This window comes from Staurois parvus, unplaced genomic scaffold (genome assembly GCF_062004578.1).
Source record: "Staurois parvus isolate SC_StPar_1 unplaced genomic scaffold, SC_StPar_1.0 ptg000122l, whole genome shotgun sequence".
Taxonomy (NCBI): Eukaryota; Metazoa; Chordata; class Amphibia; order Anura; family Ranidae; genus Staurois; species Staurois parvus.
The window spans coordinates 7,858,269-8,146,626 of record NW_028317918.1 but is presented as its reverse complement, the minus strand read 5'-3'; the positions used below and the strand labels follow the sequence as shown (position 1 = coordinate 8,146,626).

Here is a 288,358-nt window from a genome sequence, read left to right as displayed (position 1 = left end):
GAAGAAGAGGATGAGGATGAAGAAGAAGAGGATGATGGTGAGGAAGAAGAAGAAGAAGAAGAGGATGATGAAGAAGAAGAGGAGGATGAGGAAGAAGAAGAAGAAGAGGATGAGGATGAGGAAGAAGAAGAAGAAGAGGATGAGGATGAGGATGAAGAAGAAGAAGAAGAAGAAGAAGAAGAGGATGAAGAAGAGGATGAGGATGAAGAAGAAGAAGAGGATGATGGTGAGGATGAAGAAGAAGAAGAAGAAGAGGATGAGGATGAAGAAGAAGAGGATGAAGAAGAAGAAGAAGAAGAAGAAGAAGAAGAGGATGAGGAAGAAGAAGAAGAGGATGAGGATGAAGAAGAAGAAGAAGAAGAGGTTGAGGATGAAGAAGAAGTAGTAGAAGAAGAAGAAGAGGATGAAGATGAAGAAGAAGAAGAAGAAGAAGAGGATGAGGATGATGATGAAGAAGAGGATGAGGATGAAGAAGAGGATGAGGATTAAGAAGAAGAGGATGAGGATGAAGAAGAAGAAGAAGAAGAGGATGAGGATGAGGATGAGGAAGAAGAAGAAGAAGAAGAAGAAGAGGATGAGGATGAAGAAGAAGAAAAAGAAGAAGAAGAAGAAGAAGAAGAAGAAGAAGAAGAAGAAGAAGATGAGGTTGAAGAAGAAGAAGAGGATGAGGATGAAGAAGAAGAAGAGGATGAGGAAGAAGAAGAAGAGGATGAGGATGAAGAAGAAGAAGAGGATGAGGATGAAGAAGAGGATGAGGATGAAGAAGAAGAGGATGATGGTGAGGAAGGAGAAGAAGAGGATGATGAAGAAGAAGAGGAGGATGAGGAAGAAGAAGAGGATGAGGATGAAGAAGAGGATGAGGATGAAGAAGAAGAGGATGAGGATGAAGAAGAAGAGAATGAGGATGAAGAAGAGGATGAGGATTATGAAGAAGAAGAGGATGAGGATGAAGAAGAAGAAGAAGAAGAGGATGAGGATGAAGAAGAAGAAGAAGATGAGGATGAGGATGAAGAAGAAGAAGAAGAAGAAGAAGAGGATGAAGAAGAAGAAGAGGATGAGGATGAAGAAGAAGAAGAAGAAGAGGATGAGGATGAAGAAGAGGAAGAAGAAGAGGATGAGGATGAGGAAGAAGAAGAAGAAGAGGATGAGGATGAAGAAGAAGAAGAAGAAGAAGAAGAAGAAGAGGATGAAGAAGAAGAAGATGAGGATGAAGCAGAAGAAGAAGAAGAAGAAGAGGATGAGGATGAAGAAGAAGAAGAAGAGGATGAGGATGAAGAAGAAGAAGAAGAGGATGAGGATGAAGAAGAAGAAGAAGAAGAAGAAGAAGAAGAAGAAGAGGAGGATGAGGATGAAGAAGAAGAAGAAGAAGAGGATGAGGATGAGGATGAAGAAGAAGAAGAAGAAGAAGAGGATGAGGATGAAGAAGAAGAAGAAGAAGAAGAGGATGAGGATGAAGAAGAGGATGAGGATGAAGAAGAAGAAGAAGAGGATGATGGTGAGGAAGAAGAAGAAGAAGAAGAAGAGGATGAGGATGATGAAGAAGAAGAAGAAGAAGAAGAAGAAGAAGAAGAGGATGAAGAAGAGGATGAGGATGAAGAAGAAGAAGAAGAAGAGGATGAGGATGAAGAAGAGGAAGAAGAAGAGGATGAGGAAGAAGAAGAGGATGAGGATGAAGAAGAAGAAGAAGAAGAAGAAGAGGATGAAGAAGAAGAAGATGAGGATGAAGCAGAAGAAGAAGAAGAAGAAGAAGAAGAAGAAGAAGAAGAAGAGGATGAGGATGAAGAAGAAGAAGAAGAAGAAGAAGAAGAAGAGGATGAGGATGAAGAAGAAGAAGAAGAAGAAGAGGATGAGGATGAAGAAGAAGAAGAAGAAGAGGAGGATGAGGATGAAGAAGAAGAAGAAGAGGAAGAAGAAGAAGAGGATGAGGATGAGGATGAAGAAGAAGAAGAAGAAGAAGAAGAAGAGGATGAGGATGAAGAAGAAGAAGAAGAAGAGGATGAGGATGAAGAAGAGGATGAGGATGAAGAAGAAGAAGAAGAGGATGATGGTGAGGAAGAAGAAGAAGAAGAAGAAGAAGAGGATGAGGATGATGAAGAAGAAGAAGAAGAAGAAGAAGAAGAAGAAGAAGAAGAAGAAGAAGAGGATGAGGATGAAGAAGAAGAAGAAGAAGAAGAGGATGAGGATGAAGAAGAAGAAGAGGATGAGGATAAAGAAGAAGAGGATGAGGATGAAGAAGAAGAGTATGAGGATGAAAAAGAGGATGAGGATGAAGAAGAAGAAGAAGAAGAGGAAGAGGATGAGGATGAAGAAGAAGAAGAGGATGAGGATGAAGAAGAAGAAGAAGAAGAAGAGGATGAAAATAAGAAGAATTCCAGTCCAGCAAAAAGTGTATCTGCAGAGAGCTCCGCTATTTCTGACAGTTCTCTGACAGTTCCTTCACATTTACAGCGGTTGAAACATTGTATCTATTTGTTTCCGAATAAAAACATCTGTATCCTAAATGGAAACAAATAGATACAATGTTTCAACCGCTGTAAATGTGAAGGAACTGTCAGAGAACTGTCAGAAATAGCGGAGCTCTCTGCAGGGACACTTTTTGCCGGCTGTAGAAGGGATGAAAATCGGCCGATCGGGGAAAATTCGATTCGTGCATCCGAAGTTTGCTAATTTTCGGATTCGGCGCGAATCGAATTTTTCCTAATATTCGAAACGAATTCCACTTCGCCAAGTTCGATTCGCTCATCTCTACTATAAACCCCACCTTGACGGTCTCGGTGGTGAAAGTGCGGGGCTGAAAGTCAAAATACAGGGTGCAAGCGTTCCGGAAGGCTCGGAAGCGGCTCCGGTCACCACGGAATTGCTCTGGCAGAGGTTCAGGAGCTAGGGGTGCGGCAACTGCTCCGGATGCCGGGGTAGCGGGAGATTCCTCAGTTGGAGGACTCTGAGCAGGGGGAGTCAGGGGGGCTAACGACTCCATGCGGTCCTCCAGTCGGGCGCAGCGACTGTGGAAATTCTGGAAAGCCTGGGTCAAAGTTGCCAGGTGCTGGCAAATATCCTCTAGGGACGCCGGTCCACTTCCTGGCTCTGTCATGGCCGCAAGGTGCTGTTATGATCCGCCAGGTGGTGCCTCAGGCTGCCGACTGACGGACCTACCCAGAGCGTGGGGTCTAAGCCCGGGCTGTGCTTTCACCAGGGCCCCTGATGGTGGGGATGGACTTGTAACAGTCCCGGGCCAGGTCACGACCTCTGAGCAGGCCCACCAGTGGCTGAGGAAGCCTCCGGGGACGTATGCAGGTACTGGGAGAGCCAGATGTGAAGATGACGGCGGCCCTAGCAGGGTGGTAACGGATCGTGGTCCCGTGGTCCCGTGGGGGTCAGCGGGGTACCGAATCGGCAGGCAAAGAGTAGTCAGGTCACACGCAGGATCAGCAGGGTAGTCAGTCCGTAGAATGGTCAGGCAAGCCAGGGGTCAGAATAGGAGAAGGCAGAGTAGTCAGGGCAATCCGAGTCAATCACAGGAGAAGGCAGCGTAGTCAGGGTCAATCAGGGTCACTAGAACGGGTACAGGAACTCAGGATCACAGATAGACCTTGCGGCAATCTGTGACAGTGCAGGGCATCTTTAAATAGTGCGCCCTGCACTGTCATTGGCTGGCTAGGACGCTCCCCCGGCTGTCATGCGCGGCGTCCTGTCAGCCGCGGCTCGCCGGGACCTAGTGCCTGTGTCCCGGCGTGATCTGCCGCCATTGCGCATATGCGGGGGAAGACGCCGCGATCCCGGATTCCGGAGCCGCGATCCCTGACATGCCCCTAGTACCTTCCATAGGCTTTTTTGGGTGTGGTTTGGGTGTGAGCAAGGACACAGGGCCCCCATGATTTCCTATTGCCTGGGGGCCCCATGAATTGTCAGTCCGCCCCTGTACAGGGCATATATTGTATAACGGTAAGCTGTTACAAAATATCTAATAAATCTAGCCCAAATAGAGAAAACTTGTTACCAAAGTTTAGTCCTCAGACACAAGCATGGATCTTTATATCAATTCTAGCATGTGTGTGAAAATCCACTCCAGCAGGTTACCTTACTAAAACGTACTATATAAAAATACATATTTAAAATTAGAATGTCTATCATAAAGTTGCAAATGTACAGTGTACATGTAAAGTCACCAAACCTTGGGGCAGTAGTACCTTTATTTATTATTTATTTATTTTTATTTCAGGTACTTATATAGCACCATCAATTTACACAGTGCTTTACATATATGTTGTACATTTACATCATCCCTAACCCTCAAGGGGCATACAATCTAAGGTCCCTAACTTACATTCATACATACACATACTAGGGATAATTTAGACAGGATCCAATTAACCTACCACAATACCTTAGAAGTTTCCATGTCTAACTACTACTAATTAAATTGTTATTGTGGTTTTTAAATATCTATTAGACAAAAAGGTGCAAATCCATCCTGCAATTCACGGATACCTTCCAGGCAAGTTTCTGTACGCTAATTCCTTTGATATACTGTATATACCAGTTAGCTGATCTCTATTGCTGGAGATTTGGGCACTGCTCTGAGTCTTCAGGTTAGATCTGATGCCATCCACAGAAACACTGTTCAATCTGTACATCGTTGGTGCAGCTGTCTGCACCTGCTCTCCAAACAGATTTTTCAGTCAGTGCGGCACCAGACACAGCACAAGGAGGTAGGTCAATTAATTACAAACTAGTCTGTTTTACATGTAAAAAGAAAGAATACTTCACAGACTAGGCAGTACCTTTAATTTGAAAAAACTCTTCGTTCTGGTCTCAAAAATATTTTTTGAAAATGTAAAATATTTTTCTGTAGTAGAGGATGATGGAAGTTATACATTAATGACAAATACACATTCAAATCTTTAGCATGTGTGTGACAAACAGAGATCTCAACAATGTGTTTAGTCACTAAGAGCCATTCCTTTCAGCTTGCCAGAAAGCATAGTTTTGGAATAAATGTAACCGTAAAACTGTCTACCTTATTAAGATCTAAAAGTGCTAACCCGAGAAGCTTGGCTGCTTTCGCTAACTTGGCAATTGATTTTAGGTTTCATTTCTTAAAGAACTCTAAATAGTGAAGTGTTTGCCAATCAAGTGTTTTATTTAAACTCATCCAATCCTATTCTTATCAGTGAGCCAGTAAAAAGAATGGCCTAGAAAGGTTTCTAGCTGTGTGGGCAACAGATCAGAAATCAATTATTTCAGGCAGAAGGCAACGGCAAGTACAAATCAAGCCTCCTCTCATCAGATTCTAATTTATATCTTAAGAAATATGCATGTAACTGTAGATAGAGTCGAATATTTCAAACATTCAACCTGCTTTTTAGAAATCATTATTGCGTGCAGGAGACTGGCACCTTGTGTAAAATATTCCAACTCATTTTCTCTTCTTGATGAGTGGTAATAAAGTACATTCTCTCTTTGTCAAACATGTTAGCACAAACAGCAACTTGTCTTTATTTGTCTCATTTTATTGTAATTTGTTTTGTTACTTCTTCAAGTTTTCAGACAACATAGTGGAAATTCTTTTTTATTGAGCATTTCTTTCTAATTGGATAAAATCTGAAATCTGGAACAGAAAGGCTTTTTACTGTGTGGACCAATTAAAGGGATGGGATGCAGTATATCATTTGCAGCAACATGCATGAAACTGTCTCACTGGCACTGTCTCTAGCGCCTCCATATGTTCAAAACAAATATTATGGTGGAACTAGTGCCAAGGGAAGCCAAGGCTGCTATGCATGTTAAAATACAACAGTCACAAGGCTCTCCTGTATTGCCAACTCACCACTGGAGGTACAAGGTCCATTTTGTATCTCCACAGGATAGTTCCTGCCCTCTGGTTCTCAGCCTAGTTGTCATAACTCATAACTCCCTTATTCATTCATCATTACAACACCTTGAGAAATGTACTAATACTTGATTCCAATCATTTATCTCTTATGTGCTTCCTACTTACTACTACAGATGGCTTTCAAGTTTCAGTACCACCCAAATAAAATCTGATAATATAGCTACAGAAATCACACTGAGGTTGGAGTTAGAGAGGATGAAATAGTGAATTTGCTCACTTGTCAGGAACCATAAACCGGGACATAATGAAATAGCAAATATAACATAGATCAGGGATGTAGTCAAAACAGAAGCCAGGGTTTAGATGCCTATGTGGGTAATCAGATGAGCCAGGGTCAGGAAACCAGAAGTCAGTAAACAAAATCAGTAACAGGAACTGGAAGAGAAGTCAGCTAGACTATACAGGAACACAGGCAGGAACATACAGGAGATCATAGACCATACATGGGCAAGGAGGAAATGAGCTAAGCTGCTAAAATAGCAACAAGAGCTGTCTGTAATCTGGATTAATGAGGCAGGTAATGGTATCCAGGTAAGCCACTGTGGAGACAACGAATGGCTGGTAATTAGCCAACAGCTGAGCAGCTTCTGAGCACTGAAAGAAAAGAGTTGCTCATTATGTAGCAGGAGCACAGCCCTGACATCATTCTACCTTAGTATGCCCAGAATAGACTACTAGCTTATCACCTTACGTTGGGTGTGCTTACCCAGAATGGGTGAACTATATGTACTGTTCACCATAAATTATTCCACCAACAAAAAGCCACACATTTACAGGACAGCAACAGTAAGACCCATCCATGTTGCACTGTCAGATGAGGGTTGAAGGAAATCTGGACTGTTTATTATACACAAGAGAATGTATTAATTACAGCCAGCAAAGTAATATGTGAATAGATACCTGCCACCTTCGCAGCCCCGCCACTCAAGACATTATTGACTGCAGAAATATGGCTCTGTCAGCATTGCTGTCAACAATGAGAAATAAATGTGTTACCTCCCACAGATTTGTACACACATGCTTGGTCCCAGATACCACCATTCATTAGAACAGGAAGTGAGGAGAAATTTCCAAACCTCACAGAGTTCCCAGCCCTTACCAACTCTTTTCTATACTAACATACAACAAAAAAGTTATGCTAAACTCATTCTTTAAGTACCCAGTTTAAAAAACTGCAAAGCATTTAAGCCAATAATAGAACCCTAAGGCTTTTAAATGCTGGCATCTAGTCATTTTACACTTTATCACAGTTACCAGCTTCACTATGTAATAATGAAGCCTACTAAACTTAATGCTACCTTAACACCTTATACTAAATGATTAAAGTAGTATTAAACCCTCTGTGTTTTTTGGCTTGACACACTGAGCACAATAAAATACATGCTTCTATAAACTATTTGGTAACATTTTTACCCCAGCACTTGCAGTTTACAACTATCAGTGCTGCTGGCTCCTGCTCTTTTAGTGCTGCTTCAATAAACTCACAGGAAAGTGTTAACAGTGGATAGTGCTGTCTTCAGCCAGTCTATTAGTTTGGAGAAGGGGGAGGGGGAAGAAGGGAAGAGCATGGAAGTGCCATGTAGTTCTGCTTCACTAATCTATGCATTGCAAGTGTGATCACTATAATTGATCTATAACTGAGATAGCTATAATGCAATGAAGGGACGGTTACTGGTCAGACCAGCCCAAAGAGACTGGTGTGTATAAGATGGCCTCAGCCGCTGATCCAGCTACGCCCTTTGACACATTTGCTCTGCCCACCTCTGTGACCAAGCCCCGGGGGGTGGACAAAACACATCAGCATGGCCTGAGCAGCATCTGAGGCCATCTTATACACACTGGACTCTCTGAGCTGATCTGAGTGGCGTCCATCCCTTCATTGCATTGAAACTACTGGATGCACTTTGGGACCTCTCTCCACATACCAGCAGGGTTACTCTCTTTTGCTTCCCTGCTTGGAGTGGTGCCACAAGGTCTTCTCTACAGTATGATATAGCTATAACCTACAATCTCAGCAGTGTTGGCAGACAGTGGCTTGATCCAAATGACATTTTAAGCTCGTAGAAAGCTTTAATCGTGTGCAGATCTTCACAGATGAACAATAGATAAGTAAAAAATTAAAGTATGCCTAGCCCCAGCAAATACCTGTGCTCAAAATAGCAACTAAAGACGCACTGAAAAAAGGGTGGATAAAGCTATACAGAGCATCTCCTAGCTAAGGAGCGAGGAAGGGATAAAAATTATGTAAAGGCAAACAAACAAGAATTCATGTCTGACATGATATTCCTTGCCGAAATCTATTATTACAAATATTAAACAATTGAGAATCACGTCCAAACATTGCAAGAGAAGAATATTCCTGAAACACATGAAAAAGAAGAACATGGAAGAGTAATGCAAACATTACCATGAAAACGTAAAGTCATTGCTTGGGCTTTAAGATGGCAGAGAAGACAGTTTATGAGTGTATCTTCAGAGAGGAATGCAGCAACATGCAACAATCCTTCATATCTCCCTTTGAATCAAGCTCTTCAGAAAGGGAAGGCAGCTACCCCCACCAGTCATTCTTACCTCTTTTTGAATCAAATACTTCAGAGAGGGGAAGGCAGCAACATGCACCAACCCTTCTTACCTCCCTTTGAATCAAGTTCTTCAGAAGAGGAAGGCAGCAACTCTCACCAGCCCTTCTTACCTCCTTTTGAATCAAGTACTTCAAAGGGGGGGACAGCAACATGCACCAGTCCTGCTTACCTCCTGTTAAATCAAGTTATTGTTTTAGAAGACAACATTTCTTACCTTGGCAAAAGAAGTACCAGATCATTGGTAGGCCTGAACTAGAGTCACATTGACTCTTCTTTATTTTCCTTGGCCCCTACTTTCCAAACCTTTCCATCAATTACTTGGCACAGTCTTAGTAATGAGACTCATAGGCCAATGGTTGTGGCCTTTTCTTTCAAAAAGACCAGGTTACCCACTTGTAGATAGGGTTTGCTAGTTTGAGATTTGCCACAGTCTTTAAGTTTTTAAAGGTACCTCTTCTTCCAACATCCCCAAAAGCCATTTGCAAGGTGCTAAACCTGTTTCCACTGTAGTTTATCAGTTATCAATAAAGGAAGGTTCTGTGCTTAATCTCTCAGTTCAAAGCTCTGCCATTTGCTGTACTTGGTGCCTTCCCTTTTTGATACTTGACACATTTGTGAAAGATGGATATGCATCTTTTCATACTGATAATCCAAAAATCTTCAAATCTTAATGCTTCTTTCAAAAAGTGACATCCTTGGTGCTCATGGTGATGTCTAACCAGCATCACAGTGATGTTATGATGACCTGGAATAATGAGAGGATTCTTTTTTCATTGAACTGATTGGACTTCCCTATGAAACCTACAACTCGAAGTAACTTGTCGTAATCAATCATTGGGTTCAGTTTGTAGAGCGTGTTTTCCTTAGAAAGGTTGAGTACCTTGGATATGTTATCAATCTCCTGTGAGTACACTTCATTTTTAACACATGGAATTGCAATTTCAGCTTGTGAAACTTCCTAAATGATAGTGGGCCCTTTACAGATGTGCCATTCATAACAATTTTGATGGTCCTCAGTATTGGTTGTAAAATATTGAGCAACCTGGGTAAATCGTGCTATAACTCAGACAACAGAAGACCAGTTCAAAAAGCATTCAATACGGTGAGAGCTCAGCCCCGCCTTGACTTCACTGATGTGTTTTGTGTAAGGCTATTAGCATTAGACATGTGCATGCTGGAAATTTTTGTTTTGTTATGGATTTATTCATTCATTGAAGAATTTTGTATCATCATATTCATCATGTTGACCAAATCCGTTTTTGGAATTCATTTTGCATCTTCCGCATTTATTTGTATCTTCGATGGTCTGGATGGATTTGAAAAAGTTAGCAGATTTTTTTAAAGATTGCTAAATACTGTATATTTCAGGTGGATTTGATATTTATATATATCGAAACTATTTGGAAGGATTCCATATTTTCAGATGAAATGGAATGAATAATGCAGTACAGTGGCCGCAAATTTTTCAAACCTAAAAATTGTATTAGACTATGTAACTGAATGATTGGCTATGACAATTACAAATTCCAATTAAATCAAGAAAAATTATCGAACAAATTTGAAAATTTAATTAATTTCCCCATGTGACCAAACTGATATCACATCATATGACATCATCCGAATGAAACAAATGCATTTGTTAATTTACTTAGAACTTCTTTCAGATTTATTGACATTTGTTACTATGTCTATTTGTAAATTCGTATACATCCAAATTGATTCATTATGAAATGTACATGTCTAATTAGGACTGATTTCTTTATCAAACTCAGGATTAACCAGTTCAAATGTTGAATCTGTGTGTCAGGGTCCTGTCCACGGCAGAGGTTCTGGAAGATCTGGCAGTTCTGCCAGTACTCTGCATAGCCGCAGAAGGACACATCAGCCTCAGTCTGGTGCCAGATTGCCTTTATAAGGAGACTCATCACTTCCTCAAGTTGCTGGATGATCTCTACCTCCCCGTGCCCTGTTCCTGTTTCCTGTGACTTGACCCGTGATCTCCTGTTACCGACTCGGCTTGCTCCTGGACCTGTCTACTCTGCCTTACCCCTGATCTAACCTCGGCCTGGCTTACGGATACTCTCTCTCTCTCGCTCCTCTGTGTATTTGGGCCTGACTCCCGCTGTCCCACTCTCAGGGGAGTCCAGAACTTAGCCGCAAGGGAAGCCCTCTCTCCATTGGCCTCCATCACCAGGTACGTGATACTGTGTGAATTGTGTTGGGTTCATCGTTGTGAATCCATTGGAACCAAGGAAGTTTTCGTTGTTTTCTCAAACAATGAAACGGTGGAACATTTGATGAATATCTACCATAACAGCAACTGATTCTTGCCTGAATCTAAGAAAAACTCCTATAAAATTGTTGTTGAGATTAGCCCTGGTGTATGTTCAAATTAGGCCTTGTGAGAAGGAAACATCTTCATATTGAGTACTTGAATCGAAGACCATCCTGACCTGATCTGGCTTGTGAAGATGGTACACACCAAAGCATAGGAGGTACCAACATTCCTCTCCTTCCCTAAGGGGTGGTCAGGCTCAGCATGATCACTTAAAAAAAACTCCTGCATAAAGTCAACAGCCTTTTTACATCTCAGGTTTTCTGTTCAGGATGCATTGTTAAGAAGTAAATCCTGCTTCTGCATACTGAACATCATTTGGTAGTTTCTTTTTTGAGGCAGCTATTGGAATTGTCCTGATAGAAATCCTCACTCCTTATAGTTTTTAGGGACTCCTTATCTTCCATGGCTACCAACTCATTTTCCTTAGTTGTTACATTGAACACTGTGGTGCCAACATAATCATCCCAGAAAAGAAGGGACTTGTTATCGCCTTGTGTGAAGAACTGTTACATGCCTTTACTGTCTTTCTTTGACATGGTAGTGATGTGGGCACGTCTTGAAACAAGTAGTGTGACCATTTGGCAGGACATGAGTCTTCAAAGAAGAAACTGTGAAAGACCTCCTAACATTACCCAGACAGACACTGCCTATGATGACTCAGCCTAGGTGCAGCCGTTGGGCATATAGTGCATTCTGTGGCCTGATGATTCGTTGGCAAGCCTTGGGTAACCTTTGCATGTCTCTGACAAGAAGCAGGAGGATATTGGCATTTCTGTCAAGAGTTATCATGTGGTCAGTTATGCCTCTCAAGTGATAGTGGTGAGAGGCAGCTGCAGGAGTAGGGATCTTCTCTCTGTTGATTGGAATCTGGTTGCACTTGATGAGAGAGTGGGCAATGGTATTTCTACATTGCAATTCAAGGGAGCTCCATAGACATCTGTACATGTATAGAAAACTGTAAGTATGAGGCACTGTTTGGTTTGTGTTCTCCCTGCAATGTTGGACCTCAGGAGGATTACCTGTGGACAGAGTGGGACTACTTTGTAATAGATTTAGTGCATGCATATGATCATGACTGTTGCCTCCTATACACTTAATAGTAGCCTTACAGTCTTTGGCATTCAATGGAAGCACAGAATTCAAAGCAACACACATTTCTTAAAAAAGCTCTTTGCATTCTTGTAAGGATTTATTTCTGAGTCTGATACATTTTCTAAGTGATTTGGGTTCTCAGTGTTCTTGTTCTGTTCAGTCCTTTCAGGGAATGTAGTACTGTAGGTGCAGGTAGAACATTAGTCCATTTCACAGACACTGGACCTCTATGGTCTCTATGTGAAATGCATGAGCTTGAAGGCCTTGGAGGAGGACTAAGAGGGTTGGACTCCCTCTGGATCATTCTTAGAATCTGTAATTCTCCTAAAGAACTCACAGAAGTAGGAAAAAGGGAGGAAAGGAAACTGTATTTTCACCTTGCCTCTAATCCAAGTGATCCCTGCTCTAGAACCTTTAACCTAGCTATGGCTGTGGCATACTCACATTCTGCTTTCTTGAGCACAGCTTCTGCTTCCATCTCTGCTTTCTTTTGGGCAAAGACTGCCTAAAATTTAGAAGCTTCAGTATTGGCACAGGATTTAATAAGTTGTTAGCTGAGAGTGGAAAATCATGATTGTAAAGACTTGGTGGATCTTGAGGAGTGTCTTATAGATGATGAGCAATGAGATTTAGATTCATGAAGTTGTGTGATTCTCACCTCTGCCTATGTCTTTGTTTGTAGTACTAAATTGTCTCTCTCTAGATTAAGCTCATCAAATCCCTTTAATTCTTCCTGTGTCTCGTCAGTGTTGTACTGCTATAAAGCAGCATTAAACCGAAAAGCAAACATTTAACATGCTGCAGCTTACCAATTCTTAGATGTGATGGTTATATTAGTTTTCTTTTTAGGCTTTCTTTCTTCTATTTTCATCTGGTGACCTAGACAGTAAGTCTGTTGTTTTTCAAAAGCACAACCTCAGCATGTATCAGTTTACATGGATGAAACAATCCATTTACCACTGGCATGGGTGATTAAAATGCTCAGCTTTTATTTATTCATGTAAAACCTTTATTACAAAAGGAAACAAAATGTTGCTGTAACTGAGGTGTGAGCTAGAGCTTGGCTTCAATTTGTTATTGTATTCAAATCTGGTAATACATTTATCACCCCCCCCTCTATCAGACTGACAATGCTACTGTATGTTGTGCCTCCTGTGCTCATCTATCCAGAGTTGTGTCTTACTAATATAGGGGGTGTGTTACTGACCAGAAAACCAGATGAAACAGAGGGGAAAAAGCCAAAGAAAAGAAAATGTATGCAGCCACCACATCTAATGATTGATAAGCTGCAATATAATATATTTTTGATTTTGGGTTTAATACCACTTTAAGAGGTTAGTATATTACAGGAACAGTCTTTAATAGCTCTCATAGGCAGCAATGAATTGTTTAAGAAAAGTGCTCTCTAGTTAAAGTTCCTCATGAGAAACATATGACATGCAATCAACCGTATTAGACCATAAGTGATTAATGTTAACAGGACTGCTATTAGAAATCACGGGCCCTGTAAAGCCTATCTGACAGCCCCCCCCCCCCCCCGAATATATCAAAATAAAAAAAAAAGACTAAAATTGTTATTAGCAGACATAAACATAACATAATTGATAACATTCCTGCCAAATCGGGCTTCAAAATTGAAGGAACTGGGTGGAAAATTATCACCCAAACAGTGACTGCATGTGTCATAGAATCAGATGCAGTCACTGTCTGGGTATTCAGACAGTCATGGCTGTTGCTGTCCAAATACAATAGCCACCAGAGGAGATTCCCTTATCTGTTTTGTACAGATAGGGGTAAGGGGGTCCCCCAATGAAACTGGGACATTTACACTGACCTCAACACAACAGGAGTATTTACACCAACCACCAATGTAATTGAGACATTTACACTGACCAGCAATGTAACAGGTGTATTTACAGTGACCTACCCCTGCTGTCTGCTCATATTTGCATTCTTATCACCCTTTCAGTACACCTTTGCATCCCAAATCCCCCTGCTACCTTTTACACCCCAGCCCTCCACTTTACTAACCTCAGCACCCAACTCCCCCCCCCCCCCCCGCTCTCTGCTAACCTCTGCACTCCAAACCCCTCCTCTTTTAACCTATGATTCCAAACCCATCCCTTACTGACCTCTGCCCTCCAAACCCCTCCTTTACTAACCACTGCACCCCAAATCCCACCTCTGCCCCCAAACCCCTCCTCTACTAATTTATGCACCCCAAATCTCACCTCTTCTAACCTACAGCCCCAAACCCTTCCTCTACTAACCTCTGCCCCCCAAACCCCTCCTCTACTAACCTGTACACCCCAAATCCCACCTATTTAAACATCTACCCCCCAAACCCCTCCTCTACTAACCTCTGCACCCCAAATATCACCTCTTCTAACTTATGGTCCCAAACCCCTCCTCAACTAAACTCTGCATCCTAAATACTGCCTCTGCCCCCAAACCCCTCCTCTACTACCCTCTGAATCCCAAAACCCACTGCTGCTTACTTCTGTCCCCAGCCCACTACTTTACTAACCTCTGCACCCCCAATCCCACCTCTACTAACCTCTGCACTCCAACCCCTCCTCCCTGTTTACCTCTGCATGCCCCCTCTGCTTACCTTGGCATACTAACCCCTCCTCTGCTTACCTTTGTACCCTAAATGATGATCCCTTCACTGTATACCTCTGCACCCTACCTGTTCACCTTTGCATCCCAAGCAATAACACCCCTCACTTTGTTGGGAATGCAAAAGCATGTACTATAATGTACTATAGTAGATGGCACTGTACATTAAAGGTTACTAGTTGTGTATGTGTAAAACTTGCTGCTTCTTTCTTCTTCTCTATCATCTCTTCAGGAAGTAATATGTCTGCTGTGAAATGTGCTCTGTATGTTTGTAACTTAAGCCACACAAGTAAAGTCTGAATTCTGCTATCACTACCAGTGTCTTCTCTAACACATAACCAACAGGTTATGGGCCCTGCTCCAGACACTTGAAAAAGGAAAACTACAAGAAAGTAAGTGCTGCATTTACAATCCAATTCACTGAAAGATGGCAAGTGCTTCAGATATGAAGTTTACAATAGCAAAGCTCAACAATACCAACTACCAGCTATGGAAGTTTAAGCTTGAAATGCTGTTATCCAAAGATGACTTGTGGCAGGTACTAGATACACACAGACCCAATGACAACCCGGAAGAATGGGACAGAAAAAACAGGCAAGCAAAAGCAGTCATAAGCCTGTTAGTGGAGGACGATCAACTCATTCATATAAGGAAAGAAAACACAGCTAAAGGTATGTGGACTGCATTACAAAAGCTGCATGAACGTGCAAACCTAAACAGTAAACTATATCTGCTACGCAAACTGTATAAGAAGAGGCTGGAAAAAGGGCAGGAAATGGGTGAACATGTAAATGCTATGCTAGAAATTGTGGACCAGCTGGGTGCAATAGGTGAAGAATTAAAAAGCAACCATGTTCTGTCAATACTTCTGTGCAGCCTTCCAGAATCATACAGTGCCCTTATAAATGCTCTAGAAACTAGACCAGAAACTGAACTGACGCTAGAATATGTTAAGGGAAAATTAATTGATGAATACAGCAGAAGAAAGGAAAATTTGCATAGTGAAGAGAACGAGAGACCAGAGGCAGCTCTGAAGGTACATGAAGGCATAAGACAAAGCAAAGAAAGCAGGGTATGTTTTCGCTGCAAAAAGGCCGGTCACCTGAAAAAGAACTGTTCAATCTGGAAAGCTGAGCAGCGAAAGCGGGAGCTACCCACAAGAGAAAGAGCTAAAGCGTTCATGAAAGAAAATGAAAGTGCATCATGGAGTGGCACTTTTAAAGTGACTCAGAATAGTACCTCACATGAATGGTACATTGATTCAGGGGCAACAAGTCACATGACAAGCGACGAGACATTCTTCACAGAAATTGATTTTAGTGTAAAAGATAAAGTCTTCCTAGCAAATGGGAAAAGTATTACAGCAGAAGGTAAAGGTCAGGGATTTCTGAACTGCAAAACGCCATCAGGGGGCAAGCAGAGCATCCTTGTAAAGAATGTTCTATATGTTCCAAGCCTAGAAGGAAGCCTCCTATCAGTTAAAACCCTTGCAAGCAATGGACTCACTGTCCAGTTCAGAGGTAATGAATGCACAATTCAAAATGGAAAGCAAATTTTAGCAAGAGGAATATTACATGAACATCAGTACAAACTCGTCACTGAAAGTGAGAAGGCCAATGCGGCAACTCATAACCCACATGACAAGTGCATCCACCTGTGGCATAGAAGATTGGGGCATCGAAACCCAGAAGCTATAAAGGACTTTGCAAAGAGAGGTCTATCAGAAGACATGAAAATATTGCCTTCCCACACAATCAGCAAGTGCACGTGTTGCATCAAAGCAAAGGCCACCCGAACCTCTCTTCCACAGACCAGTCAGAGTAAAACCATTAAACCCATGGAACTGATACACAGTGATGTGTGCGGACCAATGAAAACCATCATACCTGGCGGGAACAGGTATTTACTGACTTTCATCGATGATTATTCCCGGTACACAATAACGTATCTAATGAAGCACAAAAGTGAGACATTAGAAAAATTTCAAGAGTTTGTAGCTATGACAAGCAAAAAGTTTCAAAGGAAACCTGGAATAATACGCACTGACAATGGAGGGAATATATGAATAAAGAGATGGAATCATACCTAAAGAAACAAGGTATTATACACCAAACACTCCTGAGCAAAACGGTGTAGCGGAAAGAAAGAATCGCACTCTTGTAGAAATGACAAGATGTATGATTACGGACGCTGGCTTACCTAACAAATACTGGGGAGAAGCAATAATGACTGCAACATACCTACAAAACAGGCTCCCATCAAAAGCTATTGAGAGTACACCATATGAAATGTGGAATGGATCAAAACCTAACGTAGGACACATCAGAGTATTTGGCTGTAAAGCATATGCCCACATTCCAAGTCAGAAACGCTCCAAGTTGGAGAACAAAGCCATAGAAGGCATTCTGGTTGGCTACAGTGAGCAGTGTAAGGGATATAGAATCCTTTGTCCAAAGACCAACAAGGTCACAGTAAGCCGCAGTGTTTATTTTAATAAAAGTGAAGAACCAGATAATACAATTCTTGAAAAATGTGGAGAGGATTTACACACTGAATCGGCAAGAGACACTGATTTATGCGAAGCAGGACAAGAGCCAGAACTTACAATCAACGATCCAATAGAATCCACTGAACAACAAGAAATCAGAAGATCCTCTCGAATGACAAAAGGGATACCACCCCGCAGGTTATCATACGCTGCTAAAACACATCAAACACAGGAGCCAACATCCTGGGAAGACATAGAAACTTTGCCGAGAAGGGAAGCCAATCAGTGGAGAAAAGCAGCTGAAGAAGAAATAAAATCACTTCAAGAAAATAAAACTTGGTCACTAACAGAACTCCCTCCTGGTCGCAAAACCATCGGAAACAAGTGACTGTTGCACTCTCTTCAACTGAAGCGGAATACATAGCAGCAGCACATGCATGTCAAGAAGCCATTTGGATTCGTCAACTTCTACTAGACATGGGACTGAATATGTCACAACCCACACCCATCTTTGAAGACAATCAGGGATGCATAAAGCTTACACACTCTGAGAAGATTACCCCAAGAACCAAGCACATTGATGTAAGATATCATCTGCTCAGAGACATGCAAGAACAAGGGGTTATCGACATCCAGTACTGCCCATCAGAGGAGATGACTGCAGACGCACTCACCAAACCTTTGCCAAGGGAACGTCATGGTTTTCTACAAAAGAGACTAAATATCATATAATTATGCACATGCCGTTGAGAAGGGGTGTTGGGAATGCAACAGCATGTACTATAATGTACTATATACAGTATTCTGTGGTAATATCACTTGACCAGTAGATGGCACTGTACGCTAAAGATTACTAGTTGTGTATGTGTAAAACTTGCTGCTTCTTTCTTCTTCTCTATCATCTCTTCAGGAAGTAATATGTCTGCTGTGAAATGTGCTCTGTATGTTTGTAACTTAAGCCACACAAGTAAAGTCTGAATTCTGCTATCACTACCAGTGTCTTCTCTAACACATAACCAACACACTTTACTCACCTCTGCTTCAGGACTGAAACCACCTACTTACATCCTCTAGGTGGGTGGTATGCAGTGGAGGGGCGTGTTTTGCATATGAATCCCGACAGGTGTTAAACGCCGAGCTAATTTACATATAAATTCCTGTGTGACTTACATATAAATAGCGGGCGATTTGCATTTGCTTCTGCCTCCACAGAAAATGCAATGTTTTGCTATGACATTGCCCTGACAATGAAAAAGTAAGGGCACTTGCACACTGATGCAGTGCGGTTTTCCTGCACCGCAAAGGTAGTACAGTGTACCATTTGGTTTTCTGAGAACTACCTATGGTTTGTCATTTCCTGCATGCAGGAACTTTGGTGAGCTTGAGAAAACACACCAAAACTGCCCGATGCAAAAGAAGTTTTTGTCAAAATGCAGGTAACCTGCACAGAACCCATGGGTATACTGCGCTGCACCCACCATGTGGATAAAATGCACCGCATCAGTTTAAAACTGCCTTTAACTGGCAGTCCTGAGAAATATATCAATTGCTTAGCTCTGTGTCTGGAGGTTGTTTCCGAAGCACAGGCTGCTTTCTGTCTCACTTGTTTGAGACGGTATTAGAAGCAGAAAACAGAATGACGTGTTAGTGCAGGCAGCTTCCACCGTATACATGTATACATGTATGATGCACAAATTGACTTTGTATAACACAGGTTCCTTAGAAAAACACTAGAATGTTGCTGTCTTGTAGGATACTGTGATTAGCTTGAAGGCATGTACAGGCTTGTATAACAATGGCTGCAATGTCCTAGGCTGCTGTATATTCAAAGTCCATATCACATTTCACAGTATAATCCAGAGCTATACATCATTTTTTGACTGGAGCAGTACAAGATTTTTTGATTGGAACAATAAATAATTTTTTGACTGGAACTAAATGATTTTTTTGGCTGTTCTGCTTCCCCTGTTCAAGCATTGCAAGTGTGATCTCTAAAACTGATCCAGTTGTAGTGAGATAGCTATAATGTACAATCTCAACAGCACTGGCAGAAAGTGACTCAATCCAAATGACACCTTGCAGATCATATAAAGCTTTAAACAAAAACTTGTGATCTTCACAGAGAAAATCACAGTATGTCTAGCTCCAGCAATGACATGTGCTCAGGACTGAAAGGAATTGTCTTCTCGTTCCTCTCGAGCCACTGACCCCCGTCAGTCCCTGGCCTTGATCAGTGTCTGTCCTCAGGCCTGGAGCCCCCTCTGAGACACAGGAAATGCACACAGACACAAGGTGGTATCTCAGAAGGAACTGAATTTATTCTTCCGTGTTTAAACTTATATATGAAACTTAAAACAATACATGGAAATAGAAGAACCAATCAATTGTCAGATATGCGTAAACCAATCAGAATATTACATACGTCAGTCATGCCCAATGATTTGGCATTTATGTAAATTATTATTAAGTGCGTCAAACATGAACTTTTGTTCAATATAGAAAGCAGACAATTTCCCTATTTAACATTGGCTATAATTATTAATAATCTTGCGACAGGATATATCCAACCGCAGACTTTCAGTCTTGTGCTAGCTAGAAGAAAAAGGGAAGTTACACCTGAAGGGAAAAGAGGAACCTTAAGCTCTTATCGAAAGTAAAGAACAGTCTTAAAACACAAATTCATCTTTAAGTATTGACTAAGTTTTAAAATGGATACTTATCTTAAAATGGCAGAGCTTAAGCTAAGAGACAAAATGGCGGTATGGTAATGCTGAAAGGCTGATTCCTTCAAGGACAGAAACTAAAGACACACTGAAAAGAGGGTTGGACTAGCTATACAGACAGGGGCAGACTGACAACTCATGGGGTCCCCAGGCAATAGGGGATCATGGGGCCCCTGTGTCCTTGCCCAAACTCAAAAAAGCCTATGAAAAAGGTACCAGGGGCATCTCATGGGGCCCCCTAATGACCCCGGCCCTCGGGCAGTGCCCGAGTTTCCTAATGGTCAGTCCGCCCCTGTATACAGAGAATCTCCTAGCTACTGAGTGAGGAAGGGACAAAGGTATTTAATGGCAAACAAACAACAATGCATGTGCAACATGATACTTTTCATCCTAGACTACAGGATGCAACGAAGACAAAACACCAGTCCCTGAATGCAAGGTTGACTCCATAGGATGCTGCTAAAAAAGGAACCAACCTGAAACATGAAACTTGGAACAGTGATCACGGTACCAGTTAAAACTGAACACAAAACAAAAGCAACAATTAAAAGATGAAGAATCAGCATACTCTGTAAATGATCAAATCATCTGGTGCAAGTGCTTAACAGCTGGTTCTCACATGTGAATTGGATGCATTTTGAACCGCATCCAATTCGCATGACATGTGAAAGAACATTGCTTTCTATTGAGCATGTATACATATGTCCAGTGCAGATGGAATGCGGATTCAGTGTGGATTGAGAAAGAGTCCTGTCAGTTTTCTGAGTGCAGTCTGACTCATTTGCAGATTCAGGCTCATCGCTTTAATCTTTAAAAGTTATCTTTTCCAATCTAATGTTGTTTTTAAGTAATTTTTAAATTCAGTAATGACTGGTATAGCCAAACGAAGTGGGTTTGCAAGGTTCATTAAAAACTGACCCAGTTTCAGTGCTCAAAGGCATTTCAAAGGTTGTGAAATATTTCTTCTATTTCCAATCTATCCAAATAACCACACGTGCAAAACGAGTAACTATATAATACAGCTCTACAGTTACTGTTAGGATGTGTGAATAAGAGTGGAGGACTGTCAGAGTTAATATTGTGTAGCTGAAGGTAATGTAAAGGGATTGGGTACAGGTTAGGTCTCATGGGGGGTGAGGTTTTAGGTATGACGTTAAATCGGAGCTCCAGTCTCCTCTGAAAAAAATAAAAGTCAGCAGCTACAAAAAACTGTAGGTGCTGACTTTTAAAATATAGCCACTCACTTGTCCCATGACCCAGCGGTGTGGTCACCCCAGCCAGCTTCACTGATCATCCTCTGTCCCCGGAGCAGGTATCTTTAGTGTAGGCAACTGGCTGTGACCGCTTACGGCTTCACAGCCGGGTGTCCACTGTGCATGCGCAAGCAGAACTGCGCACTGTGAATGGTCAAACAGTCTTCTGGGACCTGTTACATGTCCCAGCAGACTACAGGGGAGGAGGAGAACTTCTGCTTCTGGCCACCTAGGCAGTTGGTGCAGAAGTGGGAGCGGGGTAACTGTCAAAATTGGGTACCCGCTCCCCCCCCCCCCACTGTCCAAAGGTGCAAATTCAATTTGTCATGAGGAACGAGGGACCAGTGCTTAAAGTGGAACTTCCCCTTTTAGGTGAGCTCCACTTTAATACAGTGGGCATGGTAGCAAAATTGGGTGGAAGGTCTTGGTGACATTAAATCAGGAGCTTAGAGGAGTTTAGAGTTAGGCATGAATACTAGACCTAAAACACCTGCTTTCATTATAGTGTACACAGGGGCGGACTGACAACTCAATGGGCCCCCAGGCAATAGGGGATCATGGGGCCCCTGTGTCCTTGTCCACGCTCAAAAAAAGCCTATAAAAAGGTATCAGGGGCATTTCATAGGACCCCCTACTGACCCCAGGCCCTCGGGCAGTGCCCGAGTTCTCGAATGGTCAGTCCGCCCCTGAGTGTACACAACGTTATGCAACGTAGCACAAACAACATTTTCATACGTAGGTACTCCCGACGCATTGTGTATACATTTTATGTGTGCAGAGATGGAGAAGCTTCAAATTTTTGTGGAGGGAATTAAAGTGCTATATCTGGCTAACACTATCTAAGCAGTTACAGAAACCTTTTTTTTTACCTTTTGAGATAGAATGACATAACAAGGCATTACATCTAGGATGAGAGTCTTATGTGGATAAAGAGAATCCCTTACTGCTTAGCTTACAAACAGAAATAAGTGGTTGGGAGCTGCCGTTTGCTGACAATTTAAACGGTTTTCTTTGCTATAGTAGATGGTATACATTGTACAGGCATGTTTTTGAATGAATTTTGCAATTTAAATATTTCACCTAAAGCATTACTAAAATGTCCTCCAAAGGGAAATTTTTTTTTTTTTTGCTTTGGTGCATTTTCCCCAGAGTAGTACCCAGTCTCTCATACCATTTGTTTGACAATCCCTTGCCTATTAGCCTAGAAAATGCCATTATTGTTTTTGAACATTTATATTCAATTGATTTCAATGGTGTTCACAATCAGTGACTGAACTTGATGTCCCCAATGGTTGTGTAAATTATGAAGCTGCAGGCTTCCGTCCCCATCTACTGGCCTGTCTATTACTGTTCAGACCTGTACCACAAAGCCAAGTAGGAGTTTTAGAGCCATTCCCTCAGCTCTGTGCCACAGGTCTGACAGCCACTGATTGGACCAGTGGATGGGGAAAATACTGGCAGCTGCTGAAGATGCCTGGAGCATTCACTGGAGTTTGTCGCAAGTACCAGAGACTGTAACATTCATAAATAAATTATTAGGAAGGCTAAAAGGGAGGGAGCGTGAGACATCTAACATTTTAATGGGACAGGATGACTGAAAAGCTCTGCCCTTCCCCTGGGACTGACACCATTAGTGACACGGACACGCTTACCTGTTTGGAACCATCAGATCAGAGATAAGATAGCACTCTCTCCAGCCACTGCCAGTTGCTCATGATCATCTCTAGTACTACATGCACTGTGCTTTTCTATTGAATATGTAAAAAGAGAAATACAATAAATGCTTTCTCGCAGGTTGCACTTCACGTGTATATTGTCTTTTCCACAAAAGCATTCTGGTTTTCTAAAACATTGCTTTTGACAGCTTCACTTTTTCTTGAATTTTAAAGGACAAGTTTAGCAAAGTTGTCCTTTAAAGTTTCTTTCTCTCCCTTCTCAGTATAACTCACATAGATAAATAATTACCTTCAGCCCTCCTCTGAAGAACTTAACTGCACTGCTTTGTCTAGCACCGCACAGCCTTTCACAAGAAAAGTCCAAGTCAGGCCATGCAGTTACTCCAGATCAGCCATAGGTATGAATTAGGCTGCATCACATGTGCAATCAGCCCAAAAATGTTTTTCTTATATTTGTGATTTATGCAACCTTCAGGTTCTGTTCTCACCTGCCAAACCTGTAGCACAGAGTCAAGGAAGAGTCTCAGTGCACTTCCCTTGGCCCTGGGCAACAGATCTGATAGGCAGAGTGCAGAGATAGAAGTCATTAGGTGCATAATTCACATATAGAAGGAAAAACAGTGGGAAGTCATGGCGTTGGGACCCAGGGCACTCAGCAGCAAATGCAATGGCAAGGTCCTGTGAGTACAATTCAGGGAGGGAGGGGATTTGTGCTGGAGGTAGTTTTGTCACCGAGCGGTGGAGGGAGATTATATTAAGGAGGAGAGGGGAATGTTTGCTTGGAAGGCACTTTGTGCACTATTTACTCTTGACCTCAGAACTCTATGCCTTACTTTCTCATCACCTCTACATACACTCTATGAGTTGCCTACTCCTGACCCCTGCACTCTGTGTGGTACACACTCTTAACCCATTTCCGCTACACACTCCTGACTCCCGCACTCCCACTGTACCCCAGGTCTTTCACAATCCTAACATACACCCTTGAGTCCTCCTCTTTAATTAGAATTTATTTTTATTGTTCAATCTGTTTTAAGTCACCAAACAATCTAAAGACAAAGAGTACAGCTAATGTCACGTACCTGGATAGTGAGCCTGACGTGAAGAGGCAGGCCTCCCATACAACTCCGGCTCAAGGACCGCTGATGATGGGACAGCGGCCACGGGGGGTGTGAGTGCCTGTGATCAGTCCAGTAGTAGCCTGTAGGCAGGAGAGCTGCAGGGCAGGCTGAAGGCAGGGAGCAGGATCCGGATGCAGCTGTGCTGGATGGATGGATCACTGAGGAGTGCGTTTTGAGGATGCAGGGTTAGATGAGCCAGGTTCGGTAGCGGTCGGACAGATCAGGAATTAATGGCAGGAGGAAGAGTAGTCAGGTCACAGGCCAGGTCAGCAATGGAAGATTAATCAGACAGGAGCGGGAGATGGAAGGGTAATCCAAGGCAAGTCAGAGGTCAGGGCAGGTAGCGGTCAAGCGGAGGTCAGGAACAAGTTGGTTTGGTATCAGGAGTCAATCACAGGAATCAGGGAACATAAGCAGGGATAAGACCAAATGGCAATGAGACATTTACTGCAGCCTGTTTAAATAGCCCCTTTGGCATGAGCATTAGTGACAGGCGCGTGCCTGGATGCGCAGGTGCGCGCGCCTATGCCTAAGCACCCGCACATCTGCCTGTGTTGCTATAACTCTGCGCATGTGCATATTTGTGCGCCGCCCATCTTAGCCTGCACTATGGGCAGGCCTTTCCTGACAGCTAAACAGCAATAGTTGCACAAGAGGTGGGTTACTGCAGGACCTTGAGATAACAGAGCACTAGATATTATCAAATAATCAATTCATAAAAAGTGGGCATAGATATACACATCATGTACTGTACCTCTGTTTAAGCATTTGAGGAAACCAAAGTGCACCACTGTTACAACTAGCCCCTAAAAGGCTCAAACACATATTTTATATACATCCTTAGTCACATATTATGAGTCGAAGGAATCCCCAGCCGCATGCCAGTGGTTTCTGAAATTAGGTCATATTTTTTAGGAGAGCCCCTTTAGTAGCATGTGAAAGAATCACATATGAACAATTTGTTAGGTTCAGAGATCCAGTCACATTTAGTAGGAGCAGCATTGGCAACCAATCTAAACATAATAATTCTACGTGCTGCGAATAGCGACCTTTGCACTGCAATAGTGATTTAAGAATCAAGGTCAGGAGCATCAAAGTGATCAGCTATACAAGTAAGAGAGTGATTGCAAATGAAAGTGCCATATCATTCATTCTTTTTGAAGAATACTGCATCCCAGTGAGTCCTCCGCTTTCTTGCGCTGCTGGGTAGGCATGGCAGGGATGGCGCCAGAAAAAAATCACAATACAAATGAGGGTGTGACTGTGTGAATGTGGGTAATAATGTCCATGAGCAGTAGGGTGTCCCTGGATTTCATTTTGAAGTAAACAATATTTATGGATAATCCATTTTTTCCTCATAAGCTAATGTCTCCTATTCAGATTGTGTTTGCTGAAGATGATCACTATGTGCAATGTTACTGTAGACTGCTGAAATCTGGAAACTAATTATCTGTAATACTGGATGGGGTATAATAGGTTTTAATGGATGGCAGTGAGTAATGGCTGTCTTGCTTAAGACTAGCATATTGCTTTCAAAAATGACTATACAGACTGTCATTTGTCTGCTTAGCAGATACAGTATAGTGGATCATTTTGAAACCACAGAGAATAAATGAAAAACATAATAGTATATGGAATTTGGTTACATATGATGAAGATTGTTTGCAGGTACAGAGGAGGAAGTCTACCAGTCCTATTACCAAGTTTTGTAATGTTTATACTCTATAAAATCTTAGCTGAAATAAATGACTGAAAATTACTTCTAGGGCAGCATATAATAACAGATAGCTATTTTAAGCATTGCATAAAAAGTAATGGGCTATCAAAGATAGTCTGAACATTTATAGTGTAATAAAATATGGAGCATGTGTAGTTACACATATGACCTTCCTTGAAATTCTGCTGCTGTGACTTTAGTTGGTGATGCACTGTGTCTGGGCATTACTATGCCAAATGTGGACCAAAATATGCAATGTGATCACCTTTAAAGAAATACAAGGCACTACCTTGCAGATTAAAGAGCCCTAATGGCTGACAAAGACGGAGGTCATTTTTAGTCATACAATATTATATTGTTCGGTTGCTAGCACAGTGGTAATATCAGTGTAAATTATATTTTAATGATGTCCACACATCCCAATCTTCAACAACTTCCACTTTCACTTATAGTAATCAAATGAATATGTACTATAGTTCAGCCACATCTTACAGTCAGTAAACCATAGGTAATAATCTGTATCCTGCTGTTACAGTATCTCACCAAGAACAGCAGGTAATGAGATGTGCCCGTCCTTGAACCAGTTTTCTCACCAAGGTTTGGGAGTCACTAAAGGTTCAGCAGCAGGGGCGGACTGACCATTTGGAAACTCGGGCATTGTCCGAGGGTCAGGGGTCAGTAGGGGACCCCATGAGATGCCCCTGGTACCTTTTTCATAGGCTTTTTTTAGTTTGGGCAAGGACACAGGGGCCCTATGATCCCCTATTGCCTGGGGGCCCCATGAGTTGTCAGTCCGCCCCTGTTCAGCAGATCCATGTTTGATTCCATTTTAATCTGATATTCATCAGATCAGATGCTGCCAGACTTACCTGGCTTCTCTTTGTGTTTCTAGGTGGCACTGCAGCCGCTTGTCACATGATCCTGTACACTGTAATCTGCCTCTCATGCTCAAATGTCTGTGAGCAAGGTTGTAATGTGGTGCAAAATAAATTGGCATTTGAACAATTGAAGCCTATGGCCTATGTTTTACAGGCTCAGGTTTGGAGCAGTACAACAAATTTACGTTCAGATTTTAAATGTACAGTATTATTATTATACAGGATTTATATAGCGCCAACAGTTTGCTCAGCACTGTACATTATAATGGGAGACAGTACAAGAGACAGTACAGTAACAATACGATTCAATACACGAGGGGTTCGAGGGCCCTGCTCCTTTGGAGCTTACAATCTAGGAGGATAATGGAGTGTATTACTCTAGTGAGCAGGCTTAAAGTGTATTTCCACTTTTGCAGTCCTATTTCAGAAAAACCCACAATAGGTTTGTTATGTGTTCCCATTCAATCCACATTTTTGTTTAATTTCTTACCTTTGAGATGTTTCTCAGAAAAAGGTGTCATGGCTGACTGCAAACATTAAAAAACAAGTTCAGAGTAAGTTTGTTCCAATACAAAAGGCTTAGGAGGGACTCAGTTTGCTCTCAAACATAGGAGGCCAGCTTGAACGTTGAGATCTAGTTTACAACTGATAGTGGGATCTGCCAGCAAAGTTATACAGGGTTAATTATGGCAGACATTAAATCAGTTCTAAAGTGTAAAGTTTTTTTTACCTTATTGCCTTCTCTGCTTTAAGGTAAAAAAAAAACTTATTTCCTGCCCTACCAACCCCCATCCATAAACATTTACCTTGTTCTTTGTCAGTCCAGCACTGTCTCAGCTGCAGCACTGCTCCCTTCACTTCCTTGTCTCACAGGAGGGCAGCGGAGGCATAGGCTACTACTGCTGTCAGTCAGCTCTTGTGAAGAGGGAGCAGGGGTATGGCTTACTGGCACTGTGTTTGTATTTGAATGCACACAGCCCACCTGAGGAGCTTGCATGCATGCGTGCCTCCTTAGCACGAGCCTTGCTAAGGAGACACCTAGAGGAAAAATAAGCTGACAGCACCCATGGGAGACTGCCAGAGTAGAAGGTAAGGGACCTTTCTATTTAATATCATTGTACAGAATAGGTATGTCCTTTATTTTAAACAAAAAAAACTATAGCCTTTAGTATCACTTTAACTCTCCAGCCTCCTCATAAACAAAGAGGACTAAGTAGGATTGACATGAAGGTAAAAAAGAAAACCCAGCTGCTCTCCTGGCTCTCACCCTCCTCATTGGCTCAGAGGCAGCAGCAGGAGCCTTTGGCTTCCACTGCTGTCAATCACAGGCAGTGAGGAGGGAGCTGGGGCAGGGTTGAGCCCTGTTCTGTGTGTCTATGTTCACACAGAGGGCTCCGGAGGAAGCATCCACTAGTGCCCCCATAGCAAGCAGCTTACTATGGGGACACTCAGCAGGGGGGAGGAGCCAGGCTCGCAGGCAGAGGACCCAAGAAGAGGAGGATCAGGGCTTCTCTGTGCAAAGCCACTGCACAGAACAGGTAAGAATGACATGATTGTTATTTTTTACTTTATTTTTACCTTTTATTTTTTTTTATTATTTTATTTATCACTTTAAGTTATACTATGTGAATGTTTTTGACAAATATAAAGTAGGTGTCATTCCAAATTGGCTGTAAAGATGGAGATACACTTTAATCTAGAGCCAGTTATTTCACCAGTTTCTGGCTTGAGCGTGTTCAAATAGCAAACATTACTTGTAAATGCATGTTTTGTTTTCTGTTCAGCATTCTGTGACATGAGTGCAGTGGTTCTTTAAATTAGCCTCTAATTGTAGGTTAATTTGGGATCTCTATTATACCAACAAAATCCTATCCTAAAAGGAATTACTTTTTTATGACTTTACTTTTCAAAGTGCTTGTAAATGGCAATAATCATAAATACCCTGAAGCCAAATATTAACAGAATTACAGCTACTTAAAAAAAAATATGCCACTTATGTAAACAGCAGTTATTGCACTTCGTTAGTGGAAATTTATTCCCTTAATAGTCAAATTCCCTGTACAAATCTGCCATTACTGACCCTAAATGCTATTTCGGTGGAATGTCCTAGTTTATTGTAACTCCCAAATAGGGCACAAGTTCCAGAATTTCTTCCAGCTGCAGAGCCAGCCATTATCGCAACTGGTAGCGCTTGTATATCAGCACTTTACATGCTGAAAACAACCACTAAAAATAATTTTATCCAGGGACATTTTGCCTGTTTTTATTTTCATAATGCCACAGGGACCTGTTCACGATTAGATCATACTAGTTGTAATTTCCAGAATGGCTCACGTATTATAATAGTTCATAGATCCTAGGAATAATATGTATATTATCATATTGTCCTTTACAATTGTAGCTACATTAGACGTAACTGTTAATTGTGTCAGTGCTGATTTTCTATATATATGACAGCTCCTCGCAATGAAACGCAATTCATTGCAAGAACTTCAAATGAATTAACTTAAGGCAGCATAACAGGCAAATATAGAGTGCGTCTTCCCTCTCTCTCAAGAGGCTAGACGCGCTGATTGCTTTTCATCTATCTTTTTAAAAATACTGTCACCGATATAACTAAAAGGACACTGCTTTCCAGAAAAGGCACGCGCAGAATAAAAAAAATGAGGCATTATTCATGCTGCGTTCTATTTTCATTATAAATGCAGCACAAAAATAAAACATCCCTCTCCTTACCTTCTCTGTCATTTGAAAACAGACATGGTGGGTACATTTAGTTAGAGAGTCATAATCAACAGTGTACAGCACCATTAATCTTTCTTCTTGTTTGGGTGCTTGCATTGGGTGTGTTCATTTTAGCATGTGTGTTGTACTCTGCTGCCATCTTCAGGATTTTTGGAACAAGCTACATGTGTTCTTTTCAAAGAGGTCAGCTGGGAAAGAGTTTGAAAATCAAGTTTAACCTTTTACGCTTTAGGGGATAGCTGTGAGAATTCCCCGAATGTTAAATTTTCAGATTTCTGGCATGTTCAGTGACCTAGAATATTATCCTTATCAAGATTACAATTGGAGCCTGCAGTGACTTCTTTACTGCAAGAAAAAATCTTTACGGTGCATTATTATTATTTTATTACAGGTTTTTATATAGTACTGTCAATTTACGCAGGGCTTTGCATATACACTATATTGCCAAAAGTATTGGGACACCCCTCCAAATCATTGGATTCACGTTTTTCAACCACCTCCACGGCCACAGGGGTGTAAAATCAAGCACCTAGGCATGCAGACTGCTTCTACAAACATTTGTGAAAGAATGGATCGCTCTCCGGAGCTCAGTGAATTCAAGAGTGGTACTGTGATAGGTTGCCACCTGTGCAATAAGTCCATCCGTGAAATTTCTTTGCTACTAAATATTCCACGGTCAACTCTTAGTGGTATTATAACAACGTGGAAGCAACTGGGAACAACAGCAACTCAGCCACCAAGTGGTAGGTAAAATGACAGAGCGGGTTCGGTGCATGCTGAAGCGTACAGTGTGCAGAAGTCGCAAACTTTCTGCAGAGTCAATAGCTAAAGACCTCTAAACTTAGTGTGGCCTTCAGATTAGCACAACAACAGTGCGTATAGAGCTTCATGGAATGCACCCAAGCCTTACATCACCAAGTACGATGCAAAGCGTCGGATGCAGTGGTGTAAAGCACACTGCCACTGGACTCTAGAGCAGTGGAGATGTGTTCTCTGGAGTGATGAATCACGCTTCTCTGTCTGGCAATCTGATGGATGTGTCTGGGTTTGGCGGTTGCCAGGAGAACAGTACTTATCTGACTGCATTGTGCCAAGTGTAAAGTTTGGTGGAGGGGGGATTATGGTGTGGGGTTGTTTTTCAGGCGTTGGTCCCTTAGTTCGAGTGAAGGGCACCCTTAAGGCGTCAGCATACCAAGACATTTTGGACAATTTCATACTCCCAACTTTGTGGGAACAGTTTGGGGATGGCCCCTTCCTGTTCCAACATGACTGCACACCAGTGCAAAAAGTAAGGTCCATAAAGACATAAAGCAAGTTTGGGGTGGAGGACTGGCCTGCACAGAGTCCTGACCTCAACCCAATAGAACACCTTTAGGATTACAGCGGAGATTGTGAGCCAGGCCTTCTTGTCCGATATCAGTGCCTGACCTCACAAATGCGCTTCTGGAAGAATGGTCAAACATTCCCATAGACACACTCCTAAACTAAGACTGGGATGCCATAAAAGTTAATGTGCGTGTAAAGGCAGGCGTCCCAATACTTTTGGCAATATAGTGTATATATTGTACATTCACATCAGTCCCTAACCCCCCAAGGAGCTTTAAATCTAAGGTCCCTTACTCACATTCATACATACACATACTAGGGCCAATTTTAGACAGGATCCAATTAACCTACCAGCATGTCTTTGGAGTGTGGGAGGAAACTGGAGTACCCAGAGGAAACCCACGCAGGCACAGGGAGAACATGCAAACTCCAGGCAGGTGGTGCCATGGCTGGGATTTCAAACTAAAGACACTAGTACTGCCAGGTGGAAGTGCTAACCGTTTAGCCACTGTGCTGTCCATATTAGCAACATGATTAAAAAAGTATATATTGTTTGTTTTTATATTCTGTTCCTTTTAGTGTCACCAGGCTAGAATTAACATGATAGATGGGATTGAAAGGGGCTGATTACTGAAACTGAATAGGCTGCTTTACCTGTTTATAATATTCATTTGGTCATTTCAGCTCCCTTTACAAATCAGTGCTCCCACAGTGGATTCATACCACTGCTACTAGCCTTTGACCAGTGTCAGCTGTCAGTCAGAACCAACACACACTACACATGACATGTGAAAGAAGTATAAAAAAAACAGCCAGTTTCAGTAAGGAGAGGGTGCAGGCCAAAAGCAAAACTCACAACAAAAAATATGAGTACTCAAGAAAATCAGGTAGCACCAAGCTAATTAAAACAGAGCTTCACACAGAAGGGACATTTCCACGTATCTGCCTCCCCCTTGCTCCTTACGTTTTGGCACTTACATTTTTTGGTGAGGAGTGGGTACTTGGTTTTGACAGGTACCAATTCCCACTTCTGGTCGAATCACTGCGATGATCAGTTAAGCCCCCTTTCCCCCAGCAGCCTTCTGTCACAGGTTCCAGAAATCTGCAGGACAATTCAAAACGTGCAATACAGCTTGTGCATGTACAGTGGGAAGCCGGCTGTGAAGCCACAAGCAGTCACAGCCGGCTTCCCAAAGCCTGCCAGCACCAGGGACCTGAAGAGCCGGCTCAGGTGAGGACTGCACTGGATCCCTGGACAGGTAAGTGTCCTATTACTAAAAGTCAACAGCTACAGCATTTGTAGCTGATGCCTTTTTTTCTGTTTCAAGGGGTGAAGAACCACTTTAATATCAGGGATATGCCAAGCCATGATAAGAGCTGCAAAATCCAGTACAGGGGCACCCATGAAAAGCTCCCCCCAATGTATTACCTGACAGTAGGCAATGTGGGTTTCAGATAGGTCCTTATCTTCTGCACATCTGACAGACAGGCTGACCTATCCACTTCTATTATGTCCATCCATGGTACAGGCAACAGCCCAGTCCCTAGGACATGATGTCAGTTACAGGGGATGGTATGGTGAGTAAGGTGTTGCAATTGGCAGCCTCTGCTGCTTTATGCATATAGACCCATCCTTAGAATGTAGCTGGCACTGAAGAAGCCAGTGTGCAGGTTACGATGGACAAGCCAGTGTGCAGGTTACAATGGACAAGACAGTGTGCAGGTTACAATGGACAAGACAGTGTGCAGGTTACGATGGACAAGACAGTGTGCAGGTTACGATGGACAAGCCATTGTGCAGGTTACGATGGACAAGACAGTGTGCAGGTTACAATGGACAAGCCATTGTGCAGGTTACGATGGACAAGACAGTGTGCAGGTTACAATAGACAAGCCCGTGTGAAGGTTACGATGGACAAGACAGTGTGCAGATTACAATGGACAAGACAGTGTGCAGGTTACGATGGACAAGACAGTGTGCAGGTTACGATGGACAAGCCATTGTGCAGGTTACGATGGACAAGACAGTGTGCAGGTTACAATAGACAAGCCCGTGTGAAGGTTACGATGGACAAGACAGTGTGCAGATTACAATGGACAAGACAGTGTGCAGGTTACGATGGACAAGACAGTGTGCAGGTTACGATGGACAAGCCATTGTGCAGGTTACGATGGACAAGACAGTGTGCAGGTTACAATAGACAAGCCCGTGTGAAGGTTACGATGGACAAGCCCGTGTGCAGGTTATGACTGACAAGCCAGTGTGCAGGTTACGGTGGACAAGCCAGTGTGCAGGTTACGGTGGACAAGCCAGTGTGCAGGTTACGGTGGACAAGCCAGTGTGCAGGTTACGATGGACAAGCCAGTGTGCAGGTTACGATGGACAAGCCAGTGTGCAGGTTATGATGGAAAAGCCATTGTGCAGGTTACGATGGACAAGCCCGTGTGAAGGTTACGATGGACAAGCCAGTGTGCAAGTTATGAGGGACAAGCCCATGTGCAGGTTATGACTGACAAGCCAGTGTGCAGGTTATGGTGGACAAGCCAGTGTGCAGTTTACGATGGACAAGCCCGTGTGCAGGTTATGATGGACAAGCCCGTGTGCAAGTTACAATGGACAAGCCCATGTGCAGGTTATGATGCACAAGTCCATGTACAGGTTATGATGGACAAGCCAGTATGCAGGTTACGATGCACAAGCCCGTGTGCAGGTTACGATGGACAAGACAGTGTGCAGGTAACGATGGACAGGCCTGCACACTGGTATCTGGTAATGTTTACAGTGAATAAGCTTCACCTTATTCACTAAGCTGCTGAGAAAAATTCCCTTGCAAAGTGCAAAGCCCCTTGCAAAGTCAACAGCCTAGTAACCTTTAGTAAATCAGCCCCATAGTATCTTAACTCTCACTTTACTTAAAGTGGTTGTAAACCCTTACATACTGTATACCCATTGAAGTGACTGGCCTCAGGTGATACACAGAAATGAAACAAATCCTCCTGCATGAGTAGTACATGTTTTTCTGCAGTCTTCTTTTCTCTACAGCTTTACAAATTATGGAATTTATACAGCTCTTCTGAGCTTTCAGAAAGCAGGGAGTGGATAGCTGAAGTTACACTCTGCAGAGTGCTTAGAGCTGATTGGATGGAATGGAATGGACAACCCCCCTTCCTCTTCACACAGCAAACAGGAACAGAACTGGGGCTGTCAATCACAGTGCGCTGGATATCCCTCCCCGTCACCATTTTCTCTTGGTGTCAGTAAAACTTGTCAGAAGTAACTCATGCAGATATCAGATGAATGAGGCAGCAAACAGAAATGACACTTGCTCTGGATTAAGAAAAGTACACACTATAGAGGGATATGCTTTGTTCATATTTAATGTCAGAGATTTACAACCACGTTGAGGAGCAGCCGGCCAACAAGCTGTGCTAAATCCAGGCCTGATGAAAAAGTGAAGGTGTCTGTTACCCCATAAAATTAAGTTCTCTATATGCATTGCATTATACATATTGTTCCTGTATGGTTTTATTGCCTATGTTTTTGCTAAATGTCTTGTGATCCTGACACTTCTTAGCAGTTGCTGTTTTAAACTGAATGCACTAGGTAATTAAAAATGTGTTGGTAAATACTGCAAAAAGCCATGCGGTAAGCTGTTAAGTCCAATTCACAAACAGGACATAAAGTTCTGGTATGGATATTACGGGGAACCGCACTCCAATTTTGTTTTTAAAAATGGCATGGAGTCCCCCCCAGATCCATGCCAGACCCAAAATCTCTTAGGATTGTGAGGGGACCCGCACACTATTTTTTAAAATTTTATTTTGGTGTGGTGTTCCCCCAAAATCCATACCAGACCTAAGTGCCATTTTGTTTTTAAATTTTGGTATGGGGTTTTCCTTAAATTCCTTACCAGACCCAAAGGGTCACACTGTTTTTTGTCATGATTTGTAATTGCTGGCATCTTTTGTTTCCATTCAGCTGTCAGAGGGACATCCATTGTTAAGGACGCTGCGGTTGGCTTCCTTAACAACCAGCTACCTGCGATAAATTACCGCATGAAAATATGTGGCAATACAGATATTTTACCAAAAGAGTTATTTACTGCAAAATTCTTAGTGAACTGCGCATTTGCAAAAAATTTACCACATTTGTTATTTTACCGCATTTTTTTCAGTTGCTATTTAACTCTTAGTGAATTGACCCCAATGTGATCCAAAGTTTCCTGTAGTCCCAGAGTCGGCACCCCCCAATGCTGCCATGAACCAGCTGCTACACCAGCCTTCATATTTTGATAGACAGTGGCATAAGAGCTCAACCCAGCCATAAATGGTTCAAATCTTGGCGGGTTCAGCAGAAACCAACTGAGATTTGATCCATGTATGGGTAGACTGATTGTACCCAAGTTGATTCATCGATCGACCTGAGTACAACCAGTATGTCACATTTCTAGCATGCAGTTTTTGCCAGTGGCTATAGCCGCTAGCAGCAGTACCCCCACCAGGAGAACATGTAGCACTAAACCTGTAGGAGTTGCTGAGTTTTAGGTCCGTGTATAGTCCTGCACAGACAGGCAACACGCATTTTCCATTCAGACTTGCATCCAGAAAACAGTAACCAGTCCTTGAGCTTGTTTTTTTGATTTTATTAGGGGAATTAAAACTTGGGTGGGGTAAGGCATGTACAGGATGCCCAAGGGTAATGGCAACAGAGGACAATCTTCCTGTATGTACAAGTCTCATACACATAAAAGAACAGATCCTTCTTCTTGGAGAGCTAGCCAGCATCCCCATCCCAGACCCTAGATCTTCCTTATAGAGCTGTTCTGGGTGAATCCCTGGGTAGGGGATCCAGTGCCTGTCACTTTAAGAGAAGACAGTCCTAGGTAGTAGCTAATCCATTTTCCTACCAGAGTGCTCCTTCCCCATACTAGCCCAGGGGGTGCAAGTCTACTCACTCACTTCTATGAGCTGCTGGGTCAGTGGCTGCTCTCAGGCCTTCTGCTGGGCCGCTCCTTCCTGGCTGCATAGGTGGTCCTTGCTCTGGTAGCCGGTGAAGTCCCGAGCTTTCCTCCTTCCAAGATCCTCTACCTGTTGGTGAGCCCCTCTCCCTCTGGGCCCCCTCCCAGGCTCCTGCTCTCCAGCCTCACTTCTCCATCTTTCACCTTAACTCTCCTGCTGCTGAGCAGGCTCAGTCACTCCTAAGGGCTGTCCTGGCCCCATGCCAAGCCTCCTGTTGGGGACTAGCCAGGATCCCTTGATAGCGCAAGCCAGGCACTCCTCACTCCCTCCTTCTAGAATTTTCTCCAAAAATTTAGAGAGCTTATTTGCAGAGCCTCTCAGCCCCTGATTGAAATTTGACCCCCTACTAAGCCCTTCTAACTGAGAATTGAAACTCCTGCTCCCCCTAGCTACCTAGGCAGGTGCTAAAAACACAATAGCTTTGCAGGAGGGATTCCCCCATTGACACTGTGGAGGGGAACAAGCAGGCATGTGACTGCAGCAAAAACCAGTGCAAAAAGGTAATCTAACTTAGCACCCCCCTGACCTCCAGGAGCAGGTGGAGTACAGACAGGGAGGGCTGACATTTCATATCAGGGTGTACATTAGGCAATAGTGGAAAAATGTGTACAGATGGGTCCCATTCACTTTTAGATACAAAATAACATGAGTTTATTAGCTCTCCTTCAAACTCCAGGGAGAGATGGATAGAGAATTCAAACACCCATTACTAATCTGCAGACTTGGATTCCAAAAACAAACTTCAGTACAGGAAAAAAAAGGCCTTTAACCCCTTTACAACCATGTAACATATACTGCATATGCAGCATCCAGGAAATGGGCTTTATTCCTGGGCAGTGCATATAGTGTTCCTGTGTTTGTGCTGAAAGCACATTCAATAGCACACTCCCAGCACTGAGATCGAGCTAATGGTGACAGCTCCGGGTCTTGTACTAATGATCTGGAGCCAGGAGAACCTAATCCCGATCATGTGATCACTGTGATTAGCCAATCACAATGATCACTACTGTGATTGACTGTGTGCTGATCTGACCCAGTGCTGTTTTTCCTCTTTAAAGAGGAAAAGACACATTGCATCTTTTCACTAGAGGAGAAGTCTGTACAATAAATAAATAAAATTAACTGTAACAATACTTAATCTAATTTAGTGTTATTGTCAGTGTAAGTGTCAGTGTTAGTATCAGTGTTTGTATTAGTTATTGGCAGCATTAGGTTAAAAAAAGGTTTTATATGTAGTGTCAGTGAACATGTTAGTGTGTTTAGGTAGGGCACTAAGTGCATTATTGTTTCTTGGCCCTACTACAGGTACAAAGAACAAATACTGCACACGTACAGTATGTGGTATCAATGTGATTGTCAGGAGCAGAAGAATTTAATTTTCCAGAATTTTTTTTGGTGGTAGGTCATGATAATGGCATAAAAATGCCCAATTCATTTTTTTTATTGTTTTTTACTATTTTGAGCCACTTTTCCTTTCATAAAAATCCTAGATATATCATTTAAAATTTACCATCAAACGAAAGCCTAATCTTCTGAAAAAAAACCAAGGTATGATCAGCTTGATACTCTAAGTCAGTGGTCGGCAAGCCGCGGCTCGCGAGCCACATGCGGCTCTTTACGCGCTTTAATGCGGCTCTTGGGGACCCTGATGTAATGTGAGTAACATTTAACAGTGTCATTTCATGAGATAATTTATGAGGGCATGTTTAGGGGCAGAATTAGGGGCGGGGCAGGGTAGGGGTTGGGTAGGGCAACTGGTGGGGAGCAACTCTTAAGGCCTGGCTAGTAGCTTTTGAGCCCTAGTCTATGGGCTTGTTTACATGTGCAGCTATGATTGGCGATCCATGGTGGATTCATTTTTAGAGGACATCAGACAGGCCTTGAGAAGGTGATATGCTTCCTGTTTTAACCTCAAAAGGCAGACCCAGTGTCCCCCAGTGGTGTGCATTGCATGCGTTTGTGGTGTGGTCCTATTCACCTGGATGGGTCACGTTCAGTGGCAGTAAGGTACCACATGCGACAAGCAGTTTAATTTTTTTTTTTACACAACCATGCAGCCCTAAGCACTGTGCTGGATTTAGAGGGGGCAAAAGGGGAAACTGCCCTGGGCCCCCCTGACAGAAGAACCCTCCCTCTATGCAACAATTAGATAAAACAATAAAAAAAGATAGAAAATAATATAAAATGTATAATTAAAAAATGACTTTATTTTATTAAATGTATCTTATAGTAAAACTGTATTTTGCTGGCCATCATCCGTAAATGTTTTTACTCTGGACTGCCAGCCATCATCTGTAAAGGTTTGTACTTTGGATTGGTATATTGTATTGTTTTTAAAAACACATTTTGGTAGTTCAAGCAAATCACTCATAGAGCTCTTTGATTGCGTATGTGTGTGCATGCACAGTGGCGGACTGACAACTCATGGGGCCCCCGGGCAACAGGGGATCATGGGGCCCCTGTGTCCTTGCCCAAACTCAAAAAAGCCTTTGAAAAAGGTACCAGGGGCATCTCATGGGGCCCCCTACTGACCCCCGGGCCCTCGAGCAGTGCCCGAGTTTCCAAATAGTCAGTCCGCCCCTGTGCATGTGTGACCTCAGAGTGACTTTGTGTCATGCATTTGAAAAATGTGTCACTGTCATTGAGAATGTAAACCAACTGTGTGTATAAAGGGCCCCCTGAACCTGAAGTCCCCCAGACCACCCGAGGTCTAAATCTAGCTCTACCTGAGCAGCTGCTTTTTGGTGTTTAGGCGGGCATTTTGGGACGGTACAAACACGGCTTGACCAGCTGCTTTTACAGCCCCCTGGTCACCCATGTGAAGGAGCCCTATCCTGACCCTGAATAGCACCTAAAAAGAGATGGCAACAGGTGAAAAGTAATAATAAATACATTTACACATTACTTAGTTTGAGTGCACTTAAAATGTTACTAATCCCAGGACCCTGCATTCACTCTATCTTTTCTCCCACAGTACACAGAACATGCAAATGAAATTATTTTAGTAAATACAAACTGCTAAATACCTTTTTTCATCAACAGTTCATCAACAGAGCAGTCTTGTGACTTCAGCAGAGCACTGGTTAAAGCTTGTAGGAGGAGTTTTCTTTCTGCTCTAGGAGGATGTGAATCCCCCTGACCCTCTGTCTGGACAGTGCTGATTACATGCACTCTCCAAAGGAAAAAAAAAACCTCTCTAGCAATACACACCAAACTGAGCATGTGTATGTGACCACGGATTCAGTCTGTATCAGGTGGTCATTTCAACAAGAGGAGGGGCAGAGAAGAAAGGATCAAACTGACTTTTTGCACAATGCAGAGGATTAACCCCTTAGGTTCCACAGTTAGTATAACAAGCATGCTTTACTGCATATACAGACTGATTTCACTGTTGTGGGTTTAGTAACACTTTAAATTACTAGGTCCACAAAAGAAGATAAAATTCACCCCAAGGCATTCTTAAATTGATATACTGTAACAAATATACTGGAATGATTGTACTCTTCGTAAACTACTCTACATAACACAGAACTGTACTGAAAGTTGACCTGACTTCAGTAGCAGACAGATTATCTGGATAGACAATATGAGATCTGCATTATTCACTTTTAGATGAATGGCCCTGAAATGATTTGATATACTTATTCCCCAAATAGCTAGATTACTAATACTGTAGCATGTATAATAGACCTTGAGCAACAAGTGCATTATCTCAGCACTCTGGCAGTTGTGCTTTCTAGCATAATTACCCTATTTTTATAATGTATGCCTTTACTTTGCAAAATATAGTAAATACAAATGCTGAACACATAGAAATGGAAATTTTAATGGAAATAAATCATAAAAATGCAGGTTAAATAACAAGAATAACCTTGACTGTTTTATCCTTGCATAGTTATTAGAAAAAATATTATGGATAAGACTAAATATTTCAAGGTAGGATACTTTTACTGTTAATATCATTATTCTACAAATAATACATTAAAAGTGGTATAAAGTAAGTTTTATGTTTGGTTATTAAAGTCCATCTCCAGTCACAATATTTTTTTCATTATACGACAGTGTATGTAAAAGTCAGAATCCAAGTTAAATTGTTTGTAAATGCTATTCTTTTATGGGGAAAATAACAAACATGCCATACTTACCTGCTCTCTGCAATGGTTGATGCTCTTCTTCTGGGGTCCCCGTTTGGTGCTCCATACTCCTTCTCTTCCCAGTGGAAGCAGCTTCCTATGGGGGCACACCAGCAGGCTTGATCCCCAGCTGGGCTGAGTGCATTTATTGACACACACAGACAGGGGTGGACTGACAACTCATGGGGCCCCCGGGCAATAGGGGATCATGGGGCCCCTGTGTCCTTGCCCAAACTCAAAAAAGCCTATGAAATAGGTACCAGGGGCATCTCATGGGGCCCCCTACTGACCCCGGGCCCTCGGGCAGTGCCCAGGTTTCCAAATGGTCAGTCCGCCCCTGCACACAGATCAGTTCAGCCCCACCCTCTGCTCTCTACTCATATTACTTGATTTAGAGTAGCAGGAGCCAATGGCTGCCGCTGCTGTTTCTGTGAGCAGAAAGAAAGAAAGTCGCTGCAGACGGGCACAGCGCTAAATTGAGGTAGGACTCAAGTAAGTATAAAAGGGGTGAGTCGGCGATACAGGAACAAGAACATTTTTTACCTTAATACAGGGAATGCATTGGAGTAAAAAATATTGAGCCTTTAGAACCACTTTAAGTTTTTACTGCTGAGCTCTTTGGTGGGATTTCCCATGTGCTTGCTATCCCAGTGGCACCAGGATAAAAAGTGAGAGTGTGCATTTGCCACAGAGGCAGGAAAAACCAGAGAGCAATAAAGCCATGACAGGTGTTCTAAACTATCTTTTGAAAACTTTTTTCACCTTGGAGAACCCTTGAAAACATTTTTAGGTTTTAGGGAAGCCCTGAAATTATTTTCTGATCTAGAGCTCATAGTACCTTAACATGTTCCGTGAGTTGCAGAAAATAAATAATAAATGAAAGTATAATGAATAGAATGTACCTCTTTAATGTAAAACAGGTACTTGTTATTTGCTACAAAAATGCTCATCTCCAGGTCGAATAAGCACAAACATAAAATAATAATAATGGATAAAAAAACAAATGTATTGAAAACAGTCAAGTTCCCCTACACTGATGTTCAACACATACTTGGATTGTCTGCCAGTGTGTTCTCCTTACACTAAGGCTTCATTCACACGGCCATAAAAGTCTGCATATACAAGTGTTTCTTAAAGCAGAGTTCCAGCTGAAAAGAAAAAAAAAAGTCAGCAGCTACAAAAACTGTAGCTGCCGACTTTTAAAATACAGCCACTTACTTGTCCCTCGGTCCAGTGGTGTCCTCACTACCACTGGTTTCACTGGCTGTCTTCTCTCCCTGGCGCCGGCATCTTTAGTGTGGGCACCCAGCTTTAGAAGTGGTGCCCACTGTGCATGTGCGAGAAGCACTGTACTTTGTGAATGGCCCCGTAGTCTTCTGGGACCTGTCATGTGTCCCAGAAGACTACGAGGAGGGAGGACAACTATCGCTTCCAATCACCTAAGCGATTGCAGCGGAATTGGGAGCGGGTACCTTTCCAATTCCGGTACCCGCTCCCCAAAGGTGCCAATCCTTACTGGGGAGTGGGGGACAAAGCATTAAAGTAGAACTTCCCCTTTTGGGTGGAACTCTGCATTAACAACTGATCTGAATGCAGCTTCATTGTTTTCAACTAAGCTATTCACACAGGTGAGTAAACATGAGCTGCTTTCAGATCCGTAACACAGAATCCAAATATCCAAAAGTGTAATATTGAGCCTGCGCAGCTTCCCTCTCATGAAGTCATATCGGTGGCGTAACACATAAGGGGCTGGAGCAGGTGATGCATGAAGTGTACACTAGTTTGGGTGGAAGGTAACTGCTGCTCATGCACAGCACTGTTTACAGTTTAAGGACACAGTAGCAAGATATATTACAATTGGCACACATGGACCCACAAGCTGCAGCCTCTAATAGCCATACCATTAGGAGTATATTTGGATTGTTTGCAAGCTGGTATCTGTGGTGCACCAGATGTTGTGCACAAGATAATGTGAGTGTGATCTTAACTTTTTTAATAAATTTTGGCCTTTTAAATGGAAAGCACTATGATGTTTGAAATTGTGTATTACAGTGTTGTTTCGTGGATATATGACCACATATGCAAACGTATTGGGACCCCTGCCTTTACACGCACATAAACTTTAATGGCATCCCAGTCTTAGTCCATAGGGTTCAAAATTGAGTTGGCCCACCCTTTGCAGCTATAACAGCATCAACTCTTCTGGGAAGGCTGTCCACAAGGTTTAGGAGTGTGTCTATGGGAATTTTTGACCATTCTTCCAGAAGCGCATTTGTGAGGGCAGGCACTGATGTCGGACGGGAAGGCCTGGCTTGCAGTCTCCGCTCTAATTCATCCCAAAGGTGTTCTTTCGGGTTGAGATCAGGACTCTGTGCAGGCCAGTCAAGTTCTTCCACCCCAAACTCGCTTATCCATGCCTTTATGGACCTTGCTTTGTGCAATGGTGCGCACTCATGTTGGAGCAGGAAGGGGTCGTCCCCAAAATGTTCGCACAAAATTGGGAGCATGAAATTTTCCAAAATGTCTTGGAATGCTGACACCTTAAGAGTTCCCTTCATTGAAACTAAGGGGTCAAGCCTAACCCCTGAAAAACAACCCCACACTATAAACCATAATGCAGACAGGCAAGTACCGTTCTTTTGGCAATCACCAAACCCAGACACGTCCATCAGATTCAAAGGACAGAGAAGCATGATTCATCACTCCAGACGACACGTCTCCACTGCTGTAGACTCTAGTGGTGGCGTGCTTTACTTGTCCGATGCTTCACATTGCAGTTGGTGATGTAAGGCTTGGATGCAGCTGCTTGGCCATGGAAACCCATTTCATGAAGCTCTCTATGCACTGTTGTTGTGCTAATCTGTGAGGCCACATGAAGTTTGGAGGTCTTTAGCTATAGACTCTGCAGACCGTTAGTGACTTCTGCGCAGTATGCGCTTCAGCATGCGCTGACCTCGCTCTGTCAATCTACGTGGCCTACCACTTCGTTGCTTCCACTTTGTTATAATACCACTAACAGTTGACCATGGAATTTTTATTTATTATTGCACAGGTGGCAACCTTTCATGGTACTACGCTTGAATTCACTGAACTCCTGAGATCGACCTATTTTTTCGCAAATGTTTCTAGAAGCATTCTACATGCCTAGGTCTTGATTTTATACACCTGTGGCCATGGAGGTGATTGGAACACCTGAATACAATGATTTGGAGGGGTGTCCCAGTACCTTTGGTAATATAGTGTGTGTAACCGTGGGGAGGAAACAAGAGATTTCCAGGGAATTGGTAAATCAGGCAGGTAAGCCTGCACCCTATGATTAAGTGCCTAGCACGAAACGCGTCAGAGGGGGTACAGCATCCAGGCGTCATGCCACTGCTGGTGGCCATCCTGAAGTATTTATGTTCAGTGTCTTTTACCAATTTATATACCTGTTTTGTGAAATAAAAGTCATCCCTTTATACAGTATCACGCTATGTGGTGTCCTTCATTGGGCTCTCCTTCACAGAGCCTATCTTAGAGGTGACCCAACACGGTGATACACACTAAGGAACCCCAAAGAGTCTTACACAGATGTGACCAGACGCTGTGACACCTGCCTAAGGACCCAATGGTGTATCGGAACCTGGCCGAACCTGGGAGCAGATAACCTGATTATACCGGATTAATCTCAAATGTGTGTTTATAGCGCACTTCTGGTGAGTGCGCACTTTGCTTATTCAGTCACTTCATCTGTCACCCCTGGACCAGTTACCCGTACACGTTGATTGTGATCTTGAAAGGATCCTCACGTCCTTAATTTTGGGACAATTTATCACCATGTGGTGATATATACTTTGCACTTTACATTTATGTATTTATGATATTGATGATCACTTTGCACTTTAAAAAGCATTTTATCTTGTTTTAGTGCTGCACCTATTTTATTGTTATTTGCATTGGAAGGTTGTTTTTGGTGTTCCAGCGGCTATTTATTTTATTTCAGGTACTTATATAGCGCTGTCAATTTACACAGCGCTTTACATATACAGTATATTGTACATTCACATCAGTCCCTAACCCTCAAGGGGTGTACAATCTAAGGTCCCTAAACTCACATTCATACATACACATACTAGGGACAATTTAGACAGGATCCAATTAACCTACCAGCATGTCTTTGGAGTGTGGGAGGAAACCGGAGTACTCGGAGGAAACCCACGCAGGCACAGGGAGAACATACAAACTCCAGGCAGGTGGTGCTGTGGTTGGGATTCGAACCAGCGACCCTAGTACTGCCAAACGGAAATGCTAACCACTTAGCCACTGTGCTGCCCCTGATTTCTAGAGGTAGCGCAAATTTCCCTTTGTTTATATGGTAAATCAGGGTTGTTTACCCTTAAAGGGACAGGTGCATATTGACAAAAATCATAGTAGGTCATTTGTCTGGGGTGAGCTACTATATGGTGGTGGAGGGGATATCACAAGGTGATTAATACCATCACAGAAGAGTGTAAATACACAAATCATTCAGAAATTTGGACAGTTGTGGCAGTTTATTAATATGGAATATTGGATATAAAGAGACATTCACCCGTTTTTATTTATATGTTACACTTGGGAATTCACAAGTTAATGGACATTTTACATTGGTAGTGTATTTTGAGTGTAACAACTGTGTGTAATAACATCAGTAAATTTTTTTTATGGTTGTGTGAAGCCTTATGGTTAGCTAAATTATTTCTCTTTACACTGGTGGTCAGCAAGAAGTGCCCCCCTTACATTGGCGTTGAGTGGGAAGAAAAGTGCCATTGATATTGGTGTTTAAAAGGAAATCTGTATTGTTGTTACAGCAAGATTTGTATTGGTAGTCAGTGGCAAGAACAAATCTGCATTGGTTTTTAACTTGCTTTGTTGAACCATGGCAATAATGCCCATTTTTACTATACAATGCCTCCTCTCGTGATTCTTACCTGAAATCAGAGCTTCTCCCCGTATTCTGTACTATTGTTTCTAAATAGTGAACTCAGGCACTTTTACTTTAAAGGCACCCTCAGGTGGATATTAAACCACTGCAAAGAAAGACAGTGCTGGAACTAAACGCACCATCCACTGGATCTGAATCCACTAGAACAATGGTCAGCAGGGGAACTCTAAAGGTCCTGTTGAAGAAGTCGAGTTAAAACTGTCACAATAGCAAGCCAGCAGCAGAACCCCTAGGGACCTCTCCAAGCCTTGGTTGAAAAACACTGGTTTAACACCCCCCCCCCCAAATCTATTAAATGTTTCGCTTTTTTGCTGTCTACGTCTGTATCAGAGACTTAATGTGGTTGGTTTACTAGAGGAACACAGCCTGTTTACTTTGCAAGGGAATTTTCACCACAGCTCAGTGAATGTGGTGAGATTTCAGTTTGCAATCACGTGCAAGGAAAATAAAAAAACAGCATTTTTGCTTGCACACGATAGGATGATGGAAATCAGCAGATCTTCACCCCAGTCACTAAGATCTTAGGAAAATTCTTTTGCAAAGTGCAACTTCCCTTGGAAAGTGAAGTCTATTTGCCTTTATTAAACCAATCCCATTCTATCAATTTCTATTCTTGTGACACCTTTTCACTTTGACTGGAAGTGGTGGGAAATATTCCAGTTGGAGACACAATAAAATTTGAGAGAGGTTTTAACCTTTCCTTCTCTGTATCAAATGAAAAATAAAAGGTTTTGCCTGGAGTTGAGCTTGAAATAAAACATGTGGTTTGCCCTTGAACAACATTTTTAACACCCCTTCCCACCAGCACATATTCACTGTTCCTTTTTTCCTCTAATGTTTTGTGTAGCTGCATGGTAAGAAAGTATCCAACATTTTCTGAAATGGAGGAGCATGTCATTAACTTCCCGTCTGCTTATATGACAGCGCTGGCACTTGGTGATTGGCTCATGGGAGTGTAGAGAAAATCATCTAGAGCATAGACATGGCCTCCATTGGTTTATGAGTCTTAATCTGTACTATATAAATTAAAGCTGAAATTTTATTGTTTGAATGACACTTTCTTTTCTTCAGTTCTTAAACAAGAGGTCTGTTGTATACTAAATTGAATGGGCTTTCTTTATCACAGTGTGTCTAACAATAACTGTCTCTAATGACATATGATAAACAGTATATGGAAATCTGATTTAGAAAATGACAGCTGTACAATTTAAATTCTGAATGTGTTTGGTTAAAGCGAGGCCTTGCAGACAGTTTTTATTAAGACAAGATAAGTGAGTTGATAAATGAGCGTTCCATAACGCATGTGTGAAATATACACCTATATACCCAACTTATTGCACTTGACAAGAACACAGTGTATTTTCTACAAATATAATGACTATTTATGGCTAAAGATAGATACATGCATTTTGGAATATTGTGTCCTGGTTCTCTTCCACACACAGACCTTGTATTGGAAAGTTGCTGCAGATATGATTCTTACTAGTCAGGATGGGGCTGGATACATAGGTGAGCCCTTCGTGTTTTATTAGAAACAACAAGAAATTACACCAATGAAAGTGGTGCTATAGAAAGAAGCAACTATAAATGTGTACTACCTAAGCCTGTATGGTTACACAATGCTAAGTCTGAATATTCAGATTCTTGTACAGGCAAGTCATGACTGGTTCTCCTAAACTTTATAACTAGCTTGCTAAAGATATGTCAGTCAGTTGATTTCCTCCCTATCCTTCCCATCCATATGTATGACAAAAATGTACAAAGTGAGTTAGAAATCTTCATTAACCTCTTGCTGCTCACGTAGTACATATGTGTTGTGGAAAATGCATAACATATCCTTCCATTGGCAACCCAGGTTTCTGTGCTAAGAGTGCACTCTCAACATAGTGACCTAGGTGTCAAATATGACCCTTCGTCTATAAAATGATTGACAGCAGGTAGAACTTGCTCCTGATCACGTGAGCACTGTGACAGACAGTTATATTGGTCATGTGATCAGGCAGTCCTTCCTGCCCTCCAGAAAAATACCCTGTTAAAGCAGGGCTGAAACCAGCCTATGTGATCTGGGGGTGCAACAAAAAATTCAGGGGGAATAATGTCAGTAGTGTGACAGAGATGCGTGGAACCAGTATTCCCTGTTCACTCATCATGCTTCTGTACCATGGAGTCACAACCAGGAAGTAACATCTGACAGATAGTGCAGAGGCAGTAAGGGAGTGAACAGAGAGTGCTAGTAGGTATTAAGAGGATTAAACAGAATCTGTGCGTCCTGTTATCAGGTGACCCTATCAGAGTCCCTTCTTACATCAGGAGTCCTCCTCAAAGTTTCCCCTCTACATCAAGGTTCCTATAAGAGTCCCCCCTTACATTAGGTATCCTCATCAGAGTTCCCTTTACATAAAATATGTACATCAGAGTGCCCTCTTACATTAATTGCCCCTCAGAGAGCTCCTTACAACAATTTATTCAATGGAGTGCACCCCTATATAAACTGCCCCATCAGGGTGTCCCCTTACATCAACTATCCCTATCAGAGTGCTCCCTTACATCAACTATCCCTATCAGAGTGCCCCCATACATCAATTGTCCCTATCAGATCTCATGGATCCGTTGGATGCACTCTCAGATTTCTGGGAGGCACAACTAAAATCTGGAGGTGCATAGCCCACCCCAGCACCCACTAGATCTGGGCCTGTGTTAAAGGGATACCAGGGCTGGACAGGAAGGGTTCATGATATAAACATGTGCAATAATGAATGCAATAATGTGCATTACAGATGCTTATTAATGCATGGTCTTAGATATTAACAAGCCATAAAGGTTTTTCCAGCTCATTGTTTTTTCTTTCTTTGAAGTCCTGCCACTTGAAAGTTGCTAGCTGCAATTCTTAATAAACCAATTTATTTTGCCTTGTTTTGTTTTAAAAGCGAGAACAAAGAATATATGTAACTCTGAGTGACATATCTGATATAAGTCTATCGGATATTTAAAGGATGTTCTTTTTATCCTGCTCAGCTCACATCATTTATATTGGAGGCCAGCACTCTGCTCCTCTCTCACAAGCCTTACAAAGGACCCTGTTCAGCTAAGTATTCAGGGTCTTTCTTCTGTGCTCCGCAGAAAGCTTCCTGGCATCAGCCTGCCTTGCAAAACTCCTAGTTTGTATTCTGTCATGGCTCTCTCCAGTCTGGTGCTTACGCTGCTACAGACACAAGCCATTAAGGAGAGGGCTTTCAGAATGCACCAGCATTTTATTCTTAAGCTACAGTACTTCATTTATTCATTGCAAAATTGTAGGTGTCGATTGATGGATTGATCCATCTAATATGCTAAAGGGGAAAAAAAATTGCACCGTGTGCTTGCAATAATCAAACAATTGCAGCAGAACTCATCAGATAAAAGATCAGCAGGCAAAACTGTGATAAACTGCTGGGAATAAAACATAGAAGGAGAGAGAGAGAGAACTCACATAGATAGATAGATAGATAGATAGATAGATAGATAGATAGATAGATAGATAGATAGATAGATAGATAGATACAGTAGATAGATAGATAGATAGATAGACAGATAGATAGATAGATAGATAGATAGATAGATAGATAGATAGATAGATAGATAGATAGATAGATAGATAGAGATAGATAGATAGATAGATAGATAGATAGATAGATAGATAGACAGATAGATAGATAGATAGATAGATAGATAGATAGATAGATAGATAGATAGATAGATAGAGATAGATAGATAAGATAAATAGATAAGATAGATCGATCGATAGATAATTTATGGGCATGATTGTGTATGTGAGAACACTCATTTGTGTATAGATAGCAGGGGGAGTAAGCACAAACGGCATTGTAAGAGAATGTGCATAGATAGAGTACATACAGTCTTGCATGTTGTGCATATTGTGTGTCTATAAAAAACTGGGCAACACATGTGACTACATATTTCTTTTACAAACGTTATTTGTATACCTTTTCCCTTTGTATGCTTCAATCCTATTTACATTATACTTCAAATCACCTATAATATGGGCAATACTTGCTAGTATAGAGTGCAAACAAGTCCTGGACAGCCAGGGGAAGGATTGCTGGAGATGCCATTCAGAAGACATTGAGGTCCCAGCTGGAGCTTAAGACAGGGGGCTATTTGCTAAGTCTGGTCTTGGAGTCACTTTGGGTCTGGAGAAGTTCACTTGAGAGTACCTGGAGGAAGCTGAGGGAAAAGTGTTCGGCTGTCCTATGGTAGTGTGAATATGTCTCCCTCACTGAAGAGTGGATATCAGAGAGGCAGCTTATGACCTGTGGCATGGTAAGTAAATGACCTGAGTGTGGGGCCTTAGTGACGGTGTATCTCTTAGCTTCTGGAAAGAAGACATAGTCACCTGTTAGCACCAGACAGTCATGTGGGACATTTTGTGCAGCTTAGAAAGAGAGCTCAACTCTTGAGTTTGGGGTATCCAATGCTCCCTTCACCCCATCCAAGTTCAACTTTTCAATAAAGCATCAAAAGGACATCCCTAGACTGTTTTATTTGAACCAGTTAAAGTGGATAAAATGATGCATGCCTGGTGTGTGTGCACTAATCTGGAAAAAAAGCATCAGTTTCACCAGCAGCTCCTTAGGGGGTGTGCTACATAGGTAATGGATCAGACTATATCTCTCATCACATTACTTACACTCTGTTGCTGTAAACTCAGTTTCCAATGCTTAATGCACAAACTATGGAAGGCTGAACTGTTATGTTCTACTTATCAATTGGCATAAATGTGTAAGAATAAATATCTTTGTGTGTGGACTGCTTGCTGATTCTACTCTTAAGGGAGTTGTCCTTTGAAACAGCCCTATGTAATGAGGTCACTGTTGGTCCGTTGCTAGTAGTCGGTAGTGGGATGGATAGGCCACTGGGTTCTCATCAAGCAACTCCAGGTCACTCTCAGGGTGTCCCTAGGGTGAGAAAACCCACCCTCCATGTCACTGGGACCTCCCCCAACCCCTCCTTTCTCCGCTACACAACACTATGGAGTTTATTTACTAAAGGCGAATACACTTTCCACTCTGCCAGTGAAGTTGCATTTTGCAAGGAAATTTGTCCCAGAGCTTTGTGAATGTGGTGAGGCTACATTTTGCAAGAAACGCCCAATCAAGTACAGCATTTTTGCTTGCTCATGATTTAATAAACAGCATTTTTTCTTGCACATGATTTAATAATGGAAGTCAGCAGAACTTCACCACATTCACCAAGCTTATTTACATTCCAGGCCCAAAATGTGCTTTTTTCAGTAAGGTTAAGAGCAATATGCAAAGTGTAAAACCCACAGCTAACGGAGGATTTCCGATGCCGGATTTGAAAATCGCTCCCACTTGGGTCGGGGGGGTACTGGCTGTCCAGGACTTGGCTGGAGCAGCTGGGTAGGGAATGGTGAAAGCCACAAAATATGCATCAAGAGCTTGATGTGCCCATTAGCGATAGCAAGAGCCCTAAGAAGGGCAGAGGCACAGAGTCTAAAGAACCATCTTATCTTCACCTGAGCAAGATGGAGATGTTAAGCTGCAGGTGATTCCCAGGTTGAGGTCCTCTGAGATTCTCTAACTCACCTGAGCAGGCAGCTACTTAGAGCAAGTGAAAGTCCCTTACGGGCTGGGGTGCTGGATTAACGAGGCTGTAAGTAACATAGTTACTTACCAGGCAACACACCTGTGCAGAGAAGCAGACACTGCAAACACTACAGGCCATGAAAGCAACACTAGGAGTCAATGGGAAACACTAGAAGTCACTTTGGAACACAGGAGGTCAGGTGGAAGCGTGTGGACATGCTTCAACACTGAGCAACCCACACGCCAGCTCTTTAAGACAATGCACCCTCTGTGATTGGCTGCAGCACCAGAAGAAGCTGGTAGCTACATGCAGAGGGAAAGACTCGGGGCAGGACCAAAGAAGAGGCATGTGCGACATTTCCTACTATTTCCTGTTGTGTCTAAAGGACAGGGATTCAAGGGAAATCACCCCAATAGGACATGGGAAAGGCAAAATGAAGCTGAGAGGGTTTGCAACATTACTTTTTCAACGCTAAAAAATAAAAGTTTTAGTTAGAGATATGCCTAAAAAACAATCCTCGTACTCAGCTGCCTTAAGCAGATTCTTCCTTATGGGCTGATTCATATCACAAGTTCACAAGCTTGCTGAATCATGCTTGTCATTCTGTCTGTGAACCTGTGAAAAGTCTCTGCATTGTTCTGTGTTAGCATATGCTGTTTGATGGTTTTGAACCTCGGTGTGCCCAACTGATTTGCAGCAAAGGCTAGAAAAGCTATAAATTCATCATATTGACTATAAAGTCAATGGGCTGCCAGTGGGATTTTTAAAATTCCCACCACCACTATGCTTAGAGGCAACTTTGTAAGTAAAAAAATTGCAGTTCTGAGGATCGATTCCTCATGGCAATGAATGTCACAGGCACGGGGATTGATGCCACTGTCAGAACTACAGTTTTCAGCATTGATTGACAGATAAATGAGGAATGTGAGTGGCACTGAGCACTGTCAAAGTTTTCAATGCGCCGAGACTGGATGAAGTTCTGTTGTACCCCTCTGCTAAAAGATCCCCATCACTGTACAGCTAAGCTTTACCATCATACTTTGTAGGGCACAGGAAGAGAAATGACACCAGAAACAGAAATTATGCTGTTGTTTTGAGTGGTGTCAATTATTTGGAAGGTTATAGCTGTTGCCAGCTTCATTTAGGGAGGAATCCCACTGAAATTAAAAGAATTGGTAACTGGAAAACTGGAAAAAGAGGTTACAGTAGGAGAATAACAGAAACATTAATATTATAAGTGGGGATATTTGTTTTTTTGTCTGAAGTTCCTCTTTAACCCTTTAGAGCCATTTTTATGTTTCTGTGCACGTTTAAAAAATCATTTTAGGTCTGAAGATTGCATAAAGTATAACTAAAGGCAAAACATTTTTTTTTACTTTTAGTTTTGGATAGAGTGGAGAGATATTAGAACACTTGAAAGACGTTTTTATTGCTGTCTGGGCCCCCACTAGGGATATTCTTCTTCTCTATTTGTCCTGTTTACCATTATCATTGAAAGTGAAAGTAAAAGAAAATCACAAATGTTGGGTTGTCCCAAGAAAAGAAGCAGAGGGGAAATCTTCCAATGGGGACACTATTTCTGGTGACCTGGGGGTCCCCAAGGAATTCCTTTAATTTGCAGGGATTTCCTCTGACATCCTGTTTGGCTATGGAAGTGAAGGTAAATCCCCTCAATAGGACACAGATGGTGAAAAAAAAATCTTACATGGGTTAAAACCCTCCTTTACTCCAAAATGAAAAAAAACCCTTTTGTTTACAGTTCTACTTTAAAACCCCAAAACAATATATATTTTCTGAAAGCACATACCCTAGAGAATAAAATAGTGCTAGTGCCAATTTTTTATGCTATGCAATATTATCACAACAATTTATCAAGCCAAAATTCCAGTGAAGTATACAATAAAGTAAATTTTAGGGCACATATACACAGCATACAGTATTACCCACTTTTTTGCTAAAATATAAAATATGAGGTGGAAACAAGTAAATAGATACCCAACATGCCATGGATTGGAATGGACGCCTCTATCCCAACCAACCCATGTGAGATGGAGATAGGGAATGGCCTCAGCCTATGCTCCTCCACAAACCAAGCCCTCTGACACATTTTGCCCCACCCACCAGGGGCCCGCATGGCTTAGCAGAAGAATAGGCTGAGGCTGTTCCTTACCTCCATCTCACACAGGCTGGTTGGGAGAGCGGCGTCCATTCCACTTCACTGCATGTCACTGCCTGGATGAATATAGTAAGACGCCAGCATCTTGTCTCCTAAGATCAAAGGGAAGACTCTTCTCTTCAACTTACAGCAGCACTCCAAGGTTCACATTTAAGTCTCTGTAGATACCGAACATGTCAAGCCTTAAAATTATGAGCCCTGACAAACTTCATTACCCTATATTTTCCATAGATGAAATGTCATCAGTTTAAGGATAACGGTGAATAATAAGCCTAGAATTTTTACTCCAGTGTGCATGGGGATATGTAACATGTGTAGGACAGTTGTGATGTTTTCATAACTAGGCACCCCCGATGTATGTGTTTGCATTCACATATGCATATATGTGGGGGCTCCAGGGGCGGACTGACCATTTGGGAACTCGGGCACTGCCCGAAAGCATAGGCTTTCATAGGCTTTTTTGGGTGTGGTTTGAGTGTGAGCAAGGACACATGGGCCCCATGATCCCCTATTGCCCGGGGGCCCCATGAGTTGTCTGCCCCTGGGGGGCTCACTCTGCTATCTCACTTACCTTTCATAATCTGTGCCTCTCTAGCTCCACGGCAGACAGGAAAAGTGACAGTTGGTCCCAGAACGTATGTAATACATGTTGTTTCTTACTAGGTAGGGGAGATCAGCAAATGGATGTTCACTGGTCTCCCTCCCCTCTACTCAGTGGCACCCGCCATACCAGCCTCAGGAATGCAAGTGAGACAGCGGAGTCTTGGTAACATGGTCAGGGCCCCATGCAGGAAGGCCATGCTACTGAGGGGGCATGAAAGCTATGTGGCAGTTGTACAGTTCTCTGATAAATCTGACAGTTAATTTGTCAGGTTTACACACAAACTCCACTGCTAATGCCAATGTATGACATACATCTGTGGCAGCAAAAGGGTGATATTTTTATGTATCAGTTCCTACTCCAAATATTTTTACCATATTCTTGTATATTTGTTTATTCAATACTTAGAAGTCTATCAATAAAGCAGTAAATGTGTCATTTACCAAACATTCTCTGATGGAGAATCCGTCACTTTTTAAAACACATGGACCTGGAAGATTCACCTGCAGATAATGTTTGCTGAATGTCACTCCATTATAAATGTGCCCCTCACAGTGTATTGCCACGTCCTATATTATTAAAATATGTCTTAGAATCCCACACAGTACTGTTTTATATTTACTGTTTTAAATGTTGTGTTCTTTCACTCCCCCATGTTTTGTTGTCTCCCTAATCACATAAACTATCGTGCATTGCTTGATAAAGGAAACTCTGGGTGAAAGAGCGTATAATTAGTGGCCTGCTCGCAAAGCAGTGCTCTTCTCACGGATCATTAATTTGAACTTGATTATTTCAGCTCATAACATTTGCAATCCAGGCACACAATGAAGCCATTATACGTAAACAAGTGTCAAAAAACATTGCCATATAAAGGACGGACTGGATACACAAGCCGTGGATGGCTTACAACTGCTGTGTGTGCAGGAGAGGATTTCCTTAGCCTGCCAGGTTTATTCCTTGTATGTAAGTCATTTTCAAGGCAATCTTACCCATATTTACAAGCAGCTGTTCGCCAAAGTACCCTCTGTGCAGAAGCTACACAGGGCACTAAGCATTGCTACATGTGTAACTCATTTAAACCGAAGACTCATTTTTACATTTACTGAGTAATTATAAAATATATGATTCTCAGTAGGGTTTGGGGGTTCTTAATGCTTGCATATGTTGCACAGGATATAATTGTACCTGATGTCCACATACTATAATACAACTATTTTTGAATCATTATATAGAGGAATCTGTACTGAAAAATTCATAGTCTACCAATCTTAAGCTCTCCTTTTTAAAATACACATTGTCTAAGTGGTATGCTAATCCAAAGGCTTTAATACTTTCTGACCTATTCATCATAGGCATTTATATAGCATTACAATTTACGCTACACTCAAAGGGCTTTCAATTCAAGATCCTTATCTCACATGCATACACAGAGAGAACATGCAAACTCATTGCAGATAATGTGCTGCTGACCCTGGATTTGAATCAAGGACCAGATTGTTGCAAGGACCAGATTGTTGTAAGGCAGAAGTACTAACCACTAAGCCACTGTGCTGCCCAACTCTGCACTGACTTTGGAGACAAACAGCCAGGGAACTAGTGTTTTTACAAGTAGGTTGGTAATGGCAAAAAAAATGCATTCCGTAGGGCATCACTAATTTAAGGCATAAACCTTTTAAAAGTAAGCCATTTTGATCAAACATTGTTCTCTCTGGGTGACAGTATAAAGACTATGCCACAACTATGGCTCAGTTACAACTACTACTTATTCCAAAATAAAATATGTGGATAAGATAAATGTATTAGAAGACATCAGCTTGCGAGTTATATTTCAGACAAATGTAGTATAGTTGTTAATACCATGATGGCCTCAAGAGTTCTGTACATAGCCACATACATCCCTGTGACAATAATGAGATCCAATGAGTCGAAGGGGAGTCATTCTGAACTTAACGCCACCCTTATTTCTCAAATATTCACAAGTCAGTGACAAATCAAATTTATAACCTCATATAACCCGCCTCAAAAATAACCAGCTGAACTCAAATCAAGCAGCACAACTTAGAATGTAAAAACAGTACGTGTGATCTGAAAATCCTCTTAGTGGCTAAACAGCATTACCCAGAAACTTTTAATAAAGCCCTAAAATAAAATAGTCATTAAAACAGTTCTTGGTTTGTTTGTTTTTTTCTTTGTAAATGTCTAGCAGCTATTATAAATATCTGGCAAAGTCCATAACAGGCTTTGGGCTAGGATCTTATCTGTGCAGGAGTGTGTGTAAATCTCACGTGTTCCTGCACCTGCATGCAACCGCACTAAAAACAGGCTGCTTTAAAAAAAGATGGGGGGGGGGGCCATTAGCTGTTATTGAAAAAACGTAGTGTACTTTCCCACATGCGGAAACGTATGGTGTTTTGGTTTCTGTGGAGCCACCTTTTAAAAAAGGTTCAGACGGAGAGCTTTTTCTTGCAGGAAATGCAGGTACAGCAGCCCATTCAAATGAATGGGCTGCTGTGTCCATTCAAGAATGACAAAGACACACAGAACCGCAAAGATGTGAACCTACGCTTAATGTCATAAATACTTTAGCAGAACAGTTACAGGAATACACATTTCAGTCTGATGCTTTTTGTAACAGACAGAACCCGAAATCTATTCATGTTTCACAAATCTTGATGTGATAAAATGATGTTCATAACAAGTGTCAACAGAAATGCAAAATAACATAACAACCAGTTGGATGTCACACATGCCTATGCCATCATGTTCAGAAAGCAGATGGGACACATTATGGCTTCACATTACATAAGATCAATATCGTGTTTAATGTCTATGAAATTGTAATTTTATTCTATTCAATGATATATTGGTTTTCAGACAGTAAAACTTGGTCAGCCTGAAATATCTATACAGTCATATAAGTGGCATTAGATGGAGTGTCTGCTGAAGTATCATAAACTTCAGAACTCCTACCTCCCAACCCTCAAGGGGAGGATTGACTCAGTGACATTCTCTCTGGAGGCTCCACAAAAAGCTGCTGCAGCTGGCAGCCAACAACTCTCAGTTTCTTTTGTAAATCACACTGATTTGCTGAGGGTCATTCCCTGATGACCTTGGATAACAGATTGGACTCTGCTAGAATCCAAGATCAGACAAATTTTATTAAATGCTTCATTTTAAACCCCATTTATTTTCCTGTTACTTACTGTCTATTTTTGTAAAATACATGGTAGCAGCTACTGCTTGTGCCTGTAAAGGGTTAACTGGGTGGCTAACCAACACCCAATAATTTTCACTTTTAGTCTGCTGGCATGTAGATTGTTATCCCCCAAGCTGGAAAATCTCTGTGCAGAGTAGGGCTGAGACTGCCATTGTCACAGCCCCAACATTTAAATTCTCATATTTAGACCGCTATACCAACTCTTGGTTTTAGTTTTGAAAGTGTAGTTAAGGGTTTAAGACATTTTTTAACTTTTTTTTTTGCTGTGTGTCTCCATTTATAAGATTTCTGGCTCTTAAGATCTGGCTCTTAAGAGAAGTTATGCAAATATAAAAATGTTTTCATTGGTGTTCAATTGCTGCAACTTCTAATGCACATTGTGAAAACCTCATAGTGTGCTGCGAAATCAGAGTGAACACTTTTAGTATAGCATATAGTATAGTATAGCAGAAGAGCCTGTACAGCAGTGCAAGCCTGAAGGTAAAGCTGGAGTTCTTTTAAAGTTGTCATGCACAACAGGATGGGGCTATTTAAAAAAAAATGTATAGTAGCATGAGAAAGGTTTAGCACCTTTGTCAGGATTATTGCTGTCTATGTCCCCATACCCAGGATTACCCTACACTTCCTCTCTGAGTGACAGATGTGGGGACAGCACTTTAATCCTGACAAAAGAATCTCCCGCATGGGGACATGGATAGCATTGAACATTTTACTCTAAGTCCTAGGACTTCCTCACTGTATCCAGAACTAAAAAAAAAAGTCTGTAACTGGGATTTAAAGCAAACCTCTTGCCCCACCATTATATGCATTTATGCAGAATTGATAAGAAACAAATGTGCATTAGTACAAACATGCAGAAGTGTCTTCCCAGCAGCTCCATGCATATACTGTATGTGTCCCAAGTAGTGTGTATGTGCAGCAGCAGGGCTCTGGAAGCTTTATGACCTTGACTTTGATATGTCCTTGCTGTCTGCCTCCCTCTGTGTGCAATGAATTCCTACCTTGCATTTTGCCTTTTATGATGTGCATGACTAAATGGTTAATTGGGTGCTTTGAGCTCACTGCTTGAAACTGATGATCAGCCTCAGAATTTTGTATCTTCTCTTTGCGGCACTGATTTTTAGACCCAGGAACATTTGGAACTCCAGGAGTCTAAGGGCTGGGGTGGAACAAGGCAAATAGTGGCGAGCCATTCACACTACACCACAATGGAGGCATTAGCCATGCTGCATGTGCCTAGCCAAAATAGAGGCAATGGTTGCAGCATGATTAGTGCAATCACTAGCAGTACACCCTTTGATTCTTTGCAATGCACTAAGCACACTACAACCAGTGCCTCTATTCTGAAAAAAAAAGGAGCTAATGTTCAATTGGCAGATCTGATCCCTCCCCAGTGTTAAGGAGAAAGAAGGGGAAATGCTTTATAGTTCTGTCCTATGGGGACAATGCTGCTATTTTTAAAACATTAGGTAAGGAACTGTGTTTTGCTCTTACTAAAGACAGAGTCTCTTTAACAGATTGGAGAAAGCATCGTTCTCATATATGCATTGTACCTATGCATGCCTCTGTCACTAGTTATTAGGACTCATGTAGAACCAGTAATGTGTGCATACTGTACTATTGACAGACTCACATACATACGTCTGACATGACAGCCACCCCCAGGTATACCACCCAGCCCCTCATGCCCCCTATAGGGTCATACTCATATCTGCCCTTAAGTTCACAATTTCATCCGCAGTGCCTTCAACATACCTGGCAGCCTAGGATCACCAACCTCCACAGCAGAGGTGATTTTCAGCCATGCTCAATCCTGACAAACAGCACCATCTGATCAGTGATTCTGAGAGTTCTAGTTCTGCCACTATATGGGCATGAAAAGGAGAGTGCAAACTAGATGTCACCAAAAAATCAGCATATACAGTTGTGGCCAAAATTATTCAACCCCCACTGAAATTGAGTGTTTTGGCCAGTTTGACATTGCTTTTGATCATTCAGTCATCTTGCTTACATTTACATTAAAGAGGCACTTGTAGGTCAGACAAATATAACATAACAGTTATAATGAAATAACCACAAATGTCTTTTCTGTGCTCACAGCATTATCAGTTTTATTCAACCCCCAAGTGACATTCAATCTTAGTACTTAGTACAGCATCCTTTTACAGTTATAACAGCTTTTAAACGTGAAGCATAGCTTGACACAAGTGTCTTGCAGCGATCTACGGGTATCTTCGCCCATTCTTCATGGGCAAAGGCCTCCAGTTCAGTCACATTCTTAGGCTTGCGCACTGCAACTGCTTTCTTTAAGTCCCACCAGAGGTTCTCAATCGGATTTAAGTCTGGTGACTGCGATGGCCACTCCAAAATGTTCCAGCCTTTCCTCTGCAACCATGCTCTAGTGGACTTGGAGGTATGCTTGGGATCATTGTCCTGTTGAAAGGTCCAACGTCTCCCAAGCCTCAGGTGTGTGACGGACTGCATCACGTTTCCATCCAATATCTCCTGGTACTGAAGAGAATTCATGGTACCTTGCACACGCTGAAGCTTCCCTGTACCTGCAGAAGCAAAACAGCCCCAAAGCATGATTGACCCTCCACCATGCTTCACAGTAGGCAAGGTGTTCTTTTCATCATAGGCCTTGTTCTTCCTCCTCCAAACATAGCGTTGATCCATGGGCCCAAACAGTTCTAATTTTGTTTCATCAGTCCACAGAACACTATCCCACAACTTTTGTGGTTTGTCCACATGGCTTTTGGCATACTGCAGTCGACTCTTCTTATTCTTTGGAGACAGCAAGGGGGTACGCCTGGGAGTTCTGGCACGGAGGCCTTCATTACGCAGTGTGCGTCTTATTGTCTGGGCTGAAACTTCTGTACCCACATCTGACAAATCTTTTCTCAGTTCCTCAGCAGTCACACGGGGACTTCTCTCCACTCTACGCTTCAGGTAGCGCACAGCAGTCGAAGTCAGCATCTTCTTTCTGCCACGACCAGGTAGCGTTTCAACAGTGCCCTTTGCCTTGAATTTGCGAATGATGCTTCCTAAGGTGTCTCTTGGTATGTTTAACATCTTTGCAATCTTCTTATAGCCATTGCCCTTCCTGTGAAGAGAAATCACCTCTTCTCTTGTCTTCCTGGACCATTCTCTTGCCTTCACCATGTTTGTAACCACACCAGTAAATGTCTAGAAGGAGCTGAGTATCACAGTCATTTTAAAGCTGCCTAATTGGTGCTTATTATGCTTGATTGCTGCTCGGTGACATCCACAGGTGTTTTCAATACCTGATGGAAAGCACCTGTATGAACCTCTGTTCTTCAGAGTGGTAGTCTTTAAGGGGTTGAATAATTGTGGCAATGAAGAAACCACATAAGAACCATTTACTACTGTATTACATAAACAATTGATGTCATTTTAGTTGCATTTGGGTAGTTACAACGTCCTTGTAGGATTTGATTCTGAATACAATTCCAAATGTACACTATAGTCCCTAAACCCCTTTACAGCATTGGGGGTTGAATAATTTTGGCCACAACTGTAGAACCTGTCAGCACCACAATGAAGGGAAGCCAGCGCAACTCCAGATGTCACATGCCAGCAGATGGGATGAAGAAAGATTTGGGATCCACAGCTAGTGTCCCAGCTCATCCTCAATTGGGAAAACTTGTGTTAATGTGCAGCCAGCAATAACCAACAATAAAGACACATTAAATGCGCAACGTGTTTCTGGTCATCCAGCCCTTTTCTCAAGCCTCATCTTATCTACATGCCATCACAGCTGTTTTCAGACATCTCCACTCTACCCATGTCCTTTGTCCCCAACCTTCCTCCTCATCAGTTCATGGTTTAACACTACAGTTGCATTTGTTCTACCGCTATATGGGCATGGGAGAAGGCTGGCTGGTTAGTTTAATGGAGATCAGGGTCATGGTGACATTGGCTAACTCCAGCTTGCACATGTGCATTGCTTTAATCAGTTAAAGGGGTTCCTGTTCCTCTGTTACTCACACAGATTTTTATAAACAGTCCATAAATTAATGGACAGTTAGCAACCCTGGCAACTGAATACCAAGGATTTGGTTAAACCCAAAACAATCTGTTTGCCAGCTTGTGTGGACTCCAAAGTTAAAATGGAAAGAGATGACTAATTACATCCCAAAGAATTGGTTAAGTTAAATCAATTTGTTTGTAAGTGTACTGGATCTAAAGCTTAAAACAGAAAATTTTGGTTCCAAAAAATTGGTTCAGCCAGAAAAAAAATTAATTAATCAATCATAGTACAATAAGTTCTCTGAGATGTCCCTCATTCATAGCACTAACTTTTTTATGTACAGCATGTTTCTTTGAAAAAGAATTTGAAAAAAAGGAAAGGCACAGTTAAACTTTAACGTCAGTAATGCCTGCAGCTTGTCTAGGGAGTTGTATTTAGCTTTTCCTTAAATAGAACTGAAACCTTTATATTATTATGAACCACAAGGGATTAACATATTGGAAGATGAAAAAGCAAAGATGCACCTGTTCTGTTTTGTTTAGACCGCAACGTCCTTCCGCAGTACAGCAAGACTGAAGAATAAAAGAGAATCCTTTTTCCTGGCTCCAGTTCACAACATGAATAGACTGTGCAAGGTCAGCATACAGGGCTGCCAGGGTTACAGTCAGTCCCAGGAAAGTTTGGGGAGCAGATGGCACAGATTACAGAAAACAGACATTTCTGCAGTTCTACTGGATAGCAGGCTTTATCTGCAATCTGAAAATGTGTTGTTTTTGCAGCCGTCAGGCACTGTCTGCACATACTTTACGTAGCTTCATCCAAGAACTGACATATTGATGTTACAAGCAACCATATACTGTCATCTGTTCATACGTCTTTTTCTATTTTTTTTATAAAAAGATTATGTGGTTGTTTCCCAGCAGAAGTAGAATATTTTAATATAAGGTGTAAAATATGCAGTTTTACATAATGTTTACAGCTTGTATTTATCTCTGTTAACCCATCAATAAAAATCACACATCGGGAAGCCAATTTAAATACATCTGATGGTGGATTTTGCAGAGAGTTTAGAAAATTTAAAGCGCGGGAAAAGCTGACCTCCATATTAAAGACTTTTTTTTTCATTATCTGACATGCAGTGACCCCTACTGTATCCTTTTCAGACAAAAAGCTGCAAAAATCTGATTAATGTATGAGCTGTGCTCATTCTAAGTCATCCTGTCCATCTCTTTAGCAGATGAACTGCATATTTGGTTTAACAGCCTTGACAGAAATGATAAGCCTAGGCCTTGGCATTAAGTTCTGTGAAAGCTCTTTTAAGATCCACTACAAGGCCCCTTTGCATTAGCATAATTTAATGCATTTGAGAAGTGTCACTGAGAACATTTCGGGCTGTATATAATAAAGAAAAATGTCCTAGCACTGGGACAAGAACTGCAATAATATCCTTTTTGTTCTAGTTAATTATGCATAAGAATAAATATTTTGTGGCTTAATTGTTCAGCATTGACTTTTTTATTGTATCATACCATGCATCCAGAATTCGCTCCCTGAAGAGCTGAACCCAGTATACTCCTGTAAGAGAAAGAGCATTATACACAGTTACAATATCAATGTGCAAGGTTAAAGCAATGTTATAGGATACAACAATTCCTAGAAATGTAGTGGTAAATCAATGTTTTAGTGGTAAGTGAGCATGCCAGTGTTGTTCCACTAAGAAACACTGCCAGTGTCAAAGTCATAATTTCCAGTGTAAGGGAAACCACTTCCCACTGCTAGAGTTCATGCAAATGACATATCTTTTTGCATATAGTGGGACACATTGCCAGCCTTCCAAAATATAAAGATGAATTCTTTTCACGGGGAGTACCTTAGACTGAAGGAAACACAAACTCCATTGCCAAGTGTTCTTATTCATGATGTTGCTTGATTGCTAGTATTTTTTTTTTTTGATGATTAAGGATGTCAAAGACTTTTCAAATACACAACAAGCTGCAGATATGGCTGTATGTAAAGAAAGTGATGCGCTAAGGGTGAACAATTCACAAAAAATCAATAAAAATACACAATAAAGTGCACTACATATATAAGTAATGGCAGTCCTTGAAGAACCCTAGGTACTCAAAATCCTCATATGAAAAGGATGATAACAAAACAATCTTGGTGAATGAAAAAAGTCTCTTAAATGTGCAAAAGATGAAAATTTTTCTTCATTCCAACTAAAAATCACCAAAGTGAGTAGCCACCACCGTATAGAGCAAATTGAAGGCTTATAAGATCCCCAGACCTCTTAATTATGCTTAAGAGGTCTCAATGATGCCTAATAATGCTGCTGCTTGAGGATGGAGGAAGCTGATCGGAGTGAGGGAGCGGCCAGAGCCGGTGAAGAGGAGGAGAGCGGCGAAGAAGGAAGACAGCTGATCGCCAACATTGATCTTAATTTCAGAATGGTTGATTACACCAGTGCGGAGCAGTTATAATTCATCTGTAATCCATCTGTCTGACAGAGTCATACTCATATCGAGCTTATCCTGGCCTCCTGTAATTAAGAGATCTGGGGATCTGGTAAGCCTTCAATCTGCTCTAACACTTGGTAAATACCGCATAAAAAGACCTTAAAGTCAATTCACTAAGGAAATAAAAGATTAAATGCAGGCGGAAATTAAGTAGTGGTCCAGGCATGTGGTATGTGCTGGTATCAATAACTGTCTTGGATTGTTAAGGAACGGGTGGCCGCCGAGTCCCTAACGACCTATGATTCATCAGTTGTCAGTGGGAAACCCCTGAATGTTAGAAAATAAAATTGACGGCAATTAAAAAAAATAATAAAAAAACAACATGGGGTCCCCCCTCCATCCATACCAAGCCCTTCGGGTCTGGTTTGGAGTTTGAGGGGAACCCCCACAAAAAATAGCGTGGGGTCCCCCAAAATCTATACCACACCCTTATCCGTGCATACAGTCTGACAGGTCAGGAAAGGGAGGAACGAGCAAACGTCCTGAACCATAACAGGCCACATGCCCACATGTGGTTGTGGAGGTCTGCAGATGGGGGGCTTATTGGAATCTGGAAGCCCCCTTTAGCAAGGAGGCCCCCAGATCCCGGCCCCCCCATGTGAATGAGTATGGGGTACATGGTACCACTACCCATTCACAAAAAATACTGTAGTGTGAAAAAAGACAGGAGACAGTCTTTGACAAGTCCTGTATTAATAGTAGATCCAACGTCAATCACGATGCCTGCCACCTCCGCCACCCGGTCAAAGAAAAAAAAAAGGCTTTTCTTTTCTTTTTTCAGGTAGCAACAGTAGTGGGCATCATGATTTATGTTGAATCTACTTCGGGGGACATTCTTTTATTTTCCTTCTTTTAATAAAAGACTTGCCAAAGACTGTCTCCTGTCTTTTTTCACAATACACTTTTTTTTATGAATGGGTAGCGGTACCATGTACCTCATATCCATTCACATGGGGGTGCCGGGATCTGGGGGCCCCCTTGCTAAAGAGGGCTTCCAGATTCCAATAAACCCAACCCACAGACCCCGACAACCACAGTCCAGGGTTGTGGGGTAGAGGCCCTTGTTCCCATCAACATGCACCCCAAAGCACCCCTGTATGTTGAGGGCATGTGGCCTGGTATGGTTCAGGTGGGGGGGCACTCACTCATCCCCAGGGGCGGACTGACCATTTGGAAACTAGGGTCAGTAGGGGGCCCTATGAGATGCCCCTGGTACCTTTTTTATAGGCTTTTTTAAGTTTGGGCAAGGACACAGGGGCCCCATTATCCCCTATTGCCAGGGGGCCCCATGAGTTGTCAGTCCACCCCTGCTCGTCCCCCTCCTTTCCTGACCTGCCGGGCTGCATGCTCAGATAAGGGTCTGGTATAGATTTTGGTGGTGACCACCACACCATTTTTTTTTATTTTGGCGTGGGGGTTCCCCTCAAAATCCATACCAGACCCAAAGGGCTTGGTATGGATGGAGGGGGGACCCCAAGTTGTTTTTTTATTTTTTTTTAATTGCTTTATTAATTCTTTATTTTGCATTCAGCTGTCAGTGTGGGAACCCCACTGAAAGCTGAAACATTACCGCATGGTTTTCACGACTAAAATACCACATGACTTGATAAAATAACTCGTATTTTAGTAGCATTTTTTTGTGAATTCAAGGGGTTTTTTTTACAAATTCTATGCGGTATCATACCGCATACTTGGAGGCAGTAAGATACCGCTTAGTGAATTGTGCCCACTGTATGAAGACACCTTTACACCTCAGTACCAGGGGATCTTTGCTTTAAGTAGTACCACAGTCTGTCTGTTTACTTTCTTTGAATTACCAGTATTCACTAATTTTTGTGGGCCCCCATCATTGCTAGCAGAAGACAACGGATACCACCATATCAGAAACTTTAAGCATCACAAGACTCAAGTTGCAATCTTTAGTTAAAGGGACCTCTTCTCTTTTAAGACCATTGCTATTAAAATTAGGATACTTAAACCTATTCATTATATACATAATTCCCTGCATTCCCCATTGTGGTCCAGAGTGTCACCAAGCCTTTTCATCCCCCTCTTCCTGCTGGTGTTACAATTAAATTGTTAACGCTTACTACTCATGACTGTATAATCTTAAACGTTGCTAATTGTTTTTTTCTATTTTACCAGTGTTCTGCTTATATGTGTTAACTGGAGTTGTTAATCCTAAACCCGTTATTTCTGTGGCTTACTCTTTTGAACAAGTTTAATATAGAGGTGTTACTAAAAAATTGTGTCTCTTGCATTATTATTCTATACTGTTGAAATATGTCTGAACCCAGAGTGTCAGAGGTGTCAGGAGGCTTGCAAGGTCAGGGAAACCACTGGGGACAAGCATTATTACGTGGCCCCTGTGGGGGTAGCTCTACATAGTGGTAATATTTGTGACATAGTTGTGCTGTGTACCCAGGGATGGACCATTTGGAAACTCGGGTCAGTAGGGGGCCCCATAAGATGCCCCTGGTACCTTTTTCATAGGCTTTTTTGAGTTTGGGCATGGACACATGATCCCCTATTGCCCGGGGGACCCATGAGTTGTCAGTCCGCCCCTGTTTGTACCAGAAACATAATTATAATTTATAAAAGGGACACATTAGGGAATAACATTTTATTTTTTGTAAGAAGAGATTGTGAAGTTATAAGGTGCCCAAGTGTCCAGATGAAAGAAAACATTTTGGTTATAATAATGTTATCATAACTTTAATAAAAACTTGGCTCTGTTTTACAATGATCATTGTCACCAAACTATTGAGCCATGCTCACTTTAGATAAACCACACCCACTTTCTGGCGCAGCTTTTTATAGACTCTACAAGACCTTTCCTCCTCTTTCAGTTTTCCATAAATTGAGAGGGGGCAACCCTAGGGAATACAGAAAAAGGCTATAATTTCTGAGCAGGGAGAGTTCCTAGTATTGTACAAGAAATGGGGCATCCCTGGGCACTGCAAGTTGAAGTTTGATGCGGCTAACAGTGTGTTTGGACACATTGTGCCTGAGGGGGAGAAGGTTAAAGCTTAAAGTGGTTCTAAAGTCTTAAAGCGGAATTCCACCCAAAAGGGGAAGTTCCGCTTTAAGCCTTTGTCCCCCACTCCCCATTAAGGATTGGCACCTTTAGGGAGTGGGGGGGGCGGGTACCTGAATTTGACAGGTACCCACTTCCACTGCGATCGCCTAGGTGATCGGAAGCGGAAGTTGTCCTCCTCCCCATAGTCTTCTGGGACACATGACAGGTCCTAGAAGACTACGGGGCCATTCACAAAGTGCAGTGCTTCTCGCAAATGGGCAGTGGGCACCTGTCTGTGAAGCCGCAAGCTGTCACAGCCGGGTTTCCACACTGAAGATGCCGGCGCCAGGGAGAAAAAACAGCCGGTGAAACCAGTGGTGGTGAGGCCACCGCAGGACCAAGGGACAGGTAAGTGCCTGTATTTTAAAAGTCAGCAGCTACAGTTTTTGTAGCTGCTGACTTTTATTTTATTTTTTTTTTTAGATGGAACTCCGCTTTAAGGTTTTTCACCTTTATGCATTCAATTATATAGCCCTCTCTTATACTTACCTGAGCCTGATCTGATCAAGCAATATTCATGAGAGCAACAGCTCTCACTGTTTTCTCCCTTCTCCCTAAACAGATTGATAGCAGCATGAGCCATTGGCTCCCGCTGCTGTCAATCAAATGCTGTGCCGAGCAAGCGGGGGGGCAGGGCCAGAGTTGCCCCCTGTGTGGGGACCTAAGAAGAGGAGGATCGGGGATGCTTAATGCAAAACCACTACACAGAGCAGGTAAGTATGACATGTTTGTTATTTTAATTGAAATAAAGGAAGCTGGGACTACTCACTGTATACACAGCAGACATAAGCCACAGTCTTTGCACCTACAAACTGGCTTTAAAGTGACCCTGTCACCAGTCTTAGCATTTTTTCCATTTAAATACTTTTATTAAAACATGAAGCATAATAAAGAGATGATGTACTGTGTATTAAAATAGATGCATTTTTCTTTTTCATACTCTCTGCAAAATGAATAGGAAACTTCAGGGAGTGCTGGCTCCTACTATTTTCCAGTGCCCCCCACAGCTGTCATGGCTCATGCTGACAGTATTTGAGCTGCTTGCTGATAGTATCAATGAATGAAAGTGTTTCCATCTGCATCTCTACAGCTCCAGAAAGAGTTCCCCCAGAGCTGTCAGGGCCACAGCATGCAAACTTCTTTCTTCATTCATGCTATCAGCAAGCCATTCCTGTTTTCAACTTCTCTACTATCATTATCAGTGTGCAACTTTGCAGGGAGTCTCTTAAGAGCTGTATGCAAGCAGTGGATCAGGACCCGAATCATACCTGCGGTACTGACCACAGATCCATGTAAAGACACACATTGATAATGATAATGAAGAGGCTAAAAGCAGGAACTCACAGCTGACAGTATCAATTAATGAAAGTTTTTTCCCTCCAGCCTCCCCGATGAATCTGGAGGGACTCTCACCAGAATATTCAAGGATGCAAGATTAAAACACTTTTATTCATTAATATTATCAGCAAGAAGCTCAAGCACTATTAGCATGAGCTGTGACAGCTGCAGAAGGGAGCTGGAAGATAATAGGATCTGACACTCTAGGAAGGGTCGGATTACTATTTGCATTGTAGAGTTTATTAATTTAGGAAAAGGCAAGCAGTTTAAAAAAACACAGATGCATCTGCTATGCAGGTTTTAATAAAAGCATCTAATTAAAATCCTTGATCTGGTGATAAGGTCTTTTTAATTACTTTGCCACAAATGAGTTTCACAGACTAATATCAACCTTAACATACTAATTTTCAAAACCAAAAAAAACTCTTTCACTAAATACACCTTTGTGCAGACAAATTATACACAGAGATGTAACACATAGGGGCAGAGATGTCCCTAGGGTTGGTGTCACCCGGTGCGGTAACACTTGGTGACACCCCCTCCGACGAACCCCGCAGAATGGATTGGATCTGCGGATAGAGCATGATGGATCAGACCCACTCAGACCCACTCTGATCCACTATGCTCAATCCGCAGATCCGATCCATCCTGCGGGGATCGTCAGCTTTCTTTACAACTTACCTTTTCTTGGAGTGGGTCCGGTGTCACCCCGTATAGATTGCATGTCGACGATCCTGCGGGGATCGTCGGCATGCAACCTATACGGGGTGACACCGGACCCACTCCAAGAAAAGGTAAGTTGTAAAGAAAGCCGATGATCCCCACAGGATGGATCGGATCCATCCTGCGGAGATTGTCGGCTTGTTTTACAACTTACCTTTTTGTGGAGCGGGTCCGGTGTCACCCCATGCGGTCGGTGTCACCCGGTGAGGACCGCTACCCCGCACCTGCCTTGGGATGCCACTGCATGGGGGTTAATTTGCTAAAACTGGAGAGTGCAAAATCTGGTGCAGCTGTGTATCATGGCCAATCAGCTTCTAAGGCCGGCCATACACTGTCCGATTACCGAATGATTTTTCAGCACCGGCCAATTTTCGTGGTTCCTCCCCATTTTGTTTATTGGGCAAGTTGGAAAATTTGTGAAAAACAACCGATTTTCAAAATCATTGATGGCACCATTGGAATACAGAACGAACAATGTTTTCAATTTTCGATCGAAAAATCATTCAGAATTTGACCCATGTATGGCCTGCTTTACTTCAGCTTGTTCAGTTAAGCTTTCAAAAAAAAAGAAATTTCGAAACATCTGAATCTCCAAAAATTAAATTTTAGTCCTCTAAACAAATATCAATGAACCTTATCACACATGTCTAGCAGGGATCAGGAGAAATATATAGAATGGATTGGTCGGGAGTATGTATTGCGCAGTTCAGCATACAGGGTAAAGCATCCATAAGTATGTAACTTTCAACAGTAGGGAGTGTGAAACATACAGCACAGTGTACAGAGTATGGTAATCAGGAGAATGCAATGTACGCATTATGTTAGGTAATTCTAATTGCTGCTGCATGCTGTATTCTATGCTGTATTTTGCATACGGAATGCAGAGGCAGAGATTAGAAGTACCTAATACATAGCGTAGTGCTGGCATTTAGGCAATATTGCCCCACCTAAAAAGCTGTTCTCCCTACCTCTAGCCAACTCCATCAGCAAAAACTCAACCCCAATGAAAAAGCCACCAAGCAAAAACTTTAACTGACCATCAGCATATATTCTTCCTTTTAACATCAAATTTCCCCCAAGCCACCATCCACTGCTTCTGTCTACACCCCCCCCCTTCCCCGAACATTTGGCCCACTGCTCACCTCCGCACCAACTGCCCACAATTTACTTCTGCTCCCCCTCAGCCACCATTCACCTGTGTACTTCGTCATCCACCATTCCATTCACCTCTGCATCCCTCATCCACCATACATCTCTGCATCTCCTCACCCACCACTCACATCTGCACCACTCTTTTACCACTATTCTGTTCCCCGACATTTTCAGGAAAAACACTATAACAATCCGTCAGGTTTGAGACTCTTCAGTATAGAATCCATAAGAGTCAACTCGGACAGCGGCAGAAGCTTCTAGAGACTATGTAACAAAGAAACATACTGGATCTTCACCCTGGGATGTCTCGCCCCCCGGTGGCCTAATTGAGGATTTAGAAATCCACGGGGCAATCCACTAAATCATCCATCCTTGGTTTCCTTCCATCCCTTCTGCCCCCGTATATCTATAATCCCCATTCAGATGGGTTCATCCACCCATATCTGAAATGCTACCACCTCCATCTCCATCTTTCCCCCTATACATAGCTCCTTCAGTTCTATCCGCTCCATTCATCTGGGTATTTACCATCTCCCTTAATATAGAAATATATATATTTTTAAAACACATGGAGCCACTTCCACGCCTACTGCCATGTATACATGCTATTTATTCATACTTCCTTTCATTGTTCTTACATAATTTTATATGACTACATGACATATCTCTCTTATTAGCAAGACGTGATTTTATACAAATGTTGTTATACATATGTCCCATCTTACAGTTACCCCATTTCTATTTCTTTTTATTTAATTTTATTATGCAACCTTTTTCCCATCATTTCTTGTCATTTCTTCTCTTAATGCATATTTATGCACTAGCTCATACTTCCCCCCAAAAAAAGCATCAAGTCTTCAGGCTCTAGTGCCACAGGTCTGACTAAATACAAATATAAATATAAATACAAATACCACTTGCCTACTCACCTGGAGCTACTCTCTCTATATATATATTTATACCACTGTACACACAGTTATCATCGTTCCCACAGACACATTGTGTATCATGTATCATACATTCCTTTCCATGTCCATTGAGCCTACATAGTCATACATTTTTATGTTTTCTCTATCATAGGATCTCAGTGCTGTGTGTGTATATATATTATACTGATGATTTATTGATTTTTTTATTATAATAACCCATATATATATATATATATATATATATATATATACACTGTATCATTCACTTACCATTCCCCTATACATCATTAGTCCTTCTCTCCCATCCCACCCCACTCATTCCCTCCAGTGTTGAGACGGCCCTGGCACTCTAGACCCGTCCTTCCCCTCCAGCCCACGCATGTGCAATGTAGGACGGCGGCTCACCCCCTACCCGCCTCCTCCCACTATCGTGCATGCGCAAGTGGCACGATCTGCACCTCCATCACCTCTGTTTCCCCTTCCGGTCCCCGTGGAGCGCACGGTGGACCAGAGTGCCGTCAGTAGATGTCGGCCATCGTCCGTCTCCCACCAGCCATGCTCCAGTGGCCCAGGCGGTTCCGCCCCCATCACCTCCAAGGCACCTATCATATTATTACACACCCAGGTTTGATTTTATTTCTCTTGTGAGTATTTGGCTTTTTATAAATAAATCTATTTTTAAAGGTAATGCACTAGGCCCGTGCACCCTGTTTTTGTTTCTTATATATAGTTCTCTTTGGATCTCCCTAGTCCATTGAGGGCAAGGTTTGCATTCCTTTCCTACTCATTCCTACTCATGTGGGGATATTGACATTGTGGAGTCCACTGTCCAGCGCAGGAGCACAGGCATTCGGTTCCTTTTTTCTTCTTTCCAGAACTCTTCCACCACTGTTAACCTCTGAACCTGTCTCCTACTACTTCTCATCACTGAACCCTTACATACAACCACACACAGTGCAGCCTCCTTCTCCTCACACATGCACACAATGCAGCCTCCTGCCGCTTCTCCTCACACTTACATATAATGAAACCCCCTACTCCCTTCCTCCTTACACTTACATACAATAATGCCCCCTGTCTCCTTTCCTCCCTCACACTCACATATAATAAAACCTTCTGCAGGTTCTTCTTTCTCACACTCCCCTACAATACAGCCCCTTGCCCCCCCTTTTGACATATAATGAAGCCCCATGGCCGCCTTCTCACAAATACATACAATGCAGTCCCCTTGCTCATACATACTGTACATACAATGTGCCCCCCAGCATTACTGGCCTCCAAGGCATGCAACCATGGATAGATGTGGCCACATGCTGAGCAGAAAAAGGAAATTTCATTGTAAAAGACTCCTGTTCTCAGCCAGTGGGGGATGAAAATCTTTGGGCACTGCTGTGAAGCAATATGGCTAGCAGGGGTGGTGGCCCAGAGACAGCTGTGGAGCCTAAATTAAAAAAAATAGTGCGTAGTCACGTTTTTGTTGAGACCTGGGACTTCCAGCAGGAGATGCCAGGCCCCGAGTGCTAGTTATTCCCTTGTTTCTGAGCTCTGTGATATCCCCTGCATTCAACCAAAGTCCTAGCACCTTCAGGCATTTTCTTGCTTTGGGTCACTTTCCTACATAAGATTGGTTACCTCAGGCAGCCATTCACCTTCCAGCCTTGGGGAACATTGGAGATTTCATTACAAGCACCAATGGCTTTGGCCTTTGAGTCAGAATAAAATTCCAACGTGCCAGATCACTAATACCCTTAACCTCATCATCAAAGGTCAATTGATGTGGAAGTTCTTTGCTTTGGAAGTGGAGGTTCTTGTTCCAGCACTGCCTTTATTAGGCATGATTTAACTAAGACAAGAGATGCCTATTATGCTTGTGCAAAACATCTCACTAAATATGCTCAGTCAACGGGGCCATCCATCTCTATTACATTAAACTTTTACAGATCTGTGTAATGAAATGCACAGCAGTGAACAAAGGCAAAACAGAAGTCGATAGGAAGATCACCTTTTATAAACAACTTGTTTTTCCATTAACCTAAAATTCCCAGAGTTTTTAGAAATTATAACAAAGTTTTAGAAGTTGAAAAGGTGTTTTATTAAGTGGGAGACAAGAGACAGACTAGAGCAAGTGCTGAATGTGCTGGAGAGATGGCACAGTGTGTGAGTAAGGTATAGTGTTTAACCTTTATTCAAGCTGATAGAGGATGATCTAGTATTCTATTATCCACACTGACAGATGATTTATTGGGATAGTGCCTTTTCCAGCAAACTGTTTTAAACCATTATTTCCTCTGAAATATAAAGGCTTTTTTCCAACATACAGAAAGCGCGGTGGGTAAACATTTTTCAAGAAAAATTATATGGCATCTGGAAAATTGTTTAGCACATAAATTGCAGCTTGCAAATTTATCCAGGAGGATGGAAAATGTCTAGCATGAATTACTCAGATTTTTTTTTTTTTAATTGCTGGGCTCACCCTTTTGGAGACAAGGTATTGTATCGTGGTTCTCTGATATCTTGCTTTTTCAGGTCAAACAGAAAATGCAATCAGTTTCTGCAATCAGGCTCTCTTTATCCAGGTAACGGCACTACTCAGACATCTCTCAAATATATTTGGATCTTGCTCGAGTCACATGGAGCTTCAAATTCAGAGACATTCCCTTCTAGGATTCAATGCACACAGCATGTTGTGATCTGTCTATGTATTACAATATCAGGGTAAAACAATAGGATAAGAGCCTTGATATTGATGCATCTTCAATTGCATTCTTTGGGCCTATTGATTTCCATAGATAAAAAGGAAGCATAGACTACCTTTGGCAGCCAGAACAGATTATTCTATTGGTCTCATATGTTTGACTGTTTCTTTTTATTGTTTCCTTATTACAGCAAGTCAAGATTACATTGTCTGATAGATAATAGCTTCCAAAAAATGAGAAGCAGGGAGGCTTTTGGAATAAAACAGGCTTTTTGACTAAGAGTTCAATAGCACAGGGCCTGATTTATACTGTAGGTATGTATATAAACAGTATACCCATAAAACTAACACATAATTTCTGCTTCAGTCTTTGTATCACATTGCATGTTATATTTTATCATTTTGTATATATACAGTATATGGTATATATTATATTGTATGTTTCATTCCATAGATACATTAAAAAAGATTGAAATGTATGTAAACACTGAATTTATTTTTCATTATGTTTGGCATTGTGTCTGACTGTATACAGTTTTCCTCAGAAAATCATTTTTGTGAATCCTTTGTAAATTTTGTTACGTTATCTGGATATCCTACCAAAAACAGCACTTCCTGTTGTAGGCTGACATAGTTAAAGTGGAACTATACTGCATCTGAGCACCACAAACAAAAAACACTATTTAATTCATTTTTAATATTCAAAGCAAACTCACCAATTCATGTCTCTTTGCTTTATTTTACTGAGAAATCACTTTGAATATCCCTCCCCCTAGCTTTTCTGGCTGTGGCCATCTTGAGTAAGGGCTAATGATTCATGTAGCATTTATTTCCTAAAATCCATCTGCCCTTAGCTCAGGTATGGAAGCAGGAGGGTGTGCTTAGCTGAGAAAACCACTCCTCCCCATTATGCAGACTCCTGAGATGTATGACATCATTTGCCTAGGCCTGGAGACCAGGAAATAACTGAAAAAAGTAAAAAAAAAGTTTAAAACAAGTAAATATGATATACTTTCTTATCTATTTACTAATTTACTAATGTTAACAGCATAAGGATTAAAAATAGTCAATGCTGATTGAGAAAATGAAGTTCCACTTTAAGCCTCTACCTCACAAGCAGCAGTGTTGTCAGCTTGCCATGCACACTTCTTCAGTTGGCTATTAGGATGCATATCAGGTCTATCAGACTAATCCATCTGATCTTGATATGAAAATGACACCTGAGCAGTAAAAGTCTTTTTCCATTTTTGTGTGCATTGCAAGCATCCTCAAACGTTTTTTTTTTTAACATACTTTATTATTTTGACACAGTAACCATCCAAAACATTTCACGGTCCATATGCTACTAATCCTGGAGTCCCTAATCAAATGTAAAAGTAACTAAAAAGCAATAAAGATTAGTTAAGGACTAACCAGATCTAGTGGGTTTTTTTACTAACTGTATATATTTCAAAGATCATTGGCCAGAACATATGAACAACTCCTTTAATTGTACAAAAACAAAGTATAGTACAGTGCCAATCATGACATAAACAATGCAGCAATCATGTCAATTGTTAGGACCTAGATTGCCTGCCAGTGGCACTATGGTTCCCTGGGTGGAGGGTTGTAGTTCCAGTGGCTACCAGGGGGTGTCTCCAGTAATCAGTTTCCACCTGATGCTGGATGCTGGGAGGGTATTTAGTCCCTATTACACCTTGTGTCAATGTTTTGGTTTGCTAGCCAGACACTGTGTGCTGTTTATCCTGATCCTGAGCTTGCTCTTGCCTGGCATCCTGTACCCTGCCGACTTATTTCTGGTCCTTTTGTACCTGATCCCAGTCCTGGTTCCCCATTCCCATCTGTTCCCTGCATGTCTAGTTTACCCTGTTTATCCGTGTTTTTGGACATATTGTATATAGTTAGTTTGTAGTTAGGTTTCCTGTTAGGTTACTAGTTAGGTATTTTGGTTATATGGTTGTGTTTCACTTGCATATTCATGTTGCTGTGTTTCCAGTTTGCTGGTGCTTGGATGTCTTTTGTTTTGCTATTAATACATTTACTTTACTATATAGTTTGGTCTCAGTTTCCTAGTGTAGCTACGCAGATCTGGCCATCCTTGCTGCTGACTCCTGACAACAGTTTTGGATAGACATGACTTTCCAAAGCAGTTAGCAGTATGGGCATAGCTCAACTCAGAATATTTGTCATTAGTATCTTAGGTTAAGCTCATTTTTCTGTGGGGCCATGGGTTGACATTATACTAATTTATTTGTGTTCAACATGTCAGTAAATACTGTGGCGTGATGTGTTCTTCTTGTCGGATGTCTTCTATGTTGCTAAGCATGAGTTATGTTGAGATGTCTGATATTCCTATCCCTTCCTTAAACATGTATCATCTGGCATTTTTTGTTGGCTGATATCTAAAAAGAGTGAGAAATTTCGAGTGGAGAGTGAAAAAGTTTTACTTTTGATTGCTGGTGCTTGTAGTTGTTTTATTTTCTTTTTTGGGTCTTGCTAATATCTTTTACTTTTGTACAGTAAATCACTTTTTCTGTCACTTTTTAAATAGCATTTTTTTTCTCTTCCATTCCTTGTCTTCCTTCAGTCTGCTAATTAAGGGGAAGGGTTAATTGGGCATAGGTGATACAGGTCCTATATAACTTGCTGTAGAGCTCACTCTGAGCTTGCTCATTCTTGAGCTTGTCTGTATTTTGCTTGCTGGACCTTCGACCAAGTGGACATTTTATAAGTGGAGTTAAAAACTGGAGTGGAAAGCAGGAGATTATAACAGGAGTCTACTAACCTGTAAGTGACAACTGATATTTTCTATTACTATTGTAACTGGGATAATGTGTGCTAGCAGGGTGGAAGGTTTTGTGCAGTGCACAGTGTTCTGCATGTATGCAACAATGGAGCAACAGCTCCAGGATGGATTCCGCTGTGACAGATGTGAGCGGGTTGCCCTTCCGGAAACTCGTGTTAAAGATCTGGAGGAGCAAGTTGCAACACTGGGCAGAACCAAAAACCTTGAAAGGGGTCTTCTGCTCCCTGAGCAGGTAGCTAATGGGACTGATGTAGACAATGAAGGGGCTAATCAGGATTATCAGGTAGGAAGATGGGTTACTGTAATGAGAGGGGGTGGTAGGGGCTGACGGAAAGGGAAGGCCGGCCCTGGGTTTGTGCACCCAAACAGATTTGCCAAGTTAGGTAAAGGTGTGGGGGGTGGAAAGCTCAGGGGTGGCAGCCCTGGATGTCACTGCTATCCCTAACAGCCGGGAGGGCAGACCATCTGGGAGGGGTGGTGAGGGTAGTGCAGGAAGGCCTAGACAGCTGGTGGTAGTAGGGGATTCTTTAATCAGAAGGACTGATAGAATAATTTGTCACCAGGATCACCTCAACCGAATGGTTTGCTGTCTCCCCGGTGCCAGGGTTTGGCATGTGGTGGACCGGGTTGATACATTACAGGGAGGGGCTGGGCATGACCCAGCTGTCTTGGTCCATGTTGGAACCAATGACAGAATACATGAAAGGTGGAGGCTCCTTAAGAATCAATGTAAAGAACTAGGCTGCAAGTTGAAGGGAAGGACCTCCGAGGTGATAATCTCTGAAATATTACCTGTGCCATGGACAACTCAGGAAAGACAGGGGGAGATTAGAGAACTCAATGCATGGCTAAAGACCTGGTGTAAAAGAGAAGGATTTGGGTTTCTAGAGCACTGGGCTGACTTTTTGTTGGGGTGCAGCCTTTATGCTAGAGATTGCTTGCACGTAAATGGAAGGGGGTCTGCTGTGCTGGCAGAGAGGTTTATGGGGAGGCTGGAGGAGTATTTAAACTAGGATCAAGGGGGAAGGGAGAATTATATTATTATGGGGTTGACAGATCAGACAGGGGTCAGTACTTATTGGTGGGTGGAATGGGGAAAGATGGGGGGAAGGCTATGGCAGATGATAAGAAGGTTCCCATGTTACAAACAACCAGTAGAATTGGTACCATTTGTATGAAAATAAAAAGCAAAATAGGTGAGTTGGAAGCTTTGGTGCATGAAGAGAACTATGATATAATTGGTATTGCTGAATCTTGGCTTCATTCTTCACATGACTGGGCCATTAATATTCCTGGCTATGTTCTCTTTCGGAGAGACAGGGTAAATAGCAAAGGTGGTGGTGCTTGTCTCTATGTGAGAAGTGATCTCAGAGCGAGTGTGAAAGAGGACCTAGTTTATGGAGAGTATGATGAGGCTGAAGTATTATGGGTGGGCACATGGGGGTGCATGCTATAAAGGTAATCATTGGAGTTTGTTATAGGCCTCCCAGTGTTAAAGAGGAGGTGGAGACTCAGCTCCTTGCACAGATCAAAAGGGCTGCAAGGGATGAGACAGTGATAATAATGGCAGATTTTAATTATCTGGAAATTGACTGGAGTAATGGTACTGCAGGAACAGTTAAAGGGCAAACATTTTTAAACCTACTACAGGACACATTTATGGTAAAGTTCATACAGGTCCCTACTAGGAATAATGCTTTGCTGGACCTGGTAATCTCAAACCATGCATAGCTTATTACGAATGTCCATATAAAAGAACATCTGGGTAGCAGTGACCATAACATGATTTCATTTATTGTTAGCTGTAAACAGCAAGCACATATGGGAAAAATAAAAACTCTCAATTTTAGGAGAGCTAATGCTCTCCAAGACTTAGACTGGGAGGGAATATTGGCATCAATGAACACAACACAGAAATGGGAGTTCTTGAAAAAGACTGTATGTGAACACACTGCAAAATATATTCCAATGGGCAACAAGTTTAAGAGGCTAAAAATCAAACCTATGTGGCTTACGGCCAAAGTTAAAAAAAATTTCTTATTATCTATAGGATAATAAGAAAAAAGCTTTTATTAAATATAAAAATGAAGGAACGCTATCGTCGTTTAAAGATTACAAAGAATATGTAAAAGGAAATCAAGGCCGCAAAAATGGAAAATTAATGACAGATTGCAAAAGATAGCAGGACAAACCCCAAACAATTCTTCAAATATATTAATAGTAAAAAGGTCCGGTCCGAGCATGTAGGAACTTTACAAATAATCTAGAGTGGGTGACTGGGGACAAAGAGAAGGCAAATTTATTAAATACCTTCTTCAGCTCTGTATATACAAAGGGGCATGGGGAAGCTCTTGTCCATAATGGGCATGGTATTGACACAGCGCCAGATGATCCACATTGGCTCACAATTGATATGATCCAAAAATATTTAGACAGAATAAAGATGAATAAAGCACCTGGACTGGATGACATACACCCACAGGTCCTTAAAGAATTGAGCTCTGTCATTTCAAAGCCTTTGTTTCTAATTTTTAGGGACACTTTAATGACTGGCATAGTACCACTGGATTGGCGTAAGGCCAATGTGGTGCCATTATTTAAAAAGGGGTCAAGATCTTTACCAAGTAATTCTAGACCTGTTAGTTTAACTTCTATAGTTGGGAAGATACTGGAGAGTTTAATAAAAGACCACATAGGTGAGTTCTTGCTGGAAAAAAATATTTTAAGCAACAGACAGCATGGATTCATGAAAGACAGAAGTTGTCAAACAAATCTGATTTCTTTTTATGAGGAGGTGAGCAAAACCTTGGACAGAGGGGTGGTGGTGGACGTGGTATACTTGGATTTTGCAAAAGCGTTTGACACAGTTCCCCACACACAGCTAATGTGTAAGGTAATGTCTACAGGCTTGGAAAAATCTGTATGTAAATGGATAGAAAACTGGCTAAAAGATCGTATTCAAAGATTAGTGGTTAAGGATTCATACTATGAATGGTCTAGGGTTATCAGTGGAGTACCCCAAGGTTCAGTGTTGGGACCCTTACTTATTAATATATTTATAAACGATATAGGGTCTGGGATTAGAAATACCATTTCAGTCTTTGCAGATGACACCAAGCTGTGCAGTGGAATAACGTCCTTACAGGATGTCTACAACTTACAAGCCGACTTACTGTAAGTGCACTGTTTAATTGGGCAACTATGTGGCAAATGAGGTTTAATGTTGATAAATGTAAGGTTATGCACTTGGGGGCTAAGAATATGCATGCATCATACATACTAGGGGGGGTACAACTGGGGGAATCAATGGTGGAGAAGGATCTGGGAGTTCTGGTAGATCACAAGCTTAATAATGAAATACAACGCAAAGCTGCGGTTTCCAAAGCAAGCAAAATCCTCGCTTGTATTAAAAGAGGTATAGACTCCAGAGAAAAAGATATAATTTTATCCCTGTTCAAATCATTAATAAAACCTCATCTGGAATATGCAGTTCAATTTTGGGCACCAATTCACAAAAAGAACATTGGGGAACTGGAGAAAGTACAGAGAAGGGCAACCAAACTAAAAAGAGGCATGGAGGAGCTCAGCTATGAGGAAAGATTACAGGAACTGAATGTATTCTTTCTTGAGAAGAGGAGATTTAGGGGCGATATGATCAACATGTATAAATACATCAGTGGTTCATATAGCGGGGCATTCTTTACGCCTGGAGGAAAAGAAATGTAATCTCCAAACACAGAAAGATTTCTTCACAGTGAGAGCTGTGACACATGTGGAATAGACTCCATGAAGATTTGGTTCTGGCCAGCTCAGTGGATTGCTTTAACCTCCCTGGCGGTATTCTCGAGTATAGCTCGGGGTAAAGTTTGAGTACCACAAGCGGTAACCCCGAGCTACACTCGGGCTTACCATGCGGCGTTGCTCAGGGATTCCCTGCAGCGCTTACCTTGTCCTTCGCTCCCGCGATGTGTCCCCTGCAGCGTCCCCGGCCATCTCCTCCGGCATCAGGCTTCCGCGTTCTGGTCCCTGTGGCGTCGGGACGTACGGGCGTCGGAACCGGCGGCAAATTTGAAAATTTTAAAAGTAATTTTTTTAAAAACGATTATTACATAGCAAAACATTGCTGTTTCAAAGCATTTCACATACATTTTGTCCCTACTGCCTTGTCCTGTGCCCTGCCTGCATTTTGACTGTTCTTTCTGCCTGGAAATTGGGAAATGTCCATGGTGTCTAAAAAGTGTCCTTTTAGGTCAAAATCGGTTTTACACCAGCTAGAGAACAGCGATAGTAAATCAGAACCATTTGCAGAATTGAGTGATAATGATTTGTGGGGAAATTCATCATCAAACACTGAAAACAATTCTGCGACTTTGCTCAGCGATGTGCAAACTTGGCACTATATTTCAAATTTCAGTGTTTTATTATATTATTGCATTAAATTTATTATTGTTATATTATTTTTTATGATTATTAAATTATAATTTATGATTTCGTGTTTCAAGTTTTATCATATCCGGAATGTTTACTAGACTCTTGTTCGGACAGATTTCAGTGAGTTATTCCTAAAAATTACAGGCCTAGAATAAAAAAACAACATATTTCCTTGCAAAATAATGGTACCGCTTTCAGCACCAAAAATCTTAAATAATCATACCGCCAGGGAGGTTAAAAAAGGCCTGGATTCTTTTCTAGATACACATAATGTAACTGGATACTAACACTTATAGGTAAAGTTGATCCAGGGAATATCCGATTGCCTCTCGGGGGGATCAAGAAGGAATTTTTTTTCCCTACATGAGCAAATTGTATCATGCTTTGCTGGGTTTTTTTGCCTTCCTCTGGATCAACTGTCAGTATAGGATTATAACTTTTTTGGTTGAACTGGATGGACTTTTGTCTTTTTTCAGCCAGACTAATTATGTAACTATGTAAGACTGCATGTCATGAAGACATCAGGGATAGGGGACCGGTCAGTTTAGTCACAGATTTCAGAGCTAGATCACCTGTCTTTACTCCTGGAAGAGGCACCAGCAATGCACTTGAAAGGCAGACCCAGGTGAGTAAAAACAAGCTTCAGAAGCTTTTTTATTTTTTAAATATGTCGTGATTAGTTGGAAGGGGGGTTTGCGTATGCCCAAAAATGGTAATTAACCACTTGCCGCCCAGCCACTGTAGATATACGGCGGCAGGGCGGCACTCGAGAGGCAAAACCACATTTTAAAACGTGTGTTTTGTAAACAAATAGGGGGTGCGCAAGAGGCCCTATCTGTCCCACCGATCACCGCCGCAGATGTCAGTCACCGGGTCACAGCCGGTCCTTAGCGGCTGTTTCCCCGCGATTGGCGACAAACAGTGACAGACAGCACAGCTGCAGTAGCTGTGCTGTCTGTCACTTCCCTGTCAGCTCGAGGATGAGCTGATCGAGAAAAAACAGTTTCTCTCTCTCAATCAGCCTTGTCCCGTCCAGTACACACCCCCGCCCCCTAGTAAAACACTCCCCTCACTCCTATAACCCTTCCCTGCAAAATAAAGTTAACCCCTTCCTCCCCATTGCCATTAGTACAGTGTCAGTGTTTTTTTTTTTGCACTGATCACTGTATTAGTATTTTTGAGGATGTCAGTGACCCCAAGTCAGTACCCCCCAATGTCAGAATGTCCGCCGCAGTGCCGCCAAAAGTCGTTGGTCGCTGCCATAAGTCCCTGATCGCCGCCATAATTCGCTGATCGCTGCCATTATTGGTATAAAAAAAACTAAAAATCCCAGTATCTTTCCCGCCATTTGTAAATGCTATAACTTTCATGTAAACCAATTAATTTACACGTATTGGTTTTTTTTTTAGCAAAGACATGTTGCAGAATGCATTTTGGCAGAAATTTATGACTAAATTTGATTTTTGCATTTTTTTTTTACTGGACATGTTTTATAGCAAAAAGTCCAAAATATTGTTTTTTTTCCCTCAAAATTGTCAGCCTTTTTTTTATAGCGCAAAAAATAAAAACCGCACAGGCAATCAAATTCCACCGAAAGAAAGTTCAATTTGTGGGGAAAAAAAGGATGTAAATTTAATTTATGTACCGTATTGCATGACTGCGCAATTGTCCGTTAAACTAGCGCAGCGCTGTATAGCAGAAAAATGGCGTAAATTGCAGTATTTATACCATAGTTTGTAGACGCTATAACTTCCACACAAAGCAATCAATATACACTTATTGGGATTTTTTTTACCAAAAACATGTAGCAGAATACATTTTGGCCTAAATTTATAACCAACTTTGAGTTTACTATATATTTTTTATAGCTGAAAGTAAAAAATATTGTTTTTCTTCAAAATTTTTGGCCTTTTTTTGTTTATAGCGTGAAAAATAAAAAGCGCACAGGTGATCAAATTACACCGAAAGAAAGCTCTATTTGTGTGAAAAAAGGACATAAATTTCGTTTGGGTGCAGCATTGCATGACCGCGCAATTATCAGTTTAATTAGTGCAGTGCTGAGTAGCAAAAAGAGGCCTGGTCATTAAGGGGGGTAAATCCGCTGGAGCTCAAGTGGTTAAGGTTATTGTATTCTTAAACATTAAAAGGCAGCAGAAAGCTAGCCCTGATGAAGACAAATAACAATAAAAAATTATACACTTTAAATTTTAAAATTACATATATTAACTTGCTTTGGAAAATTACTGAAAAAACAAGTTCACTGCACATGTACTGAATATGTCCTCCTGGTAAAACCTAGCGATAACAAATTTTCTTTTCTTGCTAACATGACCTAAACTTTTTAATGATGTTCCTTGTATGTCATAGCAGCCCAGAAAGCACTAGCAGAAAAAGGTATTGTGGCACCTTGTTCCTGAATAGTTTGAACTTCTTAAGACTGTTAGAGTCCTTCGTGTAGCAAGTCACCGGCATCACAGCATTTATCTGAATTGCAAATCTGGAGGATAAAGAGTTTCATGATTTTTAATCACATACCATATTTGCTTTAATCAGTTTTATGCAAGTCAGACTACTGAAAAGTGTTATTGTTCAGCATGTTAAAATCTTGAGACTATTGCCTTTCTTATTTCCCCTAGTCTTGCATCATTAGGAGATTTCTTATTAGAAGTGCTGCCAAAATTAACCAGCTATAAATTGTAATTGGATGTTCACTCTGGACATGGCGTTCCGGTAGAAAATAAGAGTCTTCATTAATATGGTCTGTAATTCCAAAGCTGCAATGTTATTCCTTAACAAGAATTTTAATGTAAGAGAGCAATGCAAAACTGTAATGGTAGACTGTATTTAGGCTGATTTTTTTCTGCTGCTAGATTTGAATTAGTGAGGGGGAATTAAGTATGTTCTCTCTGTGTTTGCATAGGTTTTCTCCAGGTGCTCTACTTTCCTTCCACAACTCCGTGTTAAAAGTAGAGTAGAGCCCTCTTAAAACAGAAGGGAATCTGCGGGTTTTACATTCATCACAGATCAGAAAAAAATAAGAGTTTAGTCCTTATTTCAGGATAGTGGGCAGAGCCATGCACATCATTCTTGTATGCCTCTGGGCTAGCTGTGCAATCAGAAGCAGTGGTTTACAGTACAGATGCATAAAAAACTGTGACTGGTATGGAGAAACAAGCAGATTGGGAGCCACTGAGACGGTTATAGTGAGGTAGATCTTGTAAATCAGCTGTATCTAATTTGGAATAATTGACACAATGGGGTTTATTTACTAAAGCTGGAGAGTGCAAAATCAAGCTGCCTTCTGCATTGAAACCAATCAGCTTCCAGGTTTTATTGCCAAAGCTTAATTGAACAAGCTGAGATTAGAAGTAAATTGGTTTCTATGCAGAAGTGAGTCTGATTTTGCACTCTCTAGCTTTAGTAAATAAACTCCAAATGTGTAATTATCAGGCCTCTTGCACACAGACACCTGAGCCTGTCCAGCCTATTTTCCCCACCCGGAAAGTCCAGGAGATACGTAAAGCCACTCATTGACATAAATGGTTGTGCTCGGCTGCACTTGGGTATTTTCCAGTGCTATCATATATATGAGTATTGTGTATGGGCGTATGCAAAAAATAGAATATTTTCTATTTTTTACATACCCCTGTATGCTATACTCATGTTTATGTGAGCACCAGAATATAACTGAGTAAAGCCATACACAGCCATTCACGTATATAGACTGGTGTATCCAGCACCTGGGATTTCCGGGCAAGAGGGGAAACTAACGTTGCATGGGCTCAGGCATCCATGTGTAACAGCCCTTGTTCAGTTAAGATTCACACTGTTGCAGTGTGCCAATGTAGGTTATTATGAGCTCTTTGTACTTTACTTTAAAACAGCGAATGGGCTGTAAAAGCATTGCAAATCAGGTTTTAACACACCTACATCACATCACAATGCATTTATATCCAAATAATATCATAAAATCTACAGCTCATGCTGGAAATGTTCTATATTTTTGTTTTACTTTTTTTTTTTTCAAAATTGTCAATCTTTTTTTCTTTATAGTGCAAAAAAAAAAACTAAGTGGTGATCAAATACCACCAAAAGAAAGCCCTATTTGTGGGGCAAAAATCACATAAATTTCATTTGTGTATAGCATTGCATGACTGTGCAATTGTCAGTTAAAGTAACGCAGTGCCGTATAGAAAAAAATGGGGGTTAAATCTTCTGGAGGTCAAGTAGATATTTCTTTGTACAATATACAATTTTTCACCTGCAGTTTGTGATATGTGTTTCATTGCTGACCTTCCCCTATTAAACGGTAAGAAGTGTTTTTTGATTTATGATATAGATATTATGTATTAATGCCCATTTTATTATTTGCCCTATTTTACTACAGCTGTGCTAGAATTGTACCAGGCAGAATCTAAGGACTGGTTCAAGTATTCAGCGCACTAGAGAAAGACAGGCTGTTTCATTGCGGCTGATCATGTGCAAAAAATAAACAATAAAAAGATAAAAAATAGTAAAAGGAAGATGTAAAATGTTTAGTTAAATGTGTGCCAGACCGTCATAAACTGCGCAGGTGATGAGCTTTTGCTACAGGGTCTATTCATCTATAATTACACCTTTTCCTATCCATGACATGCTACATTCTCACACCTCTGGATATAGACAAGCATCAAAACTCCTTTCATTTCTCTTGCCTTTCATTCACACATTATACCAGTGCCTAAGAAGATACAGGAGTCACTTACAAGTGCATAAAACTAAACAAAATGACTTTTTTCCTTCACTTACGATTGAATTAGACATTTTTACATCTTGATGACAGGCATATATTAACATATCAGATTTTGACAACGCAAAGTGCGCTCCATAATAAAGGAAAAACATAGCTGTTTGGGATTTTGTTACATTACAAAATGGGCATCCTGTAGTGCCAAAGTAAGTAGCTTGAGCTTTGGCTGTACGATGCCCATTTCAGCTGGTGACATAGAGATTTGCCAGAAAATTTAAAATACGGACTCTGTGTTTACATTGTGCAACAGTGCTAAAATTGCAATCCTTTCTTACTGTAATGCCTATGTAACATATAAAGATGTAAGATTTTATTATCTGCAGACATGTCTTGTTGGCTCTTTACCAAATGGTCTCTTACATTTGGTAACATGAAATCCAGATGACTTCCTACTTGTACATGAATTACCTGTCTCTGACATTACATGGCTGTGTGTTTCTAATCTCATTCCAATAAATTTAGAGATAGAGAGACAGAGTGGCCTTAATGATCCTATGCATGTGGGAACATACAGATACCTGAAATTGATTTTTCTACCTTTAAGATGAATCCCTATACACAATGAATTTGCAGGGAAGCCAACACTCCTGAAAGTGTCAATCTCCTTGGTCTTCTGCTGCAGTCAGTGGTTCCTCCTGCTGACCTCTATATCCCTACAGGACACAGATGACACAGCAGTAATATGCAAACTGTTGGAAGTAATGAGTGAGTGCAGCGAAGGACCAAGAAGATCGACACTCCTGGAAGTGTCGGTTTCCCTGTGGACTTTAAAAAAGATATCTCTTGAATGGGGAGGCATGCGACAGCGCAAGCAGTGAAAAGAGTAAGTATTTTATCTCTTCATTTGCAGACAGACCAAGGATGCCCTGAGACAAAATCTATATAGGGACCTTGCCCATTCATCCAGTTAGCAGCCATACTTTGTGCAAATCATAATCTACCTGCAAATTTAACTTTTTTGCTGTTTTTTGCCTACTGTGTGATCAATAAAGATTTTGTTAGTGGGTGTTTTGAACAGTGTTCCTTTATTGTTAATGTACACTTAAGGAGAGGTGCAACCTTATACCGACCTTCTGTCTGCCAATTGATAACTGTCAAAGAGCTGAGTTATGTTTTATTGTAGCCAAAGGTAACAATTCATTCTAAAAATGTGTTTACTTATTTGTAATTTTTACTAAAGTGGAAGAAAAGCCGGTTATTCTTAAAAACGTTCCATCCCTGTGCATACCCTGTATAAAAAAGATGTGTACTTACCTATTTTTATTCCGCTCTGGTCTAGTTGCACGTTCTTGTAGCTCTGGCTTCCTTGTATCTGTGAGCAGCTGCTACAGGGTAGAGGAGACAGCGCCGACAACAGCTGGGCCATGGGAGACTATAGGTGATGACATGGTTCCCAAAAATCACAGAGATCCCTTACACAGCTTCCCTTTGCCTTTTTTCTACCTAATAATCCTGTCAGTTCCTTACCATCCTTTTGTAGGGTTACAGTGCTCCTTTACCTGTTTCTTAAACAGTAGCAGCTTTGCCCCCTTAAGTTAGCTGTTGTACAGCCAGTATGTACAGCATGATAGCTTCAACACCACCACAGATGCCGTGATTGACAGCAACTTCTAGAAGCACTTGTTGACCAAATCTCTAGATTATGAAATATAATATTTCTCTAATGATTTGGTAAATGAAGAGTTCTTACCCAAAAGTGAAAGGTTTAACACAACAACCAAAATTTATTGGTGAATAGGATGGAGGTCTAAACTAACACAAACAATCTATCTAGTTACATAAAAGAAACAGTATTAAGAAAGCTGGAACATATTACAAAATACAAACAGTGAGACAGAAAAGACATAAGACAAACATTTAGATACAAGTGCAAGGGATATATTCCACAATTACCATGGAACTGGACGTAAAAGTTCCATTCCCTTCCTCTGGTGTTCCAAAGAGAAACTCTCTCTCTCTAGTGTCCATAGTTATAGGCCTCTCTTCCACTAATTTCCATAGAGTATCTCTGATTGGTTGGCCAGTCTATTCCCTTTCATAATTGGCTAACTTCAAATCCCCTGTATTTAGCACACACCAACTCCCTTTAAGGCAAATCTTGGCACACCCTTTATGAAATTTAAGTATTCATGAACTGCTGGCCACCTTCATTGCATATCTAAATGAGATATCCTTTGAAATGCATATTTGTGAAGCCAACAGATTTTGTCCCATTGTTAGATAAACTAACTCTGGCACCCAACTGTCTGAAAGGGGATTCTCAGCAAAGACTTCTGTTATACAGTAAAGAAGGTGTAATAATATAATATTCCCTTTGGCAACTATGGTATTTATAGAACAGGAATTTATGGGAAGACATAAGACAACTCTAATTGAAATATATTCATAATTACAATATTATTTACAGTGTTTAATGGAGATTTCACATAAACTCATTATCTAACACACTGAACCCTGGCTAGCCAAGTGATTGAGGAGAGACATGCAATTGTACCTATGGCACAGGTGCCTCCCTTGGAGCAAGCATTGTACATAGCACATAAAGTTTAGAAGAGCTTTTTACTAAGTGTAATCAAGCTGCACTATAAAATATACATAAACCTAGAGGAGACTTGTTGACATCCTCACTGGGCAGCAATTAGAATAGCCCAACTGTTAGTCTGCCATAGCTCAACAGCTCAGTGCAATTGGAAGTGCACTTAATGCATAGGGAATGTAGTAAAAAAGCAACTTTATACATAAAATATCTCAACATTAAAAGCTTAATGCAAAAGATCTTTAGAATGTATAAATATGGTATGTATTACAAGTACTTATATAGCGTCGTCAATTTATGCAGCACTTTATATGTATATATATATATATATATATATATATATATATATTGTACATTCACATCAGTCCTTAACCCTCAATCTAAGGTCCATAATAGGACAGAACATAAATGGAGTGTGGGAGGAAACCGGAGTACCCGTAGGAAAACCCATGCAGGCACAGGGAGAACATGCAAGCTCCAGGCAGGTGGTGCCGTGGTTGGGATTTGAACCAACGACCCTAGTGCTGCCAGGGGAAGTGCTAACCATTTAGCCACTGTGCTGCCCCAATAGTATCTTTGCAATCAAAATACATCTCAGCACATGATAAAATATCTGCAAATAGTTTGTACCATTGTATGTATAAATTTATTCCTGCTTAGTCTGCATATTAAAGTAAGGCTACCAGTATTGTAAACTAACACAGGTAACGCAAAGGTCATAAACACACAGTCCCCTCAACTGGAACCTTTAGTAACTTTTTGGGGTTTATATATATATATAACATTTGCTGAGCATATTTTTAAGCATTCACAGACCCGTTATAAATAATACCCTTAATTTGTCTAGGCATTTCCAGGAATGTCTAGGAAAGTCCAGAAGGATGCAACACATCAGATAGGGGCATGCTCGAGCTAGCTGTGTGTCAGAGGATTCCGAGTCTGGTAACAACCGTGGACTGGATGACATTGATTTTTATCTATAAGTTTTACTATGTAAATATGTATTTAAAGGGAAATTTAATAGTTGGAGCTCAAAAAATATACAGTGAGCACTATTCAATTTCTCTGTATTTCCTTAGGAGTATTTGGGACCTAGGTGATATTTACAAGCGGACCCAGATTTTGAAGAGGACCTGTGGAGGCTGAGACAAAATGCTCTATATGACCTCCTATTAACACTGGATCCAGGTTACTGCGGCAGCCATCTTGGATTACGCAGTCTTTTTAGGTCCTCATCCTCAATTTTGGCACTCTTGATGCAAGCAGCTAGTGTAGGCACAGAATACCCATTTTTTAGGGACAGCACTAGCAGTAGGAAGAGGTTCCAGTGGAGTACGAAAAGAGTACGGCCTGCTTGTTCTTCTTCTTCCGCTCCTCTTGAAAGATGCTGTTGGCAGCTCGGCATACCGCTGACTCTTCTCTGAACTGTTGTAAGTGCCCTAGTCCAGTCTGGAACAGATCATGTCACAACTGGAGGGTTTGTTTGGGGAAAACGTAACAGTCAAAGAGTTAAGGCAGAGGTTCTTCATTCGCAGATGAAAGCCTCTCCCACTTTGCAGTAGCCATCCAGAACCTGTGGAAGTGCTTAGTTAAGGATGTACACGGCTGTGCTTAATTCACCACCTCAAACAGACTACTGAGGGACCAGTTTATGGTCGGAATGAAGGATGGCCCTGTTAGGAGAGCCCTGCAGGAGTGAATACAAGCACAAATTGTCTTCGAGTTCAATTAAATTGTAGTGAGGATGGTGGAGCAGAGACAGGAGGTCACGGAAGCATCTGGAGTGTTGACCAAGAGGCATGAACCACTGACTTTGGGAGAGGAAGCCTTGGCCCCATCTCCCCTTTTGGCCACGCAAACTCATCCAAATACTGCATCCATGAAGCAGGAGATATCCACATTCAAGCAGGAACTGGTGGATGGACTGGAGGGACAAGATGAAGACCAGAAGGTCTGGCAGTATGGCCTCTTTGGAATCACGGTAGGCCTGAATCCAAAAACACTCTCAGGCAGCCGTTGAAATAGAGGCTCCTGGGGCTGAAGGATGACCCTCGGGACCAGCAACCCATGGTCTCATCAGACCAGAAGTTATGGTCTCACTAAGTCCAGTGATTAATAGTCATCAGACAAGAAGTCCCTTGCTTGAATGACATGGGATCTGAAGTAACGGTCATGGAGTATGACTTCTACACTCAGAAATTCAGGACTAGAACTGGACTGGCTGTCCCTAAAGGCGACCAACAATCTGTCCATCTTAGTGAAATGCATCACCTGGATGAGGATACAGATAGAAGACCAGGAGGTATAACCGGTGGGGGCTGTGGTGAGCTCAGCGGTACCTATGGTCCTGAGTATCAACGTGTTGAAGGACTTGGAACTGCCCTGCTTGCTGGGCAAGTTTGAGCATTCAGGCCAGTGGGCACAGGAATGTGACCTACGAGCTGTCTGGCTCAACATGGTTCAAGCCTTCAAGGCCCACCTGTGAGCAGTTAAGAAACAGCCTGAAGGGGTGGGGGTGGTCCATACAAAAAGTTGCTACTGGCTCCCCTCTAAGAGGTAGTCTGGTCCCTACCCGCTGGGGCTCACAAGAAGCTACAAGAAGCCATAGTAATGGTAGAGCCTCGTAAGGACGTAAGCGTGCTGGGGGAGTGGTTTACAGCTGGCACTTTGACCAATGTCCCTAAGGGAAAGGTGCTGGTCCAGCTTATCAACGTGGGGACCTCCCACTGCCCAATCACACCACTCAGTTCTCCTGGTGCATAAAAAAGATGAGAGCCTGCGGTTCTGTGTGGACTATCACAAGTTAAACACCTGAACCCACCTGGATGCCTACCTTACCCAGGTTGGAGGAATCCCTCATGGCACTGGGACAAACAAAATTGTTCTCGATGCTCAATCAGGCGAGCAGCTACTGGCACGTACCGGTAAGGGAACAATACCATGAAAAGACTGCCTTTATGACACCCCTTGGCCTATTTGATTTCAACCATATGTGCTTCAGGATGAATAGCGCCCCCAGCCCATTTCAGCCGCTGATGGAAAAGTACTTGGGAGATTCCAACTTTGGGACTTTGAGTCTATTTTCATGACATCATAATCTTTTCCAAGTAGCTCAAAGATCATATACAACATCTGGACCGAGAGTTGGTGAAGAACCCAAAATTCAAAAGGGGTAGCAAGCTGGAGCCCAAGTGGGAGTGCACCCCCAGCAGGTGGAAAAGCAACCTTTTCCGCCGATTTTGGCATACGAATATGGTCTCAGATGGTCCTGAACCTGTCAAAAAGAGACTCCACCTCAATCTGTTGAGGCCATGCGTACTAGGTGGGGATTGCTCCGCCAAGCCTGCAGAGACAGAGAGGACCAGAGTGCCATGGATATCCCACCTGTGCAAGAAGTCCCCTTTGGATGGTACCTGCCTCTCCTTTGAACTGGTGCCTTAATCCCCTGTGAGTTATGAAGATGCTAACCCCGGTAAGATGCCTGTAGACAGTCTAGAGGCCTATACATATTAGGTAATAAGTATATTTGTTTGAAAAACTAGCTTAAGGAGTGCTGCATGATCTATCATAGATATAGATTTTTGTGATTTAGCTGCTTATATATATATATATGCCAGCTTATATATAATATATTATTATGGGGTCACGCAGAAATATTTTTGATTTTTATATTCAAAAGCATGATCTTGCTTTAGGTGTTAGGATAGTAACCATGCTAACCCTAAAGTGCTAGGAGGTTAAAAAATGATTTGACGTTATAGGTGGCTTCACACTGTCAATGTGCATTTCCCATGAATTGTAAATGACCTAAGGCTCAGCATATTGGACGCAACCACCAAAGGGGTTAACCTTGTCCACATTCTATAACTAGTATGCTGGAAACATCATTGTGCAAGGTAATGTAAGTAATGAACCTTTCATGTGAAATGATGTAGTGTCACAACTCATTTGCATCCCACTTAAAGTGTAATTAAGATTCCCTGACAGTGTTGCTCATCGCCGAAAGAACATGGATAGCTGCTAAATGAATCCAGAATCCCTTTAGTTAACAGCGTGCAAGAAAAGCTAGGCAATTTTCACTTGCTAAAATCCCCTCTCAGGTGACAGCTAATCATTTTTTTAAAATCTTGATGTATAATTGTGGCATTGTTATGCCGTAAGCTCTGTGAGTGGCAAAATGCTATATTGGAATGACTTCTTGGATATGGAACAAAATAGGAGTTACTGCAAAGAAGCACGATACAACGGAACATTCTGTTCTGCCGTCAGATTGAGGTGTGGTGTATCCAAATTAATAACTTAGTACTAGCTGATTACAGCATGTACGTTGACTGGGGGATGAGTGATGTCTTCTCAAGTATTCATCAAAGCCATTCCATCATACCTAAAAAGTACCTCTGCTAACAGATCTTTTGACATTTTTACTGTGTTGAATTTTGTTTTACAACTAGAAGTTTGAATAAAAACACACCAATGAAATTCATATAAATGACAACTCTATTGTTGAACTAATATATACTATAACATCATAAAAATATGCTAAGCGTTATTTATTCCTCATATGACCACATAACATTTTAAATTTAGAAAACATAACCTCTTTCTGTGGAGGAAGTTTTTTTTATAGTGTCCCCCTTATAGATGATTAGGTCAAAACCGAAAGAGGCTAAGTCCTTAAGATGAAATGGCATAGAAGTATTGGGTCATATATTTCACGAACGTTCTCCAGCAACAAAGATAGGAACCTAAAACGAGATGGGGGTTGTGATGTGAAGAATCTGAGCCATGGCACAAACATGCGATCCAGACCTGTGTTGGAAGAATCTTTTACTGATGGGAAATCAACAAATTTTAATTCAGTACCGCTGTACTATGTGATCCAAAAGTCTCATAAAGTAAACCAAAAACTTCCTTTACTTTACTCGAGTCTCACATGTTCCCCTATTCAGATTCAGCAATAGTGGGAGGGCTTCAACAAAAAGAAAGTGCTGTTAATAGAAAAAGAAGTGGGAAGGACTAGGTGTGGCCAGTTGCTGATCTACAGGGAGGCCATAATTAGAGATGAGCGAAGTATTCAAAAATTCGATTCGGCTGATTCGGCGAATTCGAGGAATAAATTTGATTCAAGGCGAATATATTCGCTGCGAATTTAACTTATAAAAGGGTGTTTCTAGGCTTCAGAGAGCCTTTATATTAGTGCAGAACACTGTACCTTTAATTTAAATGCCCTTGGAGTCTGCTGGGGAAGAGAAATAATACTGTCAGTCAGTATGACATGCAGATGAGTGCCGTCGATCTTAGAATCACCGCACACTTCACTCATTTGGGCAGTCACGGGGCCAAAACCAGAGTGTGGAGCCACAGTGTGGCGGTGGAGGCAGCAGCAATGGGAGGCCATACAGCACCCTATGACAAAATGGAACCCACCAGCAGTGTGAGGAGACCTGAAAGTGGCACATGGCAGAGTGTGGCGATGGAGACAGCAGCAATGGGAGGCCGTACAGGGACCCATGACACACTCTGGACCTGGCAGCAGCATGAGGAGGCGGTACAGGGGCCCATGACAGATTACGGGCCTGGCAGCAGCATGAGGAGTCGGTACGGGGGCCCATGGCAGATTACGGGCCTGGCAGCAGCAATGGGAGGCCATACAGCACCCTATGACAAAATGGAACCCACCAGCAGTGTGAGGAGACCTGAAAGTGGCACATGGCAGAGTGTGGCGATGGAGACAGCAGCAATGGGAGGCCGTACAGGGACCCATGACACACTCTGGACCTGGCAGCAGCATGAGGAGGCGGTACGGGGGCCCATGGCAGATTACGGGCCTGGCAGCAGCAATGGGAGGCCCGTAATCTGCCAGCACCCTATGACAAAATGGAATCCACCAGCAGTGTGAGGAGACCTGAAAGTGGCACATGGCAGAGTGTGGCGATGGAGACAGCAGCAATGGGAGGCCGTACAGGGACCCATGAGACACTCTGGACCTGGCAGCAGCATGAGGAGGCGGTACGGGGGCCCATGGCAGATTACGGGCCTGGCAGCAGCAATGGGAGGCCCGTAATCTGCCAGCACCCTATGACAAAATGGAACCCACCAGCAGTGTGAGGAGACCTGAAAGTGGCACATGGCAGAGTGTGGCGATGGAGACAGCAGCAATGGGAGGCCGTACAGGGACCCATGACACACTCTGGACCTGGCAGCAGCATGAGGAGGCGGTACAGGGGCCCATGGCAGATTACGGGCCTGGCAGCAGCAGTGGGAGGCCCATAATCTGCCAGCACCCTATGACAAAATGGAACCCACCAGCAGTGTGAGGAGACCTGAAAGTGGCACATGTTTGGGGCATGATTCATGGCGGATTTAGTCAGTTGTGTCAGGAACTGGTGGTTTGAAATCCAGACTAATCCACGCCTGATTCATTTTCACAAACGTGAGTCTCTCCACACTTTGGGTGGACAGTCATGTCCTCCACGGAGTTACAATACCTCCTGCCGCACTAAACACGCGCTCCGATGCCACGCTACTGGCCGGGCATGACAGCCTTTCAAGGGCAAATTCAGCTAGTTGGGGCCAAAGGTCAAGTTTCGTTGCCCAGTAGTCAAGGGGATTGTCTACCTCGGTTGGCAGGGTGCTGTCCAAGTAGGCCCAAGCCTGTTGTTTGAGGTCCTGCTCCAGGTCCACCTGATGCTGCTGCTGCTGCGGCTGGTTAGTAGTTTCCTCACTGCGATGGTGAAGAAAGCTACTCGTCATCGACTGCAGACTGAGGCAGCCGCTGCTGGTGGAGCTGCCACTGCTCCTACCACCCCACCCCTCCCCTGCTGCCATGGCAGCGGAACGCGAGCGCACAGGGCCCACAGTGTCTGAGGATGGACGTTGGCGCAGAAAGGCAGAGTCCAACTGACTACATAGGTGGTTTTTATAGTACTTTATTTTGGCCTCCCTCTCAGCAGGTGTGAAAAAGGCCACCATTTTTGAATGGTAGCGAGGGTCCAACAAGGTGGACAGCCAAAAGTCATCCCTCTGTCTGATGGTTATTATTCGGCTGTCGCTACGCAAGCAACCGAGCATGCTATGGGCCATTTGTGCCAAGGAATGCGAGGGACTCCCTGCCTCCATCTCCACAGCATACTGCCACGGTGCGTCTGGGTCCTCTGTCTCCTCCTCCTCCTCCTCTACCAGATGCTCCTGCTCCTCCACTCCTGTCCGCTGAGTGGAAAAACCACCCATTTCACTCAATAATTCCTGAGCACCAATGTCCTCCTCTACCTCCTCCTCTTCTTCCTGTCCTGCCCCCACAGGGGTCATGTGGCGTTGAGATCTGTGCGCCACGTCTACCGCACCCTGACCAGCCATTGTTAACAACATTTGTTCCAGGACGTGCAACAGAGGAATGACGTTGTTCATCCCATAGTCCTGCCAACTCACGAATAGCGTGGCCTCCTCAAAGGGCCTGAGCAAGCGGCAGGTGTCACGCATGAGCTGCCAATGGCTGACATCGAAGTTACACAGGGGAGTACCTTTATCCGCTTGTAACATCAGGAAATCGGTGATGGCCTTTCGCTGTTCGTAAAGGCGGTCTAACATATGTAGGGTTGAATTCCACCTTGTTGCAACGTCACAGCATGAGGAGTCGGTACGGGGACCCATGGCAGATTACGGGCCTGGCAGCAGCAATGGGAGGCCCGTAATCTGCCAGCACCCTATGAAAAAATGGAACCCACCAGCAGTGTGAGGAGACCTGAAAGTGGCACATGGCAGAGTGTGGCGATGGAGACAGCAGCAATGGGAGGCCGTACAGGGACCCATGACACACTCTGGACCTGGCAGCAGCATGAGGAGGCGGTACAGGGGCCCATGACAGATTACGGGCCTGGCAGCAGCATGAGGAGTCGGTACGGGGGCCCATGGCAGATTACGGGCCTAGCAGCAATGGGAGGCCCGTAATCTGCCAGCACCCTATGACAAAATGGAACACACCAGCAGTGTGAGGAGACCTGAAAGTGGCACATGGCAGAGTGAGGCGATGGAGACAGCAGCAATGGGAGGCCGTACAGGGACCCATGACACACTCTGGACCTGGCAGCAGCATGAGGAGGCGGTACGGGGGCCCATGGCAGATTACGGGCCTGGCAGCAGCAATGGGAGGCCCGTAATCTGCCAGCACCCTATGACAAAATGAACAGCACCAGCAGTGTGAGGAGACCTGAAAGTGGCACATGGCAGAGTGTGGCGATGGAGACAGCAGCAATGGGAGGCCGTACAGGGACCCATGAGACACTGTGGACCTGGCAGCAGCATGAGGAGGCGGTACAGGGGCCCATGGCAGATTACAGAACTGGCAGCAGCAATGGGAGGCCCGTAATCTGCCAGCACCCTATGACAAAATGGAACACACCAGCAGTGTGAGGAGACCTGAAAGTGGCACATGGCAGAGTGTGGCGATGGAGACAGCAGCAATGGGAGGCCGTACAGGGACCCATGAGACACTGTGGACCTGGCAGCAGCATGAGGAGGCGGTACAGGGGCCCATGGCAGATTACAGGCCTCGCAGCAGCAATGGGAGGCCCGTAATCTGCCAGCACCCTATGACAAAATGGACAGCACCAGCAGTGTGAGGAGACCTGAAAGTGGCACATGGCAGAGTGTGGCGATGGAGACAGCAGCAATGGGAGGCCGTACAGGGACCCATGACACACTCTGGACCTGGCAGCAGCATGAGGAGGCGGTACGGGGGCCCATGGCAGATTACGGGCCTGGCAGCAGCAATGGGAGGCCCGTAATCTGCCAGCACCCTATGACAAAATGGAACACACCAGCAGTGTGAGGAGACCTGAAAGTGGCACATGGCAGAGTGTGGCGATGGAGACAGCAGCAATGGGAGGCCGTACAGGGACCCATGAGAGACTCTGGACCTGGCAGCAGCATGAGGAGGCGGTACGGGGGCCCATGGCAGATTACAGGCCTGGCAGCAGCAATGGGAGGCCCGTAATCTGCCAGCACCCTATGACAAAATGGAACACACCAGCAGTGTGAGGAGACCTGAAAGTGGCACATGGCAGAGTGTGGCGATGGAGACAGCAGCAATGGGAGGCCGTACAGGGACCCATGAGACACTCTGGACCTGGCAGCAGCATGAGGAGGCGGTACAGGGGCCCATGGCAGATTACAGGCCTGGCAGCAGCAATGGGAGGCCCGTAATCTGCCAGCACCCTATGACAAAATGGAACACACCAGCAGTGTGAGGAGACCTGAAAGTGGCACATGGCAGAGTGTGGCGATGGAGACAGCAGCAATGGGAGGCCGTACAGGGACCCATTAGACACTCTGGACCTGGCAGCAGCATGAGGAGGCGGTACAGGGGCCCATGGCAGATTACAGGCCTGGCAGCAGCAATGGGAGGCCCGTAATCTGCCAGCACCCTATGACAAAATGGAACACACCAGCAGTGTGAGGAGACCTGAAAGTGGCACATGGCAGAGTGTGGCGATGGAGACAGCAGCAATGGGAGGCCGTACAGGGACCCATGAGAGACTCTGGACCTGGCAGCAGCATGAGGAGGCGGTACGGGGGCCCATGGCAGATTACGGGCCTGTCAGCAGCAATGGGAGGCCCGTAATCTGCCATCACCCTATGACAAAATGGAACACAGCAGCAGTGTGAGGAGACCTGAAAGTGGCACATGGCAGAGTGTGGCGATGGAGACAGCAGCAATCGGAAGCCGTACAGGGACCCATGAGAGACTCTGGACCTGGCAGCAGCATGAGGAGGCGGTACGGGGACCCATGGCAGATTACGGGCCTGGCAGCAGCATGAGGAGTCGGTACAGGGGCCCATGGCAGATTACGGGCCTGGCAGCAGCAATGGGAGGCCCGTAATCTGCCAGCACCCTATGACAAAATGGACAGCACCAGCAGTGTGAGGAGACCTGAAAGTGGCACATGGCAGAGTGTGGCGATGGAGACAGCAGCAATGGGAGGCCGTACAGGGACCCATGAGAGACTCTGGACCTGGCAGCAGCATGAGGAGGCGGTACGGGGGCCCATGGCAGATTACGGGACTGGCAGCAGCAATGGGAGACCTGTAATCTGCCAGCACCCTATGACAAAATGGAACACACCAGCAGTGTGAGGAGACCTGAAAGTGGCACATGGCAGAGTGTGGCAATGGAGACAGCAGCAATGGGAGGCCGTACAGGGACCCATGAGACACTGTGGACCTGGCAGCAGCATGAGGAGGCGGTACGGGGGCCCATGGCAGATTACGGGCCTGGCAGCAGCAATGGGAGGCCCATAATCTGCCAGCACCCTATGACAAAATGGAACACACCAGCAGTGTGAGGAGACCTGAAAGTGGCACATGGCAGAGTGTGGCGATGGAGACAGCAGCAATGGGAGGCCGTACAGGAACCCATTAGACACTCTGGACCTGGCAGCAGCATGAGGAGGCGGTACGGGGGCCCATGGCAGATTACAGGCCTGGCAGCAGCAATGGGAGGCCCGTAATCTGCCAGCACCCTATGACAAAATGGAACACACCAGCAGTGTGAGGAGACCTGAAAGTGGCACATGGCAGAGTGTGGCGATGGAGACAGCAGCAATGGGAGGCCGTACAGGGACCCATGACACACTCTGGACCTGGCAGCAGCATGAGGAGGCGGTACGGGGGCCCATGGCAGATTACGGGCCTGTCAGCAGCAATGGGAGGCCCGTAATCTGCCATCACCCTATGACAAAATGGAACACAGCAGCAGTGTGAGGAGACCTGAAAGTGGCACATGGCAGAGTGTGGCGATGGAGACAGCAGCAATCGGAAGCCGTACAGGAACCCATGAGAGACTCTGGACCTGGCAGCAGCATGAGGAGGCGGTACGGGGGCCCATGGCAGATTACGGGCCTGGCAGCAGCATGAGGAGTCGGTACAGGGGCCCATGGCAGATTACGGGCCTGGCAGCAGCAATGGGAGGCCCGTAATCTGCCAGCACCCTATGACAAAATGGACAGCACCAGCAGTGTGAGGAGACCTGAAAGTGGCACATGGCAGAGTGTGGCGATGGAGACAGCAGCAATGGGAGGCCGTACAGGGACCCATGAGAGACTCTGGACCTGGCAGCAGCATGAGGAGGCGGTACGGGGGCCCATGGCAGATTACGGGACTGGCAGCAGCAATGGGAGACCTGTAATCTGCCAGCACCCTATGACAAAATGGAACACACCAGCAGTGTGAGGAGACCTGAAAGTGGCACATGGCAGAGTGTGGCAATGGAGACAGCAGCAATGGGAGGCCGTACAGGGACCCATGAGACACTGTGGACCTGGCAGCAGCATGAGGAGGCGGTACGGGGGCCCATGGCAGATTACGGGCCTGGCAGCAGCAATGGGAGGCCCATAATCTGCCAGCACCCTATGACAAAATGGAACACACCAGCAGTGTGAGGAGACCTGAAAGTGGCACATGGCAGAGTGTGGCGATGGAGACAGCAGCAATGGGAGGCCGTACAGGAACCCATTAGACACTCTGGACCTGGCAGCAGCATGAGGAGGCGGTACGGGGGCCCATGGCAGATTACAGGCCTGGCAGCAGCAATGGGAGGCCCGTAATCTGCCAGCACCCTATGACAAAATGGAACACAGCAGCAGTGTGAGGAGACCTGAAAGTGGCACATGGCAGAGTGTGGCGATGGAGACAGCAGCAATGGGAGGCCGTACAGGGACCCATGACAGATTACGGGCCTGGCAGCAGCATGAGGAGGCGGTACAGGGGCCCATGGCAGATTACGGGCCTGGCAGCAGCAATGGGAGGCCCGTAATCTGCCAGCACCCTATGACAAAATGGACAGCACCAGCAGTGTGAGGAGACCTGAAAGTGGCACATGGCAGAGTGTGGCGATGGAGACAGCAGCAATGGGAGGCAGTACAGGGACCCATGACAGATTACGGGCCTGGCAGCAGCATGAGGAGGCGGTACAGGGGCCCATGGCAGATTACGGGCCTGGCAGCAGCAATGGGAGGCCCGTAATCTGCCAGCACCCTATGACAAAATGGACAGCACCAGCAGTGTGAGGAGACCTGAAAGTGGCACATGGCAGAGTGTGGCGATGGAGACAGCAGCAATGGGAGGCCGTACAGGGACCCATGAGACACTGTGGACCTGGCAGCAGCATGAGGAGGCGGTACAGGGGCCCATGGCAGATTACAGGCCTGGCAGCAGCAATGGAAGGCCCGTAATCTGCCAGCACCCTATGACAAAATGGAACACACCAGCAGTGTGAGGAGACCTGAAAGTGGCACATGGCAGAGTGTGGCGATGGAGACAGCAGCAATGGGAGGCCGTACAGGGACCCATGAGAGACTCTGGACCTGGCAGCAGCATGAGGAGGCGGTACGGGGGCCCATGGCAGATTACGGGCCTGGCAGCAGCAATGGGAGGCCCGTAATCTGCCAGCACCCTATGACAAAATGGACAGCACCAGCAGTGTGAGGAGACCTGAAAGTGGCACATGGCAGAGTGTGGCGATGGAGACAGCAGCAATGGGAGGCCGTACAGGGACCCATGAAACACTCTGGACCTGGCAGCAGCATGAGGAGGTGGTACAGGGGCCCATGGCAGATTACAGGCATGGCAGCAGCAATGGGAGGCCCGTAATCTGCCAGCACCCTATGACAAAATGGAACACACCAGCAGTGTGAGGAGACCTGAAAGTGGCACATGGCAGAGTGTGGCGATGGAGACAGCAGCAATGGGAGGCCGTACAGGGACCCATGAGACACTGTGGACCTGGCAGCAGCATGAGGAGGCGGTACAGGGGCCCATGGCAGATTACGGGCCTGGCAGCAGCAATGGGAGGCCCGTAATCTGCCAGCACCCTATGACAAAATGGAACCCACCAGCAGTGTGAGGAGACCTGAAAGTGGCACATGTTTGGGGCATGATTCATGGCGGATTTAGTCAGTTGTGTCAGGAACTGGTGGTTTGAAATCCAGACTAATCCACGCCTGATTCATTTTCACAAACGTGAGTCTCTCCACACTTTTGGGTGGACAGTCGTGTCCTCCGCGGAGTTACAATACCTCCTGCCGCACTAAACACGCGCTCCGATGCCACGCTACTGGCCGGGCATGACAGCCTTTCAAGGGCAAATTCAGCTAGTTGGGGCCAAAGGTCAAGTTTCGTTGCCCAGTGTCAAGGGGATTGTCTACCTCGGTTGGCAGGGTGCTGTCCAAGTAGGCCCAAGCCTGTTGTTTGAGGTCCTGCTCCAGGTCCACCTGATGCTGCTGCTGCTGCGGCTGGTTAGTAGTTTCCTCACTGCGCTGGTGAAGAAAGCTACTCATCATCGACTGCAGACTGTGGCAGCCGCTGCTGGTGGAGCTGCCACTGCTCCTACCACCCCACCCCTCCCCTGCTGCCATGGCAGCGGAACGCGAGCGCACAGGGCCCACAGTGTCTGAGGATGGACGTTGGCGCAGAAAGGCAGAGACCAACTGACTACATAGGTGGTTTTTATAGTACGTTATTTTGGCCTCCCTCTCAGCAGGTGTGAAAGGCCACCATTTTTGAACGGTAGCGAGGGTCCAACAAGGTGGACAGCCAAAAGTCATCCCTCTGTCTGATGGTTAATTATTCGGCTGTCGCTACGCAAGCAACCGAGCATGCTATGGGCCATTTGTGCCAAGGAATGTGAGGGACTCCCTGCCTCCATCTCCACAGCATACTGCCACGGTGCATCTGGGTCCTCTGTCTCCTCCTCCTCCTCCTCTACCAGATGCTCCTGCTCCTCCACTCCTGTCCGCTGAGTGGAAAAACCACCCATTTCACTCAATAATTCCTGAGCACCAATGTCCTCCTCTACCTCCTCCTCTTCTTCCTGTCCTGCCCCCACAGGGGTCATGTGGCGTTGAGATCTGTGCGCCACGACTACCGCACCCTGACCAGCCATTGTTAACAGCATTTGTTTCAGGACGTGCAACAGAGGTATGACGTCGTTCATCCCATAGTCCTGCCAACTCACGAATAGCGTGGCCTCCTCAAAGGGCCTGAGCAAGCGGCAGGTGTCACGCATGAGCTGCCAATGGCTGACATCGAAGTTACACAGGGGAGTACCTTTATCCGCTTGTAACATCAGAAAATCGGTGATGGCCTTTCGCTGTTCGTAAAGGCGGTCTAACATGTGTAGGTTTGAATTCCACCTTGTTGCAACGTCGCAGATCAGGCGATGCTGTGGAATTCCGTTCTGCCGCTGCAGCTCAAGGAGGGTGTGCTTTGCGGTGTAGGAATGGCTGAAATGCATGCAAAGTTTACGTGACATTTTAAGGATGTCTTGCAGTGGGATGGTGGATTTTAGGAACCGCTTGACAACCAGATTGAACACGTGAGCCATGCATGGCGCATGGCACAACCTTCCTTGACGCAGAGCAGACACCATGTTCTTTCCGTTGTCGGTCAACATGGTTCCGATTTTCAGTTTGCGCGGAGACAGCCATCTGTCGATTTCTCTGTTCATTACACTCAGAAGTTCCTCCCCTGTGTGACTACGTTCGCCAAGGCATACCAGGTGCAGCACAGCGTGACACCGTTGCGCCCTGCACATGTGATATGCCGGTCGGGTAATGGGACTTGGCACGGGGGTGGCGGCTGAGGACACGAAGGAAGAAGAGGTGGTAGAGGCGGACATCTTTGCCGGACCAAGGACATGCAAACGTGGAGGCAAAAGCGGCGTGACCTTTCCAAGTTGCTGGTGCGGCTGTGCCGGCACCACGTTCACCCAGTGGGCCGTAAATGACATGTACTGTCCCTGACCGTAGTTACAGCTCCACACGTCGGCGCTGCCGTGCACTTTGGCAGAGACCAACATGCTCAAAGACTGGCCCACCATCTCTTCTACATGTGAATGCAGGGCTGGCACTGCCTTTTTGGCGAAGAAATGGCGGCTTGGCACTCTCCACCGCGGCGTGGCACAAGCCATCATTTCTCGGAAAGGTGCTGAGTCCACCACTTGGAAAGGGAGGGACTGCAGCACCAGCAACTTGAACAGGAGGACGTTCAGCTTCTGCACCGTCGGGTGCGTGCTCGCAAACTGTTGTCTCTTGGAAACGGATTCCAAGAAAGACTGCTGACGGAATCCGTGAAGAGGAGTAGCAGGAGAAGGAGCATCTGAACGAGCGGAAGATGGCATCGAGCGACAACTCCCCTCAGCAGAGGTGTTGGAGCCTTGACTGGCTGATAGAGGGCGATTGACGTCGGGTGACGGAGCAAGTAACGGAGCGGGTGATGGAGCGGGGGCTGGGGCGGGCAGAACCGCCGTATCTTTATCACGGTTTTCCCAGGCCACCAAATGGCGACGCTGCATATGCTGCCGCAACGCTGTAGTCCCAGCATGGGCCCCCTGGCCACGCTTGACTTTCTGGCCACATAGTCGACATATGGCTACGTTTACTTCCTCGGGCGGCTTGACAAAAAATTGCCACACCGCCGAGTAGGAAACTTTGCCCCCGATACTCCTCACTGGCTGACTGCTACTTCCTCCATGCACACTGGCACCACTACTGGCCGTGGTGGTAGGCTGCAGTGGAGCTGGTGCTCTACTCCGTGGCCGTTTGCCTCCACTGACACTGCTGCGACCCTGCTGCCTCCTGGGCAACCCACCGACTGTTTTGCTCGCTGCCAAGCTGGCACCCTCTTCTCCTGATGATGCGGAAGCAATAGCCTGATGACGACGAGGCTGCCAAGTGCGATCAGCCTCATCATCATCAATTAGGGTCTCCGCCTCACTACTAGCCCCCTCGGCTGCGTGTGGGTCAGGAGACAGACCTGTCTCTAGACCGGCTACCGAGCCACTCTCCTCGCCACTACTTCTTCGCCTGGCTGCTGAAGAGGCGGATGTCTCCCCCCGTTCCTGACCGCCCTCTGTTAGCTCTTCCTCACTGTACAGTGGGGCTGAGCCCACAGCATGCGATACTTCGCTTGGTGAGGGAACACCAAAGGACAGGGGCAGGTAGAGGACACGTGATTTCAGTGGGCTTGCTCCCGGGCCATGCCAACTAACGGTTGTGTCTGACGTACCCACCGACCGTTGGCTGTAGGTGTCAGAGGTGACCTGGGAAGAGGAAGACGACCGAGCCAACCAATCGATGACGGCAGGGTTGTCGGTGGAGACACGACCGCTGGATGACACCGGGAGCACTGGCCTCTGGCAGCGACTAGTGCTGCCTCGACCCCTTCCTCTGCTGCCACGTCTGCTCGCTCCTAAAACATTGCCTCCTCTGCCACTCCTCTGCATGTTGTCTGACATACTCTTTAATTCAACGATATTGTGTCCCTGAGTAACAATTCTGTGTCCCTCAGTAACAATTCTGTGTCTGTCCCTGAGTAACAATTCTGTGTCCCTGAGTAACAATTCTGTGTCCCTCAGTAACAATTCTGTGTCCCTGAGTAACAATTCTGTGTCCCTGAGTAACAATTCTGTGTCCCTCAGTAACAATTCTGTGTCTGTCCCTGAGTAACAATTCTGTGTCCCTGAGTAACAATTCTGTGTCCCTGAGTAACAATTCTGTGGCCCTAAGTAACGTTTCTGTGGCCCTAAGTAACGGTTCTGTGGCCCTAAGTAACGGTTCTGTGGCCCTCAGTAACAATTATGTGTCCCTCAATAACAATTCTGTGTCTGTCCCTAAGTAACAATTCTGTGGCCCTAAGTAACGTTTCTGTGGCCCTGAGTAACAATTCTGTGTCCCTGAGTAACAATTCTGTGTCCCTCAGTAACAATTCTGTGTCCCTCAGTAACAATTCTGTGTCCCTGAGTAACAATTCTGTGTCCCTGAGTAACAATTCTATGTCCCTTAGTAACAATTCTGTGTCCCTCAGTAACAATTCTGTGTCTGTCCCTGAGTAACAATTCTGTGTCCCTCAGTAACAATTCTGTGTCCCTCAGTAACAATTCTGTGTCTGTCCCTGAGTAACAATTCTGTGTCCCTCAGTAACAATTCTGTGTCTGTCCCTGAGTAACAATTCTGTGTCCCTCAGTAACAATTCTGTGTCCCTCAGTAACAATTCTGTGTCCCTCAGTAACAATTCTGTGTCTGTCCCTGAGTAACAATTCTGTGTCCCCGAGTAACAATTCTGTGTCCCCGAGTAACAATTCTGTGTCCCTGAGTAACAATTCTGTGTCCCTCAGTAACAATGCTGTGTCCCTCAGTAACAATTCTGTGTCCCTCAGTAACAATTCTGTGTCCTTCAGTAACAATTCTGTGTCCCTCAGTAACAATTCTGTGTCTGTCCCTGAGTAACAATTCTGTGTCCCTCAGTAACAATTCTGTGTCCCTCAGTAACAATTCTGTGTCTGTCCCTGAGTAACAATTCTGTGTCCCTGAGTAACAATTCTGTGTCCCTCAGTAACAATTCTGTGTCCCTCAGTAACAATTCTGTGTCTGTCCCTGAGTAACAATTCTGTGTCCCTCAGTAACAATTCTGTGTCCCTCAGTAACAATTCTGTGTCCCTCAGTAACAATTCTGTGTCTGTCCCTGAGTAACAATTCTGTGTCCCTCAGTAACAATTCTGTGTCCCTCAGTAACTGGCCTCTGGCTGCGAATATTGCTGCCTCGACCCCTTCCTCTGCTGCCACGTCTGCTCGCTCCTAAAACATTGCCTCCTCTGCCACTCCTCTGCATGTTGTCTGACATACTCTTTAATTCAACGATATTGTGTCCCTGAGTAACAATTCTGTGTCCCTCAGTAACAATTCTGTGTCTGTCCCTGAGTAACAATTCTGTGTCCCTGAGTAACAATTCTGTGTCCCTCAGTAACAATTCTGTGTCCCTGAGTAACAATTCTGTGTCCCTGAGTAACAATTCTGTGTCCCTCAGTAACAATTCTGTGTCTGTCCCTGAGTAACAATTCTGTGTCCCTGAGTAACAATTCTGTGTCCCTGAGTAACAATTCTGTGGCCCTAAGTAACGTTTCTGTGGCCCTAAGTAACGGTTCTGTGGCCCTAAGTAACGGTTCTGTGGCCCTCAGTAACAATTCTGTGTCCCTCAATAACAATTCTGTGTCTGTCCCTAAGTAACAATTCTGTGGCCCTAAGTAACGTTTCTGTGGCCCTGAGTAACAATTCTGTGTCCCTGAGTAACAATTCTGTGTCCCTCAGTAACAATTCTGTGTCCCTGAGTAACAATTCTGTGTCCCTGAGTAACAATTCTATGTCCCTTAGTAACAATTCTGTGTCCCTCAGGAACAATTCTGTGTCTGTCCCTGAGTAACAATTCTGTGTCCCTCAGTAACAATTCTGTGTCCCTCAGTAACAATTCTGTGTCTGTCCCTGAGTAACAATTCTGTGTCCCTCAGTAACAATTCTGTGTCTGTCCCTGAGTAACAATTCTGTGTCCCTCAGTAACAATTCTGTGTCCCTCAGTAACAATTCTGTGTCCCTCAGTAACAATTCTGTGTCTGTCCCTGAGTAACAATTCTGTGTCCCCGAGTAACAATTCTGTGTCCCCGAGTAACAATTCTGTGTCCCTCAGTAACAATTCTGTGTCCCTCAGTAACAATGCTGTGTCCCTCAGTAACAATTCTGTGTCCCTCAGTAACAATTCTGTGTCCTTCAGTAACAATTCTGTGTCCCTCAGTAACAATTCTGTGTCTGTCCCTGAGTAACAATTCTGTGTCCCTCAGTAACAATTCTGTGTCCCTCAGTAACAATTCTGTGTCTGTCCCTGAGTAACAATTCTGTGTCCCTGAGTAACAATTCTGTGTCCCTGAGTAACAATTCTGTGTCCCTCAGTAACAATTCTGTGTCCCTCAGTAACAATTCTGTGTCTGTCCCTGAGTAACAATTCTGTGTCCCTCAGTAACAATTCTGTGTCCCTCAGTAACAATTCTGTGTCCCTCAGTAACAATTCTGTGTCTGTCCCTGAGTAACAATTCTGTGTCCCTCAGTAACAATTCTGTGTCCCTCAGTAACAATTCTGTGTCTGTCCCTGAGTAACAATTCTGTGTCCCTGAGTAACAATTCTGTGTCCCTCAGTAACAATTCCTTGTCCCTGAGTAACAATTCTGTGTCCCTCAGTAACAATTCTGTGTCCCTGAGTAACGATTCTGTGTCCCTCAGTAACAATTCTGTGTCCCTCAGTAACAATTCTGTGTCTGTCCCTGAGTAACAATTCTGTGTCCCTCAGTAACAATTCTGTGTCCCTCAGTAACAATTCTGTGTCCCTCAGTAACAATTCTGTGTCTGTCCCTGAGTAACAATTCTGTGTCCCTCAGTAACAATTCTGTGTCCCTCAGTAACAATTCTGTGTCCCTCAGTAACAATTCTGTGTCTGTCCCTGAGTAACAATTCTGTGTCTGTCCCTGAGTAACAATTCTGTGTCTGTCCCTGAGTAACAATTCTGTGTCCCTCAGTAACAATTCTGTGTCCCTCAGTAACAATTCTGTGTCCCTCAGTAACAATTCTGTGTCCCTCAGTAACAATTCTGTGTCTGTCCCTGAGTAACAATTCTGTGTCTGTCCCTGAGTAACAATTCTGTGTCTGTCCCTCAGTAACAATTCTGTGTCTGTCCCTCAGTAACAATTCTGTGTCCCTCAGTAACAATTCTGTGTCCCTCAGTAACAATTCTGTGTCCCTCAGTAACAATTCTGTGTCTGTCCCTGAGTAACAATTCTGTGTCTGTCCCTGAGTAACAATTCTGTGTCTGTCCCTGAGTAACAATTCTGTGTCCCTAAGTAACGGTTCTGTGTCCCTAAGTAACGGTTCTGTGTCCCTAAGTAACGGTTCTGTGTCCCTAAGTAATGGTTCTGTGTCCCTAATACAGAGAGATCTGTCTCTCTTGAATGACCAGAGGCAAATGGAGAATTGTAAGATGGCCGCAATTTATAGCTCCACCATTACACAGTGCTGGCTGGCTGGCTGCTGATTGGCTAATGCGATCACATGTCATGAATGAATACATTATGGGTCAGCGCGCCTTGTCTGCGCGCCTTCCCAGAGATCTCTGCTCTGTCGCCGCACATGTCGCCGCCATTTTTGGAAATTTTTCTAATATTCGAAACGAATTCCACTTCGCCGAGTTCGATTCACTCATCTCTAGCCATAATACTTCTACTTTAAGTTTTTCCCCTGCTATTAAACAATCTAATGTTATAATGTAATTGGTTGCTGAAAGTACTGTTAATGGACTGCTAAATGGCAAGGGCAAGGCTTACCACTGGAAGGGGGGAGGGATTAAAGCTGAACTCTGAACTTCAGGTGTATATAAAAAACACTAATGCACACCTGATTGGTAACTTTCTAATACTTTCGCTAGCTCTTCCAATGGCGCAGGCTCACAAATACACAATACTGTTACAGATGGGAGTTCAGGTAGTTCACAAGCTTATAAATGGCATGCAATGCCAGGCTGCAGTTTCTAAAGCGAGCAAAATCCTGTCTTGTATTAAGAGGTATAGACTCCAGAGAGAGAGAGATCATTTTACCCCTGTACAAATCATTAGTAACACCTCATCTGGAATATGCAGTTCAATTTTGGGCACCAATTCACAAAAAGAACATTGGGGAACTGGAGAAAGTACAGTGAAGGGCAACCAAACTGATAAGAGGCATGGAGGAGATCAGCTATAAGGAAAGATTAGAGGAACTGAATGTTTTCTCTCTTGAGAAGAGGAGATTAGGGGGGGATATGATTAACATGTATAAATACATCAGTGGTTCATATAGTGGACTCGGTGTAGAGCTATTCACCCTGAGGCCATCACAGAGGACAAGGGGGCACTCTTTATGTTTTGAGGAAATGAAATTTAATCTCCAAACACCGTAAGGTTTCTTTACAGCGAGAGCTGTGAAAATGTGGAATAGACTACCTAAAGAGTTGATTCTGTGAATTGCTTTAAAAAGACCTGGATTCTTTCTTAGATACACAGAATATAACTGAATACTAACATTTATAGGTAAAGTTGATCCAGGGAATATCTGATTGCCTCTCGGGGGATCAGGAAGGAATTTTTTTTCTCTGCAGGAGCAAATTGGATCATGCTTTGCTGGGTTTTTTGCCTTCCTCTGGATTAACTGTGGGTATAGGATTATTCTTAGATTGTAAACTTCAAGGATCAGGCCCTCCTAACCCTTTTGTATTGAACTGTATTGTTGCTGTATTGTCTCCTGTCTCCCAGTTTGGACATTGGCACAGGGAGAACATGCAAACTCTAGGCAGGTGGTACCGTGATTGGGATTTGAACGCATGACCCTAGTACTGCCAGGCGGAAGTGCGAACCATTTAGCCACTGTGTGACATAATCTGGGATGGACAGGATAGGAGGAAAGGAGAAGAGGCCAGCAGGGAACAGCGCACCACTAGGGGACTGCTGAGAGCTGTCTCTAAAGCCAGGTAGAAGGAAGAAGGAAGCCGATACAGTAGTGTCCCCAGCTGTGTCCCCCACACTGTGCCCAACAGTTTGTACCATATAATGTGCCCTGTTCCATGTAATGTGCCCTATCCCATGCAATGTGCTCTGTGCCCTGTCCCATACAATGTGCCCTGTCCCATGTAATGTGCTCTGTGCCCTGTCCCATGTAATGTGTCCTGTCCCATGTAATGTGCTCTGTGCCCTGTCCTATGTAATGTGCCCTGTCCCATGTAATGTGCTCTGTGCACTGTCCCATGTAATTTGCCCTGTTCCACATAATGTGCCCTGCTCCCCCTCATATAGTGTGCCCTGCTGAGCCCCTGTACCCTGCCCTGCTGCCCCCCCCCCCCCACACACACACATACGATTTATCCCAAGTTGTACCCACTATGGAGCATCTCTGCAGAAAAAGAAAGCACACTTTTCACATTAAATAGGTACGTTTTAATATTTATTTTTTTATTTAATGCTATTTCTAAAAATAGTTATTGTTATTATCAACAGCTCGCTGATCATACTAATGTTCCATGAACTGTAGATGTGAACATTATTGTTGAAAAGCATTGCTCTATAGGTTCTTTTTCTTCTTTTTCACTCCATTCCTTCTCTACTTGCACTCTCTGTTATTATGAGGATTATGTTCCTGATGTCACGCCTGGTAGAACTATGCAGTCCAAAGAGGTCCTTCGATAGGAAAGTACAATTTACCAACCGATATGTTAAACACCCATACACCCAAATTCCTTATGTTGACTTATAATTTACAAGGTCTTAGCTCGCCCTCCTAGAGGACTAAAGCTTTTCAACACTATCACAGGCTGAGCATAGATATTTTATAGTTCCAAAAAAACACATTTTCCCACTTTTTGGCTCCTAAATACCTCCATAACAAATACCCTACTTTTTTCTTGCTAATGGCACAGAGAAAAAAAAAGGTGGTGACATAAGGTCTATAGTGATAAGGAAGGCTGATATCTTCTAATGAAAGGAAAAATTAATGAACACGTGGTCATTCTAATATCTTATTACAACCCCAACACTGGTTGAACATAATTTTTCCACACAATGCTTGGCACTTTATTGCCTCATGTGGTGGACCAGGTAATTTTAGGATGAGATAGGAATATCGCTTTAGACCAAACACTGGATAAATCTAACCCAAACAAAGTGATCTTGAACCATGCCCCAAAACAAAGCTGCAAAACAGTGAAGTAATTACAGCAACATGATTTAATTGATATTTGGAGGGACTGTAATCCAACAGTAAGAGATTACACATTTTATTCCCATGTGCATGGAACAAATTCATGCACTGACCATCTTTTTATTTTCTCTCCCCCTTGCTTCCTTCCTTTAATTGTCTTGATCAAAATTTTCTCCACCCCTTGATCTGACCATTCACCAGTACAATTGTCCTTATTCAATCTATGGTCCAAGCAATCATCATGGTGCCTTAACGCACCATTACTCAATTAACCAGTAATAGTCCAGGAAAAATAGTCAGAAATACGCCTTTTTTTCAATACAATGGGATTGATTTACTAAAAGCAAATAGGCTGTGCACTGCAAGTGCTCTTGGAAGTGAATGCCAGTGCACTGAAAGTGCAGTTTCTCTAGATATGACGGGAACGTGCAAGGAAATTTTTAAAAAACAGCATTTTTGCCAGGGGCGGACTGACAACTCATGGGGCCCTCGGTCAATAGGGGAAAATGGGGCCCCTGTGTCCTTGCCCAAACTCAAAAAAGCCTATGAAAAAGGTACCAGGGGCATCTCATGGGGCCCCCTACTGACCCCGGGTCCTCGGGCAGTGCCCGAGTTTCCAAATGGTCAGTCCGCCCCTGATTTTTGCACGATTGGATGAAATAAATCAGGAAAGCTTTGCCTCATTTCAGAGCTTCCCTTCGGATCTAAAGCAACTGCACTTGAAGTATACTTACCTTTAGTAAATCACCCCCATGTGTCTGATGCTACCTACCCAATTAGTAATTGGGCTACTGATAAGGCCACTATTAGGGGCAAACTAATTCAATTAGCCTCCAAAACTAAACACATCAGAGAAACTACTAATAAACAACTCAAAATTCACAGCTAATCTTATGCAAATTTTTCAATTTCTATTCTAAACGTTATGCTCCACCTGAACCATTCTCAAAAACACAAGCAGATAGATTTTTCCATGACATCCCATTACCCAACCTACAGCAGATTCAAATGGAATTAATGGAAGGCAAATTCACAGAGAGTGAGATTAAGGTGGCGATAAAACATTTTAATCCGTTGAAAGTGCTGGGCCTGAACAGCCTCATGAAAACAAGACCTTTATACATGTCATCCTAAAACCTGCCAAAGATAATGGGGATTGCACCAACTACCGCCCTATCTCCCTGATAAATGTTGATCTCAAGTTAATGACAAAAATCTTAGACTTTAGAATTAATACTGTCCTGTCCCAATATATCCATCCAGACAAGGTGAGGTTCATTCCATATAGACCGGCTCCTGATCAAATGAGAAGAATATTTGACACTATCTCTGCAATCCTTTGTGACTGGGACGCAAAGGGCATGAGATAGGGTGTGCTATCATTAGACTTGTGCAAAGCCTTTGATTCCCTGTCTCGCAAATACCTTTATAATACCTTGGAACGGTATGGGTTCAGGACCAAATTTTTAACAATTTTACAAATATTGTACAGAGACCCAAAAGCAATATTGATGGTAAAGGGTTACAGATCTCAGTGACACAACATTTGCAGTGGTATCGGTCAGGGAAGTCCCCTATCCCCAGTTTTATTTGATTTAGCTCTGGAGCCCTTGGCTATAAAGATCAGGAACAATCCTGGAGACTGAGAACACAAAGGTGCTCTGTTTGCAGATTTCCTCTCTCATCATCACTATTTCCAATTTACACACCATTTTCCAACATTTCTCATTAATCTCAGGACTTAAAGTAAACCACTCTAAATCCCAGATCTTACATATTTCTATTGATCCACAGACCATCCACACCATACAAAGCAATTTTCCATTTATATGGCAAGTAGATGCTCTCTGTACCTAGGCATGTATTTAACTCCTTCTCTACATACATTGTATCAAAAGAATTGCCCCCTCCCCCCTATATAGAAAGCTCTTGGAGGACCTTGTAAATGTGAATCCTCTATCATGGTTCACTAGGTTGTACTCTGTAAAGAAGAATATCCTTCCTAGTATACTATACTTATTTAGAACCATTCTGGCTGTGATAAGTACATCAGATCTCATATTTCAAAAGAAGTTGATAAACTTTATTTGGGGAGACAAGAGACCCAGGGTGAATAAAAAAAAAACACTATATGCCTCCAAACAGAGGACTAGGAACTCTGGATTTAGTCAAATATTTCAAAGCTGCACAGTTAATTAGATTTCATGCCCAGCAACCCTACCTATTATGGATGATACTAGAATCTTCTCCCTATTCCTCCTGACCAATTAGCCATTTTATGTGGTTATCGGCCAAAGATAGACTCATTATTTTATGTCTGTCATTATCTTTCTCATTAAAACTATGGGGCAGACTGTCAGCAACAAATGTAGATCTCCACAGAGTCCTCTAGCCCCACTATTCTTCAATCCTGCTTCCATCCCAGGTCTCACTCCCCTAAACATTATGTGGTAGACCAACAATTGCAGCAGATTGCAAACCTGTGTAATAATAAAGGTATCTTGTCAAAACAATCCCTGCAGGATAAATTCCAATTACTGCATATGAAATCCTATCATTATAATCAGATGCATTTTCTAACCTCTTTAAAACTTAATTCTGACTTGACCACAATGATATCCATGGAACTTCTATGCAGGAATCTTGACAAGTTTACTGGTCACAAATCTAGGGGTTATAGTTTAATTAAAATATTAAACAGATGCGCTCTTATAAAGTGCGAAAATCAAATTTAACTGCTTAAACTCATTCAAATAGCAATGAAAAAGTGCTTGAGTGCACATATAAATTCATACCTGTACAAATGAAATAAAGTATTAAGAAAAAAAACAAAACACTGTCAAAATTCACAACAAATTCAATGTGCAAGTGGACAAACTACTGCATTTTAATGCCACCTTGCAAACCCCCACCAATATAAAGTGATTAGTGCAATAAATAATCTAAAATAAAAAATCTAAATAAAAATTATTTATTGCAATAATCACTTTATAATGGTGTTGGTTTGAGAAGCAGCATTAAAAGGAGGTAATAGATCTGGCTGCACATTGAATTTGTTATAAATTTTTGTAATGTTTAGGTTTTTTCCTTAATAATTTATTTCATTTGTACATGTATGAATTTATGTATGCACTCACACACTTTTTCACGGCTATTCGCACAAGCTAAAGCTCAAGTTGGTGACAACATTTGATTTTGTCTTTCATTTTTAAAGTAATTTTTTTATACTAAGTGCAGAGATTTTATACAGTAGTAGTTTTATACTATTCTTAACTCTTCATCCACCAAGCTGCCTTATATATTGAAATAGGAACAGACATAAATGAAGTAGTGGATGATTGGTATATGTTGTACTTCCAGGCCATCAATGCCTCTATAATCAAGATTAATTAGAAAGTGATGCTAAGATCATATATGGTTCCAACACGAGTGGCCATCTGTTTCCTGGGTTCCTCCCCATGCTCAGATACTGTGGTCAAGAGGGTACAGCTTTTCATGTCTGGTAGACATATGCAAAAGATAAAAGATTCTGGGTTCCTATATACAACTTTACTCTCTTACCCAAATAAACCTCAAGAATCCCCCAAACAGGCATTATTAAGTCAACCAGTGGAGGAGGCACCGGGGTACATGATAAGGTTCATCTCATTTGTCTATATAACAGCAAAGATCACAATTGCTAGGTACTGGAAGTACCATCAACCATCTAATTTGAAATGGTAAAGGCTAAATTATTGTGGATTATGATAAATGAAAACTGCTCTGCTAAATAATCCTAATATTCTAAATGATAACGTTAAATTGTTTTAGAAAACCTGGGACCACTTGATTAAATACATGTCAGGAAATTCATAACATGTTATATGTTGTATTCTCATGGAATGGTTGGGATGCAAATATTACTCTGATCCTCTTTTTCTAATCCTGTTTTCTTCTTTGTAATTCCTTTTGTTACTTTTAGAGATCAGCGAATCGAAGTAGGCGAAGTGGAATTCGTTTCGAATATTAGGAAAATTTCGATTCGCGTCGAATCCGAAAATAAGCAGAATCGAAATTTTTCCTAAAATGGCGGCGACATGTGCGGCGACGGAGCGGGGATGTCTGGGAAGGCGCGCAGACAAGGCGCGCTGACCCATAATGCATTCATTCATGACATGTGATCGCATTAGCCAATCAGCAGCCAGCCAGCCAGCACAGTGTAATGGTCGAGCTATAAATGGCGGCCATTTTAGAATTCTCCATTTGCCTCCAGTCATTCAACAGAGGCAGACCTGGCTGTATTCAGGGAGAGAGTTAGGGACAGAGAAACGTTACTTAGGGACACAGAAACGTTAGTTAGGGCCACAGAATCGTTACTTAGGGCCACAGAAACGTTACTTAGGGCCACAGAAACGTTACTTAGGGCCACAGAATCGTTAGTTAGGGACACAGAATTGTTACTCAGGGACAGACAGAATTGTTACTGAGGGCCACAGAATCGTTACTTAGGGCCACAGAAATGTTACTTAGGGCCACAGAATTGTTACTTAGGGACAGACACAGAATTGTTACTGAGGGACACAGATCTGTTACTGAGGGCCACAGAATCGTTACTTAGGGCCACAGAATTGATACTTAGGGACAGACACAGAATTGTTACTGAGGGACACAGATTTGTTACTGAGGGCCACAGAATCGTTACTTAGGGCCACAGAAACGTTACTTAGGGCCACAGAAACGTTACTTAGGGCCACAGAATTGTTACTTAGGGACAGACACAGAATTGTTATTGAAGGACACAGAATTGTTACTGAGGGCCACAGAACCGTTACTTAGGGCCACAGAAACGTTACTTAGGGCCACAGAATTGTTACTTAGGGACAGACACAGAATTGTTACTGAGGGACACAGATTTGTTACTGAGGGCCACAGAAACGTTACTTAGGGCCACAGAAACGTTACTTAGGGCCACAGAATCGTTAGTTAGGGCCACAGAAACGTTACTTAGGGACACAGAATTGTTACTCAGGGACAGACACAGAATTGTTACTGAGGGATACAGAATTGTTACTGAGGGCCACAGAATCGTTACTTAGGGCCACAGAAACGTTACTTAGGGCCACAGAAACGTTACTTAGGGCCACAGAATTGTTACTGAGGGACACAGATTTGTTACTGAGGGCCACAGAAACGTTACTTAGGGCCACAGAAACGTTACTTTGGGCCACAGAATCGTTACTTAGAGCCACAGAATCGTTACTTAGGGCCACAGAAACGTTACTTAGGGCCACAGAAACTTAACTTAGGGACACAGAATTGTTACTCAGGGACAGACACAGAATTGTTACTGAGGGATACAGAATTGTTACTGAGGGACACAGAAACGTTACTTAGGGCCACAAAAATGTTACTTAGGGCCACAGAAACGTTACTTAGGGCCACAGAATTGTTACTCAGGGACAGACACAGAATTGTTACTGAGGGATACAGAATTGTTACTGAGGGACACAGAAACGTTACTTAGGGCCACAGAAACGTTACTTAGGGCCACAGAATTGTTACTTAGGGACAGACACAGAATTGTTACTGAGGGACACAGAATTGTTACTGAGGGCCACAGAACCGTTACTTAGGGCCACAGAAACGTTACTTAGGGACACAGAATTGTTACTCAGGGACAGACACAGAATTGTTACTGAGGGATACAGAATTGTTACTGAGGGACACAGAACCGTTACTTAGGGCCACAGAAACGTTACTTAGGGCCACAGAAACGTTACTTAGGGCTACAGAAACGTTACTTAGGGCCACAGAATCGTTACTTAGGGCCACAGAATCGTTACTTAGGGCCACAGAAACGTTACTTAGGGACACAGAAACGTTAATTAGGGACACAGATTTGTTACTCAGGGACAGACACAGAATTGTTACTGAGGGACACAGAATTGTTACTGAGGGCCACAGAACTGTTACTGAGGGCCACAGAACTGTTACTTAGGGCCACAGAAACGTTACTTAGGGCCACAGAAACGTTACTTAGGGCTACAGAAACGTTACTTAGGGCCACAGAATCGTTACTTAGGGCCACAGAATCGTTACTTAGGGCCACAGAAAAGTTACTTAGGGCCACAGAAACGTAACTTAGGGACACAGAATTGTTACTCAGGGACAGACACAGAATTGTTACTGAGGGACAAAGATTTGTTACTGAGGGCCACAGAACCGTTACTTAGGGCCACAGAAACGTTACTTAGTGACACAGAATTGTTACTCAGGGACAGACACAGAATTGTTACTCAGGGACAGACACAGAATTGTTACTCAGGGACACAGAATTGTTACTGAGGGACACAGAATTGTTACTGAGGGACACAGAATTGTTACTTAGGGACACAGAATTGTTACTGAGGGACACAGAATTGTTACTCAGGGACACAGAATTGTTACTGAGGGACACAGAATTGTTACTGAGGGACACAGAATTGTTACTCAGGGACAGACACAGAATTGTTACTCAGGGACAGACACAGAATTGTTACTGAGGGACACAGAATTGTTACTGAGGGCCACAGAACTGTTACTTAGGGCCAGAGAAACGTTACTCAGGGCCAGACACAGAATTGTTACTCAGGGACAGACACAGAATTGTTACTCAGGGACAGACACAGAATTGTTACTGAGGGACACAGAATTGTTACTGAGGGCCACAGAACTGTTACTTAGGGCCAGAGAAACGTTACTCAGGGACACAGAATTGTTACTCAGGGACAGACACAGAATTGTTACTCAGGGACAGACACAGAATTGTTACTGAGGGACACAGAATTGTTACTGAGGGCCACAGAACTGTTACTTAGGGCCACAGAAACGTTACTCAGGGACACAGAATTGTTACTCAGGGACAGACACAGAATTGTTACTCAGGGACACAGAATCGTTTAATTAAAGAGTATGTCAGACAACATGCAGAGGAGTGGCAGAGGAGGCAATGTTTTAGGAGCGAGCAGACGTGGCAGCAGAGGAAGGGGTCGAGGCAGCACTATTCGCAGCCAGAGGCCAGTGCTCCCGGTGTCATCCAGCAGTCGTGTCTCCACCGACAACCCTGCCGTCATCGATTGGTTGGCTCAGTCGTCTTCCTCTTCCCAGGTCACCTCTGACACCTACAGCCAACGGTCAGTGGGTACGTCAGACACAACCGTTAGTTGGCATGGCCCGGGAGCAAGCCCACTGAAATCACGTGTCCTCTACCTGCCCCTGTCCTTTGGTGTTCCCTCACCAAGCGAAGTATCGCATGCTGTGGGCTCAGCCCCACTGTACAGTGAGGAAGAGCTAACAGAGGGCGGTCAGGAACGGGGGGAGACATCCGCCTCTTCAGCAGCCAGGCAAAGAAGGACTGGCGAGGAGAGTGGCTCGGTAGCCGGTCTAGAGACAGGTCTGTCTCCTGACCCACACGCAGCCGAGGGGGCTAGTAGTGAGGCGGAGACCCTAATTGATGATGATGAGGCTGATCGCACTTGGCAGCCTCGTCGTCATCAGGCTATTGCTTCCGCATCATCAGGAGAAGAGGGTGGCAGCTTGGCAGCGAGCAAAACAGTCGGTGGGTTGCCCAGGAGGCAGCAGGGTCGCAGCAGTGTCAGTGGAGGCAAACGGCCACGGAGTACAGCACCAGCTCTACTGCAGCCTACCACCACGGCCAGTAGTGGTGCCGGTGTGCACGGAGGAAGCAGCAGTCAGCCAGTGAGGAGTATCGGGGGCAAAGTTTCCTACTCGGCGGTGTGGCAATTTTTTGTCAAGCCGCCCGAGGAAGTAAACGTAGCCGTATGTCGACTATGTGGCCAGAAAGTCAAGCGTGGCCAGGGGGCCCATGTTGGGACGACAGCGTTGCGGCAGCATATGCAGCGTCGCCATTTGGTGGCCTGGGAAAACCGTGATAAAGATACGGCGGTTCTGCCCGCCCCAGCCCCCGCTCCATCACCCGCTCCATTACTTGCTCCGTCACCCGACGTCAATCGCCCTCTATCAGCCAGTCAAGGCTCCAACACCTCTGCTGAGGGGAGTTGTCGCTCGTTGCCATCTTCCGCTCGTTCAGATGCTCCTTCTCCTGCTACTCCTCTTCACGGATTCCGTCAGCAGTCTTTCTTGGAATCCGTTTCCAAGAGACAACAGTTTGCGAGCACGCACCCGACGGTGCAAAAGCTGAACGTCCTCCTGTCCAAGTTGCTGGTGCTGCAGTCCCTCCCTTTCCAAGTGGTGGACTCAGCACCTTTCCGAGAAATGATGGCTTGTGCCACGCCGCGGTGGAGAGTGCCAAGCCGTCATTTCTTCGCCAAAAAGGCAGTGCCAGCCCTGCATTCACATGTAGAAGAGATGGTGGGCCAGTCTTTGAGCATGTCGGTCTCTGCCAAAGTGCACGGCAGCACCGACGTGTGGAGCTGTAACTACGGTCAGGGACAGTACATGTCATTTACGGCCCACTGGGTGAACGTGGTGCCGTCACAGCCGCACCAGCAACTTGGACAGGTCACGCCGCTTTTGCCTCCACGTTTGCACGTCCTTGGTCCACAAAAGATGTCCGCCTCTACCACCTCTTCTTCCTTCGTGTCCTCAGCCGCCACCCCCGTGCCAAGTCCCATTACCCGACCAGCATATCACATGTGCAGGGCGCAACGGTGTCACGCTGTGCTGCACCTGGTATGCCTTGGCGAACGTAGTCACACAGGGGAGGAACTTCTGAGTGTAATGAACAGAGAAATCGACAGATGGCTGTCTCCGCGCAAACTGAAAATCGGAACCATGTTGACCGACAACAGAAAGAACATGGTGTCTGCTCTGCGTCAAGGAAGGTTGTGCCATGCGCCATGCATGGCTCACGTGTTCAATCTGGTTGTCAAGCGGTTCCTAAAATCCACCATCCCACTGCAAGACATCCTTAAAATGTCACGTAAACTTTGCATGCATTTCAGCCATTCCTACACCGCAAAGCACACCCTCCTTGAGCTGCAGCGGCAGAACGGAATTCCACAGCATCGCCTGATCTGCGACGTTGCAACAAGGTGGAATTCAACCCTACACATGTTAGACCGCCTTTACGAACAGCGAAAGGCCATCACCGATTTCCTGATGTTACAAGGGGATAAAGGTACTCCCCTGTGTAACTTCGATGTCAGCCATTGGCAGCTCATGCGTGACACCTGCCGCTTGCTCAGGCCCTTTGAGGAGGCCACGCTATTCGTGAGTCGGCAGGACTATGGGATGAACGACGTCATTCCTCTGTTGCACGTCCTGGAACAAATGCTGTTAACAATGGCTGGTCAGGGTGCGGTAGACGTGGCGCACAGATCTCAACGCCACATGACCCCTGTGGGGGCAGGACAGGAAGAAGAAGAGGAGGTAGAGGAGGACATTTGTGCTCAGGAATTATTGAGTGAAATGGGTGGTTTTTCCACTCAGCGGACAGGAGTGGAGGAGCAGGAGCATCTGGTAGAGGAGGAGGAGGAGGAGACAGAGGACCCAGACGCACCGTGGCAGTATGCTGTGGAGATGGAGGCAGGGAGTCCCTCGCATTCCTTGGCACAAATGGCCCATAGCATGCTCGGTTGCTTGCGTAGCGACAGCCGAATAATAACCATCAGACAGAGGGATGACTTTTGGCTGTCCACCTTGTTGGACCCTCGCTACCGTTCAAAAATGGTGGCCTTTTTCACACCTGCTGAGAGGGAGGCCAAAATAACGTACTATAAAAACCACCTATGTAGTCAGTTGGTCTCTGCCTTTGTGCGCCAACGTCCATCCTCAGACACTGTGGGCCCTGTGCGCTCGCGTTCCGCTGCCATGGCAGCAGGGGAGGGGTGGGGTGGTAGGAGCAGTGGTAGCTCCACCAGCAGCGGCTGCCTCAGTCTGCAGTCGATGATGAGTAGCTTTCTTCACCAGCGCAGTGAGGAAACTACTAACCAGCCGCAGCAGCAGCAGCATCAGGTGGACCTGGAGCAGGACCTCAAACAACAGGCTTGGGCCTACTTGGACAGCACCCTGCCAACCGAGGTAGACAATCCCCTTGACTACTGAGCAACGAAACTTGACCTTTGGCCCCAACTAGCTGAATTTGCCTTTGAAAGGCTGTCATGCCCGGCCAGTAGCGTGGCATCACAGCGCGTATTTAGTGCGGCAGGAGGTATTGTAACTCCGCGGAGGACACGACTGTCCACCCAAAGTGTGGAGAGACTCACGTTTGTGAAAATGAATCAGGCGTGGATTAGTCTGGATTTCAAACCACCAGTTCCTGACACAACTGACTAAATCCGCCATGAATCATGCCCCTGCCATGTGCCACTTTCACGTCTCCTCACACTGCTGGTGTGTTCCATTTTTTGTCATAGGGTGCTGGCAGATTACGGGCCTCCCATAGCTGCTGCCAGGCCCCTAATCTGCCATGGGCCCCTATACCGCCTCCTCATGCTGCTGCCAAGTCCAGAGTCTCTCATGGGTCCCTGTACGGCCTCCCATTGCTGCTGTCTCCATCGCCACACTCTGCCATGTGCCACTTTCAGGTCTCCTCACACACTGCTGGTGTGTTCAATTTTTTGTCATAGGGTGCTGGCAGATTACGGGTCTCCCATAGCTGCTGCCAGGACCATAATCTGCCATGGGCCCCTATACCGCCTCCTCATGCTGCTGCCAGGTCCAGAGTCTCTCATGGGTCCCTGTACGGCGTCCCATTGCTGCTGTCTCCATCGCCACACTCTGCCATGTGCCACTTTCAGGTCTCCTCACACTGCTGGTGTGTTCAATTTTTTGTCATAGGGTGCTGGCAGATTACGGGCCTCCCATAGCTGCTGCCAGGACCATAATCTGCCATGGGCCCCTATACCGCCTCCTCATGCTGCTGCCAGGTCCAGAGTCTCTCATGGGTCCCTGTACGGCCTCCCATTGCTGCTGTCTCCATCGCCACACTCTGCCATGTGCCACTTTCAGGTCTCCTCACAGACTGCTGGTGTGTTCAATTTTTTGTCATAGGGTGCTGGCAGATTACGGGCCTCCCATAGCTGCTGCCAGGCCCCTAATCTGCCATGGGCCCCTGTACCGCCTCCTCATGCTGCTGCCAGGTCCACAGTGTCTCATGCCATGTGCCACTTTCAGGTCTCCTCACACTGCTGGTGTGTTCAATTTTTTGACATAGGGTGCTGGCAGATTACGGACCTCCCATAGCTGCTGCCAGGCCCCTAATCTGCCATGGGCCCCTATACCGCCTCCTCATGCTGCTGCCAAGTCCAGAGTCTCTCATGGGTCCCTGTACGGCATCCCATTGCTGCTGTCTCCATCGCCACACTCTGCCATGTGCCACTTTCAGGTCTCCTCACACTGCTGGTGTGTTCAATTTTTTGTCATAGGGTGCTGGCAGATTACGGGCCTCCCATAGCTGCTGCCAGGCCCCTAATCTGCCATGGGCCCCTGTACCGCCTCCTCATGCTGCTGCCAGGTCCACAGTGTCTCATGCCATGTGCCACTTTCAGGTCTCCTCACACTGCTGGTGTGTTCAATTTTTTGACATAGGGTGCTGGCAGATTACGGACCTCCCATAGCTGCTGCCAGGCCCCTAATCTGCCATGGGCCCCTATACCGCCTCCTCATGCTGCTGCCAAGTCCAGAGTCTCTCATGGGTCCCTGTACGGCGTCCCATTGCTGCTGTCTCCATCGCCACACTCTGCCATGTGCCACTTTCAGGTCTCCTCACACTGCTGGTGTGTTCAATTTTTTGTCATAGGGTGCTGGCAGATTACGGGCATCCCATAGCTGCTGCCAGGCCCCTAATCTGCCATGGGCCCCTGTACCGCCTCCTCATGCTGCTGCCAAGTCCAGAGTCTCTCATGGGTCCCTGTACGGCCTCCCATTGCTGCTGTCTCCATCGCCACACTCTGCCATGTGCCACTTTCAGGTCTCCTCACACTGCTGGTGTGTTCCATTTTTTGACATAGGGTGCTGGCAGATTACGGACCTCCCATAGCTGCTGCCAGGCCCCTAATCTGCAATGGGCCCCTGTACCGCCTCCTCATGCTGCTGCCAGGTCCACAGTGCCTCATGCCATGTGCCACTTTCAGGTCTCCTCACACTGCTGGTGTGTTCAATTTTTTGACATAAGGTGCTGGCAGATTACGGACCTCCCATAGCTGCTGCCAGGCCCCTAATCTGCCATGGGCCCCTATACCGCCTCCTCATGCTGCTGCCAAGTCCAGAGTCTCTCATGGGTCCCTGTACGGCGTCCCATTGCTGCTGTCTCCATCGCCACACTCTGCCATGTGCCACTTTCAGGTCTCCTCACAGACTGCTGGTGTGTTCAATTTTTTGTCATAGGGTGCTGGCAGATTACGGGCCTCCCATAGCTGCTGCCAGGCCCCTAATCTGCCATGGGCCCCTGTACCGCCTCCTCATGCTGCTGCCAGGTCCACAGTGTCTCATGCCATGTGCCACTTTCAGGTCTCCTCACACTGCTGGTGTGTTCATTTTTTTGACATAGGGTGCTGGCAGATTACGGACCTCCCATAGCTGCTGCCAGGCCCGTAATCTGCCATGGGCCCCTATACCGCCTCCTCATGCTGCTGCCAAGTCCAGAGTCTCTCATGGGTCCCTGTACGGCGTCCCATTGCTGCTGTCTCCATCGCCACACTCTGCCATGTGCCACTTTCAGGTCTCTTCACACTGCTGGTGTGTTCAATTTTTTGTCATAGGGTGCTGGCAGATTACGGGCCTCCCATAGCTGCTGCCAGGACCATAATCTGCCATGGGCCCCTATACCGCCTCCTCATGCTGCTGCCAGGTCCATAGTCTCTCATGGGTCCCTGTACGGCCTCCCATTGCTGCTGTCTCCATCGCCACACTCTGCCATGTGCCACTTTCAGGTCTCCTCACACACTGCTGGTGTGTTCAATTTTTTGTCATAGGGTGCTGGCAGATTACGGGCCTCCCATAGCTGCTGCCAGGCCCCTAATCTGCCATGGGCCCCTGTACCGCCTCCTCATGCTGCTGCCAGGTCCACAGTGTCTCATGCCATGTGCCACTTTCAGGTCTCCTCACACTGCTGGTGTGTTCAATTTTTTGTCATAGGGTGCTGGCAGATTACGGACCTCCCATAGCTGCTGCCAGGCCCCTAATCTGCCATGGGCCCCTGTACCGCCTCCTCATGCTGCTGCCAGGTCCACAGTGTCTCATGCCATGTGCCACTTTCAGGTCTCCTCACACTGCTGGTGTGTTCAATTTTTTGACATAGGGTGCTGGCAGATTACGGACCTCCCATAGCTGCTGCCAGGCCCCTAATCTTCCATGGGCCCCTATACCGCCTCCTCATGCTGCTGCCAGGCCCGTAATCTGTCATGGGCCCCTGTTGTCGCTTGTTGGCATATTCCGCTCGTTCAGATGCTCCTTCTCCTGCTACTCCTCTTCACGGATTCCGTCAGCAGTCTTTCTTGGAATCCATTTCCAAGAGACAACAGTTTGCGAGCACGCACCCGACGGTGCAGAAGCTGAACGTCCTCCTGTCCAAGTTGCTGCTGCCAGGCTCGTAATCTGTCATGCGCCCCTGTACCGCCTCCTCATGCTGCTGCCAGGTCCAGAGTGTGTCATGGGCCCCTGTACCGACTCCTCATGCTGCTGCCAGGCCCGTAATCTGTCATGGGCCCCTGTACCGCCTCCTCATGCTGCTGCCAGGTCCAGAGTGTGTCATGGGTCCCTGTACGGCCTCCCATTGCTGCTGTCTTCATCGCCACACTCTGCCATGTGCCACTTTCAGGTCTCCTCACACTGCTGGTGGTTTCCATTTTTGTCATAGGGTGCTGTATGGCCTCCCATTGCTGCTGCCTCCACCGCCACACTGTGGCTCCACACTCTGGTTTTGGCCCCGTGACTGCCCTAATGAGTGAAGTGTGCGGTGATTCTAAGATCGACGGCACTCATCTGCATGTCATACTGACTGTCAGTATTATTTCTCTTCCCCAGCAGACTCCAAGGGCATTTAAATTAAAGGTACAGTGTTCTGCACTAATATAAAGGCTCTCTGAAGCCTAGAAACACCCTTTTATAAGTTAAATTCGCAGCGAATATATTCGACTCGAATCGAAATTTTTCCACGAATTCGCCGAATCAGTCGAATCGAATTTTTGAATACTTCGCTCATCTCTAGTTACTTTATCACAGAGTCTATATATGGGTACATGAGGTGGTAGCTCAGGATTCTGGGGGGTAAGCATCATACCATGAATAAATCCTGGCAGGGACCACCCCCACAGATCTGGTACTGTTCTACTTCTCACAATCTAGGCTATTTTTGTATGGCAGAGTGATTAATTTGCCAGTAGAGTGGTGATGAGGAATCACATTGCTTGGTATGATCATATCTGCAATGTAAAGACACCAGAGAACCCTCGACATGACACCCAAATGTTGAAATGAGACTGATGAGAATTTCTCTCTTCTTGTAAATATTTCTTATCTCTGTTTATGCAAATGTTTCACTTCTTTGTATTTTTCCTGGAACATAACTGTTACAGGATTTCCAGTGATCTGAGTGCAAGGTATGACAAAGATGCAGCCTGCAATATCTGTATCAATAGGAGATCACACATGCTCACTTTCTCATTCCTAGTTTAACCATTAGCCGCCTGGCCAATAGCCGTTTGGCAGACGGAAAAATGCTTTAGATTTCCGGGTGCACAGCGGCGTGATCTGTCACCAGCTGTGTACCTCGGACATGGCCGATGACAGATCTGAGTACCGGACTCCGTTGCTGGTACCATGTGACCTACTGTGACCAATCACAGCAGGTCACATGACAGTTGTATACAATGGATGGCTTCATTCATGCCATCCATTGTATACTAGTGTCTAGCTGTGAATGGTCACAGCGAGCACATGCACATGTCATGTGATAAGCTGTGGCAAAATCACAGCTAAGCACAAAAAAAAAAACCCTGAATGAATCGATGTCATTCAGGTAAATGCTTGCTTATAGCATCTCGGGACACTAGCAGACGCCTTCCATAAGAAAGGTTACAAGGACAAAACTATCAACACCAGCATAAACACAGCCTTGAGAACACGAAGGGAAAACCTACTTCAGTACAAAGAGAAAGAAACAAACAACCGTGTACCTCTAGTAACCACATACAACCCAGCACTAGAAGGGATAAGGAAAATAATCAAAGATTTACAACCCATCATAACAGAGGATGGAACCCCCAAGAAATATTCCAGCAACCCCCAATACTGGCCTTCAGACAACCCCCCAACCTCAGAAATAAACTAATCAGTGGGAAACTTCCTTCTGATTATGATGTCACAAATAATGGAAGCACACTCTGCAATGGAAAATGCTGCAAACTGTGCAACCAAATCAATCCATCAAAAAGTGTCAGACACTCAAAAGGGATCTTCAATATTTCCGGATCATGCAGCTGCACCTCTAGTAATGTTGTGTACCTTATCCAGTGCAGAAAATGCAGCAAAGGATCTTATGTTGGCGAAACAGGACAGAAGTTGCAAACAAGGATGAATTTGCACAGACATACCATCAAGGAACATAAAGAAGATGACCTCTGCACACCTGTGGGACACCATTTCGCACAACCAGGCCACACAATGGGAGACCTCAATATTTTAGTTCTTAAAGGAAATATCAAATCCATTCAGGAAAGAAAAACTTTTGAACTAAGAACGATAATTCTATTTGACACAAGAGATAACGCCTGAATTTGGACATGGGATTCCTCAACCATTATCCAACAGTTTTATCACCTCAAGCATGACTGCCTCTGTGTGAGTGTAGTATCCCCCCTCGCTTTTGCTGTCTCTTATCTCTAGCCTCTTTTTTTTTCATCCCTCCTAATATTCTGCTGAAACTTTGTGATTTGTATTTGTATAGTACTGCTTGGACCTTGAAGAAGGGGACATACCCCCAAATTGTATGCTAGTGCAAATAAAAAAACTATCACGGACCGTACTCAATTGTTTCTGCTTATAGCAAAGTAATTCTTTGCTATAAGCAAATTATATAAAAAAAAAAGAAAATTCTGATCACTTTCCCAAAGTAGTACAATGTTACTATAGTAACATTGTACTACTTTGGTCATAGTGAAATATGAAAAACAAAATCTTAGAAAAAATTTAAAAAATTTAATAAAAATTTAAAAATAATAAAACAAAATAAAAAAATATATATTTTTTTTTCATACTGTCACCAGTCAGTGTCCCTGTTCACCGCCATGCCAGTTATATGATGATGCTGTACTGCACTGGTGACAGTATGTAAAAAAAAAGTGAAATTTTTTTTAATTTTTTAATTTTCCGAAAAATTATGACAAAAAAAATACAACTTCAAAAAACTCGCCATTCCTCTTATGAAGTACGTCGGACTGTCTACTTTGCAAAAAGGGGTCATTTGGGGGATATCTGTACTGTTCTGACATTCTTGGACCTCAAGAAATTAGATTGGCTGTCAGTACTTCAGGATTGATCAATATTCAGATTTATACCATAGTTTGTGAACTCTATAACTTTCCTACAAACTAAAAAATACATCCTAATTTGGGTTATTTTCACCAAAGACATGTAGCAGAATACATCTTGGCCTAAATTTATGAAGAACAATTATTTATTTAAAAACTTTTATAACAGAAACAAAGAAAAACGTGGGTTTTTTTGGTAATTTAGCAAAAAATAAAAACCCCAGCGGTGATTAAATACCACCTAAAGAAAGCTCTAGTTGTGTGAAGAAAATAATAAAATTTTAGTGTGGGTTCAATGTTGTATGACCGCGCAATTGTCATTCAAAGTGTGAGAGTGCTGAAACCTGAAAAATGACCTGGGCAGGAAGGGAGTAAAAGTGCCCAGTATGGAAGTGGTTAACTACTTGCCCCCCTGAGGATTCCCCCCCCCCCCTCCTGACCATGCCCTTTTTTGCGATGCGGCGCTGCATTACTTTAACTGACAATTGCACAGTTATGCAACACTGTACATAAATGAAATGTATGTCCTTTTTTCCCACAAATAGAGGTTTCTTTTGGTGGTATTTGATCACCTGTGTGTTTTTTATTTTTATAAACAAAAAAGAACGACAATTTTGAAAAAAAAAAACAATATTTTGACTTTTTGCTATAAAACATATCCAGTAAATAAATTTTAAAAATCTAATTTCTTCATAAATTTAGGCCAAAATGTATTCTGTTACATGTCTTTGTTAAAAAAAATCCCAAGAAGTCTGAATTAATTGGACGTTCTATCATCTACAATTGGCGGTATATATACTGGATTTTTTTTTTTATACTAGTAATGGTGGTGATCAGTGACTTATTGTGGGACTGCGGCGGGCATTCTGACACTGACTGGGAACTGCCTAACTGCCACTGACATCCCAGTGACACTAATAAACAGTGATCAGTGCTAATAAAATACACTGGGCAGGAAGGGGGTGACATCTGGGGCGATCAAAGGGTTAATAGTGTGTTGTGTGCTCTTTTACATAATGTGCTGTGTGTGTTTTACTAGGGAAACATGCTGCTGTGTATTTCTCTGTTGTGCAGAGAAATACACAGCAGCATTTTATTGCTGGCAAGAGAGAGACCTGTGTTGTTTACACACAGGACTCTCTCCTGTCAGTGTTACTCGGTGATCACCAAGAGAGAATCTCCGGCCAGGCCAGTGATTGACATCTGTAGCCACCAATGACGGTGCGAGTAGGGCGGCACACGCACGCCCCCTACCTGGAAATGCAGACGACGTATATATATATGTGATTTTGCGCAGCCCTGCCACCCTGTAGCAGTACTTCTGCTATGGGGTGGAGGGGAAGCGGTTAATGTAACAAGCAGAAATGAATCACACTGCAGATAATGTCTTTCTTTACAGTGGTAGTGCAGGGCACATTGAGAAGTGTTAAAGAGTTACCATTACTAACATATACAGTAGGATACTAAACAGAGAAAGTGAATGTGAGAACCTGTATCAAGAAGAGAGCAGAAAACAAATTGCTCACTTGCTCATTCCAAGTTTAGGCCCTGGTTCACACTGAGGCAAATTGTCATGAGATTTCATCATTCAGATTCGCATCACAAATCGCATCCAATGATCGGCGATGGAGCCGCTCTAGACTTCTAATCAGTGTGACTCCGACATCGTCGGAGTTGCACTGATTTAAGAAGAAGTTCCTGCACTACTTTTGTCATTTTTCGGTGTGACTTGCATAGACATATGTGCATGAAGTCGGATCCAGTGTGAACCGGGGCTTATGTGAGCTTGTTGGTTGTTAGCCTCCTAAAGTCACACTACAAATTATTAGAGATCCCTCTTGTGGCAGCCTAGTAATAGCATTTTCAGCGTTTTTTATGTACTTGCTACACACTAATAATGATTATTGGATATGAAAACACCAATGCAAGCAGTTATCTATTTTTTTTCTTTTTTTTTTTTAATCATTAAGGTTGGGTTCAAGCTGTTGTACTGGGACAATGAATGTGTTTAACATGCACATTACACAATGCATGTTGGGGTGCTGCAGTGCCTTTCATTCTTAATAGCATGCCAGTGCACCTTTTCAATGGATGTGCATTTGCAGTGCACCATAACACGTGGAACTGCAAAGGGTGGCCCTTTGTGTGTGTGCCTTGGATCCCTCCATCTTCCAAAGCTACCCTGGACTTTTTTGTGAGGGATGCTGTGTTTACGGATAGTTGTAAGAAGCTGTGTTCTAAAGTGTTTTACTGAAGTAGCGATATTCAGCTTGTCTCTCTGTTGTTGTTGAGTCTTATAGAGACTATGCTATGCAACCACCTGTTACCGTGATTGAGTGGCATAGACATTGCTGTGAAGAGTCCATGTTTGAGCCACTTTCATTACTCTGTGGTATATGTATGTTTTTGCATTCATGTTTTGTACTATTGCTTCTAACTTTGCACCTGTTTATTGAACAGTTATTCCCTGTCTGATTACCTATTCTGTTAAAATGTTGTAAATCTCAGGTATGGATGGACAATAATACAAATCTTTGGTAGGTAAGACAGCTCTTACATATGAATTTCATCTGTGTATTTAGCTGTTTGCTTTGAGTTCAGCTTTGATGTTACCTTAGGCCCTGTATAATGTCTGGGTCTGGTTCCCAAGTGGCCCATTGGAAGACAGAGGCTGGTCAGAAGAACAAAACAGATAATTTGCAGGTAACATAAGACGATGGGATTTCAACAGCACTGTAAGCTTAGAATGCTTAGAATCTGACAGGTTTTCACTTTAATGCTTTCTTCTGTGTAAGTTGGCTGTTTATTAGTGTGATGCTCTGCGGTGAATGTGTCGGGTACTAGACTGAAAGGTAAATAGAATATCTTTTAAAGGAAAGGCGGTAAAAGTGTTAAAAGACAGCATTAGGTGATTTCAACAGGTCTTCATTTTAAAGGAATAGTCTAATTTTTAATTAGGCTGGAAATCTTCTTTAAACACCTAGCAGTCAACCCAGATCGCTGATCACTGGGCTAAGCTTACAAGGTGGGAAATAGCATTTAATCTGAGTTCTTTTCCAAAGAATTCAGATTCAGGTTAGGATTCAGCCACTGGCACACAATTGCCTGCCAACAATATGATGTCACATATTAGCTTATTTTCCATGCTGACTGTAGTTTGCCTGTTTGCATTTCTTTTAATTCAAACATAGCTGACATTATTTAGGGATTCACTCATACTGGAGCATTGTCACCAGCAAATTGCATTCCCACCATCTATTAACACCTAATATTATTCACACCCACCACCAGCAAAGGTACAAATGTAAACTTGATCTGAGATTATTATACAGCACTTTCATATCTGAAAACGGCCATAGCATGGGCACTGGAGCACTTAAAACCAGAGTAAATAGACACCATCATGGGACCACTGGCAAAACATCCTACAGGAGAGGCTTTGAGGAACTGGTTGCACAGATGGAGGGTACCTGCTGGGGCAAGATATAAGATAAGTATTCCTCTACCCCTACAGTCAACAAGCATCTAACCCTTGCCAAGTGTAACTGCATGGGCAGTTTTCTGTAAGTCCCAGATTTGGGCTTTAATACCTTTTTGCTTCCTTGAAAATCACAGTAGACCAAAAAACAAATATTTCTCGAAACATTACTCCCTGCAGTGGCTATACTCACTCTTGAGCATGGAATCTCAATTCATGTTTTTATGCACACTGGTTTAATCGTTTTGCAGTCTTTGTAGAAATGTACAGTTGGGCTTTCCATTTTTTTTAAAGCTGACATTACCTGGATCCACAAAAGTAAAATAAACGTTGTGAAACAGCAATTTAAAAAGCACATAGTTACTGTTATATGTAGGCTGTTTCCTGGGTTGCCATTTTGTTTTTAAATTCTGGGCTTTTATTGCATTGGCCATTTTAGGTAAGGGCAGAGGATTCTGTCTCCCTTTGCATCCCTGAATGGTTTTGCATACCCCATGATGATGCATAGGAATCTACCATGCCTATGCACTCAGCATACATAGGTCTGTGAATGGATTAACAAAATATCATGGACTTTCCTTAATTCATGCATATCTCTGTATCTGTTTCCTTGTATCTTTTGAAAAAAAAAATACTTTTTGAAAAGAGATCTCACAGTTTACTAACAAGTGGAAGACACTTGTTATGTAGTCTTCCTAGGGGGGTAGCTGCAAGACCCTGGCTACATCATCAGTGCCTCACTATACCAGATTGGGAAGGGGGGGGGGATATTTTAAGTTTGGCTAGTAATCAGTATTTGAGGCTGCATTTTTCCAGGACTTTTTGTGTTTAGGGTATGATTTAAGAGGTATCAGACAGAAATGGACAACGTTTTCCAATCCACCGAGTCCTTGTGTTTCTAGCAAAATCACATGTATCACCAGGTAACAAAAAAAACACATTTTGTGCACAAAGGCTCTCAAAGTATGACGCACTGACCTCTAATAACGTCCCTATCACTTTAGACAGAACTACACTACAATATAATTTACGTTTGTCCAAAGCCAAAACCCCTTGCAGGCAAAGCTTCTATTTTTCCACTGGTTTTCTGATATCTTTAAATGAGCCAACATTACTGGGTATTTCGGTTCAGAAGTTTTGTTTCTGCAGAGTTTTGTTCATCAGACTACAATAAAAGAAAAGGATTTTCTTTGACAAAAAGCTATAAAGTGATATGTCAAACGATCTTAGTTCCCTCATGAGCCAAAACATATTGGTAAGCTCTGTATATCTCAGCTTCCAGTTATCTCCTCACTTCTGCATCTTGTCTGTGCCTTTTATTTTCCTGTCTACATCTCCTCCTGAGATTAAACTGTCAGACTTTTCACAAGTACATATGAAGTAGACATCAAGGCAAAAAGTGAAGTACATCAACCCATTGCACAACAGGATATTTATTTACTGAATGGGTATGAAATATGTCTGCTGATCAATACACAATGCGTAGCTTGAAAGAAAGCTCTCACTTTGTAGAGTTTTTGTTATTTTTGTGTAATGGTTTTATTATAGAAAACCCATCAGAAGAAGTGAACGAACATCCTTTTAAGTATCGCTGGATACATACAGTGCGCTGTGAAATGAATTAAAACCACCAGTACACTGGCCAGAGACATTTGTACCAAAGCAACTGCTTCTATTTCATCTATAAAAAGAAGGCAGTGACAATTAAGCTGGTCTTACACCTGTCGAATTATGTTAGAAAATTGTCGTTTTCAGAATGCTAGTTTGATTAACTAAGCGTTAAAGGGGATAATTCAACAATTGGTTTCGACCTGAGTGAGTGAAAAAAATCAAAGGTCAATGATGGAAAATTTCTAATCATTGAATGAATTTCTAATCATTGAATTCCCTCCTGAACAAGAAAAATCCTAACTTGATTATTGTACATGCACTTGCCAAAGTCAATCCAGAAGTGAAAATTCGTTCTAGGAAAGTCAAGACATTGACATGGTACTTGAACAAAAAGTTATTCGAAATGAGTCCACAAAGGTACCATCAAATGGATGAGTGATTTTTATACTTTCTTGTCTGAACGGTCGAATTAAATTCTACAGGTGTAAGGTCAGCATTACTTTTTTGTGGCATCAGCATGATGGAGGATTATAAAGTGCATTCATATAGTTACAGGGCTACAACCACTTCCTGAGCTTAAAGTGGAAGTAAAGTCCATTTTATAACTTGTACCTACAGGTAAGCCTATAATAAGGCTATAATAAGGCTTACCTGTAAGTACAGTGAATATCTCCTAAACTTGCACCGTTTAGGAGTTATTCGCATGGGTTGCAGTCGGTGACATCACCAGTGCATGCTCTCTGAAGGGACAGCATACCCCTGCCTTACCTTAAGTGCTTGGGCCAGGGCTCCCACGCATACATGGGAGTGAGGTCTTCGCAGCCCCGGCCATTTTTACAGCTGGAGTCAGCAAACTCAGAAGGAAAACAGTGTGAAGATGGAAGCGGCAGGGAGCCATGACAGTGCTTTGCTGGAGGGCTCTGTGTGCAGGTAAATCTGTCATAATGTGCTAGTATGTGGTATATAGTAGTACATTATGACTACATTATAACCTGTGGGGGCCTAATTTTTTGTTATTGTTTACTGCTGCTTTAACAAATGTTTTCCCTCACAAAAGGCATTGCTTCTAATAAATAAAATTTGGGACACACAAAGCCCCAAACCCTGCTCCATATGAACTCTGTACCCCTTGTGGTCATATATAGACAGATCATAGTCTTCCTTGACATTTTCTGTTCCTCTCAGGGACTCAATATCTAGATAATCATGTTAAGACCAGGACAGTTAGCAGTTACGTGTAAGGTGTCTGCATACTTTTTTGTGAAAATCCTCTGTGAGCAAAGGTCATCACAATCCTCCCAATATATATTGTATGTACTGTATGTCTTTGGGAGGCACCAGGTTGATATATGAGATGATTATTATGGCTTGTTTTATGGCATTTTTGTGATATGTAGGCCTATATGATTGAGAGCAAGCAACCAGAAATAGGAGTACCACCACACAAAATGCTTCTCTTTACTTCTCAATGCTTTTTTCTTTGCTGAAGCTATACTGAAAGCAATCATTTTTCCATAATTTTTACATTTGCCTGTCTTCTCTCCTATTTCTGCATATTAACTGGTTTTATCCTCTCAGCTTTATCCCTTTAGAACAGGACATGATTTAGGACAATAAAACACCGCCACTTGTGCATAGGTGCAGTGTGGTGTGGCAGAGTAATTACATGAAGGCCAGGTGCAGGAATGAGAACCTGAATTGAATGAAAGGCTCAACTCAACAAACAGTCTAGGGGGAGACAACAGGGAAACACTCAGTTCCAAGTGACTTGCATATACAGCAGGTTTAGATGCACTGACAGTGTCGGTCTCATAAGGCGGCAGCCTGGCCAGTCCAGTCCCAATGGGGAGGCTTTCTAAGTAGAATGGCGTGTTTATAGCCTGTCCCTCTTTGTCAGGAACCTTTCCCTGCCACTATCATTTTTCCTCTTATCCAATCGTGAAATGAGCACCAAAACCTGGGGGCAGGAACTTAACCACTTCAATACCGGGCACTTTTACCCCCTTCCTGCCTAGGCCAATTTTCAGGCTTCAGCGCTCTCACACTTTGAACGACAATTACGTGGTCATGCAACACTGTACCCAAATTAAAATGTTATCATTTTGTTTACACAACTTTCTTTTGGTGGTATTTTATCACCACTGGGGTTTTATTTTTTGCAAAATTAACAAAAAAAGGCCGAAAAACACATTTTTTTTGTTTCTGTTATAAAAGTTTGCAAATAAATAATTGTTCTTCATAAATTTAGACCAAGATGTTTTCTGCTACATTTCTTTGGTGAAAATAACCCAAATCAGTATTTATTATTTAGTCTGCAGGGAAGTTATAGAATTCACAAACTATGGGACATATCTGATCAATCCTGAAGTACTGATGGCCAGTCTAAATTCTTGAGGCCCAAAAATGTCAGAACAGTACAGATATCCCCCAAATGACCCCGTTTTGCAAAGTAGACAGTCCGATGTATTTCATAAGAGGCATGGCGAGTTTTTTGAAGTTGTAATTTTTTTGTCACAATTTTTTGAAAAATGAAGAAATTAAAATAATAATTTTTGTTTTTACATACTGTCACCAGTGCAGTACAGTGTCAGCATATAACTGGTGTGGCGATGATCTGGGACACTGACTGGTAACAGTACAAAAAAAAATTATAATTTTTCTAAAAAAAATTTCTCTTCTTTTAAGATTTTTTTCATATTACACTATGACCAAAGTAGTATAATGGTACCATAGTAGCATTGTACTACTTTGGGGAAGTGATCAGTATTTTTGATTTTTTTTTTACACAATTTGATTGCTTATAAGCAAGCATTTAACTGAATGAAATCAATTAATTCAGGCTTTTTTTGTTGTCATTAGCTGTGATTAGCCACGGCTAATCACATGACACAGATGAGCTGTGATTGGCCCAGCCTGTGCATGTGATCGCTGTGACCATTCACAGGTAGACACAGTTATATACAATGAATGGCATGAAAGGGGGCCCGTACACAGATCTGTCATCGGCCGTGTCCGAGGTACACAGCTGGTGACAGATCTCACCCAGCCCTGCGGGCACGTGCAAAGCGTGATCCGGAAAGGACGTCATGTGACGCCCTCCCAGAGGGATGAAGTGTTGGTCAAATGACGGCCGGGCGGCAAGTGGTTACAAAGACTCTGCTGTCTCAAGATGACCACAAGGGGTGACCTATATGCAACGTAGCCAACCGGAATGCTGCCTTAGGGGATCCAGAAACCATAGAGAAACCAGGTTAGTCCTGACTTCCCCTCTGGCTGCAATAATGCTCTGGTTGAACACCAGCTACAGTGGAGGAAGCAAAGTGCACCTGCCTACATACTCTTCTCATCTCTGTGACACGGGGGAAGTGTTCTATAGCCCACAGATGAGATTTGAGCACAGGACATGAAAGAAACATAACAACTCTTTTAGTTGCATATTTAACAACGTGTCCTGTGCCCTTTTTTTCCATAAATGCCCTTGAGTCCCAGGGTGTATTTTTTTTTTCATTTCACCAATTTCTCAGTTCTGCACATTATACCTTTTAGTATCTGTAGTCTACCCCAATGTATTATAAATGGTTATTTTGAGCACCAATAAGGCTCTAATTTGGTAGCAAATTTAGATACCCAGATTTTTTCTTGGTATTGGAAATAAATAATAAAAATTTGAAAAATGTTAATTTCTTCAATTTTTTTCCAACACTACAGTTATGTAATTTGTACACCCCTATGTAATTACCACAAAATACCATCAACAAAGTCTGCCGAATAAAATAACATTAGTGCAACTTTTATGTAATGTAGTGGAATGATAAAGCCCAGAGTGAACGTATTATTTCCCTTGCAATGCTTGTAGAGGAAAAAATTGTTTTTCATAAATTGTTAGCATTAAGATTAAGCTGGATTGATGAGGACACAGATTAGCAACTTTTTTTACAGGTCTGCAGTCGCTAAAAAATTGGGAGGTCTGGATCTGGTCAGTAAAGGCCTTAACCGGACTCCCCACAATACTTGTGCAGACAGAGATGGCTTCTAATAGAGATAGATTGCTGCCTGTACTCGGCCTGCAATAGATTGCTTTTGCTTTGATATATTGCTGCAGGTAGAAGCTGGGCAGAGCTGCAACAAAGGAAGTGCTGTGGCGTCACCCCTGACTTCACATTCCTTCCAACGTAAACACAATGCAAAGCTCAATGTAAAAAGAACCAAAGTTGATTGTTTCACCTCCTGGGCTTAGTGCTGGATCTCAGTTGTCACTGACAGATGGCAGTTCCAGTACCAGAAGCCATCAGAGCTGAAGAGAACCACCATTTTAAAATGCCACTGATACACAAAGCCACTGCCCCTGTGCTGTCTAAAAAAAGGACCTGGGTTCAATTGGTTAACAGGCCAAAAGGGGGCAAAAAGGAGAAATTGTTTGACAACATACTGTAAATGGGCAGCTTTTAATGGCCTCTCCTTCTAAAAATGCTAATTGCCTAGTCATTAGGTTTATCCAGTGGCTTTGATATTTTCTCACTCATGGTATCTGATGGTAGTATGCAGATAAGCAGCCTTTATTTCACTGGTTGTTTGCCTGTTCTGGGCCAATGAACCAGAAAATATTGATGGCAGAGATAGCCAGTCAGCTGAAATGTTTGCAAGGAGTTCAGCAATGGCATTCTGCGTGTTTCCATTTCTGCAGGTTTCCTTTAATAAACTGATTATGTATAGTCCCAAAGTGTCCTCCATTATCATTCATTTTATAATCCACTATTGATGTTGCCTTCACTGTTCTGCAAAAATGTAATGTAGCCAGTCTGTGGAAAATCATCATGTACTGTACCCAAAGACAAACAGCATTTTTCATCTTCTGACGGTTAAGAAAATGCTACATTTGCAAATACTATCGCTCCTTGTGTTGTGTCCCATTTTAATAAACATAACACAATTTCAAGATAAAATAACCAGCACACTTTATATGACTTGAGAGAAGAAGAACATCTGTTCCCTGATGACATCACATAATCCATGGTGCAGTAAAATAGATAGAAGTAACATTTTTCCAGGGGCAGTATGGGGTTTGAATTATATTCTCCTTTTATTTTTTTTAAGTCAGTTCAATTCTCTGTTAGTTGTCCTTTAGCCCAATATATATTAGATTATATCTGGAAAGCTTAATCCAAACAAGAATCCATGGCATTTACATCTCTCACCTCTGAAACATGCATGCAGTGGACTGGAAATATATAATTTGAAAGTGAGAAAAAAAAAAAGATCCATTCATCTCAGCATTGACAGCATCTATCCACCCTTTCTTTCTCAAGACTAAACTGTGCTGAGACATAATGCCGTTACATTATACATTAATGCATATGGCCACCTACAGAATATTAGTATCATCATCCAGCTAATATTAAGTGCGTTCACCTGCTGCCAATTTACCAGCCTTACTGCTTCCTTCCAGTTTACATGACAGTGTCGGCAAAGAGGGAGGGTTACACATTCAAAACGTAAAGGAAATCATCTCCATAGCACAAGCTGTCATTTCTTAGAGCACTAGCTAAGCAACATTACCTTGACTGAATGAAATGTATTCAGGGTAGTGACTGATATCTATAAATAAACAGCAGGTCATCCGACATTCTAAGTGGTTTTGCATAAACCTTCCCTTCCCTTGGTTTATTATAAAACTTACACTAGAATAAAATCATACCCAGTATATTATGACTGCATGGATAAATGTATTCTAAGTATAGTTGTTTTAATGATATTGAAACATATGTGTAACTGAAGGATTTGCTTCAAGTAAATAATGTTTTTGGTGTGCTAATGTTTAAGAAAACATGTTTCTGTCTATTGTTTGCAATTACCTATCTACATGGGGGAAGCCATTTTTTTCGCATATTTACACTCTTTTACACGCTTTTAGTGCTACACAATGCTTATGCTTTACTGTTCCATCTCAAAATGCAAGTCATTATGGTGGCCAACACCCTTAGCTCAACAGTGGTAAAGATGTCTTTTTACAGGTTATGTCTTGTATATAGATTAGATTAGATTCAACTTTATTGTCATTGTGCAAAGTACATGTACAGAGCCAATGAAATGCAGTTAGCATCCAGCCAGAAGTGCATAAATGGCCCATTTACAATAAATAACAATATAACAATATAACAAAAATCGTGGTATGGAATATACAGTAATACCATATTCCGTGCAATGAGTAGTGCATTAATGGATTAAATATTCAGTAATATTAAATATTCAGTAATGCAATGGTGAATCAAATACTAGTGTTTCTCATCCTTTTTTCAGTCAAGGCGCCCTTTAACATTATGAACAATCTTGAGGCACCCTTTAAAATTATGGACAGTCTCAAGGCACCCCATTCTAAAATGTAAAAATTTATTCTAATAGTTTTACTTAATGCAGCAACACCCACACATGTAGGACACCCAACATTAAAGGGGATTTATTTTTCAAAAGCAAATACACTTTTGCACACCGATACTGATTAGTATTCCAATGTTTCTCTTCTCCTCAAATTCTCTATCATTCAGCTAATCTGACCCCATTACTAACAGAGAGGCCAGGGGAGAGTCAAACAAGAATGCCGTGCAAGCGACCAACATCCTTCATATCAACTGATGGTGTCATTGGTTGTTAGGATTCCGGTGGCTGGAAGGTGGTAATGGTTCACATGAAAGCCTATGGTTTTTTGTAACTGGAAGGCAGGCTTGATCTACCTGCTGGCTTATATACAATTTTGGGGAAATTTTTAGGCATTTTGCCAAGACACCCCTGGAAAAATTCCAGGACACCCCACGGTGCCTGGGCACACTGGTTGAAATAGGCTGGTATATACTGTATTATACTTTGGGAGCCACCAGCTGGCTCATTTTTGTGTGGCTACTGGTTCTCAATGCCAGCTGTCACTAAAAAGGCCCCCATTAACAATAAGGAATATATCACAGTGGTTCCCTGTTGTGCAGTCACTAGGTATATAGTGACACAATAGAAACAATAATGGCCATAGAAAGTGCATATTATTAATACAGCCTGTGAGAAATGTAAGTAGGTTTGATTAAAGCAGGGGTGCTCAACCGTTTGAAGAGTGAGGGCTACTTATGTGATTTGGTAAACGGTTGTGGGCCACAATGAAATGAAATGGTTCAGAATTTTGAATTTTTTTATTTTGAATAGCGTAATCAACAATTTTTTCCCCTGTAGCTGCTAAATGCCAGTGACAGGGAGAGGAGGAGAAGCAGGCTTTCAGCAGTTGGAGGAGGAAAATGGAGATGATCGGTTCCTGTATATGCCACTCCTCTTGTCCAAGTGTAAAACAGAATGTGACAAGGAGTCTGTACGGGTCCCTTGGGGCATGGGGTGGGGTCACCATTGCAACCCTTGACCCTACACCAATGTTTGGGGGGGGGGTAAAAACACAAACTGCAAATTTAAACAAGGCCTTACTGTCCTGAGCCCTCTTTAGGGCTGCTTTCACACTTATGCCCTCAGGTTTACCCGCTCCGCAAGTGCAGAGCAGCGCACCTGCGGGTTAGCGATGCTTTGCCCTAGATTTCTATTATATCTCGCAGGTGTGGTGCACTTTTTGCACCAAAACTCCTGCATTCAGCTGATGTGGAGGGCCACATAAAAAGGCTCCAAGGGCCACATGTTGGGCACCCCTGGATTAAAGTATATGTAAATGACACTGAATTTGCTAAAGCATCATGTACCATATAAAAAAACTAGCATTTTTTACATGTTTTCTCCTCTTTTTTCATTCTTTATTGCAAATCAGTTTCTCCAGCTGCCTTTTTGCATTCCTTTTATGTCTACATGTTCCACTGATGACTTCAAGGCATTTTAGACATTGAGTTCCCTTTTGGTGAAAAAATGGTCCATTCCTGTGTAATGTGTGATGAAACAGCCATTTGTAGTCTCCATTGGAAGCCAGAGTGACACGGTGACAATGCACTCCTGGGAGACAAGGGCAGGCCGTTGTAACCCTATAACAGGATATGACTAAGAAAGTATTTCTATGGCAGGATCACCTGGGAATATATCAGTGAAAGCTGCATATTTAAAATAATTAAAACTACTTTAGAAATTATTGACTGGTCATCCAGTCAATAGCACACTTCCTGTCATGGGGTGACAACGCTCACCACACTATATTAATGCAGGAGCAGTGTTACCACCCTACGCTTCCCTCCTGATTTGGATTCCAAACACCCTCTCCTTGCCTCCATTACATAGGGGAAAGTGGGTTTGTAGAAGACAGCTGGGAAAGCTGATAACGTTGTTTGAGATTTTAGTTGCGTGCCCAGGAAGTCACACGGACCCTAGATTTCTGATAGAATCAAAAGGTATTTTTCTGTAAAGACACACAATATTCCACAGCTGCAGTTGAGGAGATCTGGACACACATCTTACTGATTATGGAGAAAGTTTCACTTATCATTGGACCATGTATGATCCTGCTTCACTGTGTTAAATATAAAGACAATCTGAGAATTCAATAAAGTCTGTATGACATATTACTGGCAAAATGGCCCTTTAAAATGGCCTGCCTCAGATTCATAAATCCTCTCTGCCCATTTGGTAGCACATGCAGAATACTCAGTTTGTTCTCAATATTCCCACTTTTACAAAGTGGTGTTATTAATACACCAAATTTTGAAAAAATTACCTTTGGATCATAGTAGCAGGGCCCTCAAACCCCCTCGTGTATTGTTTTGTTACTGTATTGTCTCGTGTTCTGTCCCCCCACTATGATGTACAGTGCTGAGCAAACCTTTTTGGCGCTATATAAATACTGTATAATATTAATAATAGATAAAGGATAAGTTTACTTTTCGTAACATGTTACATGTTACACCCATATTCAGGGTGTAACATATAACACGTTACGATCAGATCAGCCCCTGCACCCCCTGATCCCCATTGTGACAGCTAGCGGGAATCTCCCCCCTGCCTCTGCTAGCTGTCACCATTTTAAAGAAATGTGACCATGTGGGTCTCCGCCCACCAGGCCACATCACTCATTCACAGTCACTGATTCACTCATTGTTGGCTTTCGGCTTGTACTCTTCAATGAACTACCACTGTGCTCCACAGCGTTGTGGTAGTTGCTTGAGCCTTCCTGTCAGTAAGTATCTGCTTGCCCGTATGGGATGCATGAGCAGGCAAATACACTGACAGGTCAGAAGGAGATCTACTTGCCACCAGCGATCTGCTGATCTCTGGTGTAATGCTTTAAAGCAGTGGTCTCCAAACTTCAGCCCAATGGCCTGATGTGGCCCTTTGCTTGCCTTTATCTGGCCCTCGGGGTACTTTTCCTCCCACTGATACAAGACACTATTTCCTCTCCCATTGACACCAACGATGGGGCACTATTCTTCCCACTGACAACATTGATGGGGCACTATATCCCCCCACTGACACCAACAATAGGACACTATTTTTCCCACTGACACCAACAATAGGACACTATTTCTCCCTCTGACACCAATGCTGGGGCACTATTCCTGCCACCTACACCAATGATGGGGCACTATTTCCCCCCCAAGACACCGACAATAGGACACTATTCCTCAACTGACACCAATGATGGTGTACTATTCCTCCCACTGACACAACTGGGCACAATTCCTCCTGCTGACACCATCAATTGGGCACTATTCCTCCCACTTACACAAATGAAGGGGCGCTATTCCTCACCCTAATACCAAAGATGCGTTGTTTACTCCCACTGATGCCGGGAAAATTTCTACTCCCAATGGCCACAGTCCGGCCCCCCGAAAGTCTGATGGACAGTAAACTGGCCCTATGTTTTGAAAGTCTGGAGACCCCTGTTTTAGAGGCTCCACAAACAAAAAATAATAAGTGCACATTTGTTTCCCTGCAAAAAAATGTGCATTAGTTATATTTTGTTAAAAGGTGAACTCCTTTAATGAAACTGGAGGTAATTTAGACCAACTCTAACTTGGCATGCAGAGACAGGCAAAGTGCCTGTCTCTCTAAACTTTGTGAAGGCAGCATGTTTGCCACAACTGCTCCCGCCTCTTTGCAACCAGTGTTGTGCTATCCATGTGAAAGCAGCAGTGGCAGGGGGAAGCTCAGCTACACTGAGGACAGAGTGTCCATAGTTACACACTGGTCTTAGCGTGCTTTTTTCATGTGCCTGTTTATAACAGGTACATAAATCAGTCGCCCACACTGACATTTGTTATGCAGAGGCAAGATGGAATTCTAGAGTGTCATAGACACTCTTGATGAATTCACCTGGATGAGTCCTCAGTTGTATCTTGCAGTTTTGGTGGTTGTATTTGCAGAAAAACAAAATAATGTAGCTACTTCATCTAATGGCGAGTACGCTACAATATCTTACACTTTTGTCCTTGGGCTTAGACATACTTATATTATAAACTAATAATTAGGTTTTCACTCTCTAGAATCTACCTAAAACTGATATTTCAGTTTGGATGAATTCACCCTTTAAAAAAATACTTGTCTAAACTCTGCAGTGCAGAAATAAGAACAAGCACTAAGAACCGTATCCAGCAATTAAGGAAAGAAGTGTTCTGTACGTGCTGGGCAGCCAAATAGCATTATCAGGGACGCCATCAGAAACAGGTATTTCTGTCAATATTTCAGTGAATGTGCCAAGTACAATCCCAAGTGGAAGAAAGTTAATTTGTTTAACAGGTTTTATCACAAATAATTTGATGAGTTTTACAAAATAAGAGATTAACTCATTTCCATGGCGACTGCATCTGCTAAACACAGGTAGTCAGAACTTTGTTTGACGTTTTGGGATCTTAAAGGCCGTTAAGTAGTGTAAGTCAAAGAAGAGCTGCGAGACGTTCCCTAGAGCTGTGAGAAGCAAAAAAAAAACAAAACAAAAAGCGTCTGACTCAAAGATATATGAACTTATTTTTCCAATCACATCCAGCATTATGCTTGTGTTTGTTGTGCATATGTGTGGGAAGCATCAAGAGGATTATGTAGGGGGGAAATGAAGGGGAAATCAAGTGCTCTTTATTTCCACTTGCGGGTTCCTGCTGTTTCTGGGAAAACAAATAAAGAAAAAAAGGAAAAAAAGATCCACTTATAGAATTCTGAAGCTCCAACAACAGTTTTAGCTGGAGTCTAGTATAAAAAGAAATGTTATAATTCTGATATAGAGAAGCATTCTAGCTGTCAGACATGATTGCAGTCTTCTCTTCTTTTGTCATTTGTAAATAACACCTACTGTTATTTCAAATTGTCCTTATAATATCCTTATTGAGTTATTAAAGGTGTCAGATGTATGTGACTACCCAATCTGCTAAACTTTTTCCCTACATTTGCACCATTGTATTGCAATATTTCACCTGCAGCAAGATATGCATAGAAATCTCGAATTGTAGCTCATGCTTCCAGTGTAATAGTGCATTGTGAAAAGAAAGGCTTTAAACTTGCAAGCAATCCCTGAAATTCAAAAAAGAGTGTCGAAGACGCCCTTTAGATTTCCATCACGCCACACACCACAAGTATCAGTGCTTGTGTAGCACCCTCCTAGAAAGTTAGGGGGAGCTAGACTTCTAATCTTCAGTCAGCAGACCAGGTGTGATAATCAGAGGGGTTAAATTGTGGTCAGGGGCTGAGAGGCGCTGCAGACCAGTTCTCTGAGATTTCCCCTGCTCTGGAATATTGGAGAAAGATCTAGAATTAGTGTGCGGAGGTAAGAAGTGGCTGATATGCACTTTGGAGGGATCCTGGCCAATCCCCAACAGGAGGTTTGTCATGGGAACAGGACAGCCCTTAAGAGTGAGAGAGTGTGCTCAGTGGCAGGAGAGTTCGGGTCTAAGATGGAGAAGTGAGGCTGGAGAACAGGAGCCTGGGAGGGGGCCCAGATTGAGAGGAGCTCACCTTGGAGGGAAGAAAGCTCAGGCCTTCACCAGCCCCCAGAGCTAGGACCACCTGTGCAGCAGGGAACAAGTTAGAAGGCCTGGTAGCAGCCACCACCCACGAGCAGTACAGGAAAAGGACTGAATGAGTAAACCTGCACCCCCTGGGCCAGTGAGGGGAAAGAGGCATTCTAGTGAGAAACTGTATTTGCTTTCTACCTGGGACTGTTCACACTGCAGGGCAGGCACTGGATCCCCTGCCCAGGGATTTACCCAGTACAGCTGGATGAGGAGAAGATTCATCTGGGGTCTGGTGTGGTACAACAGGACATGCTATCTATTTCTCCAAGAGAGACTTTTTGCTGTAAAGACTTGTACATAGTTGCTCCTCTGTTGCCAATACCCATGGGCATTCCATGCACCCCTTACCCCATCCAAGTTCAATTCCCCTAATAAAGCTCCAAAACAAAGCTCAAGGACTGGTTACTATAGAGGGACCCAAACGTCAGCGACTCCTAGGGGGGGGTAGTGCTACACTTGCAACAGATTTATGTACCTGTTGGGAACTGGTACATTAATTTGTAGTAGGAGGTGGCCGACTCTGTGGCCAGAATGTCTATACCAGGCACATTCCGTCTTCAGTACAACTCAGTAACGCTAAGCCTTAGTAACCTCCCTCCCCTGCAAATTGCACCCCTCGCACAAAGAGGTGCAGCGGCCAAAGATTTTGGTTTTGGCCTGGGAGGAGCCTGATGGGGAACTCTGAGAGGATGGGTCCATCTGAGTGGATGGATTCCATAGCCGCTATTGGACTGATGAAGGCAGGTGTCTATTTTTGGGATGCACACTACATCTCGCTATTGTATTGCACTGTGTTATAATAAATTACATGCTAGTGAGTTTTTTTTGTGCAGGCTTCCTGGGGAGGCTTGGAAAGGGTTAAGGTTGCTGGCTCTTGGGTATTCATGGTTCTGCCACTTTGGTAGCCCATATATAAAAATGAGAGGTCTTCTTTATGGGGGCCTTCCTCATGGGAATTAGCAGAAAGCTGTGCTGCAAGACTCTGAGGGGAGCATGTGCTCTGCCTTTTGGGGTACCCAATTTGGATGTTGGAACCAGTACAGAGACGACTCTTCCTTGCTAGAGGTATAACATGGGCAGCCCGAGTTAGTTAGGATGAATTGGAACTGTGTCTGTGATAAACTGTGAGAAACTGTGTTCTATTAACTCTGTACTTGCAAGAAGCTTCAGTAAGAGTTTCCCAAAGTTACTAAATGCCTGGTCTGGAGATCATACAGAGGAGTGCATGTGAGGTATATCAGAAGAACAAGGTTTACATCTGGGGATGTTGATTACCAAATCAAATCAAATGAAGAATGCGGCAAGTAGAAGATCTGATTGCCATTGCCATGAGTAACCGGTAATTTGTTTGGTGATTAGGCTGCCAGCCATCATGTGCACAGTGCCTAGGTAAGGATGACAAAGCGCTCTGGTAGTAAGGGGGTTTCTGAGCGCAACTCCCTCACTAGAAACTGATGGCCTATGCTGGGGCTGGACCCACATCACAGAGCCCCATTGTATCTAACTGTATGCCACATAGAAGAATAAGCAAGAGGATCCTCAATGGCATGTCATTGGGAGTGAGGTGGCATCAAAGCTGGGCTGGAGAGTGGGATGCAGGCTCTGTGGCATCCCCTCACAAGTGCTGCACATTGTAAGAAAGTAGTGAAAAAACCTTACGCGCTACTATGGATCAAATTAAAAGTGCATCTAAAGTGTATACAATACCACCCCCCAAACTATGTAAGTAGCTGCTAAAACACAAAAACCCTGTCTCATATGTGGGCAGAATCAAGATGAGAAAATAAAACATAATACTGAGCCCCATTCACCTCTATTCTTTAGGTGGTGTGTCAGATCAGTTACTGGACCCTTGGTCTTCATTTACCAGGATTACTACCGGTGAAAGGGGTTCTTTGGAGTGAGCCATTGGGATCCATTATTCATCAAATTGATCTTCAGAGTTCACTTTGGGACCAAAAGTGCGATTAGACCAAGCATAATATGATGTGAGGTCATGCTGCTGGAGGTGAGCAGATATCTGGTGGAGGAATTGTGCACTCTCTCTGTGTATTGGGACTTTTCATATGATTATGATCACTTACAGTATTCACTAGTTGATTTATTTATATTTGATGTGTAGCGCTGCACAGTATTTTTTATTTTCTCACTTTGTAAGAAAGACTGTGTACAGTTAGTCAAGTGTACCACGGCTGTAAAGTGGACAAGACACAAAGAGTTAATAGTGCCACGACATGTGCTCACTTCTAAGCTGGAGATTTCTCATGACCACAGCTTCCACCTGCCTAGTTGGGCCTTAGCAAGAGAAGGGTCTAGAGTTCCACTTTAGGGTGTTTAAGCCCCATTTACATTGGGAAACTTTGGTCATTAGTTAGGACAAAAGTAGTAAGAAATAACTATGTGAAACCCGTTACAAGTGTGAGTACCACAACACCCCTCCTGTGACACCCAACAATGAGATAAGCTATGTTCTTAACTTAACCAAGATATGGACATAATAACCAAATGTATGGATAAGCTTCCAGGTAAATGGACTGACCCAGTTCATTCTTACAGTATATAAATTTGTGCAGCACATGTTTCAAAGTATATGTGTCTCTGTGATGTGTTCTCTGAATCTGGCACAAGAAACCAAAGCTCACCTTTGTGATATTCTGTAGGCAACTGAAAGCAAGGTATGTACAGCTCCTGAATGTGCCATACTGATAGACGAGTCCTTCTGGGAAAATAACTGTACAGCCAGTAACTGGGTAGGGAAGTAGTTAGATGACTAGTGTTCTTGTGAGAAGAGTCCAACTGCTTGACGTAGCAGGAAACTTTCCCCTGGATGTGCTCACCTGGTAACCTGGGCCTCCATATCTCATTGGCCTTGGGTGTTTGGTAGGACCCTGTAGAGACTCGACCTGACACCAATATTGGAAACAAAAAGGCCTTTTGTAAGTGTGTTACATGAGACTCCCATCATGGTCTAAGGCCAAGAACAGTAAACAGTAACTGATAAGAGTATACCAGAGGGTTAATCATAAGGGCATTATGCAACAGACTTTTGAGTAAACAACAACATGGTAACTCAACCCTTGGCTCGGGGTGCTATGTCAGCAACCAGCTTAGCAGTCCAAACATGTCTAGATTAGATGCTACATGCTGATTTTAAAAAAGCCACTTAAATACCTTTATTTCACTTATTTATTTTCAGTCATGTGACCTCAAAGCCTTCCATTCATCCCAGTTTCTGCACAAGTGGACATGTACTATTAGTGGTGGTAATAGTAAAATAAACTATGCTACGCTTCCTCAATGAGTTAAAAAATGATCTTATCACCTTAAGATCAAATTATCATGCCATAAATACTGTTCATGAATAACAATAATATTTCATATGTGAATCAAATATTTAAAATTGTGAAACAGGAAATCCAACAAATGTAAATAAAGTCCCACAGGTGAGTATATAGTCACACAACATAATGTGCCATAGATGTGCTACCATGTTCTGTGTGGTAATAGTAAATTCAGTGTGCAGAGAAGTAATAAGGCCGCTTACCGGACTCCCAGACCCCAATACCATGGAGGTCTAAACAAGTTCAGCATTCCCCAGTCAACAAATGTGACCTTCTATGCCCTCAACACTTCCTCAGACAATGGTTTTCAGCATCAACAGCTTCGGCAGCATCAGGAAAGAAAGCACATGAAAAACTCCATAGTGTTGAAACAGGGGCGGACTGACCATTTGGAAACTCGGGCACTGCCTGAGGGCCTGGAGTCAGTAGGGGGCCCCATGAGATGCCCCTGGTACCTTTTTCATAGGCTTTTTTGAGTTTGGGCAAGGACACAGGGGCCCCATGATCCCCTATTGCCCCAGGGCCCATGAGTTGTCAGTCCGTCCCTGTGTTGAAAACTTTGTGCCTCCTTTATTTTAGGAGGGTAAAACTACTCACAAGACAGTGTAGGTATACAGGTTTCAAACAAACCACCACCGCATCACTGTGACTGCATCACAGCTAGGCTCCGCCCTACAAACGTTTCATCCTAATGGACGTCTTCGACAGGCAAAGGAGTTTTGATGATCTGTACAGTATTACTAACACCTGTCAAAGTAGTGTCTAACTATGGTCGCGTACTGAGAAGAGGAGAAGCCCAAACCGCCAGCAAGGGACCCGAGAAGAGGAGGTTCGGGGCCTCTCTGTGCAATACCATTGCATAGAGCTAATAAGTATAAGTATATGTTTTATTATTTTAATTTTAAAAAAAATAAGCTTTACAATCACTAAATATTAATGATTACAAAAATAAATATTAGAAAAATCAAGCAGGAAAATATTAGTTAAGGGAAAAATGAGGAAAAAGGAGTTACTTCATGTAAGGTAAGGGTTAATAAGAAATTAAGTTAGGAAAAAAAAACCTTTTTTATTCACTGGTCAAGTTACTTTATCTGACATCGTGTGCAGATTGAAGCTTATCCCTTTGATCTGCTGATGAATGTAACAATATTACTTTGTATCTCTCTAGTCTGCTCTGACCAGTGTTTATAAACGCTGTGTCAGGCAGTTCATTCTGACAACAGCAGCTTTCACAGCTTTTGTCTTTTATTAATAATATTATTATTATTATTATACAGGATTTATATAGCACCAATAGTTTGCTCTGTGCTTAATATTTTCACTGCTATTATTTTGATAGGGGGTAATTTCAGGCAAGCGCGAGGGGGTTAGCAGCAGTGAGGCAGTAGTACAGTGTGCACTACACACATCCTGTGTACTTTGTTTACATTTTTTGGGTGTGTGTAGTACGCCCAATGTCCACAACTGGTTAAAGTGTATATTACCCCAGCATTTCATAATCCAGATATGTATTGGTTGTACCATGTATTTGCATGAAAAAGTATCCTGTTATCTTTGCATTGCTTCCTTTGTGTGAAACACCTGATGATACCTGGTCCTATTTCAAACTGAAGTACATCCATCCCAACATGATCAGTTTTCTTCCTTGCATTCTAATTGAATGCTCAACCTGCTTGTACACCAATGATCATATTTGTGCTGACGCTCCCCCCCCCCCCCCAGTACAGCTAATCATAGAACGCTCTCCTCCAGGTTCCACCCCCAGCTCTCTAAGCCCCCCAAGCAGCTAAGAATATGAGAACAGAGGTCATCTTATTATTAATGGAAAAAAGTATGAATTAATATATACATAGTATAAAGTATATATACATATTTTGCCTTGTATTTATATTTTAAACTGAATGAGTTGTTTTACAAGGTGAGGATTTGAATATATTTTAAAAGATAAATATAGCCAACGTTATTTTGGCTATACTTTTCCTGTAGAAAGAACTGCACTCCTATGACCCATTTTCAGCTGACACTGGACTAAAGTCCACTGTGGGCTGACATTACTCAGCTGGTCCAGGCTCTGAAGAGATCTGGACCATATGGTCGGGATCCACACAGCAGTCTGGACTAGCAGCTGACTAAGCCTCTCAGCGATTCGCCAAGAGCCGGAGCCAGCTGTTCACGTACCTTCCACAGCCAGTGAGCACTGGAGAGGCAGAGCAGAGAGCAGGAGACTGACAGTGCCAGAGCGGAACAAAGAACTGAGAGATCAGTGGTGTTTGCTCAGTTCTCTATGCAGAGCTGGTGGTGGACAGATGCAGCATCAGATCGATGCTGCCTCCACTCTCAGTGCATCCAGAAAGTATTCACAGCGTTTAACTTTTGCTACATTTTGTTATGTTACAGCCTTATTCCAAAATGGATTCAATTCATTTTTTTACTCAACATTCTACAAACAATACCCCATAATGCAACTGTAAAAGAAGTTAGTTTTGAAATCTTTGCAATTTATTAAAAACAAAAAATGATAAAGACCACATGTACATAAGTATTCACAGTCTTTGCCATGACACTCAAAATTGAGCTCTGGTGCATCCTGTTCCCACTCATCATCCTTGAGATGATTCTACAATTTGATTGGAGTCCACTTGTGGGAAATTCAGTTGTTTGGACAAGATTAGGAAAGGCATAAACCTGTCTATATAAGGTCCCACAGTTAGTGCATGTCAGAACACAAACCAAGCCATGAAGTCCAAGGAATTGTCCGTAAACCTCTGAGATAGGATTGTATCAAGGCACAGATCTGGGGAAGGGTACAGAAAAATTTCTGCAGCATTGAAGGTACCAATGAGTACAGTGGCCTCCATAATCCGTAACCGGAAGAAGTTTGGAACCACCAGGAATCTTCCTAGAGTGGGCCACCCAGCCTAAATGAGCGAGGGAGAAGGGCCTTAGCCAGGGAGGTAACCAAGCACCTGATGGTCACTCTGAAAGAGCTCCAGCATTTCTCTGTGGAGAGGAGAACCTTCCAGAAGAAAAACCATCTCTGTAGCACTCCACCAATCAGGCCTATATGGTAGAGTGGCCAGACGTAAGCCACTCCTCAGTAAAAGGCAAATGGCAGCCCACCTGGAGTTTGCCAAAAGGCACCTGAGGGACTCTCAAACCATGAGAAACAAAAAACTCTCTGGTCTGATGAAACAAAGATTGAACTCTTTGGCCTGAATGCCAAGCATCATGCCTGGAGGAAATAAGGCACCGCTCACCACCTGGCCAATACCATCCCTACAGTGAAGCATGGTGGTGGCTGCATCATGCTGTGGGGATGTATTTCAGTGGCAGGAACTGGGAGACTAGTCAGGATCGTAGGAAAGATGAATACACCAATCCTTGATGAAAACCTGTTCCATATCATTCTGGACCTTAGACTGGGGCGACGGTTCACCTTTCAACAGGACAATGACCCTAAGCATACAGCCCACATAACAAAGGAGTGTCTACGGGCCAACTCTGTGAATGTCCTTGAGTGGCCCAGCCAGAGCCTAGACTTGAACTCGATTGAACATCTCTGGAGAGATCTGAAAATGGCTGTGCACTGATGCTCCCCATCCAACCTGATGGAGCTTGAGAGGTACTACAAAGAAGAATAGGAGAAATTGCCCAAAAATAGATGTGCCAAGCTTGTAGCATTGCACTCAAATCAACGTGAGGCTGTAATTGGTGCTAAAGGTGCTTCAACAAAGTATTGAGCAAAGGCTGTGAATACTTATGTACATGTGTTTTTTTTTTCATTTTTTATTTTTAATAAATTGCAAAGATTTGAAAACAAAATTCTTTCACATTGTCATAATGGGGTATTGTTTGTAGAATGTTGAGGGAAAAAAATGATTTAATCGATTTTGGAATAAGGTTGTAACATAACAAAATGTTGCAAAAGTTAAGCGCTGTGAATACTTTCTGGATGCACTGTAGGTGAGTATAAATGTTTGTTTTTTTAAAGTCCATACATCTCTTTAAAGCACAAGAAGGAGCTAATGTATCTTTAGGTCCTGTACTAGAAAAATAAGTATAAAGATTGTGAATTAGTAGCAGTGTAGTTACTGTATATGCCAGCTTTCCAGAACTTGTCAGGACAGAGAGTTATGGAACACGATGGCATTACTCAGCAGAGGTGGGTGTATAAAACCCCGGTATTTCAGTCTGATTACACAGCACATTGTGCAGCAGGCTAAGGTGGTTAGAGGTGATGAATAATTCTCACATTTAACAAAACTAACAAAACACCACTTATATACTTTACTTATCGCCTAAGTTATTTTTTTTTTTACAGTACAGCATTTTCTATACAGGTTTTAAAATGAAATGTGTAGAATTGCTCAATAGCTTTAAAATATTGAAACCATCCAAGTGATCATTTTTATTCCCAGTTATGTATTAAGAAAATGTCTGTTTCAATGAGGTCCACATCACAGAATTTATGTTTATATATTTCATGGAAGAAGTAAAAGTGAAAACAACCGATCTGTTAAACTATGACATCGCTCTAGCAGTCAAATAAAAAGTATTGAAATGAGCAATGCTGAAAAGCTCATTTTATTAATATGCGGAATCAAAAGAATTTTAGTAATGAAAAAGAATAAGCGATTTGCTAAATACTAAATGCCAGCAGGGATTTATTTTTCTTCTAATTTATCTTATTTATATAGAGAGGAGACAGGGATGTTACAGGGAACAGAATCCCAGAGGCAAGATGAGGGCTGCTCCCATTCTTCTCCCATGATCCATTTCAGTTTGAATGCTTTGAAATATTCCAGACGATGACTGCAAATATAAACAAATATCATTAAACTGAAAAAAGATGAAAGCCTCGCAGCTCTCTTTGTATTTGGACTCAATAGACTCGCATTGGGTCTTAAGTGCTTTTTGTCTTTTTCTGTTAAGATGCCTATACACCAAAAGACACAGCTACTTGATACAACCGTTGGGTAGCCAGATCTTCAACAGATTTCTACAAATTCATTACCTGCTCTGAAGTGCTGGCTATATTTGGCACTTGATCTAGATGTCCTTTCCTAGGAAACAATAAAAGTGCTCACATAATAATGAAAGATGAGGGGGAGGGAGGTGCATGATATGAATCTTCTAGCAAAAATGAAGTCCTTAGACACAGGTCAAACCGCTGCGATTTAAAATCACGCAATTTCTGTGCGATTTCTGAAAATGTTATTGCTACTTGTGAAGATTTCTTGCAATTTGCAGTGCGATTTCCATTATATTCTATGTATGTGAAACTGCAACAAAACTGCAGAAAAAGTAACGCAAGAACTACTTTAGAAATTGCGCTGCAGGAAATCGCACATGTTAAGACACTGACATCCACATTCATTAGATGTGATTTTAGGTGCGATTTCAATGAACAAATCGCACCTGAAATCACACCGGTGTGACCGGTACTTAGTGGAGCCACATGGCTTGGGTTCAGTGGCTCTCCACAAAGTGACTCTGATCCTGGTCATATCTGATTCTCAAACAGTGAAACAATTAAAAACCTTGTGACTGTGCCAAGTTTGAGTCCTTAAGGCTCCATTCACACTTATGCGACTCCAAAGGTGTGTGATTTCCATTGCGACTTTACATTGCAACTTTGACGCAACTTTGGATGGGTGCAAACTGGATGCAACTTTGACTGTTGACTTTGCTGCACGACTGTCACATTGATAACATTAAGATGTGACTTTTATGCGACTTTTGAGAATCTGCATTGCAGTCTATGGGACTCTGGTTCACATAAAAGTCATACCAAAGTAGTGCAGGATTTGATAGATTAGAACGGGTTCCATTGAAATACATGAGCTGTGACTTGTCATGCAACTTTATGTGTCCAACGCTGTATGACAAGTCGCACAAGTGTGAATGGAGCCTTAATCTTTGCAGTATACTTAAATTGATTGTAAAGGCTCAGCTTTTTTTTTAACAATAAACATGTTATACTTGCCTGCTCTGTGCAATGGTCTTGCACAGAGCTTCCCCCGAACCTTCTCTTCTGGGGTTCCCTGCAAGTGCTCCTCATCCCTTCTGAGTGCTTCCCATAGAAAGACCTTTGCTATTCTCATTTGAGGCACTCATTTGAGCTCGATCCTGCAGGAGTGCAGGATCACACACAGCGACCCCTTCTCCAGCTGCTACCTCCATGTCCTGTGAGGAGAAAGAGAGCAGCGCTGCTGCTCTCGGGCAGAGCGCTAGAACAAGATTGGGCACAGATAAGCATTTGCAGGAGGGAGGGCTGAGGGGGAACTGACCATGGAAGATTTTTTGCTTCATGCAGAGACGTCAAAATCAACTTCATCGTGGGCCGCTTCAGCCTTATGGTTGTCCTCAAAGGGTTGGTTATCTTAAGGGCTGGTATTTCTAAGACTATGTCAAGAGCACCCTCTTCCCCAATTGTCAAGAGCCCTCCCACCATTAGAAGTCAAGCCCCCCACGCTCCATTACATCACAGTGCACCCCCATTATTTTGTGAAGCCGGTGGCAGAGCTGGGTCTGGAGGAGGACCAGAGGACAGCTGGAGTTAGCTGAATGCTGACACCAGGGAACATGAACACGAGGTGGTGCTGCGGCTGAACAGAGAGACTAAATATTTGTAGTAGTTCTGTCCTCTTCTCTGCTGCCGACTGCTGAGACAGGGGGGTGCAGATACCAGTCTCTCCACAGCTGAACAGAGAAGTGCAGGATCTGACAGAGGAGTTCTGTCCTCTTTTCTGCTGCTGACTGCTGAGACAGGGGGGTGCAGAGACCAGTCTCTCCACAGCTGAATGGAGAAGTGCAGGATCTGATGGAGGAGTTCTGTCCTCTTTTCTGCTGCCGACTGCTGAGACAGAGGTGTGCAGAGACCAGTCTCTCCACAGCTACACGGAGAAGTGCAGGATCTGACAGAGGAGTTATGTCCTCCCCTCTGCTGTCAACTGCTGAGGCATGTAGGGGGTGGAGACAAGGGGGGTGCTGTGGCTACAGGAGAGGTGGGAGGGCCATATGAAAGGGCCTGGAGGGCCAGATTCGGCCTGCGGGCCTTGTGTTTGACACATATGCATTAGGGTAGCCTTTACAAACACTTTAAGTCCTGAGGAAGGGGGAGATCTTTGAGCCCCTGAAAGGATTGGCTGACTGCTGTTCTTTCCATGGTTACTTACTGAACTAATAAATAATTTTGAACTCTTGAAAATCTTTTCTGTAAAATGTAATGAAATATGGCAACCTGGAGGCATTCTGTACACAGATGGTCTACAGAATGTCTCCCAGAAATGTCATTTCCTGCTTGTGTGATTGTCTTACTGATTTTCCCAGAAGTCTGCACTAAGATACCAATCAGGTTTTGGGAGTTCTCTGCAATAAAAATGTTCTCAAGTCCTACAGGTGCAGCTGCTGACTAATAACTATGAAATCATGACCATTCGCATTCTCTCCGCACTTGGACACAGAAAAACAAACAGCTGTTTCTTCAGAGAAATATAAGGCAAGAATCTGCATCAAAGTGTGTTAAAATCCTTGCAATGTACATAGATCACCCAGAAGGGAATGTTTTACTCTTTAAAGTGATAGTAAACTCAGTTTTATACTTTAGCACTTTCATTAGCTGATGTATTCACTAGTAAGTAGATTCTTCATCTTTTAATCCTCTCCTAAGTTCCATTTTAAGCTGATGACCAGGGTGGCTCTTTTCTCTTGCAGCATCCTATAGATCCACCCTGGCATAGAAGGACTAGAATTGTTTCTCCCTACACTGCACATCAATAGAAACACACAGCCCAAAAGTATAGGATAGTAAGGAACCCCCTGCATTTCCTCCCTCTTTTCCCTCTTCTCCGAGCAATGTCAGCTCTTTCCTGAGAAGATAAGAAGTTCAGGAAAGCAAAACTGACAGAGCAAGAACCAGCAGCGTTGTAAGTTTTAAACTCTAAGTGCTTGGGTATGAATTTTAACAAATTGTTTACTGGAAAATGTTTAGTTTATTGTGCTCAGTGTTTTAGACTACAAAATGCAGAGGGTTTTATACTACTTTATTTACACCCTATTGCCAGGACAGGAAGGGTGCAGGAGTAAATCTTCCCAATGAAGACACAGAAAACGATTAAAACATGACAAAAGTTATACATTTTTCTCGTTCAGTACAATACAAAACATTTTGGATGGGATCAGGAATTGCCACTACATTTCCATCACTTTTCTTTGCAACCAATAAAAGAGAAAATCAGTAGGTATGTGTAATTGGTTAATTAAATGTGGCAATGGAAGTCTGTATTCACTAGTAAGTAGATTCTTCATCTTTTAATCCTCGCCTAAGTTCCAGTTTAAGCTCATGACCAGGGTGGCTCATTTCTCTTGCAGTATCCTATAGATCCACCCTTGCATGGAAGGACTAGAATTGTTTCTCCCTACACTGTGCACATCAATAGAAACACACAGCCCAAAAGTCTAGGATAGTAAGGTACCCCCTGCATCTCCTCCCTCTTTCCCCTCTTCTCCAAGCACTGTCAACTCTTTCCTGAGCAGATAAGAAGTTCAGGAAAGCAGTACTGACAGAGCAAGAACCAGCAGCGTTGTAAGTTTTAAACTCTAAGTGGTAGGGTATGAATTTTAACTAATTGTTTACTGGAAAATGTTTAGTTTATTGTGCTCAATGTGTTAGACAAAAAAATGTTGAGGGTTTTATACTACTTTATTGACACTCTATTGCCAAGACAGGAAGGGTGCAGGAGTAAATCTTACCAATGAAGACATAAAAAACAATTAAAACATGACAAACGTTTTAAACTTTTCTCCTTCAGTACAATACAAAAAGTTTTGGATGGGATCAGGAATTTCCACTCCTTCAGTACAATACAAAAAGCTTTGGATGGGATCAGGAATTGCCACTACATTTCCATCACTTTTCTTTGCAACCAATAAAGGAGAAAATCAATAGGTATGTGTAATGGGTTAATTAATTGTGGCAATGGAAATCCATTTCATTCATAAAGGGGCACCAAGTAGAGAGCTTATGAACCAGAAGCCACTGGGCTCCTGGAACAGTTTTTGGAGAGCTGTATCTTGCAAAGGACAACACATCTATGGATGTAATTAACACATTACATTTACCTTCCGTAATCCTGTTCAATTATATTTTCAGAAGCTCTTTTTAAATGATTTGTGATTTTTTTTGCACTTAAAATGGTGTGTTAACTAAGATTGTTTGTAGAGGATGTTCTGTAAAGCTGTTTTCAGTTTGTAGCACTTTACGAAAGTCTACTGCTTCCTTGCTTATGAGTAAGCCATTTATCTTGTACTGTACCATTGCCCAACCTGATGTACCCTAGTAGGAGACTATGGTGGGTCACTTCCCAACAGATATTTAACCAAGAGCATTCAGTATACCATCCTAGCAGAGGGACACGCCACAATACAAACAGTGTGGCTAAAGAACACACGTGGTAAGAGGATAATTCTTTTTTTTCAAGTGAAAAAGGGATGATCAGCAGCCAGCCCCTTGGAGATTATCTACTATGTTTGAAAATCTTTAAGTACTAAAATGAAAACTAAAGGGCTCATTATCACACCTTTGTTAAGCTCTACATAGACTAATGATCCCAAGTGATGCTTAAAGAGAAAAGGCAATCCCTTCTGGGTGATCTATGTACTTTGCAAGGTTTTTAACTAACTTTGTTGCAGACTCCTATCTGTTTCTCCTATGAAGGAATAGCTGTTTGTTCTTTTTATTTATTTATTTATTACAGGTACTTATATAGAGTATTATTCTATGTCTTTTGAATACTAATTCTGAATGGAGGTGATTTTTTTCATTTTTGATCAGCTGAAGCACCTGAATGGCTCCAATGAGGAAAGCTACAGGGTCTCCATTCTTTTAGATGTGAATAACCCTTTAGAAGCATCTCACCAAAACTTTTTTGTTGCAGAGGATGCCTAAAACTCTGACTTGTACCTTAGTGCAGACTTCTGAGCCATTCACACAAGAAGAAAATAGCATGAGGGTGTTACATACACCACCTGTGTACAGAATACCTCCAGGTTGCCATATTGTATTAATTTGAATGAAAATGACAGCACTGCAGGTTGAAAAGAGAGATACTTTTAATAACTTACAATTACAATATGGCTTGTGTCTCAGTTGCTATGTTTGTTTTTTTTATTTGCATGTTTTTCCCCACAAAAGTGGAGATACCCTTAAATGATATATATCAGTTGCTATGATCATTGAAGTATGGTCACCAATGTTTCTGGGTGTGCAGCATGTTGTTGTTTTGGGAGTGTCTCAGATTGAGTAAAAAAAATTAGCAAATATAGAAAAGAGTAAGATGAGAATGCCAAAGTCATGAATGTGTGCATAAACTTCAAAGCAGCAATGAAAATGTGTTCAGTATATACATGCCACTTCGTTAAACAATTAAGTGAATATTTTTTTCTACATTACCATTCATTTAGAAGATAATAGGGAGACTGTCCATCTCACTGCAGTCTAATGAACCATAAATAAGACCTAGGAGGTATAATGCACTGTAAGTGCACTTGTGTTTCTGGAGTACATTTGCCTTTATAATTAGTATGCTATATTACTTTTATGATGAATGATGAAAATCATATGTAAGGCACATGAAGCATTTTGGTGGCCTATGGAGTTACATTACATAACAACAACAATATGTAACAAAATGTGTAGAATAGCGCTATCCCGCCCCCCAACTCAAACAATCAGTATCTCTAATACAAATGTCATGCTAATAAACAATTATGACATAAAAAATATAAATATGTAACAACAAATTGTGCAAAAAAACTATCATAAGTGCAAAAAATATGTAAATGTGTGAACAAAGTGCTGCTGTGCAATAAATAATCGTGCAAATCATAAAAGTCACTGTATTATTAAATTGTGTGCTCCAACACAAAATACCACCATAAATCTCCAATAGTAAACTCCGTGTATCTTCTCTTTATCATGCACTACCATGTGTCTTCCACCACCAAATGAATTAAATAAGCTCACAGGCTGGTAATGTTATAAACCAGCAGAGAACACATGAACTCTGGGAGTAAGGATCTACGAGGAAAGAAATCTCTCTTCCTCTAAGGCACCCTTCAGAGAACAGCTCAGCGAGGGATCATTCCATCATTCCATCTCTAAAAATCCTCTGCTGAACGCCTCATATAAAGTCACATGGATACATAGACCAGGAAGAAAGAGGAAAAACTTCCATTGCGTAAAACCATAACATATATTTATTTTAAAAAAAAAGCATTCCATAAAACTCACATATTTAAGTGTTGCCACTGACACAAGTATATGAGTGTAATCTGAGAATGGGATCATCCAGCCATGAGTCACGACCCATCGTGCATGGTGACGTCACATCCAAGCCCTGTTCTACGTGTTTCATCATCAGACGTTCTTCAGAGGCGGAAGGATGTGCGTCACCTCCCACGCTCTTTTATATCAGTCATCAAGGCCATCCTGTATCCTGACATCCTGATTCTATGGAGGGGGGCACAGGATGGCCTTGTCCTGACATCCTGATTCTATGGAGGGGGACACAGGATGGCCTTGATGATTTGATGAGAAGTATCAATAACAACATATATGGCTTGAATTTTACAGCAGAAAGTAACCAACAATATGTACATTTTTTTGGATCTCATCCTTTTTAAAAAAAGAGGGAAGACTATGTACAAAATTCTTGTTCAAAGAAACAGACCACAACAATTATATATCTACCACAGCAGCACTTTGTTCACACATTTACATATTTTTTTGCACTTATGATAATTTTTTTACACTATTAATTCTAGTTATATAACAATTTGTTGTTACATATTTATATATATTTACAGTTGTGGCCAAAATTATTCAACCCCCAATGCTGTAAAGGGGTTTAGGGACTATAGTGTACATTTGGAATTGTATTCAGAATCAAATCCTACAAGGACGTTGTAACTACCCAAATGCAACTAAAATGACATCAATTGTTTATGTAATACAGTAGTAAATGGTTCTTATGTGGTTTCTTCATTGCCACAATTATTCAACCCCTTAAAGACTACCACTCTGAAGAACAGAGGTTCATACAGGTGCTTTCCATCAGGTATTGAAAACACCTGTGGATGTCACCGAGCAGCAATCAAGCATAATAAGCACCAATTAGGCAGCTTTAAAATGACTGTGATACTCAGCTCCTTCTAGACATTTACTGGTGTGGTTACAAACATGGTGAAGGCAAGAGAATGGTCCAGGAAGACAAGAGAAGAGGTGATTTCTCTTCACAGGAAGGGCAATGGCTATAAGAAGATTGCAAAGATGTTAAACATACCAAGAGACACCTTAGGAAGCATCATTCGCAAATTCAAGGCAAAGGGCACTGTTGAAACGCTACCTGGTCATGGCAGAAAGAAGATGCTGACTTCGACTGCTGTGCGCTACCTGAAGCGTAGAGTGGAGAGAAGTCCCCGTGTGACTGCTGAGGAACTGAGAAAAGATTTGTCAGATGTGGGTACAGAAGTTTCAGCCCAGACAATAAGACGCACACTGCGTAATGAAGGCCTCCGTGCCAGAACTCCCAGGCGTACCCCCTTGCTGTCTCCAAAGAATAAGAAGAGTCGACTGCAGTATGCCAAAAGCCATGTGGACAAACCACAAAAGTTGTGGGATAGTGTTCTGTGGACTGATGAAACAAAATTAGAACTGTTTGGGCCCATGGATCAACGCTATGTTTGGAGGAGGAAGAACAAGGCCTATGATGAAAAGAACACCTTGCCTACTGTGAAGCATGGTGGAGGGTCAATCATGCTTTGGGGCTGTTTTGCTTCTGCAGGTACAGGGAAGCTTCAGCGTGTGCAAGGTACCATGAATTCTCTTCAGTACCAGGAGATATTGGATGGAAACGTGATGCAGTCCGTCACACACCTGAGGCTTGGGAGACGTTGGACCTTTCAACAGGACAATGATCCCAAGCATACCTCCAAGTCCACTAGAGCATGGTTGCAGAGGAAAGGCTGGAACATTTTGGAGTGGCCATCGCAGTCACCAGACTTAAATCCGATTGAGAACCTCTGGTGGGACTTAAAGAAAGCAGTTGCAGTGCGCAAGCCTAAGAATGTGACTGAACTGGAGGCCTTTGCCCATGAAGAATGGGCGAAGATACCCGTAGATCGCTGCAAGACACTTGTGTCAAGCTATGCTTCACGTTTAAAAGCTGTTATAACTGTAAAAGGATGCTGTACTAAGTACTAAGATTGAATGTCACTTGGGGGTTGAATAAAACTGATAATGCTGTGAGCACAGAAAAGACATTTGTGGTTATTTCATTATAACTGTTATGTTATATTTGTCTGACCTACAAGTGCCTCTTTAATGTAAATGTAAGCAAGATGACTGAATGATCAAAAGCAATGTCAAACTGGCCAAAACACTCAATTTCAGTGGGGGTTGAATAATTTTGGCCACAACTGTATATTTTTTGGTCATATAGTGAGTAATTTATGTGACACTAAATTATATTTTTTTCCCAAAAATAAAATAATCTGTACACATTCACCTCTTAAAGGCTCTGTAATCTAATTTTCATGCAATACATTTTTATTTTCATTTGCACTGCTCTATGAACACTACAAATCCGACAGTTTCTAGCTCCTAATTCATCTTGGGACTCAGCAAGAGAAGGTGGCTACATTCCTACATACAGTGGGATCATAGAATGAATGTAGCCACCCTCCAACAGGAAACTGAATCACAGCAGCAAAAAAAAGGCATTTGGAGGACTTTCAGAGCAAAAGAGGGTACGTTTTGTGCATTCAGAATACATAGTTGAGAGAGTATTTTTTGTTACTAGAGTTTAGTGCCAATGTTTAATAAAAGCATAAATTGCTATGATGAAATGCTAAGTGCAGTGTTCTATAAAGAAAATTGCTGCGGGTTACTGAACTCAGTCGTGCATTTGATACTACTAGTATGTCACATGTTATGATTGTATTTAATGGTATATTTAAAATGGAACTGTGAGCAAAATAAAAATACAGTACATGTATAACACAGTCGGTCACTAATATTAACACAGCAGTCTTTGTGTTACTAGCAGGGGCGGACTGACAATTCATGGGGCCCCCGGGTAATAGGGGATCATGGGGCCCCTGTGTCCTTGCCCACACTCAAAGCACACCCTATAAAAGGTACCAGGGGCACTTCATGGGGCCCTCAGGTATTGCCCAAGTGCTCGAATGGTCAGTCCGCCCCTGGTTACTAGTCAGTATTTTATGCTTGTATGCCACTATCCAAGAAAAGCTAGAAGTTTTATGCGCTCATGCACATAAACATGTTTATTATACAGCCCATCCTCATGTTTTTCTGCAAGAAGTTATTGCTACCAATGTGCATATATCAGTAACATGTACAAGTACCCAAATCCAATTGGACTTGATTATTTTATGCCTGTTCCATTGGATTTGTGTAAAATGCTTTATCATTTCATATGTGGCCCAATTTACACTAAGTATTGTTCTATTACATGGTAGGACTGTGAATGCTATATGGTGTTTATTCATACCCTTTTATGATTTATTTTTGTTTTGGATATGCCTGGGGATTCACTATGATGGGCTGTTCTACACAGTACTTATATAGGTTTCAAGGGCTCTATTTATCATTTTATTTATGTTTATACCAAAGATTCACGCAACTTTCATCCAAGATTTACACATGTTTTCACATAAGATTCAGTAAAGCAGAGCTCCACCTGGAAAAAAAAATAAAAGTCAGCAGCTACAAAAACTATAGCTGCTGACTTTTAAAATACAGCTACTTACCTGTTCCTCAGTCCAGCGGAGTCCTCACCACTGCTGGTTTCACCGGGCCATCTTCTCTCCCTGGCATCTTCAGTGTGGGCACCCGGCTGTGACAGCTTCACAGCTGGGTGCCCACTGCGCATGCGCGAGAAGTGCTGCGCATTGTGAATGGCCCCATAGTCTTCTGAGACCTGTCATGTGTCCCAGAAGACTACGGGGACATAGGGTAGGAGGATAACTTCCGCATCCAATCGCCCTAGGCGATCGTAGCAGAAGTGGGAGTGGGTACCTGTCAAATTTGGGGGACAAAGGCTTAAAGCGGAACTTCCCCTTTTGGGTGGAGTAAAATAAGAAAAATATGTCACTTTGAAAGTTGTGTGAATCTTGTGTAAAAACATTGATAAACAGATCATTTTATATTAATGTTATACTGTATATATTTAAAGTAAAAAAAATTATAATTGTGTCATGATGAACATGCTGTGCATTCATTTTAATTCTTACTAAGTATATCCTTGTTTATGTTGCTTGCAGACACCTGCCAACCGCCCAATTTTGGCAAGACAGTGTCAGATCTTTGATCCCAGGAGGGCTGAGCTTAGAGATAATAGGCCTGGTTTATTAGTATCAAAAGTATCATCTGTAGACCAGATTACATTTTCCACGTTTTGCTAAATAATAAAGTATATTCATACTTACAAATTAGGGCCTTGCCCTTCACTTATTTCTTCTGGAGGAATTGGATATAAGGACTCGTATACTCTGCCAATCCCAGAGCCATGGATAGCATAGGAGTTCATCATGTCAACTCCGGGAGGAAAATAGGACCATGGGATAAGAGCCGTGCCGTGCCATTTCCCCCAGTCTGATGTAACATCTGCTGAAAATTCCAGTGGCAGCTCTGTCTAATAAAGCACAATATAATATTAGTACTGTATTTGCATTTAACAGATAAAAACTGAGAAATACAAATAAATCTACACGTGGTTCTCACTGAAATAGGGATCATAAAGCAGATCTAGAATCCAAAACGATCAGTTTAAAAATATAATCTTCACTTTTTGGCTCCATCCTGTAACCAAATTTCTGTGCGGGACAGACTGGAGCAGCCATTTACTTGTATGGAAATACCTGACAGTAATGATTAAAGCTTGAAAAATCTGCTGAGTTGTTTCACTTCATCTTCACTGTTAGTTTAACATTGAAAACTTCACACTTTTCGGAGCTAGCAAAATTATACAGCAGCATAAATTGTATCTCACATCCCGCAGTGCCGTTATTTCCACAGCAGGTGGTGCTTTGGTGGACTGATGGGGAGTTTGCCATTTGAAGCTCTTTTTGGAGGAATATGCTGGATGACCCTGTGAGCGTTTTCTATGCAAGAACCAGTTGCAGCACCTGCTTGATTTATGATACTGCTTATGTTGACCGACCTGTGTGGCGGTCAACACTTTTGGTAAGAGGCCAATCTATTTGGGTGTATGGTGGTGGTCCCCTTCTTGGTTTGGGACCCCTTTCCTTTGCATAGCTCTTCATTTCTTTATACAGGAAACCTACCTGGACTTTGTTGTCATCTACATTATTGTGTATGGGACTTTATGTTCTAACTAGCGCTGCTTTTTTTCCACTATATTTTTGTATATGCCTATATGTGCAAGCTGCTGTATTTGTTTAGTAATTCTAAGCGCAGTGTCTGTGTTATATAATCTTCATTACCTATCACATTTATGTAAAGTAATTAAAATTTGAAACTTTACCTTTACCTGTTCTTTGTGGTGTAAGGACCCTTTCACACTGATGTGCTTTTCCTGCACTAAAACGCAGCTTTAAAGTTCATCAAAAATGCAAAAAAAAATACGTTTTCTAGCTTGAAAGAAAAAGTAAGGTGAGCAGTGTGCGAATAGCTTTAGTGAGAGCTAGCTCATCTACCAAACTTAGCAGGCAATGCCTCACAGAAAGGCATAGCGGAATAGTGGTAACAGCCTGAATACACTTGAGAACCTCCGACCAAAACCCCTGTATAGCTGGACAATCGCAGAATAAATGCATAAAATCAGCCCCATCCGCAGGACACCGCCAACAGCAGGAGGAAGCTGATCCAAAAATGTTAGCTAGTTTTTCTGGGGTCATATATATGCGGTGTAAGATTTTAAAGTGTATTAGTTGATCACGAGCTGAGACTAGCCTGGTAAAAGGAGCATTCCAAACATCTTCCCAGTCCTCAGTATCCAGATCATGGACCACTGCCTCCCACTCAGTGCGACATACCTCTAGGAGTTTACAAGTTTCAGGGAAAAGAAACTTATAAATAGTGCACAAGGGCTTAGATAACTCATCATCCCGCAATAAGCACTTTAAGTCTGAAGGGAAAAAGGGAACCCCGGAGGGCACAAATTGTGCCTGATAAGCATGCCACAGTTGGATATAACTGAAGAACTGTTTATTGTCCAGGCGATACAAGGCCTTTAACTCATCAAACATTCTTAATTGTCCATTATGTGTGATGTCCCCTAATTTTGTAACCCCATATCCAAATATCCAGGATCCAAATATGCGTAGAAATGGAAGAGATGGAAGAGATTAGGATTTTTCCATAAAGGAACATGAGGGGAGGAAGCAAGGGTCCCCCAAATTCAGCCCCATGCGTCACAGACCAAGCCCTCATTACAGATCTCATGGATATAGTCAAAAAATACAGGGACTTCAGGTCTCTATGTACCAGATGGGCCATGGCCTCACAGGAGACAACCAAAGTTGCTTCCAAGGCAACTGCAGCATCATCCAGTGGGCTCATCAACATCTATGTGCGAAAACTAGTTGGCCAGCTACAAAATACTTAATAAATATTGGGTACTGCTAAACCACCTTCCTTCCAAGGTTGTCGTAGGATCCCAAGCCGAAACCTGGGCACTCCACCTTGCCAGAGAAAATCAGAAAGTAAATCATGGATAGATTAGAAAATAATATGGGGGGAAGCACACCTGGGAGTTTCGCAGGATGTACAACAGCAGGGGAAGAAGTCTCATTTTAATCAAATTGACCTTGTCTAAAAGCAATGTTTATTAAACACAAACAGCAATCAATGAATATTAGTAATATTTTGTAAAAAAAAGAAATAATAATTTAAGAATTAGAAGAGTGCATACTAGTTCACATGTACATTATTTTATAGATAGCCTTTTTTAGGTTTTTCTGTAGATCACATTATGTCAAATAGAAGTGCATCATATGGAATTGGCATGGGTTATTGGTTCTTAGACTGAAACTAAACTCTCTCAGTCACCATTAACTATTTTTATTTCTTATGGTGCTTGCTTTAAATTGATGGCAGTGGTCATGGCATTAATCCCTCTGCAATTGTTGTGTTAAAATTCTTACCCCTGCACTTGGGGTATTGTTATTTTTATTGATGCAAACAGTGTAGGGCGACACAACTCTAGTCCTTGTATGCAAGGGTGCCTCCATAGGATGCTACAATAGAAAGGAGCCACCTGGGGCTATGGTCATGGCACTAGCTTAAACAAGAACATAGACAGGCAGTAAAATATGAAGAAACTGCATTCTCAGTTATGTGATTAAATCAGTTGCTGAAAGTGATTTAATAAGATGAGGGTAATCTCTCTAATTCAAGGTCAGCAGAGTTCATTGGTGGAAGAGACCTTAATATATGTGAATCAACTGGGCTACATACATGGCAGTGAGCTCAATAAATAAAAATAGAGCACAGTACCTCCTTTAACTGTGAATTAAGAAAAAAATATGAATTATTCATATACAGACTAAAAAGTAATTGCCCAGGAACCACAAGAACAACGGCCATTGTTATTATCTGTAAAACCAGTACAGTATCTTTATAGCCTGTATTCGTTTCACATTGTGACAATAAATAGTAAATTATGAACAGTGAGTTGAAAAGTCACTAATAAAATAATTACTGTTCACGCACAAAGGTTCCAAAGGTTTATTTAATCGATTCCTCAAAGCCTGGGCTGATAATTAGTGCCTAAATGGAAAGATCACATGCAGGAAACATGGTGACCAGCAATTACTGAAAGGTTAACAATGAACTTGTGGAAATACATTTTTCCCACCTTGTTTCTCAAGTATCTAGATGGTAAAAATATTAATGAAGCCGTTTACTTGGAACAATCAAGAAACTGCATTACACAGGGATAGACTTCTGCTCTGTGAACCTGGGTGCCATTTTTAAAGTGTCCAGTGGGCACATATCTTTGTGATCAGACACTTCCCAAAATTTTTAAAGTGTAAGTAAGGCAAAACATTATTTTTAGTCTTAGCTGGATTATGGAAATGTTTAAATCTCTATCAAGTTATTTTTTAAAGTTTGTGTCTAGCTGGGGAAAGTTTCTCTCCACTCCAAGTCCTGGAGATGTACCAGGAGATGAGAGCAAATCTCTCCAAAGAAAATGATTGAAGCATCTTAGAAGGTTGTCACACAAATGGGTATCCACAATGGACGACTTTCCCTCACCTACTGCTTTGATGACAACTCCCAATTTTGTATTTCCCCTTACTTTCTGCCTTGGTAACAATGGTCAGGTAAATGGGTGACTCTCCAACAAAAGAAAAACTTGACAGTCGAATCCTTCTCTACTCTAGCAAAACTAAAAAAAGAACAAAAAAAACCATGGAAACCTTTACATCCACTTTAAGTACAAATATGGGTTGGCATGTAACAAAAGTAGTTTTATTTTTACTTGGGTAAATATAGTGGAATAGGGATGTGAAAAAACTGATTGTTTTATACAGTAACTTAGACTCCAGTGACCTTCCAATATATCCTGGCCTGGCAATACAGCTACAGAATCCTGCACCTTGATCCTAATGGTCAAGGAACCTTGACGCTTGTCCTGTCTTTCGCTAATAACAAAATCTTCTATATCTCCCATCAGTTCATTTCCCACAGTTGTTACCTTTTGTTCCACCAGCCCCTCACTATTAGATTGTAAGCCTTGGAATCTTAGTAGTGGCAAAATTACAGAGGTCAATGGAGACAACATTTGTGAAAAGAGCTGTATGGAACCCTGGTTCATAAACTATTAGCCCTAGTCCTCACTGATAAAAAAAAGTCTGTGTCACTAGATATCTTTGTAAAGGAAAAGAGAGCAGATTTTTTAGATAGACTGGTGGAGGTCTAGAAGCTTGGTCACATTTTTATTGCTACCTTTTCCACAGTTGTGGAGATTACTCTTCACATCAGGTAACAGTGACAGTGGATAGTAAGGACAAAATGTGATAAAGTAATATGTTGATGGGAACAGAGGCAGCTAGAAAAATACTATAGACTAATACAGTTTAACTTGAAAGTGACCCTTACAGGCCAAAAAAAGTCCTGAAAGAAGTTCCCTGTAATAGAAGTGGTAGTACCATTTCTGAAGTGACATAAGAGGATAAAGTGTCAACACGTGACAGGAGACACAATCACGGGAGTGACGGTAGGTTAGAGGGGCCTCCAGAAAGGTGGGTGTACTACTTTTCTATTCCTCTTCAGCTTTGGCCAAGAAAAAGAGATTTGCTCCCCCAGCAGTGGCTCGTAATAAAAAAGCAGTTCCAGCTGCCATAAGCACACGGCTTCTGGTTCTGTCCTCTACAAATTCACAGCTATGGCCCCCATCCACTGCTCATCTTCCAGGTAAATTATGCCATTACCCCACTTCCTGTAAGCCAAGGGTGTCAAGGTTCTGAAAAAAAACGGTTACATCATGAACAGAAAGCGATACCCAGGAATTTCTCAAAAAATTATGCTTTATTGCAAACAATGCTGTATAGACATTTAGATAAATACCTCAGTTAGCCATCACCACAAAATGAGACAAAACAAAAAAGTATGACCTAAAACCAAAAATTTGTTAAAAAACAGACATCATGACTGGTCATGAATATATAAATAGTGCTGTAAATGTAATGACACTTGGTCTAGTACATGAGCAGCACTGACACACAGGTAACACCACCATGTAGGGGATGTATTAAAAAAATTGTACCATAGTAGACTATACATCAAAAATGCAATACTGTATATATTGGTACCAGTTAAAGATGGGTTCAGGAACCCGATACTATGCATAGACATCCAATTCACGGCAATGATCAGTGAGGGACATATGCAATATAGAGTAAATCTGCTTATATAGGCGCAACAGCCTAAAGCTATACTGTGTAAACACACTGAAAAAATTACCGATGGTTCAAAATTAGCACTAGTGGGCAAGATGAGTGGTATAGATCTAGTATAAAGACAGTCATGTCCAAGATAGTATTATGAAAGAGACTTAGTGACCGTGGTAATATCTCCATATGACATCTGTCATATACAGTACAGGGATTCTTCACCGGCAGCGTGCGTATGTAACTCCCTTATTATGTATATGTTGTGCAGAATGTAGAAGTATCCATGCCGTGTAACAGAAGTAGCGTGCTGCACACCTTTCAACAAATGTAGCATGATGTCCCCATCCTGTGGTAAATAAGTGACATAAAGAGAGTCAATATGGTTGTCAATAAGTATGTCAAACTTCCTTCCTTATGTTTTAAGTATTCCACTCACCACCCGTGCAAAGGATAAATGGCAATGCATAGTCTCTCTCATAGATGGATTCACGCCCTGAGTCCCGGAGGCAGCCACCAGCGTCAGGACTATGGACATATGGGCTCCGCTTCCATTTCAGTACACGTGCAGCCTGATGGACGCCTGTATGTGTATCCGTGACCCCTGCAGGACTACGTGTATGGCGCCAATGCATCTGACCGGTAGTGACGTCACTGACGTGTGATGTCAACGCGTTTCGCCATTGGGCGTATCTTACTCAGCTTTGTCTATACAGCATTGTTTGCAATAAAGCATAATTTTTTGAGAAATTCCTGGGTATCGCTTTCTGTTCATGATGTAACCGCTTTTCTTGTGAATCCCTTTTCACATCCCCCCCTTTTTTGATGTGTGATTTTTGGTTACTTGGCAGATAATTTACGTTCAGCGATACGTTAAATTTGTGGTGCTTCTTGCTTTTTTGTTACTGGTTCTGGTGTCAAGGTTCTGCCTTGGACTCACAGAAGGAATGCTGCAGAGTGGTGCCTCATCATTGCATGGAGCAACTCACTGTAGCAGTTTAAGATATGTCCCCTGCCAGAGTAAGAAGATGGTGAACATACACACCATCAGAACAAGGCAAAAGAACCTGGAAAAAAGATAGGTATTTATTTTGTATTTGACACGGCAGCAGTGATCCACTGGGAAAGAGAGGGGGGGTGCAATGTTAAATATAGATGAAAGTGGTGAAACTAAATTAAACTTAAAGCTAAACTTCAGGCAAACCTCTGAATATACAGTTGAAATACATATATGGGAGCTGGCTCTCCTGCATCCAGAAGTCATTCATTTAGTGGTGGTGTTACGGCCACATGACAGTAAATTACAAATTCCTACAGTGATGGAAAACTTAGTTGCCAGGATGCAAATGGTCACCTGGTCCCAGCATCACAGAGTGCTCTGCAAATCAAGCATCTGCATCCTGGTAATGGATGTTACAAAGGCTACTATGTACCCATTACTCATTTACATGTGGAGGGCCCTAGTATGGGGAGGAGCCCTTATTTCAAAAGGGGTTTCCAGAGTTTGATAATTCTCACCCCCACAGACCCCCTCTGGAATAGGGATGTGGGGAAGAAACTCTTGTCCTCAGCAATCCCCCCTTGCTGGGGAGAGTCTTCCCAGCAAGGAACCTCCTTATGTTGAGGGAATGTGACTTGGTATGTTCGGGGAGTGGGGGGCAAACACTCACTGACCCATTTCCTGGCCAGCCAGGCTGCTCCAGGATCTGCTATTGATTTTAGGGGGACTCCACACACTTTGTTTGTTTATTTTGTGTGGGTTACCACTTAAAATCCAGGCCAGACCCTTCAGGGTACTCCATACCATTTTGGGGGGGGGATTTGTAGGGTCCCCCTCATCAAGCACAAGGGTCTGTTAAAAAACTTTAGGGGGAACTTCACACCATTTTTTTGTTTTGTTTTTTGTGAGGGCTACATTGCAATCTATAGCAGGATAAGGAGGTTATATGGCTGTGGAGAGGACTCTCAGCTGCTCTGTTTACAAACAGAACAAAGCAGCTTGAAAATGTTATTTGGTGGCTAGCAATTTAAATGATATTTTTTATTTATAAATGCCACTTAAAATTGTGTAAATTTACAGTCAAGTTTAAAGTATCCCCCAAATCCCCCAAGCATGTTGTATAAATTGTGTATTTTTAATATTGCCTTTTAAGTCTCATTAAAAGAGCTGCTACCTGCAAAAGGGTATTATTTAAAATATTTTTTCACCCATTACTAGTGATGAAGTCTCTCTGCTTTCTCCTCCTGTCATGTTCCTTGTGTAGCGCAGAGCCTTAACTGGTCTTGTTGTTTGATCCCAGGTTCCATTCCCTGATTCACACATGACAGCCATGCATACGACTTTTCCCAATCACTAAAGTCAGAGAACTGACAGTCCATGTCTTTTTTTGTGTTTTTTTTTTATTTTTGTTATAGAACTTGGACAGGGTGAGGGTGAGCCCAGGAATACTCCAAAGAACTTCGAACAGGGAGTAGAGGACACGAATGCTGAACTAATACTTTAGGATGCAGGCACCCCCTTTGAAGTGAAGACAAACTGGTACTAAATAATAACTCCTCAACAGGAATTCAGTCCAGAGTGTACTTATAGTAAAGTAAATATTTCAAAAGAGGCCACAGGAAATCTCTTCAGAAGGCTGATACTCACTGTGTCCTGAATACTGTGTAGCGCCTGCAGTATCAGTCGGTTTCTGTACTCCAACTGCCTGTATCCTGGGGCCTTAGGAAGCTTTCTGCAATGCTTCAGGAGAATAGAACAGGGGTCCTTCAGCCAAACAGTTGCCTGGACCCCAAAAAAGATTCTTGCAGCTGCAGGTGGATTTCCCATGGATGCCACAGCCCTCAGTCTGGGTTCCAGACTATTTATACTTCCCCTAGTCTCCTGCTGGCTACTCCCAACCCTGAACAGAGATTGACTGGAGAAGCAATAATATGCAGGCAGGGATTTGTGTTCTTCCACCCACTAGGTCCCAGCTCCAACTGCATTTGATGCTAAAACTCATCCTAAATCTTTTTTCTCCTTAAAGATGGAGCTTGGGCACATGCAAATTTCCCATATTTCCGCTTCATGCTAGCCCTCTCTGAGAGCCTTCACTTCATCCATGATCTCTTGGGGTGCATATAGAAACTTAAATCCATAGTCCATTTCCTTCTGTACAATGTGCTGCATCCTGGAACATACTTGCAGCTTGTCTTTCACCCCTCTGCCTGGCAGGATAAATGGAATAACAGCCCTGGTGATGGGCCTCACTTTTTGAGCTCGGGCCCTGGCCCAGGTACGTGGGAGTTACAAATCAAAACACCACTCCTGGTACTCCTTGCTTAGTTTTAGGTTGGCAGCAAACTGTGCCTGTAGCTGAATAAACTGCCTCCCCTCTTCCTCTACTTCACACTCTGGCACATACTAGGGCACTAAACTTTTGGTGTCCATTGAAGGTTCTTCCCCACAGGAAGATTTCTCTTCCTCCTCATGTGTATCCTGTCTCCCCAAACCCATTCAGGCGAAGACCCTCCAGATGTCTCCCACTTACTAAAGTCCTCGTCACTTACGTTTCTGTAGAACTTAAGAGAGCTAGGATAAGACTCCACACTGTTCCCCCCTGTGGAAATGGGTATATGTGCCACAGCTGCTGCAGGTTTTCCTCCTGTTTCCTCACTAAGGATGTCTTGCTGTTCAAATGATGGGCCCCTGCCCACTAATCTCAGGATTGTTCCCTGATGGTGGCTATACACATACCCCTTTACACATTTCCCTATCTTTAAGGACAGTTTTGACAAAATCTGTCTCACAGGGGATGCGCTGCTGGTAGCCTAACTTACTTGAAGTATAAGCCTCTCCTGTTCAACCTCATTGGTGCAGAATCCTGTGTCCCCCTCCACACAATTGTTCTCTGGGATCAGCTGAAACAACGGTTTCTAACAGTGCTCCAGAAGCAGATCCCCATATTTGGCTGCTCACATACAGCGCAGACTACACATTGGTGTTCAGCCCCCAGATGGTACCAAGAGCTAGCTTGCCCTCGGCACAAGCCTCACACCTGTGTCAGTCAACCACTCTTCCTCTCAGGCACCCATTTCAGCCTCCTTGCTACTCCTTGCTCCCAACAAGACTCGCAGCCTGGCTGGCAGAACTGTACATACCCCACCATCTTGCTATTTTCTGCTACATGCAGGGTGTACTCCTCCTCCGACACACAGCCCAACACTCCGCCCCCTCTACCGTGGTCTCCTGGTACCACTTCCCCTGCACCAACACATAACCCTTCCTTTTCCAAACCATGAAAGGTTCCTGAATCACCGCAAATTCCACTGCAAACAGCTCATAAAGGCAGATGTTCTCCATTGTCTCACCCGCTCTGAAGTTGCACATATCACTGGCTGCATTCACTGTAGTGCACAAGTCACTGGCTGCATTCATTGTACCACACATATCACTGGCTGCATTCACTGTACACAAACTCCATCCATCTCCCTTAGCAATGGCTGCTTGTGCCAGGCAGAAATCCAGGACAGAGCCCCTGAATGTAGCACAACCCCTGAAAGAGCCGCTGGATTTTGGGCCTTTTCTCCCACACTGTAATGGCTCCAGAAAACAGTCTAGGGGTTTTGGTTTAGGTTGTTTATTTTGAAAATGATGAACTCTCTCTCCTGCCCCAAGGGTAGAGCCCCCAGCTCAGGGGTCCAGACAATTGAACCCCAGGATCTGCTCCCAGACTGGCAGGCTTCTGAGTATTCATGGATTGTTTCCCTGCCTTCTGGGTCCTGCCTCCCCAGGAATTGGTGTAAACGTCATAAAGTTCAATCAAGTTCTAGAACTATCCAGAGAGTTCCAGAAGACAGGGGGAAATAACAGAGCCATGGCCTTTGAAGCACTGCACAGACTCCTAAACAAAATTAATCCATGCTCCTCTGCCTACTGAAGAGCCAAATTAAATTTACCTATGCTAGAAATAGTGAGGTTCCTACACTTGTTAGCAGTATATGTGCATAGAGGACATCTGACTGACCCCCAATTTTACTTTTTCCTCTCCCAGATCAATTGCTGCAGTACAGGGGTCTAAAATCAAGTCAAACTTGAGTATTTATATTAATGACATTTAAAATATACACTATATTGACAAAAGTATTGAGACACCCCTCCAAACCATCAGATTCAGGTGTTCCAATCATCTCCGTGGCCATAGGTGCCAAGCATATAGGCATGCAGACTGCTTCTACAAACATTTGTGAAAGAATGGACCGCTCTCAGGAGCTCAGTGAATTCAAGCGTGGTACCGTGAAAGGTTGCCACCTGTGCAATATGTGTCGTTCTGTGAAATTTCCTTGCTATGAAATATTCCACGGTCAACTGTTAGTGGTATTATAACAAAGTGGAAGCACCTGGGAACCACAGCAACTCAGCCACAAAGTGGTAGGCCATATAAAATGACAGAGCGGGGTAAGCACATGCTGAAGCGCACAGTGCACAGACATTGCCAACTGTCTGCAGAGTCAGTAGCTAAAGACCTCCAAACTTTGTTTGGCTTTCAGATTATCACAACAGTGTGTAGAGAGCTTCATAGAATGGGTTTCCATGGCCGAGCAGCTGCATCCAAGCCTTACATCACCAAGTGTAATGCACAACATTGGATGCAGTAGTGTAAAGCACACTGTCACTACACTCTAGACCAGTAGAGAAGTGAAGTGACTAATCACACTTCTCTATCGGGCAATCCAATGGACGTGGCTGGGTTTGGTGGTTGCCAGGAGAATGGTATTTGCCTGACTTCATTGTGCCAAGTGTACTGTTTGGTGGAGGGGGGATTATGGTGTAGGGTTGTTTTACAGGGGTTGGGCTTGGCACCTTAGTTCCAGTGAAGGCAACTCTTAAGGTGTTAGCATACCAAGACATTTTGAACAATTTCATGCTCCTAACTTTGTGGGAATAGTTTGGGGATGGCCCCTTCCTGTTCAAACATGACTGCATACCAGTGCACAAAGCAAGGTCCATAAAGTCATGGATGAGCAAGTCTGGGGTGGAGGAACTTAACTGGCCTCAACCTGACAGTACACCTTTGGGATGAATTAAAGAAGAGACTGCGAGCCAGGCCTTCTCATGAGACATAAGTGCCTGACCTCACAAATTCTCTTCTGGAAGAATGGTCAAACATTTCCATAGACGCACTCTTAAACCTTCTGGACAACCTTCCCAGAAGAGTTGAAGCTGTTATAGCTGCAAAGGGTGGGCCAACTCAATATTGAACCCTATGGACTAAGACTGGGATGCCATTAGAGTTCCTGTGTATGTAAAGGCAGGCGTCCCAATACTTTTGGCAAATTAAGTGCATTTAATTATTTTTTATTGAATGCCTAATTGCTTGTAGGGGTGTTTTCCAGTGTCTGTCTGGAGTTCAGCTTTAAAAGGTAATATTTAGTACAGTCCCTGATGTATGCAAATTGAGCCTGTGGACCCTGTGTCTTAAACCAAAGGCCAAACAGTGCAGATATGCCTGGTGTACTAGAGGTCACTCCTACTTCATAAGACTGGCAAAACATTGCTGTATACATGTTCTGCATGTATGTGACACTACATTGTCACATAATTGAGGCCCTATTCATGTCATATACCAGGTCCCACAACTGCAAAGTTATGGAAGCGATTTCTTTTCTTTTTTTAAAAAAAAGCGTGATGATAAATATAAGGCCTCTTTGTGATTGTAGCAAGCACAGACAATTCAGTAACCTCTGTAGAACATTTTACAAGATCACAATTTTAAAAGCTGTAGCATTCACACCTCTATGTAAAATATAGCTCAGGTCAAAAAGGTGTTTCTGTGTAGTTGCAGTTTTGCATTACGAATTGAACTTTCAGACTATACTTTTTCCGGAAGATGATGACAGTAATACTGCTAGGCTTATAATAAAAGATACAGCAGTCAGACATTATTTTTCAAATGCAGATCACTTTAAAATGATATCTGAATACCGATCCTCAAAGGAATGCTCAAATCTGCTTGAGAGCAAAAAAATTATAATGCAGTTTGGCCGCCAGATGATAAGAACAAAAAAAAAAGTGATTGGATTTTTCAGAAAGCGAGGAAAAGAAGCTGCTACAGGGAGCTTGTATTTAAAATGTATTCTGTTGGCACAGAAAAGTATCACCTGTAAAGGCCCCCATAGGTGGCTCAAATTTCGGCTGATTTCTGCTTCAGCCATGATCCAAGCTATGGGTGGTCCTGCAAGTGCCATCAGTCTCAACAAAAGTCAATTTAAAAATCCACTGAGTCGGGTAGAAAATTACTGGCTTATCAATTACAGCACCCTATCTGAAGGAGTCACCTATCAACAGCTCCAATGCATACAGGCAGGTGCTGGCTACTTAAGTGCAATAACCATCAGTAGAGGTTCCTCCTACTTCTGTTGAAGCACAGCTTCCAACAGTTCAGGCAAGTTTTTTTATGTTTTGTTTTTTTCCTGAATGAGTGGGGAAGAGTTTGAACTCTTTCAGCTTAGTATAATTCTCTGTGTCCCCTATTCCTTGACCGAAAAGTAATATACAGCTGTCCATCAACCTGGAGTAAAAGTTAAAGTGTTACTAAACCCAGGACCCTGCATCCACTATATCTGGTCTCCCACAGTACACAGAACAACATGGAAGTGCAATTATTTTAGTAAACATAAACTGTTGTTTATTATTGTCTAGCTGTTATTGGGAATATGTAATATCCCATTTGATTCGGTATTATTATCTGCTAAAAGATGCAGAGAGTTGATGGGTTTTAAATTTTGTTGCATGGTTGTTTTAGCACCTACCTATTCACATTTGTTTAGAAACTGCTAAATACCTTTTCTCATCAGCAGTTAGAGCAGTCTTGTGACTGCACATGGCAGTCTTGTAACCCCTGACCTCTGTCTGGACAGTGCTGATTGGCCCTGTGCTAATCACATGCAATTTCCCAAGGAAAAAAAAAACCTTTTTAGCAATATACACCAAACTGAGCATGTGCAGAGTGACTCCACACAATATGCCTTGTAAGGAGTTAAGAGAGGGGCACTGGAAAAAGGGGAGGATCAGAGAAGTCAGGATCAAAGAGCATTTTTACACAATGCAGAGGATTAAGCCCTTAAGTTCCACAGTGAGTATAACAAGCATGCTTTGCTGTATATACAGACTGATTTTACTGTTGTTGGTTTAGCGACACTTTAAAGTGTTACTAAACCTACAACAGTCAAATCAGTCTGTATTTGCAGTAAATAATGCTTGTTATACTCACTGTGGAACCTATTAGGTTAATCCTCTGCATTGTGTAAAAAGGTCCTTGATCCTGACCTCTCTGCTCCTCCTCTTGTTCACATTTCCACATCTTATCTGAACCGTGGCCATTTTGAACATGCTCAGTTTAGTGTGTATTGCTAGAGAGGTTTTTTTTTTTTTTTGGGAGAGTGCATGTGATCAGCACAGGGCCAATCCACACTGTCCAGACAGAGGTCAGGGGATTTACTTCCTAGACAATAATAAACAACAGTTTATATTTACTAAAATAATTGCACTTCCTTGTTGTTCTGTGTACTGTGGGAGACCAGATATAGTGAAGAGCAGAAAGAAAACTCCTCCTACAAGCTTTAGCTAGTGGTGGGCTGGACACAGATAGAAGTCACAAGACTGTTCTAACTGCTATTTAGCAGTTTATATTTACTAAAATAATTGCACTTCCATGTTATCGGAATACTACCGGAGAACAGATATAGTGAATGCAGGGTCCTGGGTTTAGTACTTGACATTACTGCAATGCAGCCCAGAGCCGTGCTGCAGGGTGCTGCAATAAAATGCAGATATGTAAGCAGGTGCAGTCTACTTTCTCCACTGTAGGTGACACTGGGCCACAGCGGTGCTGCAGCAGGAGAGGAACTCAGGAGAAATCTGGCTTCTCTACGGTTTCAAGGCCCTTTGAGGCAGCATTCTGGTTGGCTACACTGCATCCAGGTGACCATGGCGACCATCTTGGGTCAGCAGGGCCCTTTTAGGTCCCTGTGCCCAGGCTTTTGCTTTTTTGTGAATGGACAGAGTAGGGAAAGAGCACTCGTCTGTCAGAAATGTAATTAGTGACAAGGAAAGGTTCCGGATGAGTAGAGACATGCAAGGGACATGCCACCCCGTACCGGACAGGCCGTATTCCACCTCTTGGAGACAGCTCTCTGCAGGGACACTTTTTGCCGGACTGGAATTCTTCTTCATCCTCTTCTTCTTCTTCTTCCTCTTCTTCATCCTCTTCCTCTTCTTCTTCTTCCTCTTCTTCATCCTCTTTTTCTTCTTCATCCTCTTCTTCTTCCTCTTCTTCATCCTCTTCTTCTTCATCTTCTTCATCCTCTTCTTCTTCATCCTCTTATTCATCCTCTTCTTCTTCTTCTTCTTCTTCATCCTCTTCTTCTTCATCCTCTTCTTCATCATCCTCTTCTTCATCCTCTTCATCTTCTTCATCCTCTTCTTCATCCTCTTCTTCATCCTCTTCTTCATCCTCTTCTTCATCCTCTTCTTCATCCTCTTCTTCTTCTTCATCATCCTCTTCTTCTTCATCATCCTCTTCTTCTTCATCATCCTCTTCTTCATCCTCTTCTTCTTCATCCTCTTCTTCTTCTTCTTCTTCCTCTTCTTCTTCTTCTTCCTCTTCTTCTTCTTCTTCTTCCTCTTCTTCTTCTTCATCCTCTTCCTCTTCTTCATCCTCTTCCTCTTCTTCATCCTCTTCTTCTTCTTCTTTCTCATCCTCTTCTTCATCCTCTTCTTCTTCATCCTCTTCATCCTCTTCCACTTCCTCTTCTTCTTCTTTTTGTCTTCCTCTTGCAGGTCACTGCTCATGCAGATTTTTTTATCGGTAAAAAGATCGGCCGATTTGCCCATCATTGCCATGAAAATCGGCCGATCGGCAAAATCGGCCGATCTTTTTCCAACTTTACCGATAAAAAAATTCTGCCAAAATACCGAAAAACGGCCGAACAATTAGCCCACTAATGATCCGAAAATCGGCCGATTTTTGACCTATCTATGGCCTGCATTACCCACACTAGTCTGCAAGCTGCATAGAACGGTGGGCTCAATTCACTAAAGAATATCTCATGAGATCATTGAATCATTTGAAATATTTTCTCCAATTATCTCATGAGATACTGATGTCAAATCACTATCACCTTATGTGTTATTTACCTCACAAACCAAAAACATGAAATAAATAACTCATAAAATGGTGTCAAAAGTCAATTCATTAAAGGAAATAAATGCATGAGTTAAATACGTATTGGTCCAGGAATGAGCTATTTAGGGAATGTAAAAATATAATAGCCAATTTGTCTCTACCTTTTTGGATCAGTTTCTCAACAGTAATGCATAGAAAGCTACAGTATATATGGAAAAATACAAAATCATTGGGCTGATTGATGTAAAGTATAACTAAAGGCAAAACTTTTTTTTTCAATTTTGGATAGAGTGGAGATGGATTAGACCCCCTGTCCGGTTTTTATAACTGTCTGCATCCCTGTTAGGGAGATTCACCCTCTCTATTTGTCCTGTTTACCAATATCACTGAAAGTAAAAGAAAATCCCAAATGTTGGGTTGTCCTCAGAAAAATAATAGAGGGGAAATCTTCCAATGGGACACTGGTTCTAGAAGTGAAGGGAAATCTCCCTAATGACAACGTTGTGTTTTTTATTGGTGGAAAAAGGATATTTATGTATGCGTGTGATTTTTGATACTATTTTCATTCAATATTTGACATTTATAAAGATATTTTGCATTTACTTAATTTAATTGAATTGTTTTTGATACACCATGTGTGTCCTGTGAAATCAGCTTCCCTTTGACTGGTATTCTAGTCACCTTTTTTTCTTCTGTATTAATACATGTGCTGCTGGGACTGCACTGACTTAGTGAGTTGGCATATTTCTATGGTTTAAAATACTTTACCTCTTTATTAGTAATAAAAACTGACATGGGTACTAATTCTTCTCCACTGCATCCATCCCACTGGATATCACGTCATGAGAAAAAATACCACATGGTTTCATGAGTAAAATACCCCACATTTTGATGAAATAAATGAAAATGGGGAAAATGGGGGTGTTTTGTGCACACTGGGATAGGTGACAGGGCCTCCCTGCATTATTTATTATTGTTATTGTGCGGCAGTGATCAGGGACACTGGGGCACTAAAATGGGATTCTGGGGTGGCTGACACTGCAATGGCTGAGTGTACAAGCAGCCTGACAGGCTCCTGTGCACTCAGGCACTGCAGGATTGCTTCTGTCTGCTCTTGCACTGACAGCAGAGAAAACTGATCTTTACTTTCAGTTTCCAGTGTTTACTATGTGAGGGCTGTGATTGGTCACAGCAGTCACATGGTAAAACACCATGTGATCACCCGAACACAGCAGTAATGTGATCCGCTGTGTCTGGGAGACACACCTATCACCGGGATCCGGGGTGCACGCTCTGTGAGCCGCACACAAGCCATCAATGCAGGCTGACGTACATGAACATTAGCCTGCATCATCCATGTAGAATAGGTTCCCGTTCATCATCTATATAGATTGGGTGGACGGGAAGAGGTTAAGAGTAAAATAATTCTTTGTGAATTGAGCCCTGATAATGTCCCTCAGCATGGCGCTGTGTAGTTTGTATACCTAAGCTTGTTCATCAGTACAAGCCTGGCTACTTACAACTGGACTTTGTGTGATTTCTGACACCACACTACGCTGCACCTACGCACACATATGCTGCATTTTATCACAGCACACTGTACAGAACCACATGGTACTGTATGGCAGCACAGCACATTGTGCTGCTATACAGGGCCATGTATATATAACTTCTCAGATAAAACAACAAAACATAAATATTGCATGTGTCACCAAAACGTAATCAATATAAAGTGCATCCAGTGCAATCAAGATATTCAAAATATAGTGCATATATTATTTCAATACAGACGTCAATAGTTATACCTAAGTCCATTTCGTGTAGAAAGCGAATGTGCTCAGTCCATAAACAACCAAATATTTCCTGCAAGACAGCTTCACACCATGCGATTGTGATCCAAGTGAATCCACCACCACAGATCCTCTCAACAAATAGATTGATCCCAACATAGAGATGAATATGCATTGTATGCATTTAAGCACCGCTGGCCATGTTATAAAGCACTTCCCAGCTTATTACAGCCTGCCACAATATGTCCGGTAAGAGAAACATTGATTTCACGCAACTTCTACAGTGGAATCTCCCTCCTAAAGTAGCCACAAACAGTGTTATAATGTAAAAGTCTGTTTTATTAAAAGAAGACAGGTACTTACAAACAAACAGGAACAACAGCAAATACAATTGCCGAGATCCGAGTCTCGGCTAGCCGGTGATGTCACATGCATGCCAAGACAGGGATCTCGGCATTTGTATTTGCTTTTCTTGTAATGAATAGCATTTGTAATTACTAAGGGCCCATTTCCACTTTGCCATACTGGTGAATTGCATTAACACACGTGCGTTAATGTGTGTTGCCTCAAGGCGGCTCATTCAAATGAATGGGCTGCCAATGCACCAGGAGGATAAAATGTAATTACAGTATTTACAGCTTTAGAATGCTGTCAATTTTGCTGGCTTATACTTTGTGAAAATGTATTCTAATGTAACATGATTAATCTTGCCACACGGGCTAAATATATTTCCAAATGTGTATATGGGACTGGACCATTATGTTTCTAGCAATGTGTTGTAATTGCCAAGACATGGAGCTCAAAGCATGAGCTTGCATCATTCTTTATCTGCTTTATGTTTTCCCAATGTGTTCAGCAGCTGGTTTGGTCAATAAAGAAGATTGGCAGCTCAGCATATGGATGGATTCCTAATGGGATAGAAATGCGCAGATCAAGCACCAGGTGAAGGAGGTGATCCATTAAATGTCTTTCTATTTGAACAAATGTGTATCTTTATTATTTGGATATATACTTCATCATTTTTTATATACTTGGGATTACATCTCTACACTATTGCTACTAGCTAGTTTGGTCATTTCAACATTCACCCTGCTGATATGAACTTTTTTTTGTTCAAACTCAATTTTCATTCAGTCTGTGCTGTGATCCTGATTCCAAGACAAATGACAATTTGCCAAACTTCACAAAAACAACTGATTATTTTCCTGAAATGGAACAAAAACTGCAGTTTCATTCAATTATATTCCAGTCTGCAAAACGGTAGTCTCAAATCATTATTGACTGTTGGAGATATAAGCAGGATAATAGTAAAAGCCTGATAATCCAAGTATAATCTGTTAATCAGCACAGACATAACAGAGAAGATTTATTAGCTTGGGAATTTCTATGGGAGGTGCAAAGGGCCAGCTACTTTAACTTATTTACCAACTGCTCATACAAAGAACAAATTGGGCCTATTATTACATTTTATATTTGACTCTGAGTCATTTTTTAATCCCCAGCTAATCTATGATATACATGAATTACAAATGTGTGTATAATAATTTGAGCATTATTTTTCCACTTTGCATGAATCGTTAAGGCATATGTCAACACATATACAAAAAATCACCAGCGCCAAAAATAGTAAAATAATTCCTAAATAAATGCTGCTGATCATTAGTGTAAACACTAATAAAATAACAATAAAAAATCAAACAGCGCAAATAAATATTCACACAAAATTAAGAAATAATAAAGAAATACAAAACACATATATTGAATATAATGAATAGAATAGTCCCACTCCAAAAATAATTATTAACATGAATATGGTGAGTAGAATAAAATTGAAAAGTCCCTATCCAAAAGACCCTTGACCCATGTTCACACCCATTAGTGCTCAGATCACATACCGCACTCACCAAAAATGTATATAGTGTAAAATTGCAAGACTCAGACAGGATGAAATGCAAATACCAAACCACTCACATTTTAAAAGAATATAATCAGCATTTATTGTTTATATGGAGCCAGAACGCCACATCACCAGGGTTAAAGATCTCCCAGTCAGCAATAGATGACAGCATGTAAGAATCGACCCTCAAGAAAGATGGCCCCCGAGAGCGCGTGCGCTCCACTCACCGGAAGTGACGTAGTACGTTGGACAGTGAAGCCGGAAATGTGTCAATGAGTTTTGCCCCTCCTCCAGGGCGTTTTCACAGACCATATGTCAACACTGCCAAACACATACATTTTAAATAAAAAAAAGTATTATTTTTTATCACATATAACATATGGGTGCTCCCAAACTTCCAGCCTCTGCAGCCTAGATCACATGGGCTCTGGCCAATCATTAGAGAAATGCATTCATAAAGGACAAATATGCCTGCCCCCACAGCCTGAAAATATACACTCACCTGCCACTTTATTAGGTACACCTTGCTAGTGCCAAGAAAATATCCCCCACACCATTACACTACCACCACCAGCCTGAACCATTGATACAAGAGAGGATGGATCCATGATTTCATATTGTTTACGCTAAATTCTGACCCTACCATCTGAATGTTGCAGCTAAAAATTGAATGCCCATTCTCCTCTGACCTCTGACATCAACAAGGCATTTTCATCTACACAACTGCCACTAACTGGATATTTTCTCTTTTTCAGACCATTCTCTGTAAACCGTAGAGATGGTTGTATTTGAAAATCCCAACAGATCAGCAGTTTCTGAAATACTCAGACCAGCCCGTCTAGCACCAACAGCCATACCATGTTCAAAGTCACTTAAATCCCCTTTCTTCCCCATTCTGATACTTGGTTTGAACTTCAGCAAGTTGTCCTCACCATGTCTAAATGCCTGAATGTACTGAGTTGCTGCCATGTGTTCGGCTGTTTAGCAATTTGTGTTACCAAGCAATTGAACAGGTGTACCTAAAAAAAAGGCCGGTGAGTGTATTTATGTACGATGGAAGCCTATAGTAAAACTGGTAAAGGGTTCATTGGCTTTCTAAGCTCCATCTTTAAGAATAACATTTTAAATCAATACCTATAAGTGCTACATACTAATCCCTTTAATGACAATCTGATAAAAGTACACGATCTGTAGATACATTATACTTGCTGCCAGGTTAAATAATTTTACAACCAGACAGTATAGGATTCTTATATGATCCATATAACTTACTAAGGTACTCATTACACAACTAACAAATGATGCTTGTTAGACAACTGGCAAATATAAGGTGATGGGAGTAAATGTCTTCAAATATTCATCTTTAACTCATAAAGAAAGTACTTGTAAACTAAGAATCCAAACAAATGTGAAGAGTCAAGCATTTGCATCAGTCTGTGTCTTTTAATAGGAATAAAACTTCACTATGGTCTGAAAGAGCTGTTTCCAAAGTCATATCGCATCTGGTACTAGGTTTCTTTGGTGGTTCTGTTATACTGCTGTCTAAATATAGTCCTTTGTCAAGGATAAGCAATCTGTTCCCTGGCTTCTCTTTAAAGGCCCGTCACTGCCTGCTCTGCATATGTCTGGCAGCTCTCATAAGTCTGTCAATCACCTATGGCATGGCATTTTAATGCCTACATCTGGTATCTGGTTTTAGAACTCCTCACTTGTCCCAGCATGTATGCTTATAAACCTGTATAATGATCTGTTTCAAGGAACGCATGGTTCCTTTTGACAAATTTTACTCGTACCAGCTCCATTAAATCTGGTACTCCTACATTGAAATCTCATTTGCTAGTCCTGTATTTCCAAGCCAAAAAAAAAAAAGACAGGAGATCCATATCACTAGTGAATAACTGATGAATAGCAACGGTGTATGCAGGTGAAAAAGCCAACACTCAGTGTGAAACTAAAAGTACAAGATACCCTCACTAATGGCACACATTCATAAATATTCCAACAAAATGAGTATACCATATAAAAATTGTAACATTTATTCATGAATATTTACAGAGCAATCCATAAATACCTTCACACACAGAAAAAGAAACAATAACAAAACATGGGTCAGAGAACCCAGAGCTCCTGTGTCCCATTGAGCCCAGGTCTCTAGGCATAATATACACTGCAATCAAAAAAATATATAAAGTGTAGAAATGTACTATATATATATATATATATATATATATATATAAATATGTACTGTACACACACATATATATAAATATATATATATAGAGAGAGAGAGAGTGCCAAAGTTGACATGGTGACAATGCTTGAAAACACTCCACTGCCACTTGTTCACACCTTTGCTGAAATTAGTAAGCAATTATCCAACATTATAATATATATATATATATATATATATATATATATATTGTGACAGTATGAACGGCGAGGTGATAGATGGACGCTATGTGTCACCTCACATGCGATCATACTTTGAGGTTTAAGGTGGAGTCCACTCCGGGTTTTTCGGGGCCACAGTGGCAGAGGTGGTTCCGGATCGGATTTTGTGCTCCACTGATGACCACCAACAGGTGGTATAAATAAGGCAGGGCTGGAGCAAGGAGTCGCTCATGGCCTGGGACTCAGAGAACCATTCCTGAGAGAGCTGTACATGAAAGTGATTGTTAGACAAACAAGAGAAAAGGTTTGCTTATGGTTTTGTTTTGGTTGGTGACAGGGAGAAGCCCTTCACCAGTGAGAGAGGAAAGTTCTATGTTTAGTTAATGCCTGGATGGCAACGGTTTATTTTGATGTTTTGTTTGTTTTGATATTTTGCAAACCTTTTAAATAAAGCTGACAACCAGTCAGCTTTTTGAAGAAAACCTGCTGTGCGGTCTACCTTTTTCCCAGGGAAGGAGATCCCCCACCCGAGCTACCCCCACTATATATATATATATATATAATCGTTCTTTATACATTGTAAGGGGAACATGGCAGCCATAAATAATATTATGGAGGGGTGGGGGGGGTGAGGGTGCATGTATAAAGGTTAAAATTTGGGCTTTAGAACCATATTATTATTATTATACAGGATTTATATAGCGCCAACAGTTTGCTCAGCGCTTTACAATATAATGGAAGACAATACAGTTCAATACAAGAAGGAGAGGAGGGCCCTGCTCCTCGGAGCTTACAATCTAGGAGGAAGGGGCGAGTGGTACAAAAGGTAGTAACTATGGGGGATGGACTGGTTGGAAGAGTAGAAGATTCCATTATTAGCTGACGGCAGGATAGGTTTCCCTGAAAAGATAGGTTTTCAGAGATCGCCTAAAAGTGAGCAGAGTAGGTGATAGTCTGATAAATTAGGGTAGAGAGTTCCAGAGGATGGGGGAAGCTCTTGAGAACTCCTGGAGATGATCATGGGAGGAGGAGACAAGGGAGCTAGAGACCAGGAGGCCCTGCGAGGAGTGGAGAGTACAGTTTGGGTGATATTTGGAGACAAGATCGGTGATGTAATTTGGGGCAGAGTTATAAATGGCTTTATATGTTATTGTTAATATTTTGAATTATTATTATTATTATTATACAGTATTAATAAAGCGCCAATAGTTCGCTCAGCGCTGTACATTACAAAGGGAGACAGAACATGCGACAGTACAGTAACAATACAATGCGATACACGAGGGGTTCGAGGGCCCTGCTCGTTCGAGCTTTCAATCTGGGAGGGGATAGTGGTACAGGGGGAGATAGCTGTGGGGGATGGAGTGGTAGGAAGAGTGGAGGAGGTCGGCAAATTAGCAGGGGGTGGGGTAGGCTTCCCTGAAGAAGTGGGTTTTCAGGGTGCGCCTAAAGGAGAGGAGAGTAGGTGATAGTCTGATGGGTTGGGGTATGGAGTTCCAGAGGATGGGTGACACCCTGGAGAAATCCTGGAGGCATGCATGGGAGGAGGAGACCAGGGAACTAGAGAGAAGGAGGTCTTGTGAGGAGCGGAGTGTGCGTGTTGGGCGGTACTTGGATATTAGGTCGGTGATGTAATTTGGGGCAGTATGATGGACAGCTTTGTACGTCAGTGTTAGGATTTTGAATTTGATCCGTTGTGCAATCGGAAGCCAGTGGAGGGATTGGCAGAGGGGGGTGGCGGAAATGGAGCGGTTGGTGAGGTGGATGAGTCTGGCTGCCGTATTCAGCATCGACTGAAGCGTGGATAGCCTGTGGCGAGGCAGGCCAGTGAGGAGGAAGTTGCAGTAATCGAGTCGTGATATGATGAGGGAGTGGATGAGCTGTTTAGTGGTTTCTGGGATTAGGAACGTGCAGATTTTGGCGATGTTGCGGAGGTGGAGTCTGCATGAGTTAGTTAGTGATTGAACTTGGGGCTGGAAGTATAGGTTGGAGTCCAGAATGACACCAAGTACTCTGGGCTGATAGTGGCATTGTTGGACATGATGGAGAAGTCACTGGGGGGTGGTGTGTGGGCTGGGGGGAAGACTAGGAGCTCAGTTTTGGAGAGGTTCAGTTTAAGGAAGTGGAGCGACATCCAGTCTGATATATTGTTTAGTAGGTTTGTGATTCGGGCGGAGACTGAGGGGGTGAGGCGAGGGGTTGAGAGATAGATTTGTGTATCGTCGGCATAGAGGTGGTAGTTGAAGCCATGAGAGTGTATTAGTTGGCCAAGGGAGGAGGTGTAGATGGAGAAGAGAAGGGGCCTGAGGACAGAGCCTTGAGCAATTGGGCAGCGTTGGGCAATGGGAAGCCAGTGGAGAGATTGGCAGAGAGGGGTGGCTGATACAGAACGGTTAGTAAGGTGGATGAGTCTGGCAGCAGCGTTCATGATAGACTGAAGAGGGGATAGCCTGTAATTAGGTAGGCCAATGAGGAGGGAGTTACAATAGTCAAGGCGAGAGATAACCAGGGAGTGAATAAGTTGCTTAGTGGTTTCCAAGGTTAAGAACGGGCGAATCTTGGAGAGTCTACAAGATTTAGACAGCGATTGGATTTGGGGCTGAAAGGACAGATGAGAGTCTAGGATTACACCTAGTACCCTGGCATGAGGGGAGGGACTGATGATTGTGTTATTGATCGTGATGGAGAAGTCAGGGGAGGGGGCACAGGCTGGAGGGAATACTAAGAGCTCAGTTTTGGAAAGATTGAGTTTGAGGAAGTGGAATGACATCCATGCCGATATGTCACTTAGTAGGTTAGTAATGCGAGAGGAGACTGAAGGGGTGAGGCGAGGGGTAGAAAGATAGATTTGTGTGTCATCAACATAGAGATGGTACTTAAAGCCGTGGGAGTTTATCAAGTGACCAAGGGAGGAGGTGTAGATGGAGAAGAGAAGGGGCCCAAGGAAGGAACCTTGAGGGACCCCTACAGAAAGAGGAAGTGGAGAGGAGGAGACAGAGTTATAGGTAACTGAAGGAGCGCTGCGATAGGTAGGAGGAAAACCAGGAGAGAGCAGAGTCTCTGAGGCCAAGAGAGTGGAGTTTTTTGAGGAGGAAGGGATGGTCAACCGTATCAAAAGCCACAGAGAGGTCAAGTAGTAAGAGTATGGAGTAGTGGCCATTGGTTGTAGCTGTTAGTAGATTTAGTAGGGCAGGTTCAGTGGAGAGTAGTGAGCGAAAGCCAGACTGTAAAGGGTCAAAAAGGTTGTTGTCAGTGAGGTACGAACTCAGGCGATTGTAGATTAAGCATTCTAGGAGTTTAGAGGTAAATGGAAGCAGGGAGATGGGTCTTAAGTTGTTCAGGTTGATGGGATCCAGGGAGGGCTTTTTAAGTATGGGAGTGATGTGTTCATTCTTTAGAGGGGAGGGGAAGGCACCGTTAGAGAGGGAGAGATTGAATATGTGAGTGAGGGAGCATAGGATGGAAGAAGAGGGTGACTGTAGTAGTTGTGTGGGGACAGGATCCAAGGGGCAGGTAGTGAGACGGGCTTCTGAGAAAACCTTAGTGACCTCTTCGGTAGTAGCAAGGTCAAAACAGGAAAGTGTTGAGGGAGGTTTAGTATAAGGTATGCTAAGTGGGATGGATGTCTGTACAGTAGCGATGCCCCTACGAATTGCATCAATCTTGTTTTTGAAATGGTTTGCAATCTCGTGAGTGAGGTGCTGGGTGGAGGTGGAGAAAGTAGAGAGTTAAAAGTAGAGAAGAGACAGCGAGGACTGGATGACAAGCTATTGATGAGAGTGACAAAGTAGGTTTGTTTGGCAGCATGGAGGGAGGAATTGTATGTGAAGAAAGCAGATTTATATCGGCTGAATGCTTGGTGAGATTTGGTATTACGCCACCATTGCTCCAGCGCACGGCTATGTCTCTTAAGATTTCTGGTGTTGTCAGTCTGCCACGGTTGTAATGGTTGGGGCCTGATGCTTCTTGTTGTTAGAGGAGCAAGTGAGTCTAATGTGGATGAAAGTGAACTGTTGTAGACAGCAGTGGCCAGGTCAGGGCAGGACAGGGGAGAGATTCTGTCATAGAGTTGGTCAGTTGCAGAGTGGAAAGGAGCTATTAAAAAAGGATGCAAGCACATCCACCCACCGTTCCTTGGTTAGCTTCCCACATTTTGTGTCTCTCTGAAAGATGCAGAAATGAGCTTCAACATCATCCTCCAAGGACATTTTTCACAAAGAGCTCTATACCAGCTGTCGAGATGTAGATGTAGGCCCCTGTGCTATCATCTTCCACTCTGACAGAGCCTGTGTCTACTGCTGTGGAGACTATGTTCACTTGTTGTTGTCCCTCAAAGGAGTCCCAGTGGACAGTAGTCATCTGTTTTATCTGTCAGGCGATTAAACGGTTCACCACTTGCAGTAGCTGTTTGCTTTGCTGCTGACTAATATTTACCATTGTTTTACAAGTGTCTCAATTTTATTCACCAATAGGCGTCTGTCTGTTTAAGGTGCTAACCCCATCTGAGCACCAAGTTGTAAGTGGGACAGGATCAACTGGTATTAGTAATGGTAAACCAGGCACAACGCACCTAGAACAGTCCAAGAAGGTGCGTCCTGATGTTTTACTCAGCAAGGCAGCAAACAAGCATACTGTAGTTTAGATGCTGAAGAACTTTGTACAGCAAGCCCATAACATGGTGCTTCCTAATGGGTTTCCTAAAACAAACAAGCTGGACCAATGCAACTATGTATAATATAGTCATGTCTGTATTCATGAATAAAAATGTTAAAGTAGAATTCCAGGTACATATTTAATTTCATAGCAACATTGAGCCAGCTTGGACCAATATAAGACTAAGTTCACACTAGCTTTGTCAGCAGGTGTCAGATAGGCGTTTGGGAGGTGTTTTTAACGCTTCTCAAACCTTTATGAAAATTCTGCACATGGCAGCACACAGTGTTGTTCACACTGAAGTGTTAGCGTCGTTGCAAAACTGCCGCCTCGTGTCCAGTCAGGAGGAGTTGAAGCCTCCTATTCAAGTCTATGGTGCCACTTCGCAAACGCCTAGCAGGTGTTTGAGGTGCGGTTGCGACGCGGTTGCGGAGCATTAATACCATTTAACTTCATTCTAGGCATTTGTGGTGCTATAGGGATGTTTGGCAAGAGTTAGAAATAAAGTCAAGTGTGAACGAGCCCTTAGTATGCATATGCCATACCTGTGGAACTTCTGTGGAAGCGGAGAATCACTGTAGTAGTCACCATTACTACAGTGATCTCTGTTGTCTTCAGGATCTTGTGCTGAGAAGCTTCCCTGCTGCACAATGAACACAGAGGGAGCCCTGGAAGACAGCAATGATTACTGTAGTAGCTGTGACTTCTACACTGATTCTCTACTTCCACAGCAGACCCAGTTATGACATAACATAGCCATTAGAAAAGCATTAAAGGATAAGTTTACCTTTTAACAAAAAAATAATAAATGCACATTTTTTTGCAGGTAAAAAAAATGTGTATTTACTAATTTTTTGTTTCTGGAGTCTCTAGAGCACCAAAGTGTCTCCTGCAGACCTTTCAGCGTATCTGTGTGCCCGTACATCATACAGGCAAGCAGACAGGAAGACTCAATGAACTACCACAGTGCTCAATAGCGCCATGGTAGTCCATTGAGAACTACAAGTCAACAGCAGCAAAGACCGATGGGAACCTATAGTTTTCTCAGTCACAGAATACTGTGAATGAGCGATGCGGCCAGGCAGGCGGAGCCCCGCACAACTGCGTATTGTTTGTTTAATTGTGACAACATGAAACATGTTACAAAAGATGAACTTATCCTTTAAATCCCAACTCCAGGTGAAAGTCAAATGTAAATAGTGCATCAGTTACTATACTCCTTAGTTTGATTCCAAACAGCTCTTCCAAACCATCCTACAGTGTAATGGATCAGAATCACAATTTCTTCAAAACTAATTTACTGCCATAGGGACCAGACATTATCTTCTTAGGCACTTGCTCTCTTACTGCCTCCATAAGTCCCCCTGCATATGAAGCCTATGAGAGAGGACCTAGACACTGTAAGTATCACCTCTATCCATAGGAGATGTCCACTTCCACCAATAGGAGATGTAGACCCCCAAAAGGAGGATCCCAGTAAGCAAAGAGAAGCAGGGAAAAGGATTGAGTGGCTGCGGCTTCAGGTAAGTAAAATGGGCATTTAGATATTTTGTAATTTTTTTACATCAGCGGTTGGTTAGATGGAGTGGGGGGGGGGGTTGTTGGCATTGTCCTTTAAAGTAGAAAAGTCAAAGTTACATGTAGGTGTTATAATGTAGCATTGTTGCTTACACACACATAGAAAATAGCAAGAACTAGTTGATATTGTTTTTCTGTTTTTCTTCTTCTTCTTAGAGATTTAAAAATAAAAACACACCTGCAAAAAGTCACATAAACGGAAGTGACATTGATTGCTTGAAGTCATTTAGAGCAGGGTGCCTGCGTCTCTTCCTGAAGCCATAATATCAATGAGACACTTGGGATGAATTCAATGCCTCTGATAGGGAAATCTAATTCCACTGATCTAATCCTTTAACACAGCAATCAATCCTGAGGTTTGGTGGCCCTTATGTATTGAAGGATGAAGACAGCTTCAAATGAAAGTTTATTCATATTTTAATATCAAAGAAGACTCCCGTGATGGCTGCAATATGTCACCACACTTTCAATATAAACCTCATCACTGCATAAAATCTCTGACATAAAAAATAGATGTTAAGAAGACAGGCTGGCGTGGAAGGAAAATGTAAGGCTCTGTGCCTGTTCATTTTCTCCTCTGCTTTGTGCTTTTCAGGGCAAAAATTACTAATTCATGCATACATTTGCAAATAAAATCAGAAAGTGTGCACAGGAAACCTACTCGTCCCAGTTAATAGCAACTGGAACTATAAGATGCTTAACAGCTTTATAAGACTCCTTGTAGTGATTGTAAAACCCCCAAAAATGTAAAACATTCCTAATATTTTTATAATCTCTCTATGGCCTTTCTGTTTTTAATTAAATTTTACTTTTTAGAGAAATTACCTGTTAATCCTGCCAGTCACTCCTGACTTCCTTCTTCTCAGTAGCAACAATCTACAGCATCAAGAAGCCTCTGCAGTGTTGCCACCACAGTGCATGTGCCCCCCTCAATCTAGCAATTATGGCTTACTGTGGGGTGAAATCTTCCTAGCTGTTTAGGTCACAGGAACCAATGCTGAAGGACAGATCAAATGCCTTGACGGATAGCCTGATTGTGCTCTACATGGCTTGGAGGGTAGGGCATGAAAAATCTGAGGCCCAGCCCCTGACTAAAACAGTACAGAGCTGAAGAGAAGAAAAATGGCTTGGAGAGTAGGGCATGAAAAATCTGAGGCCCAGCCCCTGACTCAAGCAGTGCAGAGCTGAATAGAGGAAAAATGGCTTGGAGGGCAGGGCATGAAAAATCTGAGGCCCAGCCCCTGACTCAAACAGTGCGGAGCTGAAGAGAAGAAAAATGATCATATGACTTTAAAAATAATATAAGGATTAAAAAAAGGATTACAATTTCTGACATTATATCTAAACTTCTATATGAATGAATTGCTGTTAGTGTGGCCTATCATTAAAATCATCCTTTGAAAATACCTTGATTTACATCCACTTTAAGTAAGTTTAAGTAAGTTGTATATTTGCCATTAAATATATATTATTTGTTAGTATTATGTGTTTGTACGTGTATCATTCGCAACCTTAAAGCGGAGCTCCACCCAAAAGGGGAAGTTCCGCTTTAAGCCTTTGGCACCCGCTCCCCATTAAGGATTGTCACCTTTTGGGGAGCTGTGGGGGGCGGGTACCCGAATTTGGCAGGTCCCCTCTCCCACTTAAGCTGCGATCACCTAGGCGTTAGGAATTGGAAGTTGTCCTCCCCCCTCCCTCCCCGTAGTCTTCTGGGACACGTGACAGGTCCCAGAAGACTACAGGGCCATTCACAAAGTGCAGCGCTTCTCGCGCATGCACAGTGGGCACCCGGCGGTGAAGCAGCAAGTGAGGTGAGGACACCGCTGGACCAAGGGACAGGTGAGAGGCTGTATTTTAAAAGTCAGCAGCTACAGTTTTTGTAGCTGCTGACTTTTACTTTTTTTTTTTTTTTTTTTTTTAGGTGTAACTCCACTTTAATTATGTATAGGACAATGTGGGTTTGAGGGCTAACTGTTTGTTAAAGGGATTCTCTGCTTAGCTGCTGCTGAAAAAGTTTCCATGGTATTGTTGTCAAACCTCCACTCCTCCCAGTCATGATAGTATAATCATAGCGTGTTAATTGGCTTGGCGTTTGGAAACCTTTCCTTGATCGTGAATTGCACTTTGGTAATAGACTAGATCATTTAGCGCGGTGTATTATAGTTGTAAAGACTTTGTTCTACATACATAAAATCTTCATTATGGCTGAAAAGGGATTTACCAAGGATCTAATCAATTAGACAGGCTGCCTAAAGTGCAAAGCCAATTTTGCTGACAAAAAAAAAATAATCCTTCCCTGTCAGTTGTACAGTATACTTTTGCTAGGTTTTTCCAAAGCTAAAGTGATATTAAACCCAAAAACAAAAATATACTACTATATATTGCAGCTAACCAATTTCTAGATGTTGTGGCTGCATTAGTTTTCTTTTTGAGGCTTTATTTTCTTTATTTTCACCTGGTGTTCTGCCCAGTAAATCTTTTCTTTTTTTAAATCCTTTTAACTGACCAAGCTGTCCAGCAAAAATGACAAAGACAAACCATTTATCCCTAACAGGGATGCTTAAAATAGTCAGCTTTTATTCATTTATGTGAAAAAAAATCCTTTATCCCACACTAAACTGAGCATGCGCTGAGTGCCTCCAATAGCCTTGTACTATCAACAGATGGATTGGGAACAGTGAAAGAAGGGCAAAATCAGAGAAGACAGGACCAAACAACCTTTTTACACAAGCTTGGATTCTACAGTGAATATAACAAGTATGTTTTACTGCATATACAAACTGATTTTACTATTATGGGTTTAGCAACACTTTAATGAAGGTTAGCTGGAGTTCAGCTTTAAAGGATAAGTTCACCTTTTGGCCAAAAATAATAAATGCTAATTTTTTTGCAGGTAAAAAAATGTGTCTTTATTATTTCTGTCCAAAGGAGCCTGGAAAGCATTGCACCAGCAATCAGTAGATCGCTGATGCCATGCAGGTCTCCTGCAGACCTGTCAGAACATCTTCTTGCTATACAGAATGTACATGCAAGCAGATATACTGACAGAAAGCTTCAATGAACTACCACGGTGCTCCACAGTGCTGTGGTAGTTCATTGAAAACTACAAGCCCACAGAACTTGTAGGCACTCATTCACAGAACACTGTGAATGAGTGATGCGGCCATGTGGGTGGAGCCCCGCATGGCCGCGCTGGTTTCAAATCTGACAGATAGTATAGGGAAGCTTCTCCCAGTACTATCTGTCAGAGGGAGGGGGGTGGCAGGCAACGCTGCAGCTATGGGAACATGTTATATGGTCCACTCTAAAAACAGGTGGAATATGTAACATGTTCCAATGCTGAACTTATCCTTTAATTTGTTAGTCATTTATGTTGTGTCCATTAAAATCCATTGGTCCATCTAACACTACTCTCTCCCCAGATTGACAATGCTGTTAACCAACGGTGTCTCCATGGCTCCTCCAGTGGAGTGGTTACACCCAAAGACACAAACCCGTGTGTTAAGGGCAAGATCAACAGGTGAAAATAAAGGAAAGGAAGCCTTAAAAAATAAAATGCAGCCACATTTAGGGATTGGTAGGCTGCAACAGATGACATTCTTGTTTTTGGGTTTAATACCGCTTTAATTGTATACTCCTAATAAAAAATATGATATAAAATTGTGGCGCTAATCAAAAGCATATAATCATAAAGTCCAAGTAATCAAAAAAATTCCAATAAAATGTCCCAAGCAAAGTTCCCACGATCCACCATCACCAAAACACCCGAATGGTTCAGCCTCTTACCAGAAATTCGGACCGAAACACACCGGTCAATAAATTGTGGCAGGCAGTCTGACACTAACAGACACTGGCTGGGAGGCACCCTAACTGACTAAGTGCTGGATCACATATATGCGGATTGGATGCGGTTTGAAATAACATTGCTTCCTATGGTACCTGTTCACATATGTCCGGTGCACTGGCAGTGCAGATTCAGTGTGGTTTGAAAAAGAGTCTTGCACAATTTCTGAGCAGTGCCTTTAGGTTCAGGTGCGGATTACAGGTTATTGACTTCTATGGGAGCCGTTTCTGCACTGAATATGTGTGAACAGGATAAAATCCTGACCTAATCCTGTCCTGAACCTGATGTAAACCTGACATGAACCACTGAACAACTACTGTGTCAATTAGCTGTGAACCCTGAGCTTCAATCCTCAACGCACATGTGTAAATCAGCTCTAACTGGCATCACTAGTGACACTAATACAGTGGTCAGTGATAATACTGTACACTGTACTAATGACACTGGCTTGGAATGGGTAACTACAGTTGTGTCCAAAATTATTCAACCCCCAATGCTGTAAAGGGGTTTAGGGACTATAGTGTACATTTGGAATTGTATTCAGAATCAAATCCTACAAGGACGTTGTAACTACCCAAATGCAACTAAAATGACATCAATTGTTTATGTAATACAGTAGTAAATGGTTCTTATGTGGTTTCTTCATTGCCACAATTATTCAACCCCTTAAAGACTACCACTCTGAAGAACAGAGGTTCATACAGGTGCTTTCCATCAGGTATTGAAAACACCTGTGGATGTCACCGAGCAGCAATCAAGCATAATAAGCACCAATTAGGCAGCTTTAAAATGACTGTGATACTCAGCTCCTTCTAGACATTTACTGGTGTGGTTACAAACATGGTGAAGGCAAGAGAATGGTCCAGGAAGACAAGAGAAGAGGTGATTTCTCTTCACAGGAAGGGCAATGGCTATAAGAAGATTGCAAAGATGTTAAACATACCAAGAGACACCTTAGGAAGCATCATTCGCAAATTCAAGGCAAAGGGCACTGTTGAAACGCTACCTGGTCGTGGCAGAAAGAAGATGCTGACTTCGACTGCTGTGCGCTACCTGAAGCGTAGAGTGGAGAGAAGTCCCCGTGTGACTGCTGAGGAACTGAGAAAAGATTTGTCAGATGTGGGTACAGAAGTTTCAGCCCAGACAATAAGACGCACACTGCGTAATGAAGGCCTCCGTGCCAGAACTCCCAGGCGTACCCCCTTGCTGTCTCCAAAGAATAAGAAGAGTCGACTGCAGTATGCCAAAAGCCATGTGGACAAACCACAAAAGTTGTGGGATAGTGTTCTGTGGACTGATGAAACAAAATTAGAACTGTTTGGGCCCATGGATCAACGCTATGTTTGGAGGAGGAAGAACAAGGCCTATGATGAAAAGAACACCTTGCCTACTGTGAAGCATGGTGGAGGGTCAATCATGCTTTGGGGCTGTTTTGCTTCTGCAGGTACAGGGAAGCTTCAGCGTGTGCAAGGTACCATGAATTCTCTTCAGTACCAGGAGATATTGGATGGAAACGTGATGCAGTCCGTCACACACCTGAGGCTTGGGAGACGTTGGACCTTTCAACAGGACAATGATCCCAAGCATACCTCCAAGTCCACTAGAGCATGGTTGCAGAGGAAAGGCTGGAACATTTTGGAGTGGCCATCGCAGTCACCAGACTTAAATCCGATTGAGAACCTCTGGTGGGACTTAAAGAAAGCAGTTGCAGTGCGCAAGCCTAAGAATGTGACTGAACTGGAGGCCTTTGCCCATGAAGAATGGGCGAAGATACCCGTAGATCGCTGCAAGACACTTGTGTCAAGCTATGCTTCACGTTTAAAAGCTGTTATAACTGTAAAAGGATGCTGTACTAAGTACTAAGATTGAATGTCACTTGGGGGTTGAATAAAACTGATAATGCTGTGAGCACAGAAAAGACATTTGTGGTTATTTCATTATAACTGTTATGTTATATTTGTCTGACCTACAAGTGCCTCTTTAATGTAAATGTAAGCAAGATGACTGAATGATCAAAAGCAATGTCAAACTGGCCAAAACACTCAATTTCAGTGGGGGTTGAATAATTTTGGACACAACTGTATGAAGAGGAAATTAAGGGGTTAACTGTGTACCTAATAAGTGTAATGTGTGCTGATTTTACTCACAGATCTGGCTGCTTTCAGGGAGAAGAAACAGCCAGATTGCTGTTGTGTTTACACTTTGATTGTAAACACAGAACTCTGTGCTGTGATTGGACACAGCCAATCACAGCTTTCAGCCGAAATCATTGGCTGAAACCTACTGACAAACTCATGTTGTTATCAATCACAGAACGGGTCAGCAGGGGGCGCTCGCATACCTGTCTGAAAACCCAGAGGCAGGTGGCAATGTATGTGAAAGCTTCGTAGCCTGCAGCTGCTGCCTGCTCACATTAGATGTACTGTGAATGGGCGGCAAATGATTAAAGAACATCTGTGCTTTGCCCATTCTGGTAAAAACAACAGGTTTTCTTTAACCCCCTTTCTATTCCCAACCATATATAATTACCACTCCTGCATTCTCCCAATGCTTAGATTAGCACCAAAGGAGATACCAAGTACTATCCAGGTATGGAGGACCATGTGATGCACCTATAGTATGTGACAGTGCTGGCCCAACCATTTTTATCAGAGGATAGTCCATAGCTAGGGGAGTATATACTGTAGATCAGTGGAGACATCCATTAGAGAGTTGCTTTGCCCAGCATGGGTTTAAGAGATGAGGAATAAGGTACAATACACTGCTCAAAAAATGAAAGGAATACTATTTAATCAGAGTATAGCTTCAAGTCAATTAAACTCCTGGGATATTGATCTGAACAGTTAAATAGCAGAGGGTGTTGTTATGTGAGATAGGGAAACAGCTTTCATTGTTTGAACACTGATTTAAGTAAATTAAAAACGTTCTGACTGACATTCTGCAGTTTAGCCACAAGGTGTCACTGTTTTTTCTAACAGCCTCAGACTGCATAGAGATTTCTATATTCACGAAGGGGTGGGATTTTACACTTGGAGAGTGAACAGAAAAAGGAGAGGAGAGCAGCCATGCTTGAGAGAGAGAAGGGGGGCTGTGTGATCTGAGAATCCGATGCCATCCAGATGTGAGGACAGCCCTCCGTGATCAGAAATTCAGTTGAGTGAAGCTGTTCAAGATGCTAACCCTGTTCAAAGAAAGGAAGATTGCTGCCAGGAAGCTGATGGGAAGCTGAGGAACTAAGCAATATATATACTGTGATATTGCATGCTTAGTGGAGAGACATTTGTTCTGTTCAGAGTCACCAGCAGATACAAAGCAGACCCGGGTCGGTAAGATCATGCACGCACCTCATTTCAGTGTTGGCGCCTATAGGACTGAGACAGGCCTATAGTTAGTTAGGGTCTCTGTTTGTGTCAGGCCACAAGTGTTGTTACTGATTATTGGAAGAACTCCACAACTTAAAGTGACATTTCACATTGGAGAGCTAATAAATTCCTACAAACTCAAGCCAGACTGGCGTTTTGCTCAGAAGGAATACTCAGGCACGTGCTACAGGACCAGTTATGGAAGGGGGAATACTGTAGATTTGTGTAATATTGTAAGCTGTTGTGCTGCACTGCAGGCTAGCCCATACCATACACCCATACACTGATTCTTGTTCTTTTAGGGTAATAACAGGTAAGGTGTGGCAGCTTAGTTATGCCCGCCAGTAGGTAATATACTACACTTTCTACCTTCATCCATCAGAAGGCGCCGTGCTGTGCAGCACAAGGGTCTCAGCCTTTGGGCTGGGTGTATGTAAATGTATTGCATGTTCTCAGCATTTGTGGTTGTGTTTATTTGCCACATCTAAGTAAAATTCTGTTGTGACAAAAGATGGTGTTGGGGTTGCTTTCCTCGTTCGTGACTTCACTGTATCCTGGGGAGCCCACCCCGGTACACGGCTTACAGTTAATCAGTTTAAGCTGCTTTGGTGTTAATGAAATTAACAACAGGTGCACTAGATGGGCAACAATGAGACTACCTCCAAAACAGGAATGGTATTACAGGTGGAGGCCACTGAAATTTGCATTTGGCTACGGTCAGTGTCATTACTGGTAGCATGAGGCAATACGTGGACCCTATGGAGGTTGCACAGGCAGCCCAACTCCTCCAGGATGGCACATCAATACGTGCCATTGCCAGAAGGTTTGCTGTGTCTTCCAGCACAGTCTCAAGAGCATGGAGGAGTTTCCAGGAGACAGGCAGTTACTCTAGGAGAGCTGGACAGGGCCATAGAAGGTCCTCAACCCATCAGCAGGACCGGCACCCTGACTGCCATTAGACAACGGGATGAAATCCTTGGACCCATTGTCAGACCCTACACTGGTGCAATAGGCCCTGGGTTACTCCTGGTGCACGACAATGCCCGGCCTCGTGGCGAGAGTATGCAGGCAGTTCCTGGAGGATGAAGGAGTTGGTACCATTGAATGTCCCCCACACTCACCTGACCTAACTCCATCAAACAACTCTGGGATATCATGTTTCAGTCCATCCGACGCTGCCAGGTTGCACCTGAGACTGTCCATAAGCTCAGTGATGCCCTGATACAGATCTGGGAGGAAATACCCCAGGACACCATGCATCGTCTCATTAGGAGCATGCCCCAATGTTGTCAGGTATGCATACAAGCACGTGGGGGGCCATACAAATTACTGAGTACCATTCTGAGTTGCTGCAATGAAATTTCAGTAAAATGGACTAGCCTGCTGCATCATTTTTTCACTTTGATTTCCAGGGTGTCTTAAAATTCAGTCCTCCGTAGGTTGATAATTTTCATTTCCATCAAACAATGGGGCATCCTTACGTTCCCAACACATTACCCAGTCCATATCAGTATAGATATCCAGCATGATATTTTTCCCCATTGGGATCTGATGTGTTTTCAAAGTGTTCCTTTAATTTTTTTGAGCAATGTACTTAATCCTTGCTCCAGCAGACTCCTCGGTTTTTGAAACCAGTCCCCCAAGCATTTCCTATAAGACTCTCCAGGAGAATTTGCATGATGACATACTTTTGTACAATGCAATGTCAATTGCTCTGCATTGTACATAAGGATAACAGGACACTGGCAACAAGCTGGGGTGGAGGAGAGTACTGGAACTTGCCAGAGCAAGGAGTATGTTAAAGCTGCCCATAGTTGGATCAAAACTCATATGGTTCAGCAGAGTCTAGCCGAATTTTGATTTATCTATGGCCGCTTCTGTGCAAAAGTTGATCTAATGACCAACTTCTATTGAGCGCAACTGTTTGAAAATTTTGTCGATCAGTGAATTATGACAGCGGAGGAATCCTGCTATCAGAATGCATCGGCGCTGCAAGGAAGGCTCCTCCATCCACCTCACTTGTCTTGATGGGCGAGTCCATTATATTTTTTTTCAATTGGGCTTCTGGCCGATAGAAAAAAACAAGCAATCTATGACCAGCCTTAGTATTACACCTTATCCCTGATCCCTTAGTAGATGTAACAAACATTTAACCCTTGCAGTGTAAAAAATAGATGAAATGACATGGCCAAATATCAACACAACAGCAGCTAGGTATGAATCAACATCTAATTGTTAGACCACCATGTATTATACAAATAATAAAAGAGAACATTTTAACAAATTTAATGCCTAGATGATATTTAAACTGTTCCTTCTGGGTTTAAAGTTGCACTCTTTTCATCTACAAATACCTCCAGGCTATCTTTTACTTTATATTTCATTTTATTTGAAGTGTTTTGACAAAGTACTTGAATTGACCGCATTTTTATTTGAAACCTTCATTGAAGACAGAACCAGATTCTCTCTAAAAAGTTTTTTCATCTTTAGTTTACTGAAAAAATAATGACACAAGTGCAGTCTTCCATGTTCTCTGAAACACAGTATATACTGTATACACCTATATGACACGTGTGTGCATGCGTGTATTAGATGTGGCGTGGCATTCATTTCCTGTTTTTATGCTTGTTTTCCTTTCTTTTCACCTGGTGATACTGCCAGTAAATGTTATTTTTCAAATTCCTGTAACAAACCAAGCTGTTCAGTAAAAACGTCAGTGAGGGGGTAGAGACATACCTTTTAACAATAGCAGGTTTAAACGCAGATAGTTAAAAGCTGACAATGATCAGCTTTTATACATTTATGTAAAACCTTTATACCAAAAGGAAAAAAACTGTTGCTGTAACTGCTTAAAAAGCGATAACTTGAGTTTGGCTTCCATTTGTTAATCAAGTCCATCTAAATCTCCAGGTCCATCTCACACTATTCTCTAAGACAGATTGACAGCACTACTTTCCAAAGGTGTGTCCATTGCTCCTCCATCCAATGTGGAGACACCCTAAGAAAGGAGGCATTTTACAGGTTAGATCACCAGGTGAAATTAAAAGAAAAAAGCCTCAAAACAGAAAACTCATGCAGTTACCACATCTATGGATTGGTAAACTGCTATATATATATTTTTTGTTTTTGGGTTAATACCGCTTAAAGAAGAGCTATATTCATAGCATACACTTTAATGTTTATTATTAATATAGAGCAATACAAACAATATTTTTTGACAAACCAATATCAGAACTTGAAAAATCTTTCCCTTCATGCTTTGCAGCTTCTCCTCTGATGAATACTATTAGTATAGTTACACTCATTGGCCTCCTTATTAGGTACACCTGTTCAATTGCTTGGTAACACAAACTGAAAATCAGCCAATCACATGGCAGCAACTCAATGCATTTAGGGATCTAGACATGGTGAAGACGACTTGCTGAAGTTCAAACCGAGCATCAGAATGGGGAAGAAAGGGGATTTAAGTGGCTTTGAACGTGGTATGGTTGTTGGTGCCAGACAGGCTGGTCTGAGTATTTCAAAAACTGCTGATCTACTGGGATTTTCACATACAACCATCTCTTGGGTTTACAGAGAATGGTCTGACAAAGAGAAAACATCCAGTGAACAGCAGTTGTGTGAACAAAAATACCTTGTTGATGTCAGAGGTCAGAGGAGAATGGGCAAACTGGTTTGAGATGATAGAAAGGCAACAGTAACTCAAATAACCACTCGTTACAACCAAGGTATGCAGAATACCATCTCTGAATGCACAACACATCAAACCTTGAAGCAGATAAGCTACAGCAGCAAAAGACCACACCGGGTGCCACTCCTGTCAGCTAAGAACAGGAAACTGAGACTACAATTTGCACAGACTCACCAAAATTGGACAACGTTGATAAGTCTCGAATTCAGGTGTGACATTCATATAGTAGGGTCAGAATTTGGCATACACATCATGAAAGCATGGATCCATCCTGCCTTGTATCAATGGTTAAGGCTGGTGGTAGTGGTGTAATGGTGTGGGGGATATTTTCTCAGCACACTTTGGGCCCCTTAGTACCAGTCGAGCATCATGTAAACTCCATGCCTACCAGAGTATTGTTGCTGACCATGTCCATATTCTTAGCACTACAGTGTACCCATCTTCTGGTGTCACCATGCTCAAATCATCACAAACTGGTTTCTTGAACATAACAATGAGTTCACTGTACTCCAATGGCTTCCACAGTCACCAGATCTCAATCCAATGGTAATAGCAAGTAATTAGGTAAATAAAATGCATTTGCTTTCCATGCAATGGCAGAGGTTAAAATGTAAATATGCTCTTTGTATCTGTGTCCCCTCAATTACATTATGTTGATAGTATAGTACAGTGTTTCTCAACCTTTTTTCAGTCAAGGCGCCCTTTACAATTATAGACAATCTCAAGGCACCCTTCAAAATTATAGACAGTCTTGAGGCACCCCATTCTAAAATGTAAAAAACTATTCTAATAGTTTTACATAAAGTATCAACATCCACATACGTAGGACACCCACTGTTAGAGGTGATTTATCCTTCCAAATCAAATACACTTTTTCACACTGCTACTGACTAGTATTCCAGTGTGTCTCTTCTCCCTCAGTTTTTCTCAGTCACTCAGCTAATGTGACCCCAGTGCTGACCGAGAGAGACAGGGGACAGGCAAACAAGGTTGATGTGCAGACGACCGATATCCATCTTTGCAACTGATGGTGTCATTGGTTGTTGGAATTCTGGCAGCTAGAAGGTCATAATGGTGCATAATGAATACCTGTGGCTTTGTGTAACTTAAAGGCAGGCTTGATCCACCTGCTGGCTTGTATACAATTTTTGAGCAATTTTTAGGCATTTTGCCAAGGCACCCCTGAAGAAACCTTAAGGTACCGCAAGGTGCCTGGGCACCCTGGTTGAAAAAGGCTGGTATAGTATATACAGCTATAAACCGTAAGACGTAGCTGAATGTGCTTGTACACACTATCTGTTAACAAGAACAACCACAGAGTGACCCAGCCAAAAACATATTTAGAGTACCAACAGTGCACAGATCTATTTCTATAGAAAAGGAAATGATTATTAGAAGCCAAGAAATGTTTCCATATGCCTTGAAAATCTCATATTATCTTAACAAGCATGCTCACAGCTTTTTATTTCTTGGTAACAACTTTTTATTGCTTGGTAAAAAAAAATCTTGGAATGGAGTAGGGTGGAGGAGTTAAAGGAAAAGTTCACCTCTGAGAACGTTACATGTTCAACCCGTTTTTAGGATGGAACATGTAACATGTTCCTATAGCCACAGCCGCCACCCGCCTCCCCATATCTGCTTGCTCGTTCATCCTGTACAGCAAGCAGATATTTTGCTCGTTCATCCTGTACAGCAAGCAGATATTTTGACAGGTCTGCAGGAGACCTGCATGGCATCAGCAATCTACTGATCACTGGTGCAATGCTTTCCAGGCTCCTGTAGACAAAAATAATAAATGCACATTTTTTTATCTGCATGTATTATTTTTGTCTAAAAAGTGAACTTATTCTTTATATGCTCCATCAGGTTTTTATTTCTTTCTATGACTCTGTTCGGGTGATTGTTCCTCATTTGCTGTCTCTGAGAGCAACTGCAGAAGAAACAGAGAAGGAGCTTGGCATCCAAAAAGGAAAGCACAGAGAGCAAAATAATATTGTCCAAACTGTTTTCCACTCTCTTTTTTGTTTTTTTTCCCCATTGGAGAGATTTCCCATCACATGCTATCCCAACAGGAATTGAGAGATCTCCCAAACTGGGATACAGATGGTAATGAGAACCTGACAGAAGCTCTAACCCTTCCCCAAAATGAAATAAACCATTTTGTGTAGAGTTGGGCTTTAACCTCTATGATAGAACTGTTACATGCATTGTTTGCATAATGAAAGCTGATTTTTTTGTTTTGTTTTGTTTTTTAGGCATCATAAACATTTTATATACATAAATCATTAGAGTTTCTCTGAAACTGAGATGTTTTTATATTATGTTGACAATATGGATATAATTAAACCATAAGCTAGTTTTTCTAAAGCAAAAGCTAAATCACCTTTTTATGTTTTAGTAACTTTGCAACCCCATCATTGAAAATGCAGCTTCCTAGACATGTGCACATTGGAAATTTTAGTTTTGTTTCATTTCAGTTTGGATGCATTTGTTCATTCAAGTATTTTTTTTTTTTCATATCCGTTGTGTTGAACTAATTCATTTACGGAATTCATTTCATATCTTGGACATTCGTTTCTTGTATTTGTTGGTCCAGGTGCATTTAAAAAATTTTCAAGTTTTTCCAAACTATTGCTATATATTCAATATATTATCAGACGGCTTCAAATCAGAATGATTTGATATTTTCACACGCTATTCCAACCCACCAAGAGAAATGGCATGAGCTGGTTTGACAATATCAAATGGCATCATGTGTCATCCGAAGTAATAAATGGAATAAAATTTGCATCCATTCCTTATCAAACAAATTTGAAAATTGTATTTATTTCCACATGGCCACTACTTTTGCATCATATGACACCATTCAAATGAAACAAATACATTCGTTAATTTTGTTAGAACTTTTTTTTTATTTGTTTACATTTGTTACTATGTCCATTTTGAGATTCGTATATATCTCCGGAAATGAAAATTTTGTCTGAAAAAAGAAACAAAATTCACATGTCTACTGCTTCCTGCCCTCCAAATCGATTGCTCACTGCAGGCTTAGCTGAGTAATAGCCACACCCTTCATCACATGTCCTCACACTGATTTGTATTGCAGAGGTAGAGAGGGGGCGTGTCATACCAGTTCTGTTACTAAGTATCGGTTACTGAGTGCATCGGGTCAAACTCTGGTGGCTACCAGTCTGCACATCATATTTAGATATACTGCTCACCTGCTGTAACAGGAAAGCAGAGATAAGACTGAAAATGGAGGTTGTAAATAACTACAGTATATGGCCACATATCTATCTATATTTCTTTGACTTCAATTGGATTTTAAGCAAGCATTCTAGCTGAATTGGTTGACTACAAAGGATTTAAATTCATCTTCCTGCCAACTCTAAACAATAACATCTGTACTAATGCATTGTGTTGGGTGTTTAGCAGCAATTGCACTGCATATTGATCAGATATTTGCCCTAAACCTTCTTCCTAATCAAAAAAACAAAGTATTAATATTCTTCTGGGCAATGGGAAACGTTATTCCCACATATTAAAGAAATACTTTAGTTTGAGACAAGCTCCATTACATATCCTATAATATCGTATGCAGAATAAATTACTCCATTATTCAAAACATGATGTGGCCTGAGGGTGGGCGGGAGGGGGGGAGTTCAGATATTTAAAACAAGTCCTTGGATCTATGAAAAAAAAAATCTATATGATATGTGTCGGGTTCACTATTTAGGTGGCTGTTTGATTAATTTGATTGAAGAAAATCTGTGAAACCAATTTGCAAGGGATTTGAAGATTTTGTACTGTTATTCTAACAAATGGGCCATTATTAACAAGATATATGTGGCAGGATGCAGCATAAATGATTAGAGAAATGTACTGTCTTCAGCAGCAAACAAAATGAGAATAAGAAGCTGATACGTAATATGCCAAATGGCAGCACCACGCAGACGTCCAAATGTGATAATGAAAATTACTCTGGATATTATTATCAATGCAATTAAAACTATGACCTTGAGAAGTTCGCCAACATGTCAACAATTTCACCTCTCTTTTTTTTCTCTGATAGTCTTGTTCAATATAATTCAGTCTAAAACCCCAGCTCTCAGTAACATTATCTATGTATCTATTTCTGACTCTAAGGCATATCACAAACGAGATGCATGCACCATTTAATTAGCTCTATATCTGAAAAGAAAACAATATACGTAAATAATTTGTCCTTTGGATAAGGCATATGATAAAGGCACAAAGGAATACATTTATCTTCACATGCAAGTATATTAGTGCATGGTAAAAAGCAAGTGTGCAGAATAACTCCATTTAACATGAATTTGTATAAAACTTACAGAGCTGGCATTAAAGCCTAAATTTAGACTAAATTTCAAACATAAAAATTAACACAAGGGACATACTGTATACAGTGACGAAAATAATTATTTGATCCCCTACAGATTTTGTAAATTTTCTCACAAAGAAATGAAGGATCTATAATTTTTATCATAGGTGTACTTTAAATCCTAGAGACAGAATATCAACCAAAAATCCAGAAAAAACACAATACAAATGATATAAATTGAGTTGCAGGAGTAAAATAAGCATTTGATCCCCTACCAGCCAACAATATTTATGGCTTCCACAGACTGACTATGTGCTCATGTGGTACACAGATTAGTCCTGTCAAATTAAGAAGGCGCTCCTAACAACAACTTAATATGTGTATAAAACACACCTGTCCACAGAATCTCTTTCTTCCATTCAAACCTCACCACCATGGGCAAGACCAAAGAGCTGTCAAAGGAAATCAGGAACAAGGCTGAAATGGGCTACAAGAACATCATCAAGAAGCTTGGTGAGGAGACCACTGTTGGAGTGACTATTCGCAAATGGAAGAAATACAAAATAACAATCAATCGCCCTCGGTCTGGAGCTCCACACAAGATTTCGCCTCATGGGGTAAGGATGGTAATGATTAAAATGAGGGATCAGCCCAGAACTACACGGGAGGAGCTTGAGAATGATCTCAAGGCAGTTGTGACCACAATCACCAAACAAACCATTGATAACACAATACGTTCCCATGGATTTAAGTCCTGCAGCACCCGCAAGGTCCCTGTCAGGAATGGATTCACCACTGGTGGTGGGACTCACCTGCCGTGTGGGGTGCAGTACCAGGGCTGGCCAGCAGGGGCTCTCAGCAACCAGAAGCTCACTCCTGCAGTCAGCCATCAGCTGAAGCTGATTGCAGGAGGTGTATTTAAGCAGGACCAGGCCTGTGATCAAGGGCTTGGTGTATTGTTTACCATGAGCCCCTGTACCTGGTATCCTGTGTTCCTGTTCTGCTGACTATCTGATTTGTTGCCGACCCTGCCTGATCCTGACCTCTGCTGACTTCTCCTGCTTGATCCCTGGCTTGCCTGACCATCCTTCTGCCTGATCCTCTGTACCGCGCTGCCCGTGAGTTACTAAACCCGGCTTGTGACCTTAACTATTCTCTGCCTGCTCCTCTGGTACCTCGCTGCCCACACGTTGCTGACCTGGCCTGCCTGACTATGCCTGACGCTACCCAGACGATCCATCCATCCCGCATGGATCTGTCCCTGTTACCAGGTCTGCCAGCCTCTTCATGTCAGGCTTTCCTACGGTACATACCCTCAGCGGACCCCTCTGCCACAGTTGGGTGCACTCAGGGGCCGCGACCTAGTCTCAGTCCTGCGCCAAGTCCATCCCCCCATCAGGGGCTCTGGTGAAAAGGCAGACTTGGGCTTAGACTCCGCGCCCTGGGAAATCCCTTTCTGTGGGTACTAGAGATCCCGCCGGGCGGTGCCTGACAGTACCTAACGGCCTGCCTGACCATTCCACCTCTCCAGCCCTGACTACGCCAGTGTTCCTGTAGCCTGCTACTTCCCTGTGTCAGTCCACACATTTCTGGTCATACCCGGATCCCTAACAGTCCTCCTCCTCAAGAAGGCACATGTACAAGCCCGTGAGTGAAGATCTCAATGATTCAGAGAAGGATTGGGAGAAAGTGCTGTGGCCAGATGAGACCAAAATTGAGCTCTTTGGCATTAACTCGACTTGCCGTGTTAGGAGGAAGAAAAATGCTGACTATGACCCTAAGAACACTATCTCTACAGTCAAGCACGGAGGTGGAAACATTATGCTTTGGGGCTGTTTCTCTGCTAAAGGAACAGGCCAACTTTGTTCATTGAGGGGTCAATGGACGGGGCCATGTATTGTAAAATCTTGGATGAGAACCTTCATCCCTCAGCCAGAACACTGAAGATGCGTCGCGGATGGGTCTTCCAGCATGGCAATGACCCAAAACATGTGCATGAGTGGGTTTCCTCCGGGTACTCCTGTTTCCTCCAACACACCAAAGACACACTGGTAGGTTAATTGGCTCCTGTCTAAACTGGCCCTAGTATGTGTATGTATGAATATGAGTTAGGGAACCTTAGATTGTAAGCTCTTTCAGGGTTAGGGACTGATGTGAATGTTATATATATATATATATATAATGTGTGTGTGTGTGTTGGAAGCGCTGCATAAATTGATGGCGCTATATAAGTACCATAAATAAATAAATAATAAATAACATACCACCAAGACAACAAAGGAGTGATTCCAGAAGAAGCATATTAAGGTCACGGAGTGGCCTAGCCAGTCTCCTGACTTTAATCCTATAGAAACTCTATGGAGAGAGCTGAAACCTAGAGTTGCCAAGAGATCGCCAAAAAACCTTAAGGATTTAAAGAAGATCTGTATGGAAAAGTGAACCAAAATCCCTCCTGAGATGCGTGCAAACCTGGTATTCAATTACAAGAAAAGTCTTACCTCTGTGCTTGCCAACAAGGGTTTTTCCACTAAGTACTAAGTCATGTTTTGCCTGGGGATCAAATATTTATTTTACTCACTGAACTGCAACTCAATTTATAACATTTGTATCATGTGTTTCTTCTGAATATTTGGTTAATATTCTGTCTCTATCATTTAAAATACACTTATGATAAAAATTATCATAGGTGTATTTTAAATGCAAACTTACAAAATCTACAGGGGATCAAATAATTATTTTCCCCACTGTATTTACAATGATGTGTCCTTTGTGTTGATTCTTCTTGGTTTAGGTGAAAGTTTTCATCTTTCCTATGCCCCCTACTTCTGGTGTGGCAGGGGTTCATACAGCTGAGGGGCTATCAGGAGCTCTCATCAAGAGAGTCTGGTAATGCCTTCCCTTTCCATCCCACTTTGCCATTGATAGATGCTGTACTACAGCTTTCTGAATGGGGGAGAAGTGAGTGATTGATAGCTCTGCCCCCTCCATTGAGAGATCTTGTGTCATTTATAGAATCTGCTGTACAGCTTCTAGGAATGGCAAAGTGGGGCATTTTGGTCAGTGCTGGGAGAGTACTGTGCAGTGCAGTCTCAGCACAAATGCATATATGCATATACATGGCCCCACGGCAGAAGACCCACTTCTGTGAGGCTGCATATATGCATGCAATTGGTGGGAAGGGATTAATCATCATTTTATTTCATTATTGTTAGTGAAAACAATTTTGTCACATGCAGCATCCCTGGCTGTCAAATATACTAAGTATGTCACCTTCCTTATATCTCAACCTACTGGTAGCACTAATTTACTTTGAGCTGCAGATATAGTACCTATTAGCAGGGTTTCCAAGAGATTTGAAAGTAATATCAAGGGTTCCTCCATGTTCAAAAAGTTGGGAAAGGCTGAGCTTGAAGCTACTCTTTGAGCAACTGAGAGGCAAATCAAAGCAACTCATGTGTGAAGGTACACACCTAGTCATTAGGAATGAACTAACCCTCAAACATTGGTCTTTCCATGCAACATACATACAGTTGGTAAAATAAGTATTGAACACGTCACCAATTTTCTAGGTAAGAATATATCTTAAGGTGCTATTGACATTAAATTTTCATCACATGTAATCCATACATACAAAGAAACCAAAACAAATCAGTTCAGAAATTAAGTTAAGTGTAATAAAATTAAATGACACAGGGAAAAAGTATTGAATACATGAAGAAAGGGAGGTGCAAAAAACATGGAAAGCTAAGACACCAGCTGAAATCTATCAGTAATTAGAAAGCAATGCTGCCCCTTGTCAGTGCAAATTAATATCAGCTGGTTCAGTCTCAACTGATGGCCTACAAAAATGTGTGTTATTACCAACATGTCACGCAAGAAACATCTCATGATGAGTAAAAGCAAAGAGCTCTCTCAAGACCTTTGCAACCTTATTGTTGCAAAAAATACTGGTATTGGTTACAGAAGGATTTCTAAACTTCTGAGTGTTCCAGTGAGCACTGATGGGACATTTCCCCATATACCAGCCACGACCAAGTGCTCCTCACAAGATTTCTGAAAAAGGAGTGAAAAGAATTATCAGAAGAATTGTCCAAGAGCCAAGGAACACTTGTGGAGAGCCTCAGAAAGAGCTGGAATTAGCAGGTACAATTGTTTAAAAGAAAACAATAAGTAATGCACTCAACTGCCATGGCCTGTATGCACGCTCAACATGCAAGACTCCATTGCTGAAGAAAAAGCATATTGAAGCTTGTTTAAAGTTTGCTGCACAACATTTATAAAAGCCTGAGACAAACTAGGAGAATTTAGTCTGGTCAGATGAGACCAAACTTAAACTCTTTGGATGCCATAATACACACCATGTTTGGAGGTCAAATGGCACTGCACATCACCCCAAAAACCATACCAACAGTGAAGCATGCAGGTGGGAACATCATGGTGTGGGGCTGTTTTTCAGCATACGGTACTGAAAAACTTCATAACATTGAAGGAAGGATGAATGAAGAAATGTACCAAGACATTCTTGGTAAAACTCTATCATCACTGATGGGAACTTCCCATGTAGATTCCTGATCAAACTTGGTAAAACTCTGCTGTCATCTACCAGGATGATGAAGACGAAATAAGGGCGGACATTTCAGCAAGATAATGATCCCAGACACAAAGCCAAGGAAACTCTCAACTGGTTTCAAAATAAGAAAAATATAAAGCTGCTAGAATGGCCCAGCCAATCACTTGACTTGAATGTAATAGAAAATGTATGGAAAGATCAGAGTGCATAAAAGAGGCCCACAGAACCTTCAAGATTTGAAGATTGTGTGGAAGAATGGGCCAAAATCACACCTGAGCAATTCAGCGACTAGTTTCTCCATATAAGAGGCGTTTGAAGCTATCATTGCCAACAAAGGATTTTGTACGAAGTATTAAATAAATTTCAGTTAGCGTGTTCAATACTTTTTCCTTGTCTCCCTCTATTTTAGTAAACATTCCTTAATTTCGGAACTTGTTTGTTTTTGTCTCTTTGTATGTATGGATTGCATGGACTATTACCAACATGTGGTAAAAATTTCATGTCAATAGCACCTGTCGAAATATATTTACCGAGATAAATGGTAACAAGTTCAATACTTATTTTACACGCTGTATCCCCTGAAGAGTGTCCGACTGAAAAGCTCACCATTGGGCGACATGCTCAGTACCTACTTAATCAGCTAAGAACCATTGGATTTGCCTTACCCTGTTCCATGCCAATCAACTGACATTCCGAGAGTCATTGCCTTACTCATGTGACTATTTTATGTCTATACATTTTGTTACTGTTTATCACATTTCTCAGAATGGTTGTAATCAAGGCAATCTGACCCCATGTATGATTATGATTATGCTTAGTTTAGCTAAAGGTCTTTTTTTGTATTTGAACGTGGCTGACAAAGCCCAAGGACCTCTGCAGTATAATATGCAAAATAAGAAAGAAAAAAGATTGTCCAGATGATATGAATAGCCCATTAAGGTAATGTATTACTCATTTAGAAACAGTGCTTTGTTTCATTAGTAAAATCAGAGTGTAAGATTACAATTCTGCAGCATAAACATCGTGCTTCCAGACTATGTGTTATCTGAAGGTAATTAACCTCTTTTTTTGGAATATACAGTGCAGTTAATGAATTACCCACAGAACCACATCAGTGTTGTAGGAAACACACAATTAGCACTTGGCTATGTGCTCCTGGCTTCAGCGGCACAAGGGATTAATATTTTTAATACCTTTCTTCCATGTACTTAACAGTGACTGTGCTATGAATTGCATATGAGTCTTGCAGTTTATAAATATGTGTGACCTGAATACATCTCATGACTGTTTTTTGCCAGTGGGAAGGAGGTGTTAAAAGTGAATGTGGATGATCATTGTTTCACCCCATGAACGAGCAGCACACTGTGCTAATGTCCCTTTGAATTACCTCCCTCTAAGCAGCACTTATTCAGAGATGGCAGATCCCAGTTTTAGGGAACTAGTAGTTCACAAGTGATTATAAATCAGTCTTTCTTATGATATCCACAGTGTGATAATGCCAGGTGGAGATGTCAGTACCAATGCACTTCTTTGTTTAGTAAACATGATTGCTTTCGATATTTTTTTTTTATCTGTAACCATTTTAAATATGTGTATATTTTTGTGTTCCCGTACTCACCATAAACGCATTTCCAACTCCAGAAAGTAGCAGAACCAGATGCTGCCCATGCCTAAGATGAAAAAATGCACAATTGTGAAAAACAAATTAAAATAACCTGAAATCTGTACAGCAGTGAATGGAAAAGCTCAAAATGTAAGATTCCGGAGTGCACAGTTTTACATTACAAAAGACTACTCCAGCCTTCAACTCTCTAGTGCCAAGCAAAATAGAAGCCATTAAGGTTACAAATGTCAGGATTGGTCTGTGGCATTTCAGCCATGAATGGTGATACATAGATGAAATAATTAATTCTTTTATTATCGTAATTTTTTTTGAAGGTTGCATTTATTTATCTTTCCATTACCCCAATAGGAACCCTATTTCCCTCACAACAATTTAGAAAATCTCATAAATACAACTGAAAAAGACTTTCTCTCCTTAAAGTCTCCATACGGCAACATCATTCAAAATGACAGCATCATGACTTCCAAAAAGATATGTTTTGAAAACTATGCTCACTGCAGGTATGTCCCACCTCTGAAAATCTGCATGGAAGTAACAATTATCAGAAAGTGTGCTACTGGGCCATGTGGTCTAGTTTGTTAAAAGAGTTTGCCCAATCTCCATTGCTCAGCTCTCACTATGTCCAAGTAAGGGTGGCAAGTAGAATAAGATGACAACCCTTCTCTCACTGGCGCCATTCTTTTCATAAACCCAAATAGAAGCAGTAATAAATGGGCTTATACAAAAATCCCAATATTTAGTCTTAATTTTCAATGATTCTGTGGGCATACTCATGCAAATAATTGCATTCACACCCTTATTAAGGGTTATTTGGTATTTTTGACGATGATTTTTAGTAAAAAACAGTAGGAAGTGACTGAGGTCAATTGCCTTCATACGGTTGGTCCTAAGCCATTTTCTTTTTTCTTAAAAAACACTTTAGCTTTTTCTAAGGAAGACTATAGGCCCTGGGAAGAAGGCCATTTAAAGTTTATCTAAAGCCATTTTTATGTTGGCTATGGTAGGGTAGAACATCTGTCCATTCTGTATTACTCTTTGTGTCCTTGCCAAGAAAATGTATGCTCTATTTGTCCCAGAGACCAGTATCACTGGCACAGAAAGTGAGGGAAAATCCAAAATTTCGAGGTGTCATCAGAACAGTAATGGAGGTGAAATCTTAAAATGAACACATTTGCTCACTGATGTCAGAGACAGTGGCTTCTATAAAAAACCCTCCTTTTATTGGTGTCAGTGGCAGCATTAATATATCCTCCTTTCACTGGTATCAGTGGCAGTGTCACCAATAACAACCCCTCCCTTCATCAGTGTCAGTGGTAGCAGTAACTGTGATAAAAAAAAACCCTCCTTTCACTGGTGTCGGTAATAGCAAGAACACCTCCCTTCATTGGTGTGAATGGTAGTGCCACCATTATTAACCCTTCCCTTTATGGATGTCAGTGGCAGAAATAATAACCCCTTCCTTCATTGATGTTAGTGACAGTGGCAGCAATAATAACCCCTCCCTATACTGATATCAGAGACAATGTCAGTGATAAAAACCCCTCCCTTCAGTAGTGTCAGTGACAGTGGCAGCAATTATATCCCCTCCTTTCATTAGTGTCAGTCGTAGCATTTTTAACTCTTCCTTTCATTGGTGACAGTGGTAGTGTCACCAATAATAACCCCTCCCCTTATTGGTGTCAGTGACAATGGCAGTAATAAGAAACCCTTCCTTCACTGGTGTCAGCGATAGTGGCAGGAATAATTAGCCCTCCCTATACTGGTGTAATTAAAGTTGGCAGGAAAAATAACCCCCCCATTCATTAGTGTCAGTGGTAGCATTTTAAACTCTTCCTTTCATTGGTGACAGTGGTAGTATCACCAATAATAATCCCTCTCCTTATTGGTGTCAGCAACAATGGCAGCAACAATAATCCTGCCCTTCATTCATTTCAGCGACAGTAGCAGCAATAATACCCTTCCCCTTATTGGTTTCAGAAGTGGGGTCAGCAATATTCCCACTACCCCCACATCTTTTCTTTGGTATGCATGGCAGAAGATGCAAAAATAACCCTTCCTTCGTTGGTGTTCAGGAAGTACAAATCACCCAACTTACCTAGAAAAAACTCTCCTGTGCAGTTTTCTTTATTTCCCTCTTTCCATTGACGTCCAGCCAGAACTATACTGTCCATGTCAGGTGGAGTGATCTCTGCAGACAGCGTTCCAGTACTCGGCATCCCATTATCACTGTGCATTGTGTATACTAGCTGAAGCTGGAGTTGGTGCCTCAAGGGAACCTCAAAAGAAGCCCCCCAGTTACACAGCTCTGACCTAGCAAGGCTACCTATTCTCGTTAGTTCCAACCCTCTGAAAAACTAGGACTGTCCCATGAAAGCATGGCAATTAGTAGGTGTAATAATAATAGTCGTAATCATTTTCCTGTGAACTTTAAAGTAAATGAGTGAAGTAAAATAGTATAATAATGACAAAAGAAACATATACCTGGAAATGTGACAACAAAATGATTAAAAAGCTTTCATCTTTCGATCTAGGAATAACTGTTATGCCAGGGACTCAAAACTAGGCCTAGCCTCTCCTGAGGAATACGTGACTATGGTCTGACCGGATAAAAGTTGACATGTTGCATGAGTCAAACAAATAAATATGTGATTCGGTGTAGGAAAAAGTGTAAACTGTCCAATGACAGATTGCCAAACATGTTTAGCAAACTCTCCAGAGGCCTAAAATGTCTTTTGTATGCTTTAGTTTTTGTTATGCATATCAGCCTGGAGATTTGCCAGAGGCTGCTACTAAATAAATGAACAGAAGCCAACCTTTTCACTCCACATATTCCATATTTCACATAAACTAAAAAACTGATATGAATGGACTGAATTGTTATCGGAGAGAAAGCAACAATCCTCTCTGGGGTCATATGAGAGGATGTGAAGGTTCCATTTTAAAACAAATGCTCTAGCCCTCTGACAAAGCAGCTAGCGAAAAAAAACTCAGTGCAATACTGTTTCATTATCCTAACTGACAAAACTAATATACGTAATACCTGTAAAATTCATTATTGATTTAATTATATAAATCATTATTATTTCCTGCTGCTCTCATTTTACTTCAGTTATCTGCAGCTGAGCAATAAAATCTCTTAACTCAAGTTGCAATATTAAGAATTATTGTTATCACGCAGATTTTTCCTTTTATACATCAAGCTTAAAGTGGAACTTTCGTCATACATAGTCCTGCTAGATCACTTCAAGCTGGCCCTTTTTGCAGGTATAGCGATGTAAAACTTTAAAAATAAGTGCCTTTACTGTTTAACCACTTGCCTACCGGGCACTTTTACCCCCTTTGTGCCCAGGCCTATTTTCAGCACGGCCATGCAATACTGTACCCATATGAAATGTTTATAATTTTTTTTCACACAAATAGAGCCTTCTTTTGGTGGTATTTAATTGCCATTGGGTGTTTTATTTTTTGCGCTATCACCACTAGAGTTTTTCATTTTTTGCTAAACAAAGAAAAATGATTGAAAATTTAAAAAAAAAAGTTTTCCTTTGTTTCTATTATAAAATTTTGCAAACGGTAATTTTTCTCCTTCACTAATATGCATTGATGAGGCTGCACTGATAGGCACTGATGAGGCAGCAATGATAGGCTGCACTGATGAAGCAGCACTGGTGAGGCAGCACTGGTGGGCATTGATGAAGAGGCACTGGCGAGGCTACACTGATATGCAGCACTGATGGGCACTGATAGGCTGCACCAATGGTCACTAATAGGCAGCACTGAAGGGCACTGACTGGCGGCACTGATGGGCACATATTGGCAACACTGCTGGGTAGTACTGCTGGGCAGCACTGATGGGCACTTTTGGGGCTGCACTGATAATCAGGGCACTGATAATCAGTGTAGATGTCTCCTTTGACAGTTGCTGGTTATCAGCAGTACTTTCCTAACGCTGTGACAGTGTGAGGAAAGTACTGCCAATAACGAGCAAGCGTATTTATATGGTGATCAGCTGTGATTGGACACAACTGATCACGTGGTAAAAGGCCTTTGTGATTGGCCTATTACCGTGTCATGTGATCAGTTGTGTCTAAGGGACACAGAGGTCACAGAGAGCGCCGGATGTGTGCCACTGGGGGTACGTTCTGAGAGGAAGTCATACAAAGCCCTCCCAGAAATGGACGACTAAGCTGTAGCCGTCATTCAGCTATAGCGTGGTCAAGAAGTGATTCAAATCCAGTAATATACGGTCTCATCCTGCTCTGCACATGCTCAGTTGCTCTCTATCTTTATTTTTAGACACTGTGCTGAATGTGTAGAGGCCGATCTGCTGACAGTCTAAAGCGGAACTAAACCTATTGATGTAATGGTTTCAACAACAAATATATTTCGGGGATGCCAGTAAGGTTAACTGTCACATTTTCCTGTGCTCTCCAAATCAAACTGTCAAACCATCAAATGGCTGGTTTTATAACTGATCACATGTGCAGCACACCATGGCAGTTGCAGATCAAACAGATGGAAGCTGCCTTGGCCAAAAAGGATAGGAGGGTTTAGTTCTGCTTTGACTGCTGCTCTGGGGCTCTGGGCTTCAACAAAATGGTAACCTCCAGCAAGAAAAAACAAGAACAATGCTGGAGGAAATTTACAGGACACACTAATTATGTTAGCATACTTATCAATGTAGAATGTATGTTCCATGCTAAAGAATATTATTTTTTTATGAATTGTTATGAGTAAAGTTCCGCTTTAAAGCAGAACTAAACCCTCCTGTCCTTTTCAGCCAACAAAGCTGCCATCTTAACCTCTGTTTAACTACTTGCCAACTGTGCTATAGCCAAATGACGGTTACAGCATGGTTTTCCAGTTCTGGGAGGGCGTCATATGACGTCCTCCCAGAACGCACCCTCCCGCACGCCCCCGGGGGCACGCGTCCGGCGATCTCCATGATCGCTGTGTCCTGCGAACACAGCTGATCATGTGATGTGGTAAAAGGCCAATCACAGCGGCTTTTTACCACATGATCAGCTGTGTCCAATAACACAGAAGATCACCGGTAATGCAGTTGCCGGCTATTGGCTGCACTTTCCTCACGCTGTCACAGCGTGAGGAAAGTACTGCTCACAATTGGTAATTGTCAGAGGTCGGATCGGCACCGATCATCAGGGCACTGATGATCAGTGCCATGATGATTAGTGCCCAGCAGTGCCATCCACCAGTGAGGCCCACCTGCGCCCAGCAGTGCTGCCCACAAGTGCCCAACAGTGCCATCCACCTGTGCCACCCATCAGTGCCCAGCAGTGCTGCCAGTCAGTGCCATCAGTCAGTGCCACCCCTCAGTGCCAATCAGTGCCTAGTAGTGCCACCAACCTGTGCCCAGCAGTTCCACCCACCAGTGCCCAGCAGTGCCCCCATCAGTGCCACCCAGCAGTGCCACCCATCAGTGCCCAGCAGTGCTGCCAGTCAGTGCCCAGCAGTGCCGCCAGTCAGTGCCACCCATCAGTGCCACCTATCAGTGCCCATCATTGTTGCATATCAGTGCAGCAGCATCTGTGCCACCTCATCAGTGCCAGCTCATTAGTGCCACCTATCAGTGCTGCCTATCAGTGCCCATCAGTGCTGCCTATCCGTGCCACTTCATCAGTGCCACCTATCAGTGCCCATCAATGCCGCCTATCAGTGCCCATCAGTCCTACCTATCAGTGCTATCAATGCAGCCTCATCAACGCACATCAGTGAAGGAGAAAAATTACCTGTTTGAAAAATGTTATAATAGAAACAAAAGAAAACTTGTTGTTTTCACATTTTTTGCTCTTTTTTTGTTTATAGTGCAAAAAATAAAACAGCCAGCAGCGATTAAATACCACCAAAAAAAAGCACTATTTGTGTGATAAAAATGATAAAAATTTCATATGGGCACATTGTTGCATGACCACGCAATTGTCATTCAAAGTGCAACAGCGTTGAAAGCTGAAAATTGGCCTGGGCAGGAAGGAGGTATAAGTTCCCAGTAGGCAAGTGGTTAATCTGCAACTGCCATGGTGCTGCCCATGTGATCAGTTATGACACCAGCCATTTGATGACATTTGCAAATATGACCCTTATAAAAATAAGAAGGAGAAAGGTATTTTTAATGTTTTATATCTATATAGAAGTGTTTTACCTTTCATTTCTATTTTAAACTGAATGGGTTGTTTTACAAGATGAGGGTCTACAATCACTTTAAGATTTTTCAGAATAATAGGAGTGGGACAGAAAAAATTGTAATACAATGTGAAAATAAATATATGGTTTTACAATTTGACCATAGATATACTTTAAGTTAACATGAGTATGAGTAGTACCTGTAAAATACATTATTGATGTGATTATATGAATTATCATTATGTCCTGCTGCTATCATTTTACTGCCGCTGAGCAACAAAATCTTTTAACTCAAGCTGCAAAAATAGTAATTATTTTAGCACACAGATTTTTCCTTTTATACATCAATCTGATTATTTAGTTCTGTTACTATCAGAATTTTCTTTTGACTTACACCTATTTTTAGAGCCATGGTAATTGAAATAAATGAGAGAATATGTTACTCCAGTGCTGGTCACATGTTGAATGCCTAGGCACATGGTGATCTTTGATCTCTGCTAAAGGATAAGTTCACCTTTTTACAAAAAAATAATACATGCGCATTTTTTGCAGGTAAAAAATATATATTTATTATTTTTTGTTTCTGGAGTTGGTAAAGCATTGCACCAGAGTTCAGCAGATCGCTGGTGCCATACAGGTCTTGGGCAGATCTGTCAGTATATCTGCTTGCCCATACGGGATGTACGAGCAAGTAGATATACTGAAAGGAAGAATCAATTAACTACCACGACACTTCACAGCTCCTTGGTAGTTCTTTGAAATCTACAAGCTGCAAAGGCTGTCAGAATTTGTAGTGTTCTCATTCATAGAATACTGGGTTTTTTTTTCAAATTGTGATAGCTAGTGGGAAAGAGAAGATCCCCCGCTAGCTGTCACAACGGGGAGCGGGGGCTGGTTTATTCATAACATGTTACACCCTGGGTGCAACATGTAACATGTTATGAAATGTGAACTTATCCTTTAACAAGGGAAGATTGAAGAGAAGACTGGCTGATCCGTTCTTTAAGATCAGATCATGTGACTAAATGCCTAAGGTTTTGGCCATTTGACAGGTACTGGAGGATGTCTGCAGCAGTATTTTCTCTTGAAAAGATAAGTAGATAATGTTGGAAAGGTAATTAGTAAAAGAGCTGACATCACAAACTGGAGAGCTCAGTGAAGAGAGCTGTTTGGAGGGAAGAGACACCCCCTCTCCACACAGCGCACAGGAAGGTTGTCAGTCTGATGGAGGTTCCCCTCCCCCCCCCCCCCCCGTCACCATTTTTCTCTTGGTGTAAGGAAAATGTGTCAGAAATGATTCATGCTGATAGCAGAGGAACAAAGCAGCAGAGAGAAATGATACTTAGGACTCTTAACCGAGACAAATACACACTGTAGAGGGATATGCTTTGTTCCTATTTCATATCTGAGGTTTACAACAAATTCAGATCTTCTCCACCCCTCACACTAACCCTCCTTTAAGTTAACATTCGAGTATAAGTGTCAGGATCCTGTCCACGGCTGAAGTTCTGGAAGATCTGACATTTCTGCCAGTACCCTGCATGGCCGCAGAAACACACATCAGCCTCAGTTTGGTGCCACACAGCATTTATAAGGAGGCTCATCACTTCCTCAAGTTGCTGGATAATCTCTAGCTCCCCGTGCCTTGTTCCTGTTTCCTGTGTTATTGTGACTTGTGATTTCCTAATACTGACTCTGCTTGCTCTTGGACCTGTCTACTCTGCTTAACCCCTGATCTGACCTCGGCTTGGCTTACGGATACTCTCTCTCTCTCGCTCCTCTGTGTATGACCTCTGCTATCCCACCTGACTACGTCTGCTCTGATTCCCACCTGGCACCTGACCTTCGCTTGAACTGGTTATCCAGTAAATCTCTAAATCCCGGAAGGGCTTACATACCACATACAGGCGCCACCTGTCTGCAAACCTATCTCCGTACATCAGCTGTGCTTCTGGGTGGACCACCAACCAGCACTCCTACAGGCGACCTGTGCCACTTTGGGCCTGACTCCCGCTGTCCCACTCTCAGGGGAGTCTGGAACTTAGCCGCAAGGGAAGCCCTCTCTACATTGGCCTCCATCACCAGGTATGTGATAATAAGTAATACCTGTAAAATTCATTATTAATGTGATTGCCATCCAAAAGGTCCTTGGTTTTTAACCTTCTTTTGAAGCTGATTTATAAGTGTAAGAAATGTTTCACAAATTGTTTTGAGGATGGATTTATCCATCTCAGGTGGACGAATTCATGTTTGTATCATTATTACAGAATTCTAATTTGTTTATTTTTATATCATAGACACCCTGTCAGTAGCATCCACTCCTGATGAAGTGAATCAACGTTCACAAGACGCGTTGAGATTTGTGAGGCATTTTATGGATTTTAATTTCAAGAATTTGGAACATAATAGAAAATATTATATGTCAGATATACTTAAAATGGTAAATTAGTCTTTTCTATAATTTTAATACTTTATTTGTTTTTTGTATTGGACATAAAGTTTTATCTGTGGATATTTAAAATACAAAGTTTGCTGTGTTCAGATGTAGGCATGGGCCTAGGGTTGCACCGATACCAACACCGGTATCACAGTCAATGCCAATACTAAGTAAGGTACTCATGCAAATGCTCTGATACCTAAAAACCGTTACCTTTTTCGTGCAGTGCGGTGCGATTTGAGCCCACAAAAAATGAATGAACTCAAATCGCACTGCAAACATTCGCATTTGATTTGAACAGGAATGCGGTGCAATACCTGTCTGAATCACATGCGGCTTCCTGCACGGCTCCTGTGTGAACCCAGGCTTGTTATAGTGACTTCAGCCTGGGCTAACACAGGAGCTGTGTGGGAAACCGCATGTGATTTGGACAGGAATCGCACCACATTCCTGTTCAGATCACGTGAAATTATTTGCAGTGCAATTTGAGCCCATTCATTTTGTATGTTCTGCACCGCATGAAAAAAATAGATATCGGTAATTGGTATCGGCGAGTACTTGAGGAAAAGTATTGGTACTCACTCTGAAAACAAATGGTATCGGTGCACATGAGCCTTCCTTATTGTTCTATTCTGTACACCAACAGTGTACTAAACACCTCCAGATTGCCATATTTGATAGTATTTTATGGAAAATTACAGATTGAAATGGCAAGGTCATACTTAATAACACTAAACTACAAAATTGTGTATCAATTGTATATGTTATAAGAAGCGTTTGATTTGCTATATTTTTTTCCACTAAAGTGTAGTTTCCCTTTAACCCTTTAAGTAGAACTCCAAAAATTGCTATTTATGCCTATTTTTTCCCTTAACAATATCCCCCAGCATTTTCAGAGAGACAATAGCCCTCTCTTTGTAAATTGAGTCTGGTAAGCTGCAATCAATGAATGTGTTGTCCTTTGGTTTATACATGCTAACATTTTAAAAGAGAAAACTACCTTAAACCTAAGAAGTAAACCAAGCCCTTGGGATTCTCTGATCCCAACACTGACTTCACCCCTAAATCAATTACACTAAATGACCCCAATTACCTTTTCCTGGAGCAACAGCATTGAACCTTCCTAGTTCCGCACTAAAACATAACATCGCTTATAGGTCACCACTCAAAGTTGGGTCCTGCCCCTTGGAACTCTTTGGATGATAGTGCAGCATAAAAGAGAACTAACTCCTCACTTCTCACCAGGAGGAACTTGCTGAATATTTTTATGGGAAATCTACGTAGTTTTCCACTTGCCATTTCAGGCTTGAGAGAAGGTCAACCTACTAACATGTTATAGAAAAAGACAGAAACTCAAAAAAGAAGCTATTTATAGAGGATACATGATCAATGCTTTGAAAGGAGAGTGGTAAAGAAGGGAGCACATAGGGCAGTGTAGGTCGCACTCATAACCACTATCTTCTTCCCTAAAACATCAACATTTACAACGGTTGGCCGCTGAAGACATTGCAGCGTGTCGATAAAGAAGTGTGTATATGTCATTCAGAATCTTTCTCAGTAGCAAGATTTAAAGACTTCACGCTCGCTTGTACATCAGCCAACTAAAACATGTCTTAATCCAAATGCTTCCCTCTTGGCTGAGTTTCACTGACAGTGTAAAATAGAGCCATTTTTTCCCTGACTTACATTGACAAAGGGTCAGGGCTGTCAAAGCTTAACAGTTTATAGAAACTCTGTACATTTGCAGTAAGTGTTGTACCTGCTCCATTGCTAAATGTCTATGGCGTTCACAGTTCAGTGCTGTCGGCTTTAAGTCATTGTTTTTTTTGTTGCTTAAAAATGATTTTATACAAAGACGGAAATATACTCACGGACACAGCTCGACTTCCAGATATTGAGTAGTCTGGCTGTTCAGGAAAAAAGATTCAACCACTGCAGAGAAATGGAAAAAAGCAATTTTGTGAAGAACAAAATGAAACGTTATTGGCTAGATAGCGGCTAAGTGACACATAGGAAGATGCCAATGCTATCACCTTTTTCTGCTATTGCAAAGAGGAGCTATGAAACCTAGAGATACATAGAGTTCTGTGTATAAAGCCAACCTCTGCTCGCTGTTCTGGAAAATGTAGTTGATGTAGATATTTTCCTATTCCAGTAAGCGGCTTCCTGCTCAGGCTCCACATAGTAATGGTGACATCTTAGGTCACTAGAAATATTGACTTTTCCATCTGTCTCTGCCACTGGTTCCCATCAATAATATTTGGGAGGTAAATATGCCCCTTAACCAGGATAAATCTAGTACAAATAATGGCTTTAAAATGATGCATTGAAGCACAGACAAGATTTAAAAACCTGCGGTCAGCCTGCAGACCACAACTCTGACAATGCCCATGAATTCACACTAGAAGAACGATTATGTCTGGTGACTGGTATTATAGTTCTCTATGGTGTTCTTACTGGCTGGTTATTACCATAAGGAAGCTTGTGCATATTAATTTAGATGGTTCTGTAACAGTAACATTTTTTCATCTGCTGTATTCACTTTAAGCACAAATAAAGCCTTGCGAACGTCAGATGTCCCGAATGAGCCATTAAAAATAGCTTTATCTTTACCCGAGTAATATTTAAAAAAGACACAGAATATCTGAAGAAAACTATTTTGTATCGATATTGTTTGTAACTATTCTATCCCATCAAGAAACAACAGAGGTACATTTTGCAACATAGATATTTTGAAATTAAAAAGGATAAGTTCACCTTTTGACCAAAAATATTAAATGTACATATTTCTGCAGGAACAAAAATGTGCGTTTATTATTTTAGGTTGCAGGAGCCTGTAAAGCATGGCACCAGCAGATCGCTGGTGCCATGCAGGCCTTCTGCAGAGCTGTCAGTATATCTTTTTGCCCATATGGAATGTACAGGCAAGCAGATATACTGACAGGAAGATACAATGAACTTGAAAGGTGGGGGGGGGCACAGGGCAGTAGCTGCAGCATTGGGAACATGTTACATGTTCCACCCTAAAAACAGGTGAACTCATCCTTTAACACTCATTTTCCCCCCCAACTGTTCTTCCCAGTTATATTTCCTGGGCTGCTACTTTAAAGGGTAAGTTCACGTTTTTTCTAAATGAATTCAATGGAAAAAACATGAATCTTATAAATGGATACCTTTTATCCAACTCAAATTCATCATATTATACTCCGCAGAGGCTATCTCTCATTTATTCTACAGTTAACAAATATTGTCCCCCCGGTGCAAGTCAGAGTTGGGCACTTTCCTACACATATACAATAAAGTGCAGCGCTAAACATTAAATGTCATCATTAAGTATAAAGTGAACAATTGTAAGCACCTCATTGCAAAACATGTGAAACAGCTTAAGTGTGATACATAAATGTCCATCCAGTATTCAAGTGGAGCATACAGAGTGTCCATGGCACTACAAGGCACAACAATACTAGTGTTGAATGCTCAAAACAGTGCTCTTAATCCAGTGAAGAAATCCACCACCTCTAATGGATGTGCACTCGCCAGAAAGCTACTTGTAAGTAGCATTAATGTTGAACACATCGATGGAGATCTCATTGACCCATTCCTTCCTTTGTTTTTATGCAGCATCCTATGAGCGAAAGCTTATATTGATCAAGTGGAAGTCCTCTGAGCCACCCACAATTTAGCAGTGGAGAACAATGGTGAACCAGGTAAATCCTCTGTATAAATTGATCTATATGGGTCACAATTTCCCTAAAAATTCAATACAATCTGGGGTCCTTGGGTGGAGGCTAGGGGCTTGTCTTTATGATGTTAAACACCTACTCCCCTTCTCCCTCTTCTTTTTTTCATGAATGGTATTTCTAGCTCTACATGAGCATCTTGTTAAAAAATCGCACTATACTTGGGATCTCTGCGTCTCTGCAAGTGGTTTTTGCCCTTGTTCATTTACTTTTTTGGTTGCCCCTGCCTCCTCTTTTGATGACTCCCTCTACTTAAAGCGGAGTTCCACCTGAAAAAAAAAGTCAGCAGCAACAAAAACTGAAGCTGCTGACTTTTAAAATACAGACACTTACCTGTCCCTCGGTCCAGCAATGTCCTCACCACCACTGGTTACACCGGCCGTCTTCTTTCCCTGGCGCCGGCATCTTCAGTGTGGACACCCAGCTGTGACAGCTTGCAGCTTCACAGCCGGGTGCCTACTGAGCATGCGCGAGAAGCACTGCGCTTTGTGAATGGCCCCGTAGTCTTCTGGGACCTGTCATGTTTCCCAGAAGACTACGGGGAGGGACGGGGAGGACAACTTCCACTTCCGATCGTCTAGGCGATCACCTTTGGGGAGCAGGTACCCAAGTTTGATAGGTACACGCTCCCCAAAGGTGCCAATCCTTAATGGGGAGCGGTGGACAAAGGCTTAAAGCGGAACTTCCCCCTTTTGGGTAGAGCTCCGCTTTAACTTTAGGGTATTGTTAAACTGATTCTCCTCCTTCCTCTCCCCTCCTCTCCCCTCTTCATCTATCCAATGGATGAATTATGAGTGTTTGTTTTCCTTGCTGTGAACATACCTTTTATGAGGTTATACTGCTTCTTGTTCTGGACTCCTCTGCTGTTTGAATTGTTGTATCAGAGAAATATCTATCCCCTCAATTGTATATGCTGCTGTTTATGGACTGCATCGCTTTTATGTATCTTTTGCCAACCAGACCTGTTTGGATTTTGTATTGTTTTATACTTTTGTGCAAAATAAAAAGTATCTGTTAAAAAAAAAATAAACAGACACCTTAACATCTAAGTATGAAGATTCAAGTCTACATGACTAAGCAAGAAACACACCTGCATCAATGGCTCAAGGTGTGCTGAACTAATAACACAGTCTATACATAACGGACAATTAACACATTAACACTGTTTTCACACTGATCCTTTTTTCTTCCCCTTTAGCATTAAACAAGCAGAAGAAAAATGTGTGACCATGTAATCCTATGTGACTCTTCACATTGATCCATTGCAGGTCCGCTGCAATTAGTAAATCCTGCTTGCTGCATTTTTGGTGCAGGTTTAGCGTGGTAAAAAATACACCAAAAATTAACCTTTGCATTGAAATGCATGGATAACACAGCCAAAACGCATAAAAAACAAACCCGCATTGCATTTTTTATGTGCTTTTTGAGTCACATGCCCTGTGTAAAACACACTGCAAACGCAATAAAAATGTGGCAAAAATGCATATCAGTCAGTGTGAAAGTAGCCTTATTGGTCTGGATTTATTCAATTCACCTTCATAGTCCCAAAGCCCATTAAATGGTTTTCCAGGTTCTCCAGGGGGTGCACGAGGGTCATCAAAGAAAAGAGCATTAACTTCCAACAGCAATCCATCTGGATGTGGCTTAAATGTGATTGTCACTGGGTCGTGCAGCACTGGTTTGCTGTCCCATGTTGTAGTTATTTTGTAAGTTTGCTGAAAAAAAATGGACATGTTTAAAGATTTTATCATTAATAATCGCATATTGTAGTTCCATATTGTCATTTAAGAAAAGACTAAGTAAAGCACGCCACAAGGGTGTATTTGTAAAAAAAAAATTGCAAAGCTATTTATCCTGCAAAATTGTGTGTACATTCATTATGTGAGAATGGGGGCAAAATCAAATGTTACCAGGCTATTTTCTCTCCAGATGCAATGTTATTCATTCATAGAGAATAGCTTAAATCAGATAAACACCAGATTATGGCTGTTAATGCAGCTGACAATCCAAGTAAAGTATATCTAGTATCTTAGTAAAATATTTCCTATAGTCATCAGCTCTTTCTAGTGGCTATAATGCGGTATATATCCAAACCAATCTTTTTATGACTGAGCAACATTCGACCTGTTGAGGAAATAACCTGAGAACATTTGATTTTGCCCCATTCACACAGAACAGATGCACTAGTATTCTTACTGGACAAATAACTATGCAATTTTTTAGGTACCTCATGCCATATGTTTATATATCATGTAGTTCAGGAAAATAAATATATTAGCCCACCAAGAGAGGTTACAAAGGCAAATTCTAAAAGTGGACTTAGCAGCAAATATATGTTTCATCCTAAAGTGTACTGAAAATCCCTATTCTGCCTGACATAGCAAATTGATGTCTCCCCTGAAAACCTTTAATTCCTATGTGCTATGATTGCTGCAACCACCTCTTCAGACATCCTCATGATTAGGAAAACCACAGGATACTTCACGCTTTTCTGGTGTCATGCTGCCCCTTGCACTCCCTCATTCACTGTAAGGTTCACCAATGCGTTTTTTTGTGCTTTTTTACTTCTTGCAGAAACGCACTATAGTCCATTTAACACGGTTTCCTAGGTTTTTTGAGCTGCTGCATTTCTGGAAAGGGTCAGGGATTTTTTTAAAAGCAAAAAGCTGTGTTTTTTGCTACAATAGCGTTCGATAGAGAAGCTGCTGTAATGCATGGTGTTGTGCAGGGGCGAACTGACAACTCATGGGGCCCCCAGGCAATAGGGGATCATGGGGCCCCTGTGTCCTTGCCCAAACTCAAAAAAGCCTATGAAAAAGGTACCAGGGGCATCTCATGGGGCCCCCTACTGACCCCGGGCCCTCGGGCAGTGCCCGAGTTTCCAAATGGTCAGTCCGCCCCTGGTAGTGCAGTTTTGACACGTTTTGCATTTTTATTCTGTCTAGCAACAACAAAAAACTTCCACTTCAACCAAAAAAAAAAAAAAAAAGCTGAACAAAACACAAAATGTGGTAAAAATTTATCAAAACAAATCAAAAACGCGTGTACGAAAAACGCAAAGCAAATTGCAAACAGCACTGGAGAAACGCAAAATGCATATATGTGAACGGAGCCTAAGGCCTCATGCACACAGGGCATTTTTGCTGCCACTTTTCGGGGCATCAGGCGGGTTTTTTGTACTGCTTTCAAATGGCCCTCCATGTAATCCTATGGGGTTGATTTACTAAAGGTAAATGTACTGTGCACGGCAAGTGCAGTTGCTTTTTTTCCAAAGGGGAGCTCTGAAATGAGGCAAAGCTCTGCTGATTTCTTTCATCCAATCACGTGCAAGCAAAAATGCTGTTTTTTTATTTTCCTTGGGTGTTCGTCTCAGTTCTAGAGCAACTGCACTTTCAGTGCACAGCCTATTTGCCTTTAGTAAAGCAACTCCCCATGTGTCCATGCACACATAGTCTTTTAGTAGCTAAACGCATGTTAACGGTAAGCGCGTTTAGTGCTTGAGCATTAATTCAATTCAATGGCCAGAATAAAATATTATTCTGGCCAATAAAGTTAAGTTACGCCAAAGCGTTTGACCTAAATGCTTGTAAATGTTTAAAGGCACTTTGACAAGCGTCAGGCGTTTTTTCTGCCAAAATACTGCTGCCAAGAGGAGGAGCGTTTTTAAAACGTCCTGTGTGCATGAGGCCTATAAGACACCTTAGGGACTATTCACAAGAGCTTGCACGCATTTTGCAATGTATAATGCACATGCAGGGACAGACTGACCATTCGGGAATTCGGCATTGCCTGAGGGCCCGGGGTCAGTAGGGGACCCCATGAGATGCCCCTGGTACCTTTCATAGGCTTTTTTGGGTGTGGTTTGAGTGTGCGTGAGGGCACAGGGGCCCCATGATCCCCTATTGCCCGGTGGCCCCAAGAGTTGTCAGTCCGCCCCTGTGCACATGTGCTATTGTGTGCTGAATAGGGACATTTGATCCAACTCTGTGCACAACAGCACAAAGCAAATTGCGCAAATTGCAAGACCTGCTTTATGTAACACACATACAAATGTACCTGTGTGGTGTGAACAGGGCACATAGAAAACTATTGTTTTCTCTGTGTCCATGCATATAGCCTGCACTGCTCAATGCTGATCAAGGCAGCTTAATGAATGAGCCCTTACCAAGGTACAGCATTCTGAACACTAAGTCCTCATGCACATTGGATGTTTTGATAACGCTGGTAACGTTAGCTGTGTAAAGTCACATTCAGCTTTTTTTAGAGTTTTTGCATTAGCGTTTAGTGGCGTTTTGCTACGTTTAAACAGAGTTTTCCCGTGTTTTTCCGCGTTTGTGGTTTTTTGCATTTCTAGCAGTTTTTTGATCAAAAAAAGTCCAAACTACTGCGTTTTTCAGCATTAGAGCGTTTTTACAACTAAAAACTTCACTAGAAACCCACTAGTTCTGGGGTTTTTTTTCCAGCCAAAAAATGTTCCAGCTAAAAAACGTTGATTACAGTCTATGTGTGCATGGACACATAGGATAACACGCTGGGGGGTTTACTGGCTGTAGAAAAAAACATCAAAAGCCAAAAACAGCAGCTGTAAAAATGTCAAGTGTGCATGAGGACTAAAGCCAGCCATACATGGGTCGAATTCCGAAAGAATTTTCTTTTCAAAGTCTTTTCTAAGAATTTTTTGTTCTAATTTCGTACCATTAGTGGGCCACAGCAACGGCTGATTTTCGAGCGACCATCGAATTTGAGTGATCGGCATGTTAGAAATTTTTTGAAAAACAAACACATTTCTAATAAATGATGGGAGAATCCTGCAAAAAATGTAATCAAAAAATAAATGCGCTGTGACCTGGAAAGAAAAGAAAATTCTTGGCCATGAAAATTCTTTCCTGTGAAGGTGAAATCAAAGGCTTGGTTGCTTGAACTTTGAAATCAATTTTGAAATCAATTGGCAACATCCGAAACTGTCAGATTTTCTAAAGAAAATTTGTTCAAAATTCGACCAATGTATGGCCTGCATAATGTAGTCAGTCTGTGTGAAACACAGTCAGCTATACCAGCTAGTCCGCCAGTTGTTTAGATTGAGCAGTAGCTCACTAAAAACATGCAAGGCATTCTCTGAATGACAACAGTACTGAGCGAGCGACCCCCTGTGTTTAGCGTGCATTCAAACAGGACCCAGAAGACTGCAGCCTACTACCGTGGTTTTTAGCATCCCCAGCAGCTCTTCAGATAGAAGTTATGGATAATTACATTATGGACCACACTGGACCAATGTAAGATGGCAATAAACAATTTTTGAAGTGTCACTTTAAGTAACTAAAAGGTAAACCATAAAGGAGACTTCCTTCAGATGCTTTTCTTTCACTGACATTTGATGATTACATCTGTTTTCTATGTACATTGTGTCCCTCTATCCTGTTATGAACAATCTATAGAATATATTTTATTGACTATTTTTTAATTTCCCTATACAAGCAAAACTCAGGAAACTTCTACCTGTTCTTCAGAATAACCATCAATTTCATTTGCTATGAAGGTTTCGTCTTCATGCTGCCTTTTAAAAAAGTAAAAAAAAAAGCAATTTAATATATAAATGTGTGGTAGGGTCTAGTTAAGATTGTTTTCACACAATGTTCACCCAAGATTTACACATGGAATTGGAAAAATGTGTGAAGCCTAAATAAAAGTTGTATAAATCTTGGGTGAAAATATTATAACCACATAAGCAGTGGGCAAGTGTTAAAGTATGTAAACCCATTCACTATTATTATTATTATTATTATTATACAGGATTTATATAGCACCAACAGTTTTCTCAGCGCTTTACAATATAACGGGAGACAATACAGCAACAATACAGTTCAATACAAGAGGGATAGGAGGACCCTGCTCCTTGGGGCTTACAATCTACGAATGCTCATACTAAAAGCTCATACAATGTAAAGCAGTTCCGAAAGTAATTTTCAATCTTTTTAGATGTACATGCTTCATTGAAATAACACTTGGTAATCCTGCCCTGAAGGTCCTTATTCAGACACGTCCTCTTGTACTTTATTCCTGTCTCCCAACGTCCCCTGTGTTGTCACCCTGTCACATATGATTTTAGTGGAGGCTGTAAGTGGCTGTGCCGATATTCATAGCACAGTTCCACTGTCATTAATAGAAGTCCCATCCTAAGAAGTGAATGTAGCTGACATTGAAGAGACTGCACATACACAGGAACTGGCTAAAGAGCATGCAGGAAATCAGCAACAATGAGATGTAAGAAAGGACAAAAAAAAGATGAAAATAGTACTTTTTAAAAGAAAAAAGTATAACTTTTTTTGTTGTGACTTTTGGGAACCCACAAGCAGGGGCGGACTGACAACTCATGGGGCCCCCAGGCAATAGGGGGTCATGGGGTCCCTGTGTCCTTGCCCAAACTCAAAAAAGCCTATGAAAAAGGTACCAGGGGCATCTCATGGGGCCCCCTACTGACCCCGGGCCCTTGGGCAGTGCCCAAGTTTCCAAATGGTCAGTCTGCCCCTGCCCACAAGGCTGTAGAACAAGAGTAATGATGTGTATTATGTGTTCTGTCAAACAAATGCCTAAGTGCTAGATAACACTCTTAGAGGGCAGGTTCACAACCAATGATTACCACTAACCACTGTTAATTCTAGACTTCCCAATGTGCATAGTTATACAGGGCCTGTGTGCAGAGATTTACTGTCCGACAGTTGTCTATTCTGGCTTTAGTGAGCTTGTAATAGGGGCAGTGTGGTGCCCGATTTGGTATATCACACGCAGGGGCAGACTGACCATTTGGAAACTCCGGCACTGCCCGAGGGCCTGGGGTCAGTAGGGGGCCCCATGAGATGCCCCTGGTACCTTTTTCATAGGCTTTTTTGAGCTTGGGCAAGGACACAGGGGCCTCATGATCCCCTATTGCCCAGGGGCCCCATGAGTTGTCATTCCACCCCTGATCACACAACTCCCCTTTTTTTTTACTAACTTTATTTGACATGCACAAAGTAACACGTCATGTCACGTGGTGCGCTTTGCTGCTGTACAGTGACATGTGTGCATTTTAACACATGTATGCATTTTATCACAGATCACTGCAGCACAGCTCAGGGCTTCATTGCCGTATGAATAGGACACATAGAAAGCAATTGTTTTCAGTGTGTCCTAGTGGTGACCTAAATGTTCTAGTGCTGTAAAATGTCTGTCACCGCACTAATGTGAATTGGCTATTACTTGAGTTCAGAAAGACACATTTTCATAAATTTCAATGAAATGACCAATAAATGTAAAAAAATTGCATCTTGGGAACCATAAATCCACAGTTGGCGTGCCAAGCCAAACAGAGACAAAAAAAAAATATATACATACACATATATATATATATATATATATATATATACACACACACAGTATATATAAAAAGTCCGTAAGCTAAGTCTTTATGATCCAGTGCAACAGGCCACAGGCCCAAGTTTCCTGCCCAGATGGACCATACTGAATGCGGTAGTCATGCTGTATCCCAAGTCTATCTCATTCAAAAGATCTATTTATACAACGCAAGATGAGCCCAAAAACATCAGCTGCACAATGTTTCTGCCCTAATTACCAGTCCTTGGCCACGTGACTTGTCTAAAAAAAAATTTAAACTTCCAATTTGTGAAAGCTGTCTCATGCTTAACCTCACTTACAGTAGATGCCAAACTCTATTTAGCTGACACCTTACCAGGCATAGTCTAAATAGCTATATACTGTATTGTCTAGGGCAGTTATTCTCAACCACTGGGCTGTGGTTGGGTGCGGGGCCAGGGCCTCCCTCATTCCGGGCCTCCAGCTAACAGCAGATCTCCTAACCTTTCACAGTGACTCCCAGCTCCCATAGTGCCCCATCCTCCCGTAGTGGCCTGCAGTGCCCAAGACCCCTTGGGAGCCATCAGCGCTCCCAACCACCCTCAGTGCCATCCACTGCCCTGCAGTGCCCACTACCTTGCTGTACAGCCTCCAGCCCCTCACAGTGCCCCCAAGCCCCAGCAATGCTCCCCAGCTCCTACAGGGCCCCTGCAAAACTCCCAGCCTAGAAAGACCCCATTCCCCATAGTTCCCCCCAGAAACCTCATCTCTTACAGAGACACCAAGTCTGCTATAGAGTCCCCTAATGTCCTACAGAACTCCTATCCTCTCTCAGCTCCACCCAGAGGCTTCCAGCTTTTCAATGAGGCTCTGCAGCCACAGATACTATAGAAAAGCCCCTACTTTGTTAAACAGTACAGTACATAAACAGCCTCTTGCATCTGTTAGAGTGTATCTCACTGTGAAGCCCAGGGTTGGACTGGGTACACAGGCGAATAGCTTGAGGGGTCCCTGAGCTGGCACCACTTGCAAGCAACTGGAGGAGTCTTAGGGCTGGAACCACTGGCAGGTAGCTTAAGACGTAGGATCACCCCACTTGAGATGCAGTACACTGGTAGCATTCAGCGCAGTAATCTCTGCAGTGGCTGGTTCTTACATGAGAGCTGCACGTAATTGGGCTTCAGCCTGGCTGCCCACATGCCAGGACTAACTGAGGAGAACCAAACTCCTGGTGGTAGGTTACATGCCCAGCCACCTCTGCTTAATCAGGTGTCTTCTCTTTGAGTTGCTGAGAGAGTGACAGAGAGAAACCTATATCTCCTGTGCATATAAACTAGTCCAAGGACTTGTGGGAGCCCAGGAGAAAAATAAGTCTTGAAATAAGCCCAGTCTTTTTACTCAGCACTTTTTCATTTTTTTTTCATTCAGGAATTACTGTAGTACATGGGTCTCCAAACCTTCTAACCAAATGGCCAGTTTACTGCCTTGCAAACTTTAGGGGGTGCAGCTGGAGTAGAAAAAGTCCTGGTGTCAGTGGCAGTCAAAAATGCCCCATGACTGGTGGCAATGGGAGGAATAGTGTCACACTATTGGTATCAGTGGGATGAATAGTGCCCCATCATTGGTATCAGTAGGAGGAATAGTGCCCCATCATTCTTTGGTATCAGCAGTAGGAATAGTGCCCCATCATTGGTGTCAGTGGGAGGAATAGTGCCCCATTGTTGGTGTCAATGGAAGGAACGATGCCTCACTGTTGCTGACAGTGAGGGAAAAGTGCCCCAAGGGTCGGATAAAATGAAGCAAAGGACCATATCTGGCCCTTGGTCCGCAATTTGGAGACCACTGCTGTAGCACATCAGCTTGTGATGCTGGGAGACACACCTGTCTGCTTCTCACACAGAGAAAGTCTGATATAAAATAAATCAGTAATACATTGTTTCTGCATTTATTGGTCATATTAAACCTTCTTTGAAAGTTTGAATGCAATTGACAATGAGGGAATCAGAAAAAAGAGAGAGGAGGTTACACAGAGCAGGTTGCTGGCAGTACACTGTAGATATTGACCTGTCATATGCTTTGTGTGTGCTGTGCATACATTGGATCACAGTGGAATTTCTTATTTTAGTACAGCTGCAGTTTGCTGAAATGCATTACTCGCTCACTGATTGGTTTCTCTTGCTGCCAGAAAAAGCTCCTTTATCCAGTAGTGTAAACCATAGCAAGAAATCAGACTTCATCATTTGACTTGACTTTTGTCCTTTTTCTCATTTGACTGCAGCAAATTGAACCTTACTTGGTTGCTATGGTTTATATTTTGCACACAGGCTTTGTACTTTGCAAGGGCCAGGTAAAGTGACACTAAATGAGATATCCTTATTCCCTCAAAAATAATCCATACACCCACTACTTAATGGCCCTGTAATCGATTTTTCATGAAATTGTTTCTTATGGCTCATTTACATTTTTGTGCCCTCTGAAGAGAAATCTGTGGTGATGGATAATTCTTCAGAGAGCATTTCAAAGGTGGTGAGGAGGTGTTATGTTGCCTCCTCACAACCTCTTTTAACGCCTGAAGACCTGCATTCCCATATCACAGCCTAGTGCATTGCACATGGTTGTGGTGAGGCCCCATTCAGATGAATAGGTCACGTTCAGCGGGTGCTACTGCCTGCTGACCATGGCTGGGGGATAATTTTTGCCACATATCATTGCAATGGCATGTATACAACCCTGTCTATTGCCTGTGCAGCTTAAGGGAGAGCAGTTGGGGGGAGATAAAAACACATCTCATCTACAGGTTTTTACCCCCCCCTCCCCCTCAACCTCAAGGGTAAACAAGGCTGTACTGTGATTTTCTGCCTCCTTGTAATGTCCTCAGTAACAGGTCATCCAGTGTAACTTAGGGTGTGGTTGCCATCATCCCTATTTCCATAATAGAGAGAATTATATCTTACATTTTGTGGGATTTTTAAGGCAACCATGTGCTCCCATTTATCACCTTTTCACTCTCACATCTGTTTGTCTGGAACGAGCAGTACATGTTAGTTGCAGTCATGTGCACTTCTCTATGCGTATTACACATCCCATAGTCCCTAGTCCATCTCAAGAGCAATCAAGAGAAGGTGGCTATTCTCTAACAGGAAGTCAGATCACAGCAACAAAAAAAGGTGTAGCGCTTATCCCCAGAGGGGCCGATGAGACTATACTCAGGTCTCGTGAAAAAAATAAACCCTAGTAGGAGAAACTAATGGAGCTGTTAGGTACCATACCATTATGGGTATAAAGATTTATAATCGTAAACAATATTGGATAAAATAGAGCATATTTTATTATGACATTATAAAAAAAACCATACAGAGTGGTAAGCAAGTCAAACACCAATGTAGGCACATACATAATAAGTCAACAAAACTATAAGAAACCAAAAATGCTTTTCCATAAAATTGAATCCAAAACTGGATAATCAATCAAAATATACAACGTGTTTCGTGGGATGTGACCCACTTCTTCAGGGAAAGTGGAAAAACTAAGCACCAATGCCAGTCGATGATAGCACTCTATTCAATAGCAGCACCTGATGTACATGAAGTTCAGTAGTGATTGGAAATGCAAAGGGAGATTTTCTGAGCACCGGGGAGGAAACCACCAGTCCGAGAATTTCGTAGCAAACGCCAAACCGTTGTTCGTTCCAGATGAAAAAAGTATAGTGACCAACTGTTAGAGGTTGGTGAATAAACACCCATCTTGGTTGTTCCTTAGCAGTGAAGAGGCAAAAATGTTAAGGAGGTTAAAAAGCAGACAAAAAAAGGGCAAAATTTGCCCAAACAGATGCCCCAGTGTAGTGCTTCTTAACCCAGGTATCCCTTACTAGTACAAAGGTTGCCATCCACAAGCACAGTTCCATGCACAAAAATGTTATTAGCAATCAATGGGAGGACAGGTTTCTTAGGAGAAAATCGTTACAGGAGCAGCACACACTACAGTTCCAAATCAGGTCTTACTCACAATGTCCCAAGAGCTGTCTGCAACAGACAGACACTTAGCAACGGAGACAAAAGATCCTTCTTCAGACCAGAACTTTGGAACAGTGCCCTCCAGCAAAACTCAATTCGTAATCTTCTCCAGGTCTTTAGTCCAGCTCCTGCCAAGGCCCTGATAGCAATCTCTTGTCTCAGTTACTTTCTCCCTGGAGAAGAAAGAACATGCTGGAAAGTTCATGCTGGTGTAGCACCCTTCTAGATAGGTTGCTAGGTTATTAGGTATATTTAGTTTTCAGCTCCTTTGTATTCAATGGAGTTTGGATGATTGTTTTGTCTGTTCTGGTTTTCACAGGCTGCAGGTCTGATTGCTCTTCCCTGCTTTATAGAAAACTGTGGGTCGTTCTGGAACATATGTGTGGAGTAAGGAAAATGGGCAGCATTAATATTTATACTGTTTCAGCCAATTCCTGGGGAAGATAGCTCAGATGATGGCTAGGAAAGTGTATATATAGTCTGAATTGCAGAACAGCATTGTCTTCCTGCCAAAGAGATTCCACTTGTTCATGTGGTTCATGTGGGGGGTGCCTACCCCTCACCTCAAGCCACTGCTCATCCAGGTCCCAGCTAGGACTGGCTGGGGGACTATTCTCAAGTCCTTCTCTGAGGTTACCTTGATCTCTGTTCAAGGATCCTGTCAGAAGAGTTTCTGGATAAGTGGAGTGTTAACCTCTCCCTCACTGGAATATGCTGTGCCGATATTGGAAGGAGGCACCCAGTTACCCTAAGGACATAGTGTGTACTGATCTGACCTGGAATTTTCTCTTTTGTGAATGTGCACTGTTGGGATTGCTGGGCACCATAGTTCCTCTCCTGAGAGGTACACACCAACCAGTCCTCTCTAGATTGTGAAGACTGTTTGCTAGGCCTGGGCTAAGTAGTTTCTCACTGGAGGGATTCATACTGTCAGCCTCTTTAGTGTTATCTTGGGAAAACTGCTCTCTAACCTGGAAGTCAAGTAGTTCCTCTCCTGAGGAGTACATACCTCTGGCCTCTACAATTCTCGCACAAGAGGATTAGTTCTGAGTTTGGCAGAAGATATTTGTCCCTGAACTGCAGCTATAGTGAAGAGTGTCCACCTGTTTGTACATAATCCTGGAGTATCCCCTATTGCCCTACACCCCATAATTTATTTCCCTAATAATAAATAATAGGGGCCCTACACCCCCTAATATTTATCCCTACACTGTTCACTGAGCCAATTGAGTGCTGTGTTCCTGACTGTTTCTGCACTACATGGGAAAGAGCCTGGACAATAGCAGGTAGGAGAAATCAAACACCCAGCCTGGAAACCCTGACCAGACTAAATCAATCAATTTCTGCTCTACTGACTACAGTGAAGCCAAAAACTAAATTTAACCTATCAGCCTAACCAGAGGAGGGTGCTACAAAAGAATTTGGAGATTTGGAGAAGGATGAGAGCAATAGAAAGTACTTTTTTGAATGGGAATAATATTTGAATATATTTGTTTTTAAATCAGAGTTTGTTGTCACTTTAAGTATGCCATTAAAACGAAGTGTACTAAAATACATTATATTGCCAAAAGTATTGAACACCTGCCTTTACACACACATGAACTTTAATGGCATCCCAGTCTTAGTCCGTAGGGTTCCATATTGAGTTGGTCCGCCCTTTGCAGCTATAACAGTTTCAACTCTTCTGGGAAGGCTGCCCACAAGGTTTAAAAGTGTGTCTATGGGAATGTTTGACCATTCTTCTAGAAACACATTTGTGAGGTCAGGCACTGATATCGAAGGAGAAGGCCTGGCTCACAGTCTCTGCTCTAACTCATCCCAAAGGTGTTCTATCAGGTTGAGGCCAGGACTCTGTACAGGCCAGTCAAGTTCCTCCACCCTAAACTCGCTCATCCATGTCTTTATGGACCTTGCTTTGTGCACTGGTGCGCAGTTATGTTGGAACAGGAAGGGGCCATCCCCAAACTGTTCCCACAAAGTTGGGAGCATGAAATTTTCCAAAATGTCTTGGTATGCTAACACCTTAAGAGTTACCTTCACTGGAAATAAGGGGCCAAGCCCAACCCCTGAAAAACAACCCCACACCATAATCCCCCCTCCACCAAATGTTACACTTGGCACAATGCAGTCAGGCAACTACCAAACCCAGACACGTCTATTGGATTGCCAGACAGAGAAGCGTGATTCGTCACTCCAGAGAACACTTCTCCACTGCTCTAGAGTCCAGTTGCGGCGTGCTTTACACCACTGCATCCGACACTTTGCATTGCACTTGGTAATGTAAGGCTTGGATGCAGCTGCTTGGCTATGGAAACCCATTCCATAAAGCTCTCTATGCACTGTTGTTGTGCCAATCTGAAGGCCACATGAAGTTTGGAGGTCTTTAGCTATTGACTCTGCAGACAGTTGGCTGTAATGGAACTAACCCAGACTGCGCTTGAGTACTTCAGTTAGAATATCGCTTCCCCTGTCTCAACACCAACAACAGATGCCACAGCCAACCATACAAGACTAGATGACACCAGTCCGTCTGAACATGGAACCCTTTATTTTAAACAAACAGACTTTTTATACAATGCACACTGAGACTGATCACATGATCATATGCAAACACAGCTATATACAGAAATAGACTTAACACTCTAAACAGTAAGTTAATTAGGTTAGCTAGCTGGGTGATTTAAACAAAAGGTGAATGGGAATTCACACCTAGACAATGGTTTGATGAATTAGGATCTCACTATAGAGCAGACGGTCCGGCTCCTACACTGGAGTAGAGGAAAGACCAGCGTGATCAGCTCTTTCAATTCCCATTTCTAGTTCAGAATCAACAACCAGGAATAGTCTTCATAAGGCTGATAAATATTACTGTCACATCTGAAGTAATTCCAACCGCATTCTCAGCGTTCATTAGTCACCCTGTGCCCCTAAGAGACATAGGGTGACTTGCACATAAGAGGGATATGGGGAGCTGAGACAGGGGTCTCCCAACCTCTGCAAAGTAAGCTGGGTTCCATGAGCCCCCCACCCAAAGTGATTCCCGCCACATTGGCGACTTCTGAGCACTGTGCAGTTCAGCATGAGCTGACACCACTCTGTCATTTTACAAGTTGCTGTTGTTCCCAGTTGCTTCCACTTTTATAATACCACTAACAGTTGACTGTGGAATATTTAGTAGCAAGGAAATGTCATTGATGGACTTATTGCACAGGTGGCAACCTATCACGGTACCACGCTTGGATTCACTGAGCTCCTGAGAGCGACCCATGCTTTCACAAATGTTTGTACATTTTATACACCTGTGACCGTGGAGGTGATTGAAATAGTCAAATCCAATTATTTGGAGGGGTGTCCCAATACTTTCGTCAATATAGTGTATACCGATCTCTCAATTACGTTGTGCCTGCATGTTTGTACGAATGATGTACAGACATTGGGGTCTAAGCAAAGGGATTGATGTTATCTGTTTGCATACTTTAAAAAGAGCTGCAAAATATGTCCATGCTCTCTAAATGAATACATAAAATAAAATGAAATGAAATCCATCACTCTGTGCCCTCAACTAATTTTGTCATGTGCTTGATCTACAATTTATGAAGGACTCTGGCTGAACATTTTAAATGAGCCTGTTGCTGAGCACCGCCATTTAGCCTCCTATCTACGTTAACGATAGATACTCCCTCGGAGTTGTCAAATTACACACGATTTACTGTAAAGTCTTGATGGGAGAGTCTTCAAATTGTAAAATCCATTTTAAAAATTTCTTAAAGGGCCATAATTACTCAGCATGTTAAATGAGCTCGTTCCCAGCTTTAAATGCGTATTCCATGAAACTTTAATAAACTATCATAAAACCTGGGCTTGCCAGATATTAAATGTAAACTATTCACGGCTGCAGATTAAAATGCCAGAGCTGGAAATCAGCCCTGTGGTAGTTGTCAATGGCTCATGTTTGTTTTCCTCAGAAATGTATCAGGTTGGTACATTCGAGAAAAATGGCTGATGATAAAAAAAAATATATCCCGGCTTCTTTATTAAAAAAAGCCAATAGCCTGGTTGACTTGACAGTTCTGTGACATATACAAGTGATTTCTGTACTACTTCAGAAATTGCATTAATATGCAGCTGTTATAGGAAGTCATTTTTAAAATGCAAAAAAAAAAAATAAAAAAAATAAGCAGCATTGCATTTGATGATCTGCTTCCCCCATCTAGTGGCAGCGAGTGGTAATACCTGTCGTTAATGGAAAGTAGACTAATGCTTGTACATAAAGCTGTCTCCATCCTCTTCAACATTATGAAGGAAAGGAAACAAAATGGAAATCACTCGTACTAAGAGGATTTGCATGTGAAAGGTACATGGGCACGTTTACGGGAAAGTGTTTAGTTAAACATTGCTTCACCCTTTTTCCGTGTTTTCTGTTCATTTTTATTATATCCGTCAGTATTCTGCCACAAGCGCTTGTTGGGAGATCACATTATCAGAAAGACGTTGCCAAGCAGCATCTTAGCGAAGTGTCTTGTATGCTGTGAAGTGGAACAGTGGAAGTTAGCAAATGCTAAACATCAAGGTCCATGTTATAGAGCTGAATATGATCCCACATTATACAATGACGCAGGCAAGTTTTTTTTTCATAAAATGCTGTTTTCAGCTTTTGTTTTCATTCTTCTTTACATTCCATTGCTGTTGATCTCTTCAATCTTTATTTATTCACTTCCCATCTACATGCATTTTCTCCAACGATAGCTACACGTCATTGATCTGGACTGGATTCCTGATAGTGACGACAGTGGAAGATGCGTAATGTAATGGTATGTAATGTAACTCACAATCACTTGTAGTTTTCATCAAAGGTGCCTGTGACAAGGGGGGGATGTAGGTGCACAACTGGGAAAAGGTTGTCACCCCTTTATAGCAAAGGTCTGACTCCTGGTTCACGTATCCACGTTCCTGCAGGCAGCGTTTTGCACGGGCACGAGAGCCCATTCATTTGAATGGACGCCCGTGTCCTGGGACATGCAGGGAATAAGTCCCTGCACTTCTGAAAACGCAGCCCGCACGGGAACCTGAGTTTCCAGTACGGTTGCGTTTTCCAGTTTGGGCGGCGTGCCATTAGAATTAATGGCACCCGCCCGCGGGTCCACATTCTTTTGTGTGGGTGGTGTGGATCTGTAGCGGCACCACTCGCACATATGTGAACCTAGCCTAAAAGAGGACTTCATGGTAGGATCACCAGGTATTCTTTTCATGAAAGCTGCATACTTGAAAAAACTTTTGAAAGCAACTTTTACATTTACATTAGCGTGTTAAAACTTATATGAAATCTTTGTGATTTTAGTTTAGTCATACACCATACAATCTAATTGTATCATCTCCATGGTTTTACCAAAACTATGTAATATACGAATACAGCTAAACAATTCAATCTGTATCAAACCAGGCAGGCTCTTGCACTACATTATTTGATGGTAAATCCAAATGAGATTGTACAATAAGATTGTATAGCATATGGTCAGCTTAAAGTGATACTAAAGGCAAATTTTTTAAATTCAAATAAAAAAAGAGGGAATACTTACCTGCTCTGTGAAACTAAATTGCACAGGGTGGCTGCTAACATGCTCTTTGGTCGGTCCTCCACTGGTGCTGTCCACCCTTTCTTCTTCCAAGTGCCCCCTTAGCAAACCAGACGCTAAGGAAGCACCCATGCTCCCAAGCAGGGCTGTGCACAACTATAGACACACGCAGCACATGCAAGCAATGCTCCCCTCCTCACAGGAGTTTGAGCCTATGGCTCCTGTTGCTTTTAGAGTCTCCTGTGAATTTTGGTAGAGAGAGGACCGGTGCTGCAGACAGAACAGCTCTGGATTGGTGAGTCAGGTAAGTGTTTAGGGATGTGGGAGGAACAGTAAGTGGGGTGCTTTTACCTGGAGCCTGGGTTCACAAATATGCAGTGCGGTATATCGAATGTGATTTGCGCAGGAATTCCTGTGCAAATCACATGCGATTTGTGTGCGGTGCGATTGGAGCCATACATTTTGTATGACTCTAATCGCATCACACCAGCACCAAAAACGTGCAGGACCCTTTTTTTGGCCCGCACTAGAATAGGATCGCATGGGTATTCACATCGCACCACGTTTTGCGGAACACTTTCGGGGTGTTGTTAACATACACACCCGCAGCAGTTCGCATGAACGGGGCGCGTTTCTGATGCGGTGCGGAATTCACACAGAAAATCTGTGAATTCAGCACCGCATCAGTGTGAACCAGGGCTAAATGCAGAGAATGTATTAAAGCGGGACTTCACCCAAAAGGGGAAATTCCACTCTTTCTTCTCCTCCCCACCTCCTCCTTCACATTTGGCACTTTATTTTTTTTTTTTGGGGGGGTAGCATGTACCTGGTTTTGACAGGTACTAGCTCCCCCAGTTCCAGTTGGATCACCTCAATCCCAGGTCCCAGAAGGCTCCCAGACCATTCAGGTAGTGTATGTCACAGGTCCCAGAAGACTACAGGACCGTTCAGGTGGCGTAGCCTGGTTAGCGTATGCGCAGCGGCCAGTCGGCTGTGAAGCCACAAGCAGTCACAGCTGGCTGCCCACAGTTAGTATGCTGGCACCAGGGACCAAAGCCCCAGTGAAGAAACTGGCTAGGTGAGGACAGCGCTGGATCCTGGCACAGGTGAGTGTTCCATCATTAAAAGTCAGCAGCTAAAATTTGTGTAGCGGCTGACTTTTAATTTTTCTAACAATGACTGAACTAACCGCTTTAGGGTAAAAAAAAAAAAAATTAAGATACACTTTAAACCCAACAGCACATTAAGATAAAAAGTAGAAAAAAATATATATATTGTATATGTATAAACTTTTTGAGTAATTATTCTATCCCCTGTTGGGGTATACAGCTGTGTGGAATAAAGAGGCATAACATGCAACTGCTTTATTTTTATTGTTTTTTTCATGTCTTTTTTTATATACATATTCAGAGGAAAATATAACCAATACTTCCAATACACATATTATGTGAGATGTATAAATATCTGTAGCTTTGGGGGCTGTAATTGCCACCTGAGGCCAATGTCTGCAATCTGGACCTGCTAAAGTATACTGTATATCCTTTATATTGTTTTATAAATTGACTTGATTAGGCATCTAATGCTCTTTACTGGATACATTTCACCCTGATTGCGTATGATTAATTTGTCTGTGCAGGAAATAAAAAGCTTCCATGACATATGATGTAAACAGAGAATGACTCTCCGGAGACCAGCTGATAAGCTCTGGGAGAATAAACTCTTGTTATAACATGGCAAGTCAGGTATGATTGCTCTTCTGGCCTTTCATTTAACCACCATAATAAGCCTGAATCTATGACTGTCAGACAACAGCTTTAAGGTCTTAGATGGTACCTGTATACATCAGAAGACCATTGCATGATGTGAATACGTTCAGTGCAATCAAGCAATACACTGAAGATATATGGAATTCAAATGTGAACAAAGGATAACCTTGAAGGACAGGCATAGCAAATGTTTATGTCATTTAAAAAAAGATTGGCATTCTTTTATGTGTGGAAAGCTTTATTCAAATGCTTTCTGAACCGAGCATTGCATATATGCATGAGATTAAAGCAGTACACTCTGTAAATGCCTGGAACTAATAGATTGTATCATTTTAAAAAGTAGCAAAACATTTATTGCCTTCCAAAGTTCCCCTAGCCTATCTTCTACACTTGGCATTGCATTTCATATACTAAACTCTTCTCAATGATTCTTTGGCTATCACCATTTCCAATAATTGTCTTTAATAGAACGACAATAAAATGGGTCACTGCAATGGTGTGGGCCATAGTTTCACCCTTTCACACTTTTGTAGCAGGGAATCAGCATTATACTCATTATGTGTCATCACAAGGTTGCCACACACAAGAAAGGTAATGTGAATCTTCAAGTGTAGTCTAAAGACTTGGCCTACCCCATGGCCGAGACAATAAACATATTCCCCTGGAAGTGGCAGTGACTGGAATGCTCCTTGAGAAGAAGACCTCGTGCTGGGGTTGAGAAGGTAATGTGGAAATCTAGTTGTGATATTTAATGCTAAACATCTTGAGGTTGAATTACTAAATAGGCTGTTCACTTTGCAAGGGAAGTTCCCCAGACCTTAGTGATTGTGGTGAAATTTAAGTTTGCAAAGAATACCCAATCACATGTAAGGAGCATAGAAAACAACAGCAAGTCAGCAGAGCTTCACCTCACTCACTATGGTCTGAGGAAAATTCTTTTGCAAAGTGCAACTTCCCTTGCAAGGTGAACAGCCTATTTGTATTCAGTAAATTAACCCCTGTGTTTCTATAGACATAGCATGCAGTTATATACTGGGACACAATATAAAGAAATTGCACCCCTGTCCTGCCCAGAGCTGGCCACATCTGCCTACAACAACTATCTATCATCCTCCCTGGACGCTCTTGCTCCTCTTTCTACATGCAGAACCAGGCCTCGCCTGTCTCAACCCTGGCAAACAGATGACACCAGAAGTCTCAAGAGACGCAGCCACACTCTTGAGCGAGCATGGCGTAAAACTAAATCCCTGAAAGACTTTACCCTCTACAAATCCACTCTTCTTAAATACAACTCCAGCCTTCACACTGCTAAGCAAACCTACTATAACACTCTCATCAAGACCCTTTCATCCAATCCTCATCAACTCTTCTCTACCCTTAATTCTTTACTCCACCCCCCACTGCCTCCACCCACAACTTACTGCACAGGAGATTGCCAGTCACTTCAAGAAGTGTCAAGCTTCCTCCTCTAACCAACATACCAGGCCCAACACCAAACTCAACACTCTCCTCCTTTGACCCTGTTACCACCAAGGAAGTTACCGAACTCCTTTCCAAGGCCCACTTCACCACCTGTCCCCTGGATCCTGTCCCTTCATGGCTGTTGCAGCCTCCTTCCTGCTCTATCCTAAACTCTCTAACCCAAATCTTCAACCTCTCACTCTCCATGGGCACCTTTCCCTCCCCACTCAAACATACACTTCTCAAAAAACCCTCGCTGGACCCCACCTGTTTGAATAACTTAAGACCCATCTCCCTGCTCCTGTTTGCCTCCAAGCTTCTCGAGCGCCTTGTTCACAACTGCTACCTCACCGACAACAACCTTGTTGATCCCCGACAGTCTGGCTTCCACCCACAACATTCCACAGAAACTGCCCTACTAAAACTCACTAATTACCTACTAACTGCTAAAACCAATGGCCATTACTCCATACTCATACTCCTTGACCTTTCCACTGCCTTTGACATAGTCGACCACCCGCTCTTCCTCAGTAAACTCCACTCCATCGGCCTCCGTGACTCTGCTCTCTCCTGGTTCTCCTCTTACCTTTCTCAGAGCACTTTCAGTGTCACTTACAACTCCTCCTCCTCCGCTCCTCTTCCCCTTTCTGTTGGGGTACCCCAAGGTTCTGTTCTTGGGCCCCTCCTTTCTCTCTCTATACCTCCTCCCTGGGCCAACTGATAACCTCCCATGGCTTCCAATACCACCTCTATGCTGATGACACCCAGATCTATCTCTCCACTCCCCAGCTCACCCCCTCAATCTCCTCACGTATCACAAATCTACTAAGCGTCATATTAGCATGGATGTCACATCACTACCTTAAACTCAATTTTTCAAAAACCAAGCTTGTAATATTTCCTCCTCTCCGATCCCCCACTCACAACTTTACCATTAAGATCAACAGCACAGCCATTGGTCCTTCCCCTCATGCCAGGGTGCTAGGCGTAATCCTAGACTCTGACCTCTCCTTTGGGCCCCACATCCACTCACTGGCTAAATCCTGCCGCCTCAACCTCTGGAACATTTCCAAAATACGCCCCTTCCTGACCAATGACACCACAAAACAACCTATTCATGCCTTGGTTATATCCTGCCTCGATTACTGCAACTCCCTCCTCACTGGTCTACCGTTACACAGGCTATCCCCCCTTCAGTCTATTATGAATGCTGCTGCTAGACTCATACACCTTACCAACCGATCAGCGACTGCTGCCCCTCTCTGCCAATCCCTTCACTGGCTTCCACTAACCCAACGTATAAAATTCAAAAAAATAACCACAGCTTAAAAGCCATCCACAACACTGCCCCTAGCTACATCACCGACCTCATCCAAAGATATCGGCCAAATCGCCCACTTGGCTCCTCCCATAATATCTTCCTTTCTAGCTCCCTCATCACCTCCTCCCACGCTCGCCTCCAGGACTTCTCCAGAGCCTCTCCTATCCTCTGAAACTCCCTACCACAGCATGTCCGGTCAGCCCCCACCCTGTCTGCCTTTAGGCGATCTTTGAAAACGCACTTCTTCAGGGAAGCCTACCCTACCTCCACCTAAGGACTGTGCTTGAATCACCTCCACCAGATCATCCCCCACAGCTATCACCTTTTGCATCATCTCCTCCTTCCTTTAGATTGTAAGCTCTACGAGCAGGGCCCTCACATTCCTTCTGTACTGAAATGTATTGTAATTGTACTGTCTCCCTTATATTGTAAAGCGCTGCGCAAACTGTTGGTGCTATATAAATCCTGTATAATAATAGTAATATGGCCAAACAAGTCCATAAACTTGATAGGTGTGTGTGATGAAACCTCTTGCGACAGATTTAACCTAACAAAATTATGGTGAATGACCTGAAAAATCCAACCTGTGCAATTAGCGATAAGAGAAATTAGTGGCAACATTAGCATGATCACATATAAAGAGAACTAAGCACACAGCGACATACTGCTGCAGTCACTCTGGCCCCCTGTTATCTTCTCACCACTTATACAGCATTATTATTATTAGAGGTACTTATATAGCACTGTCAATTTACACAGCACTTTACATATACACTGCTCAAAAAATGAAAGGAACACTTTGAAAACACATCAGATCTCAATGGGGAAAAATATCATGTTGGCTATCTATACTAATATGGACTGGGTAGTGTGTTAGGAATGTAAGGATGCCCCATCATTTGATGGAAATGAAAATGATCAACCTACAAATGACTGAATTCAAAGACACCCCAAAAATCAAAGTGAAAAAATGATGCAGCAGGCTAGTCCATTTTGCTGAAATTTCATTGCAATGGTACTCAGTAGTTTGTATGGCCCCCACGTGCTTGTATGCATGCCTGACACCATCGGGGCATGCTCCTAATGAGACAACGGATGGTGTCCTGGTGTATTTCCTCCCAGAACTGGATCAGGGCATCACTGAGCTCCTCAACAGTCTGAGGTGCAACGTGACGGTGTCAGATGGACTGAAACATGATATCCAAGAGATGTTCTATTGGATTTAGGTCGGGTGAGCATGGGGGCCATTCAATGGTATCAATTCCTTCATCCTCCAGGAACTGCCTGCATACTCTCACTACATGAGGCTGGGCATTGTCATGCACCAGGGGGAACCCAGGACCCACAGCACCAGCGTAGTGTCTGACAGTGGGTCCAAGGATTTCATCCCGTTACCTAATGGCAGTCAAGGTGCCATTGTCTAGCCTGTAGAGGTCTATGCGTCCCTTCATGGATATGCCTACCCAGACCATCACCGACCCACCACTAAAACGGTCATGCTGAACGATGTTACAGGCAGCATAACATTTTCCTTGGCTGTTCTAGACCCTTTCACATCTGTCACATGTGTTCAGGGTGAACCTGCTCTCATCTGTGAAAATCAGAGGGCGCCAGTGGCAGAACTACCAATTCTGGTGTTCAATGGCAAATGCCAATCGAGCTCTATGATGCCGGGCAGTGAGCACATGGCCCACTAGAGGATGTCTGGGCCTCAGGCCACCCTTATGAAGTCTGTTTCTGATTGTTTGGTCAGAGACATTCACACCAGCAACCTGCTGGCGGTCATTTTGTAGGGATCTGGCAGTGCTCATCCTGTTCTTCCTTGCACAATGGAGTAGATACTGGTACCGCTGATGGGTTAAGGTCCTTCTACAGCCCTGTTCAGCTCTCCTAGAGTCACTGCCTATCTCCTTGACTCTTCTTCATGCTCTTGAGACTGTGCTGGGAAACTCAGCAAACCTTCTGGCAATGGCACATATTGATGTGCCATCCTGGAGGAAAGAACCCCTTACACAGTTTAAAGTTAAACTGCTTAGCTTTGTTGCCCTTCCCTGGACTCTTTCTTGCTTCAGCACATCCTTCCTGAGGATTGGTGACCAGAACTGGATGGCATACTCAAGATGAGGCCAAACCAGATTTTTGTAAAGTGGTAGAAATATAGTTTTATCCAGGGGCGGACTGACCATTTGGAAACCTGGGCACTGCCCGAGGGCCCGGGGTCAGTAGGGGGCCCCATGAGATACCCCTGGTAACTTTTTCATAGGCTTTTTTGAGTTTGGGCAAGGAAACAGGGGCCCCATGATCCCCTATTGCCCGGGGGCCCCATGAGTTGTCAGTCCATCGCTGGTTTTATCTGTTGTGTAGATACCTTTTATAATCCATGCTAAAAGTCTGCTAGCTTTGCTTGCTGCAGCTTGGTATTGCATGCTATTGCTGACCCTGTGATCTACTAGAATCTTATTCCATCCTCAATTCCCCCAGAGATTCTCCCCCTAGTGAGTAACTTGCATTCATATTTTAGTCCTCAAGTGCATTACTTTATATTTTTCAACATTAAACCTCATTTGCCACATAGTTGCCCATACACGTGATCAAGAGCTTCCTGTAGAGTTGCTATAACCTCTTGTGAAGGTATTACCTTGCCTAGCTTTGTTTCCTCAAAAAATACTGAGATTAAACTATTTATACCAACCTCTATATTGTTTATGAACATGTTAAAAAGAATTGGTCCCAGGACAGAGCCTTTGGGTACCCCACTTACAACTCCAGAGCATTAAACTGGATAGTTGCACATGGCCTGACTTGTCTTCCGCAGTACCTGTTAACCTGTGTCCAGTATTTCCAGATTGACTTCCTGATTCTGATCCAACTTGTCTTGACTTGCTTCTACTATCCACCTGTAACAACCTTGGCCTACTAAACGATCTTGTTTCCGCCAGCCCCTCTTGCTCCAGACCTGCTTGTTTGATACCAATCCAGACTTGGAACCTGACCTTGTATCAGCTACTGATTCTGTACCAGTTCTGCCTGCCAGATGTTGACACAGCCTGCCCAAGCTTGAACCAGCCCTGAGCTCCGGCATCTCTTCTATTTACCCAACTGCAACTTTACTTACTACTTACTAGCTGTAATTACTACGTACCTGTTCACCAGTCTGCTGATCCTGTGTTTGGCCATTACAATCTGCTTCTCCAGCAACCAGTCTCCTGCTTGTTATCCCTCCCCCTCCCCCACAACTTGTGGACTCAACCAGTGGCTCCCATTCACCCACACGAGCATTCATCAGACCAGTGAGGCATTCATGCCACTCCATGCCCTTCCTCTACCTGTCCACTCTATCAGGGATCCAGGGCTGGAGGTGTAAGAGAGTCTATCTTCTTCTCATCAGGCTTCCCTGCCAGGTATTTGACATTTACATATATATCTTAAAAATAAAAGAAATGGCTATGCATTGCCTTTACCAGGTCAATTACCGAAGTGCAAGCCACAGAAGGAAACCCCAACTTACAATTTAGCAAAGCAACCGACAGAAGGAAACCTCAACCTACAAATTGGCCAAGCAACCAACAGAAGGAAACTACCAACCTATAATTTAACCAAGCAACTACCAGGAGGAAACAACAACCTACAAATTGGCCAAGCAACCCACAGAAGGAAACTACCAACCTGCATATTGGCCAAGCAAACTACAAAATGAAACCCCTACCTACAAATTGACCAAGCAACCCACAGAAGGAAACCCCAACCTACAAATGAACCAATCACACCACAGAGGGAAACCCCAACCTACAAACTGGCATACCTGCAAATTCCAGCTTTACAAAAAAGCTGGTCCTGATTTGCTATGTGTTATTTTATCAGCTATTTTCTCAACTCAGTGCACTAGCTCTATGTACAATGGGGAGTGAAAGGAATGTGACCTAATAAATCAAAGCTTACTGTTATCTTCCTCATACATTTTAAGGTAATATACAATCGCTACCTTGAAACGGGGTTAAAAAAAATCTCTCATTTCCACAGGCAGGAACTGAAAGTGGTTAATGGGAACACTCAGCAGTAGAGCTATTGTCAGCACTGACATTCTGATATTTCAGATAACAGAACCATTAGCGAGAACTGCCTGAGCCTTGTGTACTGATGTAAATGGTGCTTCATCTTAGATCTGCTAGAGAGGCGAGGGGGAGAGTAGAAAATAAACATGCAATCCTGTTTGTGCAGCTACAGTACATTAATTAGCAGTATCTCTCCTCCAGGCAGAGTTTGTACAGGACAATACTGTGATTCCACTCTCCTTATGAGTGATATGATGCTCCTGAATCCCAAGTAGCATAGATGTTAGCTAGAGACATTTACAGACCTGCCTTGTCTGATATAGCAGTGACACATGCATACTGATATGTGCGCTCAGACTTGTCATCTTGCAAATGTAGTTGACATGATAATTGGTAATTTTGCAAAATTAAAGTTAAAAAAATTATCTCTTCAGGACTGTGCTGCACGAAATCAGCCGCTTTCAACATGTGATTTATAGTATATACAGTATATATAAGACTATTAATAGGCATTGTATGACTATTGTACATTGCTGATGATTTGGGCTAGACTGAGTGATGATCTCTAATGTACAACCCTACGGATCAAACTAAATCTGGCTATACACTGTTCGAAATTTCTGGATAGTACTGTTGGCTCTCTCCCATCTGAAACAGCTGGGCAGAAAATTGTCAGCCAAATGCCAGCAGCATCCAATTAAAAGAAGTTGCTGTCCAGGAATTCTGATAGCCGCTGGTGCTGGCTGTTAGCATACAATAGCTACAGCGGGAGATTCATCCATCTGCACTGTATAGCATGGATAGAGGAATCTGTAGAGGAATAAGCAGGCTGAATTAGGCTCTGTTTTACACCAATTTGTTTTTTATTTTTTTATTACAGGTACTTATATAGTGCTGTCAATTTACACAGCACTTTACATATATATTGTACATTCAAATCAGTCCCTAACCCTCTGAGGGTATACAATCTAAGGGCCCTAACTCACATTCACACACACACAAGGGCCAATTTAGACAGGATCCATTTAACCTACCAGCATGTCTTTGGAGTGTGGGAGGAAACCAGAGTACCCGGAGGAAACCCATGCAGGCACAGGGAGAACATGAAACCTCCAGACAGGTGGTGCTGTGGTTGAGATTCAAACCAACAACCCTAGTACTGCCAGGTGGAAGTGTTAACCATTTAGCCACTGTGCTGCCCCATATAGAGCTTTTTGTTTACATCTATGGTTTTTTGAGCTGCTGCAGTTTTGGAAAGGGTCAGGGACTTTTTTAAAAGCAAAAAGCAGACTCTCATGATAGAGTTCAATGGAGAAGCTGCTGAAATGCATGGTAGCGTGTTTTTGCCATGTTTTTGCCACATTTTGTATATTTGCATTTTTATTCAGCCCAGCAACAAAAAAAATTCCACTTTGAACAAAAAAAAAAAAAGAGCTGAACGAAACACGTCAAAATCGTGTCAAAACATGTCAAAAACGTGGGTAGAAAAACGCAAAACAAACTGTAAAAAGCAGTGGAGAAAGCATCAAACACAAAATGCATATATGTGAACCATGCCTTAAAACATCTAATAATGTATAGCCAATCTTTCACACCCCAACTATTGGATTGCAGGATTCTACTAGTGAGATTCACTTTTCCCAAAAAATCAATATTATTCCTCCAAGATAAGGCTAGTAGCGAGTATACCTCCTCAGTCTATAAACATACCTGCTTGGGTGAAAGGGGAGCGCATTTAAAAAAAAAAAGTAATGAGTGAATGTGTTTGCATTTGCTTCATCTATGACAGTGGTGGCGAAGCTATGGCACGCATGCTGTAGCGGGCACACAGAGCCCGGTAATGGTGACAATACAATGTGAGGCAGCAGTGTCGGTGTCCCCGGGATGTGACATTCTGCTCTGCTGCATCCTCCTTGTCATCTGGTAAGTCCTCCTTACTCACAGCCTCCTCCGTCTGTCCGATCACCCTGCCGGGGCCCTTGGCCGCCTTCCATCACCAGTCCTGACAAAGTTCCAGAACTGCTGTGTCCCTATACATGGCCGGAGCTAGGAAGTTGAATATTCAGCTCTCCATCTGATCGATGACAGACACATACTGGGGTCGGTGGAGCGGTAAAGTTTATGGGATCACTGTGGTCAAACATTGGGCCTCCAGTTCCACATGGCAGTCTTGCTGAAATCGGACCATCCCCTGCACTTTTCTGAGACACTTCTGAGCCCACACCATCATCATCAGTGCCTCTCCAACCTGCAAAGTGAGCAATTCCTAATGGCACCCATTCATCAGCGCATTTTTGCACATGCCAAATCGCATAGTGCTGCAGCAATATGCAACTTGGTGCGGCGCAGGTTTAAATAATAGTCAGGGACTTTTTTCACTGCATTTCTAGGGGTGGCCCACAGAAATTAATAGTCTGCCTACATGCAGGACGCAGATGTGTGAACCTAGCCCTATTGGCAACAAACATTGGTCCAGCTTGGTATTCAAGTTTAATTGCAGTATTGGAACTTATTGATAAATAAGTGGGTTTTGGGTTGCAGTTTGGGCACTCGGTCTCTAGAAGGTTCGCCATCACTGACCTATAACATGTCCAAGGGAATACTCCTGTTGGGTTCCCCTAGTCAACACATCCTAATAGTTAATTTTAGTAAAGAATTTGTTTAAGACCGATAGGAAGTGTTTTTTGTTCTTCATTTTTTTCAATATAAAATGGAATGATTAGAAAATATTTTTTTTTTCAATTTTAGAGGGCATTAGTGAAAAATGTAATCAGAACAAGGAATATTTGAACAGGGGGTGTATCACATTTATTATATTGGATGATATACATAGTGAGTATACACTATATTGCCAAAAGTGTTGGAATGCCTGCCTTTACACGCATATGAACTTTAATGGCATCCCAGTCTTAGTCCGTAGGGTTCAATATTGAGTTGGCCCACCCTTTGCAGCTATAACAGCTTCAACTCTTCTGGGAAGGCTGTCCACAAGGTTTAGGAGCGTGTCTATGGGAATGTTTGACCATTCTTCCAGAAGCACATTTGTGAGGTCAGACACTGATGTCAGACGAGAAGGCCTGGCTCACAGTCTGCGTTCTAATTTATCCCAAAGGTGTTCTATCGGGTTATGGTCAGGACTATGTGCAGACCAGCCAAGTTCCTCTTGTATGTTGATATTCTTCTTGTGCTCTTGTGTACATTAATATTGGTGATTTGTAATGTATTGCGGAAGAGGAATGGCCATACAAAGGTACTTTTTTTGTTAATTTCTTGCACATATGCCTGTTAAAGGCAGGCATAGAGTTACAAAACATTCCGTAGCTCCTTTTTTATAACACATCTGTCATCAACAAATCAAATATAAAATAACCCCACGCTGCATAGCAGGCACCCTTAAAAGTCTTAACATACCATTAATGCCCCCTTCACCACCCTGACCCATACCTCCGTCCACTCAAAGAGCCTATGCAAATACTGACTTTCTTGAAAGTTGATATTTGCAGTCTGCTTGGCATGCCCAATCACCACACCCAGCACCTAACGACCATGGTGCAGGAGGCCATGATCTAGCATGCCTCATTGTCACAAGTAGCAGGGTTTCCAGTGTGGCTACAGCACGGATTGAGTGGGGGGGGACAAACAGAAGCACTTACAGTCATTTATAGTCTTGGAGGAGGATGCCTGTCATTTTGAATTTGATTTGCTGATGCAGGTTTGCTTTAAATGCCCACTTTGTGTAGACATTACTTGTTCATTTTCATGCCATTTATATTATGTATGGCTAGCGATCAAAGGGTTAATCATACAATGCCCCTTAATGTTATTTCTTTATAAGTTCTCTTATTGTAATTGCTTTTTTACTTGGATTAATATTTATCTGGATATCCAGCCCTAATCAGACGCTGTGTGGTGCTTGCGTGTTATTAATACCTTAGCTGTGAGCCTGGATTGGTAATAGATTAGATGGGTTTATAGACTTACTTTACACAATTTATTGCAACACATCGTAATGAGTTATGTGTCATCTCACATTATAAAGCCGGATTTTACTTTACTGTGCTGCCACATCTCACACATTATACTACAATAAACCTGCAAGCTGCATATTTGTGAGACACAGCTGGCTCTCCAGGTATAGGGAAGTCTATTAGAAGAAACGTTTTACCCCTATGCATTGCTTCCAACTGTCCTTGATTTCGAGGGACTGTCCCTCATTCAGAACAAAGTCCCTCTGTCCCTCTTTCCTCCTCATTTGTCCCTCATTTTGGTCTGATCTATATAGTTGTATAAAGAATGCACTGCTTATCAATCAAAAAGTGTTTTCCAGTGCTCAACCTTTTATCCAGTTTCTAAATTGCTGCATTTGTGCTTTCAAATAGCCAATATAAAGGAATAGTAGTGTTAAAAAAGAACTTGCGGGTTCCACAGGTGTCAAACTGGCGGCCCTCCAGCTGTTGCCAAACTACAAGTCCCATGAGGCATTGCAAGATTGACAGTTACAAGCATGACTCCCAAAGGCAGAGGCATGATGGGACTTGTAGTTTTGCAACAACTGGAAGGCTGCCAGTTTGACACCCCTGCGGGCCCAATCTTTTTTTTATACATTTCTCCTTTAAGGGGACATGGCAGGGGGTGTGTCCTGTACCCAGGGGTGTATTTACCACAAGGCAAACAAGGCATTTGCCTAGGGCAGCATTTTTCAAGGGGGGCAGCACTGCCCCTTGGAAGAAGGATTGAAAGAAGGGGGACACACAGCATGGGGATCTGGTGGGTTCCGAGAGATGCTGTGGGTTTCATGACGGTGTATGCACAGCCCAACTCTCGTTCATGGGGATGTCCGGAGCTGTGAAGGTGAGTATCTTTCTCTCTCTCACCATGAGGGCTGCTGGCTGCTATATGGGGGGGGGGCAGTGGTAGTGGAAGGCTCGGGTGGAGGGCAGGGGTGTTGTTGGTCAATGTCAGGCTCTTTCTGCAGGGGGGACGCCAATTTTTGTGTTGCCTAGGGCAGCACAAAACCTAAATACACCACTGCCTGTACCTACATACTTTTGCTAATAGCTCTCCCTCATTCCCATCTCAGAAAGTTGGGAGGTATGTAAACAGTAAGGCTACGTTCACACTAGCTTTGTCAGTAGGCATCAGACAGGCATTTGGGAAGCGTTTTTAACGCTTGTCAAACGCCTATGAAAATTCTGCACATGGCAGTTGCGAGGCGGTTGCGAGGCAGTTGCGGAGCGTTAATACCATTTAACTTCATTATAGGAGTTTGTGGTGCGGTTTTAAAGCTTGGCAAACGCCTATTAACCGCCTCCAAACCGCACATAGGGCATTTTGGGAGCATTTCAGGAGCGTTAAAAACTCTGTCTAACGCCTCTCAAATGCTATAGGGGCATTTGGCAAGAGTTAGAAATAAAGTCAAGTGTGAATGAGCCCTAAAGCACACAAACATCACACGGTAACACAGCACACAGTTAGCCCTTTGAATGCCCCAGATGTTAACCCCTTCCTGCTCAGTGTCATTAGTACAGTGTCAGTGCTTTTTATTAGCACTGATCATTGTATTGTTGTCAGTGACAGCTAGTCAGTTCCCCCCCAGTGTCAGAATGCCCACCACAGTCCCGTTATAAGTCGCTGATTGCCGCCATTACTAGTATGGAAAAAAAAAATTCCAGTATATATACCGCCATTTGTAGACACTATAACTTTCATGTAAACCAATTAATTTACACGTACTGGGTTTTTTTTTTCAGCAAAGACATGTAGCAGAATACATTTTGGTCTGAATTTATGACAAAATTGATTAATTTATTTATTTAAATTTTGTTACTGGATATGTTTAATAGCAAAAAGTAAAAAATAGTGTTTTTTTTCTCAAAATTGTCGGTCTTTTTTTATAGCGCAAAAAATAAAAAATGCAGAAGTGATCAAATACCAAAGAAAGAAAGTTCTATTTGTGGGGAAAAAAGGACGTAAATTTAATTTGGGTGCAGTGTTGCATGACTGCACAATTGTCAAAGTAACGCAGCGCCATATTGCAAAAAATGACCAGGAAGGGGGGTAAATCCTCTGGAGGGCAAGTGGGTACTCTCTTGTAAAAAATAAAAAAAAAAACTGCTGTAGGAATAAGGTGTGGGCACATAGAAGTGCACATACCTGCAGCAACCTCTAAATACCTCCTCTCCTGCCTGAACTCTAAGCCACGCTAACAGGCAAACCCCCAACACTCCTGAGTAGTGTCAAAGCTGCGGGAAGTGCCCATCAGAACACATAAGTATTCATCTGTAACAGGAGGGTTTTAGACCTGGTTCACATATGTGCGGGTGGTGCCACTGTGGATCTGCACGAAAAACTGCGCAGCCGCACCATCCACACAGAGGAATGCGGACCCACGGGCGGGTGCCATTAGTTCTAATGGCTCGCCGCCCACACTGGAAAAGGCAACTGTACTGGGAACCGAGGTTCCTGTGCGGGCCGTGTTTTCAGAAGAAGTGCAGGGACTTCTTCCCTGATTGTCATGGGGCACGGGAGTCCATTCAAATGAATGGGCTCTTGTGTCAGCTCAAATGCAGCCGGCAAGGCCGCATATATGTGAACCAGGGGTTAGAGACTGTATGTGTGTATGTGCCTCTAATACCTATGCTGCGGGCATAGAGAAAAATTAAACGGCATGTGGCATTCGCCAGGCAGTAGCACCACCAAATGTGACTCACACAGGTGAGTTGCATCTTTGTTGAAGCAGATGGCAAAAAGGTGCCTCCTCGCAGCCTGTCAAACACCCTCTGAAAAGCAATCCATCACAGATTGGTTTTCAGAGGGGCAGCAGTATAAACGTACATATAAACAAGCCCTAATCGCTTGCAGTTTTTACCTGAAGCTGTTTTTTTTTTCATTATCTTTCAATAGATATCAATAAATTAACAGCAACGTTGTTCTTGAAGACTCGAATCCTAGTTTTCAAGAACATATTGATGGTCAGTATCAAATGAGCTTTTAAACAAGCCATCAAGGACCTCTGTAGCCCAAGCCACTTGCAAGAAATTCATTCTTAAAGTGGTTGTAAAGCTTCTTTTTTTCTGAAAATCATAAACATGTTATACTTACCTGTTCTGTGCAACGGTTTTGCACAGAGCATCCCTGAATCTTCACTTCTGGGGTCCCCTGCTGATGATCTTGGCTCCTCCTCATCTTGACGTGCCCCAATAGCAAGCCACTTGCTATAAGGGCACTTGTACAGGCTTAATACCAAGCTGGGCTGTGTGTGTCCATGGACACACACAGCCCAGTTTGGCCATTGACCCTGCTTCCTCCTCACAGGCTTTGACTCGGCAGCAGGGGGATTACCTTCCCTTTCTCTCCTGGTTATAATTGTTTCACCAGATAGGAGGTGAGAGAAAATCTGCAACAGGCACACAGACAAAATTAATAATCTTCCCCTACTCTACCAAAGAACATCATTTTGATTTCAGCCTGTGTGACTGTTGGACAGATCCCTTACCTGCTGTCTGGTGAAATTTTGTCTGTAGGACCAGGGGCGGACTGACAACTCATGGGGACCCCGGGCAATAGGGGATCATGGGGCCCCTGTGTCCTTGCCCAAACTCAAAAAAAGCCTATGAAAAAGGTACCAGGGGCATCTCATGGGGCCCCCTACTGACGCCGGGCCCTCGGGCAGTGCCCAAGTTTCCAGATGGTCAGTCTGCCCCTGTGCAGGACAGAAAGTGAAGGTAAATCTTTCTAATTTACCAGCAATGTAAGGGGGCACTTCACCGCTGACCAACAATGTATTTATTTTATTATTTTGTATTACAGGTACTTATATAGCACTGTCAAATTACGCAGCACTTTACATATATATTGTACATTCACATCAGTCCTGCCCTCAAGGAGCTTACAATCTAAGGTCCCTTACTCACATTCACACATACTGTACACATACTAGGGCCAATGTAGACAGAACCCAGTTAACCTACCAAGTGATTCTGTACTGATCGCCAGCATAAAGAGGCACTTGATCACTAACCACCAATATGGCGTGCTTTTCTGATGACCAGCAATGTAAGAGTACTTTTGCACTGACCACCATTGTAAGGGGCAAGTCACCACTGACCACCAATGTAAGGGTGCTTCTCCACTGACTATCCATTATGCTTGGACTTCATGTTCGAGTCGAACATAAGTTTGACTTCAACATTGGCTGTTCTTGTCTTCAGGTTTATGACCTTCGTTCATGACCTGTGGTCAGGTGCATTGCTTTCACCAATCACAGCACATGATGACATCATAATGGGTGGGGCCACCCCGCCCCCTTGTTAAGTCATCACAGTATTTAAGAACTGTCAAGCTGGCGGGGAACGTCTCCACTGCAAATTAATACAGGGGGACACTTATTATCAATGTAAGAGAGTGCTTCAACACTGACCACAAGTGGAAAGGGATAATTAAGCAATGACCACTAAAGTTAACAAGAGGCTTCTCCGCTGATCACAAGTGATCACAAGTGTAAGGAAACACTAAACTAAAGACAACTACATCTAAATTTTGTTTCTCCATTATTTAGCTCTACCCCTGATGGAGCCGCTTGGTAATTTGGGTTCTCTGTTCTGTGCCTCAACCCCTAGAACAATCTCAGCCTATCTAAAACACCTGGTTGAGTGAAAGTTACAGCAAGCACCTATAGGGACACAAGTGTGGATACTTTGAACTTAATTATGAATTTGTATCAGGAAAAAGACCTTTTAGTGATAAATGGACTCAATACATTGGCATGAGCTGGAATAAATGATGGTTTGAGGATAAATGAACACACAAAAAGTATGTTCAGGCACAGTGTGCTAGACAGTATAAGCACTATGTCAAAGTTACTTAGAATAGAGTTCTGTACCACTAGACTGGAATCAACACATAAATCAGCAAATCCCGCAATAACCAATGCATATAATAATTTATTGTAAGGTGAATAATAATAGTATAACTAATCTAGAATAACTAGGATGTGGTGCAATATCCCCTGAGAGGTATCTCTTAGCATAAGCAATAGGTAAAGATCTCTGCGTAGCAGCTGTGAAGGGGCAGTCTTTAGTCCTATGTCTATAGCCATCTAGTGTTGGGGCCCAGATGTACCATTGGTGCACATGAGAATAGTCCCAGTGAAGTCTGGGGGCAGCAATATATCTACAAGATGGCTGAATGGTCAGTTCCTAAAGGGCTCAGTCTCTCTCTCTCTCTCTCTCTCTCTCTCTCTCTCTCTCTCTCTCTCGCAGCAGTTGGTAAATCCCCACAGGAGCAGCTCACCAGTCGCAGCTCGCCAGTCAGTCACACACAGCAATTAGTCCACTCTCTGCTCTGCACTCAGGTCACTCTGGCTGTCAGTATACCTGGACTCAGCACTCCAGATCCTGCTCAGGCCACCAAATTTCAGCAGTAATTGTGCACCCTCCAGTGACCCTCACGGCAAGAGAAAGCTGTGTCCTGTACAGCCTAAAAAAATGCAGCTCTTTCCCATCCTCCTGGAAATTTCTCCCTCGAGAATATAGTTCAAAAGCTCTTGACTACACAGTAGAGCAAGGGTGTCAAATTGGCGGACCTCCATCTGTTGCAAAACTACAAGTCCCATCATGCCTCTGCCTTTGGGAGTCATGCTTGTAACTGTCAATCTTGCAGTGCCTCATGGGACTTGTAGTTTGGCAACAGCTGGAGGGCTGCCAGTTTGACATCCATGCAGTAGAGTATCTCCTAAGGACTACAGTTCCCACAGTTCATTGCCCCCTGGCTCAGTCTAATGAGCTCTTCCTGCTCAGCAGCTCTCTCCTTTGGCTGAAACAGCAGTTAACCAGTTTAGTACCACAGGGCAGCAGCTACTCTCACTCTTAGCCAAATACCTGGCTACAATTATTTTCCATTTAATTTCATATTTGTCATAAAAGGTGGAGGAGAGTTATCCCTTTAGCATATCAATTATGCAAATCTGCACCTCTTCTATAAAAACTGATTCCCCCCTCCATCTTCCAAGCCTTCTTATTGAACCTTGATAGGCAACCTCACTTCCAAGAGTGAAGCTGAGGTGGGAGGGAGCGCAGCCGATCTTGACTTTTACAAAATTTACAAAAGAATTTAGCAACCTATATTGCAGGATGTACTGATTTTTTTGATGTAAGGTTTTCACTAAAGATAACCTCTGCTTATGTAATTTTATTAATATGCATGGTTTAAGTTGTTCAGGTTTTTGACAGGTTCACTTCATAAAATAAGCACCCAGACATGATTTATCACCATTGTCATAAAATATTCAACTTAGCATTATGCTGAGCACTGGTGCCACGGCTGATTACTTTATGCTAGCCTTGTGACACTGAAATGACAACTGAAGGAATGAGGACATGCTATGGTGAACAAGGAAAACATAATCCCCACACATGGCAGGACACTTACAGTATTTATATTACTTGTAGTTGTTCAGCAAGGGAGCTGATTGCACTGTGTGACAGGAAATAGGCAGTAGAGGAAGAACCTACAAATCCTTATATACAATTGGCCATTGAGATGTGGCTCCCCTAAACTATGAAACTGTAAAATCAGGTAATGCTATATTAAGAACTATATATTTCACTGTAAATCCATGGCAGCCTAACTTTAACTAAGAAAATAGAAACTGCATCAATAAATTTATATACCAAAATATTATTCAGTCCTGTTTTCTGCATTCATTGTTTGGAAGAAATAAATGATATGCTAATAGCTTTGGGCATATAGCAGGAAATGTGACCTGCCTCAGACAACAACCTGCATCAACAAGATCCAGACAACTAGTCATTATACAAAATACAATTCCATTAGCAGTAATTCCTTAACTGGAATTAAACCCCATGATATATTTCTTTTTAAATGGTCCCCCAGGAGGATATGCACAGCATTTTAGCACCTTATGGCCGACGTATCTGTCAAATAAACCTCCCTATCGCTGTGTTGTCAGTGGTCCAGCTGGTCCTGAGGGTTCCATCTTCCCCCAGTGGTCCTTCCTGGTTTACTCTGTTCTGCAGCTTTAATGGCCAGGAGATGATGACATCACTCCCGCGCATGCACATGTAAGACACTTCATCAAGGTACAGAGGGGTGCCATATACATTATAATACCAAAAGCATTGGGACACCTGCCTGAACACGCACATGAACTTTAATGGCATCCCAGTCTTAGTCCATAGGGTTCAATATTGAGTTGGCCCACCCTTTGCAGCTATAACAGCTTCAACTCTTCTGGGAAGGCTGTCCACAAGGTTTAAGAGTGTGTCTATGGGAATGTTTGACCATTCTTCCAGAAGCACATTTGTGAGGTCAGGCACTGATGTCAGACGAGAAGGCCTGGCTCACAGTCACCACTCTAATTCATCCCAAAGGTGTTCTATCGGGTTGAAGTCAGGACACTCTGCAGGCCAGTCAAGTTCCTCCACCCCAAACTCGCTCATCCATGTCTTTATGGACCTTGCTTTGTGCACTGGTGCGCAGTCATGTTGGAACAGGAAGGAACCATCCCCAAACTGTTCCCACAAAGTTGGGAGCATGAAATTGTCCAAAATGTCTTGGTATGCTGACGCAGTTCCCTTCACTGAAAGTAAGGGGACAAGCCCAACCCCTGAAAAACAACCCCACACCATAATCCCCCCTCCACCAAACTTTACAGTAGGCACAATGCAGTCAGGCAAGTACCGTTCTCCTGGCAACTGCCAAACCCAGACACATCCATTGGATTGCCAGACAGAAGTATGATTCATCATTCTTTACGCACTGTTGTTGTGCTAATCTGAAGGCCACATGAAGTTTGGAGGTCTTTAGCTATTAATTCTGCAGACAGTTGCCGACTTCTGCAAACTGTGTGCTTCAGCATGTGCTGACCCCACTCTGTCATTTTACGTGGCCTACCACTTTGTGGCTGAGTTGCTGTTGTTCCCAGTTGCTTTCACTTTGTTATCATCCCACTAACAGTTGACCGTGGAATATTTAGTAGCAATGAAAGTTCACGGATAAACTTATTGCACAGGTGGCAACCTATCACAGTACTACGCTTGACTTCACTGAGCTCCTGAGAGCGACCCATTCTTTCACAAATGTTTGTAGAAGCAGTCTGCATGTCTAGGTGCTTGATTTTATACACCTGTGGCTATGGAGGTGATTGGAACACCTGAATCCAATGATTTGGAGCTGTGCATGTTTGGCCCAGTGTATATTTCCGCTGACAGTCAAGGGAAATAAATATTTAAACCCTACCTGTGAGCAGTTTTAAAAAAAAATGTAAGTTTAATTCTGCTTTAAAGCCCAACTCCACTGCAATGGTTATTACTCGTTTAGTCTAGGGGCAGAGGATTAAGAAGTAAATACTTTCCTTATTCCTCACTCCAGCAGACAGCCTCCAGCACTGCAACCTCTCCCCTGCAGCCTCTCTCTAGGCAGCTCCGGTCACCCTCTAGCCTCCTCGGGGTACCATACAAGGTTAATGTTCCTGTGTAGTACGTGATGACACTGTGGCTACTTCCACAGACTAGAGCTTCTGGCAGGGGAAGTGGAAAACAACCTTTTCCCTTAAACATAGCAACCAATTAACCCTTGCAGTGTGGGGGGGGGGGGGGGGGGGCCACTGCAAGGATGGATTTTTTTATTTTCCTAGAGCTGGGTTTAAAAATGTAACTCCCCTCTTGTTGAGATAACAACATTCCCCTCTAGGTGATCTAAGTACACTGCAAGGATTTTAACAAACTTTGTTGCAGATTCCTGCTTTTTGTTATTCTGAAGAAATACCTGTTTGTGTCCATGTGCTGAGTAAATATGTATGGGAGTAATATTATAGTTATCAATCAGCTGCTGCACTTGCAGTTTTCTAACTAGGAAAGTTACAGGGTCAGTATCCCTTTAGACATGAATTACCTTTGGGAGTATTTCAGCAAAAATGACGTTTTTGTTGCAGGGGATGCCCAAAATCTGACTTCTTCTGCAGACATCTGGGAAAATCAATGAGCCAATCACACAAGCAGGAAATTACATTTCTGAGGAGGGGGCTGTTCTGTACAGCATCTGTGCACAGAACACCTCCAGGTTGTCATATGGTGTTTTACAGAAATCTACAGCACTGCAAATTGAAAAGGGTATAACATTCATTTACAATATGAGTTGTTTAGCAATTGTATATGCTATAATTTTTCTTTTTCTTTTTTTTTTTTAAAGTTTTTCACAAGAGTGGAGTTACCCTTTAAGGACCCCCTTGCAGTTGTGCATGTGTTCATCCATATATTTACATGTGTTGAGGTGTGCTGGAATGTGCACTGAGGTGCTCCTAGAGCAGGTGCATTGGCAGCTACTGTATTTGTGCATTAGAATGGCACCACCAAGCAAGCCACAAAGTTCTGTCCACTATCGGGCAGTGCAGCAATGCAACAGACGTGTGTGCAACCAGCAAACAACATCCTTCCCCTGATTAGAAACAGATTCTCATTGTCATTTTTTTTACTTTTTTCCTTTACTAAACTACTGCAATGGCTAATTATCAGAACAAAAAAAAACAAAGGGGAAATGAAACCTAGTGTTATGTGAGTTAACTAGGGATTTCATGGTAATTCTCTTCGGAATACAATAAAAAGCAAATGGGCTTGATTTATTATTCTAAAACATTATTCACTTAGGCAAGTGAATATGTGATCACTTTTGTTTATGCCACATTAGATGAGCTGCGTTTTTCTGTACATGTATAGTGTGAACAGGGAAAAGAGAAAACAATTGATTTCTATGTGCCCTGTTCACAGAGTGCAGTTGTGTGCAAAAAAAAAACAATCAAACATGGTGTGAACAAGCCCTAAAAAATCATGTGCAGTAGAAAAAAAAAAAAAAAGAATTTTGTTGCACCTAACTTTATTGAGCTATGTGAAAAATGTATTCTTTTAGTAATTTAAAGTGGTATTAAACCTAATCCTTAGATGTGGTGGCTGCATTAGTTTTCTTTTTTTCCTTTAATTTTACCTGTTGATCCAGGCAGTAACACACTTAAGTGTCCTTTTATGAAACAGAGATCAGCGGCACTCCTGAGGATCGTTGCTTATGTCCAATCATTAGTGGTTTAGGAAACAGAGATGATCAGCGGAGAACATGTTCTCCGCTGAATGGCACCACCAAGCAAGCCACAAAGTTCTGTCCACTATCGGGCAGTGCAGTAATGCAACAGACGTGTGTGCAACCAGCAAACAACATCCTTCCCCTGATTAGAAACAGATTCTCATTGTCATTTTTTTTTTACTTTTTTCCTTTACTAGACTACTGCAATGGCTAATTATCAGAACAAAAAAAAACTCCATTGAGCTATGTGAAAAATGCATTCTTTTAGTAATATAAAGTTGTATTAAACCAAATCCTTAGATGTGATGGCTGCATTAGTTTTCTTTTTTTCCCTATTGATCCTAGCAGTAACACACTTAGGTGTCCTTTTATGAAACAGAGATCAGTGGCAATCCTAATGCAGGCCATAGATGGGTCGAAAATCGGCCAATTTTTCAGGCAAAAAAAAAAACGGCCGATTTTCGCACCGTTAATGGGTTAATTGGTTGGCTATTTTTCTGGATTTTGGCACATTTTTTTTATCGGTAAAGTTGGAAAAAAATCGCCCGATTTTGCCGATCGACCGATTTTCGCGGCAATGATGGGCAAATCGGCCGATCTTTTTACCGATAAAAAATTTGCGCATGAGTCGTGACCTGCAAGAAAAAGAAGAAGAAGAAGAAAAAGAAGAATAAGAAAAAGAAAAGAAGAAGAAGAGGAAGAAGAAGAAGAAAAAGAAGAACAAGAAGACAAAGAAGAATTCCAGTCCGCTATTATATTTGACATGAAAAAGTATAGTGGTTGCAACAATGTATCTATTTGTATCCAAATAAAAACATCTGTATACGAAATGAATACAAATAGATACAATGTTGCAACCGCTATACTTTTTAATGTCAAATATAATAGCGGAGCTCTCTGCAGAGACAGAAGTAATTAAATGCCGGCCATAGACAGGTTCGAAAATCGGATTTTTTTTACCGTCGGTGGTAACGTTGGCCTATTGAACGACCGATTTTTCTTTTTTTTAAAAAAAAAAAATGGCCGGTTTTCAACCCATCTATGGCCTGCATAAGTATCGTTGCTGATCTCCGATCATTAGTGGTTTAGGAAACAGAGATGATCAGCGTAGAACATGTTCTCCATTGATCATCTTAGCACACAGATGGCCAGTGTATGAACGATTGATGTCAGCCCTTCACTGGTGACTTGTGTTCTCCCCCCAGATTCTCCATCCCAGAGGTGGAGAATCGGGGGAACCACAAATTAAGCAGTGGTAATTTACCGCTGCTTAGTAAACGGTGTTTGACTGATCTCTTACTGTAATCTCGCGAGATTATAGTAACAGCAGCCTTCAAAGTGTTTGTAGATCGCTTCTCTCCTCATTAAGAGAAGCGATCTACACCACTTCATAAAAAGGCATTCAGAGCAGAACTGTCTCCTCTGAGAATACCAGAGAACTAAGCAGCGGTCATTTACCGCTGCATGATAAGAGGATACCTTAATGGCATAGGGTGTCTCCATTCTGGATGAAGAAGCAGCAGAGACACCTTTGTATAGCAGCATTATCTATCCGGAGGGATGGTAATGTTACTGTTATGTTAATGTTAATGACTAGCAGATTTATCCCAGGTTCACATATATGCAGTTCGGTACATCGCATGCGATTCGCACAGGAACCGCACCACATTCCTGTGCAAATCACATGTGAATTGTGTGCGGTGCGATTGGAGCCATACATTTTGTATGGCTCTAATCGCACCACGCCCGCACCAAAAAGGTGCAGGACCCTTTTCTGGTTCACACTAGAATCAGATCGCATGGGTATTCACACCTATGTGATTCTGCACATCGCACTGTGTTTTGACCGATTTTGGGGTGTTGTTAACTTAACATACACACCCACAGCGGTTCGCATTAACAGGGTGCGATTCTGATGCAGTGAGAATTCGCACAGAAAATGCTGCAAATTCTGCACTGCATCAGTGTAAACCCAGACTGAGATTTGACCAAAAAATTAAAGTTGAACTCCAGCTCACACTTCATAAGCAGTTACAACAACAGTTATTACACACTGTGCATAAATAAAAGCTGACCATTTTAAGCACCTCTATCAGTGTAGTATGGTTTGTCTCAGCCCTCTAGCTTCCATTTTTGTCTGGACAGCTTGGTCTGTTAACCACTTGTCCTCCGGAAGAGTTTACCCCCTTCCTGACCAGGCCATTTTTTGTTATTCAGCACTGACAATTGTGTCATCATGCAACACTGCAAAAACAAAATTTATATTTTTTTTTCTCACACAAATAGAGCTTACTTTTAGTGGTATTTGATCAACAGTGGGTTTTTTATTTTTTTTTATTATATAAATGAAAAAAGAGAGAATTTTACTTTCTGCAATAAAACATATCCAATATAAAAAATAAAAAAATCTAATTTCTTGATAAATTTATGCCAAAATGTATTTTGCTACATATTTTTTGGTTAAAAAAATCCCAATAAGCTTATTGTTATTGGTTTGCATGAAAGTTATAGCCAGGGGTGGACTGACAACTCATGGGGCCCCCGGGCAATAGGGGATCATGGGGCCCCTTTGTTCTTGCCCAAACTCAAAAAAGTCTATGAAAAAGCTACCAGGGGCATCTCATGGGGCCCCCTACTGACCCCGGGCCCTCGGCCAGTGCCCGAGTTTCCAAATGGTCAGTCCGCCCCTGGTTATAGCATCTAAAAACTATGGTATATATATATATATATATATATATATATACTGGATTTTTTTTATATATATACTAGTGATGGCAGCAGCAGTACCGCAAGCAATCTTACACTATGTGGGAACTGACTAACTGCCACTGACATCTCCAGTGACACTAATACAGGGATTAGTGCTAATAATATACACTTACACTGTACTAATGACACTGGCTGGGAAGGGGTTAACATCTAGGGGCAATCAAAGGGTTAACTGTGTTCCTAACAATGCTTGGTGTGTTTACTGTGTGCTGATTTTACTAAGTAGTGTGAGGATTTGTATTCCCTGCCTTGCAGGGAAACAAAAAACAGCATATCCCTGGTGTGAGGACAGAGCTCTGTGTTGTTTACAATCCACTTTGCCGATTGATGGGTCTGGGACATCAATCATTGGCAGGGACCCGCTGATTGGTTTGTGCTGTAACTAATCACAGCACAGCTCGGGCGGCGGGCCCAGAAGAGCTGGATCACGTATCAGATACGTGATCCAGCGTAGAGAGGCCGCTTTGCCGCCATACATCTTCATGATGTGGTCAGCAAGCGGTTAAAGGAAGTTGGATAATAACAGATTTACTGGATAGATCTCCAGGTGAAAAAAATGAAAACAAAGCTCTACTTTTGTTGAGAAAAAAAACCTTGCCCTCTGGGTGATCTATGTACATTGCAAGGATTTTAATACACGTTGTTTGATTCCTACCTTTTGTTATTCTGAAGAAATAGATTTTTGTTTGTCTGTGTCCATGCTCAGAGGAAATCTGTATGGCAGTGACTCACAAATTATCAATCAGCTGCTGCACCTGCAGGGTACTAATGAGGAAAATTGCAGGGTCTGCATCCTTTTAGATTTCCCTTAGAGTGTATTTTACCAAAAACGACATTTTGTTGCAGGGGATGCAAAAAATCTGACTTCTGGGAAAATCAGTGAGCCAATCACACAAGCAGGAATGAAATTTTCCGGGATCGTTCTGTACACACTCTGTGTACAGAACATCTCTAGGTAGCCATATTGCATTGCATTTGACACAAAATTACAGCACTTCAGATTAAAAAAGAAAGGTAATTTTTAATAACATTCAATTACAGTAGGACTTGAGTGCGTTATATTATTATTTGTTGTTTATTGGCTAATTTTTTTTTTCCCACAAAAGTGGAGTTACCCTTTAAAAAAGAAAACTAATGTAGCCATCACATCTAAGACTTGAAAAACTGCATTATATTCCATTTTTTGTATTTGGGTTTAATAGCGCTTTAGCCCTATACTTACCCATAATACTATTCCATGGACAAAACAGAATTGAACAGCGATTACATGCTTGTAAGTAAGTAATTGAAAATTCACACAACAAAATTGTACATGGCAGTAGAGCCCATTAACATCCAGACTCCATTCTATACAATGCATGAGAAAGCTGACAGGGACCAGGATAATCTCTGTGCCATAGACTTCCTTTGGCACCTCAATTTTTCACTGCCTACAAAAATTAATCTGTTTATACTTGAGTCTATTCCTTGGTATAACAATGATGAATTAGCCAACAAGGCTAGATGACTTTCAAAATCCTATTTATCTTGACAAAATAACAATAAATTCAATTAGATGCAGGTAGTGATACCGAATTCAACTAATTGCCTGGCAACTGATTAAAGATGCCAGTGGCTCTTCTGACAATCCTAATGAAGAAATTTATAGCAACTGATTAATACCGCACTAAGAAGATGTTCAGGAGCAATTTGCAGTCAGATATTTCTGATTTAGGAAGCACGCCGATGACAGGAGGTCCTTCAGAGAAGTCTTTTTTTTTATTACGATAAATTTGGAGGCATTTAGACTGCTAGTTAATATTTAATCTAGGTATTTCAGCAAGAATAATCCTGGAAGAAATACAAGCTGGCTGAAAAACACGCAGTGTGCTGTGTATATTTCATTTCTATTGCTTCTGCAAAGGCACAGCTACCAGATGAAGAAGAAGAAAAAAAAAAAGAATAACGATAATACAATACTAAGGCTCTTTTACCGAAACTGAGAGAAAATAAAAAGTAAATTGAACAAATCAGATTTAAGCTGTCATTGTAAAAGAAGAGGTTAAAATATAACTAAAGGCAATTTTTTTTCCTATTGTGGATAGTATGGAGAGGGATTAGAACCCTGTCATGTGTTTGCTGTCTGTGCCCCCATTAGGTAGATTCATCCTCTCCATTTCTATTGTTCATAACAGATCTCTCCCCTGTCAGCTCCTGCACACTGCTTTGTATGGCTCTGCATAGCAGAGCCATACAAAGCAGTGTGCTTACACAAAGTGAAGCACACACAAATCCAACACAGGGGGCAGCACAGTGGCTAAATGGTTAGCACTTCTGCCTGGCAGTACTAGGGTCATTGGTTCGAATCCCAGCCACGGCACCTCCTGCCAGGAGTTTGCATGTTCTCCCTGTGCCTGTGTGGGTTTCTTCCAGGTGCTCCGGTTTCCTCCCACACTCCAAAGACATGCTGCTAGGTTAATGGGCTCCTGTCTAAATTGTCCCTAGTATGTGTGAATGTAAGTTAGGGACCTTAGATTGTACGCCCCTTGAGGGTTAGGGAATGTACAATATATATGTAAAGCGCTGCGTAAATTGATGGCGCTATATAAGTACCGTAAATAAATAGTGAAACAGCAAACAGCACACAGTTAACCCTTTGATTGCCCCAGATGTTAACCCCTTCCTGCCCAATGCCATTAGTACAGTGTCAGTGCTTTTTATTAGCACTGATCACTGTACTGGTGTCACTGGGGATGTCAGTGACACCAAGTCAGTTCCCCCCAGTGTCAGAATGCCCACCGCAGTCCCACTATAAGTCGCTGATTGCCGCCATTACTAGCAAAAATATATATTTTTTTAAATTCCACTATACATACGACCATTTGCAAATGCTATAACTTTCATGTAAACCAATTCATTTACACGTATTGGGATTGTTTTTTAGCAAAGACATATAGCAGATATAGCAAATTTATGATGAAATTTTAATTTTAATTTTTTTTACTGGACATGTTTAATAGCAAAAGTCAAAAATATTGTTTCTGAAAAATTGTACTATTGCTGTATTATATGACATGTCAGAAATGTATGCAGACATGTACTGATTTATCTACAATAATGTCAGAAGACTTAAATAAACAAGACATAACACCTTGTAGACATTCAAAGAGGTCCAAATAGCCATGGTTCATAACTGACTTCTGTATGTCATTGAAAAGGGATTTTTTTATGGCTACCCAGCTGAGTATCTGTTACGATTCTGCGGTTGCTGTTTATCTGAATAAAGATTGTTGCTGCCTGCCCCATTCCATGTTAGTACTACATTCTGCTTTCATTCTCAGCTTCTAAACTGGTATTGTCTCTTGAGAAATGAGCCCGGACTGGTTTTCTGCTATACAGTTGTGTGTGCTGATTCTGTGCAGAACCTTGCAAACTGTGGTTTGACCTAGCTCATACAAACCAGATTTTATGATTATATGATACCCTCAAAGCTATTAGGTTACTAAGTTTTAAGCAGCTGAGTTTTATATTTGTATAGGAATATTAAAGTACTGCATATCTACTGTATAGCCAACTTCATTTTTTTGTTTTTGGAGAGAGTGCATAGCACAGTAAACTTTTATAAAACAGACGATATTCACGTGTCTCATTCTGTAACATATCCCAAAAAATAAGAGGATTATTCCTCATTTTAGGGCAGAGCGCATTGCCATGAAAATCATTGCTTTAGGCCCCTGTTGCCTGGTGCACATCCAGTCCCACTGGTGTAAAGTGCAAATACAGCCTAATACTATAGCGCTACTTTTTCCAGACTGCATACAGCTGTTTCAGGCTATCAGGCTAACATAAGTGCAATGTATACAAAAATGCTAATCTTTTAGGTTACAGGAGTGCACTTACTTTTGCTCTCCTGTGACCCAGAATCAGCTGACAGTGGGTTAAAACTGACTTCACAGAGCCGGTCCAGGCTGTGGAAGTATCCCGACTATATTGTTTAGATCCACCCAGATGCCTGGTGGGCACCTGGCCCAGCCTCTCAGTACACCGCCCCCTTCCTGCCCAGTGCTCTAGTGAGTACTGGAGGGGCAAAGGCAGAGAGCGGTGACCAACAGGAAGACTGAGAACTGAGCCATCCGTGTTCATGTGATCACTCGGACCGAAGCTGCAGCATGTAGGGGTGTGAGTTTGTATGTTAGGGGGGTTTTTAATCATGAACTTCTCCTTTAACCACTTCAAGTCCGGACACTTTCACCCCCTTCCTGTCCAGGCCAATTTTCAGCTTTCAGAGCTATCACACTTTGAATGACAGTTGCACGGTCATGCAACACTGTACCCATAAGAATTGTTTTGCATTTTGTTGAGACAGATAAAACTTTATTTTGGTGGCATTTATTCACCACTGGGATATTTATTTTTTTGCTGTATAAATGAAAAACATTTTGAAAAAAAGGGTTTTTCTTATATAATTTTGCAAATAAATAATATTTCTTCATAAATCTTGGCCAAAATGTATTCATCTATCTTTTTAGTGAAAATAAAAATAACCTAAATTTGTTTATAATCAAAAATTATATTTTTTAAAAAGTTTTTTGACATTTTTATTTATTTTTTTAGATTATTATTTACGTGGGTTTTTTTTAACATACTGTCATCCAAGCAGTACAATGTCACTAGAGATGAGCGAAGTATTCAAAAATTCGATTCGGCTGATTCGGCGAATTCCAGGAATAAATTTGATTCGATGCGAATATATTCGCTGCGAATTTAACTTATAAAAAGGGTTTCTAGGCTTCAGAGAGCCTTTATAATAGTGCAGAACACTGTACCTTTAATTTAAATGCCCTTGGAGTCTGCTGGGGAAGAGAAATAATACTGTCAGTCAGTATGACATGCAGATGAGTGCCGTCGATCTTAGAATCACCGCACACTTCACTCATTTGGGCAGTCACGGGGCCAAAACCAGAGTGTGGAGCCACAGTGTGGCGGTGGAGGCAGCAGCAATGGGAGGCCATACAGCACCCTATGACAAAAATGGAACCCACCAGCAGTGTGAGGAGACCTGAAAGTGGCACATGGCAGAGTGTGGCGATGGAGACAGCAGCAATGGGAGGCCGTGCAGGGACCCATGAGAGACTCTGGACCTGGCAGCAGCATGAGGAGGCGGTACGGGGGCCCATGACAGATTACAGGCCTGGCAGCAGCAATGGGAGGCCCGTAATCTGCCAGCACCCTATGACAAAATGGAACCCACCAGCAGTGTGAGGAGACCTGAAAGTGGCACATGGCACAGTGTGGCGATGGAGACAGCAGCAATGGGAGGCCGTACAGGGACCCATGAGAGACTCTGGACCTGGCAGCAGCATGAGGAGGCGGTACAGGGGCCCATGGCAGATTACAGGCCTGGCAGCAGCAATGGGAGGCCCGTAATCTGCCAGCATCCTATGACAAAATGGAACACACCAGCAGTGTGAGGAGACCTGAAAGTGGCACATGGCAGAGTGTGGCGATGGAGACAGCAGCAATGGGAGGCCGTACAGGGACCCATGAGACACTCTGGACGTGGCAGCAGCATGAGGAGGCGGTACGGGGGCCCATGGCAGATTACGGGCCTGGCAGCAGCAATGGGAGGCCCGTAATCTGCCAGCACCCTATGACAAAATGGAACCCACCAGCAGTGTGAGGAGACCTGAAAGTGGCACATGGCAGAGTGTGGCGATGGAGACAGCAGCAATGGGAGGCCGTACAGGGACCCATGACACACTCTGGACCTGGCAGCAGCATGAGGAGGCGGTACGGGGGCCCATGGCAGATTACGGGCCTGGCAGCAGCAATGGGAGGCCCGTAATCTGCCAGCACCCTATGACAAAATGGAACCCACCAGCAGTGTGAGGAGACCTGAAAGTGGCACATGGCAGAGTGTGGCGATGGAGACAGCAGCAATGGGAGGCCGTACAGGGACCCATGACACACTCTGGACCTGGCAGCAGCATGAGGAGGCGGTACAGGGGCCCATGGCAGATTACAGGCCTGGCAGCAGCAATGGGAGGCCCGTAATCTGCCAGCATCCTATGACAAAATGGAACACACCAACAGTGTGAGGAGACCTGAAAGTGGCACATGGCAGAGTGTGGCGATGGAGACAGCAGCAATGGGAGGCCGTACAGGGACCCATGAGAGACTCTGGACCTGGCAGCAGCATGAGGAGGCGGTACAGGGGCCCATGGCAGATTACAGGCCTGGCAGCAGCAATGGGAGGCCCGTAATCTGCCAGCACCCTATGACAAAATGGAACACACCAGCAGTGTGAGGAGACCTGAAAGTGGCACATGGCAGAGTGTGGCGATGGAGAAAGCAGCAATGGGAGGCCGTACAGGGACCCATGAGAGACTCTGGACCTGGCAGCAGCATGAGGAGGCGGTACGGGGGCCCATGGCAGATTACGGGCCTGGCAGCAGCAATGGGAGGCCCGTAATCTGCCAGCACCCTATGACAAAATGGAACACACCAGCAGTGGGAGGAGACCTGAAAGTGGCACATGGCAGAGTGTGGCGATGGAGACAGCAGCAATGGGAGGCCGTACAGGGACCCATGAGACACTCTGGACCTGGCAGCAGCATGAGGAGGCGGTACGGGGGCCCATGGCAGATTACAGGCCTGGCAGCAGCAATGGGAGGCCCGTAATCTGCCAGCACCCTATGACAAAATGGAACCCACCAGCAGTGTGAGAAGACCTGAAACTGGCACATGGCACAGTGTGGCGATGGAGACAGCAGCAATGGGAGGCCGTACAGGGACCCATGAGAGACTCTGGACCTGGCAGCAGCATGAGGAGGCAGTACAGGGGCCCATGGCAGATTAGGGGCCTGGCAGCAGCTATGGGAGGCCCGTAATCTGCCAGTACCCTATGACAAAATGGAACACACCAGCAGTGTGAGGAGACCTGAAAGTGGCACATGGCAGAGTGTGGCGATGGAGACAGCAGCAATGGGAGGCCGTACAGGGACCCATGAGACACTCTGGACCTGGCAGCAGCATGAGGAGGCGGTACGGGGGCCCATGGCAGATTACGGGCCTGGCAGCAGCAATGGGAGGCCCGTAATCTGCCAGCACCCTATGACAAAATGGAACCCACCAGCAGTGTGAGGAGACCTGAAAGTGGCACATGGCACAGTGTGGCGATGGAGACAGCAGCAATGGGAGGCCGTACAGGGACCCATGAGAGACTCTGGACCTGGCAGCAGCATGAGGAGGCGGTACAGGGGCCCATGGCAGATTACAGGCCTGGCAGCAGCAATGGAAGGCCCGTAATCTGCCAGCATCCTATGACAAAATGGAACACACCAGCAGTGTGAGGATACCTGAAAGTGGCACATGGCAGAGTGTGGCGATGGAGACAGCAGCAATGGGAGGCCGTACAGGGACCCATGAGACACTCTGGACCTGGCAGCAGCATGAGGAGGCGGTACAGGGGCCCATGGCAGATTACAGGCCTGGCAGCAGCAATGGGAGGCCCGTAATCTGCCAGCATCCTATGACAAAATGGAACACACCAGCAGTGTGAGGAGACCTGAAAGTGGCACATGGCAGAGTGTGGCGATGGAGACAGCAGCAATGGGAGGCCGTACAGGGACCCATGAGAGACTCTGGACCTGGCAGCAGCATGAGGAGGCGGTACGGGGGCCCATGGCAGATTACAGGCCTGGCAGCAGCAATGGGAGGCCCGTAATCTGCCAGCACCCTATGACAAAATGGAACACACCAGCAGTGTGAGGAGACCTGAAAGTGGCACATGGCAGAGTGTGGCGATGGAGACAGCAGCAATGGGAGGCCGTACAGGGACCCATGAGACACTCTGGACGTGGCAGCAGCATGAGGAGGCGGTACGGGGGCCCATGGCAGATTACGGGCCTGGCAGCAGCAATGGGAGGCCCGTAATCTGCCAGCACCCTATGACAAAATGGAACCCACCAGCAGTGTGAGGAGACCTGAAAGTGGCACATGGCAGAGTGTGGCGATGGAGACAGCAGCAATGGGAGGCCGTACAGGGACCCATGACACACTCTGGACCTGGCAGCAGCATGAGGAGGCGGTACGGGGGCCCATGGCAGATTACGGGCCTGGCAGCAGCAATGGGAGGCCCGTAATCTGCCAGCACCCTATGACAAAATGGAACCCACCAGCAGTGTGAGGAGACCTGAAAGTGACACATGGCAGAGTGTGGCGATGGAGACAGCAGCAATGGGAGGCCGTACAGGGACCCATGACACACTCTGGACCTGGCAGCAGCATGAGGAGGCGGTACAGGGGCCCATGGCAGATTACAGGCCTGGCAGCAGCAATGGGAGGCCCGTAATCTGCCAGCATCCTATGACAAAATGGAACACACCAACAGTGTGAGGAGACCTGAAAGTGGCACATGGCAGAGTGTGGCGATGGAGACAGCAGCAATGGGAGGCCGTACAGGGACCCATGAGAGACTCTGGACCTGGCAGCAGCATGAGGAGGCGGTACAGGGGCCCATGGCAGATTACAGGCCTGGCAGCAGCAATGGGAGGCCCGTAATCTGCCAGCACCCTATGACAAAATGGAACACACCAGCAGTGTGAGGAGACCTGAAAGTGGCACATGGCAGAGTGTGGCGATGGAGAAAGCAGCAATGGGAGGCCGTACAGGGACCCATGAGAGACTCTGGACCTGGCAGCAGCATGAGGAGGCGGTACGGGGGCCCATGGCAGATTACGGGCCTGGCAGCAGCAATGGGAGGCCCGTAATCTGCCAGCACCCTATGACAAAATGGAACACACCAGCAGTGTGAGGAGACCTGAAAGTGGCACATGGCAGAGTGTGGCGATGGAGACAGCAGCAATGGGAGGCCGTACAGGGACCCATGAGACACTCTGGACCTGGCAGCAGCATGAGGAGGCGGTACGGGGGCCCATGGCAGATTACAGGCCTGGCAGCAGCAATGGGAGGCCCGTAATCTGCCAGCACCCTATGACAAAATGGAACCCACCAGCAGTGTGAGGAGACCTGAAACTGGCACATGGCACAGTGTGGCGATGGAGACAGCAGCAATGGGAGGCCGTACAGGGACCCATGAGAGACTCTGGACCTGGCAGCAGCATGAGGAGGCAGTACAGGGGCCCATGGCAGATTAGGGGCCTGGCAGCAGCTATGGGAGGCCCGTAATCTGCCAGTACCCTATGACAAAATGGAACACACCAGCAGTGTGAGGAGACCTGAAAGTGGCACATGGCAGAGTGTGGCGATGGAGACAGCAGCAATGGGAGGCCGTACAGGGACCCATGAGACACTCTGGACCTGGCAGCAGCATGAGGAGGCGGTACGGGGGCCCATGGCAGATTACGGGCCTGGCAGCAGCAATGGGAGGCCCGTAATCTGCCAGCACCCTATGACAAAATGGAACCCACCAGCAGTGTGAGGAGACCTGAAAGTGGCACATGGCAGAGTGTGGCGATGGAGACAGCAGCAATGGGAGGCCGTACAGGGACCCATGAGAGACTCTGGACCTGGCAGCAGCATGAGGAGGCGGTACAGGGGCCCATGGCAGATTACAGGCCTGGCAGCAGCAATGGAAGGCCCGTAATCTGCCAGCATCCTATGACAAAATGGAACACACCAGCAGTGTGAGGATACCTGAAAGTGGCACATGGCAGAGTGTGGCGATGGAGACAGCAGCAATGGGAGGCCGTACAGGGACCCATGAGACACTCTGGACCTGGCAGCAGCATGAGGAGGCGGTACAGGGGCCCATGGCAGATTACAGGCCTGGCAGCAGCAATGGGAGGCCCGTAATCTGCCAGCATCCTATGACAAAATGGAACACACCAGCAGTGTGAGGAGACCTGAAAGTGGCACATGGCAGAGTGTGGCGATGGAGACAGCAGCAATGGGAGGCCGTACAGGGACCCATGAGAGACTCTGGACCTGGCAGCAGCATGAGGAGGCGGTACAGGGGCCCATGGCAGATTACAGGCCTGGCAGCAGCAATGGGAGGCCCGTAATCTGCCAGCACCCTATGACAAAATGGAACACACCAGCAGTGTGAGGAGACCTGAAAGTGGCACATGGCAGAGTGTGGCGATGGAGAAAGCAGCAATGGGAGGCCGTACAGGGACCCATGAGAGACTCTGGACCTGGCAGCAGCATGAGGAGGCGGTACGGGGGCCCATGGCAGATTACGGGCCTGGCAGCAGCAATGGGAGGCCCGTAATCTGCCAGCACCCTATGACAAAATGGAACACACCAGCAGTGTGAGGAGACCTGAAAGTGGCACATGGCAGAGTGTGGCGATGGAGACAGCAGCAATGGGAGGCCGTACAGGGACCCATGAGACACTCTGGACCTGGCAGCAGCATGAGGAGGCGGTACGGGGGCCCATGGCAGATTACAGGCCTGGCAGCAGCAATGGGAGGCCCGTAATCTGCCAGCACCCTATGACAAAATGGAACCCACCAGCAGTGTGAGGAGACCTGAAACTGGCACATGGCACAGTGTGGCGATGGAGACAGCAGCAATGGGAGGCCGTACAGGGACCCATGAGAGACTCTGGACCTGGCAGCAGCATGAGGAGGCAGTACAGGGGCCCATGGCAGATTAGGGGCCTGGCAGCAGCTATGGGAGGCCCGTAATCTGCCAGTACCCTATGACAAAATGGAACACACCAGCAGTGTGAGGAGACCTGAAAGTGGCACATGGCAGAGTGTGGCGATGGAGACAGCAGCAATGGGAGGCCGTACAGGGACCCATGAGACACTCTGGACCTGGCAGCAGCATGAGGAGGCAGTACGGGGGCCCATGGCAGATTACGGGCCTGGCAGCAGCAATGGGAGGCCCGTAATCTGCCAGCACCCTATGACAAAATGGAACCCACCAGCAGTGTGAGGAGACCTGAAAGTGGCACATGGCAGAGTGTGGCGATGGAGACAGCAGCAATGGGAGGCCGTACAGGGACCCATGAGAGACTCTGGACCTGGCAGCAGCATGAGGAGGCGGTACAGGGGCCCATGGCAGATTACAGGCCTGGCAGCAGCAATGGGAGGCCCGTAATCTGCCAGCACCCTATGACAAAATGGAACCCACCAGCAGTGTGAGGAGACCTGAAAGTGGCACATGGCACAGTGTGGCGATGGAGACAGCAGCAATGGGAGGCCGTACAGGGACCCATGAGAGACTCTGGACCTGGCAGCAGCATGAGGAGGTGGTACGGGGGCCCATGGCAGATTACAGGCCTGGCAGCAGCAATGGGAGGCCCGTAATCTGCCAGCATCCTATGACAAAATGGAACACACCAGCAGTGTGAGGAGACCTGAAAGTGGCACATGGCAGAGTGTGGCGATGGAGACAGCAGCAATGGGAGGCCGTACAGGGACCCATGAGACACTCTGGACCTGGCAGCAGCATGAGGAGGCGGTACGGGGGCCCATGGCAGATTACGGGCCTGGCAGCAGCAATGGGAGGCCCGTAATCTGCCAGCACCCTATGACAAAATGGAACCCACCAGCAGTGTGAGGAGACCTGAAAGTGGCACATGGCAGAGTGTGGCGATGGAGACAGCAGCAATGGGAGGCCGTACAGGGACCCATGAGAGACTCTGGACCTGGCAGCAGCATGAGGAGGCGGTACGGGGGCCCATGGCAGATTACAGGCCTGGCAGCAGCAATGGGAGGCCCGTAATCTGCCAGCACCCTATGACAAAATGGAACACACCAGCAGTGTGAGGAGACCTGAAAGTGGCACATGTTTGGGGCATGATTCATGGCGGATTTAGTCAGTTGTGTCAGGAACTGGTGGTTTGAAATCCAGACTAATCCACGCCTGATTCATTTTCACAAACGTGAGTCTCTCCACACTTTGGGTGGACAGTCGTGTCCTCCACGGAGTTACAATACCTCCTGCCGCACTAAACACGCGCTCCGATGCCACGCTACTGGCCGGGCATGACAGCCTTTCAAGGGCAAATTCAGCTAGTTGGGGCCAAAGGTCAAGTTTCGTTGCCCAGTAGTCAAGGGGATTGTCTACCTCGGTTGGCAGGGTGCTGTCCAAGTAGGCCCAAGCCTGTTGTTTGAGGTCCTGCTCCAGGTCCACCTGATGCTGCTGCTGCTGCGGCTGGTTAGTAGTTTCCTCACTGCGCTGGTGAAGAAAGCTACTCATCATCGACTGCAGACTGTGGCAGCCGCTGCTGGTGGAGCTGCCACTGCTCCTACCACCCCACCCCTCCCCTGCTGCCATGGCAGCGGAACGCGAGCGCACAGGGCCCACAGTGTCTGAGGATGGACGTTGGCGCAGAAAGGCAGAGACCAACTGAGTACATAGGTGGTTTTTATAGTACGTTATTTTGGCCTCCCTCTCAGCAGGTGTGAAAAAGTCCACCATTTTTGAACGGTAGCGAGGGTCCAACAAGGTGGACAGCCAAAAGTCATCCCTGCCTCCATCTCCACAGCATACTGCCACGGTGCGTCTGGGTCCTCTGTCTCCTCCTCCTCCTCCTCTACCATATGCTCCTGCTCCTCCACTCCTGTCCGCTGAGTGGAAAAACCACCCATTTCACTCAATAATTCCTGAGCACAAATGTCCTCCTCTACCTCCTCCTCTTCTTCCTGTCCTGCCCCCACAGGGGTCATGTGGCGTTGAGATCTGTGCACCACGTCTACCGCACCCTGACCAGCCATTGTTAACAGCATTTGTTCCAGGACGTGCAACAGAGGAATGACGTCGTTCATCCCATAGTCCTGCCGACTCACGAATAGCGTGGCCTCCTCAAAGGGCCTGAGCAAGCGGCAGGTGTCACGCATGAGCTGCCAATGGCTGACATCGAAGTTACACAGGGGAGTACCTTTATCCGCTTGTAACATCAGGAAATCGGTGATGGCCTTTCGCTGTTCGTAAAGGCGGTCTAACATGTGTAGGGTTGAATTCCACCTTGTTGCAACGTCGCAGATCAGGCGATGCTGTGGAATTCCGTTCTGCCGCTGCAGCTCAAGGAGGGTGTGCTTTGCGGTGTAGGAATGGCTGAAATGCATGCAAAGTTTACGTGACATTTTAAGGATGTCTTGCAGTGGGATGGTGGATTTTAGGAACCGCTTGACAACCAGATTGAACACGTGAGCCATGCATGGCGCATGGCACAAACTTCCTTGACGCAGAGCAGACACCATGTTCTTTCCGTTGTCGGTCAACATGGTTCCGATTTTCAGTTTGCGCGGAGACAGCCATCTGTCGATTTCTCTGTTCATTACACTCAGAAGTTCCTCCCCTGTGTGACTACGTTCGCCAAGGCATACCAGGTGCAGCACAGCGTGACACCGTTGCGCCCTGCACATGTGATATGCCGGTCGGGTAATGGGACTTGGCACGGGGGTGGCGGCTGAGGACACGGCGGAAGAAGAGGTGGTAGAGGCGGACATCTTTGCCGGACCAAGGACGTGCAAACGTGGAGGCAAAAGCGGCGTGACCTGTCCAAGTTGCTGGTGCGGCTGTGCCGGCACCACGTTCACCCAGTGGGCCGTAAATGACATGTACTGTCCCTGACCGTAGTTACAGCTCCACACGTCGGCGCTGCCGTGCACTTTGGCAGAGACCGACATGCTCAAAGACTGGCCCACCATCTCTTCTACATGTGAATGCAGGGCTGGCACTGCCTTTTTGGCGAAGAAATCCCGGCTTGGCACTCTCCACCGCGGCGCGGCACAAGCCATCATTTCTCGGAAAGGTGCTGAGTCCACCACTTGGAAAGGGAGGGACTGCAGCACTAGCAACTTGGACAGGAGGACGTTCAGCTTCTGCACCGTCGGGTGCGTGCTTGCAAACTGTTGTCTCTTGGAAACGGATTCCAAGAAAGACTGCTGACGGAATACGTGAAGAGGAGTAGCAGGAGAAGGAGCATCTGAACGAGCGGAAGATGCCAACCAGCGACAACTCCCCTCAGCAGAGGTGTTGGAGCCTTGACTGGCTGATAGAGGGCGATTGACGTCGGGTGACGGAGCAAGTAACGGAGCGGGTGATGGAGCGGGGGCTGGGGCAGGCAGAATCGCCGTATCTTTAACACGGTTTTCCCAGGCCACCAAATGGCGACGCTGCATATGCTGCCGCAACGCTGTAGTCCCAACATGGGCCCCCTGGCCACGCTTGACTTTCTGGCCACATAGTCGACATACGGCTACGTTTACTTCCTCGGGCGGCTTGACGAAAAATTGCCAGACCGCCCAGTAGGAAACTTTGCCCCCGCTACTCCTCACTGGCTGACTGCTACTTCCTCCGTGCACACCGGCACCACTACTGGCCGTGGTGGTAGGCTGCAGTGGAGCTGGTGCTCTACTCCGTGGCCGTTTGCCTCCACTGACACTGCTGCGACCCTGCTGCCTCCTGGGCAACCCACCGACTGTTTTGCTCGCTGCCAAGCTGGCACCCTCTTCTCCTGATGATGCGGAAGCAATAGCCTGATGACGACGAGGCTGCCAAGTGCGATCAGCCTCATCATCATCATCAATTAGGGTCTCCGCCTCACTACTAGCCCCCTCGGCTGCGTGTGGGTCAGGAGACAGACCTGTCTCTAGACCGGCTACCGAGCCACTCTCCTCGCCAGTACTTCTTCGCCTGGCTGCTGAAGAGGCGGATGTCTCCCCCCGTTCCTGACCGCCCTCTGTTAGCTCTTCCTCACTGTACAGTGGGGCTGAGCCCACAGCATGCGATACTTCGCTTGGTGAGGGAACACCAAAGGACAGGGGCAGGTAGAGGACACGTGATTTCAGTGGGCTTGCTCCCGGGCCATGCCAACTAACGGTTGTGTCTGACGTACCCACCGACCGTTGGCTGTAGGTGTCAGAGGTGACCTGGGAAGAGGAAGATGACCGAGCCAATCAATCGATGACGGCAGGGTTGTCGGTGGAGACACGACCGCTGGATGACACCGGGAGCACTGGCCTCTGGCTGCGACTAGTGCTGCCTCGACCCCTATCTCTGCTGCCACGTCTGCTCGCTCCTAAAACATTGCCTCCTCTGCCACTCCTCTGCATGTTGTCTGACATACTCTTTAATTCAACGATTCTGTGTCCCTGAGTAACAATTCTGTGTCCCTCAGTAACAATTCTGTGTCTGTCCTTGAGTAACAATTCTGTGTCCCTGAGTAACAATTCTGTGTCCCTCAGTAACAATTCTGTGTCCCTGAGTAACAATTGTGTGTCCCTGAGTAACAATTCTGTGTCCCTCAGTAACAATTCTGTGTCCCTCAGTAACAATTCTGTGTCTGTCCCTGAGTAACAATTCTGTGTCCCTGAGTAACAATTCTGTGTCCCTCAGTAACAATTCTGTGTCCCTCAGTAACAATTCTGTGTCCCTCAGTAACAATTCTGTGTCTGTCCCTGAGTAACAGTTCTGTGTCCCCGAGTAACAATTCTGTGTCCCCGAGTAACAATTCTGTGTCCCTCAGTAACAATTGTGTGTCCCTCAGTAACAATTCTGTGTCCCTCAGTAACAATTCTGTGTCCCTCAGTAACAATTCTGTGTCCCTCAGTAACAATTCTGTGTCTGTCCCTGAGTAACAATTCTGTGTCCCTCAGTAACAATTCTGTGTCTGTCCCTGAGTAACAATTCTGTGTCCCTGAGTAACAATTCTGTGTCCCTCAGTAACAATTCTGTGTCCCTCAGTAACAATTCTGTGTCCCTCAGTAACAATTCTGTGTCTGTCCCTGAGTAACAATTCTGTGTCCCTGAGTAACAATTCTGTGTCCCTCAGTAACAATTCTGTGTCCCTCAGTAACAATTCTGTGTCCCTCAGTAACAATTCTGTGTCCCTCAGTAACAATTCTGTGTCTGTCCCTGAGTAACAATTCTGTGTCCCTCAGTAACAATTCTGTGTCCCTCAGTAACAATTCTGTGTCCCTCAGTAACAATTCTGTGTCTGTCCCTGAGTAACAATTCTGTGTCCCTCAGTAACAATTCTGTGTCCCTCAGTAACAATTCTGTGTCCCCGAGTAACAATTCTGTGTCCCTCAGTAACAATTCTGTGTCCCTCAGTAACAATTCTGTGTCCCTCAGTAACAATTCTGTGTCTGTCCCTGAGTAACAATTCTGTGTCCCTCAGTAACAATTCTGTGTCTGTCCCTGAGTAACAATTCTGTGTCCCTCAGTAACAATTCTGTGTCCCTCAGTAACAATTCTGTGTCTGTCCCTGAGTAACAATTCTGTGTCCCTGAGTAACAATTCTGTGTCCCTCAGTAACAATTCTGTGTCCCTCAGTAACAATTCTGTGTCTGTCCCTGAGTAACAATTCTGTGTCCCTGAGTAACAATTCTGTGTCCCTGAGTAACAATTCTGTGTCCCTCAGTAACAATTCTGTGTCCCTCAGTAACAATTCTGTGTCGGTCCCTGAGTAACAATTCTGTGTCCCTCAGTAACAATTCTGTGTCTGTCCCAGAGTAACAATTCTGTGTCCCTGAGTAACAATTCTGTGTCCCTGAGTAACAATTCTGTGTCCCTGAGTAACAATTCTGTGTCCCTGAGTAACAATTCTGTGTCCCTCAGTAACAATTCTGTGTCTGTCCCTGAGTAACAATTGTGTGTCTGTCCCTGAGTAACAATTCTGTGTCCCTCAGTAACAATTCTGTGTCTGTCCCTGAGTAACAATTCTGTGTCCCTGAGTAACAATTCTGTGTCCCTGAGTAACAATTCTGTGTCCCTCAATAACAATTCTGTGTCCCTCAGTAACAATTCTGTGTCCCTCAGTAACAATTCTGTGTCTGTCCCTGAGTAACAATTCTGTGTCCCTCAGTAACAATTCTGTGTCCCTCAGTAACAATTCTGTGTCCCTCGGTAACAATTCTGTGTCCCTCAGTAACAATTCTGTGTCCCTGAGTAACAATTCTGTGTCTGTCCCTGAGTAACAATTCTGTGTCCCTCAGTAACAATTCTGTGTCCCTCAGTAACAATTCTGTGTCTGTCCCTGAGTAACAATTCTGTGTCTGTCCCTGAGTAACAATTCTGTGTCCCTCAGTAACAATTCTGTGTCCCTCAGTAACAATTCTGTGTCTGTCCCTGAGTAACAATTCTGTGTCTGTCCCTGAGTAACAATTCTGTGTCTGTCCCTGAGTAACAATTCTGTGTCCCTCAGTAACAATTCTGTGTCCCTCAGTAACAAATCTGTGTCCCTCAGTAACAATTCTGTGTCCCTCAGTAACAATTCTGTGTCTGTCCCTGAGTAACAATTCTGTGTCCCTAAGTAACGGTTCTGTGTCCCTAAGTAACGGTTCTGTGTCCCTAAGTAACGATTGTGTGTCCCTAAGTAACAGTTCTGTGTCCCTAAGTAACGGTTCTGTGTCCCTAAGTAACGGTTCTGTGTCACTAAGTAACGATTCTGTGTCCCTAAGTAACGGTTCTGTGTCCCTAAGTAACGGTTCTGTGTCCCTAAGTAACGATTCTGTGTCCCTAATACAGAGAGATCTGTCTCTCTTGAATGACCAGAGGCAAATGGAGAATTGTAAGATGGCCGCAATTTATAGCTCCACCATTACACAGTGCTGGCTGGCTGCTGATTGGCTAATGCGATCACATGTCATGAATGAATGCATTATGGGTCAGCGCGCCTTGTCTGCGCGCCTTCCCAGAGATCCCTGCTCCGTCGCCGCACATGTCGCCGCCATTTTTGGAAAAATTTTGATTCGCGCATCCGAAGTCTGCTAATTTTCGGATTCAGCGCGAATCGAAATTTTTCTAATATTCGAAACGAATTCCACTTCGCCGAGTTCGATTCGCTCATCTCTAAATGTCACCATAGTGACACTGTACTACTTGTGGGGGGTGATGAAAATTTTTTTTTATTTTTATTTTTTTTTTTACATTGATTGCTTTTACCCACATAGAGGCTGTAGAAGCAATAATGTCTCCTTCTCTCTGGCTGCTTTCTTGCAGGCATTGAGGAACACTGTGCGAGCTGTGATTGTCACATGGTACAAGGCTGTTGTGAATAGCCTTGTACCATGTGACCTCTGTGATCAATCACAGATTTCACACGTAGTAAGCAATGATGTCAGGAAGTGACATCTTGTTTACTACTGTTCATGTGATCACTGATTGGCCAATCAGTGATCACATGATCGGGACCTCACACAGAGGTCCCGTACAGCGATCGGTGTTCCACTGTGTCTGGAGGAAACAGAGGGCACCAGATCATGGTGCCGCGCGCTCCCAGTCCAGCCGTTTATATACATGGGATGGATGGGAAGTGGTTAAGAAGGGTCTACTGTGCTCTGCACTGATTAAAGTGTGTGTTTTTTTATTGCTTTAATCCCTTCTCATTACTGCTGTCTATGGACCCACTGTGCAGATTCACCTTTTCTGTTTGTTTTTGGTGATCACTGCCATGGGAAATTAAGCAAAAGGAAATTCAAGATGTTGAATTTTTCGTAACATAAATAGAGGGAAAGTCTTTCAATGAGGACATTTGGTCCAGTGACAAGAGTCAACGATCTCTCACAAACTGTGTCTCCAAAGGGTAAAGTGAAGGGCCACCTCACCAATGGTACATAAAATAGACTTTTATTTAAAAAAAAAAAACACATTAGTTTGTTTGATCCTTTTTCAAAGCAGTCATTAAAGTATGGTGCCTGTAAAAGGGGTGAAGGGTGCTACATTCAACAATATATCTGATGGTAAGAGGTAGTGCCATCTTGTGATTTATTGCTTAGGTTTGCTGACTTGGGGGAAGGGGCAGCTTAGAAGTACAGAGGGACCTGGGGTTCTACAAAGAACATTTTACATAACGAATATGAGCACCACACCATTCTTTCATAGATCAAATATTATTTGTCCCATAAAAGCAGCCCAAATGAAAATGAAAAACACATTACGTTGCATTTTTCTAATATGATAGTGCCAACTTCCCTGTTTGACAGATGTATGTAGAACCGCCAGATGGAGAACATGCATATCCCTTCATTAAATGTAAAATATGGTCTCTCTTAAAATGACTCTGCCACTACTATATAAAACTAAACCTTGCAAAGGAATGTGTAGGACACAGTAGTGATGTTGGGGCCCAGCAGAAGGAGCCACAGCCCATAGTGGGGGACCAGGCAACCAGCACAAATATCTTTAGTGTTGGAAATGCCAAAGTAAGTATTCACCCTTTCCTTTGCAGGGAATGCCTTGTTCTCATTTTTTAATAAAGCAACAGAGTGCCTTACAAGGGAAAAAGGACCACTGGACATGAATCTATCCAGGACTTGGTGGTTCACTTCTCAACAGATTTTATTTTGTCACAATAACATAAAAGTGCACAAACAGGGGAAGTTCAAAATGTCCCTTCATAGGGGGCATAGTCATAAAAAAATGACCAAACAAAAGATAACCAATGGTTAATATAAGAGGTTCAGTACATCAGTGCTGTAGAAATAAAATTACATCAGGATCATAAAGTCACAAATAATACATGAACCAAGCACTAAAAGAAGGAAAGAAATGACATAGTTAAAAGATCATTTGGGGATTATAGCACCAGGCACAAGATGTTATTTCAAAATAAAAAAATTGGATTATAAGAAGCAACCACTTCACTTTTCATTGACCACAATTTTACTTGAGCCACCTTGTGCTTTTTATGGACATAACCAATGTCTGTCTATTGATAATGTCAGAAAAAAAAATATATATGATCATTTGGTTTCTTATTCTGACTAATAATTGAAGCAATAGGCTGCAGGATCATTAAAACTATTATATCTAAAATCGTTTTAAAATGGTGAAAGGAAACTGACAGGCCCCAATGTGCAGGTGTGGATTTAATACTTAAACATTCAGCATTCTAAGTAATGCTCCTTTTATAACTTCCATTTGTCATCCTGAATCTCGTCGTTGCATTTAGCATTGATCTCATTACCTATGCAGGTACGGCACTCGAGATGTATGAAACGTGGTGTTAACTAAGAATCCTGACACAAATTTATTAGCTAGAACCGTTTTCCTACCTCATGCATGACAGATGTTTTGACCTGTTTAAAACGGAGAATGTGAAAAATGTATGATGAAACTCTCTGCACCTTATAGAGATGCAAAGTAAACTCATTTATATTCACATTCCAAGTGTTTTAAGAAGGAAATGGAGTATTGTTTGTTTTACTTATTGAACAATAAAATATATGAGCGCAATTTACAGGAAAGTAAAAGGTTCTGCTTAAGCATTCTGCTGACTGGGCTGTCCTTCTTGCCCTTCATAAAGCTGCCACACAAAAATGTTCAAATATATTAAAATAATGGAACTATTAAACATTAGTAGGGCATACTAAGGAAATCTTAAAGTGTACCCAAAGCCTAAACTTTTTGTAGGTTTTGATTGAGTTATAAGGAACTAGAACCCCTTCCAGGTTTTAACTCCTTGTTAGGGAGATTCCCACTTTTTATTTTCCTTTTAACCATTGTCACCAGGACTAAAAGTGATATCTCAAGGAATCCAATTATTTTATCTCTGCATTATTTTTTTTGCAGACTAGAGCATTAACAAGACATTAGATCTATTGCACTGAGATTTCTCAGAAAATAGATAAAAACTTGTTTCCCATTGTTTCCTTTTGATGGACACCCCATATTAGATCCAGAAACGGATATAGAGTCTAACTGGTTACAGCTGCAATGCAACCAGGTCTCAAAAAAAAGACTGGTCACATACCATAATAAGTACAATACATAGAGAGCTTTGGGTATCCCCCAAAATAAATACTCAATAAATCCAAATTCAAAAATAAATGCATGAAATCAATGAATCAAAAAATACCTTTATTCAAATGACTGTACTCCATATCCCTAACCCCCGATAAAAAGACAATTAAAGCAATGGCCTTATGCCACATTCCCTGGAAGAAGTCAATGAGTAGAATTGTAAGCTCAGTAAATGGTTGTGATCAAAGAAAACTTCAAATTATATTAAAATATGTATGCATCATATAAACTGCAACAGTGGTGCATAGCCTGTGGCCTGAGGTGCTAATGCACCACATTTGTATTTATTGTACTGCAAAAGGGTCACAGCAGTCAGTAGTGGGAGCCTTCCTGTGAAAGGGGCTATATATTATTATACAGGATTTATATAGCACCAACAGTTCGCACTTTACAAATAATATTTATACATTATATATATATATATATATATATATATACCCCCACTGACATAAGAATACTTTAAAAACTAAATAATAAGAATTGGCTTTACTAAATCAGCAGATTAAATTGTTAAGGACCGAGCTCAGGCTGCTGAGAATTTAGCAGTTTCATTAAAAGAGAGCTTATTCATTGGTCACTGATGTTTATACCAGCCTTTTTAATGCTCTCATTCCTAGCAGGCTTCTGGTAAATCGTACCTTTTCCGGATTGCTAGTTCAGGCATTAGCAAAAGTGTTTGGAGATGTTGGGATCAGAACATACTTTGTTTTAAACATCCCTCAGGCACCAGCCTTATACACATAACAAAGTCTAAGGGCTACCAATATCCAAGTGAATATAGTACTCTTCCACAAGGTAAATTTTTCTAATCAAACTACATAATACATTTTGGTAAATACCTGATGTTAAATGAGTGAAGAGCGTAGCACTCGACGATAAGGCTTAAAATAAGCAGAGCTTTCATTTTCTAATAGCTTCATGGGTTCAAACTCAATGAAAGAGGATCTTAAATTTATACCCAATGTGCTTTGTTAGAGCCAAGCAACTGTTAAAATATTCAGCTCCTTCCAACAGAAGAAGTGATTAATAACACATATACCCTTGAGTATTTTCAGAATTGATAACTGCTGGAAGTGGTGGACAGAGCAGGCCAATATCAAGGGTTCAAATATTAAAGCCTTTTGGCTGCAAAAGCTGAGCAAATGTAGCATGAAAACATAACTCCACAGTTCTAAACATGACCCTTCAATACTTCCAAATGCATTGTTAGTTCACTTTTCAAAAGCCCTAAACACCTCTCTTAATAACATAAATAATTGTACAGAATTGAATGGATGGATATACCCCTAGTTTTCTTTTGCATCTACTCTTTAAGCTGATAGCAATATGAAGACATGAAAATTTAAAGTGTAATTATATTTTTAGGGGCATTTGAAGAAACAGAATAATTGATCGGTTTTACTGGATTTAATGCATTTTTTACCAGAACTTTAATAAAGCTTTTTCGAAGCACAGAACAAAGGGTGAAAAGAATACAAAATACAATA

General features: G+C 43.1%; 1 protein-coding gene across 1 annotated transcript; it reads right to left on the bottom strand.

Moving 5' to 3' along the window:
* Nucleotides 1-151,171: 151,171 nt before the first annotated feature.
* LOC149467138 (UPF0462 protein C4orf33 homolog) lies at nt 151,172-287,775 on the bottom strand. Its single transcript, XM_089672211.1, has 7 exons — nt 287,711-287,775; nt 229,266-229,323; nt 225,304-225,484; nt 221,901-221,961; nt 211,446-211,497; nt 162,114-162,319; nt 151,172-151,415 (listed from the first exon to the last, which is right to left on the bottom strand). Exons 1-7 carry the CDS (start codon nt 287,773-287,775, stop codon nt 151,289-151,291), a joined length of 750 nt encoding a protein of 249 aa, XP_089528337.1. The 3' UTR covers nt 151,172-151,288.
* Nucleotides 287,776-288,358: the final 583 nt, after the last annotated feature.

Bases quoted from the DNA above. Each gene is read 5' to 3' on its own strand.
- LOC149467138 (XM_089672211.1), bottom strand. From the start codon at position 287,775: ATGAAAGCTCTGCTTATTTTAAGCCTTATCGTCGAGTGCTACGCTCTT. The intron at 225,485-229,265 runs GTAGAAGTTTCC...ATTTTTTTTCAG, and splicing joins ATGGTTATTCTGAAGAACAG to CAAACTTACAAAATAACTAC. The intron at 162,320-211,445 runs GTGAGTACGGGA...GTGCTTTATTAG, and splicing joins GAGTTGGAAATGCGTTTATG to ACAGAGCTGCCACTGGAATT.